Source organism: Psittacula echo (genome assembly GCF_963264785.1).
Source record: "Psittacula echo genome assembly, chromosome: Z".
Taxonomy (NCBI): domain Eukaryota; kingdom Metazoa; phylum Chordata; class Aves; order Psittaciformes; family Psittacidae; genus Psittacula; species Psittacula echo.
The window spans coordinates 65,647,026-65,935,383 of NC_137742.1; positions in this window are offsets into that span (position 1 = coordinate 65,647,026).

The window sequence follows — 288,358 nt, forward strand, 5'->3', positions numbered from 1 at the left end:
TGGTTTTTCAACCACTGAAATCATTGTGTGTACATATTTATCCTTTGTATGCATCTTCACATGTTATGAGAACTTGTGTAATCAAATTCTATGTGATAAATCTTAGAAATAGGGATTGTTGTGTACATGGGTGTTTGGTTGCTAACTGTGCAGCTTATGACACATTTTTCTTGATTGTGATTATGCAAGTTCACACCTTCAGTCTCTTATTATTACCATTAGACTTTACTATTCTCATTTTTCTGCCTAAAAAAAATATGGTTCTGAATAGATTTTTTGCCTGAAATGCATGATATTTTACTGTACATTTCTTTTTTAGCTCTATTTCTTTTTTTTTCTCCTCATTGCCCTAGTCAATTTTATTTTCCTATTTTTAAATGTTAAATGTTCTCAGAAGCAGCAAATTACAGTAATTGTAAATGTCATTACAATACATGAACAAGTGAGAACCTTAATCAAGCCTTTTTCTTTTCATTTTTATACAGCCCTGCTTCAAGTAAGGAGGAGAAGAAAGGTCAAAATAGATGTTTGGACACAGTACTTTTCAACAGCAACAAGGTGAAAGAATGTAAGGTGGTGCTACCATTTACGAGAGTAATGTAACACAAGTGTTAAGAAAATAAAGAGTAGCTGCTGTTCACAACGTACTCTACAAATGGTTTTTCTGGCTAGAGGACTCATCAGTTTTGTGGACTTGCTTCTTTTCCCATAGTCAGGTCAATGTCCTCATCCAGACTTTTTTTCCATCTAGACCATCCTATATATACAGTGTTTAGTGATTCAGATGACTTTGAGCTAGCTTCTTTGAATGATCTGTAAGAATCAGGGCTGAACTGAAAATGTGGGCATGGAGTTTCTTTCAGTCCAAACTCTCATGAAGCAGTATCCGTTTCTCCTGCAGGAAGACAAAAAATGTTTTAAGAACTCTTTCTTAATGTAAGTGAAATTTTCACTTTTTCTGCATAAAATACTTTATTTCTAGTTAGAACATTTTATCAAATGCAAAAGCAGGAGCACAAAGTAAAAAGGAAAAGGGAATGATAGGCCAGGTTTAAGCATTGTTCAGATAAATGTTCAAGGAAAACAAAGAGCTACTTTGCCAATGGATTAAGAGAGCTGCTTAGTGTACAGGAGACCTGTTTTTACCTCACATTTATGTCCAGTCAAAAAAAAAAAAAAAAAAAGGGGAGCTGTACTAATCAGACTAGGTGGTATTTTGGGATAAATTACTCAGCTGACTTTGTTAACATTGCACTGCTGTGGATTCTATTCCACTTTGTATATAGTGATTAAATACTAATTGGACCAGAGACTTGAACTTAAGTGTCTCACCCCTTAGCTCATATTCCCTGAAAAAACAGAGCCTTTCTTGTTTGGGTTTTTCTTTTTGTTTTGTTTTGTTTTCTATCATATTTATACGTCAAATTCAATGTCTTAAATAAAAAGAAGCAGAAATGACAGCAGGTCACAAGCTGTAGGCTATTTTTTCAGTGTCTCTGAAGCATGCTAATCTCAGTGAACAGCCTGTGTCATAATACTGACACCTTCCAGGAGCTTTTGGCACACCATTGTGATTTACAATTGCTAGTGGCCAGTTTTAAATTCTAATTCATCTAAATCAGTGTCTGACTCTTATCCTGACAGGAGAGAGAAACCTCTACCTAGATGAAACCAAGAAGGCTGCAAGTACATGGTTTCTGCCACTAGGCTCTACTTTCCATATTAACTTCAATCATTGGAACTTCTCTGCTGGTTCCTGATCCTGCTTCTTTCTTCTAACTTCTCTATTAGAAGAAGAGGTATGGAAAAGCTGTTATGACTGTGTCGTTTAGCTTGCTTCTGCTCAATGCAAGACTTAGCCATCATTCAACACCAACATATTATTTTTTTCTTCTCTCTACTTGTAGAATCTCAACTCCCAATGAACCTTCCAATGAGGCAATAAAAGATGAGTAGTAGCAGTGTGGTTAGTCAGTGGTTAGTAAGAGGGCATAAGTATCAGTATTCTCTTTTATTTTCTTTTATTTTAGATGTACATGTTTATTAGTAAGAAATATTCTGAGGTCTGTCAATAGATGGGGCTACATATTTTATGTTTTTATTTTCAGATTTGCTGCTATGTTGTTCCTAACATTGATAAAACTGCTGAGTATTTACCCTCAAGTTCTATCAGATATACTTTCTTCTGACTACTGAGTATTAGTTCAAGGACTTAATTTGTCTGTCTTTTTTTACAATTAGGCAGCCTAATGATATACTAAAGTCTATTTTTACATTTAATCTCTTTTGCCAGATTTACCTTAGAGTAAAAGTGGTTGCTGAAGTCACCCACAATAATGTTCTTTTACTTGTTCTCATATCTTTCTACTACGAACTTTATGTATCCCAGACACTTTTTCTTCATTTTGCAAATATATCTCCATCTGATACAGAAGGAAAAATTATTTTATTATCCATTACTTCTGTGCTTATGATAAAATGCATTTTCATGTGCAAAGCAGTCCAAGCTTTCATTGCTCTCTTTAGTGAGCACAGAATTCCACATTACTTTTTCTGTTGCTGAACTTATGAAGCTCATGGTCCCTTTTTCTGTCTAAAAATTTAAGATGCAACCTTTCACAGCATGTCATTTCTAAGTAAGTAAATTACCGTAAATTGTAAAGCAAATTATGCCATATTATGATTATCTTATAAACAGGAAAATTAATTTATTTTTTTTTTAATTAAAATCTGAGAGTCACTTGAAGTCGTTAACTTGTAGTTTCATATCACCTGTGGTAAATTATCACAAATAATGTTCCTCTCTTGAAGTGGAAGAATTATGTAATTACATGTTTTGTAGTGTTTTTATGCAAGGTATTTTTAAGGGGTTTTGCTCATCTCATTTACTTAAAATACCTTTCACAGAAACTTCTGGATTTTTGAATCTGAAATTTTTAGTTTGAAGGTATGATAGAGAGTTCTCTGAGTTTACACAAATAAACAGGGTTATGCAATTTCCGTAACAGAAGCTGCAGAAGTTGCAAAATGTAACTACTAATTTTGCTGTCTTTTTTGATCAGCTATTTTATAAAATACTAATTCATGGTTAAGACTACTGAAACTTTTTTTTTTTTGAACAGTTTTCTAAATTTTCTGATATTTAATAAAAGGCTTGAATCTCTAATTCAGGTTTCATTCTTCTACCCAATCGTTAGGTTTCATGGAAATTGTTGAAACACACTGTCTTTGATTTTAGAACTTTATAAAACAGGGCTGATATTGAAGAATGGATTTGAAAATAATTTGGAGGAATCAAAGACACATGGAGTTAGACAGCTGCAGATACACACAGTGCACATATCTCCCTACTTTTCACAAAAGGTACTTAAAATTAAGTTATAAGTAGGACTACCCAATTGAATAGAAAAGTCACAAATATGTTTTAAACAGATGTTACCCTTAGTAATACTTGATTAAGAAACTTCACTCATATTCTTCTGTATTATTTGCTAAAAAAAAAAAAATGCAAATAAATTCAATATAAGAAATAGTTTTCGGAAACAAATGATTTATTTACTGAATTTTGTTGGAAAATGAGTTAAACTTTACAACAGCTCCAGCTATTTCACCGTAAGACATAAAATACCATTAAAAGTATTTCATTGGAGTTAAATTTTAAGGCACTACAAATGCCTTAAAAAAATCAAACAAACATTGAAGTAATTCACATCATGTTACACAGTGATACCCAATAAAATCTTATGTTTCTCAAGGAAACATTTAGTTTGCTAGTAAGCACAAGATTTACAATTCATCACATTTTCCTCAAAGTGTGCTTAGCCATATTTGCTACCTAAATGGATACTCCATTTGTTTTCCATGGCTTGCTATCTTGCAGACTGTCACAGAAAAAAGAAGGATGGAAGCTAAGCACACAAAAAAAGTTGAATTGCATCTTCGCTGTTGTGACTTACTACCAGGCTTTTTTGTATTTAACCTCACAAGCATACTATAATGAACTTTGTTCTTCCCCAAAAATTGAGATTAAGATGGAAAATTGGAAAGATACTGCACCTTGAAAATTATAATTTCATTTCTGTCTTTTAGTAGACTCCATAAACTTTTCTGTGTCTCTTTGGAAACACTTTAGGCAACAATTAGGGAAACTTGCATAAATTCTGTCTCCAGTACAGAACTGGTAAGATTTCATCATAAAAGTAGTAATAATAAAATATAAATGAGCAGATCAAGCCCCTGGAGGATAAACAGAACATTTCCCCTGGAGATGCTTATCCACTGCATAAATAACGAAAGCAGAAATATCAGCTAAATACCCTACTACTGAATCATTGTTGTTTTATGACACATTGCTTTATAATTTAAAAACATACATACAAACAGGCATAAAAACTCCTGGAAGTAGTTGGGAGAAGTTTTATAACTCCTCTTTCTTCTTTATGAAAATGTATGTATAACTTCCTTTTTCAATCTGAATTAAAAAAAAGACCTTGGAGTGTGAAAGTACTAGAAATCCTTACGGTATATGAAGGCAGAAATGGGTAAGTTTTATGGTATGCTTCATGACTTGTCATTTCAAAATTACCTTATATATATGGCAGAATATTTACTAAAGGAACATATTCCAGGAAAAGAAATTCCACCTCCAGATTCAAAACTCTCAAATAGTTACTTCACAAATTGTTGTGGGAAGCTCTTAGGAACAATTTATTGGAACGCAAATTTCCACACTATTACTTTCTGGGAGGAAAAGAAGAAAACTTGGGCAACTTACGAAATGTAAAAAATGCAACGTTGAAGTCACTTTACCAAATGTGCAGTAGCTCACATCCTTGTCTCTATAAACTACTGGTAGACTCTTTTAAAGAAAATTATTTCTTCAGCTACTTCTCCAAATTTAAAAAGAGACATAAAAATGAAATGTTGAAGGCTGTGCTTCAACCCACCTTCCAAAGCATTTAACATTACAGCAAAATTATCTTTGGCCTGGCAGTAGCTGTTATTTTCAGATACTTGGTTCAGGTACTGATAGTTCATTATTCCTATGATAGGTATGTCAAACAGCTAAAGGGCAGTTTACTTGCAGCTGTAGAAGGGCATCAATGTATCAGCTCCACTTCATCTCTGCTGTAAAGATTATGCTTTGTTATGGCGGTGATGAAAATTGTGTATTTCTAGGCTTTCCTTGCCTTAACCCTTTTCCCTCACTTTTGATCTGGATTTATGACATTTCCTTTATATTGAAGAACTCAGAAAGAAAGGACTTGAAGCGCATGATGCAAAGAGATGAATTATTTCTTTAATACCATCAATGCTTTTATCCTGGTAATGAATAATATTTTAAGTCTTTTTCATCTTAGTTTCTTATGAGCAATGAGGAGCTGTTGTGGTTTAAACCTTGTCATCAAGTTAGTCACCAAATCAACTCACCCCCCTTCCCTTTATTCCCCCCCTCCCCTGCTCCCGGAGGGATGGGGAGAAGAATGGAAAGAATGTAACTCCCACGGGTTGAGATAAGAGCAGCCCAGCAGTTATATAAGTTATAACTAAGGTATAACACAAACCACTACTGCTACTACCAAAAATAATAATGATAAGAGAAATAGCAAGGGAAGAGAATACAATACCACCCGTCAAAAAACAGCCCGACTGAGCAGTGAGCCAGCCCTTCCTGGTAACTCCCGGTTACATCCCGGGCATGACGTGCTGTGGTATGGAATACCTCTTTGGCTAGTTTGGGTCAGGTGTGCTGTCTCTGCTTCCTCTCAGCTTCCCCTCCTCCCTGGCAGAGCATGAGACTCACAAAGTCCTTGCTCAGGGTAAACATTTGAGCAGTAACTAAAAACATCGGTGTTTTCAGCACTGTTTCCAGGCTGAAAGTCAAAAACACAGCACTGCACCAGCTACTAAGAAGGAGAAAAAATGACTGCTACTGCTGAATGCAGGACAGCATCCATCCCTTATTCCATACCATTCATGTCATGCTCAGATCCCACATTTTCAATATACCATTACTCTTGCATATGTACATCCACGTACACACACAGACAGGGAGAAGGAGATCATTCCTTAGTGCATGGACCAATCCTTATAAAGCTGCTGAGTCCATTCAGTCCATGATGACAGGTTCTATCTCTTGTAACAGTGTTTTGGGGCAGGAGAGGCTGTGTGCAGTACTGGATCATTGCCTGCTGATGCATATTGTTCATTTGCCGCAGAACTTGTCTGGTTTTATCAAAGTTCATTCTCTGTTGGGATGATGGTCAGAGGGAAGTCAAGGCCAGTCGCTGGTATCCTGCAGACTTCCAGTTGGTGGGCTATGAAAGTATTACATACCAGGCAACAGCATACAATTGAGTTCATTGGCTGTTTTCCCCTAAAATCAAATCCTCTTGAGGTATACATCGGAAACATAGAATCATAGAATAGTTAGGGTTGCAAAGGGCCTTAAGATCATCTAGTTCCAACCCCCCTGCCATGGGCAGGGACACCCCACACTAAACCATGTCACCCAAGGCCTCATCCAACCTGGCCTTGAACACCGCCAAGGATGGAGCATTCACAACCTCCCTGGGCAACCCATTCCTGTGCCTCACCACCCTCACAGTAAAGAATTTCTTCCTTATATCCAATCTAAACTTTCTCTGTTTAAGTTTGAACCCATTACCTCTTGTCCTGTCACTACAGTCCCTGATGAAGAGTCCATCCCCAGCATCCTTGTAGGCCCCCTTCAGATACTGGAAGGCTGCTATGAAGTCTCCACGCAGCCTTCTCTTCTCCAGGCTGAACAGCCCCAACTTTCTCAGCCTATCTTCATATGGGAGGTGCTCCAGCCCTGATCATCCTCCTGCCCTTCCTCTGGACTTGTTCCAACAGCTCCATGTCCTTTTTATGTTGAGGACACCAGAACTGCACACAACACTCCAAGTGAGGTCTGACGAGAGCGGAGTAGAGGGGCAGGATCACCTCCTTCGACCTGCTGGTCATGCTCCTCTTGATGCAGCCCAGGGTATGGTTGGTTTCTGGTTGCGAGCGCACACTGCCCCATCTTCCTGCATTACCCACCAAGTATATCCGGGTCCCTGAGCAAAAGCAATCCCACAAGTGGGTTTGCCTTTACCTGAAGCAGGAATAACCCAGACTGTCTTCCCCAGCAAATTCTTCATGTGCACCACAGGAACTTTGTCCCCCTCTACAATATGTAAAAGTTCCGACTGGGCTGGGCCAGCCCTGTTGGCAGATCCTCTGGTGTTGACCAACCAGGTGGCTTTTAGTAAATGTGTATCCCAATGCTTGAAAGTTCCCCCACCCATTGCTCTCAGTGTAGTTTTTAACAGCCCATTGTACCGTTCGATTTTCCCAGAGGCTGGTGCATGGTAGGGGATGTGATATACCCACTCAATGCCATGCTCTTTGGCCCAAGTGTCTATAAGGTTATTCCAGAAATGAGTCCCATTGTCTGATTCAATTCTTTCTGGGGTGCCATGTCGCCACAAATTCTGGTTCTCAAGGCCCAGGATAGTGTTCCGGGCAGTGGTGTGGGGCACAGCGTATGTTTCCAGCCATCCGGTGGTTGCTTCCATCATGGCAAGCACATGGCGCTTGCCTTGGCAGGTTGGTGGGAGTGTGATATAATCAATCTGCCAGGCCTCCCCATATTTGTACTTCAGCCATCGTCCTCCATACCAGAGTGGCTTTAACCGTTTGGCTTGTTTAATTGCAGCACATGTTTCACACTCATGAATAACTTGGGCAATAGAGTCCATTGTTAAGTCCACCCCTCGATCACGGGCCCATCTGTATGTTGCATCTCTGCCCTGATGACCTGAAGTGTCATGGGCCCACCGGGCCAAAAATAATTCACCCTTTTGTTGCCAATCTAAGTCCATCTGAGTCACTTCAATCTTAGCAGCTTTATCTACTTTTTGGTTGTTCTGGTGTTCCTCAGTGGCCTGACTCTTGGGTACATGGGCGTCTACATGGTGTACCTTCACCACCAGGTTCTGCACCGTGATAGCGATATCTTGTCACGGTGCAGCAGCCCAGATGGGTTTCCCTCTGCGTTGCCAGTTCCTCTGCTTCCATTGCTGCAACCACCCCCACAGGGCATTTGCCACCATCCATGAGTCAGTATAGAGATAAAGTACTGGCCACTTTTCTCGTTCAGCAATGTCCAGGGCCAGCTGGATGGCTTTCACCTCGGCAAACTGACTCGATTCACCCTCTCCTTCAGCAGTTTCTGCAATTTGCCGTTGAGGACTCCATACGGCTGCCTTCTATCTCCGATGCTTCCCCACAATATGACAGGACCCATCAGTAAGCAAGCCATACTGTTTTTCACTGTCTGACAGTTTATTATATGGTGGGGCCTCTTCAGCACGCATCACCTCCTCCTCTGGTGACATTCCAAAATCTTTGCCCTCCGGCCAGTCCATGATGACTTCTAGAATGCTTGGACGACTGGGATTTCCTGTTTGAGCTCGTTGTGTAATTAGTGCAGCCCACTTACTCCATGTCGCATCGGTTGCATGATGTGTAGGGGAGACCCTGCCTTTGAACATCCAGCCCAGCACGGGCAACCGGGGTGCCAGGAGAAGCTGTGCTTCAGTGCCAATCACTTCCGAAGCAGCTGGAACCCTTTCATAGACTGCCAGTATCTCTTTCTCAGTTGGGGTATAGGTGACCTCAGATCCTTTGTATCCCCGACTCCAAAAGCTGAGGGGTCGACCTCGAGTCTCCCCTGGAGCTTTCTGCCAGAGGCTCCAGGTAGGACCATTCTCCCCTGCTGCGGTGTAGAGTACATTTTTAACATCTGGCCCGGTCCAGACTGGTCCAAGGACTACTGCATGAACTATCTCACGTTTAATTTGCTCAAAGGCTTATTGTTGCTCAGGGCTCCATTTAAAATCATTCTTCTTCTGGGTCACGTAATAGAGAGAGCTTACAATTGCAGTGTAATTTGGGATGTGCATTCTCCAGAACCCCACAGCACCCAAGAAAGCTTGTGTTTCTTTCTTATTAGTTGGTGGAGACATTGCTGTTATCTTGTTGACCACATCTGTGGGGATCTGCCAGCATCCGTCTTGCTATTTTATTCCCAAAAATTGAATCTCCTGTGCAGGTCCCTTGACCTTACTCCGTTTTATGGCAAAACCAGCTTTCAGCAGGATTTGGATTATTTCCCTCCCTTTCTCAAAGACTTTTTCCTCTGTATCGCCCCACATGATAATGTCATCAATGTATTGCAGTGTTCTGGAGCTTGCCCCTGTTCCAGTGCAGTCTGGATCAGTCCATGGCAGATGGTAGGGCTGTGTTTCTACCCCTGGGGCAGTTGGTTCCAAGTGCACTGGATGCCCCTCCAAGTAAAAACGAATTGTGGCCTGCACTCTGCTGCCAAAGGAATTGAGAAAAATACATTTGCAATATCAGTAGTGGCATACCACTTGGCTGCCTTTGACTCCAGTTCATGCTGAAGTTCTGGCATGTCCGGTAAGGCAGCAGTCAATGGTGGTGTGACTTCATTCAGGCCACCATATTCTACTGTTAGTCTCCACTTTCCATTAGACTTTCGCACTGGCCATATGGGGCTATTAAAGGGTCAGTGGGTCCTACCAATCACTCCTTGGCTCTCCAGTCTACGGATCAGCCTATGGATGGCAGTCAGAGAGTCTCAGTTGGTGCAGTATTGCTGCCGGTGCACTGTTGTGGTCGCGATTGGCACTTGCTGTTCTTCAACCTTCAGCAACCCCACAACAGAAAGATCCTCTGAGAGACCAGGCAAAGTTGAGAGCTGCTTAATTTACTCTGTCTCCAAAGCAAAGATACCAAAAGTCCATTAATATCCTTTTGGGTCTTTGAAGTACCCTCTCCTGTGCCAAGGATGCATGGAGCCTCTGGACCAGTCACAATAGGATGCTTTTGCTACTTCCTGCCAGTCTGGCTGATCTCAGCCTCCAGTACAGTCAACTCTTGGGATCCTCCTGTCACTCCAGAAATATAAATGGGTTCCACCCCTTGATAGCTTGATGGCATTTCTAGAATTCTGAACTCTATTTCCATTATATACCTCCCAAAGTATAGAGGTGATGACCACACTGGGAAAGCAAGCCAGATCAGTTTCATGATCAATGAGTCTATTGCATTACAAGTCGTTGCTATAAAGTACAGTGAAACAAGAACCTGAGCCTAAGACCCGGAGCCAATAAACACTAACACAGCAAACACCAGCTGTAAGTAAGGTACGACATGCTGAAACACCGAGATCAAGAGCAACAACTTTGAGAGCCAATAAATCAGCATTGTGATGAGTGACTATTAATCTGAAACAATGCTTGCTTATCACGAATCTGATTAGACACACTCTGGTCAGATCTGTTGCTATCTCAACCCTTCGTGCCCCACGAAGAAGAATTGTTGTGGTTTAAGCCCAGCCTGTAACTCAGAACCACACAGCCGCTTGCTCACTCCTCCCCCCCCCACTTCCTCTCACACTCCCAGAGGGATGGGGAGAAGAATCAGAAGAAAGTAACTCCCATGGGTTGAGATAAGAACAGCCCAGTAACTAAGGTATAACACAAAACCATTACTGCTACCACCAATAATGATAAGGGAAATAACAACGGAGGAGAATACAACCGCTCATCACCTGCCGAACAGTACCCAGCCTGACCCGAGCAATGATCTAGCCCTTCCAGGTAACTGCCTCCAGTTTATATTCTGGGCAGGATGTTCTGTGTTATGGAATACTCCTTCGGTTAGGTTGGGTCTGGTGTTCTGTCTCTGCTTCCTCCCGGCTTCCCCTCATCTCTGGCAGAGCGTGAGGCTCAGAAAGTCCTTAGTCAGAGTAAACATTACTTAGCAACAACTAAAAACATCGGTGTTATCAGTGTTGTTCCCAGGCTGAAAGTCAAAAACACTGCACTGCACCAGCTACTAAGAAGGAGAAAAATGAATGCTACTGCTGAACCCAGGACAAGTACCTAGCACCCTAACCTCTCCCTTTGCATAAGCTCAACAGATAACTAGAAGCAATTAGCTGCCTACGGCCAAGGGCTCACAGGCAGCAACTGGTGGTGTTTCAGAAAAGCAGGCTGGGATGAGGATATAGCAGGGAGATTATGACAAAGTACAAGCAATGAAGATACAAATAGCAAGAAAGTTTAAAGGATGGTTATTGGGGTGGAGGTCAGGCAGAGGCTGTGTCTACTTTCTTTTTTTGTTTGGAGTTAAATGGATTGATAATCTATTAGGTAAGGGCAACCACTACTTGTGCAAGATCCTGAGCTTTGGTCCTTCTTTTGTGTATCTTTCTTAAAATCTCATAGGGACAAGAAGAGATCTGCTATGTCAAGCTCTGATTCTGTAAACACTTAAATTATCCTTTGATGTTACTTAGTTATGAATATGCTGGTATACTTCCAAATACAATAAGATAGGCTACTAGCATAGCAGGAGCATATGTCTTGTTTGTAGTGTATATGCAATTTTTTGTCTTTGGAGGATAGTGGCTGTAGCACTAAGGAGCTTCAGAGAACACTTCATCACCCATTCTCACAGAAAGAGGGTGATAGCAATTAGCAACAGCTGTGCAAGAAATAAAATTTTACTGAAATGTAAAAAAAATAAATATGTCTCAAGAAAGGAATAATCTGGCTTTGTTAAGGTAGGCAATGTATAGCAGAGGGAAAAGTATTTTCTGTATACAAAGGTTATTTCAAAAAATTTTTTCTTGAAAAAGGAAAATAATGCTAAGCAACATGGCCTAGACTTCTAACTTGGAAACATTCAAATTCAGCAGTATAGATCCCATTGTTTAAGTATTTTGCTCCAAAGTCTTAATACCTTCCCCTATCCAATAAGCTGAAGTGAGAGCTATATGAGGATTCACTGTTAAGCTGGTGAGCAGAATTTCACTCTAAATTCACCCATCTCTGGGCCTTGGGTCCCTGACTAAAGATTCCTAGAAGGTGTTTCCACCTCTTTGTGATTCTGAGCATGGGCCTCCTCTCCAGCTCTCCTCTTGTTCTAAAGAACCAAGCAAAGCCTAGGTCTCTCATTTTAGATATGTATGTGGAAGGATCTAATGGTAGATCCAAGATATCAACTTGGATGGCCTCCCTGGTTAAAACTGTATTGTGGGATTAGCATTTCCCTTGCACTGGAAAGTGTCCTAAATGTTAAACTTCAGCTTCAAACTGCATGGAAGTAAACCTCAGCACTTTTGTGCCCCTGTACAGAAATCACCAGTGATGTAGATGGTTTCTCTGTGACTTTCTGTCTTGATAATAGGGACATTTGGGCAGGATGGAGAGTTTATTTGCTTTAGTAACTGCTATCAGGATTGTTTATGGCCTAATTTAAACTATCATTATATTAATTTCGGGAGCAAACAAGCTTAGAAATAGTTTTAGAAGCAGATAATTCAGAAATCCCTTGCTACCGGTTAGGTGCCTGGACTGCTCAGCTGCCTATTCTGTGTGTTCTTGCTGTAGCTCTCTCTAGCCCTAGATATCCTGAGTAAATTATTGTATAATAGCTTCTCTCCACCCCACATTATGGTGATGAGGGAATGAGGTGGGGTTAAATTTTTCTGCTGACAGATGTAACTTTATTATTTGTGTTACTTTCTAATAATTATTTTTTTTCTGTGTATGGCTTATGTTATGCTGTCCAAAGTAAATTTGGCAACATTTAAAACAAATGGTCTCTTCTTTTTTGTCGGAGGTATTCCATCCAATCTAGGCGATATGTAATAAATATAATAAACACTGTAAAGATATAGATGGGATGGAAAAATATTATGCATTTTTTGTGTGGAACTCCTTAAAACAGTTTAAATGACACTTCACAAAATCAGTGACCCCGGCTTCATTAGCATATTGTGGAGAGGGGTTAATGAGGGAAAAGCAGAACAGACTACAGAGGAACATCAAATCTCCATATAAAATCACTTCTGCCACTTGCTTTGTGCTATGTTACACTGCAAATTTCATGGCAGAAGGCTGTACTTGCCCTTTGCTCCTGTGCTTCTCTTGTGCCTTTTTTTTTTTTTAATCTTTTATGCAACGCAAGACACAGAGAAGTGTATGTATTTGGATGCCAGTTCACATAGAAAAATAAAATGTAAAATTAGCACTTTTGGGAGAAAGCTTCCCTTAACAGACTGCTTTACCTCTCATCATTTCCATACTACTGCCATTCACTGTCATATTTGCTGTCATTCTCGTGATCAGCAGTGACTTGAAACTGATGGGAGACATAACTGGCAATGATGTGGATTTCTACTTCTGTGTGTGTGTGCATAGAGGTTTTGTAATTTTTCTCCCTTGACAGAACATTTTTCTGTAGAAAGCAGAGCAAAACATTATTTTGAACCTGATGAACCTTACTCAAGTTCATTTGGATTGGAAGTCCCCAGTCATGTATCATGAAAACTGACAGAGATTATTTTAAATTTATTTGAATTCATGTGATAAAGGTGTGAACCTAATATTGGATGTTAGTGTCAGAACATTATGAATATCCTATCTTTAATGCTATTATTATATGAAATAGATTTTCTTGGGCAGCCTTAAAACCAAAATTTTAATGTCTATCTGACGCAAAATCCCCCGAAAAGGAAAAAAAATATTTGCAATATGCTTATATTTAATAAAAGAAAAAAATGCAGGAACTGTATTGCCTCATTTCTCATATTTTTTTCCTCATTTGTTTGAGTTACTCCAACTTAAGGAAGTGTTAAAACTGTAATTAAACTGTAATCAAACTTCTAAATGCGCTCGTGGAGATCATAATATTTTTGTTTTTTCAAGACACCATTGCTTTCAGAAATAGACTTATTTATAGTCTCAAAATGTATCTGGACAACTCAACTAAAACTAGAGAACTGAAGTAAGGTTCTTTAGTCAGAAACCTGTCACGTAGTATTACTAATAACAATGGAGAGGGGGTAACAGCAGCAGCCATTATACCATTTTCTTTCTTTCATTTTAGTGTAGTACATACCTTGGAGTAGCAACCTCCTTGTGAGGGATGCACACATTAAATGCAAGAACTAAGGTGATACTGTAATGTTTTTGTGATAACAGCCTTACTTATAAGTTGATCTAAGAATTTGAATAAGAAATAATTCAAAAGATTAAACTTACATACCAAAGAAAGGACAAATTGTAATGGGACTTTCTTCCTTTTAAGATGTATATGTCCAGGTATTTTCAGGACCTTCTTGTAACTCCATGAGGAACGAGGTTTGGCTTGAGAAAACAATTTACAAAGTGCAAAACTCCTTAATTGGTCCCACATGTGTTGCAGTTGCCCCAGCAATGGTCTTACTCAGGCTACAGGTTCAAACGCCAGCTAAAGGAAGGTCTGCCTGCCCCTGACAGGACTGTAATTTTGTAATGTTTTCCTTATGCATCTGGTGGTGTTCACAACCAGGGCATTTAAAGAAGCTGCATCAACACTGAATGAGTCAGTGGTTTTGATGGGGTTCATTTCCTTTCACTTTAGCTCCTTAGCTAATTTCCCTGCATGGTCAGATGAGCATGGTGTTGGCAGAAGGAAGATGGAGAGAGCTTGATCACAACAAGGGCAGAGACAGGATTGAGTCCAGCCCAGGGAGTGGATAGAATGCAGTGAATGTCATTGGACTGTCTTCAATGTAAAACTATTTGTATCTTCAATATAAAACTCTATCTTCAATTCATTTTTTCTGAGTCAAATGTGTACAGCAGATCATTGAAGAATCTGGTAAGTTTTCTAAAACTGAACAGAAAGCAAATAGTTTAAAAAGGAAAATAGCAGAAATAATTGTTTTGGAATTCACATGGTAGAATTATGAAAAACATACTGTATTCTTTTGATACTCCTGTTTTGCTTTCATTACCCCAAATTATACACTTCTTTTAATTAGCATTTGATGCTGAAATATGTTTTCTTCTCTGTGAATGCTGTAGAGATTTTACCTGAATATGTGCAATTATTTTAAAATCTTTGTTAAATTCATTTGGAGGTCTTATAATTTGTCCTGCATATATTGTATTTGTGAATTCGTGTACTGCAAATAAGAACTTTCCTTCTCTTCTTTCCTTCTTTTTTGACCCTGATTATGGGCCAATATTCACTTTCACAGTTTCACTCAAAGTTACTATGTTCTATCTAGTTCCCAGGGTGGTAACATAGCTGCTGTTCAGGTAATACTGAATGATATAACTTTATCCAAAATACTACAAGAATCAGATATATTAACAACTATGAAATTATATTAATTATTCAAGCTAATTATTATTTTTAAATGATATTAACAAAAAAAATCATAACAGAAAAAATCAAGTACAGCATTCTTTAGAGCAACAGCAGAATGAATCTGATCTTAAGAACCAGGTAAAGAAAAAACCACCTTGAACTATAGATCTTTCTGTCAGGACAAATCATGAGAAATATCATTCCCTTGCTACATCTAAAAAAGAATTTGAGACAGCTCAATTTAGAACTCTTTGAATACAGTCTAGATATTTGATATTATAGAATATAGTATGGACTATATCCTTTTTCCTGAAGATTTTTTTTCTTCTAAACTTTGAATTCATAGCAGTTAAGCACCCACTGACAATAGTTTTCAAAAAAACCTGTGAGCAGAACATGTATTTTAAATCTGGACATCTTGACTTCTTGTGGCTAGGAAGACATATGTAAAATAATTTAAGAGTAATTTAGCTTCATTGTAATTGTGACAAACTGAAGAGGTCATTGAAGCAATTACAGGTTTCAGATGGGCAGCCTTCTTGATAATTTATATACAGTTCCACTGACATTACACGCCTTAACTTATGAACTTCATTTCTCTTTTCTTAGCTAAAAGAGTTAGTTAAAATTTCTTTATGACTGTCTGTGAACTTGATGGTTCCAGCTGAGGGGACAGGAATAATTTGTTTCCTTTGAAAGCTTTTGCATTTTTAGCTGCATCAATTCAGGTATTATAAATATGCTTTAAAAGGGTCTGAGTATTGAGGAGATTTATACTCTGGTTAGTTTTCTTCAAAGCTATTTTTTGAGATCTTTGTTCCATTTTCAGCTACACCTACATTTAAATCACAAAGAGTCCATTTGTTGCAATAAAGTGGTAATCGGAAATGAAGAATTTCTCACCTGGGTCTGAAGCTTAAAGGCAGTTGATGCAGAACTATGTCTTTAACTGACCTTGGTTTATGTGTGAAAGTACTGGAAGAAAATGTGCATTATGCAACTAGTTACTAATGATTAAATAGGTTTATTAACTTGAAATATGCCTAAACTGGCAAAAGTGGTATGATTTGATTGACTGACATACAAGTTGCATTTTTTGTCAGTTGTGTGAAATGTAATTTAAAGTCAACAGTTTTAGAAAAATAATAACAAAATCAAATCTGGGTATCTGGTGGTACAGTACAAAGAAGCTGCTTTGCATGGATGCTTTAATCTCAAGTTGGATAACTTTTTGAAACAATTTTTTATACAAATACAGAAGGAATTAAATTGGAGTGAAATTCTCGACTAAGTTCTTGTTAAATCATCCATTAAGCTGTTCAACAAGAGGTGGATGACTTCAAGTACGTTAGAGACCTACAGGCAAATGGACTTATGCTTTGTATGTAACTGTGAACTTTTGGGGTTTTTTTTGCATTTAAACTATGTATCACATGACGTTCCTATTTCAGAGCTCAGTTAATACATGCCAGTGAGAAAGAAAATTTACAGGGTTTAAATATATCTAGTAAATAATCTGTCAGAGTAATCAATAGTAGGTGTGCTACTGGAGAAAACATTGAAAGTAAATTGTGATGTTAACTACACCACTGGTTCTTAAAACAGGTATTAACACAGTTCAGCAAGCACATGGGCAAAACAACAGAACAGAGTACAGGTAAGTAACAAAAAAAAAATAAAAATTGGAGGAGTGACAAGAAACAGATTTTTTTTTCTTAAAAAAAAAAAATCTGCTGTTAGCTTAACAGTTTGAAGTTTATGTTTTTATAACCAATGAAGAAATTTTATTGAAATTAATGCAATAATGGTGATGAGTAGACTTCATAAGTAGATCTCATATGCAGTTCTTTGTATTTTGTCCTTACTTATTGTCCAGTAAAGCTTTCTATTTTAAGTAATTTAGGTGTTTTTTGTTTGATACTGTATTAAAAGATTTTCTCTTTTTTATCATTCTTTCTTTTTCTAATTCTTGTTTTGTACATGGCCCTTAAGTGTCATGTCATTTGTATCTGATAAATGTTAGAGAATAGGAGAAATAGGTTTCTAACAATAAGCAGAAGCAAGATAGTAAATGACAAAGATTATAAATCCTTAGGAATCACTTCTGTAAGCTTTGTTATATTAGTTCTGGTGACAGCATATTTTTCAACATTACTGTACCCCAACTTTTTCCCTGTAAGTGCAGAGTGGTAGGAATATTGCATTTATACCTGCAGACACATGGTAAGAGCCACTTTTTGTAGAATGCTGCAGACACTATGGAATGGATTCTGGAAAGAGAAACTTTCGAATTTCTGCTCATACTTCAGCTCTAACATCCTCACTAGCAAGAATGCCTGTAAACAGCTGTGGGAGATAGGGATTCCCTCCTCTTGCTCTGGTGGATCCACTGCTTCACTTTGAGCATTATTTATCGTGATCCAGAGTAACTTATGTGAACTTTTAAGCTTTCTAAAATGCAAATATTAAGGCCTTATTTCTGAATGATATTAGATAGCTTATATTAATGTTATTGTGTAATTGTTGCCTGTTCTCCGCCACATAGGACAAATAGGTAGCTACGCTTTGCATGTGTGTTCTGACTATCTTGTGTAACTGAAGAAGATGAAAACAGACAAGAAAATACCTGTTGTAATGAAAACTCTAGTTGTGTAGCCAGCTGGGGAATGAAAGAGGGAAGAAATATCTTCTTAACGCTTCTTCATCCAAGATTTAGAAACAGCCATTATTAGCTTGTCCACTGGGTTACCCAGTTGATTGGTGCTCTTTTGTGCTTTCTGGGGTACTATATACCAATGCAGAAGGAGAAAGAACAGTTCATGTTTACTTGAATGAATTCACTTGGGATTTACAGACAGATGGTCGTTGTGAGTTGCAGTTCACGATATCACGCATGTGTCTGGAAGGGCTTGGTGAAGAGCAACTTTGGGGTTTGCTCACAGTCTTTGTAGATATCAAGTTGCTATAAATCTTTATGTCACAGATGCCCAGCAGTATAGGCAAGGAAACCATCACTTAATGTAAGAAGAAACAACCGTTACTTAAATGGAAGGGAACCTACAAAGCTAACATAAGATTTGAGCTGATAGAAATCAGTAACTAGCAAGACTGTCATACAGTGGCATTTTCAAAGCAACTGTGCAAATTCTATAACATTCACTTAATAAAGTGTTATACAATTCTATTGACAAATGATTCAGATATGTAGCAATACAGGAATAAATACTCTTTCAAAGTTGTACTTTCCAGGAGAATTGTTGCTCTAACTTGCAGATTGTGATTTGTTGTATTCTGCTTGTAAAACTTTACAGTGAATGCTGTTTGGTGTAGTATCTAATGAATAACAAAATAGGTCAGAAAGCTAGTACAAAGATAGTATTTTTGCAATAAAAAAAGTTTTTGCTCCTTAGATAATATGTAGCACATACATAAAGATCTTGGATTACATGGTTTGCTGTGAGAAATAAGATTTTACAGGGAAGTTAGGGTTTCCAGGAGACCATCAATCAGTATTTTATTGTTTTTCCATGATGCTTAGTGTCACGAGTTGTCAATGAACCATCATTACTGATTCTCCTGTGGGAATCTATGAAGTTGCTGTATGTGCAACAAGAGTGATTTTTTGGTGTATTTTGTAAATATGCTCTTATTTAATGTATTTTTCAGCACAGATCAATACGCTTACTAAGGGTTGAGACCATTGATGATAATAAACATGTGCAGGAATTACAGTTCTATATATTATGCATAGTTCTGTTCTTGTACTTTGGTAATTGTTAAATATAAGCTGAATATGCTGGTATGATTCTGATCTTTCACTACATATTTTTAAATCAATATATATTTTGCCACCAATTGCAGAGTGGTAGGTGGCAAAATATTGTGGTTTCTGAGTCTTGACAGTTGGCTTTGAATGCTAATTATTTCTGATTAAAACATTGTTTTCCAAATCCTTATTTAAATGAGTTGATTCATCTTTATGATGCTTTATTAACCATTATTATAAATTTAGAAAAATTGCCACTTACGCAAGAGTGAGCACATAAGCACTTATTTCTTCTTGCAAGGTTAGTGCAGAATTTTTAATGGAAAATTATAATTTCTTTCCTGTTGGGGGCTAAGCTTCTGATTGCAAGAGATGCCTTTCTTCAGTCAAAATCTTCCTAATTTTTTAAAAAAAGACTGTCTTGCTTTACTGAAAAGTCACTTACAAAAAAGTAAAAAGTTATTTTAAAATCTTCCTAACTTGATGAAGATTACTGCTTAATAAAATATTTTTTTCCTGTCCTCTATTAGCTTCCATGTCATCCACGTGATCTTTATTGGAAAACTGTAGTTGTAAAGTTTAACTACTATTAATAGTCTATTTTTTCATTAAAGGGAAGTAAGATTTGTCTGCTAGTAGACGTACATTTGGGAAAAAATGAAAAATTAAGGAAAAAGAAATGGTTTGCAAGACTACTAAAATACTGAAGTTAATGTTATCACTTCCACTCATTATCATGTTGCTGGACTGAAGAACCATAGATGTTTTTAGAAACCAGAACAGAAGGACAAAGCTATTGAAATGTTGTGAAGTTAATTTAATTGAAGCCTAAACGATGTGAATTATAAAATGATGTGAATAAAAAAATGTCATCTAGTTGCAGATGTAGGGCACTGGATATAATGTGAAATCAGAGATGTGAACGGATTCTTACTACAGTAGATTGCATTTTCTCTTGGTTCAACAGGATTAATTTGAAATTGGTTAATTTACTTTTGTGCTTAGTTATCCAGCTCTGAGAATTCACAAGTTCTGATGAAGTGACTGGAAACTGCAAGTGTCAGCATCAAAGCCACCATCTAAAATGGTGATTTGACTAGGGCTGGATAGAGAAGAAAACTACAGGTATAGCATGAGTAATAAGGAAGATGTTTCCTCAGCTATGTTGTTTTATAGTTGTATTTACATCTTATAATTTCCATCCTAGCAGTTCTAGGCAAATTTTAGGATGTCTTAAGTAAGTTTCACAAAAACTTTTAGGATTTTTCAGTTCTTCTCCTCCTCTGCCGCCATCTATACACTGAATTAAATCAGGAAAACCCAAACTACTTAAATATATGTTTCTTTTTAAGGATGTGAATAAATACGAAAATTAATGTTTAAATAACAGACCTTTAATAATCACAGAACATCAGGTTTCCCTTGTCTCTCATGTTTCTAGTTTGTTAGATAATTGATGAAGTTCTCTTTCAGGAGGCTTTTAACTGCAGTACTTCCAGTTAGTTATTTTATTTTTCTCTTTTAGTAACTGAACTTCAAAAATTAAGGGGTTTTGTCCTTTTTTTTTGGTCTTTTTTTTTTTTTTTTTTTTAATTCAAGTGCAATAGGGCCAGCACTTGCACCTTTTCTATGAAAAATACTATTAATTGAATTCAAATTCTTATCTTATTTTGTATGGAATTTCTTGGCTTATGCTTTGTTAATACTAAATTAATATTTTGTTCTATTCTTGAATCCACATCTTAAAGGTATATTAAGCTAGAAAAATTCTGATAACATTAGATAAAAATTAGATGTCTCTAGAAACAATACAATGTAAAAGTATGTATCTGGACTGGGATATTTACAGACTTTCTTTAGTAACCCATGCTTTATTTTTTGACATGAGAAAACTGGTCAAAATAACATTTCTTCAGTACAGGGAGTAAGGAAAGTTTCACTTTGATTATTTAGGATGGAAAGGAAAGAAAAGACAATAAATGTCATCACTTTTGTCTTACTTGTTTTAAAAAATGCAGTAATTGACATACAGATAGAAACATGGTTATTTGCTAGCTATCTTCATTGTTTACTAGTAAATTGAAGCATTAATACTGCATTGTATTGATACGGTAACAAGTATTTTCATTTATTTTGGTTCTTTTTGCTTGCTTCAAAGGCTCTTAACCAAACAGAGATCGCAAATTATAGAGATAATAATGTGAAAACGATGTGAAGGTTTTGCAGTTCTTGAGATTATTCCTAAACTAAAATGACAACGTAAACTTACACACTGTGTATTTTCTCATGTGCATAGTCTCAGCAGTTATCTCAAGCTCTTGAAAGACATTTCATGACTTTCCTAGGGTTTCATTGTATTAGACAATCATTGTTATACTTCTCTTATCAAAGATGACTTTGAAAAATCAAGGTGTTTCTTATTACTCGAAACCAGAATGACATCACACTTTTCCATTGCCACGTTTGTTCAGATGTTTCTAATGCTTTTTTTTTTTGCCATTACTACTTTCTATCCCAGACAAATCATATAGGACAATCTGACAAATCATAGATGATTAATGCAAACAAGCATATTTATTGGTGAATTTATTTTCATACGTTGGAATTCTGGATGCAACTGATCTGTATAGACAGTGCTCAATGCATCTACTGCATATTCTTGGCTTTCCATGCTCATCTAAAAGCCAGGTGATCTTACACACAGCTCAATTTACCTTTAAATGGAAGAGTTGGTGAATTCTCCTTCACCGTTTACTCTAATATTCAGGTGTAATAATAGATCTACTCCTTCAACCATTCTGCTAAGGTTCTTTTGTTCCTTGAGAAATTACATATATTGAACTCTTGTTTTATTCTGTGAATCTGTGTTCTTACTTCATTTTTAAGCAGTTTCTGACATACAGTTAGGATCAGTGTTATAATCACTGTGCAGTGCATTGTGGGGTTTCTATACATAATGTCTCACAGGAAAAGCAGTGAAAATCTCAGCACAGGGAAGAATGTAAAACACTGTGGTAGAGGAGGAGAATTGTGTCCTCAGTCATTAAGTTTTTAAGTAAATACACTCTTGAAGTTTCTGTCCTTGTGCTGTGGTCGAGAGGAAAAAATAATAGACAAATAGGCAGTGGAATGAAAATGGGGAAAATCTGGAAAGTGTTGACAGAATGTGGTATTTATTTTGCCTTGCCAAGAAAAGTCTATTCCACACTGAAAATGTGCTATCCTCTATACTGTGATAAAGGGAAAAGAAAAGAAAAGAATGAAACCAAATTAGCATAGTCAGCAAAATTAACAAATGGATTTTTGCATGAAGTGATAACAGGAGTTTTAATACGAAGTGTATCTGGTATATGCTTCTAACTTATGTGCTTCAGTTGTTATGCTATTATCAAGATGATGCAGTTTTTTTTAGAAGTGTTTTCTCAGCAAATTGCAATGTGAGAAGTGGAGTATATGCTTAAAATAGGCTTCTGTGCAACATTTTTTTCAACTTAGGAAATAAGCTTAAGTATGAACTGACAGACTCTAACCTACATTACTGACCCTAGACAGCATAAAAAACAGATGATAAATTCGTGGCCTGCTAACTGGTCATGCAGTTGGGACACTACAGCAGGGAGTAGTTTTCTTTATATTTTCATAGTAGGTGAAAAAAAAAATCTTTAATAAAACCCCCTAAAGCATCAGTACCTAACACTTCAGTAAACCAACAAAACTAGTTTCATTACAGATCACTTTATTTTTCCCTGTCTCTAAAGCAAAACTCTATTAGCCAACTTCTGTGGTTTTTTTTTTTTTGCTTAACAATCTTTTTTTCCTACCACTGAAATGAAAAAGAGAAGCCTTCTCTAGATTGATAAAAGGATCCACAATTCTTGTATTGTGTTAAATGACCAGCAGCTAAATTTTCTTATGCAAAGTTGTTTAAGGCAATAACCTCATGTGTTCCACATTTTTAATAAAATCCTGAAATTACCTGAAAGAAGTCAGATATTTTACTGAGAAGTAGTTTACAATCCATTTCGCATTCATCTGTGTTTAAAAATATGAAGTGTTTAGTAGTTTTTTTTACTTGAATGGTGGGGTAGAAAAACTACTGTGAATCACTTTGCTCTCAAGATTGAATATTCATTTTATACCAACTTCGAAATTGCTTTGAAAGAATTCTTATCTATTAATGGAGAAGGTTGTATGGAGTGAAAACAGATTACTTGTCTGGTGACAATTATTTTTGCATGGGTAAACATGCTGTGATCTCCCGGGTTCAGTTACCTTCCCGGGTGTCATTAGCCTGTTCACAGTTACCTACTTCCAGTAAGAGAGTTGTTGTTTTTTTGGTTTTTTTTTTTCTCAAAGTCTGGTATCTGTGCTACTGTCCTATTTTTTGTGATGAACAGCAAAGCTGTCTTGAGAATAGAAAGCTCCTCTCTTTTCCTTACTCCCTAGGTTTTGTATTTTTCACTGAATGTTTCAAAGAGTTGAGGAGTGTCCATGTGTGATATGATGGTGTCTTTAGTTCATTGATATACAATGAAGCTGAACTTAACCTCTTCTGCTTCCGCTAATATTCTTCTTGCTCTTAAGGATTCAGAAACTTTTCTATTAAGTGTCTACCTGATGTCTGGGCCAGCTGGCCCAAGGTTTGTTGTTTCAGCTGCAGGCATAAGAAATAGCTGTGTTTCCAAGGAACACCTCCTTCCCTCAACTTTTCCTCTGGCTTTGACTAGTCAGTGAGTTTACTACAGGAAAAATCCCAGCAATAGATTCCATAAAAGCAGATAAGATGATAAAGGAAATACTACCATTAAAATTGGCCAAAAACGATAATGTTGGAATGAAAGCAATAATCTAAAAAATAATAATAGACTGGTGAATTATATGAGAACAACATGCAGACTTGACTTTCTTAAAGAAGGACCTCTTTATTCTATTCCTTTTACAGAGTCCTGTTAAGTTGTGCCCATGTTAAGTTATTGGGATACTTCAAATGATATCTTTACAATAACTAACTGTGAAGAGAGCACTTTCATCTTAATTATGCATATATTTTACATTTTTAGAGATCATAGAATCAACTAGTTTGGAAAAGACCTTTAAGATCATCACATCCAACCATTACCCCAGGGCTGCCAAGTCCACCACTAAATCATGTCATTAAGGGCCTCATCTACCCAATTTCTGAACACATTCAGAGATGGTGACTCCACCACTTTCTTGGGAAGGCTGTTCCAATGCCTGAATATCTTCTTGGTGCAGAATTTTTTCCTAATATCCAATCTAAACCTTTCCTGGCACAGCTTGAGGCTGTTACCTCTTGTTACCCCTTATTACCTGTTACTTGTTACTTGGGAAAAAGATCAGCCGCTTCCTACCCTCCTTTGTCGTAGTTGTAGAGAGTGATAAGGTCCCCCCTGAGCCTTCTCTTCTCCAGACTAAATGACCTCAGTTACTTCAGCCATTCCTCATGTATAGAAATATTGCAAACTTTTTGGATGTCATGTGTACTCAGTGGTTCTATATTGAATTATTACTGTTGCTACTGATGGAATTTCTAAAATTGTGTTTGAAAAAAGGAAAAAAGGAAGAAAAGCATATATCTCTAAAGTACTATTTTACAGTGTCACGATGATGTTCATAATATGGCAAAATGCTGACGTATTTGCTGGGATTCAACAGTCTCATGCCTTAAAAAGCGTGTTCTTTAAAGAGGTTTATAAGAAAGATGGGGAAAGACTTTTCAGCAGAGCCTGTTGTGATAGGATGAGGGTGATGGTTTTAATCTAGAAGTGGGGAGATTTGAGCTGGATGAGAGAAAAAGATTTTCCAATAAGAATGGTAAAATACTGGCAGCGGTTGCCCAGAGACGTGGTGGATGAGCTGTCAATGGTGATATTCAAGGCCAGGCGGGATGTGGCTCTGAGGATCCTGATCTAGTTGAAGATGGATCTGCTTGTTGCAAAGGGGTGGATTAGATGACCTTTGAAGGTAAGTCCCTTTCAACCCAAACTATTATATGATTCAATGATTATATGTGTGTCCCAAAGAGATTGTTTTCTGAAATAAACACTGATTTTGATCTTTCCCTTTATCCAAGCGTTGTCTGTTTTTATTCCTACTGTGTCAGCAGACAGCTGGTGTGTGACTTTCTGCAGTAAATCAGAAATTATTCACTTTTCACAAGTTTTCTTAAAGTTTTGGGTAATGTAGCCAGTTATCAGCTAAGACCAGATCAAACTTCTTCAAATATGAAGTACATTTAACTGAGTGAATCTGTAATCAAAAGACTGTATCTAAATAAGACATCATATATTAGAGTTAGCAAACAATTTATAACTAGCTCAAGAGGTAGGAAGAATTCAAGGTATCACAAAGAATATTGTCTTTAGAATAAATGTAGGATATGCTCCTTTCACTTGAAGTGTGCTTGGAGGAAAGTTTTTTTTAGGAATATTGGATCTACAGTGTTAGTACTGCTTTAAACTTGTATTTATTCCTGCTCTTTCAGGAAATAGATGGTTATTCTGCCTTTATGATATGGCTAACATTCAGGAGTAGGATTTAGTGGTTTTCCCATCATGTATTAGGGGGAATACAGAGATACTGCAGAGCAGTGAGGAGACAAAAACAACTTGATGATTCCCAGTCTCTTCTCTTGGACTCCCTGGTCTATTTACCTCCTGGTTGAGAACTCATACACTTACGCCTGGCAGTTTAATAGGGCTTTGGTCTACCACAAGTGGTCTATATTTGATCTCTCATTCATTTCCCCCTTTTATTTGGGTGAAATATGAGTGATTCAAGGCATACTATTGAAAAACAAAACAGTTAGTTTGTCATATTGAAAATAGGTTTTTCAATTTATTTAAGTTAACTATGAGGTATTTCACATGCAATCCAATCAGAATAGTACTTGTGGTCTCTGATGCAATGCATTCTAGAAGACAATTAGGACTTCAATTCATTTTTTCTAACTTCTGGATTTTAATATTCTAGCATGCCAGTTTCAAGGAACTGCCTTTTGGGTAGACTTGGAACATCCTAGGTGTAGAAGCTGAATTTATGACATGATGTGTGGTAGTGTCAGGAATTATTTAGTTTAGGAATGATTTAAAAAACAATGCATCTGCATTTTGTGAATTTTTTTTTTTTCAGAGAAAGCCTATTTTTAGATTTTACTTTGGTCTTTACCAACAAGAGAAAGTACCAACAGAGTTGCAAAGATGAGCACTTACAGATTTGTCAGCTTTACCCTCTGTTTAATGCTCTAGTCTTCAATCTTAGAAAAAAAAAAAAAAATAGTCCTGCCGAAGGGAGATTATTTTTCTTATCTCATGAATTTTGGCACTGAAAGATGTATAAGATTTATTTCAGTATTTAACAATAATTTTTAAATAAAGGCCAAACTATTAAGTTATTCTGAAATCAGGTGTCATGGTATAAGCTCAACCAGTATCTCAGAACCCTGCAGCTGCTAGCTCACTCCCCTCCCTTACCTCCCCCAGCTCCTGGAGGGATGGGGAGGAGAATCGAAAGAATGTAATTCCCACAGGTTGAGATAAAAACACTCCAGTAACTCAGGTATAACACAAACCACTGCTGCTACCACCAATAATAATAATGATAAGAGAAATAACAAGGGAAGAGAATACAACCTCTCACCACTCACTGACCGATACTCAGCCTGACCTGAGCAGCTATCTAGCCCTTCCGGGTAACTGCCCCCATTTTATATACTGGGCATGATGTGCTGTGGTATGCAATACCCCTTTGGCTAGTTTGGGTCAGGTGTCCTGTCTCTGCTTTCTCCTGGCTTCTTGTGCCTCTCCTCACCGGCAGAGCATAAAGCTAAAAGTCCTTGGTCAGAGTAAATATTATTTCACAGCAACTGAAACCACCACTGTTTTATCAGCACTGTTCTCAGAATAAAGTCAAAAAATACAACACTGCAACAGCTACTAAGAAGGAGGAGAATCACTGCTACTGCTGAACCCAGGACATCAGGGTATAGGCTAGCACTTTTGACCTAGTGATAATGCTGCTGTAAGTAAAAGATGCTGTTTGGATATCACTGGTCTTTGTTCAGAAGTTTTTCATGTCACATTGATATACATTGCTTTCTGTGCACAAGTCTGCATATTACCTAAACCTGTTCTTCAAAGCAGTCTGGGATAGAAGAAAGGATCTAGCTCTTAAAAAACCCAAAAAGTTAACCTAGCTCAAATTAGTCCTGTGATAGGGTCTCTTTATCTCCTAAAGAGAGGAAAGTGTACTTTATAAGGTCAGTAAGGATTTATTTAGCACTGGGCTAACACCCTCCTTTGATCAGGATGGAAAATGACATGGATAGCAACATGAGAACTAACTAGCTGTTATGACATAGGTGTGCTTGACTGGAAGCTGTTGTAATTTGTCTTAAATTCTCCTGTGCATAAAGACAACGTCTGCAAAAAGAAATAATTGAACCCAACTAACTATTAACCTTCTATTAACTGTTGAAGAGCAGAATGAAGGCCTTGGAGCTGAGTAACCTGAGCGTATATACAAGAAAGGGAAGTACAAGCAGGGCAAAATTATACCTTTCAGACACTTAAGCTACTTCTCTACCTTCAGAAGGTGCCCAGTGAAAATAATGATATCTGCCAATACAATTCCTTCATTAGAACTGAGCTACCTCAAAATCAAATTACTTAAAAAAAATACCCTATTTTAAAGTGTCTCATAAATATATTAAAAAATTCAACCGTAAGGATGCTACGATACTTGTCTTTCCTGGTTTTTCAAGTCGGTGTAATGCCAAACCACTGTTTATATAGAAGTAGTCTGGCACAACAGCTAAAAGATATGAAAAATCTAGAACAGTATTAGAACGTCCTCTACAGTAAGTTGGTCTAGGAGGCTTATATCACAGTCAAGAGAGAGAGGTCAGCTCTTAATTGATGTAACTGTTCTTTCACTATTAAGATGAATGTTCCCTTCTTCTGGTGCTCCACAGTTTTATAATGGCATGGCTGTATGTTGCTGCTGAAAGAAGCTCATGAAGCTGCTGAGTGAGTTTGATAGGGAATTAATTTGCCACAAACTAAGCTGATAATAGACAAAAAGAAACCTTTCATACAGATTAGTCTTCAAATCTATTTCATTGTCTGGGTCCATGAATACCACTGCTGGCAAACACAACAATATGGAAATACAGGAGAAGTTCAAGTGAAAGAGTCTGTGATTCTTCCAACCCTAACTATTCTATGATTCTATGATTCGTATACATGTTGGCTGAAAGTGAGCTAACTTCTCAGTTAAGCAACATGAACATTCTGCTAAGGAATATACATTCTGAAATTACATAGGAATTTGTCTGCTTTTCTGCCTTATCTTTTTTGCATATGCTGTGTGTCTGGGAATAAAGCCATCTCTTACTGGCAATGCATGTAAATTAACTTCCTCTGTGGGCTAGTTATTTCGAATTGCAGTCAGTAAGCCTGCACTCATCCTCTTTTGAAAGATCTGACATAGGTCACTGTTGCAGCAGGGAAATTGTAATAGAAAGAGCACAATCAAATTTAACATGGGATTTTCAATCATAATAGAAAACCAGTATATCACTGCTCCAGGGAACACATAGAGTTATTTCTGTAAATAGCTTTTTTGCCATGCTCTGAAGCACAGTTGGCAAACACTAATTTGGATATGTCGGAGTTATGCTCACACACTGGTGTGCTCTTCAAATTATCTGAGAAATGTTGTTTCACCTTCAATCACATAAGAGCTGTCTTCCCCAGTCCAAATAGTGAAATCCCATTACTGCTAGCAAACAGTTCTCACACTAGCAATTTCTTTAAAGCTAACTTTTATAGTGATTTACTAGCTAGGTAAAAGCCAGATAAATTAAATTTGCCTTATCTGCATTTCATATCTGGTGGATAGTATCATATTCATATGACAAACTTATTTTCTGTGTTTGTAGGTTGACATTTGCAGCATCTTTGGCAATAAAGCCCTCAGCTGAATAGAGTAACAACTTTCTGTCATCCCTCCTTCATTTGCCTTTTTGCCTGGGCTTTACAGGAAATGTCAAATTAATTGGCATAAGGTTAGTTACAACATTACCTTTCCTAAATGAGGATGCCATGTTAGCACTCCTTCAGGGTCCTGTAATATTCTTAGTTAAAGGCTTACTTAAATAGTGTCATGGTTTAAGCCCAGGCCGTAAATCAGAACCATGCAATCTACTCCCTCCCTGCCCTGTCTTCCTCCCACTCCCGGCGGGATGGGAAGGAGAATTGAAGGAATGTAACTCCCACGGGTTAAGATAAAAACAGTTTAGTAACTAAGGTGTAACACAAATCACTACTGCTACCACCAATAATAACAATGATAAAGGAAATAACAAGGGAAAAGAGTACTATACCACCTGCCGACCAATAATACCCAGCCTGACCCTGGCAGTGAACTAGCCCTTCCACATAGCTGCCCCTAGTTCTACATCCTGGGCATGACGTGCTGTGGTATGGAAGACCTCTTTGGCTAGTTTGGGTCAGGTGTCCTGTCTCTGCTTCCTCTCAGCTTCCCCTCCTCCCTGGCAGAGCATGAGGCTCAGAAAGTCCTTGATCAGACTAAACATTTGAGCAGTAACTAAAACCATCGGTGTTATCAGCGCTGTTCCCAGGCTGAAAGTAAAAAACACAGCACCGCACCAGCTACTAAGAAGAGAAAAAATGACTGCTACTGCTGAACCCAGGGCAAATAGCTAGACTGAAGGGGTAGAAAGCAGAGCTATGCTATTGAATTTATTAATATTCTCTTTCTTGATAAAGGCAGTATTTTCCCATTCTCTCATACTGCGGGATCATCACATTGTTTAAAATAAATAAATAAATCTTAAAATATCAAATGCTCTCGCATGTTTAAAATCTATTTTTTCTATTGTGTTTGGCCATTTACAATTTTAAAGAATAGAAATCTTGCTTTGTGCTTCTAATTAGATTGAGTTGCATATTTTTTTCCACTGAGTTCTTTTAATGATTCTGATTCTTGAGTTTTCTGAACTCAGAAATTATACTGAATTATTGCCTTCTGTTCTCTTATGAAAAATGGGCAATGTATCTCCAGACCTTCACAACACACTTATCTGTTTGAATGTCTTAGTCTTTTCATGACTGGTAATCTGAAGCCAAAAGTTTATTAAAAAAAAAAAAACCAACAACAAAAAAGCAATCAAACAAAAAAAGCAAAACCAAACAAGAAAGACAAAACAAGATTGGCTAAGTTTGGATTTAATGTAATGAGTTTGTTCTCTTTAAAAAAACAAAATTATTAAGCCTAAAGCGAAAACTTACCAGGATTTGTTTCTATACATGGTTTTACGCTATTAACAAAATCGCTCAGAATTATTTTTTGCTCTTGTTGCTGTTACCTCCCCTTGCGGTTTCTTGCTGCACAATCTCTTGCTCAGTATAGTAAAGTGAAAGGAATAAGATTTCAACTCCATTTGAGCTTGTTGCAAGCCCTTTCTTTCTGAGCGCCATCATTAATGTTTTCGGACGAAGATGAGAATAATTTTTTCTCACCATGAGCTGCCACTATAATGTCAAATGCTTTCCTAATTACTTTTTTCCATGCTGTTAGGGATTTATAACTGTAGATCACTCTTGCAAAGTAAATCTAGTCTTGGTGATGTAAAACATATGTCATTTCTTGATCTTGTTATATATGTGTGTTATGTTTTTTTAAGTCACCATTAATTCTGCTTATTGTCACAGATACATGGTAGCTGGAATCAGTGATCATATTTTGATGCCATAAGCTGTTACTAACTTGTATGTGATTTACCTGAGACTGGCCTCTGAAACTACTGTTTCATACTAGACTGTAGAAGTGTGTGTGTGTGTGTGTGTGTGTGTGTGTGTGTGTGTGTGTGTGTGTGTGTATACACATATTCAAACAGGGGAAAGTTGATTGTTGCTCTTTTTTCAGGTTTGACAGGCTTTCTGACACTAAATGTTTCAAAATGCCATCAATAAAAAGCTACTTCAGGTCTTTTTTATTTTCAGTCATTTCTGTGAATGCACTACGGCATTTGTGTGTACATATAGACAATATGATTTTTTTTTCCTTTCCATTCCTTCTCAATAATTTTACTTTTATGCAGCACACTAATGGTTGGTTACTATATGGGGACAGAAATAAACATGTTCTTGATTTTTTTCCATGTATTTTTGTATTGCCTGCATAAAATACAGAGCAGGGTGCAGAAGGAAAATAGGAATTAAGTGAAAACATATATATGCAATATGTATTTGCTTTTTCAAGGACTTACTTAGAAAAGAAATAAAACCACATCCCTATGCATCTTCCATTAAAGTAATGAAGATCATCAGAAGACATTAATTTATTCATTGTTCAACTTTAATGGAGTGTACTACATCCCAACATTTGCTAAATTCCCTACCGGCTTGTAGAAAGGAAAAAAAAGCATACTAGGGATCTTTCCAGAATTAATGGATGCCAACACAACCTTTTCACTTATCCTTGTTAACAGTTTTGGAAAGGCAAAGACTAAACGGGCAAGAAAATGTTTTATCCCGGTACAGGTTTAATGAATGCTGGCAGGAAAAAGAAGGAAACTTCCATATAGCTGTGTATATGATATTTTAACCATTTCTTTTCTGTTATCTGAGGCTGTCAATATGTTCAAAACTGCAACTCACACTTCACATCCCTGAAAATTCAAGTGTCACTCATTATATCATTGCTAGCTATACCAGTTCTTTCTTATAGTAATTAGCTTGGATCTCTGTAAATGCTGTAAATCAGGACAGCTTTCAGATATACAAATGAAATAAAAAGTTTGCAAAAATTCATGTATATCCATTGATTTCTGTTTAATAAAATGGTCTTGAAGCTGTATCTGAATCAAAAGACGAAGATTTGGGTTTTGGTTTTGTTTATTCTTTTTCCAGACTGTTTCAGCGGTGCTTACACTTCAGACCCAGAGAAATGTCCCTGGGAATGTAAATTTATTTCAGCCTTCAGTAACAACTCAAAAAAAACAAGCATGGAATGAGAGGGGAAGGAGAGGGGAGCGAAGAAGTAGCAAAGAGGTAGAATAAAAATTGCAGACATGGGGGAAATCAGGAGGCAGACATCAGAAAACAATAGTGTCTTCAGTTTTCTGTTACTATAGTATGCTGACTCTTTGTTCATGCCTGAAACTACTTTCACTTCTTATTTTAAATCTCATCATTAAGCACCTAGTAAGTCAAGAAGTGATATCTCTGAAGTATATTTTCCCATGAACAACTCTCAAATTAAATTCAAGAGTATTTCTACGAGTTAATTATCTTCTCAGGAAATAAGTTTACTTTTGAGGGCTCACAAAACAGTGCTAGAGATTGACAGGAAAATAGGTAAACATGCAGAAATGAATGTAATGAAAGATATCTTGATATTGAATCTTAGCTCTGTCAAACAGTATTTTCTTAACTCATAAGACAATTATGAGAATTAATGTTTGCACAATTCTGTGTTCTGCAAGTGCCAAGTACTATCAAAAGTCATACTCTGTTTTCATGCCATTCCTAGGTCACAAGTTGGCACTGAGTAGTTGCGGTGCATTTAAGTTTGATATCACACTTTGGTCATAGCAAAACAGTGCAGAAACCAATACTGACAGAATTCTGTCTTTTAATTTAGAAACAATACTGAAGATGCTATGGTTTAGGCGAGTAGATTTATAACATAAAATAATTCAGTTTTGTGCTGAGTATATTCTAATACAACTGCTGAATCATGTGTGCTTATTGGATTTGCCTTAACCTCTTAAGTTAAAGATTTCAATAGTACTATGTTAATACATTAAGAATAAAGAAAATAAAAGTGGGTTTAGGTGCATAGTATGGTGAGGCATCTCTCACTATTTACATTTCTACAGAGACATAATGTAAAAAATATTAAATAAATATATAATACTATTAGCAAAATGAAATTATTAGTAAAATAACCTTTAAACCCAATACTCTTGTGTGTGCCTTTCTGGAAAATTATAATGGTTTTACTGTTCCATTGAAACAGATAATCTGTGGAAAGACTGCAATCACCAGTGTCCAGAGGAAAAAATTCTGCAAGGAAAGACAAGGCAGAATTAATGGCCAGCTGGAGCAGAAGAATCTGGCAGTATCAGCTGATAAAACATAACCGTATTCATATTCATTTCCCAGAATACATTGCTCTATTCAGGGAAACAACAAGTTATCATCAAGAAAGACCTCTGATGTTGCTCTTCTGCTGCCACTTTTGACACTGTAACAGAATCTTCTGCATCTGTTTTACCTTAAGTTTGCTGGAGGTGTTAAGGGTTGCAGAGTGATAAATACTACTTATATGTGAAATTTGTGTCTGTGTATGGGATATATGAAACATCCACTGTCTCACATATTTATAAACTTAGCAAAGCATTTAAGCTTTGCCTAAAACAGTCATGTATTTTAAGCAGAGCATCTTCCAAGTCACAGTTCAGGAAAAACAGATTCTGATACATGATGTATAAAAAGGTGGATTCTCTGCTATTTTTGACATAGCCAATTATGGTTGATTCTTCACCCGTAAAATACTATACCTTCACAAGGTTCAAGGCCCTAATTTGGAGAGGAAGATGAGGGGAGGGATTAATATTTTTATACTCTTGTGTCATACTCCAACCACGTGTGCAATTTTTATTTAGCTGAAAGTGGTTTACTTTCTCATTCAGTCAAACAAGTGGCACAATTCATGTATGTAGTTACAGTTCTGCATCTTGCTAGATACAAGTTTATGTTATAAACCTATCAACTTAAGTAAATAAAAATACCTGGGGTTTGACTTTGGTCTTTTTTTTGTGAGCCTGATATGGAAGAAATCTTTCATAGCATATTAAATTAATTAATTTAAATAAATTAATTAATTTTCCATTCATTACAGAAATATTTACATAAACTTTACCTTCCATGATAGAAGCAAATATTTAAAAATATATTGACATACACTACTAACCTTTTTTGCCTTGCAGATCAAGTTATTTGGTCTTAATAAGACAGCCAACTTGCAGGACAATAAATCAAAGATAACTTCTACCAAGTAAATTTGTACAAACGCTATTACACCTTAAAACTTCAGAGTTTCTATATCCAGTTTAGTGCATGTCATTGTGGAATGCTTTTGTTTTCATAACAGTAAAAGTTGCTGATTAAAGTAAATTATGTATTTCATAACTACTGAGTGATGTTAATCCAAATCTGCATGTTTGTTTAACATATAATACTACCCTTTTCTTGTCTGTTGTGCCTTAACAGTAACAGCAGTGAACCTTGGAAAACAAAAATCTTTTCTTGAGGACATACAATGCATTCAGAATTGTAGTGCAGTGGGGGGTAGACTGCTTATGAGCAATAATCTCAAATCGAGAACAAAAAGTCATATATTTAGGCTAAGTGAATCACTTGAGGAAATGCAGGTCTAATCTAACCCTGCTGATTATACTAGAGTGATAATGAATAGCTCTGTCTAACCCATTGACCTGAGTGTGGGAAAGACGGTGTAAGTACACTTTGACATGAGGGCAGGAGGAAAATCTCTAGTAAAAAATGAAAGCAGTTTTTATGCCCTGTTCTGTAAGCAAAAATCAAGATATTCTATCAGAATAACTAGCTTTCTGAAAAGACGGTTGCTTGTCTACTTTGTTATTATCATAGCTTCAACCCTGCTTTTCATTCATATTAAATATGTAATTACTTTTCTAGTCTTTTATGTTTTCTAGTAGCATTAAGCACAGCACTTTGAGAATGAAGGGTAAAGAATGGGAGAGAACAAAATATATTTAGTTTTCACTTTAAACTGCTAATTGATAGTAATTCAAAATGTGTAGAAAGCTCTTCCCTTCCTCCAGATAAGTCTTTAAAATGCAGAATGAGAACACAGTTTTGGCTTCAGCTAAAGGAACATATAATTAGCTACTGGTACCTTGGATACCTGAGCATTTGCTGCCCTACTGTCCTGGGTTCAGCGGTAGCAGTCATTTTACTCCTTAGTGGCTAGTGCAGTGCTGGACTTAAACCAGCAATATCTGGGCTTAAACCAAGACACTACAAATAACTGCAGACATTCGAGGATGGATTGGCTTAGGCACTGAATTTTTTCAGTGGTAGTGATAAGTACAGTACATATGTGAAAGTCTAGTTTGATATGTATAGACCTGAAGTCAGTCGTTTAGGTCTAGATTGAGGATATTATGTTTTTCACTCAAGTGGTGGGAAACAGCTGCTGGGACTTGTGACCAGATCTGCCTGACCTATTTAGAGGAGGCAGTTGGTTCATAAAATGGAACTTCTTTGCTGTGTGGGATCCGCTTTTGAGACATATTGCTACTGCAAAAAATGCTTGTTATTTTGGATTAGAGGTTTTTTTCATATTCAGAATAATTGACTTTTAAGCAGGTTAAAAACTATTTGTTGCAATAACTGACATGCTTGTTTAAATATTAACCTTATGAAAATTATCTTAAAGAGACTATAAGGGTAATATCATGTGTTTGCTTCCTGTTGCAGTGACCTGTAGAACTTTTCAGAGCAAATATTTCAACTACAAGTTTCTTTCTGAGTGAATATTCTGTAATGTCCCTTTAAAGTTTTGGTATTTACTAAAGATTGCAATGAAGGTATTTCAGGGACTTGAACAAACTGGGACATGAACTAATAAATGTTATGGTTCTAGTTGTTGCAATGTTCCAATGTAACTAAAATGCCTATGAATTTGGGTAGTATTACAACTTCCTTGGTTTTGTTACCAATGGCAAAAATGTGCTGGTATTTGCTTATGCATGGCACTAGTGCTTTCAGTGGGAGGAAAATAAGATGAAATTCTCAAAGGTTTCTGACATTATTTCAAGAAAATAGTAGAGATTTGAATATACCAGAAGTTACAAATGTTTTCTATGAACCCACCCTGAAAAACAGACTTTCTTACAATGTGACTGTTACTCTGTGCTCTTCACAATGTTTTGGGGCATTTATCTTCTTTTTTTAATGTGGAATTTCTTCAAAGTCATAATTAATGCATCTCTTGCAAATAATATGCATCTGTAAACAATTTACTTCCGTAACACAATAAAAATATACAAAGGGAAGTTTTGCTTGTTTTTCAGAATCCTAAGAAATTTTTCAAACACTGTACATCAGCAGTAGCAATGGCAAACTGGTTTTTAACTGCAAGTTATGATGCATATAGTTAATTCATACTAACAACTACCACCCCTACACATCTCTGTGGTAGCTGTTAATGCTTGTGTTTGATTTTCATTTTGACTGGGCATGCTTACCTTATTTGCAAAGGGAGAAGATTTACTTCAAATATACCTGTGAAGGGTTATCTGCTCTTAAGTGGTATTTTTTTACCCTCCAAAGGGAAAGTAAGAAATAGCTGATGAGTGACAATGCTGTTAAGATACAGATTCTTCCCCTCCTCCTCCCTTCCATGTTTCTGTCCCTTTTACAGAAAGTCTTTCTTAATCTAGAGTAATTTGGCATGGTTTGATACAGTCCCACTACTTGAATTTCTATGATGGACAATTTTGGGTAAATTAATTTCATTTCAACAATTGTGTTGTACATTAGAACCAGAAAGAAAAAAAAAGAAAGACTTGACAAGGATCTGAGGTACTTTTACGGAGTATTGATTCTATTTCATGCAGAGCAATCTTATTTTCTTATTTGATGTCCACCAATGAACTTCTTAGCTGTGATTAGTAAGGCAAATTGACATATAGAGAGTAAAGCTGGCTACATGGTTACAAAAGCAATATTAACGGCCTTAGTAAAGCTTTTTCAAGATTCAGTGCCTGATTATTTGAGCACATGTTCCATTTATTCTTCCTTCAAGCATTCAATTTAGTGCATTAATAGAAAATATTATTGTCCTACTCTAGCGTACAGTTCAGTTGGTATATCTGTGGGAAGCATCAGTTTTTAAAAGCGAAAATTATAAATTACTTCTAAGGTAGCAACCAATGTAAATTGTTTTATGTGCATTTTCATGTCATTCCTAAAATCTGTATTCCATTGAAATTACTTATTGTTTTGTGGATTAATCTGGGATCTTCTGATACTTGATGCTAAAGTATGATGCATTAATGAAAGAAATTTCCAATTGTGTATGTTTAATCTATCTCTTGCTTGTTACAAATTTATAATAGTGAACTACAGTGATTGCTTCCCTTTTGTATGCCTTAGGAATGGTGAAAGAGTTATTGCTGTGAGAAAAAAATTCCTTCTAAAATTTTGCGCACTGTCAGCTGGTAGCTGAGGGGATAATGAGTTTACCAGGAGTCAAATATTACAAGCAGGAGGAACAGTTTTGTGGAATAGACCAAAAGAAAGAGGGAATTTGAAGTCCAAGATGGGAGGAAGGTGAAAAAAATTATTTTACCCATTTTTAGCATAAATACTTCAATTTCCCTTTTTATTTTTTTATTGGTGATTCATTCTAGTTACGAATGTCAGCTGGATTATGTACAGGGAACTAACAACCAAAAGCCAGGATGCTGATCACTAAGGGACAGTCACAAAACATTAGAGTAATTAATTTACAGAACCTATAACAACAGTAATGTATAATCTGAACAAAGAGCATATATTATCTTAATATATTGCTTAGTAGTTTTCATTAACAGATATGTGTTCATTCAATGGCTAAGGAAAATGGGGAAATATGACAAACAAGAAGCAGGCTTGGTCACGGGAGATTAGTCTTCCTCTTCTCTGAGTTTATTCAGTACAGCTAAGTAGACCATTGGGCTGGTCCTGTAGCTGTCATTAAAAATACACTGTAGTACTTGTACAGAGTGCCTAAGAACAGTTACCAGCTAAATTCCTGTTTAGTTATTTAATTTTTCTTGGTTAAGTTTTCTCTACTTGATGTTGTTGACATCAGCAATGATATCTCAACTCTTTTAGTGATTCTTACTTTCATTTAAAAGTTCTTTTTATAGGTTATTTATTTTTAATGTTTCTTCAACTGTGACATGAATTCTTAACACTGAAACTTCATTACAATTTTACTAACGATCTGAGGACCTAAAGATTTTATAAACTACACAGGAATGGAAGGTCATCTCTGTTTTCTAGTAATTGAATAGTGACCTAGAAGCATTAAAGAAAGAAGAATTATTCTTTTTGTTTGACCTGGTGTCATGGTTTAAACCCAGCCACGCAGCCTCTCTCTCACTCCCCTCCTTTCCTCTTCCAGCTCCTGGAGGGATGGGGAGGAGAAGTGAAAGAAACTAACTCCCACGGGTTGAGATAAGAACAGTCCAGTAACTAAGGTATAACACAAACCACTACTGCTACCACCAATAATAATAATGATAAGGGAAATAACAAGGGAAGAGAATACAACTGCTCACCACCCACTGACTGATACCCAGCCTGACCGAGCAACGATCTCACCCTTTCGGGTAACTACCCCCAGTTTTACATCCTGGTCAAGACGTGCTGTGGTACGGAATACTTCTTTGGCTAGTTTGGGTCAGATGTCGTGCCTCTGCTTCCTTCCGGCTTCCCCTCCTCCCTGACAGAGCATGAGACTCAGAAAGTCCTTGGTCAGACTAAACATTACTGGGCACCAACTAAAACCATCAGTGTTATCAGCGCTGTTCCCAGGCCGAAAGTCAAAATCACAGCACTGCACCAGGTACTGAGAAGCAGAAAAGTGATTGTTACTCTGAACCCAGGACACCTGGCTATCATGTAGAAGTCAGATTTTCCATTGTATCTTTGGCTGAACATTTGCTAGCATACTTAGTGGTGAAAGAAATTAAATACACAACTATTTTTGTTGATATGATCAGTGAGATTACATTGAAAGAAAGTAGGTTTCAGTGCTCGTAGCCCACCACTTTATATGAGGAAACATACAGCTAGAAACACCACCTGTTTTGAAGGCATCAGATGCAGAGTGGCACAATCCATCAAATTTCATAAATCCTTAACTCAATTTATTCCTCATATTAGAACTTTCTTTCCTGTATTTCTTTTATTTGTGTGTGGTAATGCTTGGAGTCCCACCTGTAGCCATGATTTCTTCACTCAACAGCATACTAACAAAAGTTGTTCTTGCCCGTGCATAGTTTCCAGTTACATATTTCAGCAATTTAAACATTGCGAGACTTAGTATGTCAAGAGGCCAGTAACAAGACAGGTCACAAGCCTGAACACACTCCAGTATGAGAGGAACTAATATTGTTCATCACATGACAACGGATCCCAGTGAACTGAGGTGAAACCATATTTGACCATGTAAAGTAACAATGATGCCACTGTACTCAGAACACTTTATCTTACAAGAATCAGCAATACCAAATAAGAGTTCAGAACTGACTGTGATGGTACATCCCCTCACCCCACTCCTGGACCCCTTTGATTCCCCCAGGAATTCCCCAGACTTTGCACAGTTGCGAGTTGTTGGACGGCTGAGTGCTCCCTGGCTGTACCAGAAACTCTGATTGCCTAGCAAAGGTGGGAAGGGCCACACAGATACCAGGGAGATCAAATACTCCCTAATCACATCAGGAGTTATTTTGAGATGATAAATCATTCCCTGACAACCTGAAACATAATGGTTTTGCAACTGGTGAAATTGACACAGAATTGAGGCCAGGATGAAAATTTACTGATGAATTAAGCCAACCACCTCACAACCCTCTTTGAGCTCTCCTGAACCACAGTGGGCTGCAACCCAGTTATCTCCCTCTGAGTGGAGCACCTCTCACATCCCATAAACTCTCAAGTTTAGGAAACAGGGGGATCATCTGCCTGGGCTGTTACTTCTGCTCACTGACACTCAACCCTTTGCCTGTTGAGAAATTCTGAGAAAGCTGATGTAAGTATTGTGCTATACATTTACTTTTCACTACACCTGAGGGAGATTTTCAACATATATATGTGTATATATGTGTATATATCTATATGCATAGTCTGAACCTCGGGACTTTGTGGGAGAATTTCCTTATTTCCTATATTTCTTTCATAAGACATAAAACTGTCCTTCAGGTCTCAGACTAAGATTGGATTCAGCCATGACTAGACTCCTCTCTGAGAGGAAGTTTAGAAAGCAAGGGGGTCCAATCTGAACTTCATGACTCAACAGAAGGGTATCCCTTATCCTTTTCACCTTCAATCCCTCTGCCTTGTTTTCCTTTTAAATTCCACTAGACATATTGTCCAAGCCTGAGACTAGGATTAGAGCCAGCTGCATCTAGGGTCTGTCAAGAGGTTAGAAAACAAGGGAGTCTAATCTGAACTTTATGACTCAACAGGAGGGTGTCACTTACTCCTTTGTATTTTTAGTTTCTATACACATTATTTCAATTCAATTCTGTATAAATCACTTTAACCCAATCCTGTATAAATCATTGCCAATTCTGACACAGTCTGGTTTTGTACATAGCAAAGTGGACCTTGCCACTGAATTCTGTTGAATCACATGTTTATACATTTCCATTAAAATTACTTTTGCTAATATCTCTGACAGTGATTCTTTTAGCAACCCCAACCCTCAGTCTCATGACAATGACATAGTACCAAAATTTATTAAGCATTATAACAATCCCTATCAAGCAGTCTACCAGGCTACATAGCTACAGAAGCATGCATCTTTCTCTCTAGTATTTTCTTGAAATTTTGAATCTGCATGGGTTTTTTTAATTTCACAATAAACTTTAATACATTAACATGTTAACTTGCCTTTTCTCTAATTCAGTATATCAACTGAATATTCTTTTTCTAGTGTAACTATTCCAGCACAATGCAGTGATCAAGATAACTGAACTACAAACTTCTCAAAATATGTACTATATTGTAATCAATAAGAAAAAAATCCTATTCTATCATCAAAGCTATGAGTAATTCAAACTGATGTAAAAAATATTTCAGAAGAACATCTAATCTGGGGAAGATCTCTTTTCGATGGTATTGGCAAAAGATATAGAATCAACTTAGAAAATAGTTCCTATCTTTTACATCTGTAAAAGCTTGCCATAAAAATCAGAAGGAATTGAAATAAGCAAAGAAGATAAAAAATGCCTAGGACCAAAAAGATGATGTTTCATTTGACTAACACCCACCACCTACGCCAGCAAAAATTAGTATGCAAAAGAAGTATCCAGTTGTTCTTTATACAGCCTTTGCCAAGAAAAACTTAAACTGGAAGTACCTTGCAGGCTTCTAGGGCTCTGCAGACACCAGGTTACAGACTATTATTAGATGTCTAGACAGCTAAGAAACTTTTTCTGGAAAGAGAGCTGATAGAAGCCAAAATGTGTAGGAATACGTGCCTGCACTGGAAAATTTGTATGGGAAATCTGAAGTTAAAATTGAAACTATTCTTTTAAAAATGATACAATTTTCCTTGCATTTATTTTAAGGAAGCATGCAGTCACATCTCTTGTACAAACCAGTATCTACCATTCCATTTCAGTTCATAAGTTTCAATATATTTTTGTAACGACTTCTTTTTGTAAAAGTAAGATTAGAGAGTGCTCCCTTCTTCTGTCTTGTCATCCTGACATCAATTTCTCTGTCATTAGGTCTATACATCTTTTACATTGCTCATCCTTTTACATGAAGTAATAGTCATCTACTTCACCTTCCTATAGTTGTCTAATGCCTGCCAACTGATTTTCCCCACCCCTACTTACCTAAACTGAAAGGTGTAAAACAAGTCTTCACTGTCCATCTTATCATCTTATTGTCCCTGTGTTCCCAGATACTCACATTTATGTGGGGAAAGATAGCTTAAAAAAAAAATAAAGAAAAAGAGAAAGAAAAATAATTTATTGAGATTTTTCAATAAGGTAACTTCCAAGGAGAATAAAATCTATCAAATAGCATGGTCAATAATTTTCTCCATGGTGACCATGGTATTCATTGTAACGGTCCTTGAAAATTTGGCTTCAGGAAGGTTGAATGAAACTCTTCATCTGCTTCTCCTTTCTGTACAAATAAAGTCCTGGGTCTGTGTTTCACATACCCAGCAGAAGTTGCTGCATCCAGCCATGACAAAGTTGTAGACTATTTTTAAACTCTTCTTTTTCCATTACAACACTTTGTGTTGTTTAAAAATTCTTAAGTAGTTGGTTTTCTCCGTCTTCCTGAGCAAGAGGTGATGCCCTAAAGTGAGGTCCTCTGAATAAAATTGTCAGTCAGCTTTTACTGTTTGCACTTGTTTTAGGTGGCCATGAGAAATTCAGTAGTATCTTTGACTTTTTTTTCCTCTCCACAACTTTTCCATTTCCTACAACTTAAAATTTTGTTTTGGCTGCTATTGGTTGTCTGGTAGCAATAGCATTTATTCATAATTGCTTCATTCTGTTCGTTTCTTAAGACTGCTGGATAACCTGAAAATGTATCTCAATCCCACATTTTGTTCAGTTACAAATGTTAGCCTTGGCTAGCATTCAGCTACGAATGTTAACCTCAGCTATCCTGTTTAGAACAGTTTTAATTTCTCTAGTATCACATTCTTCTAGATTGATTTTTAAGCAGCTATCAGGATCTATTATTTACAAGGTGCTTCTGGCTCTGCTGGTCATTAGTTTATTTAGTGCCATGCTAGCTGTTTCTCTCTCCCATTTTGTTTTTGTTCTTTTGCTTTTCCTTTTTAAAAGTGTTTTCTTTCCTGAATAAATTCACACTTTTGTTCCTATCCTTCTGGCACCTTTTATTTACCAAATGCAAAAACTTTCCCTGTAGTGTCTATTTAGAAAGGTTATGAGGTTGTTATCATTATTGCTTTCAAATACACTACAGATATGCTCTTGATTTAATATTTGCTATGATCTCATCATGCTGCCCTCAGGCTCTGCAGTGTGGGAATGGAGGAGGTGACAGTGAGAATGTATTGGCTCCTTCCTGACACTTTTTGCTTCTTGCTCTTGTTTTCCCCATTCCTTCCTTCTCACATATTTTTTCTGTTCCATCCTGAGTGTGGCCCATGGGGTGTCCCTGCTCCACCATAGATTCTTCATAGGCCACAGTCAATTCTGGGAGTGTCCCTGTTCTGGACAGATTCTCCCCTGGCTTAGCCATTTGAGAAGTACCTTTTCCCTCCTGCATGGAGTTTTGCCTTCCGAAAGTGTGCCTCCAGCCCTGGTCTCAACAACGTTCTGCTTTCCGCAGGCCTCCTCTGATGTTCTCTCACACTCCTCCTGTGTCTCCTTGCTCCAGCAGCCATGAACCTTTCCCTAAGACTGTGTGGAGGTGCTGGTGCCTCTCTGACTGGCTGCAAAGAAAGGGAACAGCCTGCAAATGAGAAGCAGATTAGGCAGAAACCTTAGTATGTAAAACAGTGCTGGCTTAGGCAGTCAGGCCAGTGGCTAGAGACATACAATAAATTAAAGGTCTGTCAGGTTGTGGTTGGAGAACAGCTGAGTATTGCTGTTTGGGGGAAAGTGAAAAATGGGAATAAGACATGTGATTGCCTTTGACTTCATTACTATAATTTGAAGCAGAAGAACTAGCTTCAGCCAGTCACCTAGTGCCAGTACTACCACTAAATACTTTGCAAAAGAGAGTAAATATGACAATCAGCTGTCTGGTTTTGTTTCGTGATTATGTGTAGGCTAACAAAAGAGAGAATGAAAACCAAAAATCCTTATTTTTGCTTATAGAAATTTATTCTGTCCCTCACTTGTGCCTTCAGTTTAACAAATAATTATTGAAGTGAACTCAAATTATTTTGGAAGCAGAATGATTAAAGACGTAATTTTCTGGCTAGGCCATGAGAGTTTTTATTGTGTTTGGAAGCACTGTTAAAATGGATAAACAGAACTGTTAATCTAAAATCTGGAACAGATAATGGTGCATCAATCTGTAAATTGTTAATTCCTCAACTTAGTTAAAAAAATATTTGAAAAAGAATCTGCAATACTAAACATATAAATCTTGATGGTTTAGTGGTGGAAGAGAAACAATTTTTAAAAACAATAATGAAAAAATTTTAAAGTGAAAGTTTTGAGGTTTTTTTATAATAAAGATTATTAAATGCAACATTTTGAAACCTGAGTCACTTTACAAAATAAAAAGAATGTACATCATGGAATGAAGGGTCCATTATGGTTCCTCAGACGTTCAGTTGGGACAAGCTGCATTTGACAAGTTTTACTTGTCAAATTTCAATCCTTTTACTTGGAACATAGATTTTATTTCTGATTTCACAGAAAGGCATCTCAGTTTAATGAGGCTTTATGAAATATGTCATTTAAAGTAGAATATTACTGATACCTGTTTTTTATTATTTCAGTATTTGTCCTATATCTTAGCCTAACTCTACCTATAGCTAGCAAAAAAATCTTTAGACATTTGCATTTGGGTTTTATTCACTGAAGAGTAAAGATTTAAAATACATTGACTTTGTTCTTTCGTATAACTATAAAGCTGTTTGCAATTCAAATATATAATAATGGCAAAAAATTAGTCTCTCACTGAATGGTCTTGTACAAACTTTGTGAGAGTTGGAGTAAAAAATGTTGGAAAACAGGATTATTTGGAAGTATAATTTCAAGTGGATTTTCAGCATTTAGAAAATACTGAACAGGATTTATGGTGTTCAATATGGTATTTTGAAATACTTAGATGCTGTTGCGTCACATTTTTCATGCCTGAAAACATAATTTTAATGTTATTTTTAAATTTCAGATGGGCAGATTTTTAAAAAGAGAAAGTCTATAAGTAGTTGTTAAATTAGGTGTTCCAGCATGAAAGTGAGGCTAACTTGTGAAATCTTTAATGTGATATCATATTACATTTATAACTCTATTAAACATGGATGTTTGCTTTCATGAATACCTCAATTTTTGTGTGGATAGTAAGCCATATAGATTTTAATAGTCATAGTCATACTGATACATTGAAGAACATGTCATTAGCCAATTATTTACTTCTTTAAGTTAGTCTAAAGCAAGAGTTACAGAAGTTACAGATTAAAAAGACAAAATGCATTGTGTCAAACCAAATTACACCACCACTGTGACTACAGCACATGGACTACTTGACTCAGCTTTAGACAGGTTCTTTAGTAGGTTAGTCCTGCAAAAGCAGTGCTGTTGTAGGCTTGCATAAGTATTTAAAGCATTGCTATAACTCGTTGTCACTGCTGCCAGACAGAATTATCTTCAATGCTAATAATTTACTATAATGAATCTAGCAACTGCAATACAAAGTTTTAGCAGACTAATTTGCACAGTTGAGAAAAACATTTATTTTAATACTTGGTCAGGTACCTTGAGGGCCTCTACTTCAATTCCCTCTTCTTTCTTTCTGCAACTCACTTTCGTGTTAAAGTGATTTAAAACAAAAACTATAAAAATGTAAATCTGTTGTTACTAATTTAATACTAACTGACAGAATAAAAGGTTCCTCCTCAGTGGAGGATTCTTCTTAGCCTACGCTTTTAATAGAGTAAAATTTATCCAATTAATCTCTCATCTTTCTGGTAACTAAATAAACAGTTATCACTGAAGGTAAGTTATTAAATTTTTTGTATCATGGAAATTAACAGGTGGTTGAAGACAAACTCAAAGTAATACATCCATCAGGATTTGAGTCTGCTGTGATCACCTGAAAGAGGCAGCAGCCATGTGTTTTGGTTGAACAAACTCATTGGTTCAAACCAGTCATAGGACACATTGCCACTTACTCATCCAAACAGGAGACAGAAAGGAGTTAAGGCATGATGAGGTATGTAAAAGGCTGGTAAAGATTTGTTCTGAGAAAAGGGAGAAACAATTAATGTCTTGGTAAAATGAAGGAGACACAATTGTATATATAGAGACACTTTGCTTCTCTGCTTATGTAAACACTGTCAAGAGTTTCATTTTCTGTTCTTCATAATGTTCAAAGTCTTCTTCCGTAAAAGAGCAGGTAGGCTTGAGAACAATGTGACATGAGGCAGGGTGTAGTTCACAGCCTGGAAGTATATGCTGAAATCAAATGTGATGCAAGTATAAAAACGGAAAGGATAGGGGAGAAAGAATAATTTAAAATTAATAGACAACATATACCTATGATAAGCAGCTTTTCTACCATGACATAACAAGCTAGCTTCTATAAGGCTGACAGAAGTATCTCAGGAATATATTCTTTTCTAACTGCAATTGTATGGGAAAAAAAACAACCAAACAACCAAAAAGTCTCTGAGGATAACACTAAGTATATGTATATATATTAAAAAAAACCCCACGAAAACTATACTCTGATTATTTTAAAATTATTTTTAAAAATTAATTTTTTATTTCTCTTACTCTTTCAAAACTATTAGTGGTTTCTTGCAAATATGTTAGCAGAAGTGAGTTTACAGAAGGAATTTGTAGGGTAAGAATAGAGTAGGTAATAAAAATTATGTAATAAATTTTCAGTTAAATATAATTTTTCTGAATTTATGTCTGTTCTTATAAGAAAAAGAATGATTACAAGGATGCTTCATCATGTAGGAAAGTGACAGCTGAGAAAACAAACTGAATTCTGATTTCATACTGTGGCATTTCAACAGAAAAAGATTTTGAAATCAATTTTTTGGGCAGTTCACTCATCCATTTGCATGCTGTTATTGTTAACATTTTTCTGGATGAACAAAACATCTAAAGTTTTTCTAAGATTTGGGGGTTTCTTCATATGCACACCAACAGACAAAAAAAATAAATAAAAAAGTCATTGCACTTGATATTTAAAAGAAAAGTTAAGAAATATATTACATGGCTCTGTAAATAAAATGTTAGTTTTGCACAGGAATACATGAGTATATGATCATAGGTATAATTAATTGCTATGTACATGCAAACAAGCATTTAATAGCTCAAGGGCTAAAAGCATCAGTGTGACTTAGCAGCCAGTGTTTCATTGGATTTTAAAATTATGCAGAATATCATTTTACTGATTTAATTTGAAAAGTAGAAAACAAAAAATCTGTGCAGCAGTTAGTACTTTTGTATGATGCACACTGATAAAATTCAAATTATTTTGAGAAATCTTTGGTTTCTTTTATCTACAGAATTATAAAAGAGTAAAGAATACATGAACTTACTGATATTTTTGCTGATTATTGTGGTGAAAGAGCCCAGATGCATCAGGCAACGTGCATTAGATCCTGAATTTCTTCTTTCTACCTCTGTTCCAAGCCCTCCCTTGGTATAGCTTTCACATTCAGGATTGGATGGTCAGATAGGTGTTCAGGTTAAAGGTGTCACTGCTATTGCAGTAGAAACCAATAGTCTGAGATATTTTTTTATCTCAGACATAGGCATGACACAACTGAAGGAGGAAGGGGGCTGAGAATGAGATATGCTTTTACTGTTACCTTATGTTTTGACATGCAGCAGTTTGTAACCTTGCAAGCAGTTTAATCCTCCTAAACAATCTTTTTAACTTATACTTGAAAATTTCAGGCAAGGTGAAAGACCAACAAGCCTAGTTTCTCCCTGATGATGCATGAACTAGATTTCAAGCAATTTCATGGCTAGATAAAAGGAATAACCCCTTATGACTTCTGTCAATTTCTGGTATTTCAGGACATCTACTACAGCCACCTCATTTGGAATTTCTTCATTGAACACTTTTTAAACACACACACAAAAAAAAAAAAAAAAAAACAAACAAAAAAACCCCAAACCAACAAGGTTATTTAGCTTAGTGGCAACTAAACTTTTAACTTTTTTAGTGGTGATGCATCTTGAGCCAATACCTTTTAGAATTCTCCTCCCAGATGTCACAATTCTTATGCTCCCTATTCTTCCTGGGTAATGACTCCATTTAAGCTCCCCAGCTGGAAACTGGTATTATTGTGAATTTTAGCATTTGCATGAGACTAGCTGATCTACCATTTTCCCCAATGGCTTGTGCTTTCTTCTGCAAGTTTGAAATATTTTAAGCAGAGTAAGATAAAATAAGATACAGATTGCTTAAAATACTTCAGTCAGTCAATGCATTTACTTGCAATTGCATTCTAATTTCGTCAACTACTCAGATTTTTTTCCATGATTTCTCAAATACATATTCATTGTTGAGTGCTTTGCAATACATTCAAATGCAGATATGTGATCATACGCACAAACCCTGATAGACTTGTTTTTTGTGGGATAGATGTAAATTATGTTAGAACCCACTTAACAGTTTTGGCAACTTTACTGTAGTTATTTCACCTGTAAGTATTTGTTTATTCTCACAAATGACAACTATCTTTTAAGGCATTTTGTGTGTATGTCTGAACATTTTTTTCCCTTTCAGGGGCTTTTTAAAGGAACTGAATCTTTAATTCAATTCGTATGTCCTCAGTGTTTTGAAATCCCCATCTTTACATGCATCCTGTTATGTTGCATTCACAATGTAATGTAGGTTTAAAAGGTGGAATTTAACTATCTGAATTAGTATATAAACGTTTTTTAACATGACAGAAACTTGTCCATGCAATTGATTTGTAATGAAAAAGTAAAAATATGGGTTAAAACTGTGTTAAATCCTATTTGTGTAAAGGATTAATTCATGTATTATAGGACTTTATCAATACAGTCCAAACTCTGGGAAGTTCAAAGATTTGTTTTATCTCCAGCTACTCTTCCAAACTACAAAAAAAAAAAAAAAAGGAGAGAATTGCTTAATTTGAAACATTTTGAACAGAGATAATCCTCCTATTTTCATAAATTCAGCAATTATTTGAGAGTGCATAAGTAAAGCTACTATTTGCAGAAAATAAAATTCCAAAGGAATCTTAGTTTGTATTCCCTGGATGCAGTGGAACAAACACAAAACCAAAGGTTTTCCCAAGTCATGCACTTTTCTACAATCTTGCCTCATTCTTGTGTCACAAGGGACCCTTTTTCAAAGAAACACAATAGGTAAGTTCAGACTAGAACAATGCTATGACTATTACAATTTAACATAAAGCATGGAACATTTTCGTTAAAGCTTCAATTTCAAGAATTAAGAATTTAATCTTTTGGTCTAGCTTTGGGCACATATAGGAACAGAGGATTAACTGAGTATTACAATGACATCCAGTAATGTATCTGAACCAAGCAAAATGTGTTGCATTGTTTGATTTTAATATATATCATGTTATCTCATTAAATTTATGTTATTCCCCCATTTCCTTTAGACAGAAAACTGTCTGCAAACAAAGTAAAGGGACCTGCTTCAGCAAAGGTTTGCTCTAGTCCTTTGCTAATGTAAGAACTATAGGGATATTTGTTCTGCTGACAGGCAGGGTGAACAACAAATTGCCCACATGTTAGCTGTATAACATGCACAGTTTATTAAACAAGCACGCTAAACAAATAAGAACCCTAAAGCAAACAAACACACTAACGAAAATCAGGTATAAATATCTCTCTATACAGTAAGTAAGTACAATAGATCAAATCATATATATATATAAGTAAAGTACAGAGGAAAATTAGCAATGCATCAAATCATTACTGCATAGAGAGAACAGAGATTAAGAAGAAAAACATCATCACTGAATCATGACCGAGGCCTACACTTCCAGCTGGGAAGCCCTGTCAGCCAATGCCAAGAGTCTCAGACAACTGGGAAAACTCCTTCGTGGTGCTTCCACTCATAGGTGAGGCTTCCGATCTGGCTACAAGAGGGTCTTGCATTTGTGTCCTTAGAAAACAACTGGCTTTATGCCAGATCTGTATTTGTTTACTTGCGGGGCCACACAGTTTCTCATGATCTTTGCTGTCCACTCTGGGAGTGTTGGCCGGGCGCCTCAGTGCGGCCAAGTATGAAGGTCATAGAACAGCTGCACACCTATGTTTTCCTGTCTCTTTCTTACAAAGTCATGATGAACATAAACATATATACTTTACCAAATAAATTTTGGCAAAAACATGCTTTGTTATGTCTCTCAGTCATGAGAACCTCAGTTAGGTTCACATCCATTGCAATATTATAGTATAAATCTGTGTATACTCTATGGAACTTTCTGAATTTCTTTTTTCAGTTGACAATAATTTCTAAAGCAACTCCTGCTATCTTATAAATTTCAGAATTTATTTTTTTCTCTTTATAATAGCACAGTATTGCTCGAAGTGCAAAGAGTCCCTCTATAAACTTAAATTATGTCTCCTTTCACTCACGTAACTAACAATAGCTTGGGTTTTTTCATTTACATAAAATAAATTAATTGAAATAAAAAAGAAAGTGTCTATTATAATAAAAGTACTATTCATTTAAACTGGAAAAGGACATTACTTTAGCTTTCTAACACTGAATTTGGATGAATATAGCTCATAAAACAATGAAAAGAAAGAAAAAATGAAAGCTTTTTTCAAATAAATTGGCAGCATTTTACTAATTTTTGCAAACCTTGTGTAATTACCTTCAGAGACATGCTGAGTCAGGAGCTGAAGACAGCAGATTATTTTTTTACCGAAGTAGATATTATATCTTAAAATTTAGAAGAAAATATAAAAGGCATTTTCAGAATAATTATGGATGTCGTGTTCATTCTGCTTAGAGTTCTTAGCAGACAACTTCCCAGACTGTTGTTTAGGTACAGTTTGCTGACTTTAAAGAAGGCGTTGCTAACCTGCATTTCAGAGAATTACTGCTTTAGAAATACAGAAATGTGAATGAAATTTTAGTATGCAGGCAAGGAAGTGAATATTATTGATAAGCAGCTGAACCTGCTATTATACTAGAGAGATAATAATTCCAGAAACTAGTGCAGACCTGAAGTTATTATAATTTTCAGTATCTGCAGAGCTACTGTCTGTATGACTATTTACTGCCTAAGCGTATGCTATTATCCCAAATTTATTTAAAATGTATCCATGGATGAATTTTACAGAATTCCACAGTTGGCCAAAGCAGTCAGATTTGTGAAGCAACAAAGAATTTGAAGGTCTGAAGCAATGACAATGCCCATGGCAGGGAGGTTGGAACTAGATGATCTTAAAGTCCTTTCCAACCCTAAAAATTATATGATAATGGAATAATATAATGGTGTGTTTTTTTAAATCTGTCAATTTCAGGCAGTTATTCTAAAGTTTCCTAAAGGATGGCAGAGGTCCTTAGTAGAAACAGCATATAATTAAAAACTGTCGTGACACATATTCACAAGCCGGTAGGGACACTCAAAATTTGTTTTTGTCCTTACCTGAATACTTTACGTTCTCTTTGTCAACAAAACTGATAATATATTTTATACCTTTATGTTTTCCAAGATGACTCACTTAAAATGGAGACATTAAATATTATTCAAAGTCATAATAAAACTCAAAAAATTTTCTGTTGTAGTAACATTTTAGTAGATCACAAATTACATCCTCTGAAAGTCACCCATTGCTATGTTAGCACAAATTTGGGCAGAGATGACAATTTCAGAGAAGCAGAATAGGCTGCTTTTTCCCATCTGACTTGTGATCTTTACAGGATTTTTAGGTTCCATTGCCTGTTTTTCCAAAAGGTCTTTCCAGATCAGACTTACTGTGGTTTAATCCCAGCCGGCAGCTGAGACCCACAGAGCTGCTCACTCACTCGCCCAAGGAGGGCAGGGGAGATAATTTGTAGGGTAAACATGAGAAAAGTTAGGGTTGAAATAAAGACAGTTTAACAGGGAAAGAAAAAGCTAAGCATGGAAGTGAAGTAAAATAATGAATTCATTCACCACTTCCCATTGGCAGGCAGGTGTTCAGCCATCTCTAGGAAAACAGCGCTCCATCACAAGTAATGGTGGCTCCCGAAGACAAACATTATAACTCCAAATCTACTCCCTTCCTCTTTCTTCCCCAGCTCTTATTGTTGTGCACAGTGTATGGGATATCCCTTGGGTCAGTTGGGATCAGCTGTCCTGGCTGTGTCCCCTACCAGCTTCTTGTGCACCTCCAGCCTGCTCATTTGTGGGGTAGGTGAGAGGCACAAAAGGCCTTGGCTCTGGGTAAGCACTGCTCAGCAGTAACAAAAATATCCCTATTTTATCAATACTATTTTCAGCAGAAATCAAAAACATAGAATAATATGAGCTACTATGAATAAATTTAACTAAATTCCAGCCAAAACCAGTACAAGACTTCAAGAGCAAAGGGAAATCACTTGAGGGTGTTATTTAAGATGCCTGTGAAGGAAATGTATTTCCTGGAAGTCTGTAGGAACCCAGTATATTATTTGATTCCTATAATAAGGGATGATTATTGAAGATCATCCTGGCCCTGCTGAATTATTGATGGAAAATTTTGCCATTGACTTCCAGGATGCCTCATTTGTACTTTTTGAATTTGAGTGACAAATCATTGAAATTATTTCATTTTAGAGGACTTTCAGCAGTACCTTGTTGAATATTAATTAATTTTTTATTATGAATATGTATTAGCAGAGTGTATCTGTATATAAAGCACCCACTTACTATTTTTACTTACAGAAAAGTATTGAGTTTGTTGGAGCACATGAGTGGATGCAACTAATTATTCATATATGAGACCACATTGTAATAGTCCTTGAGCATCTACTATGTTTAACTGGAAGCAATCTTTATGAATATACTGTGATGAGCTTTAGAAATTCTGCTGCATTTGAAATGCATTAAGCTTATTCTCCACTTGCTTGCTTACATGACAAATGGCCTACAATTACTGAGTTTTAAAATAAATCAGCCTAATATGTTCTATTTGCAGAGTGTTTCAATATTAGCATATTTTTTTATGTCATCTCGGTGCTTTCCCAGTGTGTTCTCTTCTACTAAGGTTTGCAACCCGTATATATTTCTCAGTAAAACCCTGATGTTTTTTCCATAGAACCATAAAAGTCCTTCTTGGAAGGTACTTCTGGAGGTCACCTTGTCCCACCTCCAACTTGAAACAAAGCTATTGCCAGTAGATAATTTATGGCTTTTTCTAGCTGAATCTAAAAAGCCCTCCAAAGACAGAAGTTCCACAGCCTTTTTGGAAAACCTGGTTTAGTACTTCATTGTCTTCCTTGTATTCATAAGGTATATTTTAGCCTTCCATTTTGTTGAAAATCTCAAATGTTATGTCACTAACCAAACACAGCACTGGTTCAAGCCCTTTTTTAAATTATCCTGCTAATTCAGACTGTAAACTTCGAATCAGACAGCATTCTTCAGCTGAAATGGCAAAACCTCAGTATCATAATGCTGATATTGCACTGTCTGAGTTATTAAAATGGTGATTTTCTGATGAAACTACAGAACACACCAATTCTGATTTAGGATTCTTCAAGACTGTTATAGAAATAAACATTGCCAGTGGGGAATCCTAAAATTAGTTGCCAAAATCCTGAGACTTAGGAGCCTCTAAACCAGTCTGATTTTCATACATTAATTTTGTTGATTAACCGTTACACAAACCTGAGAGGATATATATGTCCATAACTTTTCAGCTTGTCCTGGCAAATAAATCTCAGTGGATGGATTTCTAACAAATGTTTCTTTAATCAAAATGCTTCGTGAATGGTGTCAGCTTCACCAGAGTTACATTGCAGAGAACAGCTAGGAAAAGTTCTCCCCTAGTCCTTTTTTCTATATTCTTCAATATTTTAATTCTTTAATATATATTAAAGTGTCACAAGAATAAAACTCTGCAAATAATTTGTTTCTACTTCATTTTTTTCTGTTTTCTTCAGAATTTGGAAATCAACAACTTTTGTCTTAAAAATCTACAAACCCTTAACCAAATTGGATTAGATTTGGACAGGAGCAGCTGCATAGAGCACCTCAGCCCAGCCCTGGATCTGAACCACAGCCCAGCTCTGCTGTACACTGCAAAGTGTCCTTTGGGCACTTTGGTTTCAGTTTGGCACAAGACAATGCTGAGGCTTTTTCTTATCTTGAAGGGAAACCACCCTATTGCAAGGAGTGACCTATATTTGATATTCCTGCTCCAGCCAGTTTAACTCCTTCTTGTAGTCGGGCCTTCTTGCCCTCCCTCCATGTCAGATAATTCCTCAGTTACCAGTTACCACTGCTGAGCAGTTACAATTAGAATTTCCCTTTCAATTATTAGAGATTTGTCTACCACTGTCATAAGCCATTGACACTGCAACAAAGAACTTAATGCAATTAATAAGCTTTCAGTATGTTATTGTCATTTCCTTATGGACGCATGTATCTTTTCCTAATAGACTGTAAATTGAAGGGAGTGCTAGCATTTCCCAAATAAAAAAAAGGAGATTAGACAGTTGGTCATACAAGAAGTTGGTGAAATTACTTTTTTGACTGTAACTCTGTGTAAGATAGTAATAAAAAATATACATTATATCTACTGCATTGCTTCATGTATAATTATGTGCCTATGACAATAGTTCTATATCAGTCATCTCTAGGCAAAAAACGTCCCACTAGTACTGAGAATAAATTAAAAAATATTTTTGCGTTCATATTTTGGTTTTACACGTGAGGCTGAACCTGTTTTATCTGTGCTAATGATCTAGAGTAATAGTTTCATTTGACAGACTATAAGAAAATATTTTCATATCCAGGAGAGCTAACCCTGTTTTACCAGAACAGCATGCTGTGGATTGCAAGTAGGATGGGCAACAGGAGCTGACAAGAGACTGGCATTCACACTATTTCTTGAAATTAAGATAAATTACAAAAGACTTAATATATAGGAATGGTGATACCAGTAACAGCACAGAAGGAACACTACACAATTTGCTTTAAAGTTTATGAGCAGCCAAATAAGAGTCTTTTATGAAACTGTTTCATGTTTTTCTATTTTTGAAAATTTCATAAAAAACTTAAGTAGTTACCATCCCAGAACACTGCTGAAATCAGTAAATGCCACCTCACCGCAATCGCTGTGAAGAGACATATGCTAACGTTTGATACCAATACAATGAGGGCACAGCGGAGGCTCAGCCTTGCCTGGCTTCTGAGATGTCAGCTGTCAGCATCCACTCCAGGCTGAGACAACCTCTTTAAAGAAAGGGAAGCAAGAATGTGAGCACTCCTGACAGGGAGAGATATTACAGCATAGGTTCTTCCTCCATCAAACCTTACAAGAACCACTACAGGAAAGAAACAAAACAGGTTTTGGAGAATATTAGAGACTGGTCAACATAAAACAAATTTTCAAAATGTTGAAACAAGATGGTAACTACATGTTTGCAGTTTCAAATTTCTTTGGTTTAGAACTTAATAACTTCAGAACCAAAACAAATTCCATCCATAGCATTTTTCCTTTAGAAGGAAGTGCCAAAATATTTTTATACATTTAGTATGTGGGCCATTTGGCACTTTTATTGGTTTAGGCTCTCAAAATGTACAAGAGAAGCAAGTGACATGAGTAATTATTGGCTTAATGTTTGGTGTATAGAAAATAAGAAACAAACCATTTTGTTTTGCTCAGATTTTAAAGTAGATACAAATTCTTTTGGTATCGTCCTGGATTCAGCAGCAGCAGTCACTTTTTCTCCTTCTTAGTAGCTGGTGCAGCACTGTGTTTTTGACTTTCAGCCTGGGGACAGTACTGATAAAACCGATGTTTTCAGTTGCTGGTCAGAATGTTTACCCTGACCAAGGACTTTGCGAGTCTCATGCTCTGCCAGGGAGGAGGTGAAGCTGGGAAGAAGCAGGGACAGGACACCTGACTCAATCTAGCCAAAGAGGTATTCCATACCACAGCACGTCATGCCCGGGGATGTAACTGGGAGTTACCCGGAAGGGCACGTTCTGCTCAGTCAAGCTCATTCGGCGGGTGGTATCGTATTCACTCCCCTTGTTATTTCTCTTATCATTATTACTATTGGTGGTAGCAGTAGTGATTTGTGTTATACCGTAGTTATTGGACTGTTCTTATCTCAACCCGTGGGAGTTACATTCTTTCAATTCTCCTCTCCGTCCCTCCAGGGAGTGAGGGGGTAGTAGAAACTGCATGGCTGACTTGCCGAATGGCTTAAACCACGACAGGTATATACTGCCAAGAGTGGTCCTTCAGAGATTTTACCAAGATGTGGACTTCCTTCAAATGTTTAAGCTCATTGTTTCTGGCATGAATCTTGCTGGCAGCTTATCGCCTCCTGCTCTGAAGTTACTTGTGGCCCTTGTCAATGCTCTGAATATGAGCATATAACATGATGTAAACAACACAGTAGACAAGTAATCCAAAAGAACAATAAAGGGTGTAAACTGCAGGAAAATATGTTTACATTCAGTCTAACTATAGCAGTTCAAGCAGTATTTTTCCACTAAAAAAAGTTATGAAGAGGGCTGCATGTCTCATAGAGAGTACTTGTAATTATAAGCATTCACTGGAAATTTCTACTGAGTAGTAATATTTTTTTCTAAACAGCAAACTACAATGTTGGCAATTGATATAATTTATTAACATGAGCATGAAAATACAGATAACCAAAATTTATAACTTCTGTCTCATAAGAAAGAAGAAAAAAGAGGGTGGGAATTATTGTATTTCAGAAAAGAATGTAAGTTTCCTTACCTTTCTTTTAGAACATTTTTTAAGATTTCTGTAGAATGTCAAATGATGTTAAAGACAAAACAAATAAAAAACAAAACAAAAACAAAAAACGAACACAAAACGTAATGACTTGCAATGTCGAAACTCTAATTTAGAGACTATAGTGAGATATGCTTCTTGTTAATTCTAAATTATTAATCATCCAAAGAGAGCGATATGGAACTGGGAATGCAAAAGACTTCTGTTTTGTGAGTCAGACTTTAAGCAGTGGGATAAATACAGACTTCCTGTGAATCTTTATGTGGTGATACTAAACACACAAGCTACCAAAACAGTAATTGAAGCAGATCCATGCACTGAAGAAATTTCCACAAAGAGCCTGCTATAGATATATAAGCCAGTAGGTAACAAGGTAGGGGTTTAAGAAAGTTCCTTGTATTTCCCTAAAAGGTCATTGAAATACTTACCTTCAGTACATTATATTATTTTATATTATATACATATATCTTCAGCACAATATATTATTTTAACCATCAAAAGTTTTGTCAGAGCATTTTTAACCTGAATAATTCAAAAGCACTAAGAAGTGTTGTTTTGTGTTACATGTGAATGGTGTGTGAAGGGTACCATCATAGAAGGTTTCCCTTTACCTTTGATTTCTGTGGCAGTCTGTCAAAATATACTTCCTCTTTGGCTGAAAGTTTTTTACTCTCTTCTTGTACATTGCCATTTTACTGGAGAAAAGGGCTTTCCTCATGTACCTGATCTTTTAGAAACTGTCACATCAAGCAGATCTCTCTGCCTTATGAGACTAGAAGTTTGAATTTGGATCGGTATTTGAAATCCTTCAAAACTTTGGTTAAGTTTTGTAGAAATACACAGTAATGCTTCCATCCAGCAAGATGTAATAGAGGGAAATGCTAGCACAGAATTCTCAAGCCAGTTAAATTATCTGATGCTGCCCGGAAATCTTCATTACTGTAGAAGTCATTTCAGAAAGGTAGCTGCATGAGATTATAGTCTCACAGAATATACTGAGATCTGAATTTCCTCCATGGGCTGCAGCGTGGATATCTGCTTCAGTGTGGCCCTTCATGGGCTTCACCATGGTTTTTTCAAGGTGGTGCAGTGGAATCTCTGCTCCCCCTTCTCCCCTTCCTTTATCATGACCTTGGTGTCTGCAGGACTGTTTCTCTCACGTTTTTTCCCACTTCTCTCTTTCAGCCTCTGTACAGCATTTTTACCCTTTCTTACACACGTTATCACAAAGGCACTACCAGAGTCACTGATGGGCTTGTGTTCAGCCAGTATAGAGTCCATTTTGGAGCCAGCTGAAACTGGGCTTGTCCAAACCATGGGCAGTCCCTAGTCTCTACTCACAGAGGCCAACCTGGCAACCTTCCTTCCCCCCAGGACTGAAAAGCTTGCTATGTCAAGACAACCTGCCCTTCCCATCCCCTATCTCTTGAAGATTAAATGGATGGATAGGTGTTATGAAGATGTGGGTGCTATAGTCTGTAGGCAGGTCAGCCCAGTAAGCAAGTGTTTGCTGACCCTAAGGATGCAGTTGACTGATTGTTTTACAGAAACACAAAGAGGGTCATATGGATGACAGCAGAAGAGAGAGTGTTGTATAATAAACATCACTGCTTAGCGACTGTAAGTAAGCATTACTGGTAGACTGGTTGCTGAGACAGAAGTATTAATGTCATGTAGAGTTCAAATTGGGAAGAGATGACCCCAGTTCAGCTTTGAAGCTGAAGATGAATGCAACAAGGCGCAGTAGGTCAGAGGCTGCAGCACTGCACTACTGTAACTAGCATATGTGAGAAATCATATACTTTAGAACACTTTTTGTGTCCTAAATTAGAAAACAGACTTCATTCAATGCAGTATTGCATGTAATCCTCCATCCCACACTGCATTTAAGTAGCTGTATGTCTTTTGCAATCTCTTCTGCTTTCAGCTGTTTGAGTGGCAGTAATAAGTAATACATTATTAATAAGTGAAAAAAGAAAACAGATAATATCAGAATAATGAACAAGAGAGAATGATTTCAGAGGTAACTTTCAGATGGAGACAATTTTCTAAAGATTTAGCCATTCTTCTCTGTTCTACTTTTCAGTTCTTCAGACAGTATATGGTGAGTTCTAGCATCTGTATGTAAATTAATTTGTAAATTAATCTTAGGTCACTGTATATCCTGACAGTAAGGGAAATCCATGGCACAAAGTGCAGACTCCTGCTTCAGATTAATCATATTTTTATTAGCAGATCCCACAAGAGAAGTTCACTGGGGGTATGCAAAAAATATCAATAGATAATTTAGCTTTTTATTTTTTTCTTCAGTCCCATGAGTATTTAGTACACAAATGAGATTCAGTGGATTTAAATAACAAGATTTAGATAAATAGTAATACAGCTGCCTCTTGTGTAAGTACTTAAATGTAAAATGGCATATAATCTAGTCCAGTAATTTAAATCTCTAAATTTAAAAATACACTGCCTTGCATTTAATATATAGCCTTTAGTTTTGTGTCACCACTTAGTTCATATTTTTACTATTCAGATTAAGCATTTATATAAATCTACTTATATTAATTTTCACTGCCTTAAACATCTTAAAAATAGATGTTAAGGTGTATTTTTCCAATGATTTGACAATTGTAATTAGTTTTTACTTATTTTTAAGTTTTTAAAGTAGTAGATGACTAATGTTTGCTATTGATTAATCACTATTAGTCACTAGGAAAACTTACTATATGCAGCCATGATGTTAAAGCTTTACCAAGAAGTACAGAAAGTACTAATTTGTTTCATTTCAAAATATGAAAAATAAAAAAGTTTTTTTTTTTATTACTTATAAAGTAACAGAAATTTCTAAAACGAGACTTGCCAAGACTTCCAGTGAATAGAACTAATTGTATAAAAGTTAAGTATATTGTTTTGGCCAGGTGACATTGAATGTGACAATAATAGATCCTAATATAATATCTTTCTATGCAAATCCTCTTTTAGAATCCTAGATTTTGAAAATTATTTTCAGTCAATGTTAGATCCATTTAAAACACTTGACCATGTTTAAAAAGCTTACTAAGTTAGTTCTAGCTAGTTAGAATGAGGTGTGTATAATTCAAGTCTCTCATTTTTGGTGATGTTTTCCTACTCAGATTATGTTCCCACAAAAATTCCTTTAGCTTTTTATTTACAGTGTCTCTCACATGAAACATAAGGAACTATTCATCAGGGACTGTAGTGACAGAACAAGGGGTAACGGGTTCAAACTTAAACAGAGGAAGTTTAGATTGGATATAAGGAAAAATTCTTTACTGAGAAGGTGGTGAAGCACTGGAATGGGTTGCCCAGGGAGGTTGTGAATGCTCCATCCTTGGTGGTGTTCAAGGCCAGGTTGGATGAGGCCTTGGGTGGCATGGTTTAGTGTGGGGTGTCCCTGCCCATGGCAGGGGGTTTGGAACTAGATGATCTTAAGGTCCTTTCCAACCCTAACTATTCTATGATTCTATGATTTGCAGATACCATTTGTAATATCAGTAAGAAGATAAACTGAATTCAACTGATGTCTATATAGGGACCTGAAATGTCAGGTTGTTAGGCAGTAGTTAGATGTTCCTTCTGCTAATGTCATGTGTGGTGAGGACTAAAGCACACTTATTTATCTGCCTCATAAGGAAGCAATATCTATACAATAATTACTAGTACAATCCATAGCTATTTGCTTGTTTTTTCTCTGCATGCATTTTTATGTGTGAACAGGAACTCAGATAATTATGAATTGAGTGAGAAGGCAGGAGGGTCAAATTTATAAAATTAGAAAATTAATGTCTTTCTGCAGTCTGGCTGGTGAGTCACTGACAGAACAGCAAGTGTTGCTGTGGATGAAACGCTGTGCTTCAGGAAGCTTTTTCTTCTATGAAAATATAAAAATTTTCATTTTTATAGAATTAAAAAAAACCAGCAAAGGAAAACTATGGATATATAAGTAACATAAGTGGCACAGTCTGACTGATATAATATATATCATATTGTCAGAAATTAATTTCTTTTGAGAATAAAAATATTGCCTTGCATAGTCAGGGAAATCTGTTTATTAAGTGCTGTGATTTTTGTTTTCATCTGAGAAGTATATCTGAGTTGTCTTGCTCTGGAACACTCAAGAACTAGGAGCCATTCCTCTTTAGTAACTGCTGCCTTTCAAAATGTGTCTGATGTGTTAGAGACTTTATCATGTCACACTTTGTAACCTAGGTAAAAAGATGTGGTAGACTTCAGCTTCTCTATTCTTCCCAAGAAGGGAATTCAGGAAATAACAACAGTAAAGGAAACTTCATCTAAACCTCTCTTACCTTGCATTATTATTTAAATAAGATTATTCTAGAAATTCCAGTGAGTTGAATTTAGCTAATTATAGTGCTTTGGTATTACAAGGAGAAATCTGTCATTCCAGGTAGCTTTGAAGACTGAAGGAATAGGGCTATTTGCTAATTTGTTGTTGTTGTTTGTTACAGCAATGATCAGAGAATGCAATACTGAGGTTATGGTTGGTGTATTGAAAATGCACGGATCTAGATACTAGACTGTGTCTTTAAAGGATCTGCCTGGGCAACGAGATTAAGTATGATGGTTTAAATATTTCTGGGCAGTTAATCCCACTGTGTCGCAGTTCCCCATCTAGATAGAATATTAACATTTCATTGACTTTCTGTTAAGAAGACAAAAGAATAGTTTGGGAAATTGTCAGAAAATGATTATGTGAACTTTAAAAATGAATACATAAAGAAAACTATTGGATTAATTTTAAATACTTTAGAATCACAGAATGGTTTTGAGTTTGAAGGGACCTTGAAGATCAAGGGGGCTTATAAGAATGCTGGGGAGGGACTCTTCATTAGGGGCTGCAGCAATAGGACAAGAGGTAATGGGTTAAAACTTAAACAAGGGAAGTTTACATTGGATATAAGGAAGAAGTTCCTTACTGTAAGAGTGATGAGGCACTGGAATGGGTTGCCCAGGGAAGTAGTGAATGTTCCATCCCTGGCAGTGTTCAAGGCCAGGTTGGACAGAGCCTTGGGTGGCATGGTTTAGTGGGAGGTATCCCTGCCTATGGCAGGGGATTGGAACCAGATGATCTTAAGGCTGTTTCCAGCCCTAACTATTCTATGATTCTGTGATTCTATCACTCAGTTCCAACACCCTGCCACGGGCAGGGACACCTGCCACTAGACCAGGTTGCTCAAAGTCTCGTCCAATCTGGCCTTGAACACTGCCAGGGATGGGGCAGCCACAGCTTCTCTGGGTAACCTTTGCCAATATCTCACCACCCTCACAGGGAAGAATTTTTTCCTAATATCTAATCTAAATCCCCCTCATTTTTTGATTGCTTGATTGGCAATAAAAGCTTTAGTGTCTGTTTTGATGTCTCACAATTTGTCAAGCCCTCAGATTTCTGATTTAATGAAATGTGTTAGTTGTAATGCAGAATATCTATCTATATTAAATTCCCTTTGATATCATTAATTTCTTCTTGTGTGTCATAGTCCTTTAGAAATGCTAATCCATTCTTCTTTGTTTTAAGAAAATTAGTTTGCATGTGATTTTTTTCTTTTTAATTATTTTAGTGGGGTTTTTTGGGTTTGTTGTGTTTTTTTTTTTTTTTGCTTATTCATTGTACCTATACCTCAGCATTCACATGACTTGGTACAGAAGAGAGAGTTGATTGATTAATTGAAATATCATCTGTTTGGCTTTGAGGAAGATTTTCTTTTACCTTTTCTTTCACATTCTGTTCTCTGACTATGGTGTGGTAGTAGGCATTATTTGCTGAAGAGAAGTATAGAGAAGACCACAAGTGATGTAGCTTTGTCCAAAAATACCACCTCATTGTGACATTTGAAGTAGTTCAGATTTTGTTGGAGACTTACACAGCCACGAAATATTGTTATGTAGAATTTTGTATAGTTTGGGCTATGTATGCATGTATTTATTTATTTATTTTTACTAGGAGTCAAGGGGAGATGGGGATCATATTTTAATATTGTTTCCATGGGTACTCCTTCCATTCCAGCACTTGCTGAGTTTAATAAGCTACCAAGAAGTCATCATCTATCAGTATAGAATAGCCAGGCAGGGAACAAACTAAGTTGAATAGTGCCCAAATGTCGTGGTTTAAGCCCAGGCCGTAAATTAGAACCACGTAGTTTCTACTACCCCCCACCCCCGAGGGATGGGGAGGAGAACTGAAAGAATGTAACTCCCACAGGTTGAGATAAAAACAGTCCAGTAACTAAGGTATAACACAAATCACTACTGCTACCACCAATAATAATAATGATAAGAGAAATAACAAGGGAAGAGAATACGATACTGCCCGCCGGAAAAGAGCCTGACCGAGAAGAGGACTTGCCCTTCCGGGTACTCTCAGTTCTACCCTGGGCATGACGTGCTGTGGTATGGAATACCTCTTTGGCTAGTTTGGGTCAGGTGTCCTGTCTCTGCTTCCTCCCGGCTTCTCCTCCTCCCTGGCAGAGCATGAGACTCACAAAGTCCTTGGTCAGGGTAAACATTCTGACCAGCAACCAAAACCATCAGCTTTATCAGTATTATTCCCAGGCCGAAAGTCAAAACCACAGCACTGCACCAGCTAGTAAGAAGAAGAAAAACTGACTGCTGCTGCTGAACCCAGGACACCAAAGAAAAGTAGGGGTGTGTTTTTGAACTCTTCCTGACTCCTAAAACTCTTCAGTTTAAGAAGATGCCTATTGAGTGTCAAAAATAAATTCCTAGAAATTAAGATTTTCTTTGGTATTCTGTGTGAATGTCTTCACAGCTGTGATAAGAAAAAAAATCATCCCTGTGTTGACATTATTCTACAAAACCAGAGGTATTCTTATTAAAAAAAAAAAAAAAAGGAAAAAATCCAAGAAGGTTTTGCTATTATTATAACATGACATTTATTTTCAAGTTATGTATTATTCAAAGACTGCCTGTGGCATGCAAATTTGTTTTTCAGAATTAGGAATTCTGTTTCTTGTTAAATAAATAAATAAATATTTTTCCCTTATGTTTCTCAATTCATGCAACTTCCAGGTCAGTATTAATTAAAAATTGTGAAGTTTCATTTAAAATCCTTAAACATTTTAAGAGCTGCCTGACATCTTGCTTCAGTCTCTTGTTTCATGATCTGCAATTTGTGTCCCTTTGCGTCATTTTGTGTTGTTATTGAAACTGAGATAAATTACAACAGGCAAGCAAGCTCTATGATTCTCCCTTTGGTAAGACACTAATAAAAACTGAGAAAATTAGCTCTTTTCATAGCAAAATCGTAGGATGCTTTGCCAACATTGTTGTTGAAAGCCATGTTCTTGAATCGTGACACATTTCTAAGAAGATGAAATAAATAATTTGTTACTGGCTGGGTTTTTTTCACTGCTTTAGGTTGTGATCTCACAGATTGTGTTTCAATAGTCTAAATCCACAGCTATCTCTTATGAAAACTGTGTGTTAATTTTTTTAAACATCATTCTAAATCTTTTATTTAAGAAAAAATGTGTGTATTTTACCTCTATGTATTTTACCTCTACATATTTTACATACTTCAATGAACATATTGTAGCAAGGTTATTTTCCTTTCCACATAAAGGAAGTCTGAGAAAAAAATATATCCTACGGTGAAGTTACCACAAATACTTTCAGACTTGACCGAAACAGATTAGAGTGCTAATGTTGCTTCTAATTGCTCACTGGTCTCTATAACATGCACGTTGTAAGCTGAAATTAGCAACCATTAGCATTTTAACTTTTGCTACTTTAGCACCAATTATGCATAATTTATCTGTGCGCAGGGAAAATCATTTAAAGACTGATTTAACTGTAAATATTAAACAGTATTAAAATTTAATCAGTAAACATTCATTGAAATATTTTGCAGGTTTAAGTTAGTTAATTGCATTATTTGCTACTTAATTGCATTATTTGCTACTTATTTGCATATTTACCATATATTATGCCAGATATAAAATAAAGACGATTTACTGATTTAGGTACAAATTAGAAAAAAATAATGTTCATAATTCAAAAGAGTAAAATAATCCAGTCTGTTTTGAAACTCCATACAATGTAACAAAAATTAGTTATCTTTTCTTCAACTAATTGTTAATTTAATTGGTTTATATGAATAGAAACCCATAATTTTTGAGGTCAACTCCGCTTCTGCTATTGCTTTAGTAAAAAATCATTAGAATAAAGAAGACTGCAGATAGATCAATACTTCTTTACATTTTCCTATGAAAACTACTTTAAGATTAAAATTTGCTTTTATCCTCCTTTGAGAAAAAAAAAAATGTATATATTTTGCTTTGCTATATTGCATCTGATAAATAACATGCAGAAAAATAATACTTCGATTAGAACAAAACACAGGAAGATATATATATATATTGGGTGCAAATGGCAGAATTTTAGTAGCAGACACCGCAGGGATGGCCTTTCTTGGAGGCAGCTGGGAACTGCCCTGAGTTGACACTAGTGAATGTGCAGCAGACCCAGCACAGAACACATGTGAGCACTTTGTTATGAATGAAATGCTGTGTAGGAAATTTATATTTTCATTTTTATAGAATGCACTAATGAGCAGAAGAAAGAGCTGTGGGGCAGCGAGTAAGCAGCTGTGTGAGTGCTTGACTGTAAGCCAAGCCCAACCCACCACAACATGGAAACAATTCAATCTTTTTTTAATTCATCTTTCATTATCCAAATGGTGGAGTTGGGAGGAAGACATCCCTGCTTTCTGTAGTGGAGATTCTACTTTTCTGTAGTTTCAAAAAAACGGCAATTTAATCTCAATGTGTTTCCCCTTGCATACTAAATCAGGTGTAACCAACTCTAAACTTGTTTCTACATAGTTATCTTTCATCAAAGATGAATATTTAAGAGTCTAGAGCCCCTAATGAGTCCTTCTATCATATCTACTGAGATGATTCTCTACTTTGGAAAAAGCTTTGACTGCCTGAATCATTTGTATTCAGAAATACAACATACATTGTCCTGATCAGCAATGCCCAAATAATAATAACAGGCGTTTTATGTTCTTTTTTGTATTACTGTGCTATCAAGGTGATGTGGCAATTACGCGACACATAAAGATCCTTGGGTGTTTTTTTTTCTTTTTCATTATAGCTATATAAGTTAAAATATATGACCTCAGGACACAGATTTGCTCAGCAAGCTTTACACATGTTCCAAATATGCTCAATGTTAATTGAACATTAATTTAATGATCTGCATATCATGAAATTAAGAACAAAGAACAAACATTTTATTTTATTTATTTCAGAATTAAAAACACATGGACAGAAATATTTTGGCCTTTCATTAATGCAGTTTCAATGACAAAGATACAAAGCTGTAAACACCCTCATTTTGCATGGCTGATGCTTTTTTCATCTTGATATGTGGCTCAGCATTTACAAATGCAGATCCTGTAAGAATTCTTGTGGGTCAATTCAAATTTACAGGTTTATTTTTTGAGTCAGTAATTGCTTTTCATTTTTTCAGTAACAGAAAATATGCTGCTTTTGACAGTCATCTGCTTACATTCAGTTCCCACCACTTTTCCAGATGGCAGAACTCTAATATTTTAATAGTCAAACTGTCCAAGATGCAGATGTGTGCAAAATCTATTTTCTTTCTGTCAAGGGAAGTAATGTAATCAATACATTATCCTTAAACAACACCACACTAAACTTATATTGGAATACTGATATCAGTACCCAAAATACAGATCTTCTAAATAACACTTACTCTCCATGATATTCTTTCTTTTGCTTTTTACAGCAGTCAGTACTTTCTTTGTTCATTATACTAGTGATTATGTAAACTACTTGCTGTAGAGAGGTCTCTGTGTGTCTTTGGAGTTCCATGTGGTGAAATCCTAGCACACTCAATTGGAGCAACTGTTGTGTTTATGTCCATTTTGTGCTGTGGACAACACTGAGTGGGTTGCCAAATGATAAAATACTGTTGCATATAAAATTACATTACAGTGCTTTTCTATGTTGTGCCAATAATACAAGCTTTATAAAATAAAATGTAAACCGGTACTTTTAGTTATTATTAGCCTGGAGAAATATCTCAGTAGAAAAGTGGCATTTTTTCATTAAATGTCTTTAAGCAAAGTGAAGATGCGTTGATTTTTATTAGTATAGTCATAAATTTTGCAAGAAAATTATTGGAAATATATACATTAAAAATGGCAAACTGAGAGCAATTTATTAAGTATACATCTAACTCCCATTTATTTCATGCTTTCTTGGTTTGGTCATCTAATGAAATTCAAATTTCAGCACATGTATCATGCAGACAAAACGTAAAACTGAAAAAGACAAAGATTATAAAGACAGATACTTTTTTTTGAAAAGGACGCACAAGAAGGATGCAGAAGAGCACACAACTTCCCACAATAGAAACACCCATGGATAGTTTATTTCAAATGTTAATTTACGTCATCTATAACTTTAAAGGAAAGGAAAAGAAAACAGCAAAGTATTCATTGCACTGGATTGTTTCAGGAGTTAACTTTGGCTGAGAATTTTTAAGACTATGGTAGGACATTCTACGTTTGGAGACTAACATTAAGATAGCATCAGCAATGTTAATATAGAAATGTAGAAAAAAAAGATAATTATAGTGACTAAATGCCACTATTGTAAAAATCATCTTTTCTTGCCAGGGGGGATCTGTTCTGAGCACAGTTGTGCAGGTGTCTGAAATATATGAAGACTCCCAATATAGACAGGTTTGTCAGATTTGTAGGAAAGGAAAGCCACAGTTCACTTTCCAAATTGTGTGATCTTACACGAAACTCTTGAATCTTATAATGATCTTGCCCACTAACCATCAGAATTCAGAGTTTATTCTTCAAATCAGCTATCTTCCACCTAAAAAGAGGGATAGATAAAATAGCAATGCCAGGTATATTACTAAGAGCACAGGTTCTTACGTATGCCAGGTATATCACCTAAGGCACAGGTTTTCCTTTGCAGGTTGTCAGTGTCTTGATACTAAAATACTCTCTAAATGCCCAAGATATTACCTTCTACTGCTAATAAAATTAAAAAGCTAAAAAAGAAATATTTTCTGAAGAGAACAATGAGGTTTACATGTCTGTGTTTTGAGAATGCAACTTAAATCTCAGAAGCTGAGTTCCTTAATGTTTTCTGACACCAGGATCCTCTAATGCTTCTATAGCCAATGTGCCTATGTCTGACAAAATCACAGCTGGTAGTTAGATCAGAAACTCCTAACTGATGCGTTGTTACTCCCTCTTTTCTTTACCATCATCTCAGTATGTCCTTGGCAGTAACAATGCTGTCTTCCAAGATTTTTCAAGTGCATGGACTTAGCAGTATTTTTTTGTTATTCTAAGTATAAATGTCAATGATTGTTCTTCAGCTAATTAAAAAACAGTCCTTTTAACACAAAAAACTACATATAGAAAAGATGTGTAAACTGCAACAATGACGAATTGATGCAAAAATGGTTTAAAAACCATGAAAAATATCCTTGAGTCTAGAGAAAGCAGGGGTAGTAATACACTATCTAATACAATTCATAATATCATTTACGTAAATGATATTATAAGGGTGTCAACAAAATTTGGTGCCCTTTTGATTTTATTAACTCTCCAACCAAACTCTCCCAACCATATCACAGTATCACAGTATCACAGTATGTTAGAGATTGGAAGGGACCTCAAAAGATCATCTAGTCCAATCCCCCTGCCGGAGCAGGAACACCTAGATAAGGTTACACAGGAATGTGTCCAGGTGGGTTTTGAATGTCTCCAGAGAAGGAGACTCCACAACCCCCCTGGGCAGCCTGTTCCAGTGTTCCGCAACCCTCACTGAGAAGAAGTTTCTTCTCAAGTTTAAGCGGAACCTCTTGTGTTCCAGTTTGTACCCTTTACCCCTTTTCCTATCATTGTTTGCCATTGAGAAGAGCCTGGCTCCATCCTCGTGACACTCCCCGTTTATGTATTTATATACACTAATAAGGTCCCCCCGCAGTCTCCTCTTCTCCAAGCTAAAGAGACTCAGCTCCCTCAGCCTTTCCTCATAAGGGAGATGCTCCACTCCCTTAATCATCTTTGTGGCTCTGTGCTTGACTCTTTCAAGCAATTCCCTGTCCTTCTTGAACTGAGGGGCCAGAACTGGACACAATATTCCAGATGCGGTCTCACCAGGGCAGAGTAGAGGGGAAGGAGGACCTCTCTAGACCTACTGACCACCCCCCTTCTAATACACCCCAGGATGCCATTGGCCTTCCTGGCCACAAGGGCACAGTGCTGGCTCATGGTCATCCTGCCGTCCACTAGGACGCCCAGGTCCCTCTCCCCTACACTACTCTCTAACAGATCGTTCCCCAACCTATATTGGAACCTGAGGTTGTTCCTGCCCAGATGTAACACTCTACACTTCCCTTGTTATATTTCATCCCATTTTTCACAGCCCAACTCTCCAGCCTGTCCAGGTCTCGCTGGATGGCAGCACAGCCTTCTGGCGTGTCAGCCACTCCTCCCAGCTTAGTGTCATCAGCAAACTTGCTGACAGTACACTCAATTCCCTCATCTAAATCGTTGATGAATATATTAAATAATACTGGTCCCAGTACTGACCCTTGAGGCACTCCACTAGATAACAGGCCTCCAACTAGACTCCGCCCCATAGACTACAACTCTCTGGCTTCTGTCCTTCAGCCAGTTTGCAGTCCGCCTCACTACCTGATCATCCAGACCACACTTCCTCAATTTAGCTATGAGGATGCTGTGGGAGACTGTGTCAAATGCTTTGCTGAAGTCAAAGTAGACCACATCCACCACTCTGCCATCATCCATCCACCGCGTTATTTCCTCATAAAAGGCTATGAGGTTGGTGAAGCATGACTTCCCCTTGGTAAAGCCATGTTGACTGCCCCTCATAACCCTCTTATCCTTGACATGCCTTGAAATGGCACCAAAGATAAGGTGTTCCATCACTTTCCCAGGGATGGAGGTGAGGCTGACCGGTCTATAGTTACCCGGGTCCTCCTTCTTGCCATTTCTGAAGACTGGAGTGACATTTGCTTTCCTCCAGTCCTCAGGCACCTCTCCCGTTTCCCAAGACTTGGTAAAGATGATGGAGAGTGGTCTAGCAATGACTTCCGCCAGTTGCCTCAGCACCCACGGGTGCATTCCATCTGGACCCATGGATTTATGGATGTCCAGATTGCTCAACTGGTCTCTAACCCATTCCTCATCAACTAAGGCAAACTGCTCCGTTGACCTGACTTCATCTGAGGTCTCAGGAGTACAGGGCTCTTCAGGACTGCCTCCGGCAGAGTAGACTGAGACAAAGAAGGCATTCAATAACTCTACCATCTCTGTATCTTCTGTCACCAGGGCACCCATCCCGTTCACCAGTGGGCCTACCTTGCCTCTGGTGTTAGTTTTATCTGCCATGTATTTGAAAAAGCTCTTTCTGCTGTCTTTGACCCCTCTCGCCAGATTTAATTCTAAGGAGGCCTTAGCCATCCTAGCTGCCTTCCTACATCCTCTAGCAGCAGCCTTATATTCCTCCCAAGTGGCCAGCCCCTCCTTCCATGACCTGTAAACTCTGCTCTTCCACTTGAGCATACCCAGCAGTTCCTTATTTAGCCACGCAGGTCTCCTGGCCCTCTTCCTTGACTTCCTACGTGTCGGGATGCTCTGATCTTGAGCTCGGAATAAGCAATTCTTGAATGTCAACCAACTATCTTGGGCCCCTTTACCTTCAAGCAGCCTTGCCCATGGTATATTTCCCCTAGCAATTGCTTGAAAAGGCCAAAGTTTGCCCTGCTAAAGTCCAGGGTTGCAATTCTACTTGCTATTGTACTGGTCCTACCACACAAGATCCTGAATTCCACCATCTCGTGGTCGCTGCAACCAAGGCAGCCCTCAACCTTTACTGCTTCAACCAGACCCTCCTTGTTAGTGAGGATGAGATCCAGCAGCGCTTCTCTCCTGGTTGGCTCATCCACCATTTGCATGAGGAAGTTATCATCAATGCAGTGGAGGAACCTCCTGGACTGTGGCTGGGTTGCCGAGTAGTCCTTCCAGCAAACATCAGGGAAATTAAAATCCCCCACGACGACCACGGCCTGTGACTGTGAGGCCGCTCTCAGCTGCCCGTAGAAGGCCTCGTCAACTTCCTCACCCTGATCTGGTGGCCTGTAACAGACACCCACAACAGTATCGCCCCTGCCAGCCTGCCCCTTAATTCTCACCCACAGACTCTCAATTCGCTCGTCCCCTGTCCCTGGACAGAGCTCAGTACATTGCAGCTGCTCTCGCACATAAAGAGCAACCCCACCACCCCGCCTGGCTGGCCTGTCTTTCCTGAAAAGGACATAGCCCTCCATGACTATATTCCAGTCATGTGAGCTGTCCCACCACGTCTCTGTAATTGCCACCAGATCATAATCTCCTGACTTAACACAGGTCTCCAACTCCTCCTGCTTATTTCCCATGCTGCACGCATTGGTGTACAGGCATTTCAGGGAGGGAGCTGAGCTCACCGATTTCACCCTAGGATTATAGGAGGCCTCCCAGTCTTCATCAATTCTAGAGTGCTGCCCCACTGGGGCAAGCCCAGCTACAACCCCATCCCCCTTCGAATCTAGTTTAAAGCTCTCCAAATGAGCCCTGCTAATTCATGCCCCAGCATCCTTTTTCCTCTGTGAGATAAACCTTTCCCACGTGCCATCATCTGGACTGGAGCCTTATAAAACCAGCTGTTATCAAAGAACCCAAAGCCCTGCCTGCAGCACCAGTCTCGTAGCCAATTGTTTATGGACTGAATTTTCCCATTCAGTCCCACATCATCACTGGAAGATGGAAGAAGTGAGGAGAAGATCACTTGAGCCCCAGACTCTTTCACCATCCGCCCCAAGGCCCTGTAGTCTTTCTTCATCCCCCTCAGACTGCGGGAAGCAGCTTCCCCCCCACCTGTCTGGAAGACCAGCAGCGGGTAGTAGTCTGTTGGGTGCACCAGGCTGGGGAGCGCCCTGGTGATATCCCTGATCCGGGCTCCAGGCAGACTACACACTTCCCTATGATGAGGGTCAACTCTGCATATCGGGCCCTCTGTTCCTCTCAGAAGGGAATCGCCTACGACAATGACCTTTCTTTCTTTCTTATCAGAGGCAGTCTTGAGGTGTGAAGTTGACCGCCTTTTCCTATGTGACCTTGAAGTCTGGCTTTGCACCACATCCTCACCTACCTCTCCATCAAGATCCAGGGCCTCAAACCTATTACTGAGGGGCACCTGGGGAAGCAGGACAGGAAGGGAGGAAGGTTGCCCACGGTTCCGAACTGGAACTCGCTTCCAGCCCTCATCGTCTTTTTCGTCCCTTACCTCTGCGCGACAGCTACAGGGCAGGGGCTGTCTTGGGTCATCTCCCTCTGTCTGAGAGGACAGGGGGTCCATCCCCTTTTGGGAGGTATCTCCCTGGAACCGTTCCTGCTGGCATGCCAGGGAGTTACTCCACCAGTTGATCTCCCTTTCACACTCCCTGATGGTCCTCAGCGTCTCGACCTCCTCCTTAAGTTCTGCCACCAATCTAAGCAGATCTTCTACCTGCTCACACCTCACACAGGTGGAATGCTGGCCTCCCTCCCTCGGTAGCAGCAGGCTCTGGCACTCCCTGCAGCCAGAGACCTGAACAGCCACGGTTTGGGGCAGGGTGTCTGTCTGAGTTGCTACAGTCTCCTTACTGCAAGCTCTCCTTCTGGAGGCGACCATATTGGTCAGCAGTGTGGGACACCAGCAACAGAGTCCACAACACGACCTGCTTATTCCTCCCTGCGCCTGCTGGGCAGCAGTCGCTGCCCTCCCAAAGGCTCTTTCAAGGCAAGGGGCAGGGGTGCGGTCGCCGTTACCGCGGGAACGCCCCCTGTCACGTCAGCCGCTCTCTCGCAAGGGCTGCTGGGGCTTCGGGGATCGGGAGATGTCGGGAATCGCGATGTCTCTGCGCTGTCCCCTCTGCTTTTCTTAATCTCTGCTGAACCTCGTGGTCGCTGAAGCGTGCCGGCTCCGGCTCTAGCTGGGCTAGCTCCGATCAGCTGACTGATTCAGTATCTGATAAGAAAGGACTCATCAGAGTGCTGTGAAACCTCTACCTTGTTTTAAGAATGATGTCAACTATTCTTTCTGCTGGCAGCTCTTTTTCCAGTACCTGTTTGTTCAGGTGTTGGAAAAGATCTGGATTCTTCTCTCTGCTCTGTGTGATAGAACTCAACCTCTCATCTTTGCTGAAGGCTCAGCTAACCATTTTCAAAGGCTATTTGTGAATGTGCTACCTTCTTCTTAAGTCTAAACTTTGTATGAATAGTATAAATAATTTAATGTTCCACTCACAGGTCCAGTGCATATTTATTCTGCAGAAAATGCTATTGATTAAATTTTTACTGTCCTTGGTTCCAGGTGTCATGCTGCTTTCCCTTTTCACAAGCAATTCACATGGTTTAGTTTGTGGATTTCCTCTCAAGAAGCATGAATTCCTGCATATGCTCTGAATGAGGAACAGTGGGTGCCTAGGTGTTCTTGGGAAACATGGAGATCTTGTGTCAGAACAAGTGTGTGTTCAGGATCTCTGTAAGAGCCCTGACATTTTTTCCTCAGTTCTATCTTCTGATAACCATCTGGCATAAAGAAATTAAATAACTGAGCTTTGTAAGAGGCATCTGTCATTCAGAAGATGGTTCTGACATTTTTCTAAAGGTGGTTTTATTTAATTGATTTTCTCAGAAACCCACCTAAGAGCAAAAATAGTAGCCAGAAGTGTGGTGGTCACTTCTGGTCTGAAAATTGTTTATCTTCTACAAGGCATCAAGCACTCACCTTTAGAATTACAGACAGAAGGTGCTTGCAGCACCTCATATGTTACCTTGGAAACAGTGACCTCAGAGGAAAAGCATAAAGATATCTGAAGTTGCTGCTCCATGTGTAGCTATAATAATGCACGTGTTATTTTTCCACAATGTGTATACATTGTATTATTCAGGTCAATTGATGATGCATATCTAACAGATATAATTTATTTAATCTATTGTATATACTTTACTATACTTATTGACTTGCAACAGAATAGCAGAAACAACAGCAGAAATGATAGATGGAAAAACATGTAATGTTTGTTTCTTTCTGTGCTTTCCTTGGCTGGAGATCAGGTGCCCACTAAAGCTGGTCTGTCACTCCCCTCCTCAACCAGACAGGGGAGAGAAAAATATAACAGAAGGCTTACAGATCAAGATAAAACCAGGAAGACATGGGTCCCAAAAGACCAGAGGAAAATCACTCAGCAATTACAGTGACAGGCCAAACAGTCTCGACTTGGGGAAATTAGTTTAATTTATTACCAACCAAATCAGAGGAGGATAACAATAAATAAAACCAAATCTTAAACCACTTTCCTCTCACCCCTCCCTTTTTCTAGGCTTAACTTTTCTCTACTTCTCCCCTGCTCCCACCCCTCCAGCACAGGAATAAGGGGAATGGGGGTTGCAGTCAGTTCATCACACGTTGTCTCTTCTGCTCCTTCCTCCTCAGGGAGATGACTCCTCACACTCTCCCCTTGTTCTAGTGTGGGCTCCTCTGTCCACAGGGCCACAGCTCCTGCCAGGACCCTCCTCTAGCGTGGGCTTCCCACAGGGTAAGAGCTTCCTTTGGGCATCCCCCTGCTCCAGTGTGGGGTTGCAGTGTGGATATCTGCTCCACCATGGACCTCCATGGGCTGCAGGTGGAATCTGCTCCACTGTGGATCTCCATGGGCTGCAGGGTCACAGCTGCCTCACCATGGGCTGCACCATGGGCTGCAGGGGAATCTCCTCCCTCCTTCTGCACTGACCTTGGTGTCTGCGGGGCTGTTGCTTTCACAGTCCTCACTTCTTGCTCCAGGTGCAATTATGCAGGTTTTTTTCCTCCCCCCTCTTAAATATGTTATTCCAGAGGCACTACTACCATTGCTGTTGGGCTCGTCCTTAGCCAGCAGTGGGTTCATCTTGGAGCTGGTTGGCATTGGCTCTGTCACACATGGGGGAAGCTTCTAGCTGCTTCTCACAGAAGCCACCTCTGTAGTCCTCCCACTACCGAAACCTTGTCATGCAAACCCAATATATTCTGTCCTAGAGGGACCCAAACTGCTTCTGAAGACATGGTTGAGATAGGGACCTAAAGACTACAGTAATTGCACTGGTAGTGAAAAAGAAACAGGTGGACAAGGAGAAGAGCAGCTTCACATAATCAATTTGTATGAGAGCAGAAAGAAGGGGAAAGGTTTGGTCAAGAATCTGGTTCTTCAACAAAGATATTGGAAGAAGGATTGAGAGAATTCAGACAGGAAGTGAAAATAACTTGGACTCTCACTGCATCAAGACCTCGAGAGATGCAGAAAGATTACAGCTGCCAGACAGATGAGTGGATTTGCTGCCTTGCTGCTCTGATGCTGCGATAACAGGGCCAATAGTCAGCAATCAGAAGGTAAAGAAGCCCAAGAACTGGGATCTATTGCTAGAAACCAGGTAACGGAGAGAGGCGTTGGAAAAGAGGCAGTAATTTTCAGTCTCTGGAGATGGCTCCTTTCAACTGCGTGGGCAACATAGACATTCAAGAAAGATCTTGTGAACTCCCCACAAAAGAGGACTACCATAGATGAAGGCGTCCAGTACATGAGAGATCTAATGGCACTACAAGTCATCTACTGTGATCTCAACTGATGTAAAAGTCTCCAAAGATCCAAAGGATGTCCTATACACATATGCCATATACAGCAAAGTGACTCAGAACACCCCAGCATCATATTCTAACAGCTTGGCAGTGAAGCGCTACCTGCAAATGAATATGCCAACTGTGGAGAGTATCTTCTGGGCTCAAAACTTTGAAGAAAATTAATGTGCCTCTTCCTCCCTACAGGTCAACACCTTGTCTGTCAGGGGCACCCCAAGAATTCAGTCCTCTCCTGGCCTGACCAGAGGGAAAAGGAGCCCCAGGTACATGCTGCATGGTGCACTCTTCCTGCATGAGCAAGGAGAAGACATAAGGAAGCGGGATGATGAACCCACCTTGAAGCTGGAAGCCTTTATATGCAAACTGAGAGGGAAGACAGCTGTTAAGAAAATACTGCCCAAGAAGGCTATCGGTGTAGTTGCTGTACAGACACAAGAAGGGAGTGATCTCCCAGTCATGGAACTGCTGAGATCACCTCCCTTGATCCCAGTGATCAGACTTCTGGTCTGGCACTTCAAGCACTGGACAGGGAATATTTTAATGAGGAACAGAAAGAGAGGGTCTCTTCCTTTGGCCAGGAGGAGAAAAGGGATGACTGGATATCCTAAACTGTGTGGGTTCAATGGCTTGGCACATCAGACCTACAGAAATATAATGCTTTAGTAGACACCTGTGCACAGTGTATGCTGGTGGCATTAGGGTATAAAGGCACAGAAACCATCTGGATTTCTGGACAGACTAGAGATACCAAGAATTGTTTGTATCAGGGGCTGAGCCAAGTTTAACAGGAGAAAAGTAGGAAAAACACCATATTGTGACTGGCCCTGATGTCCCATGTATCCTTGGCATAGACTACACCAGGAAAGGGTGCTTACACCAGGAGAGGGTGCTTCAAGGGCACAAAGCACTGCTGGGCTTTTGGTGTAGCCACTGTGGACACACAGACAATGAAAGAGCTATCTATTCTACCCTCTTTCTTGGAAGATCCCTTTGCTGTGGGTTGCTGTGAGCTGAAGAACAGCAGGTGCCAATTGCAACCAGGACAGTGCACTGATGGCACAGTATCACACAAACCGAGACTCCCTGGATCCCATCCATGAGCTGATTCATCAACTTGGAGAGCAAAAGGATAATCAGCAAGATTAACTCACCTCTTAATAGTCCCATATGGCCAACACAGAATTCTGATGAAGGGTGGAGGTTAAGAATAGACTGTTGTGGCCTAAAAAAAGGGTCTGGCTGGGGTGGAGTTAATTTTCCCCATAGCAGCCCTCCTAGTGCTTAGTATTGGTAGCTAGAAAGGTGTTGGTGGTGTTGGTAACATACCAGTGCTTGCCCTGTGTTTGCAGTGCTTGCACAGCATCAAGGCTATCTCTCCAGCATTTCCTCCTCACCAGCAGGCTGGAGGTGAGCAAGATCTTGAGAGCTGACATAGCCAGAACTGCTGACCCAAAGTGACCGAAGGGATATTCGAGACCATATGAGATTTGTGTAGCAATAAAAGCTAAGAGAAAGGAAGAGGAAGTGGGGGGCATTCATTATTTATGACATTTGTTTTCCAGAGCAGCCACTAAGCATACTGAAGCTCTATTTCCTGAGATTTCATTTGCTGACAGGAATTAAAGAACAAAATCTTTCCCTTGACTCCGCATGTGACTTTTGATTTTGCTTTATTAAACTGCCTTTATCTTGACCCACTACTTTTTCTCCATCTTAGTTTTTTCCATCCTGCTGGGGAGAGGAATGATACAGTGGCTTGGTGTGCACCTGATCCAGCCAAGGTCAATCTACCACACTTTCTGAAGACTAATTGTTCTACATGCAAAACATCATTAGGTGATGAATGACCTTGGTCTAGAAAAAAACAAATTAACTCAGTTTTGCAAAATATGTTTGCTGAGTGTGCCTGTGGATACAATTACTGTTTTGTAAATCTCTTAAATTGCACGTGAGGGGTCGTATGTGGGCATATTAATACACAGAGGTGATTTTAAAGTTCTTTTTCAGTAAGCAGTGCATGCAATTACTTGAATTAGTGGATTTACTCATTCTTTTCCCTCATTATATCCCAGTAAAATGTGATAACATCTTTCACTTAGAGGTATTTTAAAGTTCCAAACAAGTTTTTGGGATTTTTGTATGGAGAATAACTAATGCATATGTCCTCTGTGAACAAACAATGTATGAAAAAGGAGGGAATTATGCATCTTAAATTTTGTGTACCCATGCTGAATGGTATGTGTTGATGTGTTCATACTTGCTTTAAAAATGACTTGTTGCCAGTCTGTGCCTTCACATTTGAAGGTAAAGAAAATCAGCTCAGACAACTCCTCTGATTATGATATAATTTCTACAGAACTGCTGCATCATCCATCAATTCCTTTTTAATCACAATGGACTTTACAGTCACTGAAGCTGTTTACTTCCCCAACCCTACTGCAGTTCTAATGTGAAACAGGGAGAATAAGACAGCAGGTGTTCTCAGACACCTGTACTATGCTGACCAGATAAACCTGTGACATGGGATTGAAGGAGGGTGAATACTATGGATCTGTACAGGGCTATAGTGCTGTCCATATCTTTGCTGTAAGTGTAAGAGTGAAGGTGAATTTGAAATGCTGCATGATGTGAAATGTATGATTCACCAGGACTGTAGAAGGGATACAGGAACTCACAGGGGAGGCTGAAGTTCCTCTCTGCCTGTAAAACCACTTTATTCTTAGTTTCTTGCTCATTTCTCCCCATATCTTGCCTATTTCAACCTTTACATCTCAGCTGCAATAGTTATGGTGGCTTCTTTGAGATATCTGTCTTACTTCTATGTAGTGTAAACTATGGATTCTGATGACGCAGAAAGGAAAGAAAAAATCATAAAGCCCAAGCAATTAGAGTGGACATGTGAAATGGTACTTTTTAGAAACTTCCTGACTCCTTGTCACATCATAATGTTTTGATGTATTTGATCACAGAATTTCTCTACAGGAGCGACTATATCACAAAAGTTTCTAATGTGCTGTCGGAATTCAGGCAGTAGAGAAGTTCAACAAAGTTCACGGAAGTAAAATGATTGTTGACAAGATAAGGAAAAAACCCCACACAGAAAATGTCAATGCTTGTCAAGTAGACTTGTAGGTAAGTATGACATTTATTGATATTACTAACATGAAGCAATTGAACTTCTAGTGCTATAGCCCTGACATTTTTACAGCCCCGACCATTAGCACTAATGCATTTTGCGATTGTAGTTATTACTGGAAAACATTCACCTCCAGAATTTATATAGAAATATTTGTATAAGTGGTAGAACCAAAACTAAAAAACACAATTCAGCACTCCAAACAGAAATAAACTGTAAATAAGCAACAACTTGATGCTTGTATTAAGTACAAAAGTCTAATGTATATATGAAATACAGAAGTCTCTGAAGAAATATTTTAAAACTTGCAATTTTTGGATTATAAAAATGCTAAAAGCTAAGGAAAAAAGTTCAAATAAATATTATCTTAAAGGAATGCACTTGAAATAAGCAACTTATGGGGACTTCAATCAGGTCCCCATCCCTGACATCCACCTCACAGGACTCAGCATCATGAGGATAGCTATTTTGACTATTAAACATGGAGGCAAAGGTGGCATTAGGTACCTCAGCTTTTCCTCGTCCTCAGTCACTAGGTTTCCCCCAGTATCCAGTAAAGGATGGAGGTTCTCTTTGGTCCTCTTTTTATTGCTAATATATTTGTAAAAGTATTTTTATTACCTTCTATAGCAGTAGCCACATTCAGTTCCAGCTGTGCCTTTGCCTTTCTAATTTTCTCTCTACATAACTTACTTAACAACATCCTTGAGCTCCTCATGGGGTAACAGTCCCTTCTTCCACAGTTGATAGATGCTCTTTTGTTTTCCTGAGTTCCAGCAATATCTCCCAGTTCAGCCAGGCTGGTTTCTCCCCCACTGGTTCAATTTTCAGCACAGGAGGACTGCCTGCTCCTGCACCTTGAAGGTTTCATTCCTGAAGAGTGTCCCCTCTTTCTGGACTCCTTTGTCCTTCAGTAATGGTTCCCAAGGGATTTTCTCAACCAGCGTCCTAAACAAGCGAAAGGCAGCTCTCCGGAAGTCTAAGGTATAAGTTTTGCTGAGGCTTTTCCTGACTTCTCCAAAGATCAAGTTTTCTATCATTTCATGATCACTTTGCCCAGGGCAGCCTCCAACCATCACATCACTCACCAGTCCTTCCCTTTTTGTGAACTGCAAATCTAGCCAGGCATCTCCCCTAGCTGGCTCACTCACTAGCTGGGTTAAGAAGTTAACTTCCACACCCTCCAAGAACTTCCTGTATTGTTTCCTCTCTGTGGTATTGTACTTCCAGCAGACTTCTGGTAGTTTGAAGTCCCCCACGAGAACAAGGGCTAGCGATCGTGAAACTTCTCCCAGTTGTTTGAAGAATGTTTCCTCCCTGTCTTCATCCTGGCTGCTGGTCTATAACAGCCTCCTACCAGGATATCTGCTTGATCGGCCTTCCACCTGATCTTCACCCACGAACATTTAAGCTTCTCACCACAACATTGTGTTCGAGGCAGCTGATGCACTTCCTGGCATACAGTGCATCACCACCTCTCTTTCTTTGCCTGTGCCTTCTAAAGAGGCTGTAGCCATCCACTGCAGCACTCCAAACATGCAAACTGATACCTTGCTACTCTAGCTTTTTGTTTGGGAACTCCTATGATGAGAAGATGTAGTCATAGAAACCAGCATAAAACAAGCAGAAATTTTCTGTAATGACATTCAAAATCTCAAAATATCTATCTCTTTAGTTTGGTTTTTTTTTAATTGTTTGCATTAGAATAGCTTTTATTGGATTCATAACAAAAATAGATGATGAAGATTAAAGGCTGCCAGGCCACTTTAGATATCTTTGGAATTAAATAATTGCTATTAAATTTTTATTTTGCGACATAGTACAGCTAAAATTTGACAATAATTCCTTAGGTGAAAATGCAGTTTATCCTGCCTCTGGAAAAGAGAACTATTCACAGTTCAGTGCCTGAAGGTAGAATTTACCACCTGGTTAATTAACAGATGCTGATGAATGTAGTTTTTTTGATCCTTTGGCGCTAATATGATGAATCTCCTGTGTATCAGTGTGATTAAATTTCTAACAATGTATGATTTCTCACCGAGCATCCACTTCCAGAGAGCTGTTGCTTAAGAAAGAGTAATAGGAATTTTTAGAGAATGATAGTCTACTGACCACTATAGTTTTCTGCCACTGCTGTTCATTTTAGGTTCCTGATCTATGACCCCAGCAAATGATTTCGTACTTTTTTTCTGTGAATGACACCTGGTTTGCGAAACTTAACTAGTTTTATGAAGTGTTTCTTGAGTGTCACTGTGCTTTTAGTCTTTTTTTCTTTAGCCTTTGTTGCATCTACTTAGGAGGTGGTGATCTGAGGAAAAACATGCCTTTTTGCATAATGCGACAGTTGGTCTACTAATGTTAATATACTAAACTGAATATATAATGATTGCCAACTGAAAAGTTGACTAGCCAAGACTATAAATAATCACTTCTTTAATCCAGGGCACCCTAGGCAAAACAGATGGCTCACACTGTGTATTGTTTAAATTCACATTGGTTCACCTGGTGTCTGACTAGTTTGAGCAAGCAAAAAAAACTTCTGAGTGGCAAAGCTCAGAAAGGCTGGTTGGAGTCCTAAAAAACTACAATGCAGTCAACTGATGGTTTTGTCCCTACACATTAGTAATGACCAGAGCAATTAAATCTTCAAGGCTGATGCAGTCACATTGCCTCAGCTTGGAGTTGGCTTGGCTGACATTTCTTCAGGAACCCCCACAACACCACCATGTGAAAGACAGGCAGTGTCTCAGCCTCTTTTACCAGAACCTGTTTGATATCGGCATTGCTTCAGTGGGAGGAATGCATGTATGTATCATTTATCTGGGTAAATGCCATCAGAACTTGCTGTGTCTGTAGTTTTGTGCTTTGTCAATACCACTGTTTACAGTTTATTGTTTTATTTTGGTTATTGGTACATTTTTCACAACCTCAGTGGGAAAAGTAGCTTTCAGTGTTGTGAGTGAGAAACATAAATGTAAACAACACATGGCTAGTGAAATACATGATGAACTGAAAGAATGGAATACAAGGGAGATGTGACATTTAGGGCAGTCATGCTGAAAAAATTGGATATAGCTACTAAACAGCAAACTTTTGACATTTCCGATAGATACAGTTATTCTACACTCTAAACAGTTTCTGTAAAGGCTAACTAACTTCCATACATTATCAGGTTTATATTATTAATCACATTTTCATTACTTCTTATTTGAATCTGTATGTGGTTTTGAGGGGCATTTGATTCTTAGTATTCAACCCAGTGGGTATTTAAACTCTCAGGGTAATAGGAATAATAAAACTTGTGTTTTAAAAAAAATCTAAATAATCATGTAGATTTCTTTACTCAATTATTTTAAGTAACTTTAAGAATTTTAGGATGCGGCTACTGAAGTTGTCTTTGAAAGAGTTTTAATTTTAAGTATACTTGAACAACATACGTATGCAAGATGAAAAATATATGCAAATGTTTGGAAATAATGATAAAATGCTTAAAAATTAAGCATTTTCATCTGCATAGTGATTTATTTTGTTAAATTCCACAGATACTATTTTCAGATGTAATGAAATAAAATAGAGTGCTCAAATTTGTTTGTTCCACTCACAGACTTTTTTTCGGTTACTGTAAGATTTATTAAGGCAGCCGTCATTTTTGTAAAATGTAGGACAGTAATATGGAGTTTTGATGTATTGAGGAATGACTTGCACATAGCATATAGTTGCTCATTTAGCAATCATCCTGTATTCTGATAAGCAGGTTTACTTCAGAAAAGGACTTCAAATCTGATGCATGTGTTCTCAAGTTTTTCATTTATCAATCCATTAATTTTGAATAAATGGAATCACATATGCTCATCCCATTATAGGGATACTGCTATACTTTGTGATGTACAGATTCTATGTTTTTGCAATCAAAGAATACCCTTACCTAGAATAAACCAGCATAACTATACTATAACAGAAGTGCTATATGGCTGATATCTGCCAGCAATAGCATTAAAATAGACCCTTCTCCAGTATCCTCACCCAAAGCTACCTGAGTTAGGCAGTTCCTTTCTCAATATCATGGTTTAGCCTCCCGTCCCTCCTTTCAAGACTGTTCCATACAGCTGTGCACTTTCCTTGCTATATCTCCTGTATCTTCACCCAGTTCCATTCTGTTATGAATACACAATACAAAATACGGCAAGACTATGTTGCAAGTTTTGTGCATTTTCAGTATCTCTGTGTGTGTTTAACAAGCAAATATTATTGATATGTGTGTCAAAAGAGCTGGTTAAAAATCTTGCATGTAACTTTCCTAACCTGTGATTGTCACAGTGATTCATCCGAAGGAAGCACAAAACCTAGTGCTCCTAATGCATTTGAAACCTTTTAATTTTGTATAAGGCATTAAAATCTTCCTCATTTGAATTGTACAAGCTTAAGTTTTAATGTCACTGTCTTGTGAAAATGCATTTTCTTGTAGTACTGAACTTCTGGGATCAAGAATTAATAAGATTACTTTGTTGCTTACCATAAATATGGGAGCATCTTTTGTATATATGAGGATCAGGAACCCACTGTGATAAGTCTGTTGTGGAATTAAAAGGCATTTCTGCTCTGAAATCCTAAAAGCTTCGTTATTAACTTTACTATCTGATATTAAATATGCCCTTGTAATAGGAATTTGTATCATCCTCAGCCACAATGTTGTTCTGTTTTTACTGATTCTTTTGCTTTATAAATTATTTTGAACTGTAGGAACAAGTTTTGTTATTTTTATTAAATAAAGTGTCACAAAACATCATAAAGCTTCTCTGTCTCTGTGTGTCTGGGAAAGGGCAACATTTGGAGTTTATAAGATTAACAAGGCAATCAAAAATAAAAATCTTTGTTATAGTTCTTATGTTCTTAGTAATCATAGTTTCTAGGCAACCGGCAAACCGTTTTGCATAGCCATGTTTAAAAAATGTCTCTGAGAACACATGATATGTCACTGAGATGAGCTAGATATTAAGACAAAGAGCGGTGTTTTTCCACTTTGACCTAAGCCTCTTGTTCCTTCAATGGACTTTCTTAGAAGACCGAGTAATTTCCTTTTATCCAGCAACTGATTTATTGGTGGTTTCTTTACTGTCAGGATCACACATATTGTGACAATTAAAAATATCCAAACTTCCAGTGCTTCTTTTTGAATTAACTCTTCAAACAGCCTGTTCTTTAAGGGATCTTGTTCATTACTTTGTATTACAAATGAAGGAATATATACAGTCCTGTCCCAATTTTTTATATTATATATTTTTTAAATTACACTTTTCAGAGTGACATTACTATGCAAAAACATTCTACTTCTTATTTTATTCTGGATTTACTCACCACGGTTTTGAAAGTTTATTATTTCCCTCACCAGCACAAAAGAATTATGTAGTGTCCCAAGATGATCTCATCAGAGCTGCTGTGATGTGAATTTGTTTGCTATGATTTGTACTGTTATGTCAAACTGTCTTACTTTTCTTCTTTTTTTCCCTTTTGTAATATTCAGTCCAGAGTCATTGCACAATTAAAAGTATCAAGAACATGTGGGTTTTTCTTTTTATTTTTGCTTTGTATCTTCGCAGAGGGAAAAAAAAAAAGGAAAATAAATAAATACATTTAAAAAAAGGAGGGAGAGAGAATGCCAGATGGAAATGCTCTGCATTATAATGGCCAGGTAGCTTAAGAAAGGATAGCAAAAAAGCAGGCATTCAGGAGGCAGTACATTGTTTCAGTTTCAGCAGAAGCAGTGCTCACGTGCTGTGCCCCTGGGAGATGACAGCTAACCATTCTGGTGTGTGGAGGAAAATGCTGCAATTCTGAATTATGCAAGTCCTGTACTGGTAGTATTCACTAAACTAAATGTTCGGATATCCACTTATGCTATGATATCAGTTAGATTTATGTTTATTCTGCATGATAAACAATACTTTAGAGTGTTTTGTTGAATCTGGAAAACAAAAAATATAAAGTAAATAGTGTTATTTTTCTATTAAGCCTATAAAAAAGATTGATTAGGCAGTGAAAAGCAATTTATCGTTGTGAAAAAGCACACAGAGAATCATGCTTGAGGCACTCTTCATTTGACAACTCTGCAAGCAACAGCACTTTGTGCCAGTGCAGTCTGACAACACACCATCCATTTCAGGTATAGGTATTATGTTAACTCTTCACAAACCTGCATCAAAAGAAAACTTTAGCACCTGATGAAAGACCTTCAACAGCACAGTGAAATGTCAGAATGGGAAAATTTCATTGTACTGCTGTGGAGTACTGCTTCAAACATCTTCTTAGTGGGTTGAAAAACTTGAAAATATACTTGCACCTAATCAGAATATTAATCATCAAAGGCAAGAATTCTACAAACAACTTGTGTGTTTCCTTTGCTTCCTTTTTTTAGTTCAGTAGCTATTGTTATTATGTCTATCTACAAAGAAATACCTTATTGATTCATTTGTTTTATGAATGTAATTCATATAGCTTACAAAGTTAAGAATATATTGAAAAGGCATTATACAAATGTTTGTGCGTGTAGTCATTTACATTATCATGTTCACGTGTCCAAAGACTGGCATTTGTGTCTTAGTTTTTTTTCTGCAGAAAGCAGGTTTGCATATAAGAAGCCTATTTCTGACTGCTAACAAATGAAATTTCCAATTAAATACATGGAAAACTACTGCATTCTCATTTATTAGTAAGTCACATATTTTCTTACCAAACATTATCAAAGCAGATTTGTATTCTGTATGTTAAAAGGAGAACTGTTTTTTCAGGTCTGTTTTCTCCTGTCCATCTCAGTCTTACTTTTTCAAATGAAGGTAGATGTGGGGTTTTTTCTTTCCAAATACTCACAAGTGTGCTAAATGCATGGGGTTTGTTGTAACAGCTAACCAAGATAAATGATCTTTTACTGTTATTTCTGGGAGAGCAACATGACACCATTGGCCGCTTATCACTACATCTTAATATATTTTGTGCACAACTTCACACTCACAAAACAAGACATTTATATACTAAGCGTGACTTATATAACCAAACTATATAAATCACATTTTCTGTCCACACAAACTTCAAACTCAAAACACACTTCCTCATCTTGACAGTATGTGAGATGCAAATGTGACAGAATTGGCTGAAGAGAGCTTTGCGTTGGTGACACAGTAATGTCTGGAAAGGGAAAATCCTGAGAAAGGTTTCAAACCTGACATCTGCTAATTAGAATGACTAAATTTAGCAATACACATGCATGCTTTTAACTTCTTCTTGACTTCTAACATTCAAGACTACGTACTGTTTCCTTTATACAGAGAGTAAAACTGTAAGTAAGCACAGGATGGTTTGAGGCCTGAAACCAGACTACGCTCTGTTAAATCTGCTTAAAAAAGCAGACTTGTCACAGTGAGAGCTTAAAATTCTGGCCAAGGGATTTAAAAAACATTTGATACTCATGCATTCTTTCTGTTTTTTTCTATTTTTGTTCATTCACACTCCCTCCCACCTGCAAGTTTGTTGCAACTCCCTTACTTGTGGAGATCACCCTCTATCATCATCTCTCTTTATGATGGTTTATAATTCTCTCCAGAGAGAAAAATCATTCATTTTCTTTGATTCTTTGGTCTTGGCATGACATTACTTTCTCACTTTTATTCTGGGTGCTCTTTTTCTCCCACAGCCTATGGATCCTTTCCTTAGGACCAGCTGAGTGTTACAGTGATTCCTGCTTTGTCTTCAAACCTCGGAACCTTAAGAGAATAATGAGGAATGCTTCCCTATATGTTTCTACAGAACAGTAAATTTTATTTAGCTGGATTGTAAATAGAAGTTCTCTTACAACAGCCCGAAGTTAAGGGGGGGATAATGGTTATTAATTCACTCCAGAAAAAAAATGCGTGAACTGGGTATTCTGGTTAAAGATTTTCAATAACCACTTCAAATTTATGAGAGATTTCAAGCATTGCTTTGTGAACTTCAGACAACTTTGGGTTTTGTTTTTTGTTGTTTTTTTTTTTTCTCAGGATAATAATAATGTTGAGTTAACAAGACACCTGCTTCCAGGGATTATTTAGATTGTGAGTATGATTCGTCTAGGTATTCCAAGTAGTCTTGCACTTGCACAGGAATACTGCATTCGCTGTATGTATTAGAGGACTCAGAAATGATAGTCAGTATCACTGAATAAGGCTAACTTCTAAAAGCTGAGAGGAACTTAAAAAAAAAAGATTAAAAGTCAATGAGTGGATCTTCTTGTTGGGGAAAAGTGAGCTGACATAATTATTACTGTTTTCAGTATAAATGAAGATGAGTTTTCTCCCAAGCAATCCTATGGATATGATTAAAAGACTGGTCTTTTCAGATGTGCAATAACAATTCAGAAGTCCATGAACTATTTAAAGGCTGATGCTTATCATAGCATCATAGAATAATTTGAGTTGGAAAGGACCTTAAGATCATCTAGTTCCAACCACGGACAGGAATGCCTCACACTAGATCATGTCACCTAAGGCTCTGTCCAGCCTGGTCTTGAGCACTGCCAGGGATGGGGCAGCCACAACTTCTTCTGGGCAACCCATTCCAGTGCCTCATCACCCTTATAGTAAAGAACTTCTTCCTTATATTTAACCTGAACTTCCCCTGTTTAAGTTTGAACTTATTCCCCCTTGTCCTATCACCAGGATAGGAAAGAAAAAAAGTAATCTTAAATTATTGCACCCAAAATGTCATGTTTCCTAAATATACTAAAATCCCAGTGGTTAAGCTGTCTGTTGAAAACCCATGACTTCACATTGTAAATGCATCAGAGCTAGTAAAAGAATAATTAGAAATTAGATGTCTATGTCTCTAAAATGATTTTAGAGTCATTTATTATACAGCATTTATTCAATAAGATATGGAAGAATCCTGTGGTGGAAAAGGGAGAATTCATTGCACTGGAAAGGAAAAGAAAAACAATTCACAAGCCAAAACAACCAAAGAAGCCCAGCATGTGTCATTCCACAGCAGAATATTTGCTTCCATTCCTGCTATGAAAAGCTGGTATAAAAAAAGAAAAAAAAAAAATCACATATATCACTTAAAATACTTTGTGCAGAAGTCTGGGGTAGAACCTGACAGTTCTGTTATGACCATACTGACTGAAAAATGTTTGTTAGTGTGTCTGAAAGTGTACTACAATGTTACTATGAACTAGCACCTGAATTGGTAAGCTGAAGCACCACTCAGTAGCATGAGAATCCTGTATTCCAGTTACAGAACGGCTGAGCTTGGTGGGGACCTTCTGAGATCTTCTGGTACAATCCTTGTGCTCAAGCAGTGTCAGCCTGCTTCACAATGCTCCTTCCAAGATTCCCTTCTTCTAGAAAAATTTTAAATGAATGCTTGGGTATGAAATGGCTACTCCTTTAGGCTAGAAAGTTTTGCAACAGATTCCACCTTCATTTATGCCAGTTTTCTGGCAGTTATATTAATGACTTTGTAGATAGATTTTTCAGGCTGTTCCACACAGGTTTATGTAGACTATACTACACTTTGAAATTTAAAGACTAAACCTTCCACAGAGTAGTAATTGAGGGAGAACACAAACTAGGAAAATGAGAAAGTAAAAGAAGTATGTAACTGTACCTGGAGACTGCTTCTACCAAGCTCAAGATCAAAGCATCCTGACACGTAGGAAATCAAGGAAGGGAGCCAGGAGACCTGCGTGGCTAGACAATGAACTGCTGGGTGAGCTCAAAAGGAAGAGGAGAGTTTACAGGTCATGGAAGGAGGGGCTGGCCACTTGGGAAGAATATAAGGCTGTTGTCAGAGGATGTAGGGAGGCAACTAGGAAAGCTAAGGCCTCCGTAGAATCAAACCTGGCGAGAGGGGTCAAGGACAACAGAAGGAGTTTTTTCAAATATATGGCAGATAAAACCAACACCAGAGGTAACGTAGGCCCACTGATGAATGGGATGGGTGCCCTGGTGACAGAAGATACAGAAAAGGCAGAGTTGCTGAATGCCTTCTTTGTCTCAGTCTACTCTGCTGGAGGCAGTCCTGAAGAGCCCTGTACCCCTGAGGACCCAGAGGAAGTCGGGAAATTGGAGGAGTTTGCCTTAGTTGATGAGGACTGGGTTATGGAGCAATTAAGCAATCTGGACATCCATAAATCCATGGGTCCAGATGGGATGCACCCGCGGGTGCTGAGGGAACTGGCAGAAGTCATTGCTAGACCACTCTCCATCATCTTTACCAAGTCTTGGGAAACGGGAGAGGTGCCTGAGGACTGGAGGAAAGCAAATGTCACTCCAGTCTTCAGAAATGGCAAGAAGGAGGACCCGGGTAACTATAGACCGGTCAGCCTCACCTCCATCCCTGGAAAACTGATGGAACACCTTATCCTTGATGCCATCTCAAGGCATATCAAGGATAAGAGGGTCATTAGGGGCAGTCAACATGGCTTCACCAAGGGGAAGTCGTGCTTGACCAACCTCATAGCCTTTTATGAAGACATAACATTGTGGCTGGATTATGGCAGAGCGGTGGATGTGGTCTACCTTGACTTCAGTAAAGCCTTTGACACAGTCTCCCACAGCATCCTCACAGCTAAACTGAGGGAGTGTGGACAGGATGGTCGGGTGGTGAGGTGGACTACGAACTGGCTAAAGGACAGAAGCCAGAGAGTTGTGGTCAATGGGGCGGAGTCTAGTTGGAGGCCTGTATCTAGTGGAGTGCCTCAAGGGTCAGTATTGGGACCAGTATTATTCAATATCTTCATCAATGACCTGGATGAGGGAATTGAGTGTACTATCAGCAAGTTTGCTGATGACACTAAGCTGGGAGGAGTGGCTGACACGCCAGAAGGCTGTGCTGCCATCCAGCGGGACCTGGACAGGCTGGAGAGTTGGGCTGTGAAAAATGGGATGAAATATAACAAGGGAAGTGTAGAGTGTTACATCTGGGTAGGAACAACCCCAGGTTCCAATATAGGTTGGGGAATAACCTATTAGAGAGCAGTGAAGGGGAAAGGGACCTGGGGGTCCTGGTTAATAGGAGGATGACCATGAGCCAGCACTGTGCCCTTGTGGCCAGGAAGGCCAATGGCATCCTGGGGTGTATTAGAAGGGGGGTGGTTAGTGGATCGAGAGAGGTCCTCCTTCCTCTCTACTCTGCCCTGGTGAGACCGCATCTGGAATATTGTGTCCAGTTCTGGGCCCCTCAGTTCAAGAAGGACAGGGACCTGCTGGAGAGAGTCCAGCGCAGGGCGACAAAGATGATTAAGGGAGTGGAGCATCTCCCTTATGAGGAAAGGCTGAGGGAGCTGGGTCTCTTTAGTTTGAAAAAGAGGAGACTGAGGGGTGACCTTATTGTTGTTTATAAATATATAAAGGGTGAGTGTCACGAGGATGGAGCCAGGCTTTTCTCGGTGACAACCAACGGTAAGACAAGGGGTAATGAGCTCAAATTGGAACACAAGAGGTTCCACTTAAATTTGAGAAGGAACTTCTTCTCAGTGAGGGTGACGGAACACTGGAACAGGCTGCCCAGGGGGGTTGTGGAGTCTCCTTCTCTGGAGACATTCAAAACCCGCCTGGACACATTCCTGTGTAACCTCATCTACGTGTTCCTGCTCCGGCAGGGGGATTGGACTAGATGATCTTTTGAGGTCCCTTCCAATTCCTGATGTTCTGTGATTCTGTGATTCTGTGGCATGGTAGGAATACTCCTACTCAAATGAGGAAAAAGCATGTCAAGTCATCATCCAGAACTAATAGCATCATTACTGGTCTTAAAGTTTCCCACCTTTCCCTTAACTTTCACTTGACCTGCCTCTCTAACTCCTCACAGTATTTCCATATGGAAACAATATTTTACAATGATGTAATCAAGTGACAGACCTCTAAGAGAGGTCATAGAATTGTAGAATACCAGGTGGGAAGGGACCTCAAGGATCATCTGGTCCAACCTTTTTAGGCAAAATCGCAGTCTAGACAAGATGTCCCATCTTCCTGTCCAGCTGAATCTTGAAAGTGTCCAGCTTTGTGGAATCCACCATTCCCCTGGGGAAATTACTCCAATGATTTATTACTCTCAGTGTGAACAAGTTTTCTCTAACGTTAAACTGGAATCTCCCCAGAAATAACTTGTACCCATTTCTCGTCTTTTCCATGTGACAAAAGTGAGTTGCCATCTTCTTTGTAGCCACCCTTTAAGTACTGGAACCTGGTAAGAAGGTTTCCCCTGAGCTTTTTTTTCTCCAGGCTGACGAAACTCAGGTCTCTCAGCTGTTCCTCATGAGGCTTCCCAGCCCTTGGATCATGTTTGTGTCCCCAATCTGGACCCTCTGTAGCCTGTACACATCTTTTTTGTGTAGCAGGGACCAAAACTGAACACAGTATTCCAGGTGTGGTCTGACAAGTGCTGAGTAAAGTGGGACAATTACATCTTTATCTCTGCTGGTGATGCCCTTGTTGATGTAACCCAGCATCCTGCTGGCTTTCTTTGCTGCACACTGTTCAGTCATAATGAGCTGGTTGTCCATCAGGACTCTGAGGTCCCTTTCCACAGAGCTGCTCCGTAGCCAGGCAGATCCCAGTCTGTGCTGGAAACCTGGATTGTGTTTTCCCAGGTTCAAGACCTTACACTTGTCCTTGTTGAAGTTCATAAGGTTCCTGTTAGCCCACTCTTCCAGCCTATCCAGGTCATCCTGCAGGGTGGGTCTTCCTTCTGAAGTGTCCAGTTCCCCACGCAGTTTGGTATCGTCGCCAAACTTGGTCTGGGTAGATTGCTCCCACCTGCCAGATCATTTAGGAAGATACTAAACAGTGTTGGGTGCAATACTGGGGGGGACCCCACTACTGACAGGTCACCAGCTGGAAAAGGAGCTGTTCACAACCACCCTTTGGGTGAAGCCAGTCAGCCACTTCCCCACCCACTGCACAGACCACTCATCGAGACTGTAATGCGTTAGTTTCTCTAGGAGAAGGGTGCGGGAAACTGTGTTGAAACTTGAAGAAATCCAGGTAGACATGTTCACTGCCCACCCAGCATCAGCTGAAGAGGTTACTTGAGCATAGAAGGCAATCAGGTTGGTCAAGCACAATATTCCCCATGTGAATCCGTGCTGCCTTTCCCCAGTCACATGCTTTACTTGACTTGTGATAATTCCCAGGAGAATTCATTACATAAAAGTGTAAAGCAGTCTTAAATTAAAATAATCTGTGTTCAGACTAGTCTATGAAATCCCAATTTAATTTACCATGAATATTGTTTTCAGCACAATTGAGCTATTTTCATTATTTGATTGTGTTTTCTTTCTCTGGGGAGGCCTACAAATCCCTTCCTGAATTAATGAAAATCAAGAAGCTTTGGGGGAAAGTTGAGACTTAATAATTGCATGTTTAGCATGAGACGTTCTTGAAGGACTTGGAATAAATTCTGGCTCCTAATGGCATCTTCATGAGTATAAATGTAGAAGCACGGCAGGGAACTTTATCACAGTTTCAAATCAAGCTGATTTTCGGATGCATTTTACCACAATAGTAATGTAATGCAGGCTTTATGAAATCAATTTTGGATACTTTGATTTGATTTTAAGAAAATTATTTCAGATAGCTTTTTAAAATGGTTATTAGTTTACAAAAATAATAAACTTCCTGTTTTTGTAAACAGACAGAACTGATGATAATTAAGACTTTTTAAGTGTCTTACTGAGGACATATACATATTTAAAATAATAACACTGTAAGAACTATGCGGTACTCAAATAATTTCAGCATCTCTATTTTTCAATTTTGTACCATCAAATTTTACATTAAATTGAAAACCATGTATCACTTGCAACACTTTGTACTTGATAGGTTAAGGGTAAAACCTGGAAGGCCAACCCGGAAGGCCAACCTGGAAGGTGAAATATGGCTTTCTAGACTAGACTGTAACTGAAACATTCTTTAACATAGAGTTCTTGTCAATGCTAGTCATGTCTTGTCGTATATTAGGTCCACATGATATTAAGTCCACCCAGGTACTGGTGCTTAATCCATATGATTAAGTCCACCCAGGTACTGAAGTCTCCATGACTCTTACAAACATAGGAAACCAACCTAGATATTCTTATCATGGTATCTACTATAGCTGGATTAGTGTTGCACCTAATTGCTTCTATTCAGGTACTAATCCACCAAGCTGCATGTGTATTTTGCAAATGTGTTGTCCAGTTACAATAAGCAGAAGCAGAAGCCATTGGTAAAGAGATATGTTTGTTCCTTACATAACCACCACGATACAAAAGACCCTAACTATCAGTAATTTTGTAAATGGCCAATATTTAATCTACAGAAATCTGTAGGCATTTATGAATTTTAAGTTGCCCGCTGTTCTATCAGAGACCATGTCAGATTCTGTGTCACCAAGTTTACGGACTTTGGGGAGCAGTTCTGGTACAAAAAGAAAGGAGTATTCGCAGGCATATTCACTCAAAAAAAGAAGTTACCTACTAAGGTAAAATGTCAGTCAGCAAAGAATATCGAGGATAAGAAATGTAGACATCCATATTTTAAGTCTCATTCTTAAAGTGCCACCTGAAACATAAGCTAATTTGAGAAAAAACTTTTATCAAGCTCATTGTAAAGCATGCATTGCAATTTTCTCATGACCAGCTTCTAATGGTTACTGATTTTTAAATCTTTGCCAATAACATGGAAAAGCTGGAGATCTGAGTCCTGTCACTATCAGAACTGTGACTCAGCAGTTAATCTATTTTGATTGTATGTTATTGCACGGATATTCGCTTAAAACTTCACAGACAAATTTCATGTCTAGGAAGGTTAGCAAACAAAAAATGCCAAATCAAGATCACTACCTAACTTATATCACTAAATTTAAGTCACAGATTAGTAATAGGTATCTGCTAATACTTCAGAGACATTCCTAACTTTATTAGTTGTTTGGTAACACTGGCAAATACTAATACGTTGATTGAAAAATCAGAAGACCTTGTGTTTTATTGTGATTAAAAACAGATTGTCTCATAAAACTGGACCTTATATACAGGTGTTTTAGAGATGCTGAAAATATCAGTTACTGCAAATTTATTTTCTTTTGAAGTGCAAAGACTAGAAGTCAGTGTCTTAATGGTATTTAGTGTCTGGAAGCAAAGTATTTTGAATATTTGGGCACAAAGGATTTATTTTCCACATTCATTGTAACAGCTAGTACCACTACTACTCTGAAAGGCTAATACTCATGTCAGAGGGACCAGCATGTATAAGACCAATTTTTTCAGCAAAGAATGACTTTAGCAATGAATGTGGCTAAATACCTAGTCATGGACCACAAGCCCTGAGTAGTTATACTAATTTCAGTGAAACAATAATCTGCATCAAAAGGAGCATAACCATCAGGTTGAGGGAAGTGATTCTCTCTCTGTACTCCGCTCTTGTGAGAACCTGCCTGCAGTCCTACATTCAGCTCTGAGGCCCTCAACACAAGAGGAGTATGGATGTGTTAGAGCAAGTCTAGAGGAGGCCACAAAAAAGATCAGACAGCTGGAGCACCTCTGCTATGGAGACAGGCTGAGAGAGGTGGGGTTGTTAAGTCTGGATAAGAGAAGGCTCCAGGGAGACCTTATAGCAGCCTTCTAGTATCTGAAGGGGGCCTATACGAAATTTGTAGAGGGACTTTTTACAAGTGTGTGTAGTGACAAGACAAGCTGAATGAGCAGGGATTTAGATTAGATATCAGGAAGAAGTTCTTCACTGTGAGAGTTCTCAGACAACTGGCAGAGGATGCCCAGAAGAAGATGTGGCTGCCCCATCCCTAGCAGTGCTCAAGGCCAGGCTGGATGGGACCTTGAACAACCTGGTCTAGTGGAAAGTGTCCCTGCATATGCCGGGGAGATTGGAACTAGCTGATCCTCGAGGTCTTTTCCAACCCAACCATTCTATCATTCTATGTTTAATATGTATATGTCACAGAAATTAATGACCAGGGTCTCTTTGGCTTAATCGGAATCTGAGGAGCCTGAAAAGTGCATTGCTATACTGATTTTCATATCTATAGAGTAGCCCTTACACACTGATCAATTTGACATTAACTTCATTTGAAAAATTGTAAGAAATTTCCTGATTGATTTTTCTAGCAAGTGATGTGCTGCAGTTCTGAACTTACATAAGGGTATTAACAGTCATTGCATGAAAAGTAGGTATGCTTCTGCTTTTGAGAATGATGCAGAAATAAAGCCCTTCTGTAGCCATTACTGACATGGAATCTAACATACATGTAGATTGTAGGGTGCAGCTCTAGTGGCACATGAGAAAAATCTGTAATTTTAATGTATTTGTTTTATTGCACCTTTTGGCAGTTTTAATCATTAGGTATGGTACCCCTGTGCTTGCGTAGTTGTCTGCCAAAATCTGGACTTCAGATTCATAAATGTGAGACAACAGAAACACTTCCAGAAGAATAGTATAATGCTAGAGAGATTTTGACTGCATTTAAGCTGTGTTTGACTAACAACAGTAGGTGTCCATTCACTACTAAAATCTGCCAGTATGCAGTAGCTGGAGGAAAGGTGACTGCTTACTGCACAGAATGTGGTGTGCTAGCAACAGATCTGGAAAGCATGTGACCTCAGCAGCTGTATTAGTTTCAGAGGTGTGACCTGTACAGAAACTTCAGCAAGACCTTTACAATAAGCACATAAACATACCTGAAAAAATTCAAGCAAAGGATAACCTTTGCTATTAAAACTGAACAGCAGAGCATTCAGCAAAACTCAAGGAAAAAATTAAATTAATTGTGTTACCCTGAATCACAGTGGGATTAGTTGTCATGTGGTCTTACAAATGTACCCGTAAACCCCAAAGTATCAAATGTAAAACAAATGCTAATAAAGAACATCGGTAATCTTACAGCCACTTACCCTTTTCTCATTAATTAAGACTGCAGGGAAAGAATTGATGAAGGAACAGGGTCTGAACATAATTGCCACAGATCCTACCTGCTACTGCAAAGTCTTGATGAAGACAAGGAATCAATAGGACCTAATTTAGGACTTTCAGTCTCCAAATGACTTGCAAAAAAGGGGATTAACTTCCATTATACTTATTATTTCTTTTATATAATTTTTTTTATAATTACTTTGTTCTTAACCTATTATTATTCCAGACTCTGTTCTGTGTGTAACTGAGATCTGTGTTTTACAGTTACCTCTCAGAGTTCTTTACATGGCATTTTAGAATCAGAAGGTGATTGTGTGCTGAACCCAGACATGCAGGAATTTTATGCCCTGGCCCCTCAAAATATTTTTAGTGTTGCAAAGTTGCTAGCATCAAACTAACTGCTTATGACTGATGGCAGAGGATAAAATTTAAAGTATTTTAGCATCTTCCGCTACATCAGATATTTCCTATTTCTATTAAACTTACAGATACGTTATGTAGTACTTTTATTCTCTCGCAGTTTACCATACATACAATACCAGAGTTTCTCCCAGTTTCTCAGACAGGTAGATGCTGTTTTAGTACTGAGCAAGATAAACTTGTGAGACTCAGTGAGTGGAATTACTCATCTTGATTTGTCAGCTGAGGAAATGTGAGGAATATTTGCTAAATTTATGAATAAACACCTATCATTCAAATAGAAATCTACAGTCTGTATTATAGTAGTTCTAACTGCTTAAAAGTATTTCACATCTAAAGACCAAAACAGAGTGAAATAGAATCTGTGTAGGTTTTATAGTTTTAAAGGAGCAGTTAGATGACATGACCCCAGACTACATCCTCAAAACTGCAAATTATTGGCTAAGTTTTGACCAGCAGAATCCCCAAAACTGCTTAATTTGACAACACCAAAGAGCTAGCTGCCCCTCTCCTGTGCAAGGTCCTCTGAGAGTCATAAAGTAGGTATTTCCCATACCTGTTTCAAGCTCACAGGGTGCTAAGATTTCTCTCTAAAGAGCCTGCTGTGTTGAGCTTTGAAAAGCCACAGTGGAAGTACTGGGACTGACAGTCTTTCTGCTAAATAGGATTATGTAGGATGCAAGTTAAAAATGCTGCCTTGCCCACAAGTGATTGAACAAACTCCTGCCTCTTGGGAATATGTCTTATCAATGACTATGAGAAGACTTTCTGTGATGTGTTTAAGCTGTTTGATTTTGTATGATACAAGTATTTATTTATGAATGCATTGATGGTAAGGGCACTCATCTGTCTGGGTTTTCTGTCATTTCTATTTTAAAAAATATTTGGGCAACCCGAAGCTGAAGTATCTAACCAAAGTGGAAGTTAATTTTCTAAAAACTCTTTTACAGGTACAGAAGAAAAAAAGGACAATGATTAAACTTTGGTATCTCCTTATTCCTCCTATTATTACAGAAGTGTAAGCTCTTGTCCCTTGCAATTTGGGTTTGCATTTCTATCTGATAGACAAATACAGAAAAAAAACCCCCTGTTTTTTCTCTATTTTTCTTTCTAGCATGCAGTTAAGCAGATACACAGCAGATACATGAGTAGATAGTAAGTTTGCTAGGATTCATGCAAACTCATAAATAAGCAGGATGGTGTTTCTAAAAGCACTCTGCAGTAATGTTTCTCTTCTTACACTTGAAGTCAACTGGAAGTCAGTGACATGTGATTACAGCTAGAAAATTCTTTCTTTACTGATCTTAAGCCTTCTGTATATCTACCTAGCTAGCTTAATTATTTCTTTCAGTAAATGGGAATTTAGTACACTGTTCTTAAGCTCTCTACAGACTGTGCAGAAGTTGCAGCGCCAGATGCAGTTGAAAACTCCATTCAGCAGCAAAAGTTAAACGTGCAGTCCCTGTGGTTTGGGGTTTGTTTTTTTTTTAATATAGTCTAATAAAAACATTTCTTAAATCTCTATTTTTTACCCCAAGAAAAAATGATGTTGAAATTTGGGAGTTCTGTTCAAAACTGTGACCAGTTTGTTATTTAAAGATACATTTATGTGCAATAGGCCACTTTGCCTTCCTAAGTATTGAATACTTCAGGCTCTGGTTTGTTGTACCTTGCATAGAACAGAACAAGTTTAAGTAAGCAAGTTTGAAAACACCATTAATATTGCTGTCATTAGATATCAACAATAAGTATTTCTGAATTTTTATATGTATATATATATATGTACACACACATTTGTTAAGAAACAGCATTACTAATGGTGACACTTTAAACAGCAGAGAAACACCGAGGTTTTGTCATTGATACAGGAAGAAAGGTAAGATATGCTTTCTTGGACCAACCTTAAAACATGGTTCAGTAATGTGATATTCCCTAGACCTTTCATTTTCCCTTAAGTTTCTTCCACACAGTCCTTATAATTATTTAGTATTACATGGCTTTCAGTTCTGAAAAGCTGTCCTTCTTAACAAGAGAAACTAATGCAATCTGCAGTCTCAGATCGCTCAATATGATCTGACAACAGTAGGTGAAGACAAGGATATTTTTAGTTTCTTTCAGCGTCAATTACCTTGGATACGTGTTTAATTTTTTAAATTTTGTCATCGCAGTGTTTTGGTGGTCTGTTTCATACACATTTTCTGTATAAAATGGTAAGTTTTCTCTTGTTATAATAATAGCTTTCTGCAAAAGTAGTTAAAGCAATATAAACAAAGTACAGATAAATTTAAAATAGGATTGGTTATTTGCATTTTCTTGGCTGGAAAAATAAAATCACAATGGGTGTTTAGGTTTTAAATCTTTCACTTATGTTATAATTCTCATATTTATTTTTTTAAAATTACATTTGGACAAGACCCCAAAAATCAGACCTGAAACCTCTTCTTGCCTGAGGACACACTCCTTAAAGGAACAACGAAAATTTGACCAGGCACCAGATTAGTTTTCCTAGCACTTAATCTTGCAGTAACCCAATTCTAATTGAAAAATGTCTCTGAATTTCTGTAATTATAGCTGGATAAAATAGCACAGTTAAAATTCCTTGTCCCCTGTCCATTTTAGACAGAAAAATATCTATTTTGTCCATAAATATTTCAAAACACCTGACTTCTCAAGTGTTTTATAAGGTAGACAGCAAATTAAGGCCTCTCAGAGAATAAGTAGGAATATTTCCTCTTTGTCAATCTAATTCCAATGGATGATGACAGATGCTCACAGAATCACAGGATTGTAAGGGTTGGAAGTGACCTCTGGAGATCATCTACTCCAACCTCCTCCTGTGAAGGTAGCATCACCTACAGCTGGTTATACAGGAACATGTCCGGGCAGGTTTTGAATGTCTCCAAGGAGGGAGACTCCACAACCTCCCTGGACATCTTGTTCCAGTGTTCTGCCACTCTCAACACAAAGAAATTCTTCCCCATGTTGAGCTGAAATTTCTCATCTCACCTTGGGGGTATTTTTTGTTCTTTCTAAATTTGTAATGTTACTTGTTGGCTTTCTGAAGTAAATCCCATTTGAAATATAAACTAGAGTGTTTTATTTTGGCTCTGTTAATCCACATTTTTGCTTCTTCAGTTGTGATAGTGCTTTGAATAATGGAATGCTAAATTTTGACTGTGAGTAAAAAGCCCAAAGGCCGCAGACTACAAGAAAATTTTCGGATCTTTCACATGTATACAAATACTCAAGCAGGACTATCCCTGTGATCAAATCTACTGTCCATTATAAATGAACAAGGTCTGTAAAGAATTTGCAAGATAATAATCTCTGAAGGTGGGTCTTCACTAAGCTTCTAAATTATCTTCCCTTGGATTTGTGTTTGAGGTTAGCTGAACTTGAGGGAAAGAACCCAAGCTTCAGAACATTTTAGAAGCACAGTTTATGGAGCAGCAGATTTAAGTATTAGCTGTACAGCACAGCTGATTTCCTACAATTTCGATGTATAGCAGGAATAAGACGAGGGCCAACAGTAAAATTGTGCCTTGACAATGAAAAGGAAAACAAACAAACAAACAAAACCAAACCCAGCAGCAATTCTTGCAAACTAGTTATCAAAGGAAGATATTGCTCATTGAGTAAATTTATGAACACAGTGAAATTATGCCATTCTAGGTATGAGATCATTGGAGAAGTTCTGTTTTACATGATTTTCTTAGATTACTCAATTCTAACAGCTGAAACAACACTGGTGTGGTAAATAGGAGATGGCAGAGGAAGCCTAAATGTCAGAAATCTTTTCAAAACAATACAGACATATAAATATATCATGGAAATTGGGAGTTATCAAAACATTCCAGAATGTGCTCAGAAGTTAGAATATCTTGGTGGAAGTTTTCTGATGTTGGGTTTGTTTGCTTTATCATAGGTCTTGATGGCTATTTATTGCATCTTTTTATTCTGCAACATCTCAATTTGCAAAATGGGAATAATTACTTTTACACAATTTTTGAAATGCCTTTAAGCGGTCCTTAGACATATCAAAGTGCTAGAAATTTACTATGTTTTCCCTCTTATGGCATCCAAGAAAAGATAAACCTATTTATATCACAGAACTTTATTAATAACATTCAAAAACATTCTTTCAATAAATATTCATATCATAAAAGTTATTATGAATATTTTAGATGAAAACAAAATTACATTTCCAACCCTAGGAGACCGGAAGAATTCCTATGCACCTAAGTCTATTTCAAGTGAGTAATATATAGTTATGTTGCACATATTTTATTCTCTCGACCTTTTAAATGGCCAAGTTCAGGTTTTTTTCCTCTATGTGAAGTACAATTACATCCATCAATATGTTCCCCTTCTAAAGCTGTTATTTTGCCCATCAGAAATGCCTTTTTTAAACAACTAGTGGATACATTCACATATTTGGGAAAACTGTAGTAGATCAGTTACCAATTTACTTGCTTATTCTATGCCTGTATACATTTAGTAGAACTGAAGGTCCAAGTGTTTTTTTCAAGGTGTCATTGTCTCCCAGATGATTGTCTGCAAAATGGTCACTAATGATCAGGGAAGACCTGGTTTGTCCTGTGATACTGATTTTAATCATCATATTTAAATCCTAAACAGTGAAATAGCCCACATTTGGAATCCATCTGCAGAAGTCATTCTGACCACTTACTTGCTGTAAAATACTGGGGAATTATTTTACTTGGTTTTACAAGTACAGATGACCTGTCTAGTAACATTTCTCTTAGCTTCAGCAGAAGTCCTTTAGATTGTGCTGGTGTCTACTTCTCAGAGAAGGCTGGTTTTTCTGCAGTTTTATCTGTTTGTTTCAAATAAATAAATTTGTTTAAAGTGTTTATCAGAACACTCTGTTTATCTGTTCATCTGGACTGATCAAGCTATATTTTAACTTTGAAAGTACACTTTTTAGATTTGGGCTTATCTCTACTGCGCTCTTTTGTGTGGAAAGCTCAGTTATTTAAAGTCCAGATTTAAATTTTTAAATTATTCAGAAGTACTTTAATTTGCAGTTTGCATATAAAAGGTGTGTGTAGCCTAATTAGTGGCCTGGTGTTCTATTCTAACTGTATGTACTGTCTGGACCTAACATTATTTCTGTTAGGCTGATTTAAATAAACAACTTGAGTTTTCAAATTTAAAAATCTTTGTTAAAAAAAAAGTTATCCAACCTTATTTTTTAAAAGATTTTTCCAATTTTACAGCTTCACATATATTCTGGCTTAAGAAAAAAAAAAAAAAACAAACTTTTTTTTTTTTTGTGTGGAATATATATATGTGTCTATATATGTATATGTATATATAGACACATATATATATTCCACAAACAAAAATAACTTGAAATCACAGAACTGCTAATTTCACTGTTGTGTGCTAACTTACATCCAAGGCTTCTGGTTAGCTTTACTTATTTCACCTGAGGAGATTCCAATGTAAGTCATAGTAATGCTGAAAGTGTATTTGCGGTGACTGTATTTTTCATTATCAACAATGTGAATGATTAGCCACCAGTCATACAAAGGCACAGAGATACAGAAGAGTAATATTTTTCATAGTTAAATTCACATGAACACTAGACAACAACAGCTTGCATTCCATTAGAGAAACTTAATAGGATGCATTGAGAGACAAAGAGTAATATATGACAGCAAATATCATTAGGATTCACACACAGTGCTGAGTGGAAACTAAAGCTGATTTCCAAACATGCAATTAAAAGGTAGGATTTACCGTGGATGACTTTGTGTGTTGGGCTGCAGTTTCCAAGCAACTCACTGTCTTTACATTTTTTTACACTATTCCTCATTGTGAGAAAAGAAGTACAAAAATCAGACTTTAAAAGCCTTCTTCCTAATTCTAAGATCTCTTGTAACTTCACAATAATGTTTTAGTTCTACCTGTTAGCTACAAACGGACAAAACAAAAAGAGCCCAGGCAACCTTCTTCTGCGATGTGGTGTGGCTAAAATGTATTTGCTTCCACTGATACCTTTTCCACACTAATGATCACACTAACAATCAGTGAGATATGTTATTTTTGTGACATGTCCTGGGTTCAGCAGTAGCAGTCAGTTTTTCTCCTTCTTAGTAGCTGGTGCAGCACTGTGTTTTTGACTTTTGGCCTGGGAAGAGCTGATAACAACTGATGTTTAGACTGACCAAGGACTTTGTGAGTCTCATGCTCTGCCAGGGAGGAGGAGGGGCCGGGAGGAAGCAGGGACAGGACGCCTGACCCAAACTAGCCAAAGAGGTATTCCATACCACAGCACGTCATGCCCGGGGATGTAACTGGGAGCTACCCGGAAGGGCATGTCCTCCTTTCGGTCGGGCTCTTTTCCGGCGAGCGGTATCATATTTTCTTCCCTTGTTATTTCTCTTATCATTATTATTATTGGTGGCAGCAGTAGTGATTTGTGTTATACCTTAGTTACTGGACTGTTCTTATCTCAACCCGTGGGAGTTACATTCTTTCGATTCTCCTCCCCATCCCTCTGGGGAGTGGGGGGGGGGGGGGGGAAGTAGACTGCGTGGTTCTAATTTACAGCCGGGGCTTAAACCACGACAGTTCTTTTTGGCGCCCAACGTGGGGCACGAAGGGTTGAGATAACGACAGATCTGACCAGAGTGTGTCTAATCGTATTTGTGATAAGCATTCAGTGTTTTAGATTAAAAGTCACTCGTCACAATGCTGATTTATTGGCTCTCAAAGTTGTTGTTTTTGATCTCACAGTCTCAATATGCCGTAGGTTACTTAGAGCCGGTATTTGCTGTGTTGGTGTTTTTCAAGTGTGGGGCTTGGGCTAAGGTTGTTGTCTCGTTGTATTTTGTGGCAATGACTTGTAATACAATAGAAGGATTGATCATGAAACTGATCTGGCTTGTGTTCCCAGTGTGGTCACCACCTTTATACTTTGGGAGGTATATAATACAAATGCTTAGCAACTATACATCTTTTTTCTCCTTCCTGGGTGGTCAACCTATGAAGGAGACATTCTTTTACCTTCCCAGTGCCCCTCCCAGACCGTTTACAGCATCGTTTGAGAGTTTTGAAATTTTTGAGTGGCCTTTTAATATTGTTGAGACCTGTTTGCTGATTGTGATGGGGGTCAGTATGTTGGCACGCATACAGAGTGTGTTTTGTCCACAACCATTACGTCTGATCTCAAGAGTTAAGCAGATCGGGTTTGGGTCTTGTCTGGAGTTAGACGACAAAATAGGGGGACCGAGAGATTTTCCCCGAGGTTGGACAGCCATGAGTAGCAGGGTGTGTGGGATAGTATGGGCAAGTATCTAGGTCAGTGGGCCCCTCCAGTGTTTTGGAATTTCACCACTGAACAACTGCAAAATCCAGAAGAATTAGTAAAACACTTAAATGAGGTGTGTTGTCATCCTGGTCATACCAGAGAGGGACAAATCATGTCAACGTGCTGGGGCTTGGCCTATGCTTACCGGGCCTTGTTCAACGCTATCCAGCACCTTCAAAAGGGAGAAAATGTCCCTGGATCTGAGGGCGAAGCAACAGACAACGCAGCTACTCCAGCTCCGAGCACAGCAGCTACACCACCCCCAGCGACAAGTACAGCCACTACTCAAACTTCAACTGCAACAGACAGCGAAGCTACCCCAGCTCCAAACACAGCAGCTACACCACCCCTAGCGACAAGTACAGCCGCCACTCAAACTTCGACTGCAACAGACAGTGCAGCTACCCCAGTGACAAGTACAGCCACTACTCAAACTTCGACTGCAACAGACAGTGCAGCTACCCCAGCTCCAACCACAGCAGCTACACCACCCCCAGCGACAAGTACAGCCGCTACTCAAACTTCAACTGCAACAGACAGCGAAGCTACCGCAGCTCCAACCACAGCAGCTACACCACCCCCAGCGACAAGTACTGTTGCTACTCAAACCACAGTGATGACTGCAGCTAAACCAGAGGACCAATTCGTACCAATATCGATTGCCCCTCTATGCAAGAGAAAAAGCAAAAAAGAGGCAAGAAGGGTGAAGCAAGATGAAGAAACAATGTATTCACCACTCAGGACAGCATCTGGTCAGGAGTCATCATCACATGATGAAGAAGAAGAAGAGGTGACTTCTCGACCTCGGACCTCAACCGAGCTACGGAATATGCGAAAAGATTTTACCCGTCAACCAGGGGAGCACATCATCACCTGGTTGCTCCGATGCTGGGACAATGGGGCCGATGGTCACAAACTAGGAGGTACGGAAGCCAAGCAGCTGGGATCACTTGCTAGAGAAGGGGGAATTGACAAAGCAATTGCAAGAGAGAAAAAGTCCCTCAGTCTTTGGAGGCGGCTCTTGGCAGCTGTGAAAGAAAGGTTTCCATACAAGGACGATGTTACGAGTCGTTCGGCCAAGTGGACTACTTTAGACAAAGGCATCCAGTCTCTGAGGGAATCAGCCATCGTAGAGATGATTTATCACATCAAACCGAATAACGGAGATATACCCATAGACCCAGATGAAGTCGAATGTACACGACCCATGTGGCGAAAACTTACACGGAATGCACCGTCATCGTATGCCCATTCATTGGCAACAGTAACCTGGGGTGACATAGTAACACCAACAGTGGATGAAATGATTCATAAACTCCGAGAGTTCGAAGACAATCTCACCCCTTCCATCATCTCAGCTGTGGAAAAACTGTCCCAGGATGTCAAACAATTGAGGGACGATCTATCTGATTTATCCAGCTCCTCACGTGTACCAACACACGTCTCAGCTGTTAACAAAAGACATCCTATTGTTTGAGACAGAAGATATAGAAGGCAAACACCACGGGCCACCCTATGGTTTTACCTGCGGGATCATGGAGAAGACATGACGAAGTGGGATGGAAAACCTACTTCAGCTTTGGAGGAACGGGTGCATGAATTGAAAATAGGAACAAGGGTCAAGACTAATCATCCCATGAGAGCTGCAGCTTCAGTCTCTGGTGAGCAGGTTCCCAGATGGAGTGGAAGAGCTGATTTTACTCCAGCTCCTATGATAACGAAGAATAATCCCTTTCAATACGACTTAGGTGTCCAACGTTGTGATGACTGTTAGAGGGACCCTGCCTCCAGCCAGGTGGCGGTAGGGGACAATTAGATTTACTGGACTGTGTGGGTCAGATGGCCTGGCACATCAGTCCCACAGAAGTATAAAGCTCTCGTAGATACCGGTGCACAGTGTACCCTGATGCCGTCAAGCTGTCAAGGGGTGGAACCCATCTATATCTCTGGAGTGACAGGAGGATCCCAAGAGTTGACTGTACTGGAGGCTGAGATCAGCCTGACTGGAAGGAAATGGCAAAAGCACCCCATTGTGACTGGTCCAGAGGCTCCATGCATCCTTGGCACAGATTACCTCAGGAGAGGGTACTTCAAAGACCCAAAAGGGTACCGATGGGCTTTTGGTATTGCTGCTTTGGAGACTGAGGAAAATGAGCAGCTGTCCACCTTGCCTGGTCTCTCAGAGGATCCCTCTGTTGTGGGGTTGCTGAAGGTCGAAGAACAACAAGTGCCAATCGCGACCGCAACAGTGCACTGGCGGCAATATCGCACCAACCGAGACTCCCTGATTCCCATCCATAAGCTGATCCGTAGTCTGGAGAGTCAGGGAGTGATCAGCAGGACCCGCTCACCCTTTAATAGCCCCATATGGCCAGTGCGAAAGTCTAACGGAGAGTGGAGACTAACAGTAGACTATCGTGGCCTGAATGAAGTCACACCACCATTGAGTGCTGCTGTACCGGACATGCTAGACCTTCAGTATGAACTAGAGTCAAAGGCAGCCAAGTGGTATGCCATGATTGATATTGCCAATGCATTCTTCTCAATTCCTTTGGCAGCAGAATGCAGGCCACAGTTTGCTTTTACTTGGAGGGGCGTCCAGTACACTTGGAACCGACTGCCCCAGGGGTGGAAACACAGCCCTACCATCTGCCATGGACTGATCCAGAATGCACTGGAACAGGGGAAAGCTCCAGAACACCTGCAGTACATTGATGACATTATTGTGTGGGGTGATACAGCGGAAGAAGTCTTTGAGAAAGGGAGGGAAATAATCCAAATCCTGCTGAAAGCTGGTTTTGCCATAAAACGGAGTAAGGTCAAGGGACCTGCACAGGAGATTCAGTTTTTGGGAATAAAATGGCAAGATGGACGTCGCCAGATCCCTACAGATGTGATCAACAAAATAACAGCAATGTCTCCACCAACTAATAAGAAAGAAACACAAGCTTTCTTGGGTGCTGTGGGGTTCTGGAGAATGCACATCCCAAATTACAGTTCGATTGTAAGCCCTCTCTGTCATGTGACCCGGAAGAAGAACGATTTTAAATGGGGCCCTGAGCAACAACAAGCCTTTGAGCAAATTAAACGTGAGATAGTTCATGCAGTAGCCCTTGGACCAGTCCGGAATGGGCCAGATGTAAAAAATGTACTGTACACCGCAGCTGGGGAGAATGGTCCTACCTGGAGCCTCTGGCAGAAAGCTCCAGGGGAGACTCGAGGTCGACCCCTCGGCTTTTGGAGTCGGGGATACAAAGGATCTGAGGGCAGCCATACCCCAACTGAGAAAGAGATACTGGCAGCCTATGAAGGGGTTCGAGCTGCTTCGGAGGTGATTGGCACTGAAGCACAGCTCCTCCTGGCACCCCGGTTGCCCGTTCTGGGCTGGATGTTCAAAGGCAGGGTCTCCTCTACACATCATGCAACCGATGCGACATGGAGTAAATGGGCTGCACTAATTACACAACGAGCTCGAATAGGAAATCCCAGTCTTCCAGGCATTCTAGAAGTCATCATGGACTGGCCAGAACAATTCTTCCTTTAAAAAGTTCTAAAGCTCAAATGCTTAAGGCAGAATCAGTTATTCTCACATGGTGATCTTATAAATCAGATTTATCTCTGGACTGACCTGAACATGATTATTTATAAAGAGCTATTTATTGAACTTGCATTTGAGGTGGGAGTAGGAGGAGGTTATATCAAAGCAATCCTTCAACTCTATCAACAATAAACCTTTTCCAAACTTTCAATAAAATTCTGTCTGTTGTTATGATAGAGTACTGATATATATATATTAAGGGCCTTTCCAACCCTAACTATTCTATGATTCTATATTGGCTAAAGCAATTATGTGAAATACAATTATTAGAAGCAATATGAGCTTATTTCTATCAAGCACTTCAGGTCTCAGTGTTTTGACATTTAAAACTTCAAAAGTATAGCTGTCAGTTTTGTTAATCATTTTGGAAGTAGTATATGTACTACCACATATAGCTTTTAAAATTAATTCCTAATGCACTTTAAAAAGTCTGATCCTCATATATTAAAATGCATTACTGATTACTTTGATAGATTCAAAGGCCTGTGTGTTTCTACTGCAAATCCAGAAAAGGCATTTCTAGAACAGGTAACAGAAAGACAATATAAACCAAAACAGCTGAGGTTAGCAGTCACCATCTATCACCTCTGTCTCAGGTATCATGTGTACCAGATAGCATTGTTAATTTTTTATACCCTACTGATCTTTTATTTACATCATAGGAGCCCTTTATGTGAGAGAGCGACTAGAATGTATTGAGTTCTGTCCAGGGGCAGATGAGGGGCAAGTGGAAAGTCTGTGGGTACGAATTAGGGGAGAGGCTGGTATGGGTGATACTGTTGTGGGGGTCTATTATAGACCTCCTGATCAGGACGAAGGAGTTGATGAGGCTTTCTACAGGCAACTGAAAGCAGCCTCGCAACTACATGCCTTGGTCCTCATGGGGGATTTTAACTACCCCGATATTTGTTGGAAGACTCACACAGCCAATCCTTCACAGTCTAGGAGGTTCCTCCAGTGCATTGATGATAACTTCTTAATGCAAATGGTGGACAAACCAACTAGGAGAGGAGCGCTGCTGGATCTAGTACTCACCAACAAGGAGGGTCTGGTTGAAGTGGTGATGGTCAGTGGCAGCCTTGGCTGCAGTGACCATGAGATGGTGGAGTTTAGGATCCTGTGTGGGAGGAATAGAACACCTAGCAAGGCCACAATTCTGGATTTCCGAAGGGCCAACTTTGGCCTCTTCAATCATTTGCTAAGGGAAGTCTCATGGGAAAGGGTACTAGGTGGTAAAGGGGCTCAAGATAGTTGGTCAGCATTCAAGGACCACTTCTTCCAAGCTCAGGATCAGAGCGTCCCAATGGGTAGGAAATCAAGTAAGGGAGCCAGGAGACCAGCATGGTTAAACAAGGGACTGCTGGGCAAACTCATGTGGAAAAAGAGAATCTATGGATTATGGGAGGAGGGGCTGGCCACTTGGGAGGAATATAGGACAGTTGTTAGAGGATGTAGGGAGGCAATTAGGACAGCTAAGGCCTCCTTGGAACTTAATCTTGCAAGTCGGGTTAAGGACAATAGAAAGGGCTTCTTCAAATACATAGCAGATAAAACTAACACAAGAGGCAAGATAGGCCCACTGCTGAACGAGGTGGGTGCCCTGGAGACAGAGGATATAAAGAAGGCAGTGGTGCTGAATGCCTTCTTTGTCTCTGTCTTTACTCCTGGAGACTCTCCCCGGGGGCCTCAGATTCCTATAGCCCCAGAAGGAGTCAGGATAAAGGAGGAGTTTGCTTTGGTAGATGAGGATTGGGTTAGGGATCAGTTAAGCAATCTGGACATCTATATATCGATGGGTCTGGACGGAATACACCCACGGGTGCTGAGGGAGCTGGCACAGGTCATTGCTAGGCCAGTCTCCATCATCTTTGGTAAGTCATGGGAAACGGGAGAGGTGCCTGAGGATTGGAGGACGGCAAATGTCACGCCAGTCTATAAGAAGGGCAAGAAGGAGGACCCGGGTAATTATGGACCGGTCAGCCTTACCTCCATCCCTGGAAAGGTGATGGAACAACTTATTCTTGACACCATCTCTAGACGTATCAAGGATGAGGGGGTCATTAAGAGTAGCCAACATGGTTTTACCAAGGGGAAGTCATGTTTGACCAACCTTATAGCCTTCTATGAGGAAGTAACTAGGTGGATGGGTGATGGTAGAGCAGTAGATGTGGTGTTTCTTGATTTCAGTAAGGCATTTGATACTGTCTCCCACAGCATCCTCATAGATAAGCTAAGGAAGTGTGGTCTGGATGGTCAGGTAGTGAGGTGGATCAAGAACTGGTTGAAAGGAAGAAGGCAGAGAGTTGTGGTCAATGGGGCAGAATCTAGCTGGAGGTCTGTGACTAGTGGAGTCCCTCAGGGGTTGGTGCTGGGACCAGTGCTGTTTAATATTTTCATCAACGACCTGGATGAGGGAACTGAATGTACCCTCAGCAAGTTCACTGATGACACTAAACTGGGAGGAGTGGCTGACACACCAGAAGGCTGTGTTGCCATGCAGTGAGACCTGGGCAGGCTGGAGAGTTAGGTGGGGAGAAACTTGATGAAATTCAGCAAGGGCAAGTGTAGAGTCTTGCATGTGGGCAGGAACAACCCCATGTACCAGTACAGGTTGGGGGTTGACCTGCTGGAAAGTAGTGAAGGGGAAAGGGACCTGGGGGTCCTGGTGGATAGGAGGATGACCATGAGCCAACACTGTGCCCTTGTGGCCAAGAAGGCCAATGGCATCCTAGGGTGCATTAGAAAGGGTGTGGTCAGTAGGTCAAGAGAGGTCCTCCTTCCCCTCTACTCTGCCCTGGTGAGACCGCATCTGGAATATTGTGTCCAGTTCTGGGCCCCTCAGTTCAAGAAGGGCAGGGAATTGCTTGAAAGAGTCCAGCGCAGAGCCACAAAGATGATTAAGGGAGTGAAACATCTCCCTTATGAGGAGAGGCTGAGGGAGCTGAGTCTCTTTAGCTTGGAGAAGAGGAGACTGAGGGGTGGCCTCATCAATGTTTACAACTATGTAAAGGGTGAGTGTCAGGATGATGGAGCTAGGTTTTTCTCAGTGATGTCCAGTGATAGGACAAGGGATAATGGGTGTAAACTGGAGCATAAGAGGTTCCATGTGAACATCAGGAAAAACTTCTTTACTGTGAGAGTGACAGAGCACTGGAACAGGTTGCCCAGGGGGGTTGTGGAGTCTCCTATGTTGGAGATATTCAAGGCCCGGCTGGACAAGTTCCTGTGTGATGTACTCTAGGTTACCCTGCTCTTGCAGGGAGGTTGGACTGGATGATCTTTTGGGGTCCCTTCCAACCCTCGGGATTCTGTGATTCTGTGATTCAAGCACACTTGTCTAAGTATAAATGTGCAGGAAAACAGTGTCTTTCTTCTGTACTTTTAAAAACCAAAATATCCTACACTAGCAACAACAACAATGACAAGAGTACCAAGAAAGACAGTAAAGATAAAAGGAGATAAATAAGATCAAATATCACTATGGTTAACCAGCTTCACTGCACATCTCTATCAATAACCTTAGTCTTCTTCCTGTCATTTCTATGCTAAATATGTGTACAATCCATGTTCTTGGCTGCTTTTTATATTACCTGATAAATAATTAAAGTCCTAAGATGGTGTTCATCAGCAGATTATTAACTCATCTCAAAGTATATGACCTAATGACAGACCTTCTGCATGAACTTCTGAATCAAGCTCTTTGTATTTGTTTTCAAGTACCCTTTGCTCTTATCAAGCATTATTTACAACCTTGTGTAAAGCAACAATACATATATTTGTTAACTATATACAAATACAAATATTTCTCACCACGCATAGTGTTCCAGTAATATTTTTAAATCCTCTCACTTAATACATTATCAAGAATACTACTAAAGCTCTTGAAATTATGTTAAAAGATAATTAATATTGATTTGGCAGTTTTTCTCAACTTCCTTGGTTGAGAAATATTACTGTGATGTGTTGTGGTCTTAAACAACAGAGCAAAGAAAGTATTTTTGTAACAGCAGAAAATAGACCCAGCTTGTTTCTGCTCAGATCTCTTTCAATCAAAGGACAGTAATTTTAATACACAACATTTGGGTCCCAGCTGGAAAGACTTCTCTGGCTTTGCAAAGAACCAAGAGTACAGAACAGAGTATCAGCTTAATTTATTTTAACAAAGGGCTCCAGATGGAGTTGCTGTATTTCCAATTCACCTAAGTACCAAAAAAATTCAAAGCCAGTCTGACAACAGATGAGGGATGCTCAGATCTCTCAGGTTCACAGGCTTGTTTTTAATTCTAAGTTATAATCAATTAGCTCCTCCTTTTTCCAAAGAAGTCTTTTCAATTTACATAACTATCACTTTATAAAGAAGTGAGGCTAATCACTTCATAGCATTTTAAGTCATTATAATGTATCTAGATAATGAAAAAAACAGGTATCCATTTACTTTTCTTCTCCTGGCTGTCATTTAATTGTTTTTTTCTTCTGCTCCTCATAGCTTCTTTTGTACATACACTACAAAAAATAGAAAACACTCTCCCATATGCACTGACAGGCCAAAATTAATATTAAAGAAATAAAAACTGAAAATCACACTGAGACAAAATTGGCTTAGAATAGGGTTCTCAGGAATTTTCTGTACACTTACAGTACCTGTAAACTATAGAAAATCAACATTTTTTTCTCTGGTTTGCTCATTAACTTTCTCAGCAAATCATGGTTTTGATCTATCAGTGCCCCAGGAAAGCTGAGACTTTTGTGCCCGACCAGTCTGTCAGTATTCTGTTACAGGGATCCTTCACTGAACAGTCCCGCTGGATTGGAGGGCAGACAGGTTTTTACTTTAGTGAAGCCATGCTGGCTGTCACCAACCACCTTGCTGTTTTTCATATGCTTTAGCATGCCTTCCAGGAGGATTTGCTCAAAGATTTTGCCAGGCACAGAGGTGAGACTGACTGGTCTACAGTTCTGTGGGTCATCGGTTTTCCTCTTCTTGAAAATGGGGGTTATATTACGCTTTTTCCAGTCGTCGGGAACTTCACCTGACTGCCATGATTTTTCAACTATGATGGACAGCAGCTTAGCAGCTTCATTCGTGAGCTCCTTTGGGAGCCGTGGATGGATTTCTTCACGTCCCATGGACTTGTGTACATTCAGGTTCTTAAGATGAAATCAAACCTGATCCTCTCATACAGTGGGCCTAAGTTCTTCTTTCTCACAGCCTCTGAATCTGTCTTCCAAGCCTTGAGCAGTGTGGTCAGAGCATTTGTCAGTGAAGACTGAGGCAAAGAAGTCACTGAGAACCTAAAAATTTATATTTTTTTAATAAATATAAATAAAAACACCAGGCCTGGACACACCACCACCCTCTCCCCCCATCCCTGCGGAACCTGACATTGATGCCAGCCGTGACCGACGGCTCCCTTCAGAACAAAAGGGCTGAGAGACACGATCTGCTGCTGGGGCGCCAGGCGTCACGAGTGCTGGCAGGCAGAAGTCGAGTGGGTGATCCACGGGAATAGCCTGGCTCTTGTTCAGCCTGGTTTCGCACCCCAGCCTGGCTAACCAAGTCGTTAGAGCTAATCCTTATCCCGTAATTTTTTCAGAAGACTTCTGGGAGGTGTAATGATGATTTAAAGCACTCATCATTCTTTATAAAGAATTCCCCAGAGCTTGTAATGATTTCTAGGAGATGGGAGGGCATACTCTGATTCTGTTATTATCTAAACCTTATAAAGTAGTTCAATTTTTGTAACCACATGTATATACTCAGTTATGGAGCTTCCATTAAAACTAGTAAAAATCAACTGAATAAATAGCAACTTGTTAGGCAGTTGAATCTATGTTTTATTTATACAAAATATTCAGCAGTTAATAATACTAGATGATTAATAGAAAAAGCAAACTAAAATCCTTGCTGGCATATTAAATATTTTCTCAAATTCTTGTGATATTATTGTGATATTATGCTTTAACTGCATCATGATCTAGAAGAAAGTAGTCAACAGCAATGCAAACAGGCAGTGCACATATAACAGTACTTAGCGAGCTGCTTCTAGCTTTCAAGGTGATCAGTTCTACCCTGAAGGAGGACTTCTGAGTCAAGGAAATACAATTTCTCTGTCTATTTGGTCTAGAGAGTTAACAATAATAGGCTATCGCAAACACAGTAAAAAATTTAGAATTCTGTATCCTGGAGAAACACGAAGAGTATAAGCCTAATTCTGATTTTCCAAGAGTATGAAATCAGCTAGAATCAAACATTTGTATTATGGACATAAGAATATGGATATGGATACACACAAGAAGAGGAAAACAAAGTTCTAAAACAAGCTCTGAAGTCCAAGCATCTGGTGCTTGCTAGGTATACAGAAGATTCAGGGGAGGTAAGTACTGCTTATGCTGAATAGAAAATAATCAGAGATTAGGTTTAGTCTTTCATTTCAGTTGCTGTTCAAAATTGTTCATCCTTTTACGGATGTTGGCCCATACACAGTAAAAATATTTTATCCTGTTCAGTCCAATGGAAGCTAAGTAGGCTTGTTCTTTCCACCCACTGTCCAAATTCATTAGTACAGCATCGGATTATGTTACTTTTAAATTAGCTTGCATCCTGAGCTACAGTACCATGGCATAGTGCTGAGGCAGTAGGTTTCAAAAATTCTCTAGCTGCCTCTGGAGGACGTTTTGTGACTCAAATGAATCTCATCTATCTTTGACTTGCAATACAATAAAAGAGATATTATTTCTTCCTACAAAACACATCCCCCCAAAACCAGGTATCTTGATGATAGTATGACAAGAAAAATAGAAGGGCAAACTAATATGACCAAGTAGAACTGCTCAAAACTTCTGTATCATTTGGAATGTTCAGTGGTATGTGGTTAGCTATATTTCAGTATAATGAATTTTTGTATATTGAATTACTTCTGACTTTAAATTTTGGTAGTGTATGTGTGTAATTCCTGTTATCATCTCTGCTGTCATTAGCTGATGTGAAGGCTAAGAATTATTGCAAATCACTGAGGTTTTGCTTAGGACCACATCTACTTAAAATCAATTATAAACAAATCTTACTGAGAGTATTTGGGACAGAGTTATAGTTAATTTTTTTTATATTTTGTGTTGCTGTCTTTCACTGAAGCTCTACAAGAATTGCCAAAACTGTGAAATAAGATGTATTTCATTATTAAAAGTACTTGTGTGAACAGTGCACTCATGAATTTTAAAATTCATTTATACAGCATTATGGATGCAGAAACTAACAAAATAGCTAATTTGGCACCTTTTAACAGTAAGAAATTATTAAGTATTCTTTACTGTTTTGCAAGTAGCTATTGTCGATGATTAAGCATATAATAATTGCTAATGCTGTCATATTCTTTCCAAGTGTCTTGTGTGTCAGTATAATTTTTGCTGGTTTTTTTTTTGTTTTATTGATTTCACATTTGCCATGCTTTATAATGGTGAACTTTACACTTGAAACTTCTGATTTACCATTTGTCCTGTTTTACCATTTAGCACAGCTAAATCCTGTCATTACAGCCAACAGCCATTTCCAGTTATACACTCAGTGCCTTGCTGGCAAAGAAATCACTATCTACCACAACTGCAAAATGGTTAGTTGTTGTGAAATATTACAGTGATTGCTTCAGGTTCTGTACATATACTTCAAAGTCTGTCAAGCCTGCCTTGCTCAGGGAAAGAAACCTTTTATCTGTAGATAAATATACCGTACTCCTGAAATAAGTTGTTGATGTGTTTATTTGAAGAAGTTTTTCAAGTTCTAAGAAGTTTGCATTCATGTAACCTGAAATATTAACTAAGCATTTAATTATGACACTAAAACCCTAAGAACCTGAACAGAAGTTAGTTAATTAGGATATGCATTTAAAAATTGTATTTATAAGATACAACATGTATCTGCTTACTGAAATATGTAAAACAGGTCTTTGTTTATTTTGCAAATAAAAGTGTTCTAGATTTTTCTTCTAATATTTCAAACAAGACTTGCATTCATTAAGATGGATTTTATATATAGGATGATCTTACCAGGATAAGGCAGAACATAAAGAAGATAAGACTTCAGAAGTACTAGTGCATTACAGGAATTTGAGTGTATCTGATTCACATGAGCGTGAACACGGAATCACAGAATGGTGAAGGTAGGCAAGGACTTCTTGGGTTCATCTAGTCCAGCTCTCTTGCCCAGGCAGGGTCAGTTAGGGCTGTGAGACAGACAAGACATACGATGAGACAGAATTAAGATTACATTTTATATTGTAGTTATATCTGAAATAACAGCTGCCAAAATATACTATGAGACTTGCAGTACTTGTCTGTATTCAGATTCTACTACACTGAGAATAATTTCTTTGGAAGACTGGGAATCTTGTGTAAGAAACCTAGGCGTGGTGCAGGACCATTTAAATAGGGATTCAACCCTACTCTAGATTTAGCTGCTATCTGATACACATTATGTAAAATTAGCCAACCTCCAAGATTTCATTGAGACCTAAATTTCAAAGTGTATCAGTTAGCATTTATGCAACCAGGCAATGGCACTGTGGTTGACATGAACATTATGCCCTCAGCTCAGCTTTAACTGCATCATGAACTACAAGAAACTAGTAGACAGCAGTGCAAACAGGCAGCACACAGATAACAGTACTCAGCGAGCTGCTTCTGGCTTTCAAGGTGATGAGTTCAATCCTGAAGGGGGAACTTTGAGTCCAGGAAATACAATCTAATTTTTCTACATATACTAGCTAATGCTAGAAAGAAAGCCCTAATGGCAGATATGATCTCCAGATACAGTCCTTGTTATGCTTATATCCTTATGACTACATCCACAATAAAGCATCTAACACAGAGTATTAAGCAGGTTTATTGGTTTCCCATTGCTTTCTTCTCTACAACTCCTAGAACTTAATTGCATTTTAACCTTATTTTTCTTTTCAGTCAATATTTCCCTCTTAGTCTTAACTTCCATTCCTGTCCTAGGTATGCTAAACTGTAGAATTGGAGTTTCCAGATCCTGAATTGAGATGCTATTGAATTGTTCCATGCTCTTGACACAGTCTGCTTTATTATCTCATGAGAAGGAACTATTGCATCCAGGTTGTTGATAAACTTTTCTAGTTCTACCTGTTTCAAACATTTGTAGGTGTTTGTCTATGACGTCCAGTACATGCAGAATTGCCAAGGTAGCATTTTCTAAAGAAGTTTCTAGCCACAAACTGAAGTTAGGGATGAGTTCCAAAGGAATATACTCTTTCCTTTGAATACTAAGGTCACATTCTAGTTGCATTTCTACTTGTAGCACCTATTACTGCAGCTCTGTTAGGCTACTATTTGGATATGCACTTCACTCCATAGTTATTTGTTCTGAGCCAAGATAACCATTGTATGTTGGTTTCATGTTAATTTCTTTGCTTTCTATTGTCATTTAACCCCAGCTGGCAATTAAATACTATGCAGTCACTCACTCCTCACTATCCAACACTGGGGTGGGGACAAGAATTGGAAAAAGGTAAAATCCATTGGTTGAGATAAGGACAGTTTAATAATTGAAATGTGATTAATAACAACAGCAACAACAGTAATAACTGGGAAAGAAAGAGGAATACAAACTAAGCAAACATACAAAAAAACACACAGAAAAAAGAGTGATGCATAATGCAATTGATCACCACCTGCTGACTGATGCCCAGCCCAACCTGAGCAGAGATCAGTCCTTTCTGGGTAACTCGCCCCAGTTTATATACTAAGCATGGTATGTGCTGTGTTATGGGACACTACTTTGGCTAGTTTGGGTCAGGTGTCCTGTCTTTGCTCCCCCATGACTTCCTATGCCCCTCCCCATGGAAGAGCATGAGACTGAAAAGTCCTTGATCAGAGTAAGTGTTATTGAGCAACAACTGAAGCATCAGTGTGTTATCAGCATTGTTCTCAGATTGAAGACAAAACAAAACACTGCACCAGCTATTTGGAAAAAAATTAACTCTATCCCAGCTGAAATCAGGACACTCTTGATAACCTCTGTAGAACATGTCCTCTCACCCTTTATGCCATGGACAGTTAGTTTTATTGATCCTTACAGTTTGTTTACATGTCTGTTCTAAAAGAATGCTGCTGAATGCATTGTAAACACATTTGCAGACACCAAATGTGTTTGCAATGTATTCTGCTGTCTGTTCCTTTATTTGCGTCATTTGGGCTTTTAAATACTGCAGAACACTAAATCTAGAGTCTATATATTATACAAGAATCCAGATTTGACTGTTACCTCACTAGGCACAAGGTATTCCCTGGAATGCCATTATCCATTACCATCTCACAACTCTGCATTTGTGAGAGACTGATCTGAAATCAGACTCCACTATCCATTGTCTCAAAGATTGGTAAGAGAAGTTGAGATGGGACTCCACAACCCACTGCCTGAGGGAGGAGTGGGAAAGAGCTGAGATAAGACTCTTCCTTCCATTGCCTGGGAGAATGGAGTGAGGAGCTGAATTGGAACTCCACCATTAATTGCTTGAGGGATGAATGAGAAAGAGCTGATAAGACTCCTCCAATCATTGCCTTGAGGATTGGTGTGAGGAATTGCGATCCATTATCTGCGGACACTGGTGTGCAATTGGCAGCAAGAGTAGAAAAACTGGTCCACCAGGAACAGTGTCCTGGGTTCAACAGCAGCAGTCACTTTTTCTCCTTCTTAGTAGCTGGTGCAGCGCTGTGGTTTTGACTTTCGGCCTGGGAACAGTACTGATAAAATCGCTGTTTTCAGTTGCTGGTCAGAATGTTTACTCTGACCAAGGACTTTGTGAGTCTCACGCTGTGCCAGGGAGGGGGAGAAGCTGGGAGAAAGCAGGGACAGGACACCTGACCCAAACTAGCCAAAGAGGTATTCCATACCACAGCATGTCATGCCCGGGGATGTAACTGGGAGTTACCTGGAAGGGCACACGCTGCTCTGTCGGACTCATTTTCAGCGGGTGGTATCGTATTCTCATCCCCTGTTATTTCTCTTATCATTATTATTATTGGTGGTAGCAGTAGTGATTTGTGTTTATACCTTAGTTACTGGACTGTTTTTATCTCAACCTGTGGAAGTTACATTCTTTCGATTCTCCTCCCCATCCCTCCGGGAGGCGGGGTGGGGGGAGTAGAAACTGCATAGCTGACTTGCCGACTGGCTTAAACCACAACAGTTCTTTTTGGCGCCCAACGTGAGGCACAAAGGGTTGAGATAACGACAGATCTGACCTGAGTGTGTCTAATCGTATTTGTGATAAGCATTCCGTGTTTTGGATTAAAAGTCACTCGTCACAATGCTGATTTATTGGCTCTCAAAGTTGTTGTTTTTGATCTCACAGTCTCAATATGCCGTAGGTTACTTAGAGCCGGTATTTGCTGTGTTAGTGTTTTTCAAGTGTGGGGCTTGGGCTAAGGCTATTGTCTCATTATACTTTATGGTAGTGACTTGTAATATGATAGAAAAATTGGTCATGAAACTGATCTGGCTTATGTTCCCGGTGTGGTCACCACCTTTATACTTTGGGAGGTATATAATACAAATGCTTAGCAATTACACATCTTTTTTCTCCTTCCTGGGTGGTCAACCTTTGAAGGAGACATTCTTTTACCCTCCCAGTGCCCCTCCCAGACCGTTTACAGCATCGTTTGAGAGTTTTGAAATTTTTGAGTGGCCTTTTAATATTGTTGAGACCTGTTTGCTGATTGTGATGGGGATCACCATGTTGGCACACATACAGAGTGTGTTTTGTCCACAACCATTTCATCTGATCTCAAGAATTAAGCAGAGTCAGGTTTGGGTCTTGTCTGGGGTTAGACGACAAAATAGGGGGACCGAGAGATTTTCCCCGAGGCTGGACAGCCATGAGCGGCAGGGTGTGTGGGATAGTATGGGCAAGTATCTAGGCCAGCAGGCTCCTCCAGTGCTTTGGAATTTCACCGCCGAACAACTGCAAAATCCAGAAGAGTTAGTAAAACACTTAAATGAGGTGTGTTGTCATCCTGTCACTGTTACGAGTCGTTCGGCCAAGTGGACTACTTTAGACAAAGGCATCCAGTCTCTGAGGGAATCAGCCATCGTAGAGATGATCTATCACATCAAACCGAATAACGGGGATATACCCATAGACCCAGATGAAGACGAATGTACACGGCCCATGTGGCGAAAACTTACACGGAATGCACCATCATCGTATGCCCATTAATTGGCAACAGTAACCTGAAATGACATAGTACCACCAACAGTGGATGAAATGATTCATAAACTCTGCGAGTTCGAAGACAATCTCACCCCTTCCATCATCTCAGCTGTGGAAAAACTGTCCCAGAATCTCAGACAATTGAGGGACGATCTATCTGATTTATCCAGCTCCTCACGTGTACCAACACACGTCTCAGCTATTAACAAAAGACGTCCTATTGTTCGAGACAGAAGATATAGAAGGTATACGTCACGGGCCACCCTATGGTTTTACCTGCAGGATCACGGAGAAGACATGATGAAGTGGGATGGAAAACCTACTTCAGCTTTGGAGGAATGGGTGCATGAATTGAAAATAGGAACAAGGATCAAGGCTGATAATCCCATGAGACCTGCAGCTTCAGTCTCTGGTGAGCAGGTTCCCAAGTGGAGTGGAAGAGCTGATTTTACTCCAGCTCCTGTGATAACGAAGAATAATCCCTTTCTACATGACTTAAGTGTCCAGCGTTGTGATGACTATTAGAAGGGCCCTGCCTCCAGCCAGGTGGAGGTAGGGGACAATCGAATTTACTGGACTGTGTGGGTCAGATGGCCTGGCACATCAGTCCCACAGAAGTATAAGGCTCTAGTAGATACCGATGCACAGTGTACCCTAATGCCGTCAAGCTGTCAAGGGGTGGAACCCATCTATATCTCTGGAGTGACAGGAGGATCCCAAGAGTTGACTGTACTGGAGGCTGAGATCAGCCTGACTGGAAGGAAATGGCAAAAGCACCCCATTGTGACTGGTCCAGAGGCTCCATGCATCCTTGGCACAGACTACCTCAGGAGAGGGTACATCAAAGACCAAAAAGGGTACTGATGGGCTTTTGGTATTGCTGCTTTGGAGACTGAGGAAATTGAGCAGCTGTCCACCTTGCCTGCTCTCTCAGAGGATCCTTCTGTTGTGGGGTTGCTGAAGGTCGAAGAACAACAAGTGCCAATCGCAACCACAAAAGTGCACTGGTGGCAATATCGCACCAACCGAGACTCCCTGATTCCCATCCATAAGCTGATCCGTAGTCTGGAGAGTCAGGGAGTGATCAGCAAGACCCGCTCACCCTTTAATAGCCCCATATGGCCAGTGCGAAAGTCTAACGGAGAGTGGAGACTAACAGTAGACTATCGTGGCCCGAATGAAGTCACACCATCATTGAGTGCTGCCGTACTGGACATGCTAATACTTCAGTATGAATTAGAGTCAAAGGCAGCCAAGTGGTATGCCACAATTGATATTGCCAATGCATTCTTCTCAATTCCTTTGGCAGCAGAATGCAGGCCACAGTTTGCTTTTATTTGGAGGGGTGTCCAGTTCACTTGGAACCGACTGCCCCAGGGGTGGAAACACAGCCCTACCATCTGCCATGGACTGATCCAGACTGCACTGGAACAGGGGAAAGCTCCAGAACACCTGCAATACATTGATGACATTATTGTATGGGGCAATACAGAAGAAAGAGAGAAAAAGGGAGGAAAATAAGAGAGAAAGGGAGAGAGGAAAGGGAAGGGAGAAAGGGAGAAAAATAATCCAAATCCTCCCTTGAGAAAGGGAGGAAAATAATCCAAATCCTGCTGAAAGCCAGGACGTCAAGGGACCTGCACAGGATATTCAATTTTTGGGAATAAAATAGCAAGACGGATGCTGGCAGATCCCCACAGATGTGGTCAACAAGATAACAGCAATGTCTCCACCAACTAATAAGAAAGAAACACAAGCTTTCTTGGGTGCTGTGGGGTTCTGGAGAATGCACATCCCAAATTACACTGCAATTGTAAGCTCTCTCTATCATATGTGACCCGGAAGAAGAATGATTTTAAATGGGGCCCTGAGCAACAACAAGCCTTTGAGCAAATTAAACGTGAGATAGTTCATGCAGCAGCCCTTGGACCAGTCCAGATCAGGCCAGATGTAAAAAATGTACTGTACACCGCAGCTGGGGAGAATGGTCCTACCTGGAGCCTCTGGCAGAAAGCTCCAGGGGAGACTTGAGTTCGATCCCTCAGCTTTTGGAGTCAGGGATACAAAGGATCTGAGGCCAGCTATACCCCAACTGGGAAAGAGATATTGGCAGTCTATGAAAGGGTTCCAGCTGCTTCGGAAGTGATTGGCACTGAAGCACAGCTCCTCCTGGCACCCCGGTTGCCCGTGCTGGGCTGGATGTTCAAAGGCAGGGTCTCCCCTACACATCATGCAACCAATGCTATGTGGAGTAAGTGGGCTGCACTAATTACACAACGAGCTCAAACAGGAAATCCCAGTCAGCCAGAAATTCTGGAAGTCATCATGGACTGGCCAGAGGGTAAAGATTTTGGAATGTCCCCAGAGGAGGAGGTGATGCGGGCTGAAGAGGCCCCACCATATAATAAACTGTCAGAAAGTGAAAAGCAGTATGCCTTGTTTACTGATGGGTCCTGCCGTATTGTGGGAAAGCATCGGAAATGGAAGGCAGCCGTATGGAGTCCTCAACGACAAGTTGCAGAAACTGCTGCAGGAGAGGGTGAATCGAGTCAGTTTGCCGAGGTGAAAGCCATCCAGCTGGCCCTGGACATTGCTGAACGAGAAAAGTGGCCAGTACTTTATATCTATACTGACTCATGGATGGTGGCAAATGCCCTGTGGGGCTGGTTGCAGCAGTGAAAACAGAGCAATTGGCAATGCAGAGGGAAACTCATCTGGGCTGCTGCTCTGTGGCAAGATATCGCTACCCAGGTGCAGAACCTGGTGGTGAAGGTAAGCCACGTAGACGCCCATGTACCCAAGAGTCAGGCCACTGAGGAACACCAGAACAACCAACAAGTGGATAAAGCTGCTAAGATTGAAGTGACTCAGATGGACTTAGATTGGCAACATAAAGGTGAATTATTTTTGGCCCGTTGGGCCCATGACACTTCAGGTCATTAGGGCAGAGATGCAACATACAGATGGGCCCGTGATCGAAGGGTGGACTTAACAATGGACACTATTGCCCAGGTTATTCATGAGTGTGAAACGTGCTGCAATTGAACAAGCCTAACGGTTAAAGCCTCTTTGGTACGGAGGACGATGGCTGAAGTATAAATATGGGAAGGCCTGGCAGATTGATTATATCACACTTCCACCAACCTGTGAAGGCAAGCGCCATGTGCTTACCATGGTGGAAGCAACCACCGGATGGCTGGAAACATACACTGTGCCCCATGCCACTGCCAGGAACACTATCCTGGGCCTTGAGAAACAGATTTTGTGGCAACATGACACCCCAGAGAGAATTGAATCAGACAATGGGACTCATTTCCGGAATAACCCTATAGACACTTGGGCCAAAGAGCATGGCATTGAGTGGGCCATCCCCTACCATGCACCAGCCTCTAGGAAAATCGAACGGTACAATGGGCTCTTAAAAACTACACTGAGAGCAACGGGTGGTGGAACTTTCAAGCATTGGGATACACACTTACCAAAGGCCACCTGGTTGGTCAACACCAGAGGATCTGCTAACAGGGCTGGCCCAACCCCATCAGAGCTTTTACATATTGTAGAGGGGGACAAAGTTCCTGTGGTGCACATGAAGCATTTGCTGGCGAAAACAGTCTGGGTTATTCCTGCTTCAGGTAAAGGCAAACCCACTTGTGGGATTGCTTTTGCTCAGGGACCTGGATATACTTGGTGGGTAATGCGGGAAGATGGGGAAGTCCGATGTGTACCTCAAGGGGATTTGATTTTAGGTGAAAACAGCCAATGAACTCAATTGTATGCTATTGCTTGCTATATAATACTTTTCTAGCCCATCAACTAGAAGTCTGCAAGGCACCAGCAACTGGCTTTGACTTCCCTCTGACCATCATCCCAACAGAGAATGAACTTTGATAGAATCAGACGAGTTTTCCGGTAAAGGAACGATCAGCATCAGCAGGCAATGATCCAGTACTGCACACAGCCTCTCCTGCCCCAAAAGACTGTTACAAGAGATGGAGCCCAACATCATGGACAGGATGGACTCAGCAGCTTTATAGGGATTGGTCCATGCACTAAGATAACAGTGCGCTGAAATGAGAGTGAGAGTATATTGAAAATGTGGGATCTGAGCATGACGTGAATGGTATGGAATAAGGGGACTGTCCTGGGTTCAGCAGCAACAGTCAGTCTTTATCCTTCTTAGTAGCTGGTGCAGCGCTGTGGTTTTGACTTTCGGCCTGGGAATAGTACTGATAAAATCGCTGTTTTCAGTGCTGGTCAGAATGTTTACTCTGATCAAGGACTTTGTGAGTCTCATGCTCTGCCAGGGAGGAGGTGAAGCCGGGAGGAAGCAGGGACAGGACACCTGACCCAAACTAGCCAAAGAGGTATTCCATACCACAGCACGTCATGCCCAGGGATGTAACTGGGAGTTACCTGGAAGGGCACACGCTGCTCTGTCGGACTCATTTTCAGCGGGTGGTATCGTATTCTCTTCCCCTGTTATTTCCTTTATCATTATTATTATTGGTGGTAGCAGTAGTGATTTGTGTTATACCTTAGTTACTGGACTGTTTTTATCTCAACCTGTGGAAGTTACATTCTTTCGATTCTCCTCCCCATCCCTGCGGGAGGGGTTGGGAGGGGAGTAGAAACTGCATGGCTGACTTGCCGACTGGCTTAAACCACGACAAACAGGAATATAAAAGGGGAGTAAAACATCGCCAGGGGGCCATTGCCATGAGGATGATTCTAGAAGGACACCTCCGTGGGGACACTCTCCACTGATGACTAGTACAGACGCTGAGGGGCACGCCCCATGAGGGCAACTCCACAAGACACACTCCGTGGTGATTCGGAGAAAACTCCAGGAGCAAACTCACCAACAGTTTCAACATGGCTACCAGGTATTCTTTATTGTGGCACCTGGAGACATGGGGGATAGCTCCTCCTAGTGTGTGTCCCCGTATTGCTATACCTACCATTCTTATATAGTCACTGGGTACACATGAATTACATCATTTTCCAGAAGGTTCTCACATGCATACAAAAATGTGATGGTGGTCTTTAAGGGTCGTTTACTTCTCTCAACAATCTTCATAACTTCTGTCAGTCTTTGAAGCACCAACTTAGTTAACATGACAGCCATAGCAGTCATCCTGTCCTTCTACTTGTCAGTTAGTTTAACTGCTCCCATCCTGAACATCTGCTACTCCAAGATACTCCCCATCCCCAGGTCCTATTTTCCTATTCTGCTTTTCTTACAATTTTTGTACTAAGGTCCTAAGGACCTAAAACTACGTCAACTACCTTCAAGCACCGCCGTTATTTTCCACTACAAAGCCATCAAACTTAACATTACTTAGAACTGATTACATTGTGCATTTGTGCCTCCTTGTCTCAATGGGGTACCTTCAAGGGGACTCCAGAAGGACGCCTCCATGAGGACACCCACCGCTGATGGATTCTTGAGGGACACTCTGCTCCGACTCTGCAAGACTACAAACCCTGAAGAACTCCAACCATCAATGACAATAGATCCCCCGGACACCACTGGATCCACAGTGGAGACTCTCTCTCTCTTGCATCCTGAATTCTTGCTTCATTTTCTACCTTTTATCCAATCTATCCTGTCATTATCCCCTTTATTACAATAATTTCCCTTTTTTACAATAACTGTCTTTTTGTAATTTGTAATAAACAAAATGTCTGATTTTTGTACTTGACCTCGTTTGTGTCTTAATTTCACTATTGGGAACATGAACTGAAACAGTGTCAAGCACTGGGGTTTTTCTCCAACCAAACCTTGACAACATTACATCTGGGCTCCAGAAAATGAGTTCTAAAATAAAATATTGTGTTCAGCACCATTATGTTTAGTAGACTTAGTCTCTTAATGGGTTAATTCCTTGTCTAAAATTTGCCAATAGTGATGAATATTCAGAGTCCTTAAGTCATATTTTAGGATACTAGAGATGATTTAGATTATAGCTTAACTTACACTGCATATTAAACTTGCAGAAGAAATGTAAATGTTTTATTTTATGCTGTAGTGAATGTGCATACGAAATGTGTCCTTCCAATGTAAAAAAACCCAAATTAATAATTTATTTCTGAACTGTGATAATCTTTATTAGACATTAGTGAAAGAGTGAAAGGAAATGGATTGTATTTAAACAGTAATTATATTTATAAATACAGACAAATTATTTCTGCTATTCTGCAAGTGGTGATTTAATATCTATAGCTTCTTTAGTAAAGGCCAGATTGTGACCTGTGCTAGTCTTCAATACAGAATAGTAAAAGATGTTTCTACTACTATGATAAAGTTCAAAAGAGGCTGAAATTACTGATCCATTCATCTACTCAAGAGAAGACCCAGTACAAGTGACACAAGATTAAATGTGAAGCTGGCAAGAGAAGACCTGATGTTATTGCTCTACCAACAATAAGAGGAAAATAGTGGGTAAATTATCTGGCTTAGAATTTAATAATGAATTAGCAGTAGGATAAAATTCAATTGTCAAGAGATCTAATTTACAGCAAAACCATGATAGCTTATCCCCCAAATCAATTCTTTTTTTTTTTCCTCATGTTTTTATTATAAACAAGCATCCAAAAGACAGCTAAGGCCAGGTTTTTGAGGCAAGATAGTCTCCTGGGTTGGAGAAAATTGTAGCAAGAGAAGTGCATTTGCACCATTACTAAGTTGTCTTTAAACAGTATGGGTCTGCTTTTCACCTCTGCGTTTTAGGGCTAGCAGAGGCTTTACATCCACGTGTATTTAGTTGTGAGCCACATTTCCACCTACATTTGCTGCCTCAGTTGAGCAGTGAGCCATTCTCTTAGGGGTCCTACTATGAGATTATTTTTTATGGACCTAGTTCTTAACTGATTATTCCTGTTTGACTGATTAATTGATTGTTTGAAAAGGAGAAGGTCCTGTTTTCATATATGGTTAAATTCTGCAGTCTTTATGAAGAAGGGGTGCTTCTGCAGGTAGCCATGTTTGGCTTTAGCAGAAACAAGTAATAAAAGAACTGAGCATCAGCATGAGACTCAATAATCACTTCTTAAGTAGGCAAACTGGAAGTTAAGTAACACAAGGTGATTATCATTGTCTTGCACCTAGCAGGGAATTTAATCCCAAAATAAAGCAAGCTTGTATTTTCATCTGCCCATTATCAGGCACTTCATCAACTCAACTACTGGATGCTGAGATAAGACCAAATATGCTAAAATATGATTCCCCTAGTCCTTCTTCAGCATGGGACCTAATCTCTTACCCAAAGCATATCAATGTTTCATTCACGCTTTCTTAGTTCTGGGCTTAGCTAACTTCAGCAGTGATATCAGGTCTCCTGACTTGACCCTGTGTTTCAGCTCTCTGTATCCCATAGCCTGCAGTGAGGAGCTGTCACAACCAAGTTCTAATAGGGCCACTCCACCTGCCATGCACCACATTTCTTTTATGTTCCAGTCAGTAAGACTGAGTTGAGTCCTCCTCTTTTACTCACTTTTATACAAGTGTCACTGTATAGTCTTACTGCTGTAAAATAGAAAACACAAAACTGCATATTTGTAATTTTTTATTCCATGTTTATATGTACACTCTTTGACAGTTTCTTGTGAAAAGTCTTCCAAACGCTTTCTATAGAGGGACAACTTGGAACGGGAATGAACTATGGAAAACATACATAGTCATCAGTTAGAAGGGATAATTCAAAGGAAATGGAAGGGTCAAGGCACAAACCACAGGCTACTCTTTTCCAAACACTTCTGCTGTGCTTAAATTTGACTTTTTATTGAAAGATAACAAAATAGTAACAAACACTATGCAGAGTTATTACTATTTAATAATTTAGAATTAATTCCATTTTGTGTTAAATTCCCACAATCACATCTTGTTTATTGACAAGCTACAAAAACATAACAAGAGGAAAAATAGTATAATATGCATTTGTCAATATACATTTTGGGAATTTCCCAGAACTGAGAAACAACATGTGCGAGTGGACAGTGTTTCTTGTGAATGTTCTTCCTCCCAGGTGGGAGGAAGGCAGTGTTTGTCATCTGTTTAGTGTTTACTGCAGTAAATATTAATTTTTGTATTGATAAATCACCATCGGACTTGCATTTTTCCATACAAAGCCCATGTTCCTTCTGGGAATGGGGGGAGGGGTGTGTGTATGTGTGTGTGTGAGTGAGCGAGCTGCTGCATAGTTCTGAGTTACGGGCTGGGCTTAAACCACAACAGTTCTTTTTGGCATCTAACGTGGGGCACGAAGGGTTGAGATAATGACAGATCTGACCAGAGTGTGTTTAATCAGATCTGCGATAAGCATTCATTGTTTCGGATTAATAGTCACTCATCACAATGCTGATTTATTGGCTCTCAAAGCTGTTGCTCTTGATCTCAGAGTTCCAGCATGTCGTACTGTCATGGTTTAAGCCCCGACTGTAAATTAGAACCATGCAGTCTACTTCCCCCCCACCCCCCCAGAGGGATGGGGAGGAGAATCGAAAGAATGTAACTCCCATGGGTTGAGATAAAAACAGTCCAGTAACTAAGGTATAACACAAATCACTACTGCTGCCACCAATAATAATAATGATAAAGGAAATAACAGGGGAAGAGAATACGATACCGCCCGCCGGAAAAGAGAGCCCAACAGAAAAAAAGGACGTGCCCTTCCGGGTAGCTCCCAGTTACCTCCTGGGCATGACGTGCTGTGGTGTGGAATACCTCTTTGGCTAGTTTGGGTCAGGTGTCCTGTCCCCGCTTCCTCCCAGCTTCCCCTCCTCCCTGGCAGAGCATGAGACTCACAAAGTCCTTGGTCAGTCTAAACATCGGTGTTATCAGCTCCGTTCCCAGGCCGAAAGTCAAAAACACAGTGCTGCAACAGCTACTAAGAAGGAGAAAAACTGACTGCTGCTGCTGAACCCAGGACACGTACTTACTACAGCAGGTATTTGCTGGTTTAGTGTTTATTGGCTCCAGTCTTGGGCTCAGGTTCTTGTTTCACTGTACTTTATGGTAATGACTTGTAATACAATAGACTCATTGATCATCAAACTGATTTGGCTTGCTTTCCCAGTGTGGTCATCACCTCTATACTTTGGGAGGTATATAATGGAAGTGTTTAGCAATTACACATCTTTTTTTCTCCTCCTCAGGTGGTCAACCTATGAAGAAGACATTCCCTTACTTTCCCAGCTCCCCCACCAGACTATTTACAGCATTATTTGAGAGTTCTGAAGGTTTTGAATGGCTTTGGTTACCCTTGAGACCTGCCTGCTGACTGTGATGAGGATCACCATGTTGGCACGCATACAGAATGTGTTTTACCCACAACCATGTCAACTGATCTGGAAAGTTACGCGAAGTCAAGTTTGGGTCTTGTCTAGGGCTAGAAGATGATACAGGAGGGCCAAGAGATTTTCCCTGAGGCTGCACAGTCAGGAGTGGCAGGGTGTGTGGGATAGTATGGGCAAGTACCTAGGCCAGTGGGCCCCTCCAGTGCTTTGGAACTTTACCACTGAACAAGTGCAAAATCCAGAAAAATTAGTAAAACACTTAAATGAGGTGTGTTGTCATCCTGGTCGTATCAGAGAGGGACAAATCATGGCAACGTGCTGGGGTGTGGCCTATGCTTACAGAGCCCTGTGCAACACTACCTAGCACCTTCAAAGAAAAAAAAATTGATCTGATGGCAAAGCAACAGACAACGCAGCTACTCCAAGTACAGCAACTACACCAACCCCAGTGACAAGTACAGCAGCTCTCAAACTCTGACAGCAACAGACAGCGCAGATGCTGGTGCTACTCAAACCCCCAGCACAGCGGCTGCACCAACCCCAACAACAGATACTGCAGCCACTCCAACCACACTGATAATAATCACTGCAGCTAAAACAGGACCAATTCATGCCCCACGTTGGGTGCCACAAAGAACTGTCATGGTTTAAGCCCAGCTAGTAACTCAGAACCACACAGCTGCTTGCTCACTCACACACACCCCCCCCTTCCTCCCCCCTCTCCCAGAGGGATGAGGAGGAGAATCAAAAGAATGTAACTCCCACGGGTTGAGATAAGAACAGTCCAGTAACTAAGGTATAACACAAACCACTACTGCTACCACCAATAATAATGATAAAGGAAATAACAAGGGAAGATAATACAACTGCTCACCACCCGCCAATCAATACCCAGCCCAACTCCAGCAGTGATCAAGCCCTTTCGAGTAACCGCCCTCAGTTTGTATACTGGGCATGATGTGCTGTGATATGGAATACCCCTTTGGCTAATCTGGGTCAGGTGTCCTGTCTCTGCTTCCTCCCGGCTTCCCCTCCTCCCTGGCAGAGCATGAGACTCACAAAGTCCTTGGTCAGAGTAAACATTACTTTGCAACAGCTAAAAACATTGGCATTATCAGTGTTGTTCCCAGGCTGAAAGTCAAAAACAGCACTGCACCAGCTACTAAGAAGGAGAAAAATGACTGCTACTGATAAACCAAGGACAAAAGTGTTGTGTGAAAAATTCTGTGTTATTTCTACAAATAAGCAGATTGATAATGAGGCAGCATTTTTCTTAACACCCACTTCACAAAGTTTGGTTTGGAACTGATTTCAGCTTTCAAATTAATATTCTCATTTTCTCATGTGATGATTAAAATGAAGCAAAATGTTACATGTGTTATTTGTGCTTCATCTGCCAAATGATAAAACCATTCAGAAATATTTGCAACTATATAGTTGAGTAACTAGAAAGATGGCCAGTTCTTTGAGGTAATCTTTTTGCCTTACTCATTGGAAGATCCAATAATAGGGCATACAAAAATCATTGTTCCAGAAGGCCGTGCCATCTTTACTGTAAACAGTAATCTGATAAATAAATAGCAGGAATTACCTAAATAAATTACATTCTACCTTGGTCTGACTCTAAAAGACCATTTCAGCTCTATGTTTTATATAAAATTCTAGTGGTCAGGAGGTACTGTTGTTTTTACTGACTATACCTTAACATGTGTTCCTTCTTACTTCTGCCCAAACAAAATAGATTTCAAATGCATGATAGGTTTTAGTTCTTTCAATACAGAAAGAGGAAACCTAAAGTTTAATGAGGTTGGATGTCATCAGAGAAAAAGGAAAAGGGCCATAGAAGAACATAAACCAGTCTAAGCTGTTAAGCAGCAGGAGAGAGAGGCAGCAAGAGTTACATTCTGAGAGTACCATAACAAGTGGTGATACCAACAACAGAAAGTCTACTGGAATAGGGAGTGATCCCATGGCTTTTACTGAAGCACTGTAAGAAGAGGCTTTATAGTGGCAACTTGTAAGTATCATGTCAGAGCTAGATTCTAATTTCAAACCCAACAGGAACTATATCCTTCAGAAGGCATTTGCTACTTTATCAAAAATAGTAACAGAGAAAATTGTGAATATTGGAAAAGCACTTTGGTTTTTATCTCCCTATTCCTACCTTCAGGGGGAACTTCATATTAGAACAGTTACCTATGTGGGCAGAAGTGATATTATAATAGAGAAGTGTCCTGGTTTAGCAGTAGCAGTCACTTTTTCTCCTTCTTAGTAGCTGGTGCAGCGCTGTGTTTTTGACTTTTGGCCTTGGGACAGTACTGATAAAAAACGATGTTTTCAGTTGCTGGTCAGAATGTTTACCCTGACCAAGGACTTTGTGAGTCTCATGCTCTGCCAGGGAGGAGGAGAAACCGGGAGGAAGCAGGGACAGGACACCTGACCCAAACTAGCCAAAGAGGTATCCTATACCACAGCACGTCATGCCCGGGGATGTAACTGGGAGTCCCCAGAAGGGATGAATCGCTGCAGGGTGGGGGCGAGGTACCAATCGGTGAGCGGTTGTATTCTCTTCCCTTGTTATTTCCTTTATCATTATTATTATTGGTGGTAGCAGTAGTGGTTTGTTTTATACCTTAGTTACTGGACTGTTCTTATCTCAACCTGTGGGAGTTGCATTCTTTCAATTCTCCTCTGCGTCCCTCCAGGAGTAGAGGGAAGAAGGCGGGGGGGGGGGGAAGTAGACTGTGTGGTTCTAATTTAAGGCCTGGGCTTAAACCATGACAAGAGGAGACATACAAAGCAGCTTAGAAGTGACACATTGAGTCATTGAGCAGAAGTTACTCAGAGAGGCAATTAAACTGCAAACCTCTAAAAGAAGAAAAGATAAACCAATGTTACATTTGAGACAAAAAAAACCAATTAGAGTTCAATTTAAGATAAATTGTGATTCCTTTTGGATCTGTCTTAAGAAAACAATTGTTTTTTGGTTTGTTTTTTTTTTCTCCTTCTCCAGGGTGTGGCATAACTCTGCTTTGGAGAAAAGGAAGTGAAAGAGCAGAAGCTCATATTGAAGTTCTAGCATGTTCCGTATGGCAGTAGTCAATGATGGTGTGACTTGGATATCCAGTAGACAAATTGTCTCATGGATGGGAATCAGGGAGCCTCAGTTGGTGTGATATTGTCACCAGTGCACTGTTGTGGTCACAATTGACACTTGTTGTTGGACCTTCAGCAGCCCCACAGCAGACAGACCAGGCAAGGCAGATGCCTGCTTCATTTCCTCCATCTCGAAGGCAGCTATTCCGAAAGCCCATCAGTACCTTTTTTGGTCCTTGAAGTACCTTCTCCTGAGATTGTCTGTGCTAAGGATGCATGGAGACTCTGGGCCAACCACAGTGGGGTGCTTTCACCACTCCTTCCCAGTTAGGCTGATTTCAGTTGGGATCTCCCTGTCACTCCTGAAATACAAACGTGTTCTAACTCTGGATGGTATTAGGGTACATACACTGTGCACTGGTGTCTACTAGGGCCTTATTCTTCTGTGGTCTGATGTGCCAGGCCACCTAATCCATGGAACCCAGTTAACTCGGTTGTTCCTCTCCTCCACCTGGCTGGAGACAAGGCCTAGGATGCTCCACTCACTTCCTGGAAAAATGGATTAGAATTCATTACTAGAGGATGAGGTGTAAACTCAGCCCTCCCACTCTATCTGGGAAGCTGTCCACTGGAGACTGGAGCAATGACTGTTCTGGAAATATCCCCATTTGTGGTTGTTTTTCCTTGCAATTCATGTACCCATACCTCTAGGACTGAGGTAGGTTTTGCATCAAGTTTCCTATTGTCCTGTCCATGGTCTCACAGATGAAACCACAGGGTACCCCGTGGAGTCTACCTTCTATATCTTCCCACTGAAGGGAAGGATGCTTATTGTCAATAGTTGAGATGCTGGCCCCTACATATGGGAAATATTGTCTTTCCTCGTTTTGGGGCTGGAACATATGCCAGTGAGTTGATGTGGCATATGATGATGGTGCACTTCATACCTGTTTCTGTCACATGAGTCGTGCACTTGATGTTATGTCCAGGCTACTAGCTCAATTGTCCCAGCATCAGAGCAGTCAGGTGATAACATGCTCGCCCGGATGACGGCTGACATCTTGTAATCCATCCTGCGGCTCATTCAAGGGCAGGGATTGATGTGCACCCAGTGCAGCAGCATATCAGGGACTTGGCTAAATGAGGTGAGGCTGACAAGGTTGTTGGGGCCATCACAGAAGATGTTGTTGCAGTCCTTCATCTCCATACTAAAGCTGTCCTCTCCTTTGCCCTGTACTCCAAGAGCTGGGAGAGCTTGTTGAGAGAGCTAGTTAAGATGGGCACTTTGGGGAAATCAGGGACTATGTCCTCACCAGCCCCCAGTCCCACCACCACTGATAGCTCTTTGGGATAGCCATCCTCTGCCACATACTTGGAGACTTCTGGGAGCTCGTGGGGAACCTCAGTGGAACAGTTGGGTACATCAGGGGCCACAGTGGTGTCCTCAGTGTCTGGAAGCTGCTCCAGCACCGCCTGTCCAGTGGGGAGTCGCCATTCACCACGTGCTCCAAGAAGTGGAACTTCCAAAGAGGAAGTCGGTGATGGTGAGACTGTTGGGGAAATTGAGACATCAGGAAAGGTGTCCTCACTGTCCCCTAGTCTCACCACCACCATGCCGCCACCCTCCACAGCGTACTCAGAGAGTTCAGGGAACTCATGGAGGAAGGCAGCCCAGTGGGGAACATGAGGCATGGTGTCATCTCTGTCCGTGGTGTCAGAACAGGCGAGCCAATGGTTGAAGGTGGTGCCCTCTGCCTCCTCAGGAAACGCCTCAGCCAAGGTGGCTGGCCCCTGCTCAGACACCTCCAGGGGCTCCCACAGAGCTGCTGGAGTGGTCATCGATGCTGAAAAAGCAAACAAAGCCAAGTCAAGCCCGGGGTGATGCAAGCTTTCTTGGCTTGGCTGCCTGCCCTCAGGCTCCTCAACCCCTCAAGCCTTACCTCTGGGCTTTATGATGGTTCTGACAGTCAGCGTGAAATGGGCAGGCTGATGCGGACTGGTGGTGGGGTGGTGTCCTCTGTGGTTGCCCTGTCCTTGCTGGAGGCCCCCTGCTGCCCATGGACAACAGGGAAGCTGTGCCATGGATGGGAGTAACACTGCAGTGAGGAGCTGCAGCAGCTGCCTCGGGGCCCCAAGGGACCCTGACACTCCCTGCGCCACCTGGTAGGAAACAGGCTGGTCTGGGACACACATGTAATGGCAAAATGCTGCATGGTGAGAGCAGTGGAGCTCAGATCAGACCCTTACAATGTCATCGGCAGCTGGAGGGGAAACCTCTCTGTTGGAAGAAGCAGAGGAAGGTGATGGGGTGAGAAATTGGCAGGCAGAGCAAGCTGGGGGGTTACCTGGAGTGCAGGTGCACCAAGAGGAGCGGGAACTGCTGCTGTACCTGCCATGACCATTGGTCAGCGTCAGTTGGGCTTGGGCCAACTGACTCTCTCCAACAGGCTCCACCTCAACGTTCCACCAGTCCTGGCTGCTTCAGCAGCCTCATGGCCAACGGACCCCAAGAGCTTCCCCTCTCAATGTTTTCCTCCTCTGGTGAAGATGCACTATCCTAAATCATGGTTTCCCTTCCCATGATGGTTTCCCATCCCAATGATGTTTCCTGGGGAGGTGAATTTTGGGTCCAAGGGGAAGGGATGGGGCCAGCACCACCGTCCCTGCAATGCTGATGTGTGTGTTTCCCAATCTTTTCCAATGGTGGCAGTGGGAGGGGGGCTTGTTGCACTTCTGGGTTATTTTTGTCCTCACCCCTATCTGGTCTGGGCTAGAGCTCAGTCTCAGTCTCACTGTCAGGGACTCAAAGCTGTGACATTCGTGTGCCCCTTTCCGGGCACTTGCAATGAGCAGAGCAAAGTGCTGGCAGTGATCAGGAAGATGAAACACTGTGGAACAGCTCTGCCGTGGATGCTGCAGTTGGGAGGGTTTCTGACTTGCAGCAGCAAATCTCATCCCTGTAGGAGACTGACCCTCACTGGATGGCATCTCTGCTGGCTCTTATTATCCTATCAGTGGCGTCTGAGACCCATAGGGCATGTTATGAAGCTTCCCTGCCCCCTAACCATTAGGCCAACCAGTCTTTAATGTATTAACATGTATATGTATATATGTGTGTATATGTATCTATACACATATATGTATGCACATACACGTATATCTACACATAAATCTACATCTGAATATCTACACAGATACATCTACATGTGTGTGTATGTATATATTTATATATATATACACACTGTTATGTGATATCATAGTGGATTTTTACTGGAAGCTTCAGCTCAGCCCCGGAAATTAGAACTTTTCTTTATGGCATGCTATGCTCTACAATGTGCTGTACTCTGCCGTTCCCTTTCCTGGCCACAAATTGAATTATAAGACTGTTGCTTGCCTGAAATGTCAGGTGTTTTATCAGTTCCAGAAATATTTTCAAGACACACAAAAGTAACAAGTGGAAACAGGATTTAATTTCATTTCACATTAGAAAAAAAATCTTCCCTGTGAGGGTGGTGAGGCCCTAGCATAGGTTGCCCAGAGAAGCTGTGGCTGCCCCACCCCTGCCAGAGTTCAAGGCCAGGTTGGATGGGGCTTGGAGCAACTTGGTCTAATGGAAGGTGTCCCTGCCCGTGTCAAGGGGGGTTGGAACTGAATGAGCTTTAATGTCCCTTCCAACCCAAACCATTCTGTGTTTTCATTTGGATCTGTCTTATGAAAACAGTTGGTTTTTGTTTTGTTTTGTTTTGTTTTGTTTTGTTTTGTTTTTCCCCCTCTCGAAGGTGTAGCATGCCTCTGCTTTGGAGGAGAGTAAGTGGAAATTCAGAAGCTGGGACAGGACTGAGTGAGAGCTTTGGTAGACTATTACAGGTAAAAGGGGTTTGTATTTTGATCTGCTCAAAAAATTTTTATATCAGCCTTGCAACTTGTTCAGTAACATGAGGATGACAGTGACTGAAGGGAGGAGAGCTGCTCCAGGCAAGGATGTAGCCCAGTGACTTCATCACGAAGGCTGTTCCTTGATTAGCTTTTTAGTTCAGATTCACCACTCTGTTTCCTGAAGCTTCAGGCTCATCTCCAGTCTGCGTTGCCACAGCTATAGTTTGAAGAATAGCAGGTATTTTCGCAAGTGGTTGCTGCAGTCTTTGAGGCGATGTGAAGCTTCCTCATTCTGGGCTGTTCTGGCTGGAACGCAAGAAAGGAGATGGTGCTTCCTAGCTTGGAGTTTTCCTGGGGAGGAATTTTCAAACCCCTACAGTTTAAGGTTGGAAGTTTCCTCAGGGAAATACGTTTGCAAGTAATCCAGTGCTCCTGAAATTAAAGCACTCTGTGTTACTTGCTGCCTTCTCACACTTTCCCATCCTGACACCAGGCTGTGCTTTCATCCCTCTGCCACCTGCATGAGGTTCCTTGAAGCATTGTCAGAGGGCAGCTGGGTGGGTTTATGTGTTACAGCCTTGGGCAAGCCTAGCCTGCAGTGGTAGCTATGAGCCAAAACTCTAATTTTCATAAGGCCATGTAAGAGATGAGGGAAAAGAAAAACACCACGTTTCCATGAACCTTAATAGAAAATTTCCCAATATGCTTCAGAACAGGAAATTATCTGAGTTGGAGCTCCTGTGTCAAGTATTTCTCCTGGTGAAAACATCTTGATTTTCTCTCAAATTTGAAACTTCCCTACCCAAAGCTTTAGCTTTGCAGACATTAAATCTCTGTCGCAAAGATCTTACTAGTTGGTAATCTGCTGCTGTGCAGTGCATATACATCCTTGTAGCAAAAATTATTTTATTCTGTCATTGTGTATCTACGCATTGAGCATTATAATCTCCTGTCAAGAGTAACTGAGCATAATGTAATGGAGTAATTGAGACAATGGCACAGACTGCCCAGAGAAACTGTGGATGCCATATCCATGGCAGTGTTCAAGGACAAGTTGGACAGGGCTTTGAACAATCTGACCTCATGGTTCTATGATATGTTTGTGAGATAAGCATAAGTGGCAGTATTGGCATAAGTGATAGTATTCCATTTGTGATAACAAATAACTCTGTGCTGACTTTCCTTGTTGCCTGGGGATGGGCCTCTTTGCAGGGAGGTGTGATCTGAAGTGGTAGAGAACTTCAGAACAGCAGAGGACACATGGTGCAAATGGTGGTATGCTTTGTTTGCTTCTTCATAGGTAATTCTTCCTCCTTAGGAATGGCAATTTCAGTCACAGCAGTAAGTGAAGAAGGAGGTTCTTGTTCAGTAAAGTGCAGTAAAGTCAGTGAGTGACCCATCTGTGGATCTTCAATGTAAAATTATTTTATGTGAAAATTATCAAACTGCATCTCAGCTCTGTATACTGTCTGTTCTACTGTGATGTGTTCCCATTGTTTCAGTTACAGAAAGGAACTTGCCTTTGCTTCAGAATTGTGAATAAAGCTGGATAAAGCATTTAACAAAACTGTATTGCATTTCAGTTTGGACTTGAAATGTACTCAGCTCTGAATTAGCTGTGACTTGATTACATTTTGTCTGTTTCTTACAAAACTCAGTCCAAGCAGGTTCAGAAAAAAAAAACAGCCACCATATGAAACATGTTTCATCTCTACCAGCTTTTGGAACATTCTGTACTATTTCTTAAGGCACTTTCCATCCACAGTGCATTCGGTGACATAGATGTGATGTTACAGCTAAAAAACTGCTTCTGGTTTTGTAACCCTAATTCTGGTTCCAACAAACTCTCAATAAAAATGTGAATCCAAACTTTGCTGTGAGTCTGCAAAAGTATAAGCATGTGACAACAAGGCTAACTGAACTTTCCGACAGTGTGCACTCGCAGCCCAGAAAGCCAGCCGTATCCTGGGCTGCATCAAAAGGAACGTGTCCAACAGGTTAAAGGAGGTGATCCTGCTCCTCTACTCTGCTCTCGTGAGACCTCACTTGGAGTATTGTGTGCAGTTCTGGTGTCCTCAACATAGAAAGGACATGGAGCTGTTGGAATAAGTCCAGAGGAGGGCCACAAAGATGAGCAGGGGACTGGAGCACCTCCCATATGAAGAGAGGCTGAGAAAGTTGGGGCTGTTGAGCCTGGAGAAGAGAAGGCTGCATGGAGACCTCCCTGAAGAGGGGAGAACCCTGAGAAAACCTGAAGAGAGACCCCTGAAGGGGGGCTATAGAGATGCTGGAGATGGACTCTTCATTAGGGACTGTAGTGACAGGACAAGGGGTAACAGGTTAAAACTTAAACAGGTGAAGTTTAGATTGGATATAGGGAAGAAATTCTTTACTGAGAGGGTGGTGAGGCCCCGGAATGGGTTGCCCAGGGAGGTTGTGAATGCTTCATCCCTGGCAGTGTTCAAGGCCAGGTTGGACAGAGCCTTGGGTGACATAGTTTAGTGTGAGGTGTCCCTGCCCATGGCAGGGGTATTGGAACTAGATGATCTTAAGGTCCTTTCCAACCCTAACTATTCTATGATTCTACAATTCTAACTGTTCTTTCCTTCAGAACCCACCTTCAAAGATCACTTCAAGTCAGACTTGAGACCTGTGTGTGTAAATGTTCCTGCTTTTTGCAAAGTGTATGAATATAGGGTCCATGACACTGGTGTTTTGTCCCCACTAGTGTGTTTTGCTCTTTGTTAAAGAGTGGGGCTTTAAGTAGTTTCACTGGCAGCAGGAGTGAACAGCTAACAGTGAAATCATTCAGTTTCATTCTTAGGAAGCGTGTGTTAACTCTGAAGTTTGTATCACTAATCCTAATTTTCTGTGGCAGTGTCTCTGTAGCAAGTAGAGGAATGGAGATGGTTTCTGAAGTGTTGCACTGGCTTGCTTCACCTCTTCTGCTTGCAGGTGCTTCTTCTTAGAGAAGGCTGCTTTTATCATTTGGTCTGCTTCTCCTTAGATCCAAAGGAGCTGTTCCATAATGGCTTGTTTTGGACACTTGTGGTCCTTTGATCTTCAATGACTTTATTTGCTTGGGACAGTATTTAAAGACAGAAGAGTAAACTTGACTCAATAAAGCTGCATGCAGGTTTTAGATAGAGCTGCATCCCTGATTTCTTTCCCAGTGGATTTTAGGTTTATAATGCAACAGAAGTCCAAAGAGTACCAGGTAAGCTTGGCAGCAGCCCTGTTTGCCATCTGATGTTTGTAATAGGAAGTCCTCTAAACAGTGTTTTTCTTGTCTTGAAGCAGGATTTCTAGTGAAATTTTTGAAGCACTTTGTGAGATTGGGGATTAAGCTGTGTGGATGTATCCTTCTGAGATGTCCGTTTCTGTGATTTCTGACCTTCTCTCTGAGCAGTTTTCACTGAGATATGATCTTTGAGAGCTGGTAGGGCAGGCATAGAGAACTGTTTTGTGCAGGTGAAATATCTACAGCTAAATGAAAAGGACTCCTAACGCCCTCTGTTCCTTCTTGCACAGTCAAACTCTCTCCAGAAATCAAAAGCACTGCTTAAGGACGAGGTTTGGTTACGATGGCAATTTTATTGTTTTGATCATAAATGTCAAGTTTAGCACTGAGAATGTTTGTCTGCAGCATTTGAGGGTCGATTGCAGGTTGTTACGAGAATCTGAGTCACAGCTATGGAACGAATCTGTCCATAAGCCACTGTCACAGTTTAACCACAGCTCGCAACTCAGCACCACACATCCGCTTGCTCACCTTCCCACTTCCCCCCTCCCTGGATGGGATGGTAAGGAGAATCAAGGATGTGTAAAATACATGAATTGAGATAAGAATAGTTTAATAACTGAAGTACAATAGAATATATTTATATAGAATATAAAACTACCAGAAGAAGGGAAGAAGAAAACCAAAGGAAACACAAGTGATGCACCATACTATTGCTCACCACCCACTGACCGATACCCAGCCCGACCCAAGCAGTGACTGATCCCTTCTAGGTACCTCCCCTCAGTTTATATACTGGGTATGACATGCTGTGGTATAGAATACCTGTTTGGCTAGTTTGGGTCAGGTGTCCTACCTCTGCTCACTCCCGCCTTCCCATGCCCCTCCTCATGGCAGAGAGTGAGAGACTGAAAAGTCCTTGATCAGGGGAAATGCTACTGAGTAACAACTAAAACATCAGTGTGTTATCAGCATTGTTCTCAGACTGAAGCCAAAACAAAGCATTGCACCAGCTATTTGGAAAAAAATTAACCCTACCCCAGCTGAAACCAGGACAGTATCCACCTCTTATTCCAGACCATTCACGTCATGCCAGGTCTTATACTTTCTACCATCACCTTTCCTTTCTTTTGAGATATATGTATGTACACACACACATATATGTGTATGTAGACATATATATAGAATAGAATATATATAGAATATACATATATATAATATATAGAGAGAATATATACAGAATATATATAGAATATACATATATATAATACATGTATTAAATATATACAGAATAGAATATATACATATGGATATATACATACACACAGAGAGATATCATTCATGTAGCCTATGAACGATCCCTACAAACATTCATTGAGTTCATTCAGTCTATGACTTTGGGCTCCATCTATCACAAGTCTCTCCAAGCAGGAAAGATGGATGGTGTGTGGTGGTGGATTGTTGCATGCTGAAGCTTACTGTGATTCCATCACCACTTCACTTGTCCGATTTTCTCAAAGTTCCTGCTTCATTAATATGGTGATCAAAAGGGAGTCAGGTTTATCTCCTCAAATTCAGAGCAGTGGAGATGGATGCCGTGAGGCATCCAGCCCAGTGATGGGCATATGGCTGCTGTGGAAGTGATAATATCCAGTGTATACAGCATCATACCGTTCAATTCAGTGGCTATTCTCACCCAAGATTAAATCCCCTTGAGGTACGCATCGGACTTCGCCATCCTCCTGCATTGCCCACCAGGTGCACCCAGGTCCTTGAGTGCAAGCAATCCCACAAGTGGGTTTGCCTTTGCTCAAGGCAGGAATAACCCAGCTGGGACTTGCTGTTGTTAGACCTTCAGCAGCCCCACAAAGAGAGACCAGGCAAGGTAGATGGGTGCTTTGTTTCCTCCATATCCAGGGCAGCTATTCCAAAATCCTGTCAGCACCCTTCTGGGTCCTTGAAATACCTTCTTCTGAGATAGTCTGTGCCAAGGATGCATGGAGCCTCTGGGACAATCACAGTGGGGTGCTTTTGCCATCACTTCCCAGTCAGGCTGATTTCAGTTGAGATCCCCCTGCCACTCACTGCACTGGAGCAGCCAGGTGATAACATGCTCGCCTGGATGACAGTTGAAATCTTTTCGTATATCCTGCAGCTCACGCAGGAACAGGAATTGAGAGGTTACCTCTGGTTCTGCCTCTTCCTCTGTTTGCTGTGCTGGGCCTGCCTCGTCCTCTTTCACTACATGAGGTGACTTCAGTGTCCATTTCTTCTTCTGTACAGGGGTGACTGACAGCAGCATGGGCTGGTTGTTTGGTTCAGCCACAATGCCTGCTGCTGGGGTTGGAGTGGTTGTGGTCTGTTGTAGGGGTTGGGCCAGTTGCAGTGTCTTTCACAGGGGTTGTTTTGGTTGCAGTGTCTGTCATTGGGGTTGGAGTGGCCGCATTGTCTGTTTCTGGGGTTGGATTAGCTGCAATGACTGTGGCTGGTCCAACCCCAGAGGCAGACACTAGTTGCAGTGACTATAATTGGTGCTAAAACAGTGCTACAGTTCTAATTGGACTGTTGTTTATAGAAGCATAAATGGTGATGGCTTGGGTGCCAGGAGTCCAGTTTTGCCCAGTATACCATCAGCTTGGAGCTTTCCAAGAGTCTGTGCTGCAGGAGCTGAGGAGTACCAGTCCCAGGTGGCGAAGGACTTTACAGTCACCACTGAAATGGTTTCAGTTCCTTGGTTTGGGGCTTGGGATTTTGACTTGTCAGTCAGGCGGATGGAGTCATCTTTGATTGGGAGAACAGGGGATGGTGAGATGGCGGACAGGCTGCGTCACCTGCTCTGGTAAGCCGGGAGGGAAGGGCTGGCGTCGGCTGGGAGTTTCCCCATGCAGACAGTGGCACACTGCTCTCAGGCAGCCCCTTGTCAATGGGCGGGAGCTGCCTGCAGTCAGCAGAGCTGGGGCTGGCGCTCCCTGCATGGTGTCATGGGCTGGTTCCACATCATGGCCTGCGCTGGGCCCGGCCACCCCTTGGAGCCGGGTTGAAAGGGTGAGGGATAGTGAGGTGAAGTCAGTCTCTTCTCCCAGGTAACAAGTGACAGGACGAGACGGCCTCAAGCTGCGCCGGGGGAGGTTTAGACCGGAGATTCGGAACAATTTCTTCACAAGGAGGGTGGCCAGGCATCAGAACAGGCTGCACAGGGCAATGGTGCAGTCACCGACCCTGGAACTGTTCACAGACCATGTAGATGAGGCCCTCAGTGACATGGTTTAGTGGTGGCCTTGGCAGTGCTTGGAATGGTTGGACCTGGTGAGCTTAAAGGTCTGTTCCAACCTAGATGATTCTGTGATTCTACATGAACTCTCTTACTGTAGCTCATTGATAGTTTTCAAAATTAAAACTCCCTTAGGAGGCTCACAGTTACTGAAGGAATTAAAACACATTTTTATACTCCACATTTGAGAGAAATTGGAATCTTTTTATAGGATCCTTGAGTCTTATGGAAAAATAGATAAAAAAAATCTGAGACTTTCAGCTCTCTGAAAGAGCTTTAAATCTTGCAAGTAATGCATTTCTTCAGAGAAAAGTTGAGTTTCAGCAGGTAAGCTTTTGCCAAGTGCTGCTGCTCCACAAGTGAAGCCTGTGGCATTTACGGGTGATGGAAACCCGGTGCAAATAAACAGTGTTATTAATGCCTAATATCCAAATTATGAATACTTGTAGCTTGCAAAGAATAGTTTTTACTGGAAATGTTTTTCATATTTTGGAAACTATATTTCTTATTCTAAATGAAGATTTTCCCCCCTATTCTATCAACCTTCCTTAATCAAAGGTACATTTACTTTCCTTTTTTAGACTCAGCATGAATTCTTTCTATGCCTGCTCATCAGCTGGCATTTCTTGGCATTTCACTAAATTGATCTCACCAGTTTACATCACACAAGTATCTTGTCCCCTAACGTTCAGCAAGTGCTTCTTCAATCTTTTGCATAAGCTATAGTACTTAAAAGGTAAATCTCATAAATTTACTTGAACTAAGATTGCTTTGCTCTTCACTGTGAATCCTAATAGTAGTATATGTTTTCCTTCACACAATGATAATACTCCAGAAATTATTATCCTTGTTCATATAAAAGAATTATATTAGCTCTTCTGCATTTAAGCAACAGTAGCTGGGCAGCTAACACTCAGATAAAGAATGTAAGATACAATTCAGATTAAAATAGGAGAACTTATTACTATTTACCTTTGATGTCAAATAAAAAAGAAACAAAACCAAACAAACAAAAAACCCTACAAAACAAAATTTAAAGTGTTTACCTAAGCAGAAGAAAACCAGCACTTTCTCAGCTATCATTTTGGTAAGGAAGATGTAAGACATCAGAATGGGCAGAAAATGCATTGATACTTAGAAACTGAAATGTTTGGTATCAGGTAACTACAAAAACCCTTGTAGATGTAGAGTGAGAAAAATTATTTCTGGAAGTTACAGGTGTGTAATTTCTTTTCAGAGACACTAAGAAGATAAAAGCTGGTTAGGGCTTCTTTGCACTTACACATTTTTTCCCTAATTTACAGATTTTGAAAGAATAATATAGCAGCCAAGAGACTGAAAATAATTCTTGGTGAAATTTTCAAAGCGGTTAGCATTTGTGAACATTTGGTTCAGCTATCTGTTACATTAATTAATCTGCCAACAAAGATAGTGCTGAAGTTTTCAGCAGGAAGAAAAGCTGGCCTCATACTTTTAAACAATGAACCAATGTCTCTTTATAACACAGGAATTAGCAACATGCTGTGTCCTCTGACTAATGGCTCAAGCTGTCCCCATATGGGCCTTTAGGATGATGCTGTCTCTTCTGGCAGCCCACAGTTCTGCTATCCAAGGACTCCCCCATGGCTGATTTTGACACTGATGCCACAACCCATCCGCCTGTCCAGCATCCAAACATTGCCACCTGCCCAGGTGAGGCAGTATGTGTTGTGACACATCATGTACAGTAAGTGGACACTGTGGTCTGTCTCACACCAATCATAATTCCAAAATGCGCACATTTTCAAATGCTTGCTGTTTGGAGATGTTTTTCTTGTTGTTACTCTTTATGTCAGTCAAATAACAAGCATTCAGATTTTGTCATTTCCTTCTCCCACTAACCTCAACCTTGCTAGCTCTATCGATGTTTGTGTGTCCCTAAGGCTCAACAGCAGAGCCTGCCAGTGCTACTCAAATGGCTTCCTTTCCTATCAAATGGGATACACACAACTGGATGCATCCAAATCTGCACCAGGTACTGAGATAAAGTTTGTGCAACTCCACTCCAGTCCTGCTACCTCGAGCCAGGCAGAAGTGGAAGTGCAATGACAGCACAAGTGTCAGCAGTTTGTGGTGAAGAAAGGATGACAGATTAATATAACCTATAGGTAAAACCAACACGTAATACAGAGAAATAGTAAATGGACATTCTTAGTGATACATAAATAAACATTGCTGTATAGTATAAAAAGAACTCTATAGGAATGATGACACAAATTTCCCTAAAAGAAAAAATTCTGTCATGCTGGTTTATTTTATTTATACTAACAAAAGGAACAAAAATAAAATAATTTTTCCTCTTTCTTTTCTTTTTTTGTTTATTTTGGGGTTTTTTGTTTGTGTTAAAAAAGGAAGAATCTTGATTAAACTTACTACTTATCAGTATAGATTTTTTTTTAAAGGTTTTTATGTCAGCATAATTTTTTTAATTGGGTTCAGTCCTTGTATATTATGGAGTAACACGGAGCATTGACAATACCTTCTTGTTTAGCTTAGCCCCATTATATAATGCACTATCAATTTTACTGCCTAACCTTAGCAGTATAAAAATATTTTTATAATACATTTGTTTTAGCTTCTTCCAAAATTGACAGTTTCTTCATTATAACTGATGGAAACATTCATCTAAGCAAAGAAGAAAGTATTGCAGAAAAGACCTTATATTAATTAACTTCCAAAACAATACCTCACAAATTTCTTAAAACCAGGAAAGATTAATTAGGATTATTATCTAACCATATTAATCTCTGGGACATGTTGAAATTTAAGATTTTTCTTTTTCTTGAATGAAACTTTAACATACCTGAGTTCCAAAGTTTAGTGAAGGTGTTCAGTTTTAAAGAACTTCAATATTGAGAAAACATAAGATTTAGCCGTTTGTTAGTACACTATCTCCAATGTTATGTTTTTAAGGTATCTTCTGGATATTTTATTTTCCATTCAACTAAATTTCAAGAAGTTCTTTGGTTGTTTTCTCTGAAAACTGGACTTGCATAAGTGAAATCAACAAATGCATATATTTTCTCAATTCCCAGGTCCGAGATATTTTTGGCTAAAACAAAATTTAAATCTAATGATTTGATCATGTATCATTATTATGAGTAATTAATCTGAAGAGAAAAATACGAAATAAAAAGGTGAAATATTCATACTTATTTTAAGTAATAAATGCTTTAAAAAACATCTATTAGCTTCATGCTATCTTAGTGCATGTAATATTCTTCATGCCTTGTATACTTTTTAAGAAGCACCTAATAAATGAATCATTATGCAAATGTTTACTATTATAGTTCACACTGAATTTGTCTTATGTTACTTCTTTTCAAACTGATTGCAATAATCCATATGCAACTCATCTGTTTAATAGCTCCCTAAATGTCACACAAATGCATTGCTCTGATCATGATACTGCAGGTGTCATTCCAAATTGGAATTTCTTCTGGTGTTCTTTTTCCTTTTTCTTTTCTGGGTCAAACTGTTGACCAATCATAACAGATTCTGAGTTAAAATCCTAACCATCCTAAGACTCACACGAAGATCCCACCTTCATATTCTGAGTGGACCTCTATAGCTCACACCTTGTGATTTTAGTATGATATGCTGTGCTGAGGCTTGCTGCCCCTGTGCAGTATGTCATTGCACATAGCAGAATGGCCATACAGCAGCACTTGTCTTGGAGTCAGAATTAGCAAGATATTGGTCAGCCTTGTCAGACTCAGTGTTCTAAACAAGCTTCCAAAATGCCACTTTCCCCTCCAAATGGTTAAATGCTTCTTCTTCCTCTGCTACCGCTCACAGAAATACCCACATAGGAAAGAGATCAAAGCAAAAGACATGACGCTTGTCATCTGTCTGCCTGTAGTTGTCTTAATAGTACAGATCTAAATAGTTAGTCTGATGTAGAATGGTTACCCTAAACACCATGTACTCTGCTGTAAAATGAAGCTGAAGCAAGAGGATTTCCTCCGAGAGGAATTGAGAGTGTAACATTTATGGTAGTTATGTTGAATACTTTTTAAATAGTCTACTAGGGTCAGAGGTATACAAGGTGACAGAGCTGCCATCTCCTGGCCAGCATAAGTTGCCTTATGGCTATGTGTACATTATAGAAGCCATAGAGTCTGAGAAAGAATATAAATTATGCAATATTTTATATGGTGTGCTCCCCAATACAGAAAAATGTTTGATAATGGTCATGAAAAGCTCAACATGAACCAGCAGTGCGTGTTTGTAGCTCAGAAAACCAAGTGTATGCTGGCTGCATCAAAGGACTGTGACCAGCAGATTGAGAGAAGTGATTCTCTACTCTGCTCTTGTGAGAACCCACTTGGACTATTGCTTCCAGCTCTGCAGCAGCCAACATAAGAAGAATGTGGACCTGCTTAAGCGTGTCCAGAGGAGAGCCATGACGATGCTCAGACATCTGGAGCACCTCTTCTATGAAGACAGGCTGAGAGAGCTGGGCTTGTTCAGCCTAGAGAAAAGAAGGCTCCAGGGAGGCCTCATAGCAGCCTTCCAATACCTAAAAGGGGCTTGCAAGAAATCTGCAGAGGGACTTTTTACAACTGCATGTAGTAACAGGACAAGGTGAAATGGCTGCATGCTGAAAGAGCAAAGATTTAGGTATTAGGAAGAAGTTCTTTACCGTGAGAGTTCTGAGACACTAGAACAAGTTTCCCAGAGAAGCTATGGCTGCCCCATCCCTGGCAGTGTTCAAAGCCAGGTTACATGGGACCTGGAGCAACCTGATCTAGTGGAAGTTGTTCCTGCCCGGGCTGGGGAGACTTGAAATAGAAGATCTTTAAGGTCCCTTCCAACCCAAACCATGCCATGATTCTGTGATTCTGTGACCCTGTGAATTAAATCCTTTTTCTAAGTAGAAGGAGCTGATTTGGCCCTGGACCTAAATAATTATTTGTTTGGATAACAGATCTGTTAGCTAGAACTCTGTTCTCAAAAGCCGATGGTCCTCATCATGATCCTTTAGTGCTTTTGACAGTGACTACCTGAAGCAAATTCTTTGTTCATTTAAATTGGCATAATTGTTTAAACCCAGTAAAACTTAAAGGACTTAAATGATCCAATGTAAAATCAGGTATCTGATCTGCGAGGTGGTGATAACCACAAGGAGATGCAAGAACAGACTGGTACTGGCAAGGTGGTATAACCTGTGAAAACATTGGCATCTTTGGATCAGACTCATCCACAAAAGATTAATCCACAGAAGTAGTATTTATAGACACCAGCACCAACACATTAGAATATGGTGGAGAAAGTTTTTCACTTTATTCTTGAGCCCTCTCGCTGGAGAGCTCTCAAGGCTACATATTGATCTGGAGACTTAGAACCATCCCACACAGTGGCTGTCAGAATCACAGCATGGTGTAAGACTGGAGGTATCATAAATATAAGGCTTGACTGGTATGCCTGTTTAGTACTTGAATTTTAATTGTTAGCACATAAATTGTTTACTTAGCTGAGAAGAAGTGTATGTTTGAAGTCTTGGGAGTTGCCTGTTGTCTCAGTCTCTCAGAAATCTTCTGCCACAGCAGTACTCAGTTTCCAACAATAACAGCTGCAATTTTGGTCTGAGAGGTACATGTCATGTTTATGAGACTAAGTGAGTTGAGAGTAAGGACCTTCTTACCTTCTTTAGTTATGAGTCCCTATGTCTGTACTTAACATTAAAACATAAATGTCATTATTATGTTACTCATTTAAGTTATAGAAGCAATTTTTCTGTCTACTAAGATATCATCTTTGAATTAGAATATTGCCTACCTTCTTACTGGTGTCTATTTCACAGTCTTATACTTCAGAAGACATTTCAGTTAGCGTGAGGAGAATGCAAGAGCTACTTGGTGAGAAAATCTCCTCAGAACAGCCATTGAAACGTTGCTGCAACAGAACCACAGAACCTGAACAACCAGACCCTAAGCAGAGAAACTATAAGCATCCCTTCTCTTTCACAACCCAAGAATACACGGCTTGTTCTAGGAAAGGTTCTTACTCTATTTGTAGACACAGAGAAGTGATTTTCTTTCCCCCCCCCAAACCTGCTGATGGGCACTAAGCCTCTTATGTGCCAGTCTCAGAATACATCATGTTAAAGGCTGGCCTTAAAGAAACTATTTGTACTCTCCTTCGTTTTTGTTAGCTGGCCTAATAATCCTGAACAGATTCCCACAACAAGCCATTTGAACCCAGCAGGTTTTTGGTAAGGGGGCAAACTGATCAGTTAGTCTATTATGACTAGCTTCTAATGTAGTAAGCCAATTATGAATAGATCAGGAAAAATTAAATGTTCAATTAATATGATGCAACCATTTATCATCCACCCAAGCATACGTCAAATGCAGTGCCACTAATGCCCTGGCAATCCATTATTCCTGACGCTTTTAATGATACTATTACAAGAAAAAAAAAAATCACAGTGCACAGCAGTCTCATTAATATGAAATCCCTAAAACAAGAGACATGCAAAAATGATAAAAACAAAAGGGTGGCAGCTTTGAAAAAAATGCCTGTGAAGTGTTCCTTTAATATTTTCCATGATTTTTTTTCATTCTTTGCTTACTTTCACAGAATAGTAATATGAAAAATAATTACACCAGAAATCCGGTATTTTCATCCTCCAATCTATTACAGACCTTTTTTTATTACTATTATTCTTGTCTACTCATAGAATTTTACGTTCTTTTTAATTTAGTTATTTTTGCAACTTGAAAATCATCAGCTGTGCTTAGGTGTAACTAAAGAAGGCTTGTATATATGTTCATCACAATAAAAAATAGCAGATGAAGCTATTGAATGTGTTCAGAGGAAGCCAGTGGAGGGGATGGAAGGCATGTCCTGTGGGGAGTGGCTGGGGGCTCTGGGCTTGTTTAGTTTGGAGAAAAGGAAGCTGAGGGGCAACCTCATTGCTGTCTACAGCTTCCTGAGGAGCAGAAGTGAGGAGGGAGGTGCGGAGTTCTGACCCCTGGTATCTAGTGATGGGATGTGTGGAAATGCCTCAAAGCTGTGCCAGGGGAGGTTTAGATTAGATATCACAAACATTTCTCCACCGAGAGGATTATCAAGCACTGGAATAGGCATCCTAGATAGGTGGTCAATGCCCCAAACCTGTCAGTGTTTAAGAGGCATTTGGACATTGCCCTTAACAATATGCTTTAACTTTTTATCAGCTCCGAAGTGGTCAGGCTGTTGGACTAAATGACCATTGTAGGTCCCAAGTGAAATAATGCTATGCTATGCCATGCTATGCTATGCTATATGCACAAGTAAATGTTAGGAAAGTAACCAAGACAAAGACTAATTCACATACACATACATATAAATATATAAAAGAAATGTTGTAACACTGCTTATGCACTAATGGTAAAAATTGTGACAGCTGCCCTTGTCTGAATACACATTTACTGAGATACAATGTAGCTCATAACCAAGACCAAATTGTCAGATTTTTAGCCTGTGTCAGAATCATTGCAGTAGGCCTTCAAAGTGTGTGGGGTTTTTGCTTTCATTTGTGGTATCCATATAATGTGATTTTCTCAGTGATTTCATCAATTTCAAGTTAAAATGATGAAAAATCAATGGAACTAGATATTTTGATGGGACATTTGGCACCTAACACCAAAACCTTAGATGTTAAGAATGTTTTCACGTCTGAAATGTACATACTTTTTTACTTTCAGGTATGAAGCAACATGAATACAGGCAAAATATATTTAAATAATTACTTAAATTTCTAAAAGGCAGTATGTTTCTGTTTGCTTCATTCACCTGCCTGAAAGGCCATTCTGCCTCAGAACCAGCACATTTATTCCTGACAATTACCATTGTCTATCCACATAATTAAAATGCATTTACCCACAAGATAAGTCACAGCAAAACTTGTTTTTTCTAATTAGCATTTTAAAATGAAATAAGAACTATAGATGCAAACCATCATAAAATGACAGCATCAGGAGGCTGATTTAAAAACAATGAATGGAAATGGAATGTGATTAATAACTGCTGCTTTCTTTGTGCAGATAGTTTCAATGCAAGGCAAAGTATCTAAAAACACTTCCTGTAAAATATGCAAATAGCTGGCTTTCTTCATCAAACAAAAATAATTAATGCAGCAAAGCTCAAGAAACTAATGTCAGATCTTACTCACGAGAAACAGTCATGAAAGCCTCACAATAATCTTCCCTCTCCTGGGGACACAGTCATGCACTGCAATAAACTCTCAAAATATTGGTTCATAATGCCTAAAAAATCATAAGTTTTCATTCCTTTCCTGTATTTTTAACCTTAGGAAACAAAAGCAAAAGCCAGTGTTTTGCCAAGAAGTTAGACAAAAGCATAAGAACAAAAATGACATCAAGAAAAGCAAATAATTTACTAAATGCTCTAACTCAAATTCTGTATATATTTTCAATGAGCCAAATTTAATCTTCTGGTATATGAACTTCAAGCTAGACAAACTAATACATGATTTTAAAACTAAATATAAGCTGCATGCCTATGGTCTTGTAGGAATCTGACCCTCTTGTTACCTGGAAAACAATTGTTCAGTGACAAAAGTATTTATAATAGGCAAGACATTACAGGATTTTTATATTTACTGAAAAAACTACTAAAAGTAGGTTGGGCTTAAAAATATGTAACATATGAGAGACTTCACAACTAAAGGTATCAGTTATCAGTTACAGACTGACAACAGAATCTCAGACTCCCATAGCTGTTATTTATTCAAGATACAACAGCTTCAAAGAAGGCTCCATAGAAATTATTCATTTCTAGACAGATAAACAAAGGATATTTCAAAGCTGTGAAACAATTTATATTCATCGTTTTAAGAAACATGAATTAATTACCCAACTGTGGTTGCATCTGGTTCCAAGGCATGAAGGTTGCATAATGCACTACACCACCTTGGACATAGAAGTGTCATAGGAAGTGTGTTTCTCAGTGCTTCACAGTGTGAAGATATGTTTAGTTATCTGGCTCAAGCACTGATGTTACTACAGTTATTGTGAACATTTTTCTGCGATCCTTGGCAGTATCTCAGTATTCATCAGATGTCCACAAATTACAGTGGATAGTGACTTTCATAACTACAGCTCATAATCAGCTGGTAGAACAAATACTAGCTGAAAAAATAGTCAATGTGTCTTTTACCATACACAGACTTGGCCTTCACTCACAATTTTTTTATGACTTCCACAAGTTACACTGATATATAATTGGAACATTTATCCCTCCATCTTGATCTGCTGAAAAAGGATTTGAAAGTTATTAGGGTAGTACTGTCAGAGGGAAATAGCCAGCACACAAAAGAGTGGGACTGTATAATTCACTTACCTGGGAAACCAAAATAATCATAAAGAGAATGGATCAGATTCCAAAACTTGTCTGCAGTTCTCTTATTAAGAGAACTTGAAAAATTTTTATAAACAGAAACAAAAACTAAAAAAGTAATTTACACATTGATCTCCATATCTTTGTATTAGTTGACTAGCTTACTAACTACAGGGACTTTTTTTGAGTACGAAAAGGTGTCAAACATTTGCTTGTGGCAATTCTTTCAGCATTTTGTACTACTAAGTTATATTATGTCTATAGTAAGCAAAAGTAAAAATATTTAGCACAAAATCCAATACAGACAGGATAATATGTTTTAAAAATGAACAGCTAAAAATGACTAGAACTTAATGTAGCATGACAGATATATTTGACACTCCTTAAAATCAAACAAAATACGCAATTTTTGTGAAATGAATCTATGTTGTACTTGCATGTCACTGAACTACAGAATGGCAAATATCAAACTGTGACAATGCAACTTTTCACCTTATTTTTCTGAAAGAAAATGGTTCCTATGCAAGGAAAACAAAAGTGCAAAACAAAGATATGCTATATATTTATAAGCGAAATAAAAATACAAAAGCTATTGTTAAAATAACTTTCTACTGCAGATGCCTAAACACTGAAGTTGAAGCCATATGTTGTTTAGGATTGTTGTGTAAACTTCTTTTTCCTTAAGAAACCTCTTAAGTATAGTAGCATGAATGAATATTTAACATTATTTTTCAGAAATAGGGTAAGCCCTTACCAGAAAAACTTACCTTTCATTATACTGTATGAAACAAAACAACACAAAACAACACAAAAAAACCCTCAACAACCCACACCACAACAAAATGCAGTTTGTAGAGAATGTAGAGCTTTTGAACACATTTTTTTTCAACACTGAATAAACACAAAAATAATAGCTGTTGCTGCTGCAGGAAGCTTAACACAGAGTATAATTTTTAATGACAGTTTCCTCTCTAATTTTTAAATTTCTCTGTCTTGGTAAAAAGTACTTGGCAATCATTTAAGAGAGGAAAACACTTTGGAACCCTCCCCATCCTTCCAAATGGCACCAAAAATCTGAAGTCTTCCTGGAGTCCCTTTGTCTTCAGTGAGGTTCAAATAATTTATCTTCTCACAGTTGTGTTCCCCTGTAACTATGTATAGTAATTCAGATTATTTTGTTCACTAGAAAGTGCTTTTCGTTAACCACAAAATATGATTTAAAGTCCATTTAAAGTCCTTTTGTGGAAATTAAATGGAAACTTGTTTCAGTTAGTAGGAGGGCTCAGGATTTTGTAAAATCACTTGCATTTGGATCTTCTTTTTGAGATTGTAATGAGACCGGGTAGCACTAAGGTTTTTGAAAACAAGAGTTCCATACTGTAAAAACCTTTGAAGTACACTCTCAAGCAATGCAGAGGGATGAATTATGTTATTATGGCAGACATTCTACTAAACTTAAACTTTATTCAAGATGCTACTACTGCACATGATGTTTGACCATATTCAACTTCCTTTTCGTACACTGTGTCCCCCTTTCAGAGGAAAACACATTGTCCTTAAGATGATGCAGTGCTTTTCTCTCTACACTTGTGGGATTCTCTTCAAAATAGCCAGGCAATCTGAAATGGCTGAACTGAAGCCAGTTAGGTACAGGCAAGTATACAAATATGTTCCCCAAACCTAGGGCTGCAAAGTGGCACAACTCTCACTGTTACTAAACAGAGACATGGATGTAATCTTCCTAGAAGCATAACAGATGGCAGCAAATCAAATTCCAGTATTTTCATCTTTATGTCATATCTGCTGCTGCTGAAAATGTATCTGTATATACAATCATAAATATGTTGTAATGTCATTATTAATATTACACAAAAAAGCAAGTTTTCATTGCTCCTCAAAACTGCCAGAATACACACAGTGAAGAACAGAGGTTGATACTGTGCATAGATTAATGAAGCATGCAGAATACTTTTCCTTATGAAATTCTGACAGCCTGAACAGTGTTTAATCAACAATTATTTTCTTTATGCCTATATGTTCCATTTTTTTCTGTGCCAACATGATATTTTACTAAAACATATCATCATGGAGAAGAGTAATTTGTTCCTGTGCTTAACCACCCTCTCCACAATTCCCTACCCCCCAAATGTTTAGTTAGTTTCCTTTACAGCAACCTTGCTCTCCAGCTATGCACCTCCCAGAAGAATCCAACTCTTGTCTTCTTCATAACTGCTCATAAGTTCTAGACAGCAGGAAGACACCAACCCACCCCACCTCACCCCACCTCCATCCTTAGCTTTTCCATTCTCGCAATAACCGGATTTCAGATTCTCTTTGTACATCACGTGCTCCAGCTCTCTGACCAGCTCAGTGGTGCTTTGCTGGACTCTACTCAGTTTGTCAGTGCCCTTCTTCACTGGAGTACTCCAAGTGTAATGGTATCCCACATGCAGCCTCACAAGTGGGAAGTCACTTACATAATCTGCTTTTTTCCATACTCTGGGACACTTCTTATACAAAGTTCTAATCAGTGCCCTCACTGTGTCAGATTAGCTAACAGACACAGCTGAGATATCACTTGTCTATTCTCTGCTGTGCTGAACTGTATGTCCATCAGAGTAGTGGGCTTGGCAAGCAAGTTTCTGCACCTTGGCCAAAGGACTTTCTTCTTAAACTTAATTGTAGTCTACTCTCTTTTTTTTACCCTCTCCACCATAGACTGCTTCAAGCTCTCCCTGAACATTGCACAGTACTATCTCCATTGTTAGACCAAGTGGATCTATAACATTTACACATTTAGAAACAGGCAAATAAACAGAAGAGCTTTTTTAATGTGAGTGTAATGCTGTGATCCTACCCACACCCTCCTTAGAACATGAGTCACCATGAAGGATCAGGCTCTTGAGAAGAACAATAATGCATGACTCAGCCTAGTCATTTTGTGAGTGCCAGTCAGGATATGAGTTTACAAATCCAGATAAGATATAATTAAGTGGCAAATGTTGTTCCCTCTTTAACTTCTCTTAAGAAGAAGAGTATTGCATAGATGACTTTTTCAAGATATGGGAGAAGAGATACTGTTATATCAACCTCCTACCAGGTACTAACTTTGATGCTTGCCTCCAGAAGTTAACTGTGATACAGACTTAGCTTTTCTGTATCATGGAATAATCAATATGTGTATGAGAATAAATATTTTATAATTTATGCAGCAAGAACTTTTTATATGTGATTAGAACTAAACCAACCATCTTATTTCTCTCTAAATTATATAGATTAAAAAAAAAAAAAAAAAACAACCAAAAAAAACCCCCACAAAACCCCACACAAGCAAAAAAAAAAAAAAAAAAAAAAAAAAATTAAACTCTTTTCCAAAAGGAGGGAGGAAGAATTCTAAAAATGAAGTATTGTCAAAAATTCAATGTTTCCTTCTCAATCTCTTAGAAAAAAATGTTACCAATGGACATACTGCTCCCCTGCATATCACTCCTCTCCCTAGGTTTATTCTGTAATTACAGCACATACGTAATATTGGAAGCCTCCTGATAAGAAGCATGTGGTGCAGAATATTCAGGAAACTTCAGAAAAAAAGAATAAGATGTCTAGTTTGCTGAATTGACCATGCAAGACAAATCTGCTATATTTTTGCTGCCAAAGTTATTCATAATTCCCTTTCCTAAGAGCTACATGAGGCTTTCTGTTCTAAACCCTGTCTTACTTTCCTTCAATTTCCTGTACCAAATCAAAAAATCATTAGCTCTCTAAGTTTTAGTGTGACTATGCTGTTTTATTGTCGCATGTAGATCTACAGTCAAATGCAGTTAGATTGACAGATGGTGTAAGTTGACTTTGTGGTTCAAAAACATGGAAAATGCTTGGCTAGACATGCACTTCTGCAGCTGAACAAGAGCAGCTTTTCTCTGTGCATGAAGTATTTGTATGTCCTTCAAAAAAGATTTTTTAGTTTATCCTTAGCAGTTACTTCCATCTGGTTTTAAATCATGCCCTAAATTATAAGATCATCCTTCTATTTGTAGAGATAAATAAATTATGAGATGTCTTATAATATCACCCTTTTTCACTTGGACACTAAACTCCCAGCTGTATCATTTCTTTGTGATCTTTCAGTTTGCATTAGACTAATTCACTGCTCCTCTTTGAGAGGTTCTAAGCCACCTAATGTAGAGTATGAGAGCAATGACAAATTTAGAGAGAGAAGAGTGGAAAGTTATTACTGAAATGATCAAATGAAGATTACAGAAAAACAACCTACTTTAAAAAAATGGTACAATATTTTCTTTTTTTTTTATAAAAAAATGCCTGAAACTGTATAGCTCTGAATACTCAGATGTTCCATACTATTTTTCTTGGCTTTCTTCTGTGAAAAAGTTGTTTCATTAAAGAAAAAGAAATCAAACCCCAAACCACCAGCAATCTTGTTGCATTAGAATAATTTTTCAAGTAGCTTAATTTATAATTCTTACCCTCAGATGTACCTGCTCTTCTCTTTCAAAGGCCATAAAAAATTAATTTTAACTCCATGAATATCATATGTATTAGTCAGCATATGATGGCTGGAAGCTATTATTTCAATATTAATTTACATCTTACCAAGCATTAGGGATTTAGAAACATTCAAGTATACAGATTTTTGTTACTTACGTTCTGTTTGTGCACTTATTATGTAAATTACATTCTCACTAGTAATAAAAAATTTATAAATGAAGGAAGTATAATTAAGATTCAAACTGTACTGTATTCAGTTACAGATAGTTCATGCTGAATAACTAAAGGGCTTTATTACTATATGAATTCATATTATATTTAGCTTTTGAAATGTGATTTTCAAAACCCTGTACAACTACCCACTCATAAAACAGAGAGCAATATAATCTGAATTTTGGTGTAATTTTACGCGAAGGCATACCTGATTCTCATAGATAAAACTCACAGATACTCAACAATGCTGAGATTAGAATCAAAATTTTTTGGCTGAAGAGCAAGTAAAAGCCAAGGAGTATATCACACCACAGCAGAAACACACATGCAGAAGTAATTATTCTTGAAAAAAAGTACCTTTCATTGGTCCAGAAACAAGACAGAAAGGAAGTAGTCATTCTTATTTTAAAAGTTAGGAAAAAAAAAAAAAATATTGAAAAATGTTGTATGGAGTCCAAAGTATGGATGGAAAAAACAAATTTTCACCACTTGACTGCTCCATAATGCATAACTGGTTGCAGTTCCTGCAAATGTGAGGAAAATTGCTCTGTCTTTTTCAATGACAGAAGGATGAGCCATCTGAATTTGTTGTTTAATACGGTATGTATAGCTGGCTGTTATAAAACAGTTTGCAGTTAATAAACTCATAATCCATGACTTATGCCTACTATGCAATAACTTCTTCATATATCTGTACCCTAATATAGTCTCTGTTAGATTTTTCAGCTAAGCTTAATGGGCAGTCACTAAACACATTATCTCTTACTGTTCACTCATTTGACCTGTAGACCTCAGCATGAAAAAAAGATGGCTGTTCTCACGCTGTTGGTGTGAAAATATGTCACTGAGTTACACATAGTAAGTATACAACTATATAAAAGCATGGGAGACTCGAACTGAGTGTTATCTGCTGTATTTTAAAGATATGTACTGAGTGTGGAATAAAGTACCATTACAAATGTCACTAATGCTGAGGAATTCAATGGTTGTACTATAAGTAAAATCTTTATTTTCTTTCAAATCCTCTCAAGTTGTCAGCATATAATTTATTTTACAATATACTGTGCCAGGTTTTGAAAATAAAAATAAAGATATGGAGTTGTAGTGAAATGCCATCATGTGCTTTTAAACAAGTGGTTTTCATAAAAAACCTGTTCTTTTGGAAGCGGGGGGGGGGGGGGAAGGAAAGGAAGTTGAAAATTTCCTCATATTAGGATGCAATGGTTTTACCTTTAAATGGATATACAAAAGAAACAAACAAAAAAAAAAAAAAAAAAAAAAAAAAACCAAAAAGACAACCCCCCCCAAAAAAAGGAAAAACCACAAACCAAACCACTACACACACACACAGAGAAAAAAAAAAAAAAAAACCCACAAAAAAATCCAGACACAACAACCCAGCAATTCTTTGTAGAAGAATCATATTAACATACAAGTCAGAGACATCCTGATTTATTATTTCAGTCTGATTACAAAGCACCTTTGATTATTGTCCTCTGTTAGTCTGGATAACTCACAGAATGTAACTGAACTTTCCTTTAGTAGCTAAAGTAGTATGAAAAGACTTAGAGGCTCTACTTACATACCCTCGCTTGTTCCATTTTCAGCTCCTCACAGACTTATACATTATGTAGAGCAAATACTGATTTTATTGTCCTATCTGCAAACTCTTTAAAGGTCTAGCCTGTAGTTTTGATATAGAATACAAACATTTTGTGTGAGTTCGGTTTTACAGAATTAAATATTTCTAAATAATCTTTGTGGGTAGAAGCTAGATTCCCCACAAAACCATCAGGTTTACCTGTGTAAAAAGTAGCACATGTGTTTATATTGCACTTTGAAAGTCCTCATTACACTTGGAAATTGATTTAATCACATCTTCTTCCTGCTCCTTTTCGTTTCCGTCTGAATGAATGTCTATATTCTAAATTGAAAACTTGTATTCTACACTGCTGTTGCATACTCTAAGAAATTATCTGTTATATGAGCTAGTATCATAAGATTATCAACCCATATTTAATTTTGGTGGACTGGCCAACAACAAATGCATGTTTATTGAAGAGCCTAGGTGTGGGTCACCAATCTAATGAAGTGCATTCACCTATAAAGTTTTACATATAATATATTCTTTAGAATTAATTGAAAAAATACACAACTTACATTTTCTTCCTACTCTTTTTTTGTATTTTTACATGAGGAAAATTAAAAGCAAGGATTCCCAGTCTGTGAGTGTGCATCTTCATTATTGGCTTTATAATGACAAAGTCTTATTTTTGTATTTTTTCATTTTTGTTATTGATGTGTGGAAATTAATAAAAGATCACCATAAATTTAAAATGACTCTTTCAGAATTGCACCTCATATATAAGAAAAGTTAACACTATTTTATCTTCTTATGCAACATGGAATTAATTCAGTTGCTAAATTCAGTTGCTCCCAAGTAAAATGTTGTACTGTTCTCAGTGTAACAGATGAAGTAAATCTGCATAATGCCTGTTCTGCCACTGTTTTCAGATGCAGGTAACAAGTGTAAAGTGATTACATCATCAAACATAGCTGTTATTGTAAACTACACTTCATTATAATTTGAGAGGTTTTTCTTGGAAAACTGCTTCAAGCATTATAAACATTAGGTATCATGTTAAATATGTGCTTATCATCTCCATGCATCATAGTTTGTGTCTTGTGAAGTCTTATGTAATTCCACCCCCAGAATCTCAGATATGATTTCATGCTTTTTATGTACAATTTATAACACTTTGTTACATTAAAATTGTGGCACATCTATAGCAAAAGCAAAAATGGAAGAGTGGACTTTAAAAAAAAATTGTTTATATTCCTTTTTATAATGCTGGTTAATTTCTATTTCAAAGCAGAAATTAAGGGGTTATATTCCAGTCGAGTCACTAGAAGTTTGAACATCAATTTTTCAAGGGTAGAGGTAAAACAACACTAGAAATATCTGAAAACTAATCTTATTAGATTAAGTAGAGCCAATGTGATACCTTGAAAAAAAACCCCTGATTCATGAATCAAGTCAAGAAGAGGTATGGTAATTTAGTTTCACAGTAAGAAGCAATTTGTATCAGCTTTGTGAATCTTTTAACACAATAGAATTTTAAATGGGCTATCCAAATGCTTGTGAATCCTACAAGCTATTATCTGTCATCTGCGATCATTCTGATTAAAAAGACGGTATTTATCTGTACAGCAGAAATAATTTCTTTTTTAACATCACAATAGTTATAGCCAAAACTAGTTCAAAGGTTTTCACTGCTGTGAATGGGTGGGGAAAAAGCTACATGCATTATTAATGCATGAGCAACTATTTTAACTCTGCACAAAACAAGTGGCTTCTGGCTCTGGGCACCCACTGATGAGATTCTGCACAGCAGCAAGCTGCCACTAGCACTCAATAGAGTGCCAGAAATCACTCGGCACAGGGACAAGATGCAAATTCCATCCTGTGCAAAACAGTCTGATTCACTGTACTTCAGGAACATTTCAGTGCCTGCTTCCCATCATAGGCACAAGACACTGTGGATTGTTCTTACCTAAAGTTGATAATCAGCCAATACTATGAAGCAGGATTGGCTGTACTTTACTTGTGTGCTAGCCATGATCTGTTACAGGGATGAGTAATCACTAATCAAGATGCATAAGAAAATTGCTTCCTGCCTCTGCTCGCATGAATACTAGAAGATTGTCAGGCTTCAAACATGCGCTTCTGGTGATAAGCAAAGTTTACCTATACAAACCAAATAATACATATTTGAATTTGCCTTTACTGGATTCCATCCCCACCATCTTTCTTGTTTTGATTAAATTGAAAATGAGGCTTGTTCACAATGGAGTCGCATCTTTGGGGTGTTCCTGTAAGGATACTTCAATTACCTCCACTGGGTATAGCGAGACATGTCCACTAAAATCCAGAGTGCTACAGAAGAGTGACAAATTTGAGGCCTCCAGATGAATGCCACTGGGGTAACACTTCACAACATGTATGGAGCTGGAGTTTGAAGATCAGAAGCAGGCTGGACAAAACAGAAAGAGAAGCCAGCAGATGACAGAGGATGAATGAGAATGTCGTCTTCACCTGAGAGTCAGACGGGAAGTAGAAACTTTATGAGTTTAGGTGGAGTTGTTCCCAGATTTTTTCATGGTGATCCGACTTACAGAGTTAGATTTCTAAAGCAGTACTTGATCAGCTCGTTGCCTGATTATCTTTTAAGTGCAAACTTAAGAGTCTTTTGCGGGCATCGGTTTGTTGAGACCCAAGAATGGTAAAGCTATGATCCAGATTGCATGTGCTCAGCCGAGTTTCTGGAGCAGAGGTGTGACCCAGTATATTCTATGAGATATCTGGGCATTAAAGCTGTCAAGTAGTTTTTCTAGGAGATGCGTATTAGATTATGCCAGAAAATATTTTTTATCTTATTCATAGTATCACAAATAATTGACTTGTTATGACTCGAAGGCACTGATTTAAAATCTCTGCCAACTTAGAAGCTTGCTTTTAGACTTATATCTGTTATAACTGAACAATGAAGTTGTAGGGTTAAGAGTCAGAGGAAAAAGAGGTAGGTCTGCAATGATGATTGCTGTGTCTCCCACCAAAAATACAGGTTAGAACCAGTATTGCGCACCAGGCATATGAATGTATGCATATTCTATAAAAATATGTTTGCATCCTACCAGCTGATTCATCCCATGTTTTCACTAGTATCTGGGTAAAAAGAATTACTATATATGGCATTATTTAAGTTTAAAAACTTCTCAGCAATTTTAAATTAAAATATATTTATTTTCTATCAGAAGGAACACTTCAGCAATTGTAAAGTAATTAGTCATCATACATGTTAGGAAAATTTAACTCCTTGGAGATTATAATAATGTGAATGTTAAGTTCAGAGACAATTTTGAAGGACAAGAATGGCAGATGCAAGGAAAAAAAAGGATGTAAATTTTTTCATAAAGGTTGAAAGCAAAATTTCAGCTTATAGAAAATACGTATGATCGTACCAAATACAACTATATATAACTAAATTAAGATGAAGGTTTTCTCTGCAAAGTGACACTATCACATATCGAAAATAAGTTACATTGTATTATTGTTAAAATAATGTTGTAAGCAATAATATAATGTACATTTAACTGGTATGATTTTTCTAACACTCAGAATTTTTAATTGCTTTCTTTCACAGCTCATTAATGAAATAGAAAATGTTCAGACTCTCAGAACAAGAGTGAAAAAGATGTAGTATGATTTCCTAGAAATATCTTTTACCTTTAAAAAGGTAAGGCTCTATTCCTCAAAATTAAACATAATTGTCATAGATTTTACACTTTTATTAGTGGACCAAAGTACTGGTAGACTTTCAGATAATGTCCTTTTATCAGTGTTAGAAAACTCTAGTATCTTATGGATCATATTTTCCTAGTGTGATTTCATTGATTTTCCCATGATCAGACTTCAGAATGATCTTTGTCCTGGGTTCAGCTATAGCAATCATTTTTCTCCTTCTTAGTAGCTGCTACTGTGCTGTGGTTTTGACTTTCAGCCTGGGAACAGCGCTGATAACACCAATGTTTTTAGTTGTTGCTAAGTCATGTTTACTCTGACCAAGGACTTTCTGAGTCTCATGCTCTGTCAAGGAGGAGGGAAAGTCGGAAGGAAGCAGAGACAGGACACCTGACCCAAACTAGCCAAAGGAGTATTCCATACCACAGCACATCATGCCAAGTATATAAACTGGAGGCAGTTACCTGGAAGAGCAATATGGCTGCCAGGGTTGGGCTGGGTATCGGTCAGTGGGTATATTCCTGTCCTTTGTTATTTCCCTTATCATTATTGTTATTGGTGGTAGCAGTAGTGGTTTTGTGTTATACCTTAGTTACTGGACTGTTCTTATCTCAACCCATGGGAGTTACATTCTTTTGATTCTCCTCCCCATCCCTCTGGGAGTAGGGGGAAGAAAAAGGGAAGGAGTGAGCGGCTGCGTGGTTCTGAGTTATCGGCTGGGCTTAAACCACGACAATCTCATATGATTATTGTAATAACGGTTAGATCATTTGGACTTTCATTTTCGATTCCATACACTTTCTTTTTCTTAACTTCTTTTGGAAGAAGTCTATCTTCAATCACACTGAAAGCTCTTTATAGAATAAATTTGTGGGATGAAGCAACAAATCCTGCTTTCACAAAAAGATTTTCCATAAATCTCTAACCAGTCTGAAGGGAAGTCTCAATATTAATAAAAGTAAAATATGTTGGGGTTTGGCGGTTTTTTTAGTGGGTTTTTTTATTGTTTGTTTGGTTGGGGTTTTTTTGTAGGAGTGGTACAAATTATTTTTATTGGAAGGAAACATTTTACTGATGTGCAGGCTGCACTTTGGTTTACAGTTAATCAAATAAAAGCACTAAACTGAGAGGTTACAATGCGATCCTATGACTGATTATGTACTATACAAAGAGTGATGTTTTTAATACATGAAATGGAGAACAAGAAGCTCATACGTTATGTACTAAGTTAAATGTGCAGAAGTCAGATAAGACAGATACTCCATAGTATATATTCAGCAATATTTAAATTTAAGTTAAATCAAGCATTTCAGATCAATGACTCCTATCATTTCATAAAATGAACCATGACTCTGCAATCATTCTTTTGACTAAATCCAAGCCCTATCTGCTAATGCTACCAATATGGTTGTGAAAAGAGTTGTTTTAATGAGCTATTGGACCATGGTTTGACAACCAGCACTCTATATAGAACTGCAAATTTAATTCATTATGCTGGCAATAGGGAACTTAAAATATGTAAAAGAATATAAATAGTTTACTTACATTTGGTGTATGTGAACTATGAAAGAGGAAGTACCAAGCTGGCATTTTTTGTTGTATGTTGACATTAATTTCACCCATATCTTACTCTGCAAGGGCTAAAATTGCATTAAGGTGGAACCTGAACTTTCTGATTATTCAGTAAATGAGTTGGTGGATAAAATGTTGTGTTGTTCATGAAAAATGGGTAAACTGCACCATTTATAAATGTACAGGTATTTGTGTCAAAATAACTGATTTCACCAGAAATTACCAGTCTGTGCAATCTGAGATTATTTGCCAAAGTAATTTCAAATTCAGGAAAATCACAATAAATCACTCCCTCTGGATTAAAACTGCTATTTCTAGGGTGCTACCCTAAGACTAGTGAGCTATCATGTGTTTCTGGAGTCTGTGGTGATGCACAGTCTCTTGCCTAAAATTCGTGACATTTCAGCACTATACTGAGGAGCCACAAATGCTGCCATTTCAGGCAGCTCAGTAAAACTGACATTCCTAACAATTCCATGTTGCTGTGAGCTGTCAAACCGTAAATGCCTGCAAAACCTTTAATGTCATTCATTCCAGTTTGCTTTGCCTAAACTGGCAAACAGAAAAACTATTCTTCCAAGCATGTTCTCTTATAAATCTTGAGACTGAATAAGGTGCCTTTTCAGATAATTCTAATAAATTAGTAAGCTTATCTGCAATTTCTTCTGAAATGTTATCATGTTATGAAGGCAAACTGCAGATATTATTTGTCACCATGTCTTTATTTCTGCATTCAGAATGCAGTGAAGTACTCATTCCATCACCTGTGGGATGTTGTATGATTGCATTGTAGTTTTTATTTATCATAAACTGAATACACTATGACTTGTTCAGGGAAAAGCTCAGTCTATTGTTGATGAATCAACACCTATTTCTTATATATAGTGCAGCTTTTCTGACTCATGAGTCCTTTATTCATGCTCAAAAAGATGAAAGAAGCAAATAATTTTTATATATACAGTCTGTGTGTGAAATGAAAGCTATTCTAGCTTTAGTCTCTTTTTTATCCCAATGCAGTACATAGCCCTTTTTTGTGTGTAAAAAAAAATAAATATGTCTGTTATGATTTTACTCCACTAACTTTTTTACACTCCTGGAAAGAGAAAATCTCAATGTAACACACCTAGCAACTCTTCCTGGATGAGCTCCAAGAAGTTCTTATCTGTTTTTTAAATTGCTCTAATTTAACAAGTCATGTCGCAAATGATTGGATCATCACAGACACCGGCAGATCTTAAAGCATTGAAAGAATTCTCAGTCATCATAAACTTCAGATCCCTGAAATAAACCATCTAATTCATAACTACTGCAGTATGAAATGTGTTATTTGTCACAATGTAACACTTTTATCTTCAACCTTTTGTCTCACTCTGGTTTTGGTACTAACAAAACAGGTAATAATATTTGTATTGATTGCACTTGTTACCATATCTTTTAAAGATATCTTTTAAATGGAAGAGCAAATCTAGAGATGTCACTGGCATACTTCAAAAGCCTCTAAGCTGCACTTTACAGTAGATATATATGTTTTATTAAAACTAGAAGATTAATGAAATATGTTTGTGGTCAATGCTACACAGGCAATATTTTCCAGAAGATTTATATATTGCTTCTGCTTTCTTTTGAAGTTTTTAAAATTTTCATATTTCTTTCCTACTCTGTAGGTGACTTGTTAGCCTTGTGTAATTGAAAAATAGATTTTTTTGTTACTACTGAGAAGAGTCTGGCTCCTTCGTTTCATCACTATCTCCCATTGAGTGCTTATAAGTATGGATAAGGTACTCATGAGGTTGAACAGTCCCAGCTCTTTCAACTATTCATATGAAAGATGTTCCTTTCCCTTAACATTTTTGTGTCTCTGGCATGAACTTGTTCCGGTAAATCTGTAACTGTCTTGTAGCAGGGAGTCCGGAACTGGAGCAGGGAGTGCAAGCTTGACCTCACTTGTGTTGAGTACATGGCATGGATCCTCTTTCTCAGCATGCTGGCAGTTTTCTTACTAATGAAGCCCAGACAGTTTATGGTCACAAGAGCAAAATACTGGCTTGTGATCAGCCTGGTATCCACCAGGACCCCCAAGACCCTCTCTGTAAAACTACTTTCCAGCCATCTGGCTCCCAGTGTGTACTGGTTCTTGGGATTCTTTCTCCACAGATGCAGGAGTCTGGATTTCCTTTTGTTGAACTTCATGTGATTTCTTAGTCCAGTTCTCCAGCCTGTCCTGCTCCCTCTGAATGGCAGCACAACAATCTAGCATACCCTCTACTCCTTCCAATTTTCTGTCATCTGCAAACTTGCTGAGCCTATTGTCCAGGTTGTTAATGATGATGTTAAACAGTACCAGCCCCACATCAACCCAGGGGTAAAGCATTAGTGCCTTACCTCCGATTGGACTTTGCGCCACTGATCGTAAGCCTCTTAGCCCAGCTGTTCAGCCAGTTCTCAAGCCACCTTACTTTGCACATATCTAACCCATACTTTGTCCCCTTATGAGGATACTATGTTATACTATGTGAAACATCTTACTAAAGTCAAAGTAAACAATGTCCACTGCTTTCTCCTCATCTACCAAGCCTGTCACTGAATTGTAAAAGGCTGTTGCTATTGCAAATCAATGCTGACTACCCTCAGTCACTTTCTTGCCCTTCCTATTTTGGAAACGGTTTCCAGGTTTATTGTTTCATCAACTATTACTATAATAAACACAAAGCAAACTCACACTACATCTCATGAAATTTGTGATGAAGCAGCAAGTGAGTTTTCAGCAAGTGTGTTTCCGGTCTGTGACACTGCTAAGGACATATAGCATCAAAAACGTGCTACTGATATAAATAAAAATAATAACAAAATGTATAAGTAGATACCATATCCAAACTTGAAAAGAATATGACTAAAGCACAGCACAGGGAAGCAAAAGTAAAATCAATCTTTAATATGTTGGCTTGTGCTGACAACTTTGAAGTTCTGTTTTTCTCCATGAAATTTGTTAGGTGCACATTAATAAAACACATTTAAGAGATTCATACATTTTTCTAAAAAAGCTGGATCTCCTGTATATCATAGACAATTTAATTTCACCACATTACTCCCATATGGAGCTCAATAATTAGCATTTGTTACAACAGTAATTTCCTGTTTGCTACAGCATTTGTTGCTCATGAAGACAGTGAAGGTAGTTACACAAATAGCTTGGTGCACAGCAATGTATCTGTCAAAAGAGTAGTGTTGGCTTACCTTAACTGCACAGTTAGGGTCACAAGCTTCGAAATGAAGGAAATTCTACCAGACCGTTAGGATAAATATACATGAAAACTAATTTGGAATTCAGTAATTCACACAAGTCCCTGCAATACCAGCCTCTGCTTTCTTTCTGAAAAATAAATACACAACTTTAAGTATTGAGCTTTTCACATGACAAAATAGTCTGAATATTCTTCCTTCAGCACAGATGGTAGAAGTGGAATGAAAAGCTTGATTCTTATTAAGGTGTGGCTGGATTTTATTCTCACCAAAGTTGTCTGGTGTGAACACGAATTGTTTTGACAAGAACAGTCAAGTACAAGAGCAGCCTTCACTGAGCTGACATGTGTTGTCAATACAATAATTTAAATGAATAAATTTGACTAAACTGATCCAAAAAAAGAATGACAGTTACATTAATGATTTTATGGATGAAAAAAAATAATCATACTATGCAGTAATTTTAAAGAAAAATTAAAGAACTGAACAGCTCAATACATGTGCCGATAGGGAGGAGGAGGGAGAGGAAGGCAAATGAAATATTCTAAAATTAATTTATTTCTTTGTGGTTAAAAACAGCTAACTAATTAACCTAGAAGTGTTATCATTGTTATCATTGAAAGGGAACCTGCAAAACAATCATGTCAGAGCATCTTTACACTGTTGTTTCTTTAAGTCTTTTTAGAGGTTTATCTGGGTTAGTGATCTCCTATAAGGACACAGAATACCTATGCAAATGACCACCATAGAAATGCAATCTTTTCAAGCATTCTATTCTGAGGTGTAACAAGAAACATTTCAACACAAACTGCTCATGCATGTCACTGAATTGTTCAAAGCAGGTATTTCATAAGCTAAACAGTCCCAAGCAGTTAAAGAAGGCATATTTTTACAAATAGCAAAGTGAAACAAATAAATATCCACCCTTCTGTCCAAAGTCAGTAGACAGGGCCTTCAGTAGAACATGTCTTTCAAAATGTTTCTTATACAGCATTCAGTCTTTCATATCATAGTTTCTTTATTTGCTTAGCCTGTATATGTAAAAAAGTTTTTGCTAAATAACACCTGGAAAATTTCCCCACATCACTAAACTGAACAATCCATATAATGCTTGTTTCCTATTTGCTTTGAAGTAGAATACGGCATTAAACTTCACAGTAGGGAACGTCTTTTTCATGTACTCTCATTATTTCAACCATGAATATCTTGGTTATGCATACCATGTGTAAAGGAAAAATTAATATTCATTAAGTAAACAAAAAAGAAGGGAATAGAGACTGGCTGTAAGATATGGTTATAATTTCCTCTCCTGGTTCAAATAACAGATAGCTGGAAGCTCTGGTCCTACTCCCAGATGCAGTAATTATGATTACATCTGGAAATATATCATGGAGTTTTTAGTATTACTATTAGCTTAAAATAGCCAACACCAAAAATACATCAAAAGAAAAAATGATAAAATCTCTTGGTTTTTTGCAAAAGCTGGGAAGTTTGTAGTAAATTAATTAAATACAAAAGAGAAAAGGAAGCTTTGTAGCTTAGATGACTAAATGATGCTCGAATGACTGGATTCATTGTAAATCCACACTAAGCATTTGTGTGATTCTACACAAATAGCACAAGTCTTTTTCTTCACAGTAATCAAATTACTTGTGCCACTCTTTACACATGTGGTCACTAAATGCATGTCCTTCTTCTGATGATGATGTAATTTGTTCTCTTGTGGTATAAATTAGATGAGTATTGATTCCTTCTCTTTTGTAACTGAAGTCATTAGGACTTGTGCTTTTACAGTTTGAAACATTTCATAACATTGAGTCTCTCATTAAAAAAAAAAAAAAAAAAAAAATGAAACAGATGTTTCTGTCTCAAATACAGTCACAAACTAGGTAGAAAACTCCCTACCTTTTTTCATTAGTGCTTCAGTTTTTCATTGCTACTGACTTCCTCATCTGCAATGTGGGGATTATATCATTCCATCACATCACAAGAACTATTCATGACATGACACAGAAGTATCTGAAAAAAATGTATACTTATATTTTCCATTAAAGTCAGAACAGTATGCTTTAATCTGCCTTTTGAATCATAAGGGAAAGATAAAGCATTGTTTAATTGAGTAGTATGCATTGCATGTCTATGGTGCAGTCACATCAAATACCAAAAGGTTTGCAGCATTTTTCTGATACAATGCACTCCAATGTGACCTAAAGCCTTAATCTCGTCATCATTCACAGATGTTAGACTTTTTTACAACTCATCCTCTGACAGTGTGCCCCTTTGGAAGGAAGCCCTGGCACTGGGGTTTGACATATATATGATATATATGTATATATATCTATATGTATATATATAAAACTTCATCAAGGACTGTAGTGATATGACAAGGGGTAAGGGATTTAAACTTAAACAAGGGAAGTTTAGATTGGATATAAGGAAGAAATTCTTTACTGTGAGGGTGCTGAGGCACGGGAACATGTTGCCCAAGGAAGTGGTAAATGCTTCATCCCTGGCAGTGTTCAAGGCCAGGTTGGACAGAGCCTTGAGTGACATGATCTAGTGTGAGGTCTCTCTGCCCATGGCAGAGAGGCTGGAACTAGATGACCTTAAGGTCCTTTCCAACCCAAACCAATCTATGATTCTATGATTCTTTGAAAACTGTGTAGGAACACAGCCACAGGGTACATGACTTTCATAATCATGTGATTTAAAGACTGTACCAATCTTGCCCTCTTGGAGCTTAATAAAGACTAGATAGACAAAGCTAACTTCTGCTTTTTTTAATCACTGACCTAGCCTTAACGGTCTTAGATGATATTCTTGAGTGCAATACATGTGATTAACACTGTGACTATAAAGGGCTGTGTGTTAGCTGACACCCTTCCTTTTGTTTCTCTGTCACTTTTGGTTTTATTCTAGAGTTTACAACTACCTCCATTCCACTTCATTTGATGACAATGAGAATTTTGATTTTCACTGGAAATCATCAGTTTATTTCAAAGATTTCTTAACCAGTGAGACCAAATTTAAAGTCCCTCTTCCTAATTTCCTTCTAATGTGTGTTTTTACTTTAAATAATAGACTTAGTCATGTGTTGCTAGTTATTGCTTTCAAAATGCAGTAAGGTTGTAAAATTATTCTAAACGGTTGTCAAAAAGCAAAATACATTTATCTTATGATATGTGAATTAGGAATGGGGCTTGGGGTAGAAATACTTTCCAAGGATATGAATTGTTAAACTGAGCTTCTTCCATACCTAAGTGTAATGTACACACATAGGAACAACACTTATATCCTAGGAAAATTCTCATTAATTTGCAGATGTTTTATTACAGAAAAAGCCACCATGCTGCAAATGGTAAATTTTCCTAAATTGTATAACTGCAAATAAAACTTTCACTATGAAAAAAAAAATAATATATAAGGAGCTGTCATATGCACTGTGAAATTCTGACTTTTTTTTAACAATTAATGCAGTCATTTAACATGCCTCCTGCAGGAAAGTCCACAAAGGTCTGAAAGATTTATGCAGATTTACACAGCCAGTGCTACACACAAAACTCCTTGGAACAAGTACTTCAGGACATCAGTCTTGAGCAGTAGCAGATCCTGTGTACCTGGAATCTGCATTGTTCTCAAGCTGATGCAATGTGTGTAAGAAGATGCAAAGAAAAAGGCTTTTGACAATGTGAATGTTCTCAGCACTTCAGCTAGCTTAGCTCCCAGTTTCCTATTTTCTTGCCATCCCACTGCTGCTGGGTCTTCAGTGAGGCAGTGCCTGTAGAACAGTCCCCCTCACATATGCAATTTTAGTTAAATTTCAGTCCTGTTCTCTCTGAATCTCCCAGAGGAGTAGCTGATGGGCACCCTCTTCATGTTTCTCTTCTCTGCAGCTGGAGTGCATGGTAAGCAAGACAGACAACAGTACTCAAATCAGTCTCAGCTGACTAACCTGAGCTGAGCAGGGTTAGCCAAAACCCTGGCTGGACTGTATTAGCTAAGGTGTAAGAGCAATACTAACTTTCATCAATGACCCCGGCTGAGAGGCTAAGAGATGGAAATATATCCTGTGCGCAAAGGTCTTAATAGGCTCACTGAATATACATCAGTTCTCTCAAACACCGTGTTCACTTGGGCTGAAGAGCAGGTGACCCATGAAGTATTCTGTGGCAAACTATTTCCACAGTCTGGCATAACAGGAGATAAGGCGCCCTTCAGGGTATGAGCAAAATACAAGGTACACATAAATTGTCTAAATCACAACACAGACTTCTCAAGTTAAATTTGTATAAGATCTTCATGAGAGTAATGAATAAATTTCTATTCTGTGATCAAGAAAGATGAAATTTATAATAGTTTAAACTGGTTATTTAGAGACCAGGATTTAAAGCCAAATTGCAGCATAAGCTAAGGAGGAGCCTTTCTGAAGCATAGAGCAAGCTGCAGAAATACAGCAATAACACGTAAGACAAGTGTGTTTATCATGGCATCCAAAGAGACAATAGCAGAATTAGAAGATGTAAAATTCATTAATAGAAATATGGCCTGAGGACAGACGGGACAGATGATATAGAAATGAAGAGGGAAAAACATAAGAACGAGAGAATTTCTGACAGGTAACAGAAATTATTAGCAGAGTTATAACTCCCAAAGAAACAGAATCAGAAAGACGGCACTAAAAGCAATCATATCTTGGTGCTCATATGATTCTTCCATATGCAATTTACACAAGTGTTTGTGTGCTGCCTCAGTAGATCTGTTTCTTACTGATATGCAGAAAAGTCAGAATCAGAAACAGCATGGCTGCTACTTCAATCACATGCAAAATTGGAGCTTAAATAGATCATAGAATCATAGAATAGTTAGGGTTGGAAAGGACCTTGAGATCATCTAGTTCCAACCCCCCTGCCATGGGCAGGGACACCCCACACTAAACCGTGTCACCCACAGCTTTGTCCAGCCTGGCCTTGAACACTGCCAGGGTTGGAGTATTCACAACTTCCCTGGGCAACCCATTCCAGGGCCTCAGCACCCTCTCAGTAAAGAATTTCTTCCTTATATCCAATCTAAATTTCCCCTGTTTAAGTTTGAACCCATTACCCCTTGTCCTATCACTACAGTCCCTAATGAAGAGTCCATCCCCAGCATCCCTATATCCCCCCTTCAGATACTGGAAGGCTGCTATGAGGTCTCCATGCAGCCTTCTCTTCTCCAGGCTGAACAGCCCCAACTTTCTCAGCCTCTCTTCATATGGGAGGTGCTCCAGTCCCCTGATCATCCTCGTGGCCCTCCTCTGGACTTGTTCCAACAGTTCCATGTCCTTTTTACGCTGAGGACACCAGAACTGCACAAAATACTCCAAGTGAGGTCTCATGAGAGCAGAGTAGAGGGGCAGGATCACCTCCTTCGACCTGCTGGTCACGCTCCTTTTGATGCAGCCCAGGATACGGTTGGCTTTCTGGGCTGCGAGTGCACACTGAAGCAGGCTCATGTTCAGTTTCTTGTCAACAAACACCCCCAAGTCCTTCTCTGCAGGGCCACTCTGAATCTCTTCTCTGCCCAGCCTGTGGCTGTGCCTGGGATTGCTCCAATCCAGGTGCAGGACTTTGCACTCGTCATGGTTAAACTTCATAAGGCTGGCATCAGCCCACCTCACAAGCGTGTCAAGGTCCCTCTGGATGGCATCCCTTCCCTCCAGCATATCAACCAAACCACACAGCTTGGTGTCATTGGCAAACTTGCTGAGATATTGACACTTTGGTAATAATGTTTATTTGAAGCATTGTGCGCATCCTCTTATATATAATGTAGGATATTCTATGCAATATGAAACGTCACTTGAAAATCCTTCCTTTATTCAGCTGCATGTAATGATGTATGATGAGAATTAATTCGTTTTTGTGAAATAGTGTGGACATGGTTTATACTTGAGGATGTGGACTTCACAAATTTTTAGCACAACAGGGTGAAAAAAGAAAATAGAGATGTGAAAGCATTTCTGTTTCTATCCAGATGACTGAAAGAGTTACTGTACACTGGTAGTGTTAGGTACTTAAATTATATCTTGTCATTGTTAAGCAAAAAGTGTTCAATTATATTTATCTTTACTATATCAAATCTCTGGTGTCCTGGAGAAGTTTCCTGGGGCAAAAAGGTAATATTAAGTTAATATTTTCCAAATCACTATTCAGCTCAGGAAAATCAAAGCCGCTGAAGTATAAACATCTACAGCAACAGTAACAAATATAAACCATGTTACCTGTTTGCCCTGGAAAACCATTTGCACTTTGTTCCCTTATTTCTAAATAAGAGAAGGCAGAAAACAGTTGTCAGTGTGTGGAACATGACTGAAATATTATTATGAGAGCAAAATACAAAAGAATTTATGACAAATACATTATGTTTATTTTTCTGTCCTCTTTTGCCTTTATTTTTTGGGAAAAAAGTATCTAAAATATAACATATATTTTAGTCCCTTACCTGCTGAAGTTTATTTCAGGTTCATAGCAAAATCAGATTGCTTCTCCTTACTTACATGCTTTTTGGGTCTGAAAAATGTCAGGGAATCTCACTGGTTTAGAACCCTGTTATTGAGATCCACTGTTTCTAAAGATTAGCTGTGTTCCAAGTTAACCAACAAATTAAGTTTGATTTGTTGTTACTTTGCCAAAGCAGTTTTGTTCTTACCACATTAATTCAAGCAACTTTGTAAACTCATACTTAACAAGGTCTTGAGTACACGTGATGTGCATGATGGAGTCACTAATCTGGAAGCAACTCTTTGGGACACTCTAAAATGGAATAGGTTAAAGTAATATGCTCGATTTTTCATTTATACTCAACCTGTTTTCTTGAAACATGTAATATTCATCAGTATTCTTTTTATGTAAAAATAGCACTACAATCAAAGCCATTTGTCCTTTCTCTTTATTGAACCATTGCTGAGTACAATAATTACAAATTCAATAAAAATGTAAGGGCAATTACCCTCTTCACAAGAAGCACAAGCTCTTATGAATCCTCGATAACTGCAAAACCATTGTTAAAGATGTCTTCTGTACCATCAATTTTCTTAAAATAGTAAATGTTACACAAAAGGTCCAGAGGTAAACCTCTGCACAGCACTCAATCCTCCAGATTCTGCAGAACTTTATGCTGGCAACACATGTATTTGTTATCCATTATTTTGTTCTCATTAGATGCTTTAGAATTATGTTAGAGTCCAGTACCAAGGTTTTGTCTAGAGTACTTCTTAAAAAAAAAAAAAAAAAAAAAAAAAAAAAAAAAAAAAAAAGAAAAGAAATCTGTTGCAAAATAGCAATTATTAAGACAAAAACCAAAATATATTTCTTAGTGCCATAATCTAAATACAGGACATTGTTCAAAGCTCCTCTATTAAATACTGAAAAAAGTTTTAACTAAACCTTAGAAAATAAAGCAACTTCTTTTACTTAATGGAAGAGACATATTGTTTTGACTTTGTACATAGTTTCTCAGTACAGAACTACTTTTTAAACCAGCAGTAATCCTTTGCACCATTAAAGATTCAGATTTTACATTTCATATAACTCCTGAATCACCTCAAATAGGCTAGATGCCACCTCTTCCTCTACAGCTTTTTAATTTGTTGGAGATTGCCCAGACTGAAGTCTTACTTGCTATTTTTGTTTCCTTTTTCTTTTCTAATATCTTTGAAACACCTTATTTTCTTACATATTACCAAAGTTATTTTTAGCATTGTAGTGGAAGCTTCTGAAGGGAGATGTTACCTGAGATCATTCACACGGAAGAGATGCAATTCAAAAGAATACTATGTGAGTTACCTATGAATGAAGAGGCAAGGGATGCTTGACCAATTTATTTCTCTAGAATAAATAAAGATTTAAATGCTTTAAACAGATAAATCTAAGGCCAAAATATTTCTACTACATTTGTATGTGTGTCGGTGTGTTTGGGTGTGCGCTATGTGTGTGTGCACATGTGCATGCATGTGAGCGCACATGCATGTACACATCTGTGTTTTAAGGTAAAAGTGTCTCAGCAAAAAGAAAAAAAGTTTGTTCAATTGGAATATTAATTTAATAGGTAGCAAAGGAAAAAGTACTGGACAGTCACAATTTGGATTAGCTTATATAAATGAGATTCAGCTCTGTGAAAATGAATGACCGTATTCATCTAATTGCTACATAAAGTCAAGACAGAATTAATGCAATTTATTTTGATTTAAAAAAAAAAAAAAAAAAAAGGTTTGATAAAAATACTCAGGATTTTGGCACTATTTAACCAAGATTTTCTGGATAGATAAAAATGAATACTGAATAACCGCATTTTTAACTATTCAACCATCAATCAGTTACAAATCAAAGATGATACAGACATAGAACCACACTGAATCCAGGTAAGCAAGCCTCAGGAATGGCAGGAACCACTACCTTGAGGATCCTAGAGTGGATCAGCTTGAAGTTTATGTGTAAGCATGAGGGAAAGATCATAAAATTGTAAAATGGCTTGTGTAGGAAGGGCTTTTAAAGATCATCTACTCCACCCATCCTGCAATGATCAGGGACACCTTCAACTAGATAAAGATGTCACCAGTGAGACTACGTGTACATGCTGTATTCCCAACCTCTTATACAATCCAAGCCAATGAAAAGAACAGTAGCAATGAATCTAAGGCCAACAAAACAACAAAAACCAAAACCCAAACCCAAACCCAAAAAACAACACACTTTCAGGCACATCCTCTTACATTTTTAACAGTCTGCCTTAAAGTCTTTCTAAATCACTGAAAGGTGTAGTTATCACTGACATCCCTCAATGACAGAGTGGCATAAGACAAATGTACGATAACTGTACTTTTGTCACTTTGTTGTTTGAATTAACACATTTTGTGGACCAAAATATACACCACAAGAAAAACTTTTGATTATCTGTCAAGAGCAGCACTAGTTAAATTTTATTCCAGAAGGAATACCTGTAGTATGCAAAATAAAGAGAAAAATCTTATCCAGTATATCTGATCTATTCTGCCAAGCAATGAAGGTTTAATTTTTAATATTAATTAAAACTGCATTATAGAAATTATAGAAACAGAACTGAATATTTTATAAAATTTTGAATATTCATTAAAACTGCATTATACTCTATTTTATAAGAGGCTTCTGAAACAGAGCTGAATATTTTATAAAATTTGAGACTCTGTCTTTTCAGAAATATTCCATAAACTGAAAGATTAATGAAGTAATTGAATAAATTATTTGCTTGGCTTTAATAATTGCAACAATGACTAGAGTTAGAGCACATTAAATCACAGAAGTAGCATTATTTCTCTGCTAACTCACATATTGCTGCATAAAGCTGAGATTCAAGAACAAAATGCCAATTCTCTAAATGCTGCAATGAAAATCAAGTGATGGAAATGCTATCCTATGCAAGTAGGTTTTTTGAAAAGGCAGAGATGTTTGAGAGTAGTGAAATAATACATGACCATATTTTTGGAAAGAGTAATAAAACTGTCATCCTGAGATTTAATCTAAATCTAAGGAGACATTCCCAGAGGCTATCAAATAAATTAAATGTCAGGCATCCTGAAGTTAAAAAAATACAACCAACCAAACTAAAAAAAACCCAGAACCAGCAACAACAACAAAAGCTAACTACTATTGGAAGAGTTCAGTTAAGTGAAGTCTCCCTGTGTTACACTTCTGAAACAATTAAAACTATTTAACTATTTTATTATTGTATTCCATGTTGAAAATAATGCAAACTGAGTACCAAACCAACCTCTTAGACAAATAAACTCTTTTTTCTTCTTTAATGTCACTTCCCAGTGACCTGTCATTTCACTATAACATATAATTCAGAACATATCACTTTGAAGTTTTATATGCCTTCATTTTACCTCTGGATATTTTATTTAATAAAGAAATAATTCAAAGCATAATAAATTCAGATGACTCACATTAGGATGATAAAGAAAAGAAACATCCTGTTCTATAAATTGTGACTACATACAACAACAGATATTCTGGACTACCCAGATGACTATGGTTTACCAGAGAAAAGCACTGGATAGCTACGGCAAGTTTAGAGATTATTTTCAATAAATACAAATAGATAAACACAAGGAAGGTGGGAGAACTGTGTAAACAAACTTGCAAACTTGTTGAAAGAACGAAGGCATGTACCACCTTAACTACAAATAAATTGGATAACTGTAAGAAAAACATTTCAAATTGCTAAAATTCAGAATGACCCTGGAATAGAAACATGTAGGAAGGGAAAAATAAAGTAGGTTTTGGGTAGCTTGAAGGGTTATAAAATCTGTTTGGCCGTAACCACTTATAGGGGTCTCATAACAGACAGTGGTATGAAATTGCTAATTCAACAGATACCTCCTTATGCTTCATTTATTTATTTATTATTTTCATAGTTCCTGAGGTGTTTTCTATGTAGTTCTGAATCTGGATCTGATTCCTTGACTGGACCTGTAATTAGTAGGGTATACATGTAACCTGTTCTCCTCATACTATGTGATCACTATCGCAAAAAATGAGGCACCAACAGTTATTGAGGCATACTTCTAATTGGTTTAGAGAATATAGATTATTGTGGCTCAAGGGATGTATGGGAAGGTAATCCATGGAAGTAGAACTTTTTATATGACATCACCATTGCAACTTTTTCTTCAAATAAACTTAACTATGTCCTTTTATTTTGATGCACTGCTGCAAAGAGAAAAGACAGCCATGAACTAACTGAAATGATTGGTGGCAAAATTACAGGCTGAATTACTGTCTGTTTTTTCTTGTACTAAAATGAACAGATGTCACATACATTATAGAGCAGATTTTAGTAAAACAGGGTGCCTAATTAGTTCACTGCTTATAGTGCTTGCTTTATAGAAAATATAAAATGTCTGAGTTAGAGATCCCTAGGAAGCCAGTAATTTTTATATAAAAACATATTTTATTCCCAGGCTGCTTGTATTTGATCCAGACTGTGCCAAGCTGAAAGAACAAGACACTCAGGCTGCCCATGACAACCTCATAAATAAGTAAGTCTTCCAGATATGACAGGATACAATAAAAGTTCTGATATGTGCTGCCAAGTAGTAGTTAAGGCACTATATTTTTCACTGGCATTTGGCAATATTATTTTAGCTTCCGTACACCTAATTTTAAAACCAGCCAATAGGTGTTTTTAATCCAGAATAGAAACATTGCTGACAACTGCATAAGATCAGTACATATATAATAGAAAATCTGATCTTGCACTGTCTCAATCACCTAACTGTCCAAATGTCAAGAATCAAATGCTGGTGTTCTCCACCTACAGATGACCCACAGCAGATTTCTGGAGTGTGAGGTCTCTAACTGCCAGTTTAGTAGTCTTGTCTGTAAGTAAAACACTGAAGATTTTGACACAGAGGTGTGTTTTCTTATTTTAGCCTGTGAGAAGAAACTTGTTTTGTCCTCACAGCCAGGATTTTCTGGAGCTGTGTGGAGCCACTGTCATGTCCTCACAACAAAGATAGCTAGCAGGATGGAATTATCCCCCTTCACTCTGCACTCCTGAGACCATATTTGGGCCCTCCAACGTGAGAAAGACTTCAGTGAAACAGAGTGAACTCCACAGAAGGCCATCGAGGGCTAGAGCATTGCCTCTGTGAGGAGAGGGTGGAGGATGGGCCAATTCAGCCTAAAGAAGGCTATCAGTAGAAAAAGGTTAAGCTCTTCTCATATGTATTATATCGTAAGAGTTACACAAAATATTCAAGATAGGGCCTAGCAATTTAAAAGAAACTGAGAAAACTTCTTGTGCATGCCTGAAGGGTCACTGGAAAGCAATAAATGACCATATTTTAAAATGCTCCCCATTCCCTGACAGTTTATTGTTTCATTTCTATAATAACTAGATTATCTGACTCATTCTTTAGTTCTCTTGCTATATGCATGCACTGAAATCTTATTCTTCCCCGTTTTGAAGGAGCCAGTTATTTCTTCCAAATTTGCTTGTGTTACCAATCTGCACTCAACTGATTTCAATTATAAAGTTAAGTAAAAAATTGCAATTGAAAAAAAATAAAGGAGAGACAAAATTGTTTACTGCGTTTTGTCAGATTATTCTTTATGAAGAATACCTTGTCTTAGTTTTTGGTTTCATACAAATAAACAAATATTATTTTTTTTTAAATCACTGAAGTAGGATAAATACCTGCTGTGGACACATAATGTTTAAAATTCTATAAATTTTTAATTTTTGTTCTGGACATACTCATAGAAGTAGTAATTCTATATGGACAGCTAAAATGGTACAATTTTGTTGATGGAAAGAAAGAGAGAGACACAAAGATATTATTTATTCTGAATTATTGCTTATACGAATTTCAGTAGAAAAGAAAGCATATTACTTAACTAAAGCTTAATTTTTTGTTTCGATGTGTGGCAGGGTTTTTTTACGCTTTTCTCATCAGACTAATATTCTACTGTGTTTCTTCGAAGTTCATGCCATGGATCATCTTACAAAAATTCAATTCTTGAAATAAAAACAAGTAATAAGAAAAATGTATATAAACATCAGCTTGAGAGAGAAAGGGAAATTAGGTCAATACTAATGAAAAATGAAATTAAAAAGACCAATATTTTCTGAAGTACCTCAGTAGAAGGGTTATGGATTTTATATTAAAAGTATCCTTAAATTCTCTGCTGTTTCTATTTCACCGGAAAGGAACATAGTTCATGCAGTCAAGTCTGCTTTAAAATGTACACAAAAGTATATAAGGACTACCAGAAAATATTTTTTAAAGGTGCACTCTTAATCAAAATTAAAGTCTTAATGTATATGAGCTCTTAGATACACTTCCTGAAGTCAATAGAGTTATTCCTGTGTTTAAAAGCACACTTAAATAACCCTCTGTACTTTATTAATCCTAGGCTTCATTTTCTGAGGCATCACAGGCAATGAATGACAAAGACTGAGCTATAACCATTCCTTCTAATTTTCATAAACTCATAAGCTTTTTTTTACTAAGCTGGACTTTATCTCAAAGACAGTATAGGAATAACAATGCAGGAAGACATGATGTGCTAAAATGAATGCAAATGATCAAAGCTTCTGTAGTAACTAGTTAGTCCCAGCAATATAGTGGAGAAGCACTGTTTCATTTACAGTACTGCTTGGGCAACATTAGCCTCTCAGCAACCACTGCTCCTCAGCAGACTTAGTTGTGGTGGACCCTGTTGTGCAGTGTTACAGTGGAAGCTGCTGTTAGACAAATGGAAATCAGATTTCTCTGCACAGCTCTGGGTGCTTCGATAACGTGCATGGAGTAGTGAAAGACTAGGAAAAACTCACACGTGTGAAGGAGCAGGGACACAAAGCATGCATTAATGATCGGAATGTAAAAAAAAAAAAAAAAAAAAAAAAAAAAAAAAAGAGAGAGAAAGAAAAGGAAATGTAAATCCTATAAGCAAGCCATACTTCAAAGGAGTCTACTTCCATGTGTCTTTCCAATCTTTCAGGCAGTAATAGTAGTATCAGCTTATACATTGTATTTACTTGTGAAACTGTTGTTTTCTCTTACATATAAAACTTGATTTGTTTCATTTGAGTTATTGATTTATTTATTAACACTTATTTTTAGTCCCACTGTGCTTAGCATGAAAATAAACTCTTAAACTGAGGCACTGAAGATACTAAAAGCATGCATCCAATAAGCCTTTTATCTAATACACTTTTTCCAAGAAAGCTGAGAACATTATTAGGCTGATCTCTTATCAGCTGCTGATAAGGTGTGACCTTCTGTCAGCTGTGGAAACAGGATGATGAAGATCTTAACAGTAAACCTATTTTAACTGCTACTATGCCTAACATCACACTAGGGAGAAATAGCTGTAAAAGGCAATTTTCTGACTAGGTTTGGATGTTTGCAAACTTCAGGGTGTCAGTGGAGAGGTAATATTGGAATATTAGAATATTAGTGGAGCTAAGAAAGTAAATTCTGAACAAAATATAATTGTTCTAATATGTCTGCATAGAGTGTAAACAGTCAATCAACAGGTCCTATTTTTTCAAGAATAAAAATTTTTAAGACACTCTATTTCATTGCTTGTGATTCAGTGTTCTCATTTGTTAGCCTAATTAGTCCTCTAAAGTTGTTGCTCATTTGAAAAACAACATTAACAATTTGTTATTCACTTGGAGACCCATCATTAGATTGCTGTAACTCTTCTAGAATTCTCCATGAAAGCGGTAGCTGACTGTGTAAAGTAATTTGTAAAGCTCTGGTGTCACACTGTTTACTACATAAATTTTAGTTGTAAATAAACTGCCTAAATAATGAGAGTGACAATAAAATTCCATGTAATACTTTAGTCCAAATAAGATAATATTCAGAGGAAAAAATGCTGTTTTGAAAGTATATATTTAACAAGCATCTTATTTTTAATGCAAATGGGTAGAAGATGCCTCTGACTTAAAGGACAGATATAGATACAAATAGGGGAACTTGCAGCTATGCAAACAAAGGGACTTCTATACTGTCGTGCTTTGCAGCACTGAAACTTAACTTATCTGAGAACTTTGTGCACACTTGGGAAGATATAAATTTGGGGGTTAGGTACCAAAGTCTTTCTAGAGCTTTAGGTCTAATGATCAGCTCAAAAACACTTTTGTGAAACAATCACCTATATTGTAGTCCATATAAAATCAGAGTAACTGCTTTTTTACACATGTAAACATAGCATATCATTTCATCTTCCCTATAAAGCAAGCTCATTCAACCAAACTGAGTATCCTCAATCAAAAGGACACACGACTGTGAAGAGTATTGAATACCTAAATTCTTCTGAATACATTGGAAAAAAAAAACCAAATTGGATTTCAAGCTGAAGCACAAAATGCCCTCTACAAATTAGTGAAATCTAGCTCTTCCTTACAGAATGACATATTTCTTTGTCTGTTCTTGAAGGTGAAAGACACACAGGCTACAAATATATGCTTCTTTGTAAAAAATTTATTTTAAATAATGACATATAATTATTAAAACCACATCCACTTAAATAGCTCATACAATACTAGGTTTAAACTGAAAGAGTGGCAGTAAAATATGTGCATATCTATCAAGGAAATATATAGTATGTTCTCCTTAGGCACATGTAAACATCTGTCTAAAATGAGGACAGCTTGTTTTCAACAGTGGATGGTAATCACCATAAAGCTATGTATAGAAAGAAGTCTCAAGTCCAGAAGGTACCTGTGGAAAGGTCAGAAGCAGCTAAAACAGTTAAAGTGATAATATAAAGGTATAATTCATGGACACCGTTTTCTGAATTTTCTGAAGAATTTGCAAATTGTCATTAAACCAGACTGATGTACCATTACCTGAAGTTGGAACAACAAAGTCAAGAATACTATCCCAATTTCCTATAGGCATGTTCATAGGCTGAACTCAAATTCATTATTAATGTTCTCTTAAAGGATATTTTGAGAAGTATTTTAACTATTCAACCTACAGTTGCGTTATATGGGGAATTTTTAAAGATCAAAGCCTGACTGTTAAATGAGATTTTTTTAATATATATATGTACAAATGAAAAATACATAGCTTACTTCATTAGCTACTGTTCAATTAACATTATTATATTATAAATACATTATAAGAAATTTGTTTCCACATCTGGCAAAACAAGTTGTTCCATTAAATATTAATATACTACCGAGAAAAGGAGAGGAGACACAGCTCCCCAGCACTCATTAGTGGAGTTCTGGCATTACACTACATATTTACATTAATTAATTTATATTTTTGATTCCTATTAAACAATATCTAAATGCAGAAAATGCTAATTGTCTTCTCAGAAGTATCACTTTCAGGAAAGAAAAACGATCAGAAATGATCCACAAACATGCTACAAAACCCAGAAACTAAACAATTCTTGAAAAAGTGACATGCAGTATGTAACTTAACTTGTAGAAATGTAATCACAGTCTGTTACAATAACATCACAGACATAGCTGATACTTCTTGCATCTGTGGAGTTCACAAACTTAAAAAAACCTGAGTTGAACAGGTTACCATTAATGTACAGGCCCAATATCAAGTTTTCAGAGGGCCAAGGGGAGAGAAATCCATAAGTAGTAGGCAACCACTTTCAATAACACCTACTCTTTCCTAATAGTCTAGAAATTTCATTTTGGTATGATCCATTTTCACTGGCACATGGTTGTGGAGAGAGAAAATAAAGCATCTGTTACAGTAATATTGGTAGTAATATGGGATCAAATAGAAGTACAGTCTATTACATGATTCAGGTAGCTTAAATAACTAACAGTTGCAAAGAATAGTTGTTTCCTTCCTTCTTAAACTAGAACATTTTAATACTTCCTTTCCTGACTTCCCTTTCAGGTCTTGTGGCAAATGGCCAAAAGCCCCCTAAACTGAAACACCAGTGACACTCAAGCAAATGGAACCACATCTGAACAGAAAAATAGGAATTCAAAGCAAAATGAAAGCAGGACCTTTCTAGAAATAAATGTGAGGAAATCAGAGAGTCTCAGATCTGGAGAAGTCAATCATCAGTTGGCAGACAGTTGCGCACTTCAGCTGAGTGTCTTAATGCAAATTCCATCCCTGTCTGACCATCTAAAACATAAATTGCCTGCAAAAGTGTCAAATAATGCGTGCTGAAATATCCACAGCTCAAATTAATATTCTGATTGGAAAACTGTTCTTCTAAAACACAGTGTTCTCAATCAGGTTGATCTAATACTTCCTCTGAAATTTCTAGGATGCTTCTCACTACATCTTTTACTGAAATAATACATTCCACTTTTTAGTCTTGTACAGTACAACTTCCTTGTGTTAAATAAAATGCAATATTGAACTAGCATATGTTGTTTTACATGCCTGTGTTAGTAGAGTGAAAAGAAGAATCAAAATAGTGTAATAAGCTAAAAGCAGAAGAAACTTTTAAATGAATTAATTTACAGGGAGAGTTCACCTTTCAGAGTAGCATTGAGTATCTATATACCCGTTTGGTACAAGTACCTACTTATGTTAAGAAATTTTTTCATAACTTATCTAAGATGAAGAAATGACATCAACATGAATAAATATGTTGCTTTAACTATCCATTTTATAAATGCATCTCTAACTGTTAACTTCTCTGCTGGAGGAGGCTTTTCTACCACTCATTTAACTAATGCTGAAGAATTTTCTATTTCTGCTGATCTAGGTCTGCTGTTGCAAACATATTCTCCAGTAAATTCTGTCTGAAATAACTGTGACAGCTTATGATCTGATTCTTTTTCTAGAGGGACTACTGAAATGAAAGAGTCAGATATCATAGGGTTAGGGGAATAAAGATAGCAAATAGGCATTTCTGACCTTAGTGGAGTCAATTGTATTTTTCAACGTCTGTTTTAAAATAGGGAAAAATTATTGTGGCTTATGTATCTAAAATTTCTGAAGCAGAAGTAGTGAGGTGAAGGCCTGGTACTCTGTGTAAGAAACTAAAATAACCATGGCCTGTGCCATGCAGCTGCAATCTAGAAGACATGAAGGCACTCTGAGCAAACTAATAAATTAGGAGGTGGCTGCTACTGGCTGGAGTACTCATTGGCAACTAAATAAATGGCAAGGAGAGTCTTTAAAAGATGTGAGGGGTTTTTTTCTGTTTAATTTTTGTAGGCTATCCTAATAAGAGAATAAGTATAGGATTTTTTCAAAATACAAGTTTGTGTTGATTTTTTCCAACTAATCTGTAATCAAAACCAGAATCAGTTTTCCATTGAAGTCTGTTTTATTTCAGTATTAAGTATCAGAATAGATAAAGTTTCATAGTATGACCAATTGCCATTAATTTTAATCTCAATTTTTTTATGTTGTTAATTTATTTCCCTGTGTATATACAACCTGATATTCTTCAGAGCATGAATGAATACTGATTTTTGTGCATAGCTAAATCCCCAGGTCCAATTAGCATAATACCTTTTAACAACAACTAAAGGTACGCACAACGTATTTTATGTAAAGAACTAGGATACACATTTTAACTCCTCCCTCCCCCCACATCACCAATGCATACATTTTTAAGTCATTTCTCTAATAAAAGAATTTGGTTACATTTATTAAGATGGTAGGTAATGGACAAGTTTTCAAGGAACATTGATAGGTCAAGCAGTCATGAATAACAGTTTCTATTGGCTCTGTTGCCCAAGGTACAAACTTTAGAGAAAACATGGCTAGAAGTAATTTCTGAATCTAATGTTGGTAGTAGTCTAGTTTAACTCTGCATTTGCCAAGAATACAGGTTCTGCTCTCTATTCTCATAACTTTAAGCTTTATACAGTTATTTAAATAACAGATTATTAATTATAAATTGCTGAACACAGAGATAGATCATCTTACGTACAATAAAATCAAACAAGATGTGTATCAGAGCTACAAGGAAAACCTGAAAGAAAACACCATTCATACTCAGTTAACACAAACACCTTAGAATGCAGGCAGCTTTAGTAGTGAGTGGAGTAGGGGAGAGAGAAAAAAATTTCAAATAGGTACCCTGGGGTTCTGCATTTCTATGAAGCAGCTTCAAGTTGTGGTCTTGTTGAACACACAGAGGAAATTCCACAGGCAAAATAAAACTGTTCTTGTTGAAGTTTCAGAATTCATAACTTACAATCTTACATAGGCTTTGCCTCACCAGAGCGAGCTGTGGAGTCAGTTTCTGAACTACAGTATGTGAATGGCAGCATCAAATCTATGTTTTGTTTAAATCACAAAGCACAATGTAAAGACCCCCTGAAGTCTCACAAGATATATATATTTATGCAACATGACATGTTCCTATGCTACCTGCTCCAGAATTTTTTATTTTCTAGATCACTAGCTCTTAATTTTTCTTCTAAGGCAACAACCATAGCTACATATATGGTTTGTATTTAAATCTTCTCCAGGTTCTGTTTTCCATGTTTTTGACATGTAAATACCAAGTTTGTTTCTGCACAGTAGAAGGTAAAAATCGTGAGAAAAAAGAAAAAGGAGAAAAGGACAATTTTGTAGTCTGATGTTCTAAACTGTTCCTAAAATACTGTCATATTTGCTTCATGTATCCCAAAAGCTGTAACTAGAAAACAATGCTTCTCCATATAAAAAACATTGGTCTATCACATTCTGTGCAACATCACTGTAGAAAATCCGAGAGCAGAGACCAGCAGTATCTTACTCAGTTGCAGTACTGGAATTTTAGCCCAACACAACTTGCAGGCATTGTGCTTAGAAGCTTTTTGGCACAGTGAGACAATCTGCTGGATGGGTGGAGGTACACAAATATGTGATACACAGATGTGTTAAATAAGCTGCCTCCACTGAACACAATATGTATGCATGGCAGAACAACTTTCTTCACTGTCCTGTGTGTCATTATCCCCTCTTTCAATGGAACCAAAGCATGTCCTCTGCTATTTTGAAATAGAGACAGAAAAATAATTTCACTCAAAACTGTCTTTTTCATAACTGCTATATTTAATACATTTTCAATTGCATATTTTTCTCTTTGTCCAGCAGTATCCTGCAACAACTCTTAGGAAATAAACAAAACCAGTTTTCTTTTACTCTGTTTTCTTTGGTGTAGCATTTTGTATTGCTGCTTTTTTTTTATTATTATTATACTGTTTTTAGGGTTGGTTTTATTTTTGGCTTTTTTTTTTTTCTTTACTTTCCCTGATACCACATTTCATGACTTCCATTTCAAGTAAGATTTACTGTCTTACAGTTTGGCACATATCTATGCTTTAATAATACGTGTAAATTATCTGTCAACCCTTGTGATGTAGAATTCCCGACAGTATTTTGTTCTCAGTTTGGATATATATATTTACACTATATTGTGCAACATGGAGTACTTAAGATTACGTTCAAGGTCTATAAACAATGTTATACAGAAAATCTGTAAAATACAAAATGAAACAGCAAATTACACCTCTGTTTGGGGTTTTCTTTGACCCCAAAATGTCTGAAAAACAGTCACTTACAAATACAATTAGTCAAAAGACTTATGCCTAATCTCAAAGCTGGTGAAATGAGGAATCATCTTTCCACATGTTTCAAGGTTATTGAATCAAAAATTCTTACAGTGGTGGTCCCTCAGAATAAAAAAAAAAAAAAAAAAAAAAAAAAAAAAAAAAAAAAGAAGGATGACAGTATCTGTTTATAGATAATATGTGCCACAAAATGAGACATGCCAAAATATAAGATACTTGCACCTTTTTATGTGTGCAGCATCTGACCACTACCTTTCCTAGGTTAGTTCTACCTTTAACAGAACAGCAAAAAATTAAGGATCCCTGTCTGATTAAAACAAACACACACATTCTGTCTCTCTAGTTTCACCCTAATGAAAAACACACATGCAGAGAAAGTCATGTTGAGTGAGAAAATCTTATTCATCTTTGCCTCAGATTTTCTGCCATGCTCTTTGTAGTTATTAAAAAATACATTAAAAGCAGTAATTTCTTGTGTCCATCCAATTAAAATTCACTGTGTGTTGCAAAAGAATAGTGTAAGCATAGTTAACTTCAGCATTACAACCCATATGTAAAATACAAACTTCTCTGTAAGCAGTAAGATGGGTAACTTCACAAGTAAAAACATCCGACTGAAACACATCAAAACCTACAGCCTTTAACAGCAGAAAGGGCACACTACAAGACAATCTGATTAAAATAACATAAGCTAAAAGCCTGATAAAGCACTCAATTAATGATGAGCTGACATTCTTTACATTGATTCTTTCCTCTCCACTAAACTTTTTTTGTCTTCAGTACTTTATTTTCAACCTGATAGCATATGGTTTAAACCAGACTACTCCAGACTGTCCATCTTGAGATATTTTCCTACTGATCTGTTTTTTTTAACTTCTGGGTACCAATTTAATGTATGTTTTATTTATCATCATCTATGAAAGTACAAAATGCATCCTCTGCTCAAGGAAGCACAGCTACGGAAGAGAGAAAAAATAGTAGATGCTTCTTAAAACAGCAAGTTACTTTTGTTGCTTTAGTACCCAGAGATCTCTATGTGCTAGAAACCACAAGAATATAAATACAGAGAATCAAAGCAGACCTGTGGGGAAGAAGCCACACTAACTATATGACAGCATGAGCAGCTGCAGATCTTTTGATTTCTATGAGTACCACTTATAACATTCAGATGATTGTTTCTGCACAGTGATCCCTAAGCATTATTTTCCTCTATCAGTATATAATTCAGTTTTATTGAAGAGAAACAGTTTTTAATTCTCTACTCTTCAAGCATATACTTAAATAAAATCATAAATTATCTTTTTTTTTTTTTTTTTTTCACTAGAAACCCTAGACTGTTTCTTCTTTAATTTCTCCCAGGTTAACTAATTATATTTATAGTTTATATAAAAAAAATTCTGTGAATTTGCAATAGAGGGATGTGAGACCAGGAGAGACAGATAGATCATTTCTATGTGTATGGGCTGACCAATCAACATAGGTAATCTAAAAATGACCAAAGTTATAGTCTTGTTTCCTCAATGTCCAAAACTGAACAGCAGACTTCCAATTAAATATCAGCAGAAATAAAATGCTTTCTTTTTATCTTTTTATATTAATCTATTAAGCAAAGCAAGAGAAAAAGACAACATTGAGAAATACTTGGGGATATTAATAAATGAGTGGTATTAAATGATAACTTTCATGTTTTCTGAACTCTTAAAATTCTCAAAGGTCATCATTGCAGATGGTGAAGAAAAATTATTTTAAAACCCCAGCAAACTAGAGTTGCTGCATTAAAGCATTGTTAAATAAAATGTCATACAGTGACATTGCATTATTTATATAAACATAATAACAAATGGAGTTACTAAAAAAAAAAAAAAAAACCCTCTGAAAAACAGATATCATCTTTCTTCCTGTAACACAGTTAATAAAACTGAAAATGCAAGAAATAATTTTGTTCCATATTAGTTTCCTGGTATTTGGAATTTGGGGTTGATCTAGACTGAAATAAAATCAGAGCTTTATGGATGATATCACCGTAAAAAAAAGAATTATGAGAAAATGGCCATTTTTTTGATCAAAACCACAGCTTTTCCTTTTGGGAAGGTTGCGAAGATAGAGAAGGGAATTGTTTCAGCCTAGCTGGCTGAATCTGACAAATAAAAGGACTTGACTCAAGTATTCCCACAGCTCCCAATCCAGAGAGCATGTTTTGACCCCAGATGTTCCTGAATGAGAAAATTCTGACCAACTGGTAATGTAACTCCATTCTAATCATTCAAATTAAGTTGCTTTTTAAGCAGATGTGTTTATATCACAGATTTTTTTTCTCACAGATTTTTGCTCTATTTTGAAATCTTCTTTTGTGAAATATTATTTTACCAGTGTGTTTATTTATTTCTCTAACCAATTGTACAGTATAAAACCAAGAATTTGGCATCTTCATCTTAAAGAATCCATGAGTTGTTGCATGTGCCATCTGCTGAAAGAATTACTTTTTAAAGCTGAATTAGAATTTATATGTGAGTCCTTATGGTTAGCAGATTTCTAATCTTCTAAATGCTACTGTAATATTGTTTAGCCTCTTCTACTTGATGGAGTTGAGTAAGTGTAATCTCCTAGTGTGGGGTGGGGGAGGAAGGGGAGGAAGGAGGAAGAATCCCTAAGCACCAGAACCACTAAAATCTGCTTTCCGACAGATTAGTTTTGTTGATAATGGTCTTTTCTGAATTATACGACTGTAGAATTAACTTATTACATCCCGGCAATCACAAGAAATGTTCTGCATGAAATAATACTGAAAAGTTTATGATTCATTAAGACCTAGAGTATCCAAGCAAAAAGAAAATGCTGTTTTCTGATGCCTTGTCCTGGCTTCAGCAGTAGCAGTCATTTTTTTTTTTCTACTTCTTAGTAGCTGGTGCAGTGCTGTGTGTTTTGACTTCTGGCCTGGGAACAGCACTGATAACACTGATGTTTTTAGTTACTGCTCAAATGTTTAGTCTGACCAAGGACTTTGTGAGTCTCATGCTCTGCCATGGAGGAGGGGAAGCCGGGAGGAAGCAGAGAGAGGACACCTGACCCAAACTAGCCAAAGAGGTATTCCATACCACAGCACGTCATGCCCGGGGATGTAACTGTGAGTTACCCGGAAGGGCTAGCTCACTGCTGGGTCAGGTCAGTTATTGGTCGGCAGGTGGTATTGTATTCTATTCCCTTCTTATTTCCTTTATCGTTATTATTACTGGTGGTAGCAGTAGTGATTTGTGTTATACCTTAGTTATTAAACTGTTCTTATCCCAGCCCGTGGGAGTTACATTCTTTCAATTCTTCTTCCCATCCCTCTCGGAGCAGGGGAAGAAAGGGGGTGGGGTGAGGGGTAGACTGTGTGGTTCTGATCTATGGCCTGGGCTTAAACCACAACACACCTCAAAAGGCAAAAGCTACATTTGCAGGTGTTTCTGCTGTGTTTATAACACCATTCTGTGTGCATGCATCCTTTGATGTCTTTTAGTGAAAAGTAAATTGATGAGAATTTAATCTCCTTTGATGTGTACTGGGTTGAAACGGGACAATTTTGCTCAGAAGTCTGGTCCTGTTCAGGGGTCTTTTAAAATATGTTTTGATAAGTTTTCACAATCCTCATTTTAATTTCCACATTATCTTGCCACAATTTCAACTTATGTGCCCATTTTTCCTTCTTATGATTCTTTTTATTGCTGTGAAGTAGGAAAGTTTCTTGTGGATAAAAGGCATTGTACTAGAAAAATCATAGAATCATAGAATAGTTAGGGTTGGAAAGGACCTTAAGATCCCCTAGTTCCAAACCCCCTGCCATGGGCAGGAACAAGTCGCACTAAACCATGTCACCCAAGGCTCTGTCCGATCTGGCCTTGAACACTGCCAGGGATGGCGCATTCACAACTACCTTAAGCAACCCATTCAAGTGTCTCACCACCCTCACAGTAAAGAACTTCTTCCTTATACCTAACCTAATCTTCAAAAAAACAAACAAACAAATGAACAAACAAACAAAATTCTTTACAGCTATTAGGGAAATAAAAATTAAAATTATTTTCCCTGGGTGTTACAAGAACAGGAGATAAACATAGTCTCTGCAGGAGCAAGACATTACTGATGCAACTTTATTTCATCTTGCTGTAAAAACCATATGGTTTAACTGAAGTCTCTACGATGCTTATACATGGAATGAATCAGTGCAGACTAGGTGCATCTCTAAATGCTGGCCTGGGGGGAAGTCAGAATATGGTAGCTGATTGCCACATTAGAAAAATTAAATTATTTATTTTTTAAAGTGTTAGATACAATATGGCAATGCAATAGAGATATAAAATGTCCTTTCATGAATCATAAATTAACTATGAAGTTTTTAAAATCTGATCTCCGCACTGATGTAAATTTTCTCCAGGAATAAAAGCCTATACTGAAGTTCAGATTTTTGAAAGGGTTGCTTAGTTGTCCTTTTTATAAACCAACAGCTGAGTTTTCCCTTGTACTCCAGGCTTCATTTTTGGGCAACAGCCAGGCCCAGAGCAGGTTCGATGTAGAGAATCCAGCCAGATCTTTAGATGGTAAGTACTACAGCCTAATATTGCTGCTTTAAGTATCTTTAGTCTCAAAGAACTTGTCTTGGAACATAGCATTCGTTGCTATTTCTATGATGAAAATTAAAGGTATATTTACAGTGGATGTATTTACGTACTGCGTATTTCCAGAGAAATTCATCTTCAAGCTAAGTATTTTCAACACTACCTCCAGAAGCATATTAAAATGTCAGTAAAAGAATCACACTTTCTTATTATGAGGCAAGGAACTGTTTAATTTTGAATTTCGTTCAGGATTGCAGCTACATCATGGAATAGAGGCAATGTTATATACTTTGTCATGTGCAAGTGACTGTGTGGGAGCATAACTGTCTGTCAAAGACAGAAGTATCTCATACTTCTGAAAATATATTTATGAACATGAAAAAAAGTCTTTGCTTTATGGTAGCTAAATAAAACTCTAAAATTATTGTTTATTTTTTCAAAAAAAGTCATTGGGACATAACTGATAATTTTAATTAATGTGAAATGACTATGCAACTTTCCTTTACCTTGCTGAAGTAGATTACATGTCCAAATTTCAACATTAATGTTATTTTCTTTTAAATAGGATGATACCTCATTTCAGTCTTCTACTGCTTTTCCAGAAAATAGCAAATAATGGCTTTTTAACTAAAGCAATATTTTAAATTTCAAATCTACTCAAAAAAGAGGTTAAAGAAATAAGAATGGAAAAATAATAATATATATAGATTGCTTTTACTTATACTGCATTTTGTGAATTGCAAGTAGCTGATCAATAAAAAGACATTACTGAAAAGTACAGTAATGAAGCATTTCTGTCATTCTCAGTTGATTTCCCATTTCCTTGAGATACAATCTTCTCCTTTACACAGGCAATGTGAAGGAAAGGTGAAAGTAGAATTTTTATTTTGATTCAGAACAACCCCACATATACAAGATCTTTCTGATGAGACAGTTAGACCTCATTACTGGAAGACGTGAAATGATGAGGTAATATAGTGTAGCTCTGTCTCTGTATGCCAGGAACACTGTCTATGCATGAGTGAAAGAAACATTTATGAAGAGACCTACAGGGACAAAGGTCTCCCAGTTAGTAAATGGTAAAATCATTTCCCAAAGTAGATCCAAATGGTAAACGCTGGTGTCTTTCAGCCATTGCTGCTGTCCCTGAATTTATGTGAAAAAATAACATCTCTTCCAAAACCTTCAAGAGTTTTATATCGAGATATAGTGCAACTCATATATGAAGTTCTGTATCTCTAGTGACGTTTTTCCCTCTGTCTGTCCAGAAACTGTTGAAATGGCCATAGGTGCCATTTGTTAAATTATTAAAATGTTTTCGATTAGTTATTTCATGTTCTTTACCAGAAGTAAAGAACAGGAAAAATATATTTTTCAGTTAAAAGTCAAAAGTTTTAAGTCAAAAGATTCTCAGCTTCTTGGACCAGTTTTATAAGCATCAAATCATAGAATCATAGAAGATAGAATAGAATCATAGAATAGTTAGGGTTGGAAAGGACCTTAAGATCATCTAGTTCCAACCCCCCTGCCATGGGCAGGGACACCTCACTCTAAACCATGCCACTCAAGGCTCTGTCCGATCTGGCCTTGAACACCCCCACGGCTGGAGTATTCACAACTTCCCTGGGCAACCCATTCCAGTGCCTCACCACCCTAACAGTAAAGAACTTCTTCCTTATGTCCAATCTAAACTTCCCTTGTTTAAGTTTTAACCTGTTACCCCTTGTCCTATCACTAAAGTCCCTATGAATAGTCTATCCTCAGCATCCTCGTAGGCCCCCTTCAGATACTGGAAGGCTGCTATGAGGTCTCCACGCAACCTTCTCTTCTCCAGGCTGAACAGCCCAAACTTTCTCAGCCTATCTTCATACGGGAGTTGCTCCAGTCCCCTGACCATCATCGTGGCCCTCCTCTGGACTTGTTCCAACAGCTCCATGTCCTTTCTGTGTTGAGGACACCAGAACTGTACACAATACTCCAAATGAGGTCTCACGAGAGCAGAGTAGAAGGGCAGGATTATCTCCTTCGACCTGCTGGTCACGTTCCTTTTGATGCAGCCCAGGATACGGTTGGCTTTCTAAATCAAGACAGTTTTGTCCGTTTCCTGTGCAAGAAATTCTTACGGAAGGATGGCTCAGTGAAGATAAGAACTGGAGCAGAATTTCTCATCAGCTAATTCTGGTTTCAGCCCACAAGACACCACAGTCTTCAATCCTGAGATGGAGATTTGAGAAAGGCAGAATGACTGTCAGAACTTAAGCCTAAAGGAAGTACTTAGATACCAGCTTTAATTTTACCTTTGGTTCTTTTTGCAATAGTATTGTTTGTCACTAAATACAGTTTATTTGCCTAAACAAGAAAGCATACAGGATTTATGAGCAGCATGTTCAGCTCTAGGAGTTTATTCCTGTTTAGGCAAATCTACACAGTAAAATTCTACTTACTACTTGACATATCATCAGTGCTTCCTGAGGTTAATAATCCTCAGCATATTCCTTCACCAGCTCTGCTTATAGGGAGTTGTAATTTGTAATAATGATTGTCCATATGAGACACACTTACATATATTCTAAAATTTAGAGGCACAAGACAACACATGCAATCACAGTGGACTTTGGTTTTTCTGAAAATTGAGCAGTCAGTATGTCATATTTTGACAAGCAGAAAGAGTTTAGCAATATGATAACAATCATGAGCATCACTGGAATTCAGCATTGATTTGCTTTTCATTTCATGATAGCATACTGAGTGGCTGAATGACAACAGATTGCCATGAGAGAGAGTTAATTGCATATTATTGAAAAGTAGATAACTGACATGAAGAAGAAATGAGTTAAAGAACTCTTGTGCCTTATTAGTGATCCAGACTACAGGGGTCCAAGGGAAAAGTTGCTTTGTAATAAATTAAATGAGTTCAAACACGAAGTAGACGGAACACTAATATAAAAGTAATTTAGTCCAAGATATCAGTGCTACAAAGATATTCTGAGCAACATACTCTAGCAGAGTTTAAAAAATGTTTATATAACATACAATACCATCAAATGTACAATTCTATTTTTTTTTTAAGGATATGTGGTTTCAGCTATGCCAGTGAGCTGCATATGTATATCCAGTAGCCTTTCCCGTTACTAGTCACCTCATATAGCAAGAAATTTGTCCCTGCACAGGGAGGAACATGCATCTGCTTCACATAAGTTGTATTTACACAAATTCCAAAAGCCTCTGAGTGGAGCATATCATCAATAGCCACAACAGATTACCATTGTTCTATGAATTTCATGTATAATGGCCATTCTCAAATTTATGCAATAAAAAAAAAAAAAAAGATTGGTAAGTTAAGTAAGTTAACACAAGTAACTGTGAGTAGCACTTGCCCTAAGTTAAGGGCTTTTCAGTCTCTCATGCTTTGCCAGTGAGGAGGAGCACAAGAAGCCAGGAGGGAGCAGAGGCAGAACTCCTGACCCAAACTAGCCAAAGCGGTATTCCATAACACAGCACGTCATGCCCAGTATATAAACTGGAGGGAGTTACCTGGAAGGGACAGATCACTGCTTGGATCAGGCTGGGCATCAATTAGCGGGTGTTGAGCAACTGCATTGGGCATCACTCGTGTTTACTGAGTTTTATTTCTCTCTCTCCTTTTTCTTAATATTACTGTTGTTGTTGTTGGCATTAGTATGTTTTACTTCATCTCAATTATTAAACTGTTCTTATCTCAACCCGTGACCTTTACATTCTTTCAATTCTTCTCCATCCATCCAACTGGGGGTGGAGGAGTGAGGCAGGAGGAGCGAGGCAGAAGGAGTGAGGCAGAAGGATCAAGTGACTCTGTGGCACTTCATTGCCGTCTGGGGTTAAACAATGCCAACACGCATGTGTAACCCAAATAGTCATCTTTTACACCTCAATCCATATTAGAAGAGTAACATCTTTAGGACAACCACTATTCTTAATCTCTTGTCCAAGAAACTCTGAATCAGAAATCAGGCTTGATTCAGAATTTCAGAAATCAAAGACAGGCTTTGGAGCTCTAGCAGCCCCAACTCTTAGTAACATCGTGATTCATGTGAAAAAGAGGTGGCTCATTGATGCTTATCTCCTTTGACAGGATTTACAGCTTTTAACATTTAGTGCGACTAACAACAGTCATCCGCACACATTTTTACTTCTGCTAGACAAAATGTTGAGATATCTTTTTCATGTTAAAAAATATTTGGAAAAATTTCAGAAAAATATTTTCTATATTTATTCTTACTAATGCTATGTGGTGAAAAAGATCCTTAGAAATACATGAAAAGTCTTGTGTGTATTCTGGAAGGGTTGTTTATGTTTTTAAGAGAACATATCAGAAAGAAAAGCAGAATTATTTACCTGGGTAGCAAAACTGTGAGTGTCCTATACAGCTGTGTTCTTTTTCCTTCAGGCTGTGTAGCAGACTTTTTCAAAAGTTCAACAGCTTATTTTTTTTTAACCTAATGTTCACAATAATGTATTAATTTTGAAATACACCCTCTCTTGTTCCTTTGTGTAACTTCTACATATTAACATTTATCAAGTTTTCAGATCCAGATCTTGCTTTAAATGTCTTTGTATAATCACTTTGATGCCATAACCTATAGTCCTCAAATATTCCAGATCATATGAGTACAGTTGTTACCTGTGCACAACCATGTGTTCCTTTTAAACCTGTCCTCTATTTACCATGAATTTAGAATTAATTCGTTTGATCAACCTGTAAATTTTGTATTCCTGATTTCCTTCCTCAAACCTTTATTTTTCTTAGAATTTAAAATCACTGAACTTGGATGCTGTAGAAACCCAAAAGAATGAACTTCCACACTAAACAAATAATAAAAGCCTTATTTTTTTTTTTTAAGGTATACTAGTCAAGCTTACAGAAAAATCTAAAGTCTGTGTCTTGTTTGTATAATGTATGGAACAGTTTAAAAACTTCATCACATAGCTTTATTTCCTTATGATGTTCTCAGTTTGTGGTGGGGAGTGCATTTTATTTATAGTTTGGGGTTTTTTTTATTTTGTGTTGTCAAACTTTTTATTAACTCATTTATCTTAAACTGAAAACTTGCAGAGCTCCTGCAAGCCAGATGTGAGTTCATGTGTGAGCAGCTGAATACAGCATTATGAAATGGAAAGTGAAGAATAATGCTGCAAAATATTGCTAGATCCAATTGTTACTCATTTCCTGATGATTTTGACAGCTGCCTGATACAAGAAAATAGCGACTACACACTCCGTTATTTTCTAGATTTATTACTCATTCTATTTGATCAATGAGCTTTTACTCTTTTCGAGAGTTGCCTTTATCTCTATGAAAATTGTTGCTCTGAGTTCTGTTGTTCCAATTATTATATTAAATATATATGGAAATAAACACAACTTATTTATGGTCCTGTTTGCATTGGACAAATTTAGTACTGGTAAGTGAGATGTTTCCTTAAATGGAAGTAAAAACACATTCCTGAGAACGCACAGAAGAGAGGTCACTATCAGCTGCGATGTGCTGGATCCAATTTTTTCCATTTTGTTTTTTTGATTGCCCTGCATATCCAATGTAGTAAGAGAGCAAACTGCATCCATGTACTTAGTTATATTTTGTTTTCTTAGCTGACCTGATGCAAATTCTCTTATCTAGACAGGTCCTCCCATGAGTGTTGATAGCTTTTTGTGTGGTTCTGCTGGACTACAGTTCTTAGTAATTCTTACTTACTAATACTACTGTCCAAGTCAATATTTAACTATGTTCTGTTATGGCTTGCAGTACTCCATTAAACAATTACTAATGAAAGTTTCCAAAATGAACACTACAAAAGCATATATAAACATACATTTTCACAAACCATTGCATGGAAGATTCGTTGCTTATTTACTATGACTCGCAAGCTGCTGAAGACAATGTAGGAGATGTTAATAGCATTTGTCATTCAAGTGATTTGTAGATAAACTATAGTCAAAGAGAGCAACACAATATGTGCTACGTGGCAAAAATCCGAGTGGCAATGATTCAACATTTGCCTGTTCTGCACCTCCGTTCTGTCTATGAACACATCTGAGAATCCTTCTCTCAGATTCTCCTGTTGTAACAAACCAGAAGGGAATAGTTACAGATCTCACTAAGATCACCTGTTTTGCCAGTATGACAGTTCTTGCTTAAAGTTTATATGTGGACAGAATACTGTTGTTCTCATATATTAACTTCGACTGTTTCAATATTCATCACTCATTCACAAATATAACAGTATAAAGATACCTACATAGGTTCATAAATACTGACATATTCAGAAACTGTAAAATTTCTGGCCCATGACATTATTAAAGCAGCTGTCCAGCCACAAAGAAACTGAATTTCAAGTACTGGCCTTCCTTTCCTTCTAAAGGATATAGACTTGGTATATTAAGCCAACTTTTTTTATTACCAAATGGTTTTGTATACAAAGGCTACTTATTCCTCTGGCAGATGGATGATTGATACTGTTCAATTTGGAATTTAATTTTGGTACACTAAGCATTCCAATTAGCATTTACCTCTGTGATTTTTCAGGTTTTACTTAGCAATGACTATGTTGCATATATTATTTTTAACCTAGTAATAATTGGAATCTCCAGAGATACTTGTGTTACAGACCATACTCTGCAGTGTTTTCTTAGTTACTTGCTATGGACATCTGTCTGTAGTTCACAGTGTATTTTTTATTCTCAATCAAATGCAGAGGTTTAGATGTTGTTTTTAAATGAACCATGAGGATAAATAATTTTATAATTTCAGGCTAACACTCTTGCAGAGCTCTCATTCACAAAAAAAATTACAAAAAACACAAAACAAAAAAATCATTATGTCAGCATATTACAGACTTGGAGAAAATGCTTCTGTATGCATTACAAGCAATTTATTCATTTTAAGTTTGCCTTTATAAGTAATTAATGAGTTCTGACTTAATTTTTTTTTTTTTTAAGAGTAATTCATGAAGCCAAATTTCTTATTTTTTTCTGACATAATTTTAAGGCTGAATCCATTACAATCAGTTTTTAAAAAAGCTTTTGTGAAATAGCATGCAAGACAAGTTGTTTTAACTTTCATTTACTTTTAGTTTTGTCACCCACAGAGAATAGGTAATGAACTGTTAGAAGACAAAGTGATACTCTACCAAATCCTGCCAGCTATTTTAAGAGGCATCTTATAATGGGTCTTTCATGCTGCCTTATAAAGTCATATTCTTATGATAAGACAATTTTTAGAAATTATTTAAAAAAATAATTAAATCATAAACAACTTTGCTATGTCCTGATGATGTAGTTACTTACCATAACATGAAACAGCCTAAGTTTGAATGAAGGATGATACCACAGAACCTGAGATATAAACTAAGATGCTATTTTTTAAAAAAAAAAAAAAAGGAAAGAGTTCAAAAACCATATGCTCCACAGAAAGAAACTAACATCACGCACACACGGCAGTTTGCTCTGGAGAAGCACAAAGGGAATCGGCACACATTCTCATGTTGTCCTTGGGAACTACAGGCATACACCACACTTTATGGACCATATTCAGCATACCTAGTCTAGAATTTTGTTGAGTTTCCTTGTGGTTACCTCTTCCCCAGCCTTTTGTTTAGAAACAAAGACATATGAAATTATCTTATTCTGTGTTTCTTACAGCTCACAATGTTTAAGTTTTGGCCCAGCTACATTTCTCAGCCTTCCAGTGACAGACCAACTCTTCTTTCCACTGTCTCTTTTTGATTCAGTTGGTTGACCGAGGTTCCAAAAGCACAAGTTAAGTTTACCTGTGTGGAAGATTTTTCAGACTGGAATTTAACATCATTCTTCACCAGATTTTTTCAGAACATTTGAGACAGAATTTTAGTAAGCAGAAATCTGTCAACAATGTTTTCCTTCTAGATTATTTTCTGTACAGTTAATTTTGAATGTTTTTTCCATAACTTTTCAAGGAAACAAATAATTTTCAAATTCTACTGTTGCTCATCTCTGGAAATTAATAAATGGTCTGACCTTCCTTAGTATCTCAGCACTTGAGGGAAAATTATTGGAAAATATGTATACATACTAGAAGCAGTCCTTTGCTGCTGGTATTACTAGCAGATGGACCATTTGCTTTTTCAAATGCTTTGGGAGTTAATAAAAAAACCCAAACATTATTTTTGAAAAATGAATTTTGCCCTGAAGTTTTTAATAAGGCAGTAGTATGGTGAAAGCTGGAAAACCAGAAAGAAGGATGGGATGCTCAGAAAGGTTTTTAGAAACAAAAATAAGACTCTCAAAACTTCTGGGGAGGTTTCTTCACCGGCCTTGCTCTTCTGAATTTACTTCAAACATTTCCAAAGATTTACCCTTCTTTAAGAAAAGATTGTAGAAGTGGCACAATGCATATAGTCCAGGGATTATTGCTGTCAATGAATCTGGTTCTAGAGGTTGTATTTTAACATCCTGCTTTAAAAGTAATATTGCTTTTTTGTTTCAAATTTTTATTTTTATGCTGGTACACTAGCATATACTTTGCTGAATTAATTTTCTGCTGAAAATACAAAAAAGATTACATGAGCGAATCTAGACCTTAAATATCTGATTAGGCAGTTTAAGTATTTCATTTTTTCACTTATCACTTTCAATATAGATGTATTCAGGCAGGTGTTCAGCCATCTCCAGGAAAGCAGGGATCCATCACTGGTAATGGGTACTTGGAAGACAAACATCATCACTCCATCCCACTTCATCAGTACATCACATCCCACCCTCTCCTTCTCATTTCTCCAGCTACATATGCTGAGCATGACACCATGTGGTGTGGGATATCCTTTGGGTCAGTTGGAGTCAGCTGTCCTGGCTATGTCCCACTTAACTTCTTGTGCATCCCCAGTCTCCTCATTGGTGGGGTGCGGTGAGAGGCAGAAAAGGCCTTGTCTCTGTGTAAGAACTTCTTAGCATTAACAAAACCACCCCTGAATTATCAGCAGTTTCCAGCACATAGCCCATGCCACCTACTATGAAGAAAATCAACTCTGTGGAGCCAAAACCAGCACAGTACAGTAAAACTAGAAGAAACAGAAACAGCAATCAGATTATCAAAAACAAATTTAAAAATCAGTGGTAAAATAAGAGAATTAATGCAATAATATTAATTAAAAATTCCCATAAACTAGCTTTTCTTTTCTTTTGTAAATATATAAGTTATGGCTGATTTTTAAGCCTGCTTAATACACAGTGAATTTAAGATCAACACATGTGAACTCATCAGGATTGAAAAGTAGTTCATGTGCTTATGTACCTAAACCAGAATTTGAATGCTAATTTTATGTACACAAGAAATACTAATAAACTATGAGAAAAATTGGCCTTTGTCTTTGTGACTCATTCCCTTGACTTGTCTGATCACAAGAACAGATCAGCACTTGGAGCTTGAGTGACAGAAGTGAAAATTTTGTGCAACTGCAACTTTGCTAGCATAGGACAGTTGGCAGCAATACCCACTAGGGGTGATCCTCAGTACTCCCACACTGCTTCACTGGATATCCCTGGATGTTGTGGGTACATAATTGTTTCTGAAATAATCTGGAAGCACCTTGAAAGTAGAACAGCTCTTTACTAAACCAGTAGGTAAAGCCCAAACTTCACAAACTCCACATTTTTTAATATTTTATATTGCATATTTTTTATTTAATGTTATAGAATGGGAAATGCATTTCCTGTCTGTGTAGAGAAGATGCCATTGCTATTCTTCTTAAGTGATGCGGGGCTTCTAAGTATTGGGGAAAATTTATATTACATCAGTTGTTATAATGGGAATCCTCTTCTACTGGCATTGAAATCTTCCCTTGGCTTCCCTTTTTTGCACATGCAGTATGAACATGGAAAATGGTTTGCCTAAGTAAGCTTCCTCCCCATCTTCCCTGCAGTTCAATATGATTTTTTCAATGATATTTCTTCTCTACAGAAAATCCTGACTTCCTAGATATTTGCCTTTAATTAGTGCTCTTCTCCCTGAATTTCTTCATGACTTGGGGCTTGGTGTCTGACTTACTTACAAAATAAATGTCAGGTGTCAAGTGGAACAACCCTGAGAGACAAAACATGTATTTGGAAAGAGAAGGCTGGTGGAAAACAGTGGCTATCCCTTCTTGTATAAGTCCTTTTGTTTAATGCAAAACATTTTCTAAAACATTGCAAAATTCAGTCATAAAGCAAAATTATTGTCTCTTGTTATGCCACAATTTGGTGTTGGTTTGAACCATACATTATCACCAAGAGCAAATAAAATAACAGATTGAAAAGCTTATTAAGCCTACTAAAACCATTGAAAAATTATTTTCTTCGGCTTCTGTGACAGTAAAACTCAAGTCCAAATAATCCATAATCTGATGAACAAAAGCCAAATCACTGGAAAGAGCACCATCAGCATTCCTTAACCAACCCTACACTGGAAACATGCAATGAAAAATGAGGGGACTGCTGCTGGTATCCACTAGCCTTCTGTTCTAAAATACCAACTCTATACATTTTTTTTAAATGGTAAGCTTTTTCTGCTTTTCTACAAAAACATTCATGTTAGAAACACATCCTTTTCCCTTATTATGGCTAACACCCTGCTTAATCGGAAAAGCTTGTTGTGTTATTCATTTTGTCACTGACATTTGTGATGAAATTTCTCTAATATTCAGTCCATTTTTTGTGATTAAGCTTACATTTCTTAAACTTTTCCTTCTCTGTTTCTATAAACTTTCTACTGGCATCCAGGAATAACAGTTGCAATGCAAGATTCTGTGTACTAATTTAATCTTCTACCTTTTGACACTGGAATCACTTACTACACTTTTATTTGAAAATATACTGTACTCACATATATTTTAAGGGCTAACATTTTACCATTGCAGTTTTCTTCTAATAAAATTATTTGTTGGAGTTTATTTTGCAGTTCTTTCTCGTGTTTAATTTAGAGCTCTACTCCTACAACTGTGAGGCAGCATTGTCAGGTATCCCTATTTCAACAACCATTCTTTATTTCATCCATTGGTTCCTTAACTAATGGGAAGGATGAGTCAATATTTATACATCAACATTAAGTAAAGTCAACAGAAAGCAAGTTCCAAATACAAATTTAGTCTGAAGTAAACTTTTCCTCTAAGAAAAACTAGTCAAAAGGAAAGGTAAATGTTGCCACTGACTTCTTGTCAGATATAAAAGTGTGAGGGTGCATTTTTAAAACATTAACTCATAGACATTAATCTGCTGTACTTAAAATGTTCAGATTATATTGTACAGAAGAAGAGCTTAAAATAAGATGGCAAGAAAACTCTGCCATGGCTTTTAACTTTCCAAATAAAGTCTCAGGAGAATTCACAAGCCCCTAGACTGAGAGGGGTTTCAGCACCAGGAGAGCTTTATTGCAAAGATCTGCTGGTGTTTTCAGAGCTTCACAAAAGCTTCATGAGCATATATAGTCTAACTAGAAATACACACAGAAATTCTGAGAGGTGAAAATGAAGACAGGAAAAAATTACAGAGGAGAACTGAAGTTAAATATGGTCTTCGATCTGTCACTGAGGCCAGAACTTGGTTACAGAAGAACTTGGCCATGAAAAGTAGAAACTAACTACATAGATTGACAATCATGACATTAGTCACTACCCACAGTTTTTGCACTCCATGAAGCTAACTGAGCACCATTGTCAAAACAGAAAGTAATTGTTAATGTATGGCTTATTACAGCTCACATACAAGGAATTTATTCATTGCTCAGTGCAAACTATCAAATATAACAACAAGAAGTGGGGCTGGACAAGATAATTCCAGTATGGTATCTATGGACAAGAAATACTGGCTGTCAGAGAAGCTATAGAAGCATACAGTAATAGCAGATATAACAATGATGTCAGGATTGATGTAATAACATCAGAGTGACTAATATAACACAGCTATCACAGTAATGAGGTGGATTACTAGACTGTGCCAGAAAATTAAATAGCACTGTTTTCCAGGATTCCATATTTTAGCTAAAATGAAATACTGAAAGAAAAACAAAGCTTTGGATTTTGCCATGTACCAGTACTACTTTCAATTGAGAAAACAATTACAGATGTGTTTGTAAAGATTGTAGCCCTGAGGCTTCAGAAACATGAACACATTGTAATAATTCCAATAATTCCGAAAGGGAAATCAGCCACTCACTGCTTAATTTCTTCCAAGGCTGTAATGAAATTTTATACAGAATTAAACAAAAGTATAAAAGTATATAAATTAAATCAAACATTTTTAAATTTGCTTTTACATAGCAAAACATCATTATGTCATTACCTTTTTAAAATACTAATGCATCTACAAGTTATCAACAGACAAGATGAATATTACTTAATGAGTATTTGTATGTCTCATATATTATGCAATGAAGAAAAAATATACTATAAGCAATCAGGTTGTATTTTTTTTTTTTTTTTAATAAAAGCTCCAAAATCAAGATCTTAACATCCAAAATTTCAGAATTGAGAGGCATATTCCTCTTTATCAAATTCAAACATTCAGTGTTGAGGCATGATCTGGAACCATAATGACTATTGGGAAAATAAAGGCAGAGTGTACGACATGCAGGCATAGGGAAAAGGGAGGAACAACAGAAACTGATTAGCACTGATGCTAGCCATAAAAAATTCACTAGCAGAATCCGTGTTTACAGATCTTCTCAAGGCCCAGATAAAACCAAAATCACAGCAACCTTTCCATCACTGGGATATCACTGCTCTTGGCAGACACACCCACTCACAGGGACTGCTCTGTCTCAATGCAGGCATCTTTCAACAAAGAACTTTGAACAATGAACTGTGTCCTACCTCTAGGTAGGCATGCTAAATGAAAGAAAGGAAAAACACTCAGTAAGAAGCAACGCTACAGTAATTAGCACCTGCATTCAGCTGAGGCCAAAACTAACAGAAGGTCAGCCTCTCACCCATGGACATTTTGATAAGAAGAAATAAGAGACAAAATATTGCTCCTGTGTAATTTCCCACCACTCAAGTTCTCAGCAGGTTTATTCTTTCCAAGTGACTTCATATTGCCTCAATAAGAAGCAATTATATAAGAGAACAGCATCATCCCAAATGTGTTCAGTCTGAACAGATGCACTTATCAGAATTTAAATAAGTACCACCAAATCTGCAGACAGAAATGGTGGAAAACACACCAAACCCATTTCTCAACTCTTGCTTATACAGTTTTGTTTTTCTTGTCATCATTGACAGACGCAAAGGTGAGCAGACTTGACACTTTACAGCCTTCCAGAAAAGTATGGTTTAAGAATCACAATGTTGCTAATTATTTCTCTGTGGAGAAGGAATTACTTTAAGACTATTAGGTTCATCTTTTTAACAGCTGATGAAAAAATTGACACCTTTAAAGCACATCAAAATTCTACATGTCATAGAGCAACAGGATTGTTTAGGAGATAATCACAAGGGAACTGCTGTCACCTTGTCATGGTAATGTTTTTTTTCTATCAGGACCTAATCAAAAACTCAGTGGCTGGGTGATTACACAAAGAAGCAGAAGCCAATTATTTTCTTTATGAAGAAAGCAAGCATTCACAAATGTGTATTCTTGAAAGCATAAGTTTTAAAAGTTCAGATATGCCAAATAGCATCACTGGGCAGAGCACAAAGAAGTAAACCTACAAAAACTACTTTTCCCTTTCGATTACACCAGACTATAGAAAAAATCCTATAGAATTTCATCAATATATTTTAAGGGACAAATCACTATGTTCTTTTTATTTCCCTTGTCTATATCCTGAAATGGGATACAGACCGGGGAACAAATACTTTTAAATTACTACAGTGGAATGCCAGTTATGTAAGGAACACACATATGGAGATGAAATATAAATTATGCAAATACAGAGTAAAGGCACACATGTAATTCCACTGATACAGGAACTCAGTTAAAAAAATCTGTAAATATATTAACCTACCACATTTTAGTAACCTTCCGCTTTACAGTTTGGATCTATTTGAGTATATATTTTTGCAACAGAAACTACAACCTAAGACTCTGTTCCATTAGCCAATTCAAAGTAACTGAGAGAAAAGCAAGTAGTTTTTTTTCTTTCACAACATGTTATATACCAGCATACTTATTTAAATTACATTGGGGAACAGGAAAAGAAACAGCTGCAAAATGATATTTTAGTTCTCTTACTGGTAGTTTTACACACAGGGTTAAGAAATAACTTTGTGAAATTACACTGACCTATGAAAAATGTTTTTCTGAAAGATGGAAATGTAGAAAAGAATGTATGTTCCTCCTTCAAAGACAAAAGGAAAAAAAATGAACAAGAAAAAACTAACCTTTTTCTTTGGTTGGTGAAGACTGTGTGCATATTTTCTCCATTAACTTCTTGTAGTACATTTTTAACCTTATGAAAAAAGAGTTATGTAATTAGTGTCTTTTTGTGTGCCTACAAAGATACATGTCAGCTTTGGGTCCCCTGGTGAATTCAACCAAATTAAACACTTTAGTGAAGCTCAACAAATAATTGCATTCCTAAAAGATTTCTGATAAATTTATGGATGCATCAACAAAAATCCAAATAATTGGCTGATGTTGTTGCTAAGCCACTCTCGATCGTATTTCGGTTGGCACTCAAACGAAGACCCCACTGGCTGGAAAAAGGGAAAACTTCATGTCCATTAAAAAAAAAAAAAAAATTAAAAAAGAGGACCCTGAGAACTACCGACCAATCAGCCTCACCTCTGTGTCTGGTATGATCATGGAGCAGAACCTCCTGGAAGTTATGCTGACGCATATGGAAGACAGGGAGAAAATTAGAGACTGTGAATAAGGCTTCAACTAGGGCAACTAACAGTGGTCTTCTGCAACGGAGTAACTGAATCAGTGGAGAAAGGAAGACTTACAGATGTTGTCTACTTCAACTTATCCAAGGCCACTAAATTGGAGAGGTATGGGTGTGACAAATGGACAAACGGACTGTTAGATGGATAAGAAACTGGTTGGATGATCACACCCAGAGAATTATGATCAATGGCTAAATGTCCAAGTGGAAACCACTAATGAGTGGTGCCTTTCAAGGTCTTTACTGGGACCAGTACTGTTTAACCTCTTCATCAGTGATATAAGTAATTACTAAAAAGCAAGCCTTAATATCACCCATTGAGTGGTAAAACACCACTCAACAAACTCAATTTGTTTCTGTTACACTGCCATACTCCTTACTTACCAGGTTTCATTTTTAAAGGATTTATGTCATTGTCCATAAGAACACTGGTCAAACAGTCAATCAGCCCTTATATTAAAATTTTCAGAAAGTTGAACATGAAGGTCAACATTGCTGTGGTGAGCAGCTCAAGAGAGGATGCCTTCAACACCTGAGCTGGGGGAAGCTCAGCATCCAGGAGCCTCAACTCAGAGCGGCAAAAGCCACCGAGGGAGCCTCAAGTCCTCAACAGGACTTGTCAGGAGCCGGCAGCTCAGCTGACGCCAACAGGGACTCACAGGGGTCGGAGTCAGGAGGAGCGGCGCCAGCCCTGACTGGGTAAAAACCTGCCCCAGGGAGCACGAGTGAGCAGGGCAGGTCGAGGCAGTTTGCGCAGGCAGGCGAGCGGGATGGTTCGCACTCGCCTCATGACCAGGGCCCGGTCTGGGACCTCTGCTCTGGCTGCCCCGGCGGTGGCCAGCATAGGCACCCAGAGAGAGCCGATGAGAGGGGAGGCTGCAGTGCAGAGCTCGGAGTGTAGAGAGTGCCTCCACTGGTCTCCTGAGGAGAGGGTGCCCAATGGGCAGGGCTGCACTCAGTGCTCCCTGGTGGAGGTCATCGTGCAGCAGGTGGCTGAGCTGCGGGATGCTGTTAATAGGCTGCAGGGAAGCTGAGATGAAGCAGGACAACTTGCTCCAGGCCCAAACTGTGCAGGGGCCTCAAGCGTCCCGTGTAGCTCATGGAGGGAAGAAGGAGGCTGCTAACCCAGGAAGCTGGGAAACAGTAACAAAAAAAAACAACAAAAAAAGGAGGAAGAGGACAATTAAAAGCAAGGGGTCCTCCTAAATCTGTTGTCCCCATCCAGAATCACTTTGCTGTCCTGCAGGGGGCTGATGAAGAAACACACTTGCACCAGAAACTACTGGCGGATGCACTGCTAAAGAGGATCTCTACTGGTGCTGCCAAGAAAAAGAGACAGGTCATAGTGGTAGGGGACTCTGCTTTGAAAGGGACAGAAGCAGTCATCTATTGGACTGACCCAGTCTCAAAGGAGGTGTGTTGCCTACCAGTGACATGGATCAGGGATGTTGCAGAGAGGCTGCCTGCTCTAGTGAGTCCCACAGACTATTACCCACTTTTAGTGATCCACGTGAGTGCTAGTGATGTTGATAGCAGTAGCCTGGAGAACATAAAGAAGGACTACAGAGGCCTGGGAGAGGTGGTTAGGGGCTCTGGACCTCAGATTGTCTTTTCGTCAGTTCTCTAGGATACAGGGGAGGACCTTCAAAAAGCTAGGAGGATTGGTCAGGTTAATAAATGGTTAAAAGGGTGGTGCCATAGTCAGGGGTTTGGCTGTCTTGAGCACAGGACCGAGTTAGTAGGCCAGGTCTACTGGGGTCTGGTGGAGCTGGTCTAACGAAGGGGAAGAGTGGTTTTGGTAGGAGGCTTGCCAGGCTGGTCAAGGTTGCTTTAAACAAGATGTGTTGGGGGAGGGGGGCATTGTTCCATCCCAACACACCCAGTCAGTTACCAGCACCTATAATTAGTGCTTGGAGGGATGCAGAGATATTCCAGCCGTTCCAGCCAATGAGCCGGCTTCATTTGGAGCTCGGCTCAGATGCCTCTATACAAACACCCATAGCATGGGGAACAAACCAGAGGAATTACAGATGTGTGCACGACTGCGGGAGTATGATATAATAGTAGGCATCACAGAAACATGGTGGGATGGCTCCTACAACTGGAATGTTGGAATGGAATGCTACAGGCTCTTTAGAAAAGACAGGCCCAGCAGATGGGAAGGGGGAGTTGCTATTTATGTTAGGGATAGGCTGGAGAGTATGGAACTGTGTCTGGGGACAGGTGAGCAGTCAACAGAGCGTATGTGGGTCAAGGGTTAAAGGGAGAACAGCAACATCACTGTTGAGATGTGTTACAGACCTCCTGACCAAGAGGAATCTGTGGGTGAAGTGCTCTATAGGCAGATAGGAACAGCCTCACGCTCGCAGGCCCTTGTTCTCATAGGGGACTTAAACCACCCTGACATCTGTTGGAGTGAAGGTACGGCCCAGCACAAGCAATCCAGGAGGTTCCTCGATTGTGTGGAAGACAACTTCCTTCTGCAAGTAATAGAGGAGCCAACAGGGAGAGGTGCCATGCTTGACCTCGTGCTCCCCAACAGGGAAGGGCTGGTTGGAAATGTGACGCTCCAGGGCAGCCTTGGATGCAGCAATCATAAGATGGTCGAATTAGAGATCCTCGGGACAGTGAGAAGAGCATGCAGCAAGCTCACTGCCCTGGACTGCAAGAGAGCAGACTTTGGCCTCTTCAGGAGCCTGCTTAGTAAGGTTCCATGGGATATAGCCCTAGAGGGCAAGGGGCCCAAGACTGTTGGTTGATATTCAAGGATCACCTGCTCCAAGCTCAGGAGTGTTGCATCCCAACTAGAAGGAAGTGCAGCAGGATGGCCAGGAGACCTCCTTGGATGGATAAGGAGCTGCTCAGGAAAATTCGAACGAAAAACGAGGCTTATAGAAGGTGGAAGCAGGGATAGGTGGCCTGGGAAGAATACAGGGATGTTGTCTGGGAAGCTAGGGACCAGGTTAGGAAAGCTAAGGCCCAGTTAGAATTAAACTTGGCTAGGGATGTGAAGGATAACTGGAAGGGATTCTATAGGTACGTAGTAAATAAAAGACAAACTAGAGACAACGTAGGCCCACTCTGGAAGCTATCAGGAGAACTGGCTACCCTGGATTTGGAGAAGGCTGAGGTTCTTAATGACTTCTTTGCGTCAGTCTTCTCTGGCAAATGGTCTGACCTCACCACCCAAGTCTTGGAAGGCAGACGCAGGGACTGTGAGCATGAAGACCCTAGGCCTGCAGTAGGAGAAGATCTGGTTCGAGACCATCTTAAGAACCTGAAAGTACAGAAGTCCATGGGACCTGATGAAATCCATCCACGGGTCCTGAAGGAGGTGGCGAATGAAGTTATTAAGCCACTGTCCCTCACATTTGAAAAGTCGTGTCAGTAACCTGAAGTTCGCGACTACCGGAAAAAGGGTAATATAACCCCCATTTTCAAGAAGTGGAAAATGGATGACCCAGGGAATTACAGACCAGTCAGTCTCACCTCTGTGCCTTGCAAAATCTTGGAGCGGATTCTCCTGGAAGGCATGCTAAGGCACATGAAAAACAAGGAGGTGGTTGGTGACAGCCAGCATGGCTTCACTAAGGAGAAATCCTGCCTGACCAATTTGGTGGCCTTCTATGATGGGGCTACGGAACTGATGGACAGGGGCAGAAGAGTTGACGTCATCTATCTGGACTCGTGCAAAGCGTTCAACACTGTCCCACATGACATCCTTGTCTCTAAATTGGAGAGACATCAATTTGATAGGTGGACTACTCAATGGATAAAGAACTGGCTGGATGGCCGCACGCAAAGAGTTGTGGTTAATGGCTCCATGTCCGGTTGGAGAGCAGTAACAAGTGGTGTCCCTCAGGGATCGGTGTTGAGGCCGGTCTTGTTCAACATCTTTGTCGGTGACACGGACAGTAGGATTGAGTGCGCCTTCAGCAAGTTTGCCAATGACATCAAGCTGTGTGGTTCGGTTGATACGCTGGAGGGAAGGGATGCCATCCAGAGGGACCTGGACACGCTTGTGAGGTGGGCTGATGCCAACCTTATGAAGTTTAACCATAACAAGTGCAAGGTCCTACACCTGGGTCGAAGAAATCCCAGGCACAGGTACAGGTTGGGCAAGAGAAGAAATTCAGAGCAGCCCTGCAGAGAAGGACTTGGGGGTGTTGTTCGATGAGAAAATGAACATGAGCCGGCTTCAGTGTGCGCTCGCAGCCCAGAAAGCCAAATGTTTCCTGGGCTTCATCAAAAGGATCATGACCAGCAGGTCGAAGGAGGTGATCCTGCCCCTCTACTCTGCTCTCGTGAGACCTCACTTGGAGTATTGGGTGCAGTTCTGGTGTCCTCAACATAAAAAGGACATGGAACTGTTGGAACAAGTCCAGAGGAGGGCCACAAGGGGACTCCCCACAGGGGACTGGAGCACCTCCTGTATGAAGACAGGCTGAGAAAGTTGGGGCTGTTGAGCCTGGAGAAGAGAAGGCTGCGTGGAGACCTCATAGCAGCCTTCCAGTATCTGAAGGGGGCCTACAAGGATGCTGGGGATGGACTATTCATAGGGACTGTAGTGACAGGACAAGGGGTAATGGGTTAAAACTTAAAGAGGGAAAGTTTAGATTGGATATAGGGAAGAAATTCTTTACTGTGAGGGTGGTGAGGCACTGGGATGGGTTGCCCAGGAAAGCTGTGAATGCTCCATCTCTGGCCGTGTTCAAGGCCAGGTTGGACAGAGCCTTGGGTGACCTCATTTAGTGTGAGGTGTCCCTGCCCATGGCAGGGGGGTTGGAACTAGATGATCTTAAGGTCCTTTCCAACCCTAACTATTCTATGATTCTATGAACATCCTGTTAAACTCCAGTCTGATGCACACAATTTGGTTGGTCAAAATATCTCTGGGAGTATCATTCAGCTAACTGCAAAACAGAGTAATTCAAAAGTACATGCTGAGATATTCTACTATCTCAGCAGTACATGTTCTGATTAGTACAAGTCTTAATTTGCAACTACTGTTACATTTGCATGAATCTTTGGGATTCTCTTCTCTCATTTAATTTTTAAATTATTCATTGTAACTTTTTTAAAGTTCTGGCTAAGATAGTTAAGCTAGTGTTCAGATGAAAGATTTTACCTGCCACTTCCATCTTCTATTTTTTCTATTTGTTTTGAGAAATATTACCCTATATGCACAAAATCAAAAACACTGATTAAATATTGATTTTAACATCTTTGGGGGGAAGTAAAATGCAAAGTATGAAGGAAGATAATTTACCTACAGGCAGTGTAAAAATCTGAATTCAGACAGTAGTTATAATGTAACTTGTATGTGCATTTAAATGCAAGTTTCTGCTCCAGTACTTATGATTTTATTAAAGGAAGCTGTCTTTTGAACCAGAGGATGTTGATTGTATTGAAACACCTAGTTTTCATTGATAACAACAGTCATTAAATTTCTAATAACTTTGGGAATCCATGCTTCCAGTCAATGACAGAGATATGCTTCCATTGTTTGGAAATATCCAGCCCAAATTAAAAGCAATATGCCAAGCCATGAAGGTCATGAGGTCTTCTACGCGTTTGGCTGAAAAAGAAAATCAAAAGGGTAAGTAACAATTTCATACTTATTTTTTACAACTTTGAAAATGTCCTATATCCACAAAATTATTTTAGTCATTTGAGTACAGGTCATTTTTAAGGAAGAACAGTCAGGAGAAAATAAGTGGTGAAATTTCTTCTTCATGCATTTTTTGAACAGCTTAAACACCGTAAAATGTGGAAATACTACTTTACAGTACTGTTTCTTAAGTGGGCACAAGACTTACATGGGATCCACTTATGCAGTCTTCTAATCCATAGAGATTATGGTCAATTAAATATCATATAAGATTACTTTATTTTGTTCTTTTAACTGTGGCTAAGCTTATATTTCTTTTCAGGGAAAAGATCTAATCTCAACGGTTCTAAACCATGTAATGCTAAGAGTGGGATCTGGCTCCCTCTACAGGACCCTTTCTCCAAGAACTATTTTGAAGCCAACATATGGCAGAGAGTTATCATTAGTAAAGATTTAAACATGATTTGTTATTAAGCCTACAAAGTATTTCCTGTTCTAAGAAATTATTTTCAGGCGGTTATTACTGGGCCAAATCATTACTTCAGCCTCCACAGTGAAATTTTTCACAGAAATTATCTATCACAGGTGAATTTCAGAGAAAGTTTTAGACACAATTATTTAACCATTCTCAATTACATAAAAAGCTGGAGCATCATGTCTGCATGCAAGATAACAAAACTGGAATTTCATGGGTAAGCTACCTTGGTTTTCCTAATTTTCAAGTGAGAGAACTTCTGTCTAAAGTATTTTTGTGCATCTACGTAGAAGCCATCATCATATTTGTCATTGGTATTTTTTGCCAAATATGCAGCATAGTTACTTTAGTTTCAGAATCCTTGAAGGACTGTTAACTATTTTTATTAATGATCTCATGATAAATTCAGCAATTGATTGGGGAAAAAGAAAAAACAACAGAACACACCTCCTGGAAAAAAAAAAAAAAAAAAAAAAAAAAAGACCAAGAAACAAAACAACTGATGTCTTTCCACAAGATTTGTGGATGACAGAAGATTTTTCAAATTAAATCAGGAAATCTCTGAGATGAAAAATGGTAGTGAACTCAAGAACTGCCTCAGAAATTATTAGCTAATTCTGTTAGCCAAGATTGGAGGAATTTAATATCGTAACAATTTTTGATGTATGAATGGTAGCAGAAGCTTTGACTAGTGTGACTTAAAATAGATTGGGCACTGTTTTCAGAAGCAACCTGCCTGCTACTCCTAGGTTGCATGCAGAAGTGTTACTGCTCTAGTACTAGGGCTTTAGGAGATACTGTATACTGGAACAAAGTTACCGAAAGCTAACGCAAGTTAAAATCAAACTTTCTCGCAGGATACACACGTCATCAGTAAGAGGAAACCGACAAGTCCACATCCTTCCTATGTTATTGCCCCCAGAGCTGGGCACAGGACTGCAAGATGTCTCACAAGAGGTCAGGGGCAGAATACTCTCCCTTGATCTGCTGGTCACACTTCTTTTGATACAGCCCAGGACACGGCTGGTTTCTGGGCTGTGAAGGCACACTGAAGCAGGCCCATGTGGAGCTTCTCATCAACCAACACCCCCAGTTCTTCTCTGCAGGGCTGCTCTGAATCACTTCTTCACCCAACCTGTAGCTGTGCGTGGGATTGCCCCGATTCAGGTGTAGGACCTTGCACTTGGCTTGGTTGAACTTCATGAGGTTGGCACTGGCCCAGCTCCCAAGCATGTCAAGGTCACTCTTGATGTCATTCCTTCCCTCCAGTGTATCAACTGAACCACACAGCTTGGTGTCATCGGCAAACTTGCAGAGGGTGCTCTCAATCCCCCAAACAAATCTTCCTTTTATTTGTTTAATTGAGAATAATAACACAGGCTTTCTTTAGAAGCATAATTTAGTAAATAAATCTGAAATTCTCAGGCTAATCAGATCAGTTTCAGAATGACTGGCTAGTAGTTACTCTAGCAGTAAAAGCACAAGCAGTGGAATATAGATCTGGTTCTTCAGAGATTTAGATCCAGCAAGGTTTATATCTATATTGAACAGACTAAGTTTCTCTTTTCTTGTTGCACTCAGTAGAATTCTGAATAGAGTTCTTGCCTACAGAACAGCTAATACATAAAGCACTGACAAATTAAGGGCTATCACCTTACGTCTGGTATTTTTTTAGCATTTCCAGCACCGCCAGCTGGTACATTGGTACACATCAGCCACAGGACGATGGCATCTGGAGAGTTCATGCAAACAGTTCTGTTGTAAATTCCAGGTCAAAACCACATTACTTTCCATATATAGGCTTTTCTTCAATTGCATCACTCCTACGCTCTCCGTAAAAACTCCAAAAGCTACTGCTAGGTGTACTATCAGCCCAGAAAAAAATGGACCAAAGCAAAAGCAAACTGATCTCTTACTTTGTAGAACACAGAACAAAATCAGTAAAATCGTTAATACAATTACATTAAAGAACAAATAACACTAATAACACTACTAGAAAGAGTGCAAATTAGTTTCATTTTCATGCATGGGCATATAAGTATTCTTTGCATAATACAGGGTGAAAAATAAACTACATCTTGCTGCTTTAACTATAAGATCATATGCCTAATAAATAGTCTGGCCTGTCAGTGACTATGTAACAGCTGATAGGTGGATACACACATGCAGTGATAGACACAGAGTATCTATAACCAGCCGAGTAAAACATTTTGGGCTCAGTAGGTTAAGCAGAGACAGATCATCCTACTTCCATTGAACACTTTAGAAAACATGTCACCTCAAAATAATTGCTCCAGTCAGGTCTATGACTAGTTCTTTGCTTAATGAAGTGCCAGCATGAATTTCTATGATAACCCACAGATGAATAAAAGCGTAGTGCCGTGGGTTTTTCTGAGACATTAAGTAAATAACAAAGAGGAGTGTGATATGGAGGATTTTATGTTCGTTGAGATAAGAAGATGTCAATTGCCTAGTCAAATGCAGAAAACGACACTTAGAGATTTGAAAAGAGCTTATGTGACCATAAGCTTGCCTGATTTTTCTAGCTATATCACATGCCTATTTAAAAGAAATTACCTTTACTTCCAAACTACTCATCATCTAACGTGTTTTTAAATATACAGAGAAGTGAAATGGTGCTTATTTTCATTTAAGAAGAAAGATTCCAAAATTAAACATATCAATATGACACATGGAAAATGATACCAAGAACCAAAGTATTTTTCCTTGTTGAACTTCATGAAGATCACGTGGGCCCACTCCTCCAGCCTAACCAGGATCCTTCTAGTGAACCCACTGCACCACTCATCTTGGCATCATCTGCAAATCTGCTGAGAGTCCACTCAATTCCACTATTGATGTAGCTGTTTAAGAGATTAAACAATATTGGTTCCAGTACAGACTCTTGAGGGACATCACTCATTACTCATTTCCACTTGGACATTCAGCAACTGACTATAACTCTATGGACAGGACCATTCATAATTTCTTATCCAACAGCCTATCCATCAAACCCCTATCTCTCCAATTTAGCTGCAAGAATTCTCTCTGTTTCACCATTGTCACACTATGTGACAGTCTGAGCTCATTCAGCAGATTATAAGCAAATTTGGATATCTTTAGCATTGCATATATCCAAACTTCAGAACAATTTATTTCCTTCCCTGAGTATTTCCTAAATGTCTGTGAATATTTTGTTATTTACAGTTAGCAGTGTTTTGTTGTGGGTGTACTGCAACTAATAGGTAAGTATTGAAAGCCTGCTCAGGTAAGTCAAATTACTGTAAAGGGAGCACTGACGTGCATTTTGCCTTTATCAGATCAGCCTTCTGAAAATGAAATCCATTAACACAGAAATATATATATATGTTTAAATAACTTATTCTAACATGTCGATGTTCTCAAGATTGTTCAGTCTTCATGATATGTACAAGACATAGTTCAACATGTGATGTGAACTTTAAGGTTTTTCAATTATTGCACTTCCTTTCTCATCCTATAATTCTGAGGAGTAATATTCCTGTTTCTCCAGATCAGTTCTGAGGTGTGCCTCATAATTTCTGCAACCATAGGCCCGTAGCTGCCCAGATGTGCTCTAAAAGAATCACTTGAGAAAGCCTAGCTGCACACAGCCTATATATTGTTATCACATAATGACAGTGTTCGCAGTGTCAGGGGAACTCAGTTACCTCAGATGCAGGAGGTCTCTCATGTGAAAAGAGAGACAGAAGATTAAAAGGCAACCTCTTTTTTCAGTGAAGAGCAGAGCAGATTTTCATTTCCATGCCTGAGTTTCCAGTCATTGTCAACAACATCAGGGTACTATATGTTTTGACTTAATTTTTCAATTAGTAACTTTCCATTTTTGAAGGTTTAGTTCATTTTTACAAAATAATTTCTCAAACTATTTTGAATCACATTATTTACTGGCAACCATGGATATAAAAATTAACCTTCTGAGCTAGCAATTACTGACTAAAATGCAATCTTCTCAATAATTACAGCCACCAAAATGGAAACAGCATTCTGGGAAAGAGAAGTCATTAAAGCTATAACGTCTAGAAAACAGAGGTATATTAGATTGTGTTGTTGTAATATAGTTAGAACCATTGTTAAGTGTATTGGCAAATTTTTTTGTCAAGTACCAGTATGTGGCAAAAGTCAACAATAGGGGCTGTGCAAAGCTAATTATAGCTGAGATATCTAATTCACATTATGGATTTTGTATAGCACATTTTAACTGAAGTAGGCTGTGGAACAGACTTTACTACCAGGTCAAAACCAAAATTTATATAGCTAAAAAAGTGAAAACTCATATTTTTTAATTTATTTTATAGTTAAGGTGATACTCAAAATATTGCAATGCACAAGATTCTGAAATGATCTTCTTGATGAAGAACCTAGATTCAAAAATAATCAAACTACAGTACATCAAAAGGAGAGTACAGGAGAACATTATATATTCAACTTTGCATTAGTCTAGAGTAGCATATTTGTCTGAACACTCCCATGACTAGGATCAGAGGTTACTGGTTAAATTAAAGAAACAGATGCTGTGCACATCTTCATGCTAGTTTACAGGCAGACAAAAGCTCATCCATTTGACTTCATAGCAGAAAGGAAGACAGATGAAAGCAGAAGTTTTAGAATAAAACCAGAGTTTGCAACTATGCAGCTATCTATACTTATGTGTCTAAACAGGGCTCCTTGGACAAAATGTATGTGGTGTCAAATGCATATGAATCTTATGCACCTCAAATTAAGCAGACCAAGCTCTGTCTGCTGGCAAAACAATGTGAAGAGATCTACATTCCTAAAAGGGTGAGATCTGGCAAAGAAGAGCTGGTTGATTGTTAGTTCACATAAGTATAACCTTTTGGAGGAACAATCAGAGCAAAGAAAAGGATTCTACAAGGGACTGTATTAATATACTCATGTGGGGGCATATATCTGCCACCTTTTGTGCAAGTTCACCGTGTGACATTGCTGGATACTCATTCTATAGGCAACAATATATTTTTAAAGCTTATGTTAGGTCAAAGATCTTTCTGACATGACTATTTATGCTCCTACCACCCCAGCATTGAACTCTGCTTTCTCCCTTCACCATGCTCTCAGTCTGAAGTCTCACTCTACAAATTAATGAAGCTAAAGGCAGTACAGAAGTTGTTGGCAGCTGCTCAGTTATTAAGGACTGCTTCACAGAGGAAGTCCATTATTTCCCAGAGGTCTGCTGACTGTACTGGCCCAGAGTTAACTAAAGGATGTTGGTTTCAGCTTGTAAAATGCAAGTAAAATGCAAATTTCAACTACTCCTGAGACTGAGATTCTGAAAAGATACTTTTTAAAAAAGTATATAAATAATGAAATCAGCCACTTGCTCTTGAAATGCATTTCACTTGTCCCACCAGTGATCAAGTTTAATGGTCCTCAGAACATATTCTTATAGACATAGAGGGAGATAGATTTTCAGGTAAAATGTAACTTTGATATGGCTATGAGATTAAACAAGTTACGCTCATAACTTACAGGGTTGGATGGTTTTAGTATAATTTGAAAGGGAAATTTGTCCATTTGTCCAAAGGCAAAATTTAACACATGATCGCATAACATGGTATTTAGTTGAAAATTCCTTTCAGTCTTGATTGGGCAGTGGGAGCCCACCTTTTAATTCTCACTGAGAACTTAACTCATCAGCCAGATTGAAATGGCCTGCTATGGACTGCAGAGGACTGACTACTGAGAAGCATTTGCAACAGTGAAGGGAGAAACATTTTTAGCTAATTCTGTTGGATTTTGAGTGAAGTCATCTGCACAAAAATTATACCTCCCCCAGGATTTAGTATGTCTCATGAATCCACCCTCCTCTATCTATCATACAGAGGCATGCCTCAGGAATTTCTGTCTATAGGTCACCCTAAATCATATCGATACAAATAAACTGTGAATGAAGGAAGGGTGAAAGAGATTGGAAACTGGCATGTTCTGTAATGTTTAACAAAACCTCTTTCTATAGATAGTTTTCAAAGATAAATATATGCTCACATTTATGAAATGGAATTGACACAGCTGCACTTGCAGCTGTGGTCACAGCTACAACTCATTCTCAAGGACAAATATAAAAAGGAGTCAGTGATGTTCTGCTTTCTATTGCAGTTTCTTAAGAAGTCCATGCAAGATTTTTTTACTGACCAAAAAAAAAAAAAAACCCGAAAAAATATCAAAAAATGCTAGTATATCTGAGTGCTGGTTCATTTGTTATGCTTGGTAGGGTTGGAAATATCTGTGAAGAACAGAAAAATGACAGTGGCAATGGTAACCCACAAGAAACAAACTGCAAAAAGCATTAGAGAGTACAAACAAGCAGATCTTTATTACACAAGAATTATCATTCCTTGAACAAGAGAGTTATGACTCAAGACTAATTATATCTATGGACTTTAAAAGACCTATCACATGACTTGCAATGTGTTTATAATCTCTTGATCTAACAAACTTACTTTATAATCTCCTTCATGGCAGAAAAAACATGTTTTATACAGAAATCAGTTATTCTGAAATAGAGATGTTATTTCTCTTGGTTTTCTTCTGTTTAGTAAATCTGTAATACTACTAAATAGGTAAATTTATCTAAACTGATTTCTTCAAAGGAGAGGAGAATCCTTTGAAGACCAATACACAACTGAACACCGTTTCTCAAATATAGATAGTAAAAGCAGATAGAAGTGATAAGATCACAGAATCCTTGAATTTTCAGTACTCCATTAATATAAATTTAGCTGATCACATGCATAAATGTGGTTTTAGATACCAGTATGAGATAGCCAGTCTTACAAAAAAAAAAAAAAAACAGACTTCATACAGCACCCAAATGCATATTTTTATTGCATACCTTCATAGTGTCTTGGGTTTGGCTGGGACAGAGTTCATTTTCTTTCTAGTAGCTGACATAGTATTGCGTTTTGAATTTAGGATAAGAATAATGTTGGCAACATATCAATGTTTTAGTGGTTGCTGAGCAGCGCTTACACTAAGTCAGGGATTCTTCAGCTTTCCATGCCTTGCTAGCATGCAGGCTGGGAGTGCACAGGAAGCTGGGAGGGGATGTAGCTGAGACAGATGACCCCAGCTGACCAAAGGGACATCCCACACCATATGATGTCATGCTGAACAGTAGAACAGGGGGTGTGTGTGTGTGTGTGTGGTAATTGGCCAGCGGGTCACAGCCTGCTGCTCAGAGGTGGGTATTAGAGAGGGGGTGGTGAGCAATTGCATTAAGCATCACGTGTTTTGTATATTCTTTTGTCATTAGTATTATTTTCCCTTCTTTTTCCATATTATTAAACTGTGTTTATCTCAATGCATGAGTTTTACCTTTTTCCAGTTCTCTCCTCCATCCCACTGCATGGGAGTGAGCAAGCAGCTGTGGGATGTTTAGCTGCATGTTAAGCCACAACACACAGTTAAAAAAAACCTATGTTCTTTCTCTTTAGTTCTGATTATTAAGTGACTTAGAAAAAAGAAAAAGGTCTGAAAATCCTCATGATATTGTAGTCAATAGAATGCTACATTCACTCCTCTGGTACATTTTAGCTGATGTTTCTTACTGGGTAACTTTAACTTCACAGCCTTCCAGTGAACTGAAAAAACCCAATATTTGCTTTTCTCCATGTGTGTTTCTTTCTCTCTGTGGACATATATAACAAGACTTCTACAGGTAATCAAAATATGTTACTGAGGATCATTCCACCTAACACTTCCGACAGTGCAGTCACCTTCTTTTGTCAAAGCTTAGGTTTCTTTCATTATCTGCTTAGTAATTATTTTTCCTTGGATTACTAGGTTCTCTAAAATGCACTACATATTGTTGGATGAAGGTGAATGATTTTGCCAAATAATTGTTTCTTCATTAGCAATGAAATTTTAGATCAATTAGTTTTATTGTCTAGCAATGGGAAAGAAATACTTTTTCACTTAACCCTTCTCTATTTTTCAGCATATTTACAAGAAAAACTAATATTTTCCATGTATGTGTTGCATCTCTTTGATGTGAAGGGTTAACTGATATACAAGGGGGTTACAGTTAAGCCGCTTGCTTAACAATGTTACTGCTTGTTCATGCTTATTGTCCTCGCCGTGTGTGTGTGCGCTAGAACAAGATGTAAGGACATGGCTATTGTTAAGAGGTAAGGACCGTGACTTGGTTCCCATTCTTTGGGCATTGAGACCAGCTAAAACTGGCTCTATGGTCTGGACAATGACCAAGTCACCAAGAAGCATGCACAACAACTAGGGATAAAAAGTTCAGGCTCGAGGAAGACTCATTTACTTCATCTTGAGACCCTCGCCCACGGCCACCAGGAGGTGTTGCGCAAGTGCAAAGGACCTTTTACCTCATTATAATACGAAGAGGGGATAGGACATGAATATGTATAAACGTGTTGAGTAACCTCATGAATATGTAATAATTTAGAGGATAAAAATAGAGAAGAACCACATCGGGGTACGCATGCCTTTGGAGGAGTGATCCCCCATGAGTCTCAGCGCTGAATAAAGCATACCTACCTTACAACTTTAACGAGTTGCGAAGTCCATCCACGCATCATCTTAATAAATAAATTACTAGGGCTGCACCCTGTACAACAGGCACCTGATTGTCATAGATGAACTTATCTGCATTCATAATTCTATATACGTTATAGGCTTACTGATATGTTGACAATTTGAGGTCTTAAAAGGTTAGATTTTTATCTACTGCAGAATTTGATGCAAAGATCCAGTGCTACTTGCAAATAGAAAGAAATACATCAGTCTATTGGGAAAAAAAAAAGTAAAAAAAAAAAAAAAAAAAAAGAAAAAGAAAACAGAATTCACTAAAAGCCAAATACTTTTTACAAAAAGAAACAGACACCCAGAAAAACATCCCCACTTTCTCAAACTGCAGTGATTTTTATGACATATCATTTGCTTACCATCACAGAAAATGGAAGTTTAAAAAAACATTTTTTAAATACAAGTACTTGAATTATAACTATACTGTTCATTACTATAACTGTATTATTCATTACTATAACTGGACATTATTTTGATTTACAGATATCAAATATTGTTAAAATAACATCTATGAGCAGAAAAACTGCCCATTTATTTATATTAAGTTCTTCTGTGTTTGTATTCTTTGTTTTTGTATGCTGCAAATACTTTGATGCTAATTAGAATACTCTTAGTTTCTCCTTTTCAAAGAGTTGTTTCCAAGAAATAAATGTCTGTTGCTGGATTCATCCAGTTTCTAAGCCTGGTCAGGTTTAAAACCAAAATAGTAGTATTGACTGCCCAGATGTTTCCTAATAAAAGTTTAAAGAAATTTCCAAGTCACACTTGGGTGTCCAGCAGCATACACTTTCTGGACAGACCTTAAAATAAAGGCAAATCCACCCTTGGTTGTTTCCATATAGAATTTCATACAAGCTAAGCAGGCACGATTGGACAAACTGAACAATCATGATCTTTATTTTTAGGAGTTAGTATTTTTAGACATCTACGTGGTGCAGTATTTTATTTTCCACCTCTTGTTTAAAGGTACGTTGTAGCATTCGTAAAGAGTATGTTACCAAAGAAAGTTCTAAAATCATATAGTAAATACACAGGTAAACAGAAAATGAGTAGTGCCAGGTAATCTTGCATGCAGGCTTACAGTCTTGTCCCTGCCTACTTCATATAATATTCACCCTTGCTCCTACAATTCTTGGATGATATTTGTGTCTCATTTTTAGGCAGCGTTTCCTTTCCTGGAAGCCAGTGTGATCATGAGTAATATATCTATCTTGCTGTGTAGAGGGAAAGACTTGTCTACAAAAATGCTGGGAATAGATAATGATTAACTGAAGAAAATTAAAAAACTACTCAAATTTCAAGTGGACCAGCCACCAGAAAAACAACCAAATGCTCCCTATGCCTGCAACCTGCTTTTCCTCAGAACACATTCCAAAATAATTTTGTTGTCTACTGACTCCATGGTAGCAGCTCTAGAACTGCTTTACATGCACCCTGTTATTTTCTTCCTTGTTCATTTAGTATCTGTGAATTCTTAGGTTTCTCAAGCATTTAGTAGTTTAGGCTCTAGCAAAATATGACCTAACATTTAACTTATATTCATGTGGGAAAGCGAGAATCAGAAACATTCATTTGTGCAGATTTTCATGTAGATATAGTTCCCACAAGCATTACTCAAAATTTGTCCTCAAAATTTGTCCTTTCTATTTGAATTTGCATGTCTAACAGTTAAAAACCCTGAAAAATACAAATTTAGTCTGTTCTTACAGACACCTCAAAAAATTTATGGAATAAAACAACCAAGTGACAGCTGACTCTCCATAAGGCACACAGCATGTTATTCTATTTATGGCTATGGCTAAATGTGGTGAATTTTAGTCAGATTAAAATATTCTTTTGTTTATGCTCAAGTTTTTGTACTAACATTATGTCCTTTTACAGTGAGACGAACAGAATATATACACAACAGTAAAAAATAGAATCCCTTAATCCCTTTAAATGATTGTCTGAAGATCCTGACCAACATCTGATTAGTTTTGCGTAGCATTTTGCTTGCATGGTTGGTTGGTTTGGCTTGTTGTTGGGGATGGGGGGAAGGCATGGGACTTTTTTGTAGTGCTGTAAGTGAATCAAGAAGCAAAGACAGAAAGCATTTTTGTTTAGGTTAATTTGACAACTTAGTTATGAGTTATAACTGACCTATCCATTAAAGAAATTCACTGGGCCTCACTTGGCAAAACGTAGTTACAAGTTCCAGAAAACCTGAATCAAAATTCAGTAGTAAGGTCAGCTTTCCATAAGACAGTACAAGGAAGCCATAGGTGGATCAGTGATATAACAAAAGTAAAAACATGTCCATTACATTACTGGATGTAGTTACTCACTTACACATTCCTGCACCAGTTGTGTTGTGCAGTTCTTCATGTCTGTTGTAGTTAAGGTTGAATTATTCAAGATCAAATTATTTGAAAGCCATTTAATAACACGGAGTTTATAGTTACTGAATAAAACAACACAAAACAAAATCAATTGTTAAACACTTGATTGCCCCAATTATTTCATGCAATGGGGGAAGTGATGAGAAACAAAGAATTTAGAATCATAGAATCATAGAATAGTTAGGGCTGGAAAGGACCTTAAGATCATCTAGTTCCAATCACCCTGCCATGGGCAGGGACACCTCACACTAAACCACGCCACCCAACGCCTCATCCAACCTGGCCTTGAACACTGCCAGGGATGGAGCATTCACAACTTCCCTGGGCAACCCATCCCAGTGCCTCACCACCCTTACAGTAAAGAATTTCTTCCCTATATCCAATCTAAACTTCCCCTCTTTAAGTTTTAACCCATTACCCCTTGCCCTACCACTACAGTCCCTGATGAATAGTCCATCCCCAGTATCCTTGTAGGCCCCCTTCACATACTGGAAGGCTGCTATGAGGTCTCCACGCAGCCTTCTCTTCTCCAGGCTGAACAGCCCAAACTTTCTCAGCCTGTCTTCATACAGGAGGTGCTCCAGTCCCCTGATCATCCTCGTGGCCCTCCTCTGGACTTGTTCCAACAGTTCCATGTCCTTTTCATGTTGAGGACACCAGAACTGCACCCAATACTCCAAGTGAGGTCTCACAAGAGCAGAGTAGAGGAGCAGGATCACCTCCTTCGACCTGCTGGTCATGATCCTTTTGATGAAGCCCAGGAAACATTTGGCTTTCTGGGCTGCGAGCGCACACTGAAGCCGGCTCATGCTCAGTTTCTCATCGAACAACACCCCGAAGTCCTACTCCACAGAGCTGCTCTGAATCTCATCTCTTGCCCAACCTGTACCTGTGCCTGGGATCGCTTCAACCCAGGTGTAGGAACTTGCACTTGGCGTGATTAAACTTCATAAGGTTGGCATCAGCCCACCTCACAAGCGTGTCCAGGTCCCTCTGGATGGCATCCCTTCCCTCCAGCATATCAACTGAACCACACAGCTTGGTGTCATCGGCAAACTTGCTGGGGGCGCACTCAATCCCACTGTCCGTGTCACCGACAAAGATGTTGAACAAGACCGGCCCCAACACCGATCCCTGAGGGACACCACTCGTTACTGCTCTCCAACCGGACATGGAGCCATTGACCACAACTCTTTGCTTGTGACCATCCAGCCAGTTCTTTATTCATTGAGTGGTCCACCTATCAAATTGATGTCTCTCCAATTTAGAGACAATGATGTCCTGCGGGACAGTGTCGAACGCTTTGCACGAGTCCAGATAGATGACGTCAACTGCTCTGCCCCTGTCCATCAGTTTTTAGCCCCATCATAGAAGGCCACCAAATTTGTCAGGCAGGATTTCCCTTTAGTGAAGCCATGCTGGCTGTCACCAACAACCTTGTTGTTTTCCATGTGCCTTAGCATGCCTTCCAGGAGAATCTGCTCCAAGATTTTGCCAGGCACAGAGGTGAGACTGACTAGTCTGTAATTCCCGGGGTGATCCATTTTTCCTTCCTTTCATACAAGAAGTCAAGTAACAGTCTGAGGAATAGAAATCTGTTGGCACTAAATTCTGTCCTGGTTTAGCAGTAGCAGTCATTTTTTCTACTGGTGCAGTGCTGTGTTTTGACTTTTGGCCTGGGAATAATACTGATAAAGCCGATGTTTTCAGTTGTGGGTCAGAATGTTTACCCTGAGCAAGGACTTTGTGAGTCTCATGCTCTGCCAGGGAGGAGGAGAAAGTGGGAGGAAGCAGGGACAGGACACCTGACCCAAACTGGCCAAAGAGGTATTCTATACCACAGCACGTCATGCCCAGGATGTAGAACTGAGGGTCCCCGGAAGGGCTGGATCATGGCAGGGTGGGGGTGAGGTACCGGTTGGTGAGCGGTTGTATTATCTTCCTTGTTATTTCCTTTATCATTATTACTATTGGTGGTAGCAGTAGTGATTTGTGTTATACCTTAGTTATTAAACTGTTCTTATCTCAACCCGTAGGAGCTGCATTCTTTTGATTCTCCTCCCCGTCCCTCCAGAAGCGGAGGGAAGAAAGGTGGGGGGGGAAGTGGACTTCGTGGTTCTGATTTACGGCCTGGGTTTAAACCACGACAACTTCGTATTTTTAAATCTCAGCATATCATTTCCAATAAAAGTTAAATTCATTGAGCTGAGTTAAGCTTTGATAATTAACATCTTATTGATCAAACAAGAAAAAATTTGTGGTCTTATTGAATAGTCATCTTTCTCCTGCTGCATCCATTAATTTGCTGTGAGTAGAAATTCAGAAAGCAATTGCCTGCACTGCTTGCCTGCTTGCATGTGATACAGAGGCTGTATGCTGCAAATCTAATCTCAAACCCTTTATCTACCAGCAGTTGGTGTTCATGTCGATGTCACTATTGAATGCAGAATATTTTAGGAAGACAGCCAAATGGAAAAGATATGGAAAGAGAAAAGTATTAAGTTTTCACATTTTGTATAATTCCTCTAATGAAAGAGCTACTTTACTATCTACTCAGGTGCAGTACCTTAAACCATACATACTTTGGTGAAGAACACTCATAATTTCCAGCAGTAAAGGGCTAGTTTAGGTAAGTTTATCCAGCAAAATATTCAGCTAATGAAGTTTAGCAAAAAATCATTTTCCCTCACACATTATGAATGGGATACCTTTCTCTGGCCATATATTTTGTCACAACTTGAAATTAAAGTAAGTATGCTTCAGTAAAAGCCGAAGCACTGCCAGAAGTCTAGACTTCCACTACTTCACTGTTCATTCCCCACTTATTGCTGACTGAATTCACAAGTGGAGGATGTTGAAATGCCATGATGAAAGCATAAATTGAAGGTAATCTTCGTTGTGCTGCTTCTGTACCCATAAAAAGGAAGGTAAATGAAAAAGTCAATAATTTTCTGCTTGATTGTCTGCTGGTGAATGAGTTTGCTTGCCAAAAATCAGTGCTTCATACAAAAATATTTCAACACTTAGATAATTTAACAGGAAAGAAAATATTTAGTCTCAGGTGCTGTAAATTAAAGGTGATGTTAGCCCACTTCAAGATAAGCTATTTTGGGTGAACACTGGAAAACAAGCTGTCTACCTGAAATGCTTAATAACCCCTTATTTTCTTGAAGTGGAGCTTTGCTATTAGACTTCTTAACATTTTAGCAGATGCAAATCAGCCACATGGTATTGGACATTATGAAAGGCAGCTACTTGGCATCATGCATCACTGCAAATGTTTCCCAAAAGCCCGCACTATCAAGAATCTCTATCATCAAATGCAGCTTTCAATTGAGACGCAAAATGAACATGCCAGAATTTCAAACAATTTTGAAAATAGTCTATTTAGTTTTAAACCTTTTATCCTAATCCAGAAGGCAAATATACATACACATTACAGTGTAGCTCTTTCCCTATGTAATTTAATTTGACAGAACTAAATTAAGTATATCTACAGGTTTTAAGTCTTAATATATTAGAACAGCTAGCTATAATACAGTAACAAAACATCAACAGTCCCATGCTAATGTTAAATAAAACCGAGAATTTATGTCTATAAACATTCACAACAGGTGACTTTGTGGAATTTTCTTTGATAAACTGTAGATATTTATATTAACAACTTTACACTATGTTGATACACGAAAGAGTAAATTTCACTCTATCTCAACATCCTGGGACATTTGTTTCAAAGCTGTTACACATTTGCCACAACTTAAGTGACTATGTATTAGAGGCTGTCCTATTATATCTGTCTGTCATGCTGTCTTTTCAGAAAACATTGAACATGTAACTTCTACTATAGCTCTACAAAATAATTATCTCTTCACTAAACTAGCTGTCCAGCTGGCTTGTTGCCAAACTTTAGAGAGGAATTTCAAAAGTCAGATCAGTTTGAGAATAACTGGATCAGGAGTTTGGAATTAAAAAAAAAAAAAAAAAAAAAAAAAAAATCACTGCCTTATCCTTGAAATTTAAATAGACTTGATTTTTACTGCTCACTAGAAAAAAAAATCAGGATTTTGCAAGCCTTTCCTGATGTTACTACCTAAACCTACCTATCTGTTATTTTGTCTACACCATGAAGAAATAGAAGAGGTGAATGGTGGCACATGTTGCAAGTGCCTTCCACTATGGAGTACCAAACCCAAGTAATAACTAATTGACAGAGGAGCTGAGTAGCAATGCACTGTAAATTTAGTTAAGAAGTGAAACAATGGAACACAGGCCAAGCGTGATTTGAGTCTACATTGCTTTGCTTACAGCCAGGCTAGCATAGGTACAGGTTAATAGTGAAAAAAGTACTGAAACTGCATGAGTGTATAATCTGGAAACTGCTGAAACAGGATGAAAGAAAAGGTGGGAAGGATCTTTAGGATTTTGATGGGACGGAGGGAACAATAAGGGAAGAAGAGAGAAAAGGGCAGACCACTTTCCAAGTGGATCCTGACTGTCGTTTGGTGATTAGGTTCAGACTCATGTTCAGAAATACAGGACTGTTACAATAAAAACTCAGGAAGAATTTGTTTTCAAGACCTGAACATGTGTTTGATTCAACTCTTCACTCGAATAAGTATTCTACATTCATCTATCTAGCCTGATATGCTTGATATCTCCTATTTTCCTAAGGAGAGGCTTTGCTATTATATTTTGTAACTCAACCAAATGAATGGTACATAATACAAGTCTGGACTCATGCATCACTGCAAATATGTTTCCAATAAGCCTTCACCATAAAGAAAAATTAACATGACTTTGGCTCAGCTCTTTGGTCAAATAGATATTCTACACTTACATTATCTCTTTGCCTGTAGATAATAGACAACCTCAAATACTGTTTTATTTGAGAATGTCTTGATAAGACATAAACCAGAAAACTAGTCAATCAGTAATAATATAATATAAAGTGACATAATGTGGAGCTTCAGAAAATCAGGAATCACTCTTAATTCGTTGTGATTTCCAAGCCCTTGGAAGTTATTTGTTTTGCTTTGTACTAAACTCAATAATTTGAACAATGCTGTCCTAGATATTTTGTTTCAATAATAAACAATTTTCAGCTTCCATGCACTGATGATATTCATTCAGGGGGCTGACAATATTCTCAAAAAACAGCTTGTGTAGGCTGACAATAACAAGTGAATAACTGAACAAAATTCAGATATTATAGCTCAAAAGTATTGCATTGTCCTCTGAATTAAAATTTCCAGACCCTCTGCAATTACATGCATAAACAAATATTAAAATGTTAACAGTTTCTTTGCTTCAGGCATCATTTCGGTTCTTGCCTTTACTCTCATGGTATATTCTAGTGGACATTTCTTTGTGCTTTTAGTTTTTAATTTTTCTAAATCTTTTTTTTTTTTTTTTGCGATTCTCTTGGTCTTCACTGTATACAGCTGCAGATTTAAATGTGAAATAGAATTCAAGACTTAGATGTTTTCACAAAAGCCCCTATAGATTAGGTAATCCTGTATTTATTGATTAGGATTTTCTAGGGTGTATTCTTGCTATTTCCTAGTTTTCCAGTCATGACAGTCTCCTATAGCAGCCATACAGATTTGTTGCATTTGTTTGAGTTGATGCCAGAATAAACCTATTCTCATTAAATGAGATAAACGCTACTTTGTAATGGCAAAGCCTAATTTTCTTTTGAACAAGCTGACGCCTAGAGCAGTTTATGTGATTAAGCAGGAACAGCAATTTGGAGCATTAGATAGTAGTGCATAATGTATCGTTGATAAATGTGCTTGGGAAATTTCAGGGGCCATCTGCATACTTACACATTCTGTATTAGTGCAGTAGGGCCTCATGGGAGTAGAAATGTGGGATGGTAGTAGAAGCTTTCCCACTGAGTGCCCCAAGGACTCAAAAAGGAAGTCACAACTACCATTGGAAGAATGCAAACTTGAGAACCATGTAGAAGCTAATTACAACATAACAAAGACAGCAAAGAACATTTTCCCAAAATATGTAAAACAAGCTCTACAAAAACACAAACAAAGAAAGACTGGAAAAAGAGAGGTTGGTTCAGCAGTCTCTTCACTTTTCAGGATTGCATATGCATAATCAATGCCACTACTCAACTACAGCAAGTTCTTCATTCAAGTTCCATAGAAAGAGGACATTGGTTTCTATTTATCATAAGCCACATTATTCTTTTTAGAATATATTTGAATTAAGTAGGTTTTAATTTCTGTTTTGGTCTTCTGTTGCTTTTCATTATGCTACATACAGCATCAAAAATATTATTCTGACATCACACATCTATGTGAACATATAAAGATACTCTGAATTTGCATTCCTCTTTGTTTTCCTGGGCTTAAATCCTACACAACTTGTAAGTGAAAGGATTATAATGTATCCTAAATTACTAGTCCCTCCACACTTCACCCCTGTCCCTTAGAAACCTATGGAATTTAAATATAGACAGTTCTTTTAACAGAGACACAAAACTGAGTTTTTATCATAATAGGTATGTCAAAAAATGCATTAGGAGAAAAAAAAAGGGGGGGGGGGGGGGGGAACAAAACCTTATCCAGCAAACAGAAGCCCTCTGTCTGCTTTAAGAAATTGAAAGTCAACTGCCTGTTTCTTGAGATATTTCTCAAAAATTATGAATCTGTCCCTGACTGGTATGCTTATGAACAGCTGATGTACAACATCCTCAACATTTCATTATTGCCTAGCTATAGACAGCTGCACACTGAGCAGTCCTTTGTATGCAACTTCTTTTTTACTCATTATAACAGCCAGCCACTTTGATGTTAGCTCCTCCCTTTAAAATCCAGGCTCTGAAATCTTCTGAGTTGTGCACACAGACATACTGCAAGATTCACAGATAATATACAACTAATTTGAGATCTCATTTGCTTTAAACCAAACTATTTTAAACCAATTAAGGAAATGAAAGCCCAGGCTTAATAGCTGGTCCACCTAATTTTATGTTGCACTTTTTCCTCCCTCTGCCTCATTGATCCTGATTAAAGAGTAAGGCAAAAATTTTTACTCCTATTATTCATAAAGCAAAACAAAAAATATCACCACGTTATACAATAGATTTTAATGTGGAATTTAAAAGGACCTCTCACCATCAAGTCTTGGGAAGCTCATAAAAACTAAATGTGACTTATTCTCAGCTTATTACCACAACCAATAAAATCCAGATGTGCTAGAAAAAGAAACCAGTGCTATGTTGCAGGTGTTAAATTAGGAAAATTCTCTGAAACTCAGAAGCATGGAGTAATCTAGAGAACATACCTGGCAATTATACAGCCAAGAACTGAGCTCTTAGGTTGCCATCAGGAGAAAATCCCAAGATATGTAAAATAGACTATTTTTATATGTGCCTCAGTAATCTTCCATCATTTTGGGTTGGCTGGCCAAATAATGCATTCCCATTTTATTTTTCTGATTAAAGTCTTCATTACTATAAAGTAGTTGTTAGCAGTAACAAAGCCAACAAAAAAGGCATTACTAATTAAAAGTAAATTAGTGATCTCAGTTTTTATTCCAAGGTTAATTATGTCTGTTTCCTGAGGTGCTCTTGATTCAGAAAAAAAATACAAAAGCTACAGTTAAATACTGCTACAGATAAACTGCAGAACTCTACAGCTTTACATTGAATGCACAATGAGAAAATCTTGCACTCACAACAATCCATGTTGCAGTTCATTAAGTTACTTTGGTGATCACACTTTTTATCTCTATCACATGTAGATCAGTAGTAAACACAAAATCCAAGGAACATAGCAGTTTCAAGTGCTCAAGCAATACTTCATATATAATTTGTAGTTTATTACAGCTCAATGCATAGTTTGATACCAGCAGAAAGAACCCTGAGAATCTACTGGATGTAACTGCTGATGCCCACTGGTTCCACCCAAAGGATGATCTTCACTTGTTTTTCAGTGTGCACAGGATCAAGCTTCTGGTGCAAGATTTCATAGGCGCAGTTGGTGCAAGACTTCACAGATCCACGTAGACTCAGTGTGTGCTGCAGGAATATGAGCTTTCTCTTAACCTGGCTCTGTGCAGTGCTGAATACTGTTTATTTCTGAGTTAGTCAGGCTTTTACAGCATTGCATAATATAAGAACACATACTGGAGATTTAAGATCAAGTATTAAAGCAGAAAGCTTTATATAGGAAAAAGCAGTAAGCTTTTTATATAGGGCACGACCCATGCTCTATTCAACAGAATATAATTGTCAAGCACTTTATTTCTTTCTGGGATATTACAATTCAGAAGTATTGCTTAGAATGCCTTGCAGGTCTAATTTAATTACTGTAGCACTGACCTTTTTATACTATTAACAAATAATTTTTTCTCCCTCTAGACGAGATAGTTTATTACATTTTCTGCCCAGAGCTTAAAGCATATTGATTCCCAATTACTGGTTGATAAAACTACCAAGTTGTCTTTGTCATATGACTTTTCCACCACCCTGGAGCAGTTTTGAAAGTATACAATTCAAAAGAGGTAACAACAGCATTAATTAAAAGTTACAGATGGCAAGAAACAAATTCAAACAAAAATAAAACTATTTTCAATTACTTCAACAAGGTCTCTGTGTGTCTTACATACTTGTATTAGTTAAAGACACTTTCTTACCATAAAAGGTTTATTTTTTACACTGAGGATATTATTTCTCATGAATAATGTAAGAGAATGACAATTAAAATCACATTAGAATGGGATCATGCTGCAGATGCGATATTTAAAAGGAAATTGAAATAAGAATTTCTCTAGTTCCAAAATGTAATGTCTTGATACTGCAGTGTAATGCAAATTTGCAGTTATGATTTCTAAGCAAATATTCTCTTCCCATGTGCCAACTATCCATAATCTTCATTATAAGCCAAAAGGATCATGCCTGAGGACATGTCCTGAATCCCTTCATAGGATTTCTGAGTGCCTCTAAAATCCTCCAACCAACAAGGTAATGTTGAGGTTGCCAAATGACCTTTTTTTATGTTAACTATCAGGTTTGAGGGGTTTGGTAAAATACAGATTTACACTTAGATTCATATTTAAGCACTACATAATAGCCTTGTGTGTGCAATAACTATTACATTGAAAAACAAGAATTCAGATAAGATTTCAGCAAGAATTCAACATCTAGACATAAAAGCAGTCTTCACCTTCACACACTACGGACTGAGAAGGGTAGCTTCCTGATGGAACATCACCAGCCTACAGTTTCATGTCACGTCAACAATTTTAACGCAGCATGAGTTGCTGCCACCATAAGCAATAGACCAATTTTGTCTCCCTTTCTTCATGCTCACGCTGATTTCCATCTGCCTTCCATTTCTGTGACAGCATGAGTAGTTTTTAGGCCAAACAGGCAAAAATTAGCTGGACTAAAACAACTTAAAAGTATGGGAGGATTAGCTGTTCTCCTCTTAATGTGCCCTGCTTTCTTTATATGGTTTGAATAAACACTGAGTTGTGCAAGCATAGGGAAAGGTCTATGCAGAGGGGAGAAGTGATCCCCTGTAAGAGGGGAAAATATCAGGATTATAACTTTCAGCACTAGTATTGACTTTAAGTGGTTGTGAGACTACAAGGCAACTAGATTATCTAATTCTTTAAAGCAAGATTAGTTTAAATAAGTTTTCATTTTAAGTCCAAAATAAATTTACTGTTGACATTTATTCCCATGACTTTCCAAGGACAGTCAGAAGTCAAAACCACAGTAAGTTTATACCAATTTAACAATTTTTAAAATAATTGTATTTCAACATCAGCACAACAATTGATTTCTAACAATGAGAAGCAATGTTGTTTCTTTGAATCCTAGGACAAATAAAAGCAATTAAACCCTAAGCAATAAAACAGCTTGTGAAAGCTTTCCAGTAATTTCTAAATATTAACTATATTTCCTTTCATCACAGAAACAAATACAGAATAAACTGAAACAAAGACATTGTTAAAGATCAATCACTTTTTGCAGGTCTGGGAGAAAAGTCTACTGTACATCACAGCACTCTGTGCCTAAGGAGGAGCAGGCTCCATCACAGAAGCAGGAGAAGAGTTTCTTTGGCTTCAGTCCTTGGTGAGGCAGGGCAGCTCTGCAGAGGGCCCAGGAAAACCTAAAGCATCCCAAGGCAAGTTTTTCTTATTGTTAACACAGAATAGCATTGCAACAGAATAATTTAAAACAGCATTTTACAAAATATTACAGCCCTCAGCTGCCTTGCTCACCAGTTCATTGCTTACCAGCAGCCACACTGGTACAGTGCTATTTTTGTCACAGCCAAAATACCTAAGAGACTACTTCATCCCTAGAATTACGTTTGTCTACATTATATAAAAGCAATGGGCTGGGAGAGGGGGTCTTTTGCTTTACCCTACATGTGAAGTTACCTTCCATGTGAGGTTACTTATACCTCCAGAGAAAATAGGAGGAGAGGAGCTGTGGAGTGGAAAGCTAGATAATAACACATTATAAGAGCACTGATACATGGAAAAGCCTTAGAAATCAACTGCAAAAAGACACATCTACAGACCAAGGTAATGGACAAATTCAGGTTCAGGACCCTAACTGCAATGCAAAACCAAGCCTGAATAAGACCAACCAAAGCTCCCTGGTTCACAAAAAAGAAACAAACGAAAAACAGAACAACCACAGCTGCCCACATCTCCTCAGGCTCATGTCAGGTGAAATATCAATTAGTATGTCTCTCCTGCACTTTTTTCCACACCTCAGGGCAGAAGTGGCTTTATGACAGATATGTCAGGCTTTAACAGCTGACATATGTCAGCATCTCAGCTTGGATTACTTTAGAAATAAGCAGGAGGGAGAGCTGCAGGGGGAGGATAGTCTCTAGAGCCATTTAATTTTCATTCATCTCTCTGGATGAGAAAGCACTTAGAGAGGTAATTTTAATTTTCTGAATGTCTTTCGTGCTCTGCCTTCAAGCAGACTTTTTCTTAACACGCAAAAAGCAGCATCTGACTCTTCCTGTGCATTTGTGCAGCACCTTTCAGCACCTACTGCTGTAATAAAACACCAAGCTTCTGAGGAGGACAAAGCCCTAAAGTGGCAAAACTGAGCAGAATAATTGCCAACAGGTAGCTCACCAAGCCATCACATGGCTACAAATATTTGAAAAATCTGAGTAGCTTATGTTTCTACCCAAGTTTGCCCTATAGTCATGAGTTTAATTCAACAGCTTAGTTATGCTAAGCCCTCTTATTTTTACACTAGTTTTTACGAATAAAAACTAGTTGGGGTTTGTTTAAATAAGATAGTTTCATCAATCAAAACATGTTAATAACTACACCAAAATCAAGAGCTTCCCAGTTCATCACACAGTACTTAATTGTTGCCATGCCTTCCCAGAGGACATTTTGTCCCCTTTCACTCTTTCCATCTGTACAGCTGAGTGACTCATTCCCTCAGCATGTAAAGAATTCAAGTTTATACACAGGAATCCAAAGAGTTTTATTCAAGCCTTCATTTCTTTTCAACAGAAGAGTAACTGTAGGAAGATGCAACTTCCTCCGTTTTGCAGCACTGAAGGGGCTTTATTTCCCATCACACATTATTTCTCCTACTTCAACTGGTAGACTATCCCTATTCAGCAGCCTCCATAACTATTCATATCTCAAGTCATATTTCTAAAGCAGCCTGTAGCTACCAAAATTGCTGTTTTACTTGGTCTGACACCTTTGATAGCTGATGCAGTTAATTGGCTGTTTGACACAGCTGGGAGTTAATAAGGGTCTTCATTCACCTTTCCAAAATCTGTCCCTGGGAGAGATTACATACCCATTTTGGAGTCACTAAGCATTTCTCCAAAAACTGTTCTGTAAAACACGACAAACTAACAATAGTGATGTTTCGTTGGGATTTTTTAACTGGAAAGGAGATGCTGATTTCCCTGAAGAAAACTTACTAAAATAGAATCAATTGTAACAGAAAGTTCACTATGTTAGGGCCTCAAAAATTAATACATTCCATTCATGTACTAATAATATATAATATAGTAAACATAATAATTTACAAAACCTTTTTTAATACAAGACAGCTTTAGGTAATCTGAAGAGGCTCCGACTACGGCTGTATGTCATTCAATATAAGCTATTTTTTTCTGCTTCTGTGATGACAGTACTAATGACCCTTTAAAAGGTTGCCAGATTAAAAACTGTGAATACAATGCATGTATCATGTATTTCTCCAAGAGCTGGGACATTTTTATTTTAAAAAATATTAAAAAAAATATAAATCATGCAGCTTAAGAAGAAAGTACTGCAAAATCAAACTACATCAGAGATCATAGATCAATGGATTGATTTTTTCTGACACAATGACAAGATCAACAAATTATTCTCAGACACAAACAATGTTAAATGCCTAAAGGAACACGCAAAGTGTACTTATTACATGGTTAGGGGACATTTTCTAGCTATACAGGGTTTGGTTTTTGATTCCGTATTTAATTTGACCTCTCTGCTAAACCCAAGGTAACATTAATGACTAAGTAAGCTTTTTCTTTTACTTTTTAATGACCTCAAAATTGAAGAAGCAGGGATTAGATCAAGAGCAAGAATCAGCAATAACACAGTAAACCACTAGAAAAGATAATGCACCAGTTCATTTCAGCATTGAACAAGAAGCAAAAAATAGTGAAGAAATAAAAGAGATTTATTGCACACAGAAACAGCAAAATGAAGGGAGGAAATAACTTGCTCTGTCTGTCTTGTATCATATATGTATTATTAAATATCAATGTGACAATTCAAATGCAGGTGAAGTCAGCGTTTTTCCAAATTTTGTATCTTCAGGCTTTTTCTCAGCTCTAAGCAGTTTCAATTTTACATGTATTGCGTGTAAGCCTATCATGCAAGGCCTGACCCTTACAGTTGGGATCTGATTCACACAGTTGTGGGGAAAGCAATGTATTAAGGGGTCTCAGGAGTGTGATACACGCAAAAATCTTAAATATACTATTTCAAAGTTTTCCAGCACTAATACAAAGATATTGTAATCCATTCTAACTGTAGTCTACTGCTGTTATCCTGTTGTGCTTTCCCAGATGCTCCATGTGCCCTGACATCTAATAGATGATTTTCCAGAGGTAACATATTGTTGACAAGAGGTGACAGAGGTGAAAGAAAAGTTCTGAGGCAGGTTAGTATTTGCTCTGTGGCAAGAGTCAAATGTGAGATTACAGAAGCACCAAGACTAAAGTTGAGAACACTTGTATGAAACCATAGCCAGGGGAAATATACATCCCACTGGTCAATCCTGACTTCTTTTCCAAAACGAGTACTGTAACTTGATTGTCTTGACCAAGCTTTACACTTTCCTGAGAATGAAAGTAATCTCTTGGAAAAATGTTAAATATTTTTTTGCTTTACTTAAAACAAACCAGGTCTGTCCCACCTTCTAAATCCAAGTAGGAGAGCTAAGATACTAAAACATGATTAATATTTATTTTGTACGGTTTAGTGGACAGTTATAAAAAAATCTGATGTATAGACTAAATTAATCACTGGAGGAATGCCTTCTTCATTATAATATTAAGTTGTATTTCAAGACTAACTCTTTTTTCTCAGTTCTTGCTTTGTGGTATTTTAATGGATTATTTACCTTGAGAAAAAATCCATTTTTATCTGAGATTACAAATAATCAAATAATAATTTTACACGTTGAAAGCAGCGACATGTTGTTGATGTCAAATTACCTACAGAAGGTCAAGAATGAAAAGCCAGTAAGATTCTTTCTCTAAATGATATTTGACAACTATTTATATAAATGTAATTTGAACCCAATCTACTAAAAAACCTTTAGCTTCCAACTGCATAGCTCTGTAAGACAGCATTTCCAGATTTTGCTTAGTGACCCAACAAATACATCAGTAACAAACAAAAGTCTTAAAGGGAAAGAAACTCAACTGCCTAATTTCCCTAAATAATAAGAAACTTGCAAACTGAGCAAAATGTCTGGAAATTGGAAAAGAATGATATATTAAGGGTCAAAAGCCTAGCATTATTCAGAAAGATGAGCAAAAATGTGTAAGACTCCACGAAAAAGCATAACCCTTTTCATTAATAAGTCTGAGAGTAATGCTATTTTAATATATTTAAATTAATATCAAAACCATTTCCACAAAGCAATCGTTTCCAATAAATAGTTTAGCTTTCTTCTACATAAAATGAAACAGCAGATAATATTGTAGCCTCTTTCTTTGAGAGTAAATTAACAGCAAAATTGCCTAGCTTGTATTGGAACATTTCTATCATTATTGAATATTTCCATGAAGAAAAGGAAAGTCCTTGTCCAGCATGGGAAGATTTAGAGACCTGCATGTGTATTTGAGAATGAGGAAAGTAATGCTGAAGAGCCTTGAAAGTAGCAGCTAAATAGGAGTATTATATTATTTCCTCCTACAGTTTGGGAGTTTTTTGTACAATAATTTCAGTAGCACCAAAATTATCTGGACAGCATTGTATATGTGTTAGATGTCTCTGCTTTTACATTTGCAGAAAATACCAGAACAGCAAGAGCAACACAAACCCTAGTTCTGCATAAATCTTACCCTCACAGAAACCCACTCCTGAAGTGATGACTTGCTTTTTTGCAGACATAGCTAGATACTGAACATGGTAAATGGCACAACCTGAGCTTAGTCTGTTCTCATGTGCTCAGGCTCCTCTGGAGCCAAGCCAGCCACTCTGTAAATCATATACATATGCACAAAGCTTGGACTCCAGAACAATTGTTTTTATATACTCCATATTTCCATACAAATGAAAAAAGAAATATGGTTTCAGCCCCTCAGTAACTTATTTTCAGAAATAACACATAAAAGAGAAGAGCAGTGAATTATTTTTGTTTACACAACAGTATGCTCTTTTCCTGGACTTGCCCAGGCACTCAATCATGCCCTCAATCATGCCCTCATCCTTGCCATAACCTCAGCCAAGAAAGCCTATCTCCTTACCGAGTGCTCCTCTCAATAAACCACATTGGAAAAGCCCAGTAAAGGCTGCAGCATTATATGCTATTCTTCAGTACCCGCTTTTTGGGGGACTGGAAACCAGAAAGAGGGAAGGATAGATGTCCAGAAGGAAGACAAGGCATGCTAGCTTAACTGTTTGTTTATTTGTTTTGTTTTATTTCTCAGCACCAGAATCATTAAAGTCTGTCAGTTGTCAATAAATTAAATCAATCTAAATTCCACAACTTGGAATTATTTTATTTCTTTTTTTATGTCTATGACATGACTATTAACCTCCACCCCACCCCCATTCTTGTTAGGCAAACAGGTTATTGGCCTTCTGGCCCCATTGCAACAAACTGAAAAAAGGACTCCTCTGAAACAGCTTAATGATATGGGTTTGACAGCTTAGGAATGTTTTTTGAGAAGGATCATCCCCTTTAGTTAATTTTGCATTTACCACCACTTCATTAACTTGTTCACTTCAAGTTCAAGTTCTTATATTGGAAGAACAAAAAAAAAAAAAAAAAAAAAAAAAAAAAAGTAAATCATTTGCCTTTCAATAAAAATATAACTCGAATGCAAAATTGTTAGTGTTGCTGCTAGATGTAGATGCAGCTTTTAAGAATATCTTGTCTCTAAACCCCATCAGACTTTTCTGCAAGATTCAACAAAATACTTAATCAAGGGGAATTTGCTGAGCATTTGAACTTTTTTTGAGAAATGTTTGTATAAGAAGCTAAAGAAGAAAACTACGATGTTTTCTGTCATGGAGTAAAATTTCATCAGACTATTCAAAAGCTAAGCAAAAAATACTCAGTGTTCGTTCTGAAAGGAAATCCATGCAGTGGTAATTTCAAAAGCAAATAATTTTTATGATAACTTTTGGATTACAGAAAAGACATTTTCTGAGGTATTGAAGAAGAGCTAAACATTATTAATTGACTGCAACCTAGTAGATAAAATCAAGCAGAGTTAACAGAATAATTCATTTAGCAGTTCAGAGCTGAGCCTTCTGCTATTGAAATAATTGTAATTAATCTCACAGTGATAGAAGAATTATTTTAATAAAAACTATTCTATTATTTCCATAAGAAAGCTTCACATATGCGTCGAGTGAAGAGTCAATATAGGCCATGATTCTGAATATAAAATGAAAAGGGGAAAGTAACAGAATTAGGCAACTGCCGTCTTCCTTCAAGTGATTGACTAGGACAGGAGAAATCACAGAGCCACAACAGAAATACAATAATTTTCAAATTAAGGGATGTATGCCAGCTAAGCATTTCATGTGCATGGGTCCTACTTTACTAATTGGACAGTGGGTCACCACTGTAAAGAAAACCTGATTAGTTCTGAGACCTTCTAAGTGAATTTTGGCAGTACTAAATCAGTGATGGCAGCAGAAACTTAATTACTTAGATGGCTGAGGCAATGAGATACTAGAAATCAAACTGTTTTCTGCTTGACTTTCTAATGGATTGCTAAATATGGCTGGAAGTGCACATTAACTTTGGTGTTCATGGGGTAGCAACATTAGATCACAAAAAGGTTGCTAGCTGGATCTGCCAGGACCCTCCCATGCATTGAGACCACAAGCAGGAAGAATTGGCAGCTGGACAGCTGAGCTTCAAGTTTGAAGCCATCTGCTTTCTCCAGGAGATCAGGTGGGGCATGCTGTGGGATCAGATGAGGCCCCTTCTTCACTCAGAAACAGGCCAAACTAGGCAACTAGAGTCATGGACAAGCTATTTGGAGACTTGTAGTGAATTTAAAAGGATTAGAATCAAAAATACATATTATTGATGAAACAGGTCTCACCATGAGCGCACATGAGATTATTACATTAGTTATGAAGTAACATCCAGGAATTGCAAAATGGGATAAGATGGAAAATTGACCTCTTTTTACCTGCAACTTGAGTTTCCCAATTTGATGGAACGCATCTACCAATTTAAGCAGGAAACAGGTACTAATAAGTGATGGAAGAAGGCAGAGTTTGATTACGTTGATTATCAGCATGAAAGAAAATGCATTAAGGCTTGAACAACAGCTGGCATTTTGCTGGTGGAAATTTTCTCTGTAGGAAAACGTATAAGACTGGGTGGACTAAAAAAATAAATGTATGAGATGAAAAGCTAATGGTTTGCAATTTAAGGAGAAAAATAGAAAGACCTTTGAAGCCCTTTAAGGTGGGTTCTGAGGTTGGACCTTTGCTCATTTATAGATGAGTCAAACTCAAAGTTAATTAGTCCATTGATCAGAAACAAGCCATGTCTAAAAAGGAGAGCAGAACACAGACAACATTCGTCAGTTGAGATGATTTATAGTATGAATAATAAGCTTGATTTCAACTGGAAACACATTTTTAAAGTTTGTTTATTTCTTCTTTAGATTTTTATTACAAGAAACAGGCTAAAAGCTAGAGATATAATACAGAGCCACCATACATTAAAAGTGATTGTGATCTGAAAAGTTCTGGAAAACAAAAACGTTTTACTATCTACTATCTAGCAAGTGATAAGGGTAATTACACATTAATGTGTCCTGAAAGCCAGTTTAATATATACATTTTACCCATATGAATAATTTTCTCAAATACATGTCAGCTCTGGAGGGCTTATGCTCTACTTAAAGAAGGGAAAAAAACTTAATTTATCCATCTTTGTGTAAAATATTTTAATATTTATAAATTTCTTTTTGTTTCATATTGTTCTTCCTAAAAGAGAATTTGACTAAAATGCTACTTTTGCAGTGGACGCTAAAGATCAGAACTAGAAGATATGCAGACAGCATTATTGCCTGCTGCACTGTGTACGGATTTCTTCTACCCCTAAGAAGGAAGGGATGATGTGGAGTAGGAGAAGAACAGATTTTAGAGAGAATAGGAAAAAAAAATAAACTAAGAAGAAAGGCCAAGAGATGCATGGGTCTCCACTGTTGTAAATTCTGGAGAGAATATATGCCAGTAGAACAAATTAAAACTAGTAATCTGTGACAGAAGGACCAGCAGCCTTCCAGCAAAGCATTTTAAACAGTTTCCAGACATTTCTACCTCTTTGCAGAGAGGCTTATATTTAAATTGGATTTATATTTATTTTACATCTAAGGGTCATACTAGCATCCAGAAAAAGTGCAATGCAGTAAACTGAATTTGACAGAGTTGAATTTATCATACTTTGTCACTAAATGCACCTTCTCTACCTTTCCACTACAAAAGCATACCACTAAGACCTCAACTTTACATGAATACTTGTTTCTACATAGAAATATGAAAAGGCCACCATGACTTTATTAACTAAGCTGCAAACATATTTCTGTGGCCAGAAAACTCAACTCAAAGTTGAGGGGAATCTCTAACAACACTTGCAGGTTAATACTTCCCATAAGTACCAGCCTGAACTCAAACTTGCATCTTTTAATACTTTACCTGCTAGCATTTCTCAGCAATGTTTTTATCACACACTCAGCTGAGTAAACAGGCTACTGAACACCATAATATTTTAACCATGGCTTACAGACAAGATTTGGACAGCAGTCAAGTATTGCCAGATTTTCTTGCATTCTGTGGTTTAGAACGTGATTGCAATAATTTTGAATTATTTCTTTCAGGAATGAGAGAGCAAAGTGAAGCAAAACTGAAAGCACGTGGAGATAAACATTATCACAGAAATAGCTGGGTTCAGCTGGCATACCATCAGGATAAGCCTGACTTTTATTATGCACATAGATTATCTACCATATTAATTCATATTTTGTACATGACAGAAGTTGGGTTTGATGGGGTTTGTTGTTACATTTCCGTATTATAATTTCTAAATTACAAAAATGGTATACAAAATACACTTGCAGTGCACCTTTATTTGCTCACATATCTTTCGTACTTGAAATACATTCTTTCCACCTCTCGCTATTTTAAAGCCTAAAAACAAAGCATTTCAGGAGGAATAAATTTTTATATTTACTGAGAGGAAAATAGAATGAATAGTTATAAATCCAGAAGAATTATCTCTTTTGTAGATAAGCAGATTTCAAGGCACATAAGTCTTGCTCACAAAGCAAATTCTGACAAAAACATTCTTCCACTCTACTTGCAAAGATACTTGTCTCTGAGCACAAAAAAAATTACTCAATTAAGTCAGTGAACCCTTAGCAGAGTGTAGAAAATCTTGCAAGAGATAGCTGCAGAAAAAGAACGCCTGTATAATCACTCCCTTCATGCAAACATACAAAATCAGTGAGACCAGAGTCCCACTGCACACATAATTTTCCTGGTATCTCATTTTAACCAGCAATCACACACCGTCCATTTTAATTGCACCACTGATCTGCTAGACAAAATCTGATTCTGCCATATGATTTTATACCTTCAACTGAAATTCGGAATACTAAGAGACAGTTTTCATGTTAAAGATTTTATAATGTAGATAGGCAAGACAGGCAAACTGTGAAAGGTGGAACAGAAATGAGTTATCAAGCCTCTAAATAAAAAAGAGACATTCTGAGCCCTCTTACCATGCTTCACACATTGAAATGTGCTGTCTAAAAACAGTCTTGAGTACCAGGCCTTCCAACATTAAAATGATACCTTAAAAGACAAAATATTTTAAAACTTTGGCTAACACATTAATAGCCTATATATACTCCTACAATTCTAAATATATACATACTCTCTTAAAATCTTTGCATAGGTTGAATCATCAAATAAAAGTGATATCCCATACAGGTTTGTACCAAACACAAACTGTCACAATAATACAATTAAAAAATAAGGGGGCTTTCTTGGGAGTATTTTGATTTTTTTTTTGATTTTTTTTTTTTTTTGAGCACTTTTGTCTTTGTGCTAATGCCATACTATAGTAGAAACAATTCCAATGAGTTTGACAGAGTTTTCAGTTTTAAATGAGAAGTAAAGGACAACCAAATCTAATTTTATGGTATTAAGACAGGTTTCTTATGATGTAGACTATAAGTGACAGGCTCTCTTTTAAAGATTTATCAAATCTGTACACCTATGGATGAGTATACCCTTCAGACAAAGAAGGAACCCCTCTATTGTGCTTTTGTGAGACCTCACCTGGAGTACTGCTTTCAACTCTGGAGTCTTCAAAGCAGAAAAGGCATGGACATGTTGGAAAGGGTCCAGAGGAGGGCCAAAATCGTCGGAAAGCTGGAGCACCTCTGTTATGAGAAAAGGCTGAGATAGTTGGGTTTATAAGCCCTCATTAGGTACTGCAAGGCTGCAATAAGGTCTCCCTACGGCCTTCTTTTCTCCAGGCTGAACAAACCCAACTCTCTCAGTCTGTCTTCATACAGGAGGTGCTCCAGCTCTTTGTGCTCCACATCTTTGTGCCACTCCTCTGGTCTCGCTTCAACAGGTCATGTCATTCTTGTGCTGCAGGCTCCAGAGTTGGACCCAGTACTCACATGAACATCTCTCCTACCCACAATCATATTTTCCATTTCAAATCAACAAAGATTTGCAAATGTTTTCTTGACTAAAAAGGGGACGGGATTGGCTGGGGCTGTTGATACATATCTTGTAATGGTCTTCCCCAATAGGGTAAACTGGAGGTTAGTTTTTACCATACCATGTTTTTGTTTTCCATCTACTAGACTTTTTCCATCTCCTATCCGTATGCACATTTGTGGCTAATTGCAATTTTTTCTTCGCCTGTATTTCATAATGTATAAATCTGATTGCAGAAGAGGGAATAAAAAAGGAAGTCTGTTTATAATATGATGTTGCTGTTGTTCCCACAGACTCAGTCCCTACTATAAGTACTATAATCAGTTCACCTGCTTCTTATAGCATTTTCCTATTTATTCAAAAAGGGAGAAAGATAACCTTTCACATTCATCATTAGCATGTGCCAAGAATACAACAGATGAAATGACATGGTTTGCTGACTTAAAATTGGCTGATGAACTGGAAAAATCCAAACAGCATTTCCAAGTTAGAATTAAGGTTTGTAGTTAGCATGGTATGCACACTTCTTAGTCTGGTATTTCTAAGCAATTTTGAGCATACAGAATTGCACTGTGAATGGATTATTGTAATAGACCTTCACAAAAGAAAGCAAATTATACAATTGTTGTTATCAATTTGACAAACCCAAGTTGTTTCAGCTAGTACATTAAGTCACTTGATACTTACAAAAGGTAAATGACATAGGATCCTGAGACTGTGCTGTCAAGTAAAAATCTGAAGAAATTACAGGCATCTGTTTTATATTATTTTCATGCCCATACTACTCACAATTTAAGGACATTATATTTTAAAATTGTTGAAGTATTTCTTGGGGACATTAGGCTTGTTTGGTTTTGTAAATCTGCATTACAAAACCCACAATCACTTAAATACTGCAATTTATCATGTGACACCACAAAGGACATCTGAATAACTTTAGAATTTAAATCTTATTTAATGAGTTATTTGCCCTTGGCATCTAGACTTTATAGCTTTAAATGCACTGAAGAAAGTTTATAAAGAAAGCAGCTAATTGATAGGACAGTACGTAAGCACATGAGTTAAAGGAGATAAAGCTGAAGCTAACAGAACTGTCAGGCTGTTGTTTGTTCTCCAGACCTTCACTTTTAAAGTCACTATTTTCTACAGCAATTAAAAGTAATTGAAATTGTAAATGCAAATCATTTCCAGAAATATATTTACAAATGGTCGTCTGTCTCATAATATTTGTGACTGCCTTTGTTTTCCATGTTAAGATGCCATTAAAGTGTATTCCACAACTACTGTCATCCTAAATACAGCAAGAGAGCAAAACCAGATTTCTAACCTGTGCTTTCAGCCACAGTTCTCTGTGTTACCAGCAGCAGCTGCAGTAGCCCATTTCATTACTTGATGGTGAACAGAGCACAAATTATGCAATGAAAGGCACAAGATGAGTGTGTAAGGGCAGCATTATAGTTGCAATGGAAGTCCAGGATGAAATGCATTCATGCAAAATGGATAGAGCAAAATATGAAAACAGCCTGAAGGTAACATATTTGCTGATGAGGGAGGGTAGAAGCAGGAAGTAGGTATTCTAATTGCAGTGCCTCTGAGCTACTGTGTTCCTTTCTTAATTCCTTATTCTAAGAGGCACCTACAGTATAAAACAAAATTTAGATTTAGAATTTACATTTAGAGGGTTACTCAGCTGAAATTTAATCTAAACCACCTGATTTTCTTCTGAGGCATATTAGTCTCATCCCAAAAGCACTTGAATATTAAAAGCTTAATTTAGATCATTTGCTCCACGTTATCCATTTGGTTTTATTTCACTGCCCTAAACATGAATGGTCAAAAGCCTTAATCCTTAAAAGAGCTGCTGCATTTAATTGTGCTTCTGGTTTTTAATGGATAACACTTTTGCCTTGGCAGAAATAGAAAGCTTCTGAAGCTCCAGAAAGACTACTTCAAGCATAGCTAGATGAATTATTTATAACTTACAACATATTACCCTTTTCCCCTATTAACTTCTTATAATATCATAATACCCACGATCACTTTAACTTGCAATACCCTGAAAAACAAATTATAGCTGTGGATCATTGACAAATAAAAACCATATATATGCATATGCCAAGTACATCACAAGATAACATATCTGTTCTCTCTGTGGATGACTTATGTTTTCTAATTAAAAGCATAGTTTAACAAGAAGATTTGCAGTTCTTGAATGCAAACAATAATCCAGGTAATGAGATGGGAGAAGGTTCATTGACTTTAGTAGGTTTTGGAACATAATGGTTACATGCATGTAAAACGGAAATTGTATTTCATAGTGCAAGTAGAGAAAGTACGATAATCAGATGCTTGATGTTCTCTTAAGCAGCAAATGCAATATTCTTTAGTCTTACACATAAAAGAAAAAATGCTATGCTTATTTACTTCATAAATTCACTCTTGTCTTATGACTCTGTGCTTCTCTTTTCTCCTTTTCTTTTTGAAGCTTCTCCAACTTTTCCATGTGTTTCAACATTTCGCTTCTGATTATGCATCTTCCAACTGCCCGTTTGGTGCCACAGTCACAGACATGTCTAAGGCTTCACTCTTTTTAGCCCTTTGCTCTCATCTCTTCAGCTATGGATAGTACTCTGCGTATACTTCAAAACACTCTTGACCTTCTGCAACTTTCTGAAATGATCCAGTTGCCAGATTTCCCAGAGCTCTGGGGACTGATTATCACAATAAATATGTAGTTCCCACATGTAGATACTCCATCCCTTCTGAATGACTAGAATGTTGCATAGCTAAGATCCATTTTTCAGAACATTTATTCCCAATCTGCATTCATAAAGACTACCTGCTGTTACAAATTTCATTGGAGATAAGAGTCTTTAAATACTTCACAGAATCAGACCCTTGGTGAAAAAACAACATGTCTTAAGGCTGTTAATTAAATTAATAAAATCTTTTAAACAAAATGCAGATTTCTAACAGAAATATATTCATGCCTAAAGGTAACAACAATGATTATAAAGGTTACTGGACTTCGGTATTTATTGTTTTTATTCAAGAAAGCTATGAGCTATGAATTACATCACTTTATTACACATCTATCGTCATGGACATAGCTTATGACATAGAGGTAATAGATACAAAACCTATTTAGATGAGATTTACTTTAAAGTTTTGAAGACATTTTAAAAAGCAGACAAAAAAAGTTGGGAACACATTATAGCCACTTAGTACAAATAAAGAAGGAAACAAATAACAACTTAGTAGTTTCTTTCAGAATTAAGTGCAGTATAAAAACACTTTAGAGTGCAGCTTGTTCACTGCTTTCCAGCCTTAACCCACTAGAAGAAAATCTGCACCCTACACTTAAAGAAGCATGTCTGTAATCTAAAAATAAAAACAAATTTCTGTGACTAATAAGTTATGAGAATTTTTCTTCTTCTAAAGGCAGAGCAACTGCAATTTACCAACACAAAGAAAAAAAGTTCATTATAAGTTACAGCTGTGAAGAAAGTCACCTGACAAAGGGGGGAAGTGCACAACCTTAAGCAACAGAAAGAAAAAAATATAAAAGAAAAAAAGAAAGAAAAAATACAGTGACTTTACCTTTTGAATTCTTTCCTCAGGATCTAGCTGTTAATCTGAGCTTCTGAAGCACACTTGAAAGAGCAACAGACCCTTGGAGAAGCACCTGATCTGCCTCTGATAGATCTCATTGAACGAACGTTTTTAATAACTTCTTAAAATTTATACTAACATTTCAAAGTCAAGCAAGTACATATGACTTTAGAAATTCAAGCAACTTTCAAATTATTGTTTTTCCAAATTATTTTTTTTTTTCTACCACAGGATGAAGAGATAAAAGAAATTACCAATAAAAGAGAAATTATAAAAATGAGATCTGAGGTGTGTTACATTTAACAGAGTCTTGACCTTTCCACATAAATTGCAGAACTGTCCCTTGCAGCAATGAACGAGCTCCTTAAAATAAACCAGCATGGTTCCACCTTACATGGGAAGACCCAAGGAGAGTCCAGTAGGACCATCTACTGGGCAGGCAGAAGATGGAGATGAGGGTAGAAACCTGTGCCCTCACAAAGAGGCATGGTCCCACTGCACCCCAATAAGAAGAGTAGTGCAATGTCAGGACTATGATCAGGGGCAGCCAAGGGACCTGTGACCACCACACCAGCCTCAGTCAAGGGAGAGGCCCAAGGCCAAGCCAGGATCCCAAGTCAGCAGGTCAGGGTCAGCAAGGCACAAGACTGGGAACAAACAGGAAAAAGTTGAAGGCCTGAGCTGAAATGCATCTTCTGAATGAAGGCACGGGGGCCCCAGGGAGGTTCCGCACACATTTTTGCCCCACAGCTCTTTCTCAGCAGGCTCCCTCAAGGTCATGAGGCTTCACCACTCCAGGGCAGGCTGTAAGCCAAGCCCTGTGGCAGAGGTAACTGCGCTCTCCCTAGCGCACAGCCTAAGAGGTACAGGCAATCAGGGTAGGTTAGAATTATATTTTTCTTCTGAGTGATAATTTTCTTATTTTAGCAATGTTAGAAACAGTTGGTCAAGAGCTTTTTGTGTCAAATGGGAACCTAAATGTCAAGACAAAGTGAGAAATCATGAGAAGTGAGAAAGCACAAGAAGAAATACTTGACTTTATTGTTTATGATCTAATTCATCTTTTCCATTTCTACAGTTTTCACAGATATGGAAACAGCGTGCTACACTTAAGTGAGAGAGCCTCATCAGTGATCCAGATGAAGTGAAAGTTTGAGTCACGAAGTGAAAGTCAACTCCACAAGTCAGGAGACCCAAATCCATAGCAGCTCAACAACTGCATTTTTCAAGGAGTTACTTCTCTTTTTAATGTTACAATACTAAAATATATTCTACAGTAAAAATATAGCTATTACAGACAGAGGGGGATGGCCCGAGACAGCCCCTGCCCTGTAGCTGTCGCGCAGAGGTAGGGGACCAAAAAGACGATGAGGGCTGGAAGCGAGTTCCAGTTCGGAACCGTGGGCAACCCTCCTCCCTTCCTGCCCTGCTTCCCCAGGTGCCCCTCAGTAATAGGTTTGAGGCCCTGGATCTTGATGGAGAGGTAGGTGAGGATGTGGTGCAAGGCCAGACTTCAAGGTCACATAGGAAAAGGCGGTCGACTTCGCACCTCAAGACTGCCTCTGATAAGAAAGAAAGAAAAATCATTGTTGTAGGCGATTCCCTTCTGAGAGGAACAGAGGGCCCGATATGCAGAGTTGACCCTCATCATAGGGAAGTGTGTAGTCTGCCTGGAGCCCGGATCAGGGATATCACCAAGGCGCTCCCCAGCCTGGTGCACCCGACAGACTACTACCCGCTGCTGGTCTTCCAGACAGGTGGGGGGGAAGCTGCTTCCCGCAGTCTGAGGGGGATGAAGAAAGACTACAGGGCCTTGGGGCGGATGGTGAAAGAGTCTGGGGCTCAAGTGATCTTCTCCTCACTTCTTCCATCTTCCGGTGATGATGTGGGACTGAATGGGAAAATTCAGTCCGTAAACAATTGGTTTCAAGACTGGTGCTTTAGGCAGGGCTTTGGGTTCTTTGATAACAGCTGGTTTTATAAGGCTCCAGTCTGGATAATGGCACGTGGGAAAAGTTTATCTCACAGAGGCAAAAGGATGCTGGGGCATGAATTAGCAGGGCTCATTTGGAGAGCTTTAAACTAGATTCGAAGGGGGATGGGGTTGTAGCTGGGCTTGCCCCAGTGGGGCAGCACTCTAGGATTGATGAAGACTGGGAGGCCTCCTATAATCCTAGGGTGAAATCGGTGAGCTCAGCTCCCTCCCTGAAATGCCTGTACACCAATGCGTGCAGCATGGGAAATAAGCAGGAGGAGTTGGAGACCTGTGTTAAGTCAGGAGATTATGATCTGGTGGCAATTACAGAGACGTGGTGGGACAGCTCGCATGACTGGAATATAGTCATGGAGGGCTATGTCCTTTTCAGGAAAGACAGGCCAGCCAGGCGGGGTGGTGGGGTTGCTCTTTATGTGCGAGAGCAGCTGCAATGTACTGAGCTCTGTCCAGGGACAGGGGACGAGCGAGTTGAGAGTCTGTGGATGAGAATTAAGGGGCAGGATGGCAGGGGTGATACTGTTGTGGGTGTCTGTTACAGGCCACCAGATCAGGGTGAGGAAGTTGATGAGGCCTTCTACAGGCAGCTGAGAGCAGCCTCACAGTCACAGGCCGTGGTCGTCGTGGGGGATTTTAACTTCCCTGATGTTTGCTGGAAGGACTACTCAGCAACCCAGCCACAGTCCAGGAGGTTCCTCCAGTGTATGGATGATAACTTCCTCATGCAAATGGTGGATGAGCCAACCAGGAGAGGAGCGTTGCTGGATCTCATCCTCACTAACAAGGAGGGGCTGGTAGAAGCAGTAAAGGTTGAGGGCTGCCTTGGTTGCAGTGACCACGAGATGGTGGAATTCAGGATCTTGTGTGGTAGGACCAGTACAATAGCAAGCAGAATTGCAACCCTGGACTTCAGCAAGGCAAACTTTGGCCTTTTCAAGCAATTGCTAGGGGAAATCCCACGGGCAAGGCTGCTTGAAGGTAAAGGGGCCCAAGATAGTTGGTTGACATTCAAGAATTGCTTATTCCAAGCTCAAGATCAGAGCATCCCGACACGTAGGAAGTCAAGGAAGAGGGCCAGGAGACCTGCGTGGCTAAATAAGGAACTGCTGGGTATGCTCAAGTGGAAGAGCAGAGTTTACAGGTCATGGAAGGAGGGGCTGGCCACTTGGGAGGAATATAAGGCTGCTGCTAGAGGATGTAGGAAGGCAGCTAGGATGGCTAAGGCCTCCTTAGAATTAAATCTGGCCAGAGGGGTCAAGGACAGCAGAAAGAGCTTTTTCATGGCTGATAAAACTAACACCAGAGGCAAGGTAGGCCCACTGGTGAATGGGGTGGGTACCCTGGTGACAGAAGATACTGAGATGGCAGAGTTATTGAATGCCTTCTTTGTCTCAGTCTACTCTGCAGGAGGTTTCTGAGGTTCTGAGACCTCAGATGAAGTCAGGTCACTGGAGCAGTTTGCCTTAGTCGATGAGGAATGGGTTAGAGACCAGTTGAGCAATCTGGACATCCATAAATCCATGGGTCCAGATGGGATGCACCCGCGGGTGCGGAGGGAACTGGCAGAAGTCATTGCTAGACCACTCTCCATCATCTTTACCAAGTCTTGGGAAACGGGAGAGGTGCCTGAGGACTGGAGGAAAGCAAATGTCACTCCAGTCTTCAAAAAGGGCAAGAGGGAGAACCCGGGTAGCTATAGACCGGTCAGCCTCACCTCCATCCCTGGGAAAGTGATGGAACACCTTATCTTTGGTGCCATCTTAAGGCATGTCAAGGATAAGAGGGTCATGAGGGGCAGTCAACATGGCTTTACCAAGGGGAAGTCATGCTTGACCAACCTCATAGCCTTTTATGAGGAAATAACATTGTGGATGGATGATGGCAGAGTGGTGGACGTGGTCTACCTTGACTTCAGCAAAGCATTTGACACAGTCTCTCACAGCATCCTCATAGCTAAATTAAGGAAGTGTGGTCTGGATGATCAGGTAGTGAGGTGGACTGTGAACTGGCTGAAGGAGAGAAGCCAGAGAGTTGTGGTCAATGGGGCGGAGTCTAGTTGGAGGCCTGTATCTAGTGGAGTGCCTCAAGGGTCAATGCTGGGACCAGTATTATTTAATATATTCATCAACGATTTAGATGAGGGAATTGAGTGTACTGTCAGCAAGTTTGCTGATGACACTAAGCTGGGAGGAGTGGCTTACACGCCAGAAGGCTGTGCTGCCATCCAGCGAGACCTGGACAGGCTGGAGAGTTGGGCAGGGAGTAACTTGATGAAATATAACAAGGGAAAGTGTAGAGTCCTGCATCTGGGCAGGAACAACCCCAGATTCCAGTATAGGTTGGGGAACGACCTGTTAGAGAGTAGTATAGGGGAGAGGGACCTGGGGGTCCTAGTGGACGGCAGGATGACCAGCACTGTGCCCTTGTGGCCAGGAAGGTCAATGGCATCCTGGGGTGTATTAGAAGGGGGGTGGTCAGTAGGTCGAGAGAGGTCCTCCTCCCCCTCTACTCTGCCCTGGTGAGACCGCATCTGGAATATTGTGTCCAATTCTGGGCCCCTCAGTTCAAGAAGGACAGGGACCTGCTGGAGAGAGTCCAGCGCAGGGCAACTAAGATGATTAAGGGAGTGGAGCATCTCCCTTATGAGGAAAGGCTGAGGGAGCTGGGTCTCTATAGTTTGGAGAAGAGGAGACTGCGGGGGGACCTTATTAGTGTATATAAATACATAAACGGGGAGTGTCACGAGGATGGAGCCAGGCTCTTCTCAGTGGCAAACAATGATAGGACAAGGGGTAATGGGTATAAACTGGAACACAAGAGGTTCCACTTAAACTTGAGAAGAAACTTCTTCTCAGTGAGGGTGACGGAACACTGGAACAGGCTGCCCAGGGAGGTTGTGGAGTCTCCTTCTCTGGAGACATTCAAAACCCGCCTGGACACATTCCTGTGTAACCTCATTTAGGTGTTCCTGCTCCGGCAGGGGGATTGGACTAGATGATCTTTGGAGGTCCCTTCCAATCTCTAACATACTGTGATACTGTGATACATATTCATAAAATTAAAATAGACGTCTTGTTCCCCAGCTGATTTTGACCCAGCAGAGAATAAGACAAACATGTTCTAAGAAAGTCTGTTATTCATACAAAGTCATACACCGAACACTGTCTGTATGATTTCTTTATGGACTGTTCCAGAAGGACTGACAAAATGAGTAAAAATAGTCTTCCCTATAGAAAAAGTTATGATAAAGTAAAATATAAATGTAATGTCTTCTATTCAAAACATTTTATTACCTGGTATTTGGATTTAGAATTCTTCTACTGTAGGGAATAAAAAGTGAAAGAAAATTACACAGAAAATTTAATACCAGGATGCCTAAAATATCTTGACGGAAGATGTCTGAGATTTTACTGAAATGTTTGGAGCATATAAGCATAGTCAACATGACTGAGCAGATAGATAGCCAAGATTTTGGGAATTATTAATCAAGTACCTGAGCTACAAAATTTAAATATCAAAGAAAATCTTCTTGTTTAGTGCTTGCATGTGGAACATTGTCAAAACCTGAGATTAAACAGCCCCAAATATTGACAGCACTAGTTTTTAAGATACTAATTAAGGCTACAGATTAGAGAAATCTTTTAAAATTAACTTGCAGTCCTACTTTGAAATAATTTACTATAATTTTTCCTTCTTCACCAATTTTCAGTTCATTTTCTGCTTTACCAGGAACATAGGCAGTAAATTCATCAGTCTCCATGCATTTATTTATTTTTGCTAGTCACTGTGCTGTGAAAATAGAAGCAGTAGCTCTAAATCATGACCATAGCCATTACATTATTTAAGGGGATGAATAGGTAGTCAGCAAAATCCAGTGAAAGAAAAAGAGAAAGGATTAAAATCCATTGAAGGTATTGCAGGAAGAAACTCTTTTCCAGACAATGTTCCTTCTTGCTATAGAAGTCTGATGTTGTTTTTTTTCTTCCAGCTTGAGCAGGAAAGCAGCCTTTTGGTGACCAGAGCAGCTAACTATTAGTAACTTAGTCATGTTGCTCACTACATGTTTATAACTTTTTCTCCCCTTTCTTACAATAAATTCAGTACTTACTGAGTAGCTGACACAGAATTACTATTACAGCATTCAACAGGAGAGACGTGCAGTGCAGCACCGTATCAACAGTTCATCCCAAAGCCAAGGCACTGGTTTAAAGTCCATTTTCCCTTTTCTTTTGAAGTGCAGTCTCAAAGGCATCGCTTTTAGTGCAGGCATTAAAGTCTCTCATCAAAAGAGATAAATGTGATAGTGATATTTTACTTCAATGGAATCACGACATATAATGCTTCTAATATTTTCTCAAGACACTTTGCATCATGCAATGCTCTAATGATGTATACTTGCATGGCTTTCTCTTGGTTTGGTTTTGGTTGGCTTTTTAGTATTCATGTAGAGAAATTTGGTGCTTAGTTTTCTTGCTGGATTTGTCTTAGAACAGGAACTGCAGCTGACTGATTTATTGAAGCAGCAGTGTTTGTCTTCTTCCTTCTAAAGTCAATAGAAAATGCTTAAATGTCAGGAAGCCATTTTCAAGACATATTACTGAAGAAAAAAAAATCTAGGGTAGCATGTGGATTAAAGGATTTATATAATTTATGCAGCTATTTTTTTTAATCTTGTCAATTTTTACTCCCAAAAGTACATATTCTTTTATATGAACATAGGGAATCATTCCAGTCCAAGAATAGAATGGAGAGCAGAGCAGAGGAGAGGACAGGAGAGGAAAAGAGAGAAGAGGAAAATCTTAAAGAAAATTGTATTCCTAAAGCATTAGATTAATAGAGAAGGAGCTGAAGCTTTTTGACAATGATGCTTTACATTCATTTTCAGCATCATAAAAAACAATGGATAGCAGCATTGTAAGTGAAGAGTCTGCTCTGAGACTTGCTTGCTGTAGGATCTGCTTGTCTTCAATTTCACTTGCACATCGAGTTTGCAAATCCACCAGAGGGGGGATTTACACAGCTTGGAACACCATATAAACAACATATAAATTATCTATAATACACCTATCTTTACTGAGACATCATTGATTAGCCTTATAAATTTCTTCATTTAGAAATAGCCATCTTCAGGAATTTAAGTGATTCACTGGCTTTATTAGGGTGGGTATAACAGTTACAAACTTTTCTATGAAAGTGCACTAGATAATTCTGTTTTGATAATAATGCAGAATAATGCTTATTCCTAGAACTTCAGTGGTGGAAAAAAGTCTCCTGCTTGGCTGTGGACATCAGGCGGCACCAGGTCCACACATTCACATTACTGGATGCAACAATGTCACAGCTGCAGGGTGAACTGCAGCCACTCAGTTATAGAGCCAGCCTTTTCCTGAGGAGATTACTACAGTCTCTTATGACTTATGGCCAACTGATTTGTTTATCATCTGTGAAGGACAATGGCTGCACAGCACCAAGCACAATATTTCTGGTCCATTTCACTAACAGAAAGTATATATTTGCACCCTTGTTAAGGAGTGAGATAGTCTAAATATTGTTTGTATGTTATCCAAGCACCTCATAATTTTGTCTGCTTCAGCAGAGAACATTTCAAAGTAAAATCTGACTCACAGAAACTGATTTTTTGTCATTATTGTCTAAAGTATTGGTGTAGCATGGAATTAAACAGCACAAAAGTGGACAGCATGCTGAATTTCATGTAGTTCAATTACTGAAATAGTTGACAATCATTTTAGAAAAAAAAACACTGCCAAAGATATTCTGTGAGTATCAGAGTCTAGTGCTCCATGATTTCAGCAAAACTTGTGAAGATGTGAAAATGGAAATTGTTTAAAAGAGCTTTAAGATCTTAAACCACCAAATGTTCTAAACTTAGTTTAATGCTATGCAGAGATTAAGTCCTAAAAACTAAACATATTATTAAAACTAGATCATGGCCTAATTTTTCTGGATAAAGTTATTTTTGTGTTGGATTATAAATATAGTCTGATGAACACAGGTACAACTTACAGCATGAATAAGGATAAATAATGATTTACACTTCATATATTTATCCTGAAGCTCCAGGTTTGAATACATCTTTTTTCCCATATATATTTAGCATGTTTAAAGATGCTAAATAAAAAAACGATCCATATATATATAGGCTTCCTTGACAGAATGATGCTTCCATTGATATTAAAATTTAATACTCTGAAGATCTTCTCAACAATAATTGTATCTAATATGATATCTTTATCTGCAGGAAGTAAGAAAATTCAGACACAGTCCTGTGATCTGAACAAACTCCGGTGCAGGAACAGTACAGAAATGTGAATGTCTGGGGCTATCCCACATGGTTGTAGGAAACACCAATGGATTACTACAAGACCCAGGATGTGACCACCTTTGTCACTATAGTGTGCTCATATGTCCTGTATGGAATATCAGGAAAAAGAATTTCAAAAAAACTCACTAACATATATTCACTGCCTAAGGCTTTTAGTACCAACTACAAAATGGGGTTTCTTTGTGACATCCAAGGTCATTAAACATCTTTGAGTAGAAAAGCAAGTGCTCCAGGATTTGAAAGAGACAATTTTTGTATTTACTGTAGCTATTGGAAGTCAACAGAGAGCTACATGAATAGAAGGGTGGAGGAGGCAGTAACATTTCACAGGAGACGTCAGCAATATATTTTCTGGAAGATACTGGTGCAAATTTGAGCACAATAAATGTTTTGCATAGGCAGTAGAAAGGATTCTTTCTGATCCCCTCAGTTCAGAAGAGATTTACCTGAAAAATTGATGCCTGTTGTTAGTGTTAGTACACCATCTTGTGGATAACTGGTCTAATTGGTAACGTTACTCTAACGGCCAGCACAGTGCCCAATCGCTGTAGGCAACAGGATCGCTTCTTCTGCGTACAGCGCTTAGATTTACAGCAACCCTGTTTTATATGCATCATGACATATTCCAAATCTGCTTGTGAAGAATAAAATCTTTGAAAGTAAAAGAAAATATACATATATGAAGAAAGACACCAATGTTCAAGTATTAGTCACTGTTTATTCTCTCAGGACACACTTAAACAATATGCTTGGAAGAAACCAAAGCTTTTTAGCACTTCACCATACTAGAGTAATAATACCAGATATAGCAAACTACTTATCTAGTCTGCTGTAAACATACTTTTCTGGTGAAGTAAGGTTACCACTGGATGCATGGTCTTCCATGATCTGTGGTGCTTCCAAAGCATTATTTATACAAATTTCAATCTTGTTTCAGATAACTGAAAAAAAAAATTAAAAAAAAATAGACTAAACAGAAGGTGTGAGAAAGCTCTGGGATTTTCATTTTCTTCACTTTTATACACCTATGATTAACGATCCCATTCTTTGCAATTGTAAGGTATGGGCATTAGAAGGTGATTTATTTTTTTTAAATGTATTTTAATTCCTCTAGGCCTGTTTCCCTGGCCAGGACCATCCTGAAATATTATGCATAAGATGAGAAAGCTGAACCTGCACACACCAAAATGAAGGACTTTGGCTTTTTCGATCATGTTGCTTTCGTGCATCAAAATACACAACTTTTGTTTCTTCATGACAAAATTTTTCACAGTGAACACAATGAAGCAATGGAACAGGCTGTCTTGAGAGGCTGTGCAGTGAATACAAAGTTAGAACATTGCAAAATGAATTCAAAATTTTATAAAGGCTAACATCAGCAAGACTTAGCAATACATCTGTCTAGAACAACTACAGGATCCAGAATGGTGGAGTTTATAGCTTATTGAACTTAATTCCTGTGTATACTGCCCTTTTTTGTTCACCCTATACTCTGCAGAGAAACACAAAGAACTTGAAGTGTTTCAAGGTCCTAGTGCTGTGATTACCTGATATGAGCAATATACACACTCTGCTTGCATAGACACCCACAGCCTTTCTGTTATCATTCTGAAAGAAATTAATATGAAGCATTAAATACTACATAAAAAATAAGATCAATTCTTTCATATAGCACTGAAATTTGTGTAGCTAAAAACCTCCTGAACTAAATATTGTTCTAAAATGCTCTTCCAACAGCCCTATAGTATATGTATTTTAGAGAGCTGTCTCCTTTCTCTTGGAACACTGCTTTTGTATTCTCTGCTGTTACTTCTGCCTAAAATGGAGATTGATCAAAACTGTCAACCAGAAGGGATAAAAATTTTAAAACAAGAAGAATCAATACTTACAACTTCTGCCTTCATAGCTTTATGTTTCTTGCTGTATTTTATCATCCACAAATACAAACAGACAAATCAACTTATATTTGGTATGTGATACAATTACTTGGCATTTTATGATACAAGTGAATTGAGGTTCAGTGTTTATCATCCACAAATACAAACAGACAAATCAACTTATATTTGGTATGTGATACAATTACTTGGCATTTTATGATACAAGTGAATTGAGTTCAGTGTGCCTTGCCGCATTCTATAATATTACAAAAAAAAAAAAAAAAAAATAGTAGTTTTTTTTCCTCTTTACTGGATTACTCTTTAGACTTGATTTATCTTCAGGAGCTATATTGTTTGCTATTGTATTTTTTATGAGGATAGATTTGATCTTTAATGCGCATGTTTAAAATAACAACAGAGAAAGAACAGATATTGGGATGTTATATCTGTTGATGATGTCCAACTAGGCACGGAATCAAACAGTACGATTACTTGGATAATTTGGAAACAAGCACAGACAACAACGTAGTTGTAGTATTAGGTGGCGGAGTGTAGAATAATTACAGCTCTTTCAAAAAGGGATTAGAACCTGAGTGTACCAAAGTAGAAACAATTCTGAAGAGAATACTGAATCTATAATGTTATTTAATAGAGTTTAAATATGCTCTGTTGCATATTTATTCCACATGCCTTAAAGTAAAAAGAAGGTTGCATCAGAAAGTTACTTCCATACCTTGCTGACATTTTAATTTACTTCATTTCACGGTTTAAAGAAATTAAGATTGGGGCAAAATGTAAATAAAATAATTTCCTTGGAAAGGCAGCTGAATACTTAAAGCTGTTTTGGCTGGTTAGTCAAACAGAAATACAGACAAAAAATTCAAATCAACATAATATGTAGTTTTTTGGGGGTTGCTTTTTTTTTCTGTCAGAAAAAATACACAAAAGTTTATTTGATCAAGCAGGGAGTTTTTAATTACAACTATTTTATGTCTTCCTTCTTTACACTTCCTTGAAAGGATAAAGTATAACTTCTAGCTAGCTTGTTATTACATAGTTGTTTCCAGCTTGTGCAAAGAAACTATATCTCAAAGTAAGAGTACTTCACTTTAACAAATTCCAAAGAATATTCCAATATTTATTCCACTTTTTTGGCTTGTCTGTAAGCAGTTTAATCCTCCTACTCCATGTACACTCATGGATAGGCATGTAGTATCTGTTCTTGATTTCCCCAATTACTTTCATTATAAAATCATCATAATCCCATTGTTCTTAGGTTTGCACAATTTGCCTTTTCTTGACATATTTTTTTTGTGCTAGCTTTTTCTGGAGCTGGCAAAGACTATCCCAAATACACCCCTGGGAACAAAAAGGGATCATTTTAATCATTTAACATATCTCTGGATACCTGCTGGAATTTAACTGCTTATCTGTTTATTGAATCTCTCTCCTAATGATGAATGGACTGTGCATGCACACGCACACTGAGCAGCTGGGCATGACCAATCATTTCATGAGTGCATTTGCAACAAAAGAGACAAGACAGGGACAGATGGAAGAGTTCACAAGCTGGTTGGCAGTTGACATAAGAAAGTTCACTGAAGCATGCCACACTCCACAGTCTAAAGGGAAACCAGGAATCCTAAACTGAGCTGTTCATCTATCAAGATGCGTTTGTGGAAGCACTGGAAAAATACACTGAAACTGTCTTTACAGCTACTCCACATTCAAATGATGAAGTACATTAGAAATCAGTTAGTTTTGATAACTCAGATGGTGGAGGATGTTCTTATTCTTCTATCAAATAACACTGATGTCAGTGTCACAATGTACCATAGAATTTCTGGATCCTTCTTTAACTTTAAATTAACAGCTGCCAAGTGAGAGTTCAAGAACAAAGAATTTATCTGCAAAAAGTCAAAATGTTTGACCTTATTATACCTTCACATTGACAGTTAATGTTTTGAATCTAGCTACGGACTGAAGATGATGTAGGCTTCGTTGGTTTCATTTTCTCAGAAACTTAAAAGTCATTTCATAAACTAGCTAACTAGAAAAATATTGAGAAAGCAAATACTGTCCTGGAGAAGTGGAGCTGCCTCTTTCAATTTCCTACATATTGTTGTCCAAATCTCCTCCAAATAAGTTCTCAGATATGATCTTTCTTTCTTCTGGTGTCTGAATTACTTGTTCTGATTTTAAGAATGGCTGAGAAAGTCACAGCTGCAACTGAAAATTGTAGAAACTCTCTAAAAAAAGTATAAAAAACCTTGTCTAGTCATTTAAAAGTGGACACTGGAAATGACTATATACTTTCCAAACTTTACATGTGGTGATGAGAAATTTGCAATGTATGTGCTTTTAAGATGGGAATAAACACCTTTTCATATTCCTGAGGTTTTGACTCATGTAATTAATGTTTGTGAACCAGATATTATAATCAATATAGAAAAGACTCAGGAAATTAATTGTTATTCTTTCTGATATTTGCTGAAAAGATAAAATGAAGTATTAAATATCCACTTTTTACAATAGCATGTGTTCTGAATGAACTAGAAATTCTGCAAGAGAATGGCATTGTAACAATATAATTAAGCCTCTCTTAAGACAAATGAACAGTAGGAGAGAGTTTGTACTTTGCTTCAACTCTGCCATTTCCTAACTTCTGACATTGTGACTATGCAAGTTCAAACATTTAATATGCTGAAGAAGGGAAAAAGAAGGTATTGCAGTTATAACACAATGCAGTGACAGATGAAGACTTGTACTGAATACCTAAGTTATGTGTGCGGAAGCACAGTCCAAATTATGTTGTAAGTACATGTATACAGAATCTCTCTGTTTTCCTTTGTAGTGACATCTAGGTGAAGCATAAGAAGATCAGCAAGAAATCAGAATCTGATCCTCCTGCTCTTTTTTATTTTATTTTGTACACAATCTTAATTATAAAATAAGAAATATATAATAAATATGCAATGCATCTTCTATAAGAGAGAAAATTCAAAATAAAATTATATTCCTATCAAGTTATCCTGTTATTTTTATTAGTAATCTGTCATAGCACAGTTGGCAGCTAAAAATTGTTGCTTCAACCTGTGTCAGCTAGCACCCTCCTTACCCAGTCAGGATACATTAGAAGAAGACATCAGTGAAAGAAACCAAGTGTCAGTTTTCTTGCTTGCTTGCTTGCTGGGCATTGCAAGCCAGAGAACTGATATGTAAATTGGTTTGGGTATTTGAATCGGACTTTAGATTTCCAGGCTGAAATTATCTTATACAAATCCTTCCATCATTTCATAGCCACCATTTACATGTATTTGTTAACTGCAATGTCAAATCATTAAATCAAACAGGCTACAAGAGGAGTGGTTAATAACTGAGGTACTAGAACATCACTTGCACATCTAAGGAGCATTTGTGACAAATTTTGGTAGCAGTGATCTCAGTTCTGGTTTACCGATTGATTTACACCAAAATATATCAAAAAAAGAATTAAACTATATTTGTACTTTGCTTCCTCTAATTAGAAAAGTATAGTGAAGGATAGGGCACCTGCAGAAGTACCCTATCCTTCTACTAGCAAGCTGGGAATTAGAAGAAGGTGTTGAGATATGTGTAACTACCAGTTAATTTTCACAAGTATTAAAAGTTCAGTCTATACCACAACTGTAACACAGTACCTATGATTTAACATAACATTTTAGAGGCACTTTGAGGGATTGGAAACTTTATAGACCACTAATCTGCAATGAATGTTATTTATGAGAACATTTCACCTGCAAAAGTGAAAGTATTTACTTTGTAATTGGTGTATGTCTCATTTTAAATTGGTTTTAGCAGACAGCTTCTTCAAACTGCTGTCTACTAGAGGTAGATATATGCCAGGGTGAAAGATCTTAGTGTCCTGGAATGAATTGTTATTACTCTTCATTCAAGATCATCCAGTATTTCCCTTCATCTTGAAAATATTACAAAAAACAAAAACAAAACAAACAAAAAAAAAAAAAAAAGTGGGCTAATTGCTTAATTACTAAAACAGGGCCATTTTATCATGTTTGTGACTAATCAGTGAGAAATAATATATGTTCTGAAGGGTTTCTAAAAATGTGAACAAGTGCAACAGTCTAACAGAAAATGGAGTGAGAAAATCAAACTTGTTTGATCTATTGTATTAACTTCAAATAATTTTTTTCTTACATGATGTATGAATTAAGCTGTGGAACTTCTACACAGTTCTACCTGCAGCTGCCTGTTACACGAGAAAGATAAGAAAATAACCTCTGCTTCCAAAATAATAATTCTAAGGAGGTGATGAGGTGTTCCCCAACATATATAAGCAATGTATCAATATTTCTTTTAATGTTCTTCTCAAACAACAAGCTAAGACACTTTTATCTCTTACTGTTGTCTGTGTATTGGCAATATTTACATTGGGATATCTGAAATGCAAAACAGTCAACTCCCCATCCAAAGACTAGCAAAAGGAAGACAGGGGTGACTAGCAACATCAGATATTTTCTGCTCTAAAACACAAAAAATCACTCTCTATTGCTTCCTAAAATAATTCCTCTGTCCTTTCCTTCTCTCTTTCCTTACCTCATGACATTTCTGCTTACCTATCTGTTCTGTAATTTTCCGACAGTAAGCACAAAAGAATCAGCAAAAGTCTATGATAAACACAGGCAATAAGAGTATATATGTTCTTTTTGTAACATATTTTGGTGGTTTTCTAATTCAGTACCTTTACCACAACCTTCTTCCTTCCAAGAATTTAATTATTAAGAAATATCAGACAGAAATGTATTTCTCACTGCTCAATTGCTGTTCTGTTTTCCACAAGGGCAGCTGTTGCTCTTACTTGCCCTTAGTTTTGCTTAGTACATTGTTCATCTGATGTGTCTTACCTCCTCTCCTACCATTTTGTTTTATTCCATTCATATTACTCACTGTGTTCTTCGTTTCTATTCTGAGTTCATTTGATTGCATTCCTTTGGGAACCTTCTGACTACATCTGACTTAAAGATGAAGCGAATTCTTCTGGGTTGGCTTTTTTCCTAATTTCTGTAGAAATTTTGACCTATTTTTTAAGTCACTTTCTAGCTAAAACTGCTCAGAGTAATGACAGTTGTAACAGAAATTCCTTGTCTTAACTTTTCTTAACAAGGACACTTCTTCTGAGACAAGACATAATACTTTTGTTAAAATTCTCATTTTTTAAACTAGGATCATATCTGAACTGAAAATTCGTGGGTACACTGAATGTATAGTACTTCATTGTTTAAGAAAAAAAAAGTTTCTTCATCTAAACTGAACAGACTTGAGAAAGTTTGGTCTGGACAAAGCAAAGGATACAGTTTATTATTTGTGCACCATGTCTGAAACAAACCTTCACACAAATATAATTTGGAAACAATATGAAAACAAAATCTGGCGTAGCTTCCTCAAGATATTAGTCATTCTTCATGTCAGATATCATTTCAACTTAACACTGCATTAGTAAAAGGATTAAGCAACCATTGCAATAAGGAGATACCACATTCAAGCACAGTTTCTAGTTTACACATTCACATTCACCCAATAAGAGCAGTCAGAGTATCTTTCTGACCATATCAAAGATAAATTTTTCCCAAAATAGAGATATGCATTAAAGACAATGACATTACTACTCCAAAGGTCAGGCATAATAACATCTTAACATCTTAACTTTCACTGTCGTTTGTGCACACACTTACAAGTTTAACTTCTACCTAGAAGAGAACAAATGTGTCAACAGAAAAATGAGAACTCAAGAAACACATTCTGAGATACTTAACTGTCTGAGTTTTGGATTTAGGAAATTATGCACGGGGAACTTCACCATGGCAAGAGTCATACATGTCTAAGCAGAACAGTATTGTAAATAATGTACAGAAGTCAGAAGCTTTGGGTTTTACTCACTAGTGTTCTTCATGATCTTGCAGCTCACTTAATTTCTCCATGTTCTTTTGCCTTTCTAGCCTTTTCATGATTTGCCTATTTAGATTGGATGCCCTCTATGGCTGTCACATTCTCCCAGTTCAACTTCTCATACTCTAGTTTTCTCAGCAGCGGTATGTAATGATACTGTCTGGGCAGGCCAGCAGAAAAGAGAGAAGAGTCATAAAAAATGTATAATGCAAAAATAGCCACAAGTGGTTCCTGCATAACAGTAACAAATTTTTCAGGTTTAATGCTTTTTAAAACAGAAAAATGTTGCAGAAAATGAGTAACACATTTACATACACAATGCAAGCTGTATATCAGCAGAAACCATTGAGTACAGCTTTGACTATGGTTCAGCATTCAGGCCTTCCTGAAACAGTATCTTGGTAATAAAGCCTAGCCTCCTCCTTCAGCAAAAGAAAAAAAACCAAAATCCAAAAGGACAAAGTTTCCCTCACACACTTAGGAATAAGAGGTACATTTTGAAGATACATCTACTGTACTGTGGCAAGTTTCACTTACATTCTTTATCTCATAATCTAGCCAGATACACAATGTCTTTCATTGTATGGCTTGCCTCTTATAATAAAATGTAACTATACAATTTCAGACATACATGTCTACAAATGTGTTACATTCAGATCAGTCACAAAAATACCTCATTGTATACCCAATATACATTAAAAATAATTTTCAAAATAACTACAGTGTAAAAGGTATAGATAAATATGCAGCCATATAAAATAATTTTTTGTGGGACGAAATGTATAATGCATTTGCTCTACACATTAAAAAGAAAAACCTTTCACTGATGATGTAAAAATAATGTGTGCAGTAAAACCAGAATCTTTATTTAGTTTATTAAATACAAAGTGGAGCATATTTGAAAACTGCTGAGCTTGCTTAGATGAAATCATTCGACGAGCAGTGCCTTTCATTTGTAGTCTACCACTCAGCCTTACTTGACATACGTAGAGCAGGCGATGCCTATTGAATGATATCTGCAAATGAATCCTCTTTGACATCCCCAAGGCAATTTGGACTTCAGCCTTAACAAAGGAAACAATTGTTCCATTATGGGTACAGGAATTTTTGTTTTGTTTGGAAATTTGTTTGGAAAGCCCTACCTATCTGTCTTCAGGGCAAAGTCTTCAGTTGATCATATGAGCTGTTCTGGCCTGAGCCCGTTCTGATACTCATGGTATACATACATACTCATGACAGTAGTGTTGTGCAGCCCCTGAAATAACCACAGCTCAGATATAAGTGGACAAACAAACACCTGGTTACAACTGACATCTTTTCCATGTGAAAATTCTTATCTGGGCAAAACCTCCAGAACAAACAGCACAAATGCCTGTGCAGGTCAGCCTCATAGACAGAGTCCCATACGTGCTTGGCTTACTATGACCAACAACCTGTAACAATAAGTGCCCAAGTGTGAGATTTAAAGCAGTACGTGTGAACTTTGTGAATCCAAGACATAACAAGCTCCCTCTGTATGCACTGCAGCATCCATGTGCCTGAAAAATGGAGTGATTTATTAAGGAATAAAGAAAGTTGTGGGTACAAGGGATCTCATATTTATCTTTCCTGTCATATGAAATTTGACTACGAGCCACCAACTTTATTCCATAAATATGACAGCCTAGGTGAGCTTTCTTTGAGTATTCCCTGCTAGGCAGTGTGGCTGCATGGCAGTGATCCCTTGAGCTGGGACACCTGTCAAGGTTGCTCCTTGAGTAAGGGAGACCTTTCCACTAACAACAGATCTTTGAAAGAGTCCAATTCAAGGTCTCTCTAAATTGCACCGAACTGCACACCAGTGACTCTACCCTGGAGCTGGGACACCTCTCAAGGTTTCAGATTCCTCACCTGAGACTGAGAGATCCTTCCCTACCCAAGGCGGAGAGACACCTTATTCACAATAGATCCTCAGCAAGTTGCTGATAGCAAGCTAAATTAATGCCAATTAATTCAAAATAGTTAATTCCTTTAAGACATAAACCATTGTCCAAGTCTGAGACTAAGATATGACCCAGCTGCACGTGAGCTAATCAGGAGTTTAGAAAGCAAAGTGTTCTACTCTGAACTACATGACTGAACAGGAGGGTCTCCCTTACCCTTTGGCATCTTGGTCTCTGTAAATCATTCTAACTTGATTTTAACTCAATTTTCCTTTGTATGTTTCATCCATGTAGTAAGTAAAAGTGAACTTTGCCATAGAACTTGTTAAGTCGCACTTCTATGAGTTCGTATTAAAACCACTTTTGCTAATACCTTCGATGGTGATTCTTTAACAACCTAAATCACTCATTCACGACAAATTGGCACAGTTGGCAAGATCCTAAATCAGGATTTGTGACATTTACCCATGTCTCTTTTGTACTGGAAAGCACAGACCTGGAACCCAGGACAGCACGACCGCAGGACCCAGGAACCCTGGACCCCAGGACCCAGCAACCCTGGACTCAGGAACCCAGGAACCAAGACATGTCTCACCAGGAATGAGTAGGGTGGAAGGATCACCTCATTCAACCTGTCAGTGGCACTCTTCCTAATGCAGTCCAGGAGGCTGTTGACCTTTTTGGACACAAAAGCATGTAGCTAGCCTTCTCCTTATGGTTTTTAAATATGAAATAAGAGTACTCCCAAACAACACAACATAACTCAAACCATTGCTTTCTCAGGATCTTTCAAGGTATATCCTGCTAACATTTGTGCAGTATTTTATTGTTCAGTGTGGTTTTGGTTCACTGCAGTGATCAATATTTCAGCAAGTCATTCATGCTTAATTTCTTCTGCATCCCAAATGTCTCACATATAATTAGGAGGTTTCAAATAGGACCATTTTATATTATAATGAAATGAAATAATCTCAGAAACAAGTAGTAATATTTTGCATTTGTAGAAGCAAATTTGGCTGACTTCTCTCTCAGTTGCTCCTCTATAATCTACTGATTCTGAGAATCTGATTTACATAATACCTTTCTGGTTATTTTTCATTCATTTTACAGGATACTCATCAAAACTGAGTAAAAGAATTATTAAAGTGCAGTGATTTGCATAATACATACAAGGGCATGTCAGTCTTTTCGTTATGATTGGTTAGTAATCTCTCAGGTATGTGTTTGTAATAAAAGTACTAAGGCTGTTTGCCAGAAGACAGAAAATACTTGTCCTTGTCACTAGAAGCCCTTGTAAAAAGTCCCTCGCCAGATTTCTTGTAGGTACCTTTTAGGTTCTGGAAGGCTGCTTTAAGGTCTCCCCGGAGCCTTCTCTTCTCCAGGCTGAACAAGCCCAGCTCTCTCAGCCTCTCTCCATAGCAGAGGTGCTCCAGCCCTCTGATCATCTTTGTGGCCCTTCTCTGGACTCAACCCAATAGCTCCACATCTCTCTTGTGTTGGGGATACCAGAGCTGAATGCAGGACTGCAGGTGGGGTCTCCTGAGAGCAGAGGGGCAGAATCACCTCCCTCTACCGGCTGGCCATGCTCGTTTTGATGCAGCCCAGCATAGTCAAGTCTGTGCTGAGCTGCGGACCTGACCCACGAAGCCCTCACGGCAGGCTGACTGCCTGGCCAGATGGCAGCCCTGCCTCCTGGTAGTGGACCCACGTGCTATCCTGTAAAAGGGCTGACATATGCTTCCCCACTTCTCAGGGATCACTAGACAGGGCCTGGTCTAGTAAGTCCCCTGCCCTGGTGGTTGCTGTCACACTCAGCTTCTTCTCCCTTGCTGGTCCCTGACAAATTCAGTATGAGATTCACAATGCTATGAATTTATTGATTAAAAAGAAGAAAAAGCCTATTTGATGTCAAGTATAAAGAAGACATTTTAATGCACTGAAATACCAATGTCTTCTCTATGAATAAAGCATGGACCTTGCTTATACCTCTCATAGATATGGTAATGTTGCACCCTTCTGATACTCTGTACTTGCAGAATAATACTAATGCTAAAAAAAAAAAAAAAAAAAAAAAAAAAAAAAAAAAAAAGAAAGGGAAGCAAAGGATAGCAGAAGTTAGTAGAAGTTATGGATCCTTGTCTCATTTGTCACATGAAGTGAATGGCCAGATGGCCACAAAGCAACAGAATCAGTAACTTCAAATACTGTTGGCTAGAAGGAGAACATGTGAACAAAAAGCTAGAAGCTCAAATTTAGAAATTTGAAGTTCACATGAAACGGTAGACTTTTTATCACCATTTCCTTAACAGAGATGTATAGATAAAAAAATAAAGTCATAAATAACGCAAAACAGATTTTAGTGCAGAAAAGAGAGAATGATGGAGCTAGTTGAACAGACAAAGGATACACTGATTGCTCAGGCATTTGAAGAAGTAGATGTGTAATGAATACTGTAAGTTGACCTTCTTTCTTGATTACAGAGCCTACAAAGTTGATGATGATCACTGTAACTGAGAATTCATGAAAAAATATCTGAAAAACAGCTGATCTGAAACATTATGGAGCCTTCTTAAAAAATGACAAACTACAAGATCATCAATATATGCTTCTCTTCTGCAGTGCAGGAAATATAATAAAACTTCTAAATCCAGACCTAAAAAGGACCTATATGCTCAAAATGGCACCTACATACCAGACATAGGTACCAGAAATTAAGCACCAAAATTCCAAACTTCAGCTACCTCATCTGTTATTTAAAGTCCACAGACAAGTAACTGCTGACTAGAGAGCAGCAAGATCCTCGGTCAGAATAGCTGGGAAGGTTGTAAATTCAATGATCTCATCCCTCCTACTGGGATCATCCCTGGTGCCATGCTTCATGGGGAGGGCTCTGGCACCACCTGGGCCTGGCTCACCAGAGACTGAAGCAGCAGCTTTCATGGGATGATCATCCTTGACTTTTTTTCTCCTCTTGAATTCACGCACCCGTTCCTCCAGAGCTGAGGTAGTTTTCCCATCCCACTTTCTCATGTCTTCTCGATGATCCCACAGGTAAAACCATAGGGTGGCCCATGGCATATACCTCCTATATCTTCTCTCTCAAGCAATAGGATGCTTTTTGTTAATAGCTGAGACATGGGTTGGTACACATGGGGAGCTGAATAGATTGGATAGATCACCTCTCAATTGTTTGAACTCCTGGGACAGTTTTTTCACAGCTGAAATAATGGAAGAGGTGATATTGTCTTTAGACTGTCAGGGTTGACAAATCAGTTTCATGATCAATGAGTCTATTGTATTACAAGTCATTACTATAAAGTACAGTGAAACAAGAACCTGAGCTCAAGCATCCCAGTCAATAAACACTAAAACAGCAAATACTGGCTGTAAGTAAGGTATGACATGCGGAAACTCTGAGATCAAGAGCAACAACTTTGAGAGCCAATAAATCAGCATTGTGATGAGTGACTATTAATCCGAAACAATGAATGTTTATCACAAATACGATTAGATACACTCTGGTCAGATCTGTCATTATCTCAACCCTTCGTGTCCCACGTTGGGCACCATAAATTATGTAATCGAGGGCATTGGTGCAGCTGGTAATACCTGACATGCTTTAAAGGAATGTGTCCACTATAGACATCCAACAGGGAAAGATTTAAGATTAATGTGGTTTCTGTGTTTCTTCATTGGCTGACTTGCAAGGAGCATTTGCTCAGCATATTGTGAGGATCCAGACCTCCTTCAATTGCAGCACTGGAGAGTACAGGCAGAGCTGGCACATAATGCTAGGTATCTAATTCCACTGAAAAAGCTGCACCCCGAAAGTTCTGAGTTACAATTCATGTTTTACCTATTTAACTCTTTTTACTCTTACTTCATTTCTTATTATGTTTTCACTTAAATAACCAATGGGGGGGGGTGGGGGTTGTTTGTTTTTGTTTTGGAGAGGGGGTGTTATTCATCTTTGTATCCTTTCATTATCATGACTTCACCTAAATAAAAGTCTCATTTTCAAAGAATCTAGTTTACTACTTTTAAGAGACTTCTATGATAGTTTCATCATATTACATACAAGCAATGAATAGTCAGAACACTTAACTTCGGCACAGTGAATAGAAGTCGATGCAATCAGTGCATACTAATGGAAAACAAGCAGGTAGTAGAAAGTTTTCTCGCTGAAAAAGCTGAAAAAGTGAGATGTCACTAAGTTTGTCAAAGACTGCTCTTAATGTTCTCCAAGTCTTAAGCATTATTTTTTCTGCTAAGCCCAAGGCATGTTAGTGGTCTGAAATACCAGATTGCAAATAGGAATGTGAAACCTAGCAGGCTTACACAAAGTGGAATCATCGGGTTTTATCTGTATGTTATTTCGCTCTTCTGAATCCTTAAAGACAGTGACTTCCCCATCACTGTGGTGACTTTTTTTGTCGACCTGTGAGATAAGAGGTAGAAAAGTCCCATGCCACCATGTTTAAAATATCTGTGAAGAAACAATACCAGATGAAGGGCAATTAAACTGTAAGATATAAGTTCCCATTAATGGAAGAGAGTTTGCAAAGCTGAAATTTAGTCACTAGGAAACATTTCTAAATATCCCTAAGTAACTGGATGTGCTGCCAACACTGGCTTAGCACTGTACCACAAGCAATTCCTCTTGTCATACACTAGAGGATACATATAGTGATGGTAATAAATTAAAATTTAATCCTTCACAAGTCTGCTATTTTTCAGATCTCCCTGCGAGGCTGTTTATACAGAGTTCAAACAGAAGCTTTTTAACAGCACTGAATGGAAGCCAGATATCCTTTATGTATACTGGAAAGACAGAAGCTTGGTCCTCTTCAATTGTCATTAGTCTGCTTTTGATTTAGTGTTCAAATTAATAGTGTTTTATAATTATTTAATTTAAATTAATGAGATAAATAGTTATACTTTTTTAGAAAACTTAGGGAAATCCTAATGTAACCTCATTCCTTCACATTATGCTGAAAGTATTTTAATATTAATCAATGCTTATTTGTGCTACAAATGTCTACTGTACATAGCATTAATGCAATATACATTTTCAGATGTGCCAACACAAAAATAGGCATCAGAGAGTTTTTGATACCTTTGTGCTCCCCTAGACTCCTGACCAAACCACATGACTGCTCCCGCAGAGATCACTTAGCATTCCACCAGCTTATAATGGGTACTCAAACAAAACCATCCTAACTTCTACCAGAAACAGCACTTTTTGTGTTTCCTGTGACCAAAAGCCAAGACACTGAAAGGCCTTACTCTGGGCCAGACATAGATTTACCACCGTTAGATGGAAGATCTGTTACTCCACCAAGCCCCCTACTAGATCTTGGAAACACTATTTACTGTTTCTCATCCATGCAAAAATAAAAGGATGAATATGTCCCTGTTATAAGCCAACAGAATTCGGCACTGGTACATTACAGTGTTCTTATGTAATAGAATACAGTTCTACCAATTTAAGTGTCCTATGTTAACCATTTTCCATCATTTGAGATATCTAAAACTAGAAATAGAATGTACCACAAAAAAGAAAGATATGCTACAGAGACACTAGGACTCATTCTAATTTGATTTATACAGTATCAAGAGCAGGTGTAAACTCAGTGGAATTATGCTAGTATAAAAGTGGCACAGGAGAATAATTCAGTACGTTGTAAAGAACATACAGTAAACATTCGATGTAATCTGCCACGTGATGAATGTATCAGTTCACTAAGGCAGAAGAGCACACAAAATTGGTTATATTTGACCGAACTAGTACCAGAGCCAGATGAGGATGAAATGGAACTATCAGTTCTGTGGATGCTGCGCCATTACAGCTTCCTCAGTAACATAATGACTGTAATCTACTCATGAATCAGTCATGAGTTGTACAAAAAGGCAGATGATACTGAGCCCACATCAGAAAATGGCATACAAAAACCAAAATTAAATCCATTAACCTTCATAGCCTTTCAGATAAAGAGCTGTTAGTTAATTTTACAACTGAACAAGAATTATGTAACCAACTACACCATAAACTATAAATGTGTGACTTTTCACTGAATTGACCCCACAGCAGAATGTTGAGGAACACATTCCAAATTTCATGTATTTGTATATATTTATAAATATATATAGTTCATATAAAAAGTTCAGCTACAATGAGCACACTCACTACTGTCTATACAAACCCTTTTCTATGTGGCACATAAAAACGACAGAAAAGCAAAACCAATACAAAATCTACTAAAGATAAGGTTGTGAAAAGATAGGGTTAGTGAGACAGCAGAGCAGTAGCAATCATGCAATATAGTCAGTGACTTTATCATGCAAAGTAGAAAGCAGCAGATAAAAATATCTGACATGTGTTGAGCAAATTAGGAGAGCAAGGTGAATATCACCTGAAGATGCTGACAGTGTAATAAAGACAAAAGACCATCTTCAAGCCTAGCAGCACTGTTGAACACCGATAAAACAGCTAGGGTGAGCCTCTGCTCCAAAAAGCGCTTACAGTTCAGTGTAGTGATGATTTGCTGAAGAAACAATAAAGAATTGCTAAGGTCTTCTAAATGATTTTCAAGGATACGAAAACATAACAAATTCTGTTCTGCCATTGATAATGCAGTTTGTCAGCTCGTTAGAATACATGAAAATTGAGGGCTTTAAAAAAATTTCTGAGATTAATTGTTAAATAATGATGTTACTACAAGGAGAAGCTACTCTAAGTTGCATTATTTCAAGTAGGCTGAGGGGCTACAGAAGGACACTAGAGAAATGGTTTTGCTCTGGATAATGGAGTGTGAAAACATGATTAGGCCCAGCTTACACATGCAAATTCTCTTGCATGGGACCTTGTTCTTTGGGGTTATTTTTGAAAGTTCCTTACAGAATTAGAGCATCATGTTCATAGACTGCCAGAATCACGCATGCTGTAGGCATGAGGCATATTATTAATCTGCAAATCTGTCTGCGTGTTATTCAAGCAATTGAGGTGTTTGACAAATTACTTCAGTGTGACATACTATACTTTGTTGCATGCTGAATTACAGCCAAAAATATTTTCTGGTTTTTTTTTTTTTTTTCAAAGTGGGTTGTCTTCTTTGACTTTCTCCACACATGGGACAACTAATAAAAAGTTTAAAAAAAGCTGGCTGTAGTCTCCAGCAGAGGTTTATAATGCATCACTCCTCTGATGCTGCAAAATCAGTACCTTGAATTTGCTAGGCATTCCACGGGGAAATTAATTCAGCCCATCATCAGTGCATTGTTATCGTGTCAATTCCCCCATCAAAACTTTCAGTAATGCTTTTTAATTTTCCTTCACATCTAGAGGGGTCCATCTCAACCGAAAAAAACCTACAAGTCAATGCATATTTGTGGGAGAAAGGCAAATTCTTCACTGCCACAATTTTCACTGGTGAGAAGGCACTAAGGAATCTGCCAGTTACTTTCTGCTGTGGAAAATTAATATGTTAATCCTGCTTCATGTTCATCTGTCAACAGGAAAGTAATTGAAATCCTGAATCTCCCTCTTCAGAATTCTCTGCTGCCAGGAGGACACGGGAGAGTAAATGGACAAGAGATAAAACAAGTTACCAAAGCGAGATATCTTTCTTCTGTCTCTGACAAACAGAAGCTCTGTTTCACCAGTGGGAAAACCATACCTTTTTGTTTCCCCACTGGGAGTTTTCCCACTACAGTCTGCACAGTCAGAATTCCTCTTATCAGTAATGGAGGTATGTGCCAATTGCTAGATATTTAGAGAAGGACAGATCGCATCACAAGTGAGAAGTGAGGTTTCAATACATGCATAAAAAAGCCCTTATTAGGGCTTTTCATTTGATTTTAGAAAGATTATGTGCATTTTATTAAATAAGCTTCTCTGTTAACATTGATTCAGCCTAGTGTAGTTTATGTGGATGGCACTGAGCCAATTTACAGCTGAGGGCATGGCCAAATGGTTTTCCAACTTCTCTCATGTGTCAGAGGGAAATGCTACTGTATAAACTGTCAGCTCAGATGCCCCTTTGGTGGTGTTGCTATAAATGTGAGTTGAATACTTCATGATCAACTCTGTGCAGGTGTGGCAAATCTGCTAATAAAACAGTAAGGTCAATGTCATTTGAAGACAAGAGTGACATTTATGGAAAGTTTTACATTTTATTAAAGAAGACAAAATTTGAGCTAAATAGGCATGACTAGAATCACTAGATGCTAAATTATTCTGTATAATTCTGTGACTCAGAAACATGAATTAGCTGACACTTAAGGCAATGAACCGTGGGAGTTTTAATGTGGTGAGCTCTGCCTAGTGCCATTAATCAGAATTGCCAAGACTTCTCTCTCACATGTCACATATGTCCATGCAATGACACCCAGCATGACATCGGTAATAACTAACTAACTGCAACTTCTTCTGAAATCTTCTGTCAAAACTTTTCATAATTCTGATATTTACTTTCGGAAAATGGGTAATACATAGTGATGAATAGGGCAGTGAAGTTCAGATTTGGGATTAACCTCTGATTTGAATCTACTATGTTGAGTGTGATAAGTGCAAGATCCATTAAAATGGTGCACATATCATACTGGCAGAGCAACAAGGCAAAACATACTCATACATCCCTTCTATCAGTAATGGTACATGAACAGTATTTTTTGTCACATAATAGTTATTGGGATAAAGGAAGCAATTAAAATATACAGTAATTATTTTAAAATCTTCCTGAAAATTTTAAACTTTTAACAGATGCTGACATGCATATTCCTCCTTAAAATATTCTCAGTGCTAAGAAGGGAAAATCAGGTTTGCATATTTGAAACAAAGAGTACCATTATGGTATTCTGCATTTCAGCTTATACTTTGTTAATTTATTTTGTCTAAAATAATGAAGTGAAGTTTTATACATAATTTCTAGCTTCCTGTCTGAAGTTTTAATTTTTGAACCACTTTTATATTGTAATATAAATGTCAACTAAAATCTCATTTAATTCATTATCGCTCTCAGCAAGTCTGCTTCTCTTTGAACTTTTGGTGCAATTTCAAGTCAATCAACACCGAATCCAAAGTGTTCTAAACCAGCAGTCACATAGAAACTACAGAGCAACTAGTTGTATTTATATGCTATACTATTGAGTTTGTGCTATAGTTATTGTGATCTTTTACAATATGGGCTACCTATTTATTTTTTAAAAAACTCTTTCTGGTTAATGCAAAAGATAGGTTTATAAACACTGAAACGTAATTTTGAAAAATGGCAGAGAATACTAATATAGTAGATTTTTAAACAAAGAAGAACACTCATGAAAGAGAATGTATTATCTTCCATTTCCATTTTTACAAAAGCAATTTTCCTAAAGGATAATGACATAAAAATATTAGCATTTTTCTTGCCTTTTTTTTTTTTTTTTTATCATTGTGTTTGATTTCAGACCTTATGATATCAATATATTTCTCTTGAAGTCTTGTCTGCATGGTCTGATTATAATTAAAAAAATACGCACAAAAAAAAAAAACCAACCCAACTTTTAAGCTTTTAAGTGCAAGTCTAGAAAGACACTAACAAGTCCATTTTCTTTTCAAAAATCAGGTACGGGTGAAGTTAATTATATTTTCAGTTTTCAGACCAAATATTTAAGAACTTCAGCTCCCTTGTTTGTGTGTGTTAAATCTTTTCTATATTGAAGATAAAGGCAAAATTCCAGCTGACTTCAGTGAAGTATTAGCAAATCTCATATAGACATAAAGACATTTTTAACCACTGGAGCTCTACAAATAGCAATACAGAAGTATCTGCATGCTTTCATTAAATACATTGACATATATTAGTTTACATATTTTCCAAATAATACCAAAACTTTATGTTCAATAAACCATCCTGGATCTCATTACCAAAAAGTTTCTCGCAACTGAAGTTAATAAAATGTCAACATTTCTGATGGAAGAAAAAAATAAAAAAGGCAGCATTTTCCCCCTCCATAATTCTTAAACATTTCTTATATCTGCCAAAACAGTACATGGGCACAAAAACATTTAAATTAATATACTCATAGAAAAACAGTTTACTTTGCATTTTTATTATCATAAAACAAAACCTAAGAAAATTACCTTAAACTGCAGCATAGCAGTATGAAAGGTGTCCTAATTATCAAAATAAGACTGCTTTTAGCAGAGAGAAGAAAATGATAAATAGTGATTATCTTTTGACTTTTTTCTCTAGACATTAATTAGCCATTCTTTTATTTTTTTTGTCTCATCAGTATTGTTTCTTATTTACTAATTCGTTGAAAGTTTGACTTTTAATTTCATTTCTGCATTTTAAAAATATATTGACTATTAATAATAACAATATCAAGGAAGAGCTTATTGCTCACGGAAACAAATAGAATTTGCCCTAGACCAGCTTACATGCAGTCCTGTGTTTATGGCAAGAAGACCTACTTTGGCAGAATTCTGTTTAGAATGAAATGAACGGCAAAAATCATAGTTACTTCAGTAGCATCAAGTCTTTGCCTAAAGTAACATCATATCTTTACAGTATTTTTCAAGTTTTCCAAGAGGACTTATCTTTAAAATAATTAAAGAAAAACTGCTAACAATTCTTTAAGGAATAAAAATGTTTTTTAAAGAAATTATAGATGTTACCTGAAGGCATTGTTACAGAAAAGTAATGCCCCTATTAGGCATTTTCTGCCCAATAAATCATTATAACTGTGAAATATCTATCATTAGCAAATGATTATTCATTTATTCTCTCACATACATGAAATTACTCAGTTTCACTGTTACTCTATTCCTCACTTTCACCACTACTGTCTGCCATTGTGTATATGTTCCATAACATTATCCTTGATGTTCTGACATCAGAAAAAAATACTTTCAAGACCTTCTATACTAATTTCACAAATTTACAGGTTATTCATTTCAGCATTGGATGTAGTTTGGAAATATGCTACTGTTAAACTTCTCCTAGATAATTTTCAATACCGTGATTTTTTCCAGTGAATTTGTATAGCAATCTACTGATCACATCATTGTGAACTTATTACACACCAGTGGATGGCTTTTTTAAAAGCAGACAATACATTTTTAAAAGCAGACAATGAGTTCAATGTGAAGCTTTAGACATCAGTTGATGGATGGGAGTAGTTAACATTTAGGAGGAATTCATCACTTCTAAGAAAAATGAGAAGAGTTTAATACCCTTCTTCCCTAAAAGAAAGAAAAGAAGTATGGAATAGAATGCCTGAGAAAATGTAATTCCCTATGCTGGGCTGTAGTTAAAGGTGAGAATTCTTGTGAAGTGCTCAATCCTAGAGCAAAACTGGGATCACAAGATAGCTTTTATATTCAGTGCTGAGTGCTCATGTCTTAGTTCATTGATTTACAGACTAATGCTTGATTCTATCACCTTTGCTGCCAATTTTTGAGCTTTGAGATTAAATTTGACTAATTGCTTCATTCTTCACTGAATGGTAGCAAACAACTTGACAGTTTGATTACAGATCCAGTGATTTGCTGGGTAGAAATACCACACCATTGGACTGCATAAGTCCCAGTGGGCACGTTGGACAGAGCTTGGCAGTGCTCCATATTGAGCATTGCAAGTTTTAAAGGATTGTATATATAAAGGAAACTATGTTTATGAGAACAAGCCTGTAGCACATTTCTACTTCTGGTTAGTCACCCATTCAAATACTTCTGTCAATGCTTCTGCAACACAAAGGAGTATGCTGACAGCTGTATTTATCTTCCAAAGCCACAAAAAGTTAGAATAAACATCATGAATTCAGTATTGGGCAGGAAAAATTTTGGTGTCCAAGAAGAACAGTAAAATTTAACGTAAAGTAGATTTTAAGATTTTCAGCTGAGAAAAAAGAAGGTAACTACACTGGAAAAAAAATCAGTTACAGGAGAGCATCAAGTATTTAACTTCTTGATAATACAAATTATCAAGAAATTATCAATATACAAATTACATCTCCAGACAACATCTGGAGATGTAATTGCTGCGGCTAGGCAGCAATATAAGCAACATTATTTTAAACATGGGCTGTTTCTCCTCTACGCTGTAACTATCCCATAGTGCTGCAACTGTAATGAAAATTACTGAAAATAACTTGTTAGGTATAAATAAACCTGTCTGAAGCAGGTTATTTACAACTACATCTGCAATTCTTAGCACTAAAAACTTCTTAAATTCTCGTTATTATAGAATCATAGAATCATAAAATGGTTTTGGTTGAAAAGGACCGTAAGGTCACATAGTTCTAACACCCCTGCCATAGGCAGGCACACCTCACACTAGAACATGGCGCCAAAGGCTTTGTCCTACCTGGCCTTAAACACTGCCAGGGATAGAGCATTTACCACCGCTTTTGGCAATCTCTTCCAGTGCCTCTCCACCCTCACAGTGAAGAACTTCTTCCTTATATCTAACCTGAACTTCTTCTGTTTTAGTTTAAACCCATTACCCCTTGTCCTATCACTACAGTCTCTGATAAAGAATCTCTTTCTTCTAAATATGTTGGCACTTGAGATGGCAGAGCAGACGTCCCAAACCAGGTGTTGCACTGGAGAGGCAGCTCAGCCACTGGGACAGACTGTGTCCAGATCCATAAGTACCAGCAGACCCACTGACGAAAATGTGACTATCATCTGTCAAATGTGGGTCTGGATCTGAACTTTTAACTGAAGATATTGTTTTGCATCCATTCTCATGAAACCTATTCCACTATTACACATGCTTTTTCTAAGTCTACTTCTACTTCTTCCAATTTTCCCATTTTGGGGTCTGACTGTGATCTTATTCTGTTTCTATTTATTCTTCTGAGCAGCACAACTTCACTACCTTCAGGGAAACTGAATTTGATTTATAGTAGTAGAGTTATATTAGATTCAAACCAATGATTTTGACATGATCATTTTCAATGTTAGACTCATTTTGCGAAAAGCAGAATTTCCTTCCCTCTCCCCCATTTGCTGTCACTATGGCAACAAAATCCAATGAGTTGCTGTAACAGCATGAGCAGGGGCGGGAGTTGGGATGAAAATGTAGCCATAAAAATATTCCTCTTGGCAACAAATTAACTCTGAAGTCATATTACTATTTTATCTCCATACATCTATCTTTTCCATGCTATCTTTCCACCAGATTGTTAAAAATGCCTGGTTGCTATTTCTAAACCATGTGATGCATGAAACATTTTTGCTTTGGCACTTTGAAGATTGGAAAGTGCTGATTCAGAGTTCTCAGGCTAATAAATTCAGGTTTATCATTTACATTGGCTCTTTAAGGCACTATTTTATTACTTCTCATAATTACAGGAAAGCCGTAAGGTGACCTTGGGTGATAGACACAATATAAATATGAATATTGATTCAGTCAGTCAATCAGGCATTATTTTATACTGTACATCTACATTTCAGTGTTCATCTTTGGCCAATGCAGATAAATAATGCAAAGGGAATTTGAACCATAAATATAGCTTCTGAATGGGAAGAATAGTTTGACAAATGTAGTACATAATAAACATGCACATGAGAGCAATTTATTTGTAAGATAATTAGTATTCTGGCTTCTGTAGTAATTCTCTCAATCATGCTATGAACCAGATGCCAAATACATTCGCTAGGGGCCAGCTATTCATTCCTTGGCTAAGCAGCAATATAAGCAACATTACTTTAAACATGGGCTGTTTCTCCTCTACTCTGTAACTATCCCACAGTGCTGCAACTGTAATGAAAAGAGAGCTGGAGTTCAGCCAGAAAGTCATTTGCAAACCAGTCAAGTGGGTATAACTGCACAGAGACAGGGTTTTTCCTTTTATGCTTTTTACCAAATTAAGGTTAAATACACCCAGTTTCTTAAAATTCCTTCTTTCACTCCTGTAAGCATATGTACTTCAAAGTGTCTTTCTTATTTGTAGATCCAGAGATTATGTAGGAAAATTCTGCATGGTGCTAAACCAGCAAAAGATTAAAATGCATTCTTAACTTTATGCACAATCCCACTTTATAGAATCAAACGTTAAGCCGCAGCTTATTTTTGAGAGTGTTAGATGAGTTTGAAGTGAAATAAATGTATAAGTGCTTTGCTAGATCAGATACCAAGTTTTAACATTCCCACTATTTCCTTGACAAATAATTGTCACTCAAATTAAAAAAAAAAAAAAAAAAAAAAAAGGTAAAAAAGCTGGCAATGGAATATCTTAAATCTGGTTAAATTCTGAATATTACAGTAACCATTCCACGATTCTGTGAATTACGTTAATAAAAAGTACATCACTGAATTACTTTTTCCTTGACAGTATATTGAAATGCAAAGTATACTCTTTGGAGAGGTCAATTATATTTCACTTTGTTCAATTAATTTGATTTGATTTCTGATTTGACAGTTGCTCCTCATGCCTTAACAACTAAACCTATTCAACTGTATCATAGTAGGCAGGCTTCAAAACTGACAGTCTAAAGAACAGACTGTATATTTTCCATTCAAGCATACACATATTGACAAGTACACAACTCCTGAGATGCAAGATTTTCCAAGAAACAAAGTTACATAGCTTCAGTACCAAAACTAACCTGAATTCTTGTAAATTTTTGTAGAAATTTATATAATTCATACTTTATATAATAGTTCATAACACGGAGAATAATTCTGGAGACATTCCTATTTGCTTGCCAGAGCTGACCAACAGGTTACAATTCTCAAAATCCCTACAGCATCCAAGTGCAGTCAGGGGGTATCCCGAAAACCAGCACTATTCTCCCTGAACAAAATTGAAAACTGTCAGGTGTATAACAAATGAACACCATTATTAGCATCATAACTCCACCAGGATGATTGAACACTGAATAATGCAGAAATATCATGCATGAGTCTCATTTAAGTCTCCATTTACTAGATCCAGTCTGCCCAAGAACTATTTGCACAGACTGTATAAACCATTTCCAGCCTGTTAGAAACATCTCTTTACTTATACATTGTTATGAGGAACATTTCAAGATTTCTAATTGCCAGTTAGAAGGACAAAGGGTTGGGGGGGAGGATGCTACCATAGAAACTTGTCTGTATATCCATCATCCCAAATTTTGACTGCTTTGGAAAAATACTTCAAATTCTCTAATCTCAGTTATTTGAAGTATTTGAAGACTTTACATATTCTTCTCCAAGTAAGGCTAGTGAAAACTGAAGATGTTCAAAGATGCTGCCTAGCATTTTATAGGATGAAACTGAAGTGCACCTCACTAAGAGGGAAGAAGGCAGGCAGCCCTCTTGGAAACAGGTTATTGTATGCTGACTTCAAATAGCACAACAAGCTTTGTCAGATTGCTGTGGTTTAAGCCCAGTCAGTAACTTGCTGAAACCATGACTGCCACTGCTGAACCCAGGACACACAGACTTGTTCACACTCTCTCTTTTAACTAAGATTCCTCACTTATAAGCTCTGGCAATTTGCCACGAGACAGTTTAAGAATTTACCCTTTCCTTTGTTTTTCCCTGACCCTGTGTCTTGCCAGAAACAACAAAATTAACAGTCTGTATGAGGATCACATGGTCACGCTGGTGGTAAGGATGCTCTAGACCATGTCGGCCTCCTCATTTTCTACTCTGACACTACACAGTCTGTTCACCTCTTCCACAGCTTCTTCCTCTGCATCTCAACCAGGAACACCACGTCCTTCAGAGGAGGGCAAGCAACGGAGAATTCCTGAACCCCAAGATGTGGACAGCAACATTCTCCTTTCAGAGCTCTAGCTAGGTCAATGCCTCTGACGTGTCAGGACAGCTTCTCTAGCTAGTGCTGCCGTCATCCTGGCATATTACCACTGCACCACTGCACAGAGTTAAGCAATCTCACGCTGTCTAAAGCAGAGTTTCTAGTGACTTTTACATCCACCCTCACTGCCAAGGTTGCTATTAGTTGTTCCTGTTTGCTGGAGTCCTGTTAACAGGATAATTGCTCCCACACAGCCAGTCATCAGTTAAAATCTGAAGAAAAGACTTTCCCTAACAAAGGTCCGCATAATCAGGAAACACCTAACCGAATCCATCAGATGCAGATTCACTGAGAAGAAATAAGAAGTCCAAACCTAAATGAAGCCAGAGGTAGTGGGGTGCAGCTTGGATCATGCTCCAGGTGCTTGCAGCAATCCTCAGCCTGGTACCTGCCTATCCTGCACACAATGCTGAGCCTTTAATGAGGGCCAAAGCTGCATGTGAGCTCCAGCAGAGCCCATAGTTCAGGGAGATGCCTGTAGTGGACTTTGCAGCCTTGTGCAACTGTCCTGGGTTCAGCAGTAGCAGTCATAGTCATTGCACCAGCTAATAAGGAGAAAAAATTACTGCTACTGCTGAACCCAGGACAGCAACTGTTGCCACTCTTTCTTACAGTTAGGCAGATGCAATTGAAGGCCATTTCCAAGATGGTCAGTCTTATGTTGCCTGCAATATTATGCTTTCCACGCAGCCACTCTGTCTCTACACAGAGGGCTGCAGTCCTGGGCCTGGCCTGGTGCCCACCTTCCTGTACAAGCAATACTGGTCCTGCTTCTGTGTGTGCTCAGGCTTTTGCAGATACACCGCAGGAGGGCTCTGCCCATGCCTTCTCCCATTTCCTTCCTGTCTTGTTCCTGGCCATTTCCTTCCCACCACCTCTGAAGCTGGGCTGGCTATGTGGCAAACTGGCTACATGACAAGTAAAAAAGTCAGATTATTTTATTACTTACTTAGTGAAGGACGGGATGGGAAGATGTGGCTGGTATCAGAAGGAAGACAAAGTGGAGACAAAAGGAGTAAATTTGGTCCCAATTACTTCTTTCTTTTCTTATTCTAACTGAATGGTGTTAATTTTAAATGTAAAGTTAAAATACAGTTTTGTTCCGAAAAGGAAATCTGAAAATACTGTTTTATCATGTTTCCCTTAAAGCAAAGTACTCTTTTATTCTTTCTGACCAACAGCAATAATATAACCTACCTTAAATGCATTTTTAGGCAAAATAGGTTTGCCTCATAATTTGTATACTGTAAAGTTGCCATTCTGCAACTGAAATTTAGTCAATATCTAAGATGAAATAAACTTATTTGCAGATCTACATTACTCCAGACCACTTCCTGTAGTTTTAACTATGCACTTTTAGCAAACATTCAAGACACCTTATTTCTGTAAATAAAGAGAGAAATCTTGGAACACACGCAGATAATAAAAAAAACCCCACTGATTTACTGAGGCTTAATTTAGAATAGAAGTATACTGAAATCTACTCAAAATGGAGTAATAAGGATTTGTTCTATGTGAAGTTTCATTCAGTTACACAATTGCGACTTCTTATTTGAGTCAGGTTTATTCAGCAGAGAGTCCTACAACGTCTAATGCAATTATGACTGCTGGAATCAAAAAAGCCCTGCGCGTTGAGCATAAAATATATCAATATTTGAGAACCATAAACAGGTATGCAAAAACAGCAACGATGAAAACTTATCCATCCATATTTCAGTTCAAACAGCTAGTACTCTAAACTTCTGTTTGGGATATTGATGGCTTGGCTTCGTGAGCATAGATTTGGGAAGGGCTTTACCCACACTTACTACAAGCACAATGACCAAGGGCATGTGGGAGAGGCAAATCTGGTTGGAAAAAAGGCTGCTTAGGCAATCAGGAAGTTTCCGAACAGGACTGTCTTCTCCTGGGGCAACCTTGAGCAACCAGTGTCCTGATCTGCCTGCATGCAAGGTTGGATCTGCAGCTTCCAATGCACCGTGTCACCTGCTGTTTTGACCCTTGTCTGTCACTACAGACAGGTGAAAGCAAACCCTTCGGGCCTGCACAGAGCATTTTTGAGGTGAGGTGCAGCGTGCGCGGAACTGGCCCCACCCTTTACAGCTGAGATTTATCTGCCACGGCCTAGATACCTAGGACAGTGACAGCAAAGTCCTCAGGTCGTAGGTTTTGTAAGAGTGTCCTTCTCTTAGATGGAAGACCTTACAAGGCTAGACAAGCTTCATCTGCCCGGGTTTGAAGTTAGGAGTTTTCCTTCTCCTGTGAGGATGGCTTCACTTGGGTAACCTGCAAGGTTACCTGGGGCCTCCCTGCCTTCATTCAGAAGATGCATTTCAGCTCAGGCCTTCAACTTTTGCCTGTTTGTTCCGAGTCTCGTGTCTTGCTGACTCTGACCTGCTGACTTGGAATCCTGGCTTGGCCTCAGACGTGTAATGCATGTACTTCTCATTCAGCTCACATTTTCACTTGTGGGCTACCCAATGTGGGTAAGTAACTATTTACAGAATCATTTTGTCACAACAAGGTCAGAGTCCAGAAGAAGAAGACGTCAAACCCTGTAGCTTTGTAGGGAAAAAACTCCACAACTGCAATAAAGGTCAAATAATGCAAATAAGATGAGTATCAATCATAACTTCACACATATTCACACTGACCATTGCAGCACAAAATGTAACTACACTTCTCACCCAATATAATTCCTATGGCTGACTGGAAAATAAGTTCATTTTTTCTCCTGTCATGAATTATTAAGATATTATAATAGGCTATGTAAGTAGCAAAAAGACTGTTGTGGTTTATCAATTTTGACAGCTAATGCCAGGAATTATTTGGTACCATGATAAAGTTCTTATTACTTTCTTATTAATATAATTTTTCACCTCAATAAGCTCTCCTTGACCGCTCTCAAGGTCCCACCTCTACACCTCTACAAAATATCAAATATATTACAGTATGTAGTCAAAAGGTAGCAAGAGTTTGTAGTGTTATGCCTTATTCAAACAGAAAGTTTTAACATGCTTCCATAGCCAATAGAGCTTTTCTGTAGCGGTCCTTAACTACAATCTTTTTGCTCTTTCCTCTTCCACATCCAGGCTGTTATTCACTTTAAACTTCCTCAAAATTCAGGATTTTTTGTAATAACTATGATTAAAGCTCTTCTGCTAGATGTTGGTTCTCTCCTATAGCAATTGTACTGACACTTTTTAAGTTTATTATTACATTTGTCACTTTTCAGTGTAGAAAGTCACTGTCACAATCATCTTTCACACTTTCAAATCACAGAGCATCTTCTTTTTTATCTGCTTATGGACTTCTTATCTCTTTATAAAGGAGATATAATTTCTGACTTCTCATAAACCCATCATCCTCCTTAATTTCCTTCCTTGTTTGTTCTTCACCTCACTATCTTATCAATTCTTCAGTGTAACATCTTTGCCTGCTTAAGCCTTCATAACTTCCAACATATGGCTTCTACACCAATCCTCATCTACTGGAAAATGCCACCTCAGAGAAATGGGTGCAATAGTACATGTATGATCTATAACTGTCAGTGCATGACAACCAGCCATTAACATAATTCTGCATATTTGAAATATGCCAGATAGAAAACCTGTGCTTCAAATACCTAGAATATTCAGCTTATTCTCCTGTACCTTGGAAATTGACTGAGCATCTTATTTTGTTCATTGCTGCTCTGGGTTATGTAGCTATTTCTTATATCTTGTGTAGATAGAAAAATCTTTGGAACGAGAAACATACATTTTACTCATGTTAATAAAAGTATCATTTATTGCAGTCCTACACAGATACACTGATTGTGATTATTTACTAAGGTCTTAGGTGAGATCTTCAAGCTTCTTTCATTTGCAGTGAGCTGAAAAGAAAATTTAACCCTCACTGTAAGTTCCTATGCTGGCTTTGGTCAGCATTTTGTTCTGCTATAGAGATCTGAAGATTAAGCTGTTTTCTAACATACATTTTCTATCTGAACCTCTGTAACAACTTCTATAAAATGACTCTTAACATACGTCAGGACAGTTTAACAAAATGTGAATTTGTTTCAATGGTCTTTTCTTCAGGATGAACAAAGGAAAAATTGAAAAATTATTCTGTCTTAAGTTTCCCTGCTGATACGCTTACTGTGGCTCATTCTTTCTTACCTTCTAAAATGAAATCATAGAAAGCAAGCTAAAATATAAAACTTTTATTCCAAAAGTGCATATATACTTTTTTTTAAAAAACCCACCAATTTAAAAAAGTACATGCATTTACTGTCATTTATGTTACTCTGGTTCACTGTACCTCCTTTAACACTTACGCTTTATTACCCATGAAGCTGGTATGGTTTAGTCTTGTCTACCCCCTGGGTAAAATTATATTTAATACTGCAACCATTCAATTTTTTTACTATCCCTTCAATTTAATTTAGATTTCACCTTGAATTTTTAATAACGTCTTCCCTTTTATTCATTTGCACTCAAATAAAGGCAGAAAGTTCATTGGCAATGTGATGTCATTTCTTGCCTTCTACCTTTGTTCTTTCATTTTAAACTACTTCACTTGTTGTTGGTTTGGGTTTTTTTTGGTGGTGGTGGTGGTGGTGGTTTGTTTTTTTTTACTTTGAAATTTTTTAATATTGTTTATTAAAGCTCTGTTTAGCTGGCAATTAATTCCTTAACTCAGGTTCTGCACAAACACAAAAAGCTGATGTTCCGGAGTCTGTTTTCCCATTAGCTACTGAAAAGCTTTTTCTAAGTAATAGTCTTCCTTTTTATTATTTCCCATCAAAGTGAGAAAGCTCTATTTTAATGCAAAATAATGTTTGATGGTGTTTTGGTTAATATGTTTGCTTTTTTGCAGTAGTCTTAGTTAAAAAAAAAAAAAAAAAAAAAAAAGAATGAAAGCATAAAAGGAACAATTTGTCGTGGATTTACCTTTTGTAGAAAGGTGTTCTTTGAAAGGAATAAGTTCATTAGATCCTCTGGATGCCCATAAAGTAAAACAAAGGCTGAATTAATATCTCAGCTAAAACCGTCAAGAAACCTCTAAGATTAGTCAGAATTGAGCAATTCAGAATAAGAAGTAAAAGGCAATATTTTCTTCCCTGCATGAGTTTATTCCTCATGTAGCATATTCAGAATCTACTAACCCAGAGAAGACTAAATGGATTTATGTTCAAATTCATCAGCCAGAAGTGAAATGTGCAATCACTAAGATACTACAATTATGTTCAAAAAATTACAGGAATTTAAACTTTTCTAAACAAATTGCATGCAGATAGATAGGGGGAAAAAAAAAAGTTGATATAACAGCAGGGGATTTTAATTTTCCAGTACCCATGAGATCTTCAGCTATTTTTAAAGTAGTGTCTACTGGCAACAGTAATTAGCTAAAATTGACAAGGTATTCATTGTGGCATATTATGACAGGGAAGAATTTGTATCACATCTCTACTATAGTACTTCAATATATTGTAATAAATTAGTTTCATGGCCTCAAAAAGATATTCAAGTTTCCTCTCTTTTAATGTTTTGTAATTCTGCCATCCTTTCTAGTGCATCAATATTAGTATTTCAATACCATGAAGCTGTTCAGAGGAGTCTGTCTACAAAATACATCTCCTAACCACTGTCTTTATGACTTTTATCTCAATGAACAGCTACATGCCAGATTTCTTCCTGCTAAAGCAGAAAAATTTTGCAGCATAATTTCCCATTTACCTTGAAACGCAAGAAATCTTTGCCCCTTCAGAAGTACTCATTCCAGGTGCTGGAGGTTTGATTTATTATTTGTTTAGGAATTATGCAGGTGTGATCTTTTTCCTTTTGCTAGTATTTTTTTTTGGTCCATCTCTGAGAGAGAGAGAAAAGAGTTTAGAAGCACATTAAAACTGGCTCAATACTTTACAATCTGTGCTTGTTTGAAGCTATTAATGACACATCATCAGAAACACTAAAGGCCTGCCTAAACTTTACACTAATGCCTCCTAGATGAAATGACTTTTTGACACACAAAACAGCACAGACAGGCAGCCTAAGAGTAACTACAAGAGAATACTGCGTCTCACTTTATTTTTTTTTAATTGATTTATGAAGAAAAATGCGGTTTCGGACTTTATCATTATGCACCAGTGGAGGGGGAAGTAAGAATTGTTCTTTCTTTCAACACTAGTCACAATCCCTACTCATGCAAACCCTGTGGAAGTGTTCCAAACCTTGTAAATGCTATTTTTAGCTGAGCAATTGTTTGGTGTCCTTAGCTAAATTGGAAGTTCTGCAACACAGGAAATGTGCAATCAAGTGTTTAAGGAAGTTACTAAGATGTATAGACAAGTTTTCTGGTTTTTGAAACTTTGAGCCCATAGAGCATGGATACAGCTTTGTTCTGTGTCAGATTTAATTTTTTTTAATAATTCTACAGCTTTCTACGAAAATTTCCACTTAAAAATCTTGATAAACAAATAGAATTCATACCTGCAAAACCACAGTACATAACATCAAAGAGTTTCTTTTTGGTCTATGCAATAGTGTAACCCAATTATAAAATAATCGGTTCAATGGTACTTTGTATGATCATTAAATGCACAGAAACATAAAGAGGTGGAAACCTCCTTTTGCCACTCATTTATCTTTTTAGTCTTTCTTTACCATATCCTGCCAGTGTTTTTTTCCTGATGCCCACCCAGTAACAGGATATGCAAGTCAGCCCATATATTACCTTCAGGAAATTTACGCTTAACAGGAAAGGTTTGAAGTAATGAAGTAAATCAAACCAACTCTTCTTTCTTCATCTGTGTTCAAAGAAAACACCCAGAAATAGGAGATACAGTCTTGAAAGGATTGTCTTCTGATTAAGGCAAAGGACTGGAAGTTAACAAATTTCAGTCTTCCCTAGCTCTGTCTCACAGCCTTAAAAACCTCAGGATGTTTTTCCACATCTTAAAACAATGCCGATAATAACTAACAGTCTGAAGAAATGCTACTGAGGCTTTATTCTTAAGAACAATGAAGTTTTTATCAGAAGGCAAAGAAGTAAACAACACTATTGTTTCACATGGAGTGGACTATAAACCATCACATCTAGCAGGATGACCACTTTTCCCTCTGGGCTCGTGTCTACAAATATTTAAGACAACTGGGCCTCTTCCATTTTTAACAATTTTTGAAGTATCACTTCTCTGAGCAGAAAATGAGAAGACCCTTCCTGATCTCCACAGGATTTTTGGTATCTTATAGCAGTAACATAGGATTATTGACTACTGCTAAAGCCATTTAACCTTGTCCACTATTGTTTACAAACTGTGCAGATGACTTAATATCCAGTTGTTGGTATACGTCCACACAGGACAGTATTGTCTTGCTTGCAAGACAGTATTGTGAAAAAGAAAACTGCAGAGTGTGAATGTGTATAAACTGATAAACATTTGAGCGTAAAGCTAGGCAGATGATGTCTATGAACTGACTGAGTGGCAGCTCAGAATTCCATTACTCAGAATTCCATTCCTGAAAATGTCGGCTTCTAGTTAAAACCTCTTTCAGACTAAGCAATTGTAGAGGAAATGATGTCTACAAATGTTTCAAGATAATCCAGAAAAACTGAATTCTCTGTGTAGGGGCTGATTATGGTTGACATGCAAAACTTTTCCATTCAGTGTAAGTACTCACAATGTTCATAGTACAAATATTTCTATGACATAAATTGTATGTAGTCTTTAGAAATAAGTTTCTTATTAATCTTTACTAGAAGGAACATGACTGGTGTCAGATCACCAGTTTATACTCAAATGTTGGTGTTCCTGAAGGCTCTTGGACTCAGATTAAAAATTTACTAGAGCTACCACAGCTCCACATGTTTACGGAATAAACAGTAGTTTAATTAATATTAATATTAAAGCTCATTGTGA